Here is a 288,358-nt window from a genome sequence, read left to right on the forward strand (position 1 = left end):
ACTCAAAATAAATACAATATTCACCTTACTTAACTGTAGGAACAAATAAAGCTGTGAAAGTAGGACACCGAAGTAAGGTCAGAATCAAAAGATGTTGTTGTGGGATTGATTTTTTTTTTATGTTTATTTTTTTTCTTAGATATTTCTGTGGATTGATGTAAATTAAAAGTTCCATCATTCAATTTCATTTAAGATGCATCAAAGTGCTGCAATTCATATATGTCCTTTGAGAGCAGAATTTACTTTTTCTCCACATTTCTAGGATTTACTTCAGTGGAATGAGTTCTGATTTAAAAGGAAATCAGTATTGTATTCTCTTCTGAAAATTGTTTGGGTTTTTAATTATTTTGATTTTATTACCAGTGTCATAAGTGATGATATTGCTGTTTTGCTGTCTTTTAAAATTAGAATCAAGAAAATTATATAATTAGCCTAATTATTTTTTTTCAAATTTAAGATTATGTAAAAAGTTTTGAAAACATGTCTGATTACCAAATATTCCACATAAAAAAAAAAAAAAAGAAAAAAAAAAGAAAAAATGCATAGTTGTAAAATTTTTATTATCTTAATACTGAAATCTGAGATTTGATGTCTTGATTCATAGCTTTTTTAATTTATAAACTTGGTAATGTTTCACTAAATAAACCCATTTCATCCCAGATCAAGGTGCTCCAAGCCTCAGCAATTGCTGTGCTTCAACAATTATAAACTGCAACTTTGTCCCTAAGAAATTCTAAGAATTTAACATAGTTAATTGTCTGCATTTTTTAGAAGTGTTCTTATTAGTTTGAAGTTTAACTGAATTAGAAAACATAAAAGTAACCATATTCTGAAGTGCAGAAAATGGGCTTGCATTCAGTGCTTTATTACTCAATATAGTATAATAAACAGGCTTAGAGTAAAGCCTCAAATCAAATCTCTGTTGAGAGGCCCCTCAACATACAGGTTAATTAAAATCTGCATTTAAATCTTACCGTTTGGGACACATCTGTTTAGCTTAACATATGCCAAATTATAGGCTATAAAATTTCTTTGCAAAGACATCTTTTTAAATGCAAAGAAGTTTTCATAAATGCCGTCCATTTGATAATGTTTTAACAGAAAAACAGAGTGATGCACTGGGTGAATTACACCCTCTTATTCTCCTCTTATTCTTCTTATCCTTTCTGGTTTTTAAATTTTCAGACTCTGTCCCTAAATGAGGCTTATGCAATTACCCTGATTTTTTCTAATATGTGGCACTGCTGTAAACACAACTCTAGATGTAATTTGTTTGATTTTCTTGCTCTTTTATCATAGCAATACCCAGCTATTCCCTAATCAGTTGGTCTAGTGTAATTCCTTAGATGATTTTCTTGCAGCATTACTTAACCATTTTTGATTGCTTTATATAGAACACAAACATTTTTTGTGCTATCTGCCTGTCAAATTGCCAGTCACACCTCTTTTTATTTTTTCTTTTTTTCTTTTTCTTTTTTTTTTTTCATATTTTTCTTCTTTTTCTTTTTCTCTTTTTCTTCTTTCTCTTTCTCTTTCTCTTTCTCTTTCTCTTTCTCTTTCTCTTTCTCTTTCTCTTTCTCTTTCTCTCCTTCTTTCTCTTTTTTTTTCCTGGTTTTTGGTTGTTTTCAGGAAGTAATAAAATAAGAGGCATCACAAACAGTCAGATTGCTTTAAAGCATGTGAAAATTGATGGCAAGGTAGACTACAAAGACTCTGTGAATGTCCATTCTCAGGGAAAGGACTCAACCAGCTGGTCAGTCCATGGCCATGCACTGCTTATCACTAAGTCACTTCATCACTACTTTCTCTCAGTCACTGATGGCAGCTTTTGTCTATTAACCATCAAGACTCATGTTGAATGGTGGTAAATAACATAGAAAGAGTTAGAAGAGCTGATTAGGCACAACAGAGATATTACACTAGTGGTGGCACTGAAATAAGTGTAGGGACAAAGTGGAAGTGGACATGATAAAAGGGATAGAAGAGTGGAGAAGAAGATGGGACATAGTAACTAAATCCATAGCATGTTGGTTTCATCATTTGTTCATGCAAGGATTTTATTGTGGAGGGAGAACACCATCTGGGAACTTGTGCTTTTCAGCAAACTAAGATAAATTTTGGGAAATAATTCTGTGATATATTCACTTAAAGATTCTACAGAATTAGAATCAATTAAAAATAGTGACAAAACAAAGGGTAAAAGGAATAAACAGGAGTAAAAAGAGATATAGATAGAGACTTCGAATACTTCTTTGTACTTTGAATACTACGTCTTTTACCTATTAACACTGTAAACACTAAGCATAAAGGAAATTATGGAAGTATCAAGAGGAAAAGTTTGCTAATAAACAGACTTTTTCATTAGGAAAAGCAAAACAGCTAAAATAGCTAATATTTAGACTCAGAAAAATGGTTGAGGAATACTTAAGACTAAGCAAAGCTTTAGAAAATAGATCGTAAAAAATCTTTGCCAGGTAAATTGACAAAGTTATCTAATGCTGTTTACAGCCATATTTGGATGGATGAGGAAGGCACAGAAGTGTGACTGGAATACATTCTTCCACTAGCTAAAAACAGATTTGTGTCAGCTAGAATAAACTATTTTTGTATCATATCTGGGATGGAAAAAGAAGTGACATCCAAGAATAAAAGAGAAAAGACATACGTAGGACATCCAGCTGAGCAATGATCAGAGGCAAAGAAGCATATTTGGGAGTTTGTTTTTGCTATATTAAAAGCCTGTTTTGAAAACAACTTCAAATTATTTCATTTGATCATTTGAGGAATGTAAGCAACACCAGCAGGTTTTCCAATCAATTTATATTGGCTTTTTTTCTCTCTAGCATTTTTTTCAGAATTAAATATATGGATAATTACAGCTGAAGTACAGAAATGCCTTCAGTTATATTAGCTCTAACAAAACAGTTGTTATAGAGGTTTATTCATTTCAGCACTATCTATTCAGTGATGTTTTATTTAACAGCAGAAAGTCTGAGAATGCATAGCAATAATGAAATCATAATGTTTTCTTTTGAGACTGGGTTTTCCTCATTTAAGAGAGGACGATTTTATTTTTGAAAAGGCAAGTTGATTTAACCATCTGATAACCTTTAAATAAATTAAAACAAAGTCTATCATCCTATTACAAAATTACAAATGCATCAAGTAGACACATTATTCTGTAAGACAGACAAGATATAATTAGATGTTCACCAAACAAGAAAGAGGTAACAGAAAGACTGCCTTTCAAAAAACAAGAAAATAAGAAATCAGGATATTTTGGGAAGCCTACTAAGGATTCTATTTAAGTAATAAAAGTATGAAAGATGCCCTATTGAATAGACCAAAGCATCTCATTTGAATATGATATCCCTTTAATATCGATCTAATAATGCATTTAACTTTAAGCCAGATTTTTGATCCTATCTCTTTAGATGAACAAGCAATTACCATGTAACATATAACCACATAAATGTATGCTTCTTGGAGAGGTATTGAGCGATATAGAATAGATATCCACTTCAGATTAAGCAACAATTCCCTACATTTTTAACTTAGAGAGCAATATCTCAATATGAGAATTAATTAATCAATTACTTAAATGTTGGTAAGGTTAAAGATTCAGAATCTGCTCAGAAAATAAAAATAAGCCAGAGCATGAGAATAAGACTTTAGGAAAATCTTATAAGAAAAATAATCTCATCAGAGAAGCCAACCATCACACTGAGAAGGATAGTGTCTTCTATAAAGTGGAATTGACAGCTTGTAAAGACTTCTCAGAAACAAATTTTTGCTATCTAAGTTAAGGTTGCAGAATCACTGCAGAAACTATAACTTTGTCATAGATTTCCACAATACATTTTTTTTTCAGAAGGGTTTGTTTAGGCTAAACCATAAACCTTAAATAGTAGAGCAATAGTAATAGAAAACAAAAAGCAAGTCAAAATTTTTATCCACCCTTTTGTGTTTTTAAACTCTTAAAGCAAATGTATAGGTACTTCTACAGCCAGGATAATGCTTTCTAATATTTAGTAGATTTTCTTACAATCTTACAGGTACTAGTCTCTAAACTAGGGTGCAGAGGATGTACAGTGGCTTTATTACAGCATTTTTAACATGTGCACTATGTGTCCTAGCCTGTAGCTCATTATTACAGTATTTCTATTGCTAGAAATGGGCCACAGGATCTGTACTGAGTTTATGAGGCCTCAGCACTATGGCTTGTCAAGCTTACTTTGTATGACTTTTTCTTGGTCTGCCTGCAACTTTGCTTTGACCTAGTTTAACTGTAACAGTATTTTTCTCTCATAACTGGATAACCATGTTTAATTTGTTTTAATATGGCTTGTCTTCCTATGGTATAACCAGTTTCATTGTAAAAAGCAGTTCTCTATAAAATGAGATATTTGTGATCCTAATGCAATGAAGCAATGTAGAGAATTACAAGGCTGGTGTGTTGGTAGAATCCTTGAGAATAGGAAGCAAAGCAAGCAGTACAGAGGAATTGTGGTGTGGAATAAAAGCAGGGTAACAGCCTGGCACCAAGAGATCCCATGGCTATGAACAGCTCATCAACAATTGGTTAAAGAAATGTAGACCTGAACAAAATTGGGGTATGGGGGTATGACAAGTGCATCATATGTAGTAAATTTGAATGTACTGTGGACTTGCACAGCAATGAAGAGAAACAATGTGTGAAAAACCATTAAAAAAAGAAACAAATACCCCAGCAAATCCTAAAATGAAGAAGCCAACAACAATTTCATCATAGTATTCCCTGTAAAATAGTTTGGGTGCTGGTGATTTTTACAGGTGGAAGAATCCCAAAGGAGAGTGAAAGGTTCAACAAAACCATTAGCAGCTAGGAAATGTGTGACACACGTCTAACTGTACTGTTATTGAGGGTTGTTTTGCTTTTTTTAATTTGGTTTGGGGCTTTTTTTGAAATGGTGGTATCCTTTCTTTATACTCTTTATTTTCTTAATTTTCTGTTATAATTAGATGTTGGCTGGCTTTCTGATTAAACTTTTAAGTTATATTAATAATGAAGTCCTGGCTTTATGTACAATCATTGTTTACTTTTTTACCGATCATGTTTTTAAGCAGAACTATGGATACCTTGATGGTATAATTCCATTATATTTTGTATGCTGTTTTTTGAGTTCCTGTGGAGTCCATATATTAAGGAAAACTCTCAAAAGAGTAAAGCAGCTTCTTATGGTCTATTAACATGTCTCATGGTTTTCAGCAGCATATTGTGAAATAGAAAAATGCCTAGCTTTTACCCGGTGCTTATCTCCAGTTTAGTACAGGATGTATCATTTTTCCCATTATAAAGAAGAATCAACAAGTATGCAGGCTCAGGATCATTAGCATTTTAGTGTCAGAATTTGTCTTTCCAGTGTACTAGATTACACTGAAGATTAGAAATTTATCTGTGGATCTACAGAAGAAATCATAATTTACCTAGATGTCCTTCTACATCAGTTCTAATCTGACAGTGGTTTTTTATGTTTTTTGGCTAAAAAGATATACTTCAGGATTCATTTCAAAATGTGAAACTCAGAATAAGTCCCTTTGAAGAAGACTGTAACAGGATCCAGATTATTCATGTCCTTTTAAATTCACATGCAATTTACATTTTGTTAATCTTTTTTAAAAGAAACGTATCCAAGTACTCTTTAAGGATGTTGATACTCTATTAAAAATATTAATATAAATTCTTATATAATATGCAAAACTAGAGCCTTTAGCATAAGCATTGAATTTGCCATAAGTTACGTTTAATTTACGTTTCTATCAGTTGCCATCAGCGGAGTGAAAGGATCTGCCCTGATTTGTCTCTTCCTTCTTGTCCTGCTGCCCTGAGAAAAACCTACACACGGAAAAATGGCATATACTTCACATGATTGGCTCCAGTCAGGGTAGTCAAGCAGGAAAAACAAAAGGAAAAAACCTGCAAGCAAATCCAACAGAGTATTACCAAAGACCTCTCAGGGCTGGGAGCAGTTAAAACACCAGAGTATTTAGCATGGCTAAAAGATCTTTCTGCAGGATGGCTTCTGAAACACAATTTTTGAATAATTATGAGAAATATCCTAATCAAAAAGTTTTGAAGGTCACAGTGTTCATTAGAAAATACAGCTGCAGTTCACAGCAAGCAGTAAATTCTACCTTGAGGAAATTCATACTGTTTCAGTCATATCAAACTCTGCTCTAAACTAATGCTGTTAGTGTTTTAATAATAATTTTGTTATTTGCTATGGTTATTTCACATATCCTTTATCAGCGATCTAAATCTAAATTCAAATCAGTTCATGTCATTTTTTAGAATTAATGCAAAGAAAGGATTAATTGGACAGTGAATTTCTTTACTACTTCAAATTAACATCAGTCTTTCAAACATTGTTAAATTTCCCCCTGCCCCCACCTGATCCAACTGTTTGCTGGATTATTAAGGCTTGAAAAAACTTTAAACAATTTGTCTTCTATAGCAAGGTGGAGGAATGTCTGTGATATTTTGTTTTAATTGACAAGAATGCAGCTTTCCAAATTCACTGCCACATAGCAGACACTAGTTTCTTCAGGGAAGAAAACGGAAAAAGAAAATTCAGATTCTTAATGGAAAATATATGAAACAAAGAACTTTTCTCAACCCAGGCAAAGATTTTCTAATGGTGTACTAATTTAGTCACTTAAAATAAGCAGCAACCCTAATTGAATCCCACAAATAAAGAAAAAATAGAAGAAATTTTTGCGTCTTTATATTTGCCAGAATTGTTTGGTACCCTAGGTCTGAATAGAACTGGTATATTTTGGCTCATATTTATTTAAAAGTAATTTTTGTTTAGAGGATTTCTGTCTTTCAAATCTATCTCTGTCTCCACCCCTTCTCCAAATACTAAAAGAGCTTTGATGTTCAGAGTAGTCTGTCAGTGGAACTTCATAAACTAGAATAAACTTCTTTACTTATATCAGTTCATTTACTATTACTCCAAAGTAAAACACTAAAACTGCATGGCTCATCTCAGAAAGATCTTTTTCAAACAGTTAGATTAATGACTTGAGGAGGATGAGTGGCAATGAAAACTCCCTTTGGGCAGCTACACACAAATGCATTTGCTCATGTATAACAGAAGTGCTCATTTGGGGCATTCCACAAAAAAACATGTAAAAAATCAGGTTCTTCATGAAGCAGATAAAGAGTGAAATAAAAGACAACTCCTATGACAAGGAGAAACTGTCAAATACAGGGAAAGAAATAGAGACCACAGAGAAAAAAAGTTGATAGAAAGTCAACAGTACATGGTAATGATGTAGAAATATCTGAATTTTTTCCCTTCTTGTTCATACTGGGTTTCAGTTTCATACTGCACTTTACTTAGTGACCACACAGAACAGGCCTGCTGGAAACTGATTCCTCAGATGTGCTTTGTGCATTCCAAATAGTGCATTTGGAAAAGTGTATTTCAAAAGGTGCACACTATCTGTTTCCAGGAGCTGTGATAATCTTCTCTGTAATTTTCAAGTTTTTTGTGCATAGGCTGTCAAAGCACATAAATTGTTGAAAAACATGCTCTTACTAATACTGACATTACAGTTATTAAAAAAAAAATCATGCTACTCTACCTCTTTACTCTCTTGAACAAGCTAAGGTGAAACTGAATTGATGCAAAAATCCAGAGCAAAAATACAATAATGGACTCAGCATAGCTCAATCCATAACTGTACTACAGATATGCATTCCATATACCTATATATTTGTATATGTGAGTATTTGAATATACATAAACATCAAAATGTATAAATATAGTGTTTGTGCAGATGTTTATGTGTGTGTATGTTTTATGTATGTGTAAAATGGTGGAGTAAATGTATGTGTAAAATAGTGAGAAACCAATAGTGCAGGGGCAGCTACAAAGTAAATAATTATTAGAGCAGCTCAAAGATACAGACAATCAGAAAAGAGCTTAGTTTTTCTTGAATTGATCTTAAATGTAAACACCAATAAATCAGATAACCATATGAGGCATCAAGCAGCAATCTGTCCTCTAAACCAATCATGCTAGAGAGGTTAATGCAACATGAAGGAAATGAGGCAAAAGCAACAGAAATTGTGAGATAGGTGCCTCTGGATTTTTCATAGTCTGGATATAAACTGAATTGATATCACAGTAGATGTGACTTCATGACAAATTGTTTGCTGTATTGGCAGAATTTCTGTAGCTTAGCTTTGCTGGGTAATCATCACAGTTTGCAGGTATAATGGTTTTGCAGAAGCCTTTTCCTTGTGTTGTGACAAATAAGCAAGAGTACAAACTGCTTAGTTTCAGGTATTAAGAAAAGAATTAATGTGACAAGAAATAAGGGAGAAAATTATTAGACATCTGAACTGAAAGCAGTGCCTGATCTGATGGCTAACACAATGATCACATCTACTGTGGGTTGGAATCTTGCCTGCAATAACCTTACTAATATTTGCATTGATAAAAGGAGTCATCAAAAAAGTGACCTTTCAAACCTGCCTTGTTGCACAGTCCTTCTTGGACATTGTGGTGTAGCTGGCACTCCAGAACTTACAGGAAAGAGTAAATAAGGATGCACAAGACAAACTAAAACCCAGATCCTTCCTTAGTAGGGTTCTGGACAAACCAGATGTGCTATGAAATAATGCAGAACACCTGTAATTTGCTGCATCCCTCATAATATGATTCAGCTCTACTTCTGCCAGCTTCTGTAGTCATCAAAGAGAAATGCCATGACTGCATGTACTTTCCTTCTGTTCTGGCCACCTTGTTTCTTGAGGGAGATCTCTGTGAAGGAGCTGTATTTCCTCCTCAATCTCTACAGATAGGAAACTGATACTTTAAGGAAGAAGAAACCTTTGATCCCTTCTCTTTGTGCAGCTGCTACTAATAATCTGTAAAACTGAACCTATGAACCCAAAGTTCCTGTGACCACAAACCTGAGTTTACTCATTGTTACTCAGTGTTTCTAGCTTAAATTCTCAGCAGACTATTGTAACTAAATGTTGAAAAATTATTAATTCAACTGAAGGTTATAAAAATTATTTAATTTTTGTTAATTCAGTGTTCTTAAAATTTTGTCTTCTTTTAGAAAGAATACACAGTCCTACTGTTGTAATTACACCAGAAAATAGTTGAAATTTGTTCTTTAAATTTGCTTAATTTTTATAAAGTTAAATTACAAAAATTAAAGCCAAAACAAAATCAGAAAGCTCTAGACATATACTTGATACTTGCTTCTCATGAAAGTGAGAAGCATAATCTATCTTCACATAATCTATTCCTCAAACTCTTCATAGCTGATAAAATAAATTATTGCATGCAAAGACCTCAAATAAACATCGTGACCAATTAAAAAAAAAAAAAAACCATTGGCTTCAAAACTAACCTTCAACAAAGATGTAAGTAAAAAGCTGTCTAATCAAATTTCTTGTGAACTGGAAATGGAATGTATCCTCCAAGGGACAGGAGATATGAAAAGCTTCAATACTTTTATGAGCCCTTTATTTAATTGCCAAAAGTACTTAACTGTATACTATTAAAATAACTGCAATAATGTGGAATATTTCCCTTTACTCAGGTTTCTACTTCTTTATTTTTCTAAGTCATCTATTCTTGATAATCCATATGTGCTTTTTGTCAGATATACTGTTTCCTTTAAAATGAAATTATATGCATGCCTTGCTTCTGCAGTCCTCACTTACAAACCCATGCTAATGCCCTGCATTGTTCACACTGCATATACTGCAGAACTTGACTTCACATCAATTCTCAATTTTTCTTAATATGTTTCCTAAATCGGGAGAAGTTCCCAACATTTGCATTGTAAGTCAGATCAATGAATTATCTATTGGTTCCTGACCTGTGAATGCCCAAAGCAATTTGTGAAGATATATGAGGTCAGGATTATAAGACCGTCATTTAAATTGTTTGACTTCCTAGTTAAACCAAAATTCTCTCTTCCTTCCTTTCTTCTTTTCTCTTTCTCAGTATTCATACATGCATTTTTCAGTCACACTTTAGCCATAATATGAGGTTGTAATCAAAAAAAGTATGTTTATGTGAAAAAGGAATGCTTTTGCTATGCTCACCAACCCATTTGTGGCTTTAAATGTCCTTATCTTCCATGGCTTCATACTGGCCGGTGTTGCTCAGAACATACTTAGCTCCCCACTCATTTTCTGTGCAGTCTTTTTCCCAGCTTTTCATAAGAGAAACGTAGGCCTACTGCCTTATTCAGTTGATGTATTTCATTTGGGGATACATGGTGTGACATGAGATGTGCCATATTGTATGTTTTTAATAATCCTTCTGTTACATTATTATGATTTATAGCTGAAGGCAGTGGGGTCAGGATTTCACCATAAAAATGTGCTAATTTGTTTCAGGAATGGCAATTATTGGTAAAAATTCACCAAGTCTTTCTCTGTGTAATGGAAGTATTTTAGCAATTTTTAGTTTCAGCCTTTGTTGACAGTGGCATTTCAGGTAGTATTAAAATATTTGTTACCTACTTTAATGGTGGAATGCAGTTTCTCCATGTGGTACCATAACTCTTCTTCAATGGAAGAACTCTTTAAAGTGGAATATTAAAAATTTTGACTGAACAATAATGAAAAATACTCCTCCATGTGCTTTCTTTGAGAGATCTTTGTAGGTAAACCCTCTGTACACAAGAAATTTATACACAAATGCACATGTATGAAAAATTCCAGATAAATGAGCTTAGAAGTATTAAAAATAAAGTTCTATCTTTGCTACAATAAATAATTTTTGGTTATTAAAAATTACCTAATGAAGTCAGTGGCTGTAAACTTCTTTTGTTTGACAGAAAAGTATTATCAATTGAAAATGATGATTCCCTCATTATCAGAAATGCATAACTGATGGCAAGTGTTTATGATTCTCATTATCTCTATTTTTCATCCTCCTGTGGTAAGGCAAGTAGGTTTAGTTACCAGGGTGTAATGTTCTTCAGCAGAAACATCAAATGAGGGGAAAAGAGGCAGGGCTGGGTGTGGATATATTTATTGCACACCAGCCCTTGGTAGTTTTACATGATACTTGGGGTTAAGAAAGAAAGATAATTTGTTGAGGAACTGTGACAGCAATATTAAACTTCTAAGCTTTGACATAACAAAGCACTCAGCAACTCACTTTCTAGTAAAGCAAAAAATTAGTTCTCGTACATGGAAGTAGAAGAGGGGTAATTTCCATTTCTAAGTAGCTAAACCATCTCTTTATAGATAGTATATATTACTATATATGTTATGTAAAAGATTTGCTTTATACAAAAATTTATTAAGGTTTATGTATGAATGTTGTGCACTCTGAAAATTCAAGAACAATTTTGAAGGGAGAATTGGAAAATAAGTCATATTTCATGTCAAGGAAACAGATTAAATAGATAAAAATAGTTAAAAAACAGATTCATGATTGTCATGTCATAAATGTCAAAAGCATCAAATGGCTATTCATATAATGAGTCACAGCTTCCACATATATATATTTGTTATTGACATGTGTAGTTCCTTAAGTGTACCTATTAGTTGCAAACTCTGGAGTACAGTCTGTTCTCATTGTACATTGCTTTTCTATATGCATATTAGAAAGAGACAACTTTTTAAAGATAAGATTAAATCTGAGAAACTGAGGTAAAAAATATTTAACTCTTTGAGAGACAAATAATATTTGTATTTTAGAAACTGAAGAGAGGATTGAACAGAAGTTTCAGTAGAACATCTGAAAATATCTCCATGAATGAAACTAACAAAAGATGGATATTTTTTGTCCCTTTCAGATACCCATATCCTTATTTTAATTAACTTGCTAATATAAATACAGCAAAGTTGTTGTATTTTTTAAATAACTCTTTACTGAATATGTCAACAAGATAATATATAGTGTATAGTGAGGTTTTGAAGTTAACAATGCGTGCAACATGGCAGATTGCAGAAAACAGGTAACGCAGACTTCAAACCATCTATTTTTCCATGTTAAAGATAGAAAGTATACCAAACACAGAACAGAATCAAGTGTGCATATCTCAGTTTAAATCAATTTTATGAAAGATCATCTTCAGATATTTGGGATCAACTCGTGATAGCAATTTGTTTAGTAACTTATCTGTTTCTGAGAGGATCAGAATCAGCTCTCATGAGGCACATTTCCACAGAGCCCCAGTGTAATAAAAGGTTGCCAAATCTCTTCTGTGCTAGTTTTCCTTATGGACTACTAGCCAGCGTCCTTTTAAAGAGCAAAACATTCTCTGCTGTACAAAAGTTTAATGCCAAATGGTTCAATATCGCCTGTAGTATCATCTGGGATACAGAGTGCCCTGTTCAATAGAGTTCAGGGAAGGAGTGATCATCAGCTTCCTAGGATTATCTCTGTGTTTAGAAGAGAGCATCAGGCAGGATTTGATGAGGTTCAGAGCCAGTAACTTTTGGTTATGGCACTCACTTTTGTTTTGTTTTTCCACTGAGCTGTAAAGATAAGTCATGTGTAAAACCATTATTCTCATGTTCAAAAGAAAAAAAAAAAAAAAACTTTAATATCTCCATGTTAAATTTAAGGTGAAGAAATACTATAAATGTAGAATTCAATGGGAATTAACCACTTTACTGTCAAAAGCTGAGACTGAACTTTCACTTCAATGCCATTAATAAAGTGCCTTATGTAGATCCTTAAAACAATAATATCAATATGCATAAAGTTTTTCTGTTTGCAAATTTGAAATTAATATTTTTTTTCAGAGGGATAAACTTGTTCTCATGGAAAAAAGAAAATTATTCAATGAAAAATATATTTGAACAACTCTAGTAGCAAGTATCATATGCTACTTCATTTTTCATTTTTCAATTTTTTTCATTTTTACATGATATTCACTGTAGTCCTTTATTGGGTTACATGGAAAACTGCTAGTATCTTTTCAGTTCAAAGTAGCTTATTCCCTAAATATTCTTATAAAGAAATTCACTAATAATGTTCCAATAAGAACCTGTTAACACAAAGTACATGCATTAATCAGGTGTTTCTGCCAGCAAGCCACATGCAAGTAGCACTTATTATAGTGACAGAATCCATGAAAATAAGGACCTGTTTGTAAATATATGTCTTCAGAAAGAAGCCAAGTACTGGGAACAGCAGTGTCGTGATACTTCTTTAACACAATTTCACTTAAATGCTTATTTTATTCTACTCACCAATCTTTCTGCACATCTATGTCAGCTATTAGCAGTATACAATGGGAGATGGGTGATATTTTGTCTGAAAAAAAAATTGCCCCCAGATCTAATGAACTTGATCAAATCAGAACTTAAAAGTGAACATTTTGAGTGAGTTGTACATGTACAAATATGTACAAATACAAATATGTATTTGGCACTTCTGCTCTATAGCCTTTAGTTACTATATGTGGTCGGATATTTGTCCTAAGTGAAAATCACCCAAGTTTTACAAAGCCCCAGGAGAAAGCTACTAGTCTTAAACTTTATATTTCCAAAAGACTTTTTCTACATACTTTACCTAGTGAAATTTCCTTACTAACTGCTTATCCAAGTGGGAACCAAAATGAAATCTCAGACGTTTGTGTGGCTGACACTTTGAGATGCCCCAAATTCTGTTGTAGGTTAAAACACTTTTAACTCTTTAGGAACAATTAAATAGGGAGAAACATTCTTCATATTACAGACATGACTCCTCAGTTGACTACAACTCTGAATTTTTTAGATAATATTCCCAGCTCTATCCACAAATTTTGGTATAAAGCATTAGCTATGTTTTTTCAGAAGCGCCTCTGTAGTAAAGAAAATTTTACCAGTATCACATACAATTTGATATATTTTTTTTTCATAATGAAGAGAAGCATAAAATACGCTATCTTTAATATAATTATGATTTTTGATCTAGGTAAGTGAGTCATAGTCTACATATATATATACACATACATATATATGTTTCATCATTCAAGATCAAAATGAAGAGTTTGTAAATGCCTTCTGTTTTCACCCTATTCTATAAGTAACCAGATTTGTTGTCATCAGGTTGGGCTTGTGGATGATTCACCTGCAGTACAGGCCAAACTCCCTGAATAAGTCAATTGCTACAAATAAGGTGCCTATGGTATACAGAGGTCTGTAACAGATTTCTCCTGCATCAGTAAATATTAGTAAGCTTGTACTTTCAAAGGAGGCCTTTTGAAACCAAGTGTACAACCAGTTATTTCATTGAAATTAGATACTATGTCCACACCCAATGGGAATCACTGGCTCTGCTTAACTTCAAGCAAACTCCAGCATTCAACAGAAGTATACAGAAGCACAACTGTTTGCTGCTTGTCTTTTGAGCTGTGGCATCTAAAATTTGTTAAACAAAACAAACAAAAAACCCCAAAAAACCACTAAAACCAAAAACCAAAGCCCATAAGTTTAAACCTTATCATCAGTAAATAGATGACAGATAAAACCCATCCACTTTGCATAGACATTTCTACCTAGAATTATGCTATTTGAAATCATATGGTAAAATTTTAATCAGCAAAATTTTAGTGACTTAACTATTACAGTAGCCAGACAAGTTGCTTAGAATACCCATTACAGCTGGAGAAAATAGCTAATATATAGAATATAGACTGGAATTTTAAAGTGTGATTTTAAAAGGTGCTGGTGGGAGGAAGTGGTTCCTTACAAAATCATCATACTTTGCCATCAATCATAACTATGTTCATTTTGTCATTGCAGAAAATTAGTGTTATCATGTGATCTGAATTACAGAAAATACATGCTCATAGACTGCTGAGTTTCAAGAATGGGTTGAGTGAAATGAGCAAAGGATAGGACTAAAATCCTCTCTTCCAGCATAAGGAGCTCCATTAAGTGAAAAGTCTAAGCATTTCATTGTGAAAGTGCTTCAGCTTTTATTTCCAATCCATATGCAGCAACTTTTTGTCTATCCCTAGGTGATCACTGTAAAACTTTCTCTCTTTCCCTACTATCTCAGGGAAGCTTTCTCTCTATATTTTTTCTTTTCTCCTTTTTTTTTTTTTTTTTTTTTTTCCCAATGTGATGTATCTTTAGCTTGTCCCCAAACTCAGGAGAAAATTAGCTACATTAAAAAAGCAAACTGAAAAAAACCCCAAATAATTAGATTCCACCACAGTTCTTGGCAGTCACTGAATTAGCAGAGTGGCTGAAATATTACATAATTTTGACAGCTGCATTATGGTTTTAATACAACAATGATATTTTGTATAATGCATGTAAAGCTCAAGGACTGAGATAAATCTGAGGGTATAGAAAAGCAAATTCCAAACCCAGTTACTGCTTGTGAGGCAGAAATCATTATGGAAAACTCAAAAATGCTTAAGGTAAAAGAAGGTTAATTCAGAGGGACACCGTGTACCTGTGCTCTCAAAATTCCCCAGTCAATCAAATGCTTAGCTAAGGTCATTCTCTGTATACTTTAATTGGGAAGGAAAAAAAAAACAAACCAAAACAAACAAACAAAACCCACAAAGATTTGTACATGATTTTCCCCATTTCAGTTTATAATAGCCCTCAAGGTCTTCCCAGTGCTACGTAATTTTTTAGAATATATTTCTTGTTTGTTTTGTCTTTTTGTCATTTTTTCCCCTATTTCTCCATATTGAACATAATTCAGGCCCGTAAGTCAAACAAGGCTTGAACCATACAAATTATTAGCAAAACCTTTCCATTGCCATTATATTTTGCACCATGTTTTCAGCAATATGCACTTTTAGATTTCAAATTACATGAACACATACATGAATACTGCAGAGCTGGAGGCACTCAGAATTTCCCTCATTCTGGCTTTACCTGAACATGCTTTGTCAACAAATGTTGCTCTATTAACAGGTGCAACATAATGACAGCTCTGTGTTACATACTGGTACATAACCTTCACCACCCACTGAGAAGGGTCAGAGAATGCCTAAAGCTTCTTAATCCTGGTGAAAAGCACAAACAGTTTCTGAGATAAAGTATATAGTATTGGGGACATTTTTTGAGCAACTTTTGCAAATAGGAATCAAGGTCACTTTGAGTTTGACACTGAGTTCTTTCCACATTTCCTATTCCAAGCAGATTGAAAGAAAACTAATCAAACAAGAGACTAGCTTTTTTGGCAGCGCTCAGAACTCCAGCTTTCAGTTGGAGGTGAGAAGTGCAGACCTGACAAAGAGAAAGGTATGTATTTCAATTGTTTGAAGCTCAACAGCAATTGCTGGGTTCAAGTCAGAAGAGCTGTGCCCATTTTATCTGAATTGCTTTTGTCTGTTCCTAGTGACCCTGTTTTAATATGCACTTATTTTCCTGTATTCCAGGACACCTAGAAACTTATACCTCAGACTGCTTCGACAGCAAAGTGGTTAATGTTTGAAGAATGAGTCATTCTTTCCTTTGCCATGACATTGGGTTCTTATTGTACAACCCTGTACAGTACTCAGCAATATTTTTTAAAGATTTAAAAAGCAAAGAGTTACAAAACCATTTGCAATTAACTTGAAATAGAAAAGATAGCACTTTTTTTTTAAATCCCATTATATAGTACACCGTATAAATTACAGAGTATTCAAATGCATAAATGCATCTGTGTAACATTTATCAAATGTAATTTTTTTCATTATTGTTGGGGGGCTTATTTTTTTCTAGAGTTTTTTCTCCTTGTCCTAGAGACCCCCATGGTCCCTCACTATCACGTATGACAGTGCTCCAGGTCTGAGACGTTGCTGTTGCAGTATCGCATGTTGTTTGGGATGTGGCAGTCTGTGTAGTTAATGCCCCCATTTGGGGTATAAATGGGCTGCAGTCTGAAATCTCCTTTAAGGAGCTGATCATTATTTAAGGAGACAATCTGGAAGCTGGTTTCCGTCATCTCCAGGATGGAGTTGTCCTTCTTGGTCCCTGCCTCACAGTAGTCATCTTTCCGACGGCCCCGGTTATATTTCCACTTCTGGGAGGTGTAACGACCTTTTTTGTGCATGTGCCAGCAAAAAATGCTGAGCAAGACCACGAGGACAAATATCACTGCACCCCCAATCAACCCTGCCAACAGAAAAGGGGAGCCTAGGTTCTGAGAAGTCGTCTGCTCATGGCTGGAAGGGATGTTGCTGCCATTGAAAAACGAAGCCTTGGTTGTGGCTTCTGAACAGACAGTGTCTTCTCCAGTTCGGTAGTTGTTATAAGTATCCAATGGAACCAAACAAATCCTGTAAGTGGATTTGGGCTCCAGATTTACCAAGCTTGATTGCTGCTTCTCACCACTAATTATTCGTTCATGAACAATTCCTCCTACCAGACTATGGCCCATTTTAACCCATGTGAGTTTATATGCCATCACGGTAAAAAGTGACATCCAGTTGACTTGGATGCAAGTGTCATTCACAAAATGGATGGAGAGCTGAATCCATTCAGACAAAGGAGGTGTCACCCTTTCTCTGTCCTCCCTGTCAGGCACAGTGGGGAGTGTGGCTATGATGGGAGTGAGAGGATTATATTTACTACTTGAGGGAGGAAATGATGGGCTGGGAACTAATGTAGTCGGCATGGTTGTAGCTGGGACTGGGGTGACAATAAGTGGTAGACCAGGGGTGGTGGTGGGGCATGACAACATATTCATATTGAGCTCCCTGACTGCCATACCTCGGACCTGCTCTGGTCCCTGGCACATAAAACCACGTACATTGATGGAAGCAGGAATAAATTTGAGCCATTCAGTGACCCACTTAATGCTGCAGTCACATAACCAGGGATTATTCCTTACAGTGAGTTGTCTCAGGTTATGGAGATTATCAAATACTCCCTTTGCCAACATCCGAAGTTGATTGTTGGAGATATCAAGACGTTCCAGTTTGCGGAGGTTTGAAAAGGCTGTAAGTGGTATATGGGTTATCTGGTTGTCCTGCAAGTAAAGTCTTAGCAGATGTGTACCTGGAAGATCGGGAGGAGGGTAAGTCAGTGAATTCCGAACAATTGAGAATTCCTTGAGTTTGGAGAGGTGGCTAAAAGTGCCTTCAGCTATGCCTTTATTAGTGAGGAGATTGCCATCCACGATCAGACGCTCCAGACTTGTAAGGTTCTGGAAGGCCAGGTCTGAGATGACAGCAATTCGGTTTTCATCTACACGGAGTTCTTGTAAGTCCAGCGGAAGGCCTACTGGCACGCTGCTTAAGTGATTCTTGGACAAGAACAGAAGCTTGAGGCTGATGGCTTCCTGGAATGCCCCATCCTCAACGCCAACAGTGGAGATGGAGTTGTCATCCAGGTGCAGTTCTTCCAGCTTCAAAAGCTGAGCAAGAGCAGCACGTGAAATGGTCTGAATGTTGTTTTCCTGCAGGTGGAGAACCCTGACATTCTTGGGCAGGTTCATGGGGAATTCATCCAATTGATTGCCATACAGGTAGACTGTGTGCACAGACTGGACATTGTGCAACTCTGCAGGAAATCCAGCATTATTAATTTGGTTATTATGGAGGTAGAGGACGGTTACACCCTCCGGTATCCCAAGAGGCACTGAGGTCAAGCTTCGTTCATTACAGTAGACAAAGTTTCGGTCACAGCGACAAACTTTTGGGCAGGCCAAAGTTTTGGAGACCTGTATGTAGAGCCCCAGGGAAAAGATAATCCATGATTTCATGAGAAGAGCCCAATCTGTGGGCCACATTTTAGTCCACAAACCCATTTCTAATTTAAAGAAATAAAGTAGCAAATGTTTAAGAGCTGATAACAATAATAATGCACAGGTAACAAAATCTCAGGTCATTAAAATTGGCTTCTATTTATGTCCAGTGTTCAGGCAAGAGTTAAAGTCCTGGAGGCTAAGCAGAAAATAATCCTTTTATAATTGGCCTACCTCCTAGTTCTGATAAAGGAAAACACAGTCTTATTAGCCAGGGTTACAATGTTTGTTGCCTTCCTCCATGTGCGCTGAAAGAGCCAGTAGCCATGTCTTTGCGAATGAACAACAGGTTACTTTAAAACTACCAAAAGTCTCTGTGCTTGGAGGGGTATTTCACTGAAGTCTGTTGGCTTCTGTCAGCTTTCTGAAGTCAGCAAAGTCCTCATATTCACTATCTGCCAGATCTGGTCTGCCTGTAAAAGGAAAAAGAAAAGAAAAAGCTGAATAGCATGAAATGTTTAATAGGGAAGATCAAGCCCATTAGAAGACTATTCTAACTCAGAGCTCTTTATGGATTTCAGGGAAAAAAAAGGGGGAAAAGGCATTAATATTAAACATTAGCTTAATATTACTGCTAAATAGTCTTGAAATAGATTTGATGCAAAGTCATTGCAATGACTGAAGGATTTTCAGTGACTTCAGTGAAGGCTAGATCTATTACTTTCATTTGCATACTATACCTCCAGTCTTTGTCCTCTCACAGTCTGTTTAAAATTTTAGAACGAAAAACCCAAAAACCTAAACCATTTAACTGGAAATTTTTGCTCAGGTAATTATTTTTCTTTTGCAGAACCACTGACTTCAATGACCACTATTCACTGATGCCTGACAGAGTAGACTCTGGGCTGTATTCTTTAATCACACTCTATGTTTTCTTCATTTTTTACCAGACTCTGGAATATTCTCCTTCTATTTCTGTAATACCATTACATATATTGTCCAAATTAATGCACACTGCCAGATTATTTTGCCTCGCTCTAGTGAATTAGAGACTTATGAGGAGAGTCTTTTAAACAAGTATGGTAGTCCAAGAAAGTAAGATACTCTGCTGGAAGACATGTACTTGCTAAAACTATCATCTTGATATTGGTTCTGATGTGAACTGTGCTGTCAATAGATTCCATAACTTGCTTTCCACTAAATAAAACAAGCTCACATCTGCTAAGTTATTGTTTTAGGAGATCAGCTCAAACTATGGCAGTTCTGCAGAACACTTCCTTTGAAACCATAAAGGTTAGATATGGCTTTTAATTTCGCTACACAGTTATCTGTGAATGGCTACATAAACAAGTGTGTTAACTTTAGTATAGCTGAGTTCCTTAATGTGTATTTTCAACTTATAAGCATACTTTCTATTTTCCCAGCTACTATTTATTATTCAGATCTATAACCAAACATTCCCACTCTCTAAAGAATGCAATGAAAGGTTGTTTGATGTTGTCTTGTCATATGTTGTTTCCAATGATTGTCACTCCCCCACCCCATATGCACAGTTGGACCTAATATCAACCTCGGCAAGTACAAAGCATGTGCAGATCTCAGGGTCTTCAATTGCAGTGACATAAGCACAGTAATTTTCCAGATTTTGTTTATCCAGATCAAAGCTCAGGCTAGGATTTCAAGAAAATAGAATTTTAGCGAACAAAAATCCTGTTTCTTAATGGTGGTTGCTTTTTTTTATTAATATTTTTATCATGATATTCATATTTATTTAAACAAATTAAGAACATACAGGTAATTCAGAAAGAAAATTACTTTGTTGTACATAAAACCTTGTTCGTCTGATACAGCTGTGCAATTTACAAGAAGTCCCTACGTTTGAGGATCCTATGGACTAGTAGTGTAGAAAGCATCCTTAGGAGTCAAACTGATATAACGCTTCAACCTTGCACCTGCAGATTATTGTATTTATTTAGAGCATCACCAGGTATCAGCTTCAAGGTTCAAGCAGATGGAGATAAAAGGTGAGACCCTGAAAAATCCTGTTTATCAGCATGAATTCAAATTTTAAAGATATGTAAATATAATACTGTATTACAGCCTATAATGTATTGTCCTTTTTATGTAAAAAGTAAGATTAGGTACCCCACTACTCATGTTTTTCTATTTCACAGGCATATTTCAGTCAAGACTGGTTTCATTTCAATTATGTCAGATGACGTGATGCTGTAGAGAAACTCTTAACAGGATTACATTCTAACATGAGCCTGAGTGTGACAGTTTATCTGCCTTTAATATGGCCTGGCTCCCATCTAGATCATAGTGCTCTGATCTGTCATGACACTTTCTTTCAAAATGAGAATAGATATGTAGAGCATCCTCTGAGATGTTTGGGACCACAGAGAGTAATCATAGTTGTTCTATCACTTTCCTGTCATCATTGGAGAGAGACAGCCTGTACCTCCTAATAGATCCAATGCCCTGCAGTCACCCCACTTCTGATTCTAAGTCCAGTGACTGATTAAGCTTTATTTCACTCCCAGGTACAATAGAAAACCCAGCTGAGAACATGCAGCCACAGGCAGCTGCAGTTCCTGGTTTGTTGGGAATCTCCTAAGAAGGGACCGTCATATTAAAAATTTGGCTTAGTAGTTCCTGCAATCAATGGAAATATTTGTTTTCATAACTTAGAATGCATTTCTGATCAACATTTTTATCTCACTGTATTTTTTTCAAACCTACCTTGTCTAAATTCTCTTTTGGCATAACTGATGCTAGCTGGAAAAGAAAAATTCTGGCTTTATGTACTGGATAAGATATAAGGTGTTTTCTTTAAAGATATTTTAAAGGTTGAAACATCTGGCTACAAGTTGGAAAGGTGAAAGAATCTCCAAAACTGCCCTTACAATCATCTTTCCCATTTTTCATTTTGTAGTCTTCCAAACATGCAGTCAAGGTCCCTGTGGCTACCTGAGAATGTAATGATACTCAGGGAAGATAGCGGAGAATAAAAGGAGAAGATAACATATGGAACCAAGCTTGCATAGAACACTTGCAACCCTATGTTATAAGCAGTTTTGAAGTGTTCCTAGAGCCAGGTTGTCTGTCTTCATTCGCCTAGTCATGGTTTACATTGAGGCTATAAATTTTTCAGAGATAATAAAATTAAGAATACTTGGCTATTCTTTCCTTCAAGGAGTACTGAAAATAATAAAAAATAGGTCAAAGGAATCCAAGACATTTTTTTCTCTGATAGTCTAACCAGTTAGCATCACTTTTCCCAGCAGTTCATCTGTTTATATGGACCTGAGTGACATGCAACATAAATTGAAAGGCAAGCAAAACCAAAACCAAATGGTCATACTTACTCTTTTCACTATTACCAGTCAGTGACTCTTATTTAGTGCTAAACCATTTGGCATAAATTTTCTTGACTGTACTGCAGACCAGGGTTATAATCAAGTAATATAATCTTACTCTACATAATTATAATACACAGTAAGTACAAGGCTATTATGTCTGGAATTGAATGACAAACAGAAAACAAATCTAATTCCTTTCATATGAAATCTAGCACAGAGTTCCTTGTTCTTAAGAAAAATATCCCTGTATATCTATCAACTGGTAACAAGAAAAATTACAGAATAACACCTGACATATGCCTTTTTTCCATGCAAGTAAAGTTCATATCTGTGAGTGCACACATTAATGAGTATCCTGGTGGTTTGGTTTTTTGGGGTTTTTTTTGGTTTGTTTCTTTTTAAAAGTGATTAGGAGCCTTGCGTGATAGTTTGCTGTATATATTTCTCTATGAGTTACTTGGGTTTGAACTTTGTGCTCATATTTTAATAAGAGTCTATAATCTCTGCATCAAAGGCACGGGGAAAATGACCCAAAGGAATCAAAATGCTTTTATAGGAAGCCCTTTTGCATGCCTGCTGTTCTGGCTGCTTCACAGCTATGAGTGGGTATTATGTAAGAAGAAGAGGTAAGGAGGAAGAAAAAGAGCTGAAGAAAAAGAGAGAGGAAGAAAACATCCGTGGTGCCCTCTTCTAGAATGAGTATTGATGACAGGATAATGGCAAGTAGCTCTTATAGGAAGGAAACCTTAGTGTCTCTGTACATTGTTACAGACAAATTAAGTCTATATGAACCAATTTTGGCAGAGAAGGGCATTACTATCTTTGCAATATTGTTAGCAGAATGATTCAGCAAATGTACACATCTGAACTCTTGTGCTTTTTTCTACTCTGATCAAGATGTTTCTGGTTTTACTCCTAAATTTGCATTTATAATTATTCTCAAAACCTCAGATCAGGCAGCCTGAGGATGCGAGTAAAATTTATTTGGCTCTGACTTGGGGACATGAGAAAATGTAGAGAGTGGTACATCTTGCAACAATGGGTGTAAAGACATCATTTACCATCCTCCTTCTGGTCCTTCTGTAATCTTCAGGTCCTCCAAGACTTTTTTTTTCTTTCTAGCTACATTCCTGCAAATTATTATGTGGACACATTGCCCAGAAGGATGCAGACTTTAGGAAATCCTTTTTTAAAAGGCACGCTATTATAGAGAACAAGAGCTTTGTCTTTGGAAATTTGGGTAGTGTACAGAAAAAGGACTCTGTACAGTTAACAGGACTCTGATGCAGCCCAATTCCTGACTGCCAGGAGAGGGAGCTAAGCCAGCAGAAAACTTTCTCTCCCCTGAATAAACAAATAAATAAATAAATGTGGGAATTGTTTTCTTCCCACTTTGTCTGTCCTGACACACATGCACAGACTTCTTCCTCAAATTTGTCTGTGACTACTGACTTGTTTGATGGAATCTTTGTTACATACTTGACAAACTGAGTTGTACAGGACTTTGTTACTGGGAAAATTAATTTTCATGTGTTTTTATAAAAGCACTATTCCCAGCTTCAATGGTTCAAGACTTTTTACTTGTGAGTTACCACACAGTGAAATTAATTCATAGGCATGAAGAGGCATGTAAGAGGGAGGGAGAGAAATGAGAAGAAATAATGGAAAATAGATAGGTTTTGGGGAGAAAAAGCTCAGGTAGAACAGATTTTTTTTTCCTTGTAGTAACAGGAACCAGTAACAGGTCAAGAGAGAGAACCTACTACAAGACATAATCACTAGAGTGACTGCTGTACTCCAGGAAGCAGAGCTGAAATAGCTACAAGATCAATAACATTAATGCCTCAGGTGGGGCCATGAATTCAAGGCTGCCAGCCATCCTGCCAGGCACTGTGCTGCATGACACACCCTGCTCAGCTCCTCGTACTTCTCCATAAATGGGTGTTGAAGTGCCAAAGTTCAGGTGTGGAGACTGCCTAGACTAATGTTATCTTCTTTCCTGTGTTTAACAGTTACTGAATTGTAATAGAAGGAAGTTATTCTGAAAATTTGACATTGCACAACTTCATCAAGACTATCTCATCTGTGAAAACGAACAAACTTCTGGCCCAGAAACAACTGTGTTTGTAGGCTGTGGCAAAAAAAAAAAAAAAATACCCTTGCTTGCACATAGGTAAATACAAATTTAGTTATTAAATAGTTTTAAAAATAAGACTGTTTTTAGTAATAAAACCCATAAATGAAATATTGTAGAAGGTCTAGTGGAAAGCGTATCCATCCAAATTCATGTTTTGGTTTGTCATACCATCCAGTCTTATCTGAATATCTGCATGAATTAATCTTACATGGACCTATTTGTATTGATAATTTCATCTTAGGAGTGCTAGAAACGGAAAACTGCCAAGAATGTCCTGCCCGTGGACTCCTGAATTCTAATGTAGGAAACATACAAGCCTGGTATTACAACTAATTGTAGCTGTTAGAGTAAAAGTTAATAAGGACACACATGGCAAATTAAAAAGAAAAATCTTTAATTGCTTATACATGAGCAGACAGGACTCCCTCACAGTACACAAGGAAGAAGAAGAGGTGCAGAATTCCAGGTTTTTAACCAGTGCAAGCTTTTGAGTTGTGTAGGACTTCAAGGCAGCCAAAAGTAATTGACAGCCCAAGCATAATTTTATAGGGAAATATCCCTGCCTTCATTATAAAATTACTGATTGCTGAAAAACTACTCCAGATGGTGACCATCATGATATTTTCACTCCAGTGGGCAAAGAGGAACGGATGATCACCTTCAGGACTCATATTAAATGGAGTATTGCACCTAATAGCAAAAGGTTATTTGTATCTTTATTAACCTTGCCCCAAGGCCTACTTTAATATTTCATCAGTCTAATGCCGCAGTGTTCCCAAACTTAACAAATTTGTCAAACAGTGAGAGTGATCTGTTTAGCATGGCAGTAAATTAAAATCTTAGTCCTTCATCCCCAAAAGCTGTTCTCATATCTTAGATGAATTATTTTTGATAGATCTCATCTAGGACTCCAAAAACTCACCTATGTACCATGTAATGATGTGAAGCTGGTTTGAGAAAGTTGGAAATGGCAGATGAAAATAATCTCACATGAGGAGCTATCCTGAATGTTTCAACAAAATACACTTTCATTAAAATATATTATTTCACTGAAGCAAAAAACCTGCATGGAGATTTGCCAGGTTTGATAATGTTTTCAATAGAAAATGTGCCTGAGGTCCAACCAGAGACAGAGAGAGAAAAAACAATGGGGGAAAAATAAAAAAAATGGCTTTTTTAAAACATAAATTTGGACACAATTCTACTTCATAGAAGCATTTGTAAAATAGTGTTTACATTCCACAATTTAAACCTGTGAAAACTGTGGAATTATCTGCCTCTGGGCAGCTGCACTTAACACAGTGAAAGAAATAGAAAGATAATCTTACTTTACCTTCTTGACCATTTTTCAGAGGGCTTACAGCTTACTTTGATAAAACTGGACATGACTGTTTGAGAAAAACTATTAATACTAAACTAATTTCAAGTAATTCCCCTTTTGGAACACATACATTCTGTACTGTGGTTAGCATAATGCATTTTGTACTAAGAAAACCTGATGGCAACCTGCTCTTTCTTTGCAAACAAATTGGTCCCTACCTATAAATTATTCTACACAGTGAAGCAAACAGTTTGCTTTTATCTAGAGTTATGTGGGCAGCCTGGCAAAACATCTATGGAGAATTTGAAAAAGCTGCTTTTAGTGACCTAAGTGGCTAAGCATTGCTGCTTTGGAGACAACATTTTGACACATTTTAAATGTGTTACATGGTGCCACATCATTGATGAGATCCCGTACGGCGTCACTTCACCTTGTGGGGTATTGTTCGTTTAGGATCTCAGGCAAATGAGCGTGGGCTGTCATGTTCTTGTCTTCTGTATTTGTAGCATATGGCCTGGAAAGAAAATATGGAAGAAGCTGCCCCTCAACTTCTTAGGCACCTCAATATAAATAAAGTTGAAAGTGTCATCATATGTTCATGTTTCCAACAAAGGCAGATGGAGGTCTCTCCTTCCTATTTTAATATTACTTAGCATGCTGCTCCTTCACAGCTCTAAGAACTACTCCATAAACACTTCTTAGGAGCTATCAAGAAGGATTATTAAAGTTGTTTACACTCTTAACTTCTGCTTCAAAGAACCTGTCGTGTTTGGTATAGTCACTTATAGGGCCAGTGAACAAAAAATGCTCCCCGGACAGAGAAAAAAATCTTGCTTATATGACAGTCCCTGTAACAAGCAAATAGGTTATCAAACAAAATTCTTAAATCATGGCCATCAGATGGCCAGTTATCAGAAAAGGGGAAAAATATAAGGATGATAGATAAAGAATGTACAGCTAAGCCTCTGAAATCCCGTTCAGCTAAATAGCTGAATTATTTATCAACTGTACAATATCTCAGCATCAACAGTGCCTGACAAGAGCCTGGGGATCTGGATTTGTTATCTTTTCCCAGTGATACAATTACATTTTTCTGTATGCACAGGTGGAGAAAGTACAATAATCTCACTGCACCAGATAAGACACAGCAATTCATACAGGAAGCAACTTGTGCTCCTACATATCATCAGAAAAAAAAAAAATAAATCAGCAATATTAAACAATGAAAGTATAGCTGCAACTGTAACTGCCTTATAGCAAAACAAAAACATCCATATACTGGTTATCTGGAAACCAGCAAACCCACTGATTTTCTGAGTACAGAGAGGAAACACCAGAGGCAGTAGGAGAGTTTACCAAGGGTACAGACCATTAACAGATCTTTTTACCTCACTTACTTTTGTTTGGTTCTGCTATTTATTTTTTGCTAATTGTCGTTCAAGATTCCAGTATCGCTATGATAATAGCTATTTTCAATGAGAGAGTCCTGTTGTCTCTTTTTAGTGTTGCTGGTCAAGCATATATCCTAAGAATGTATACATCTGAGGATTAAAAGAATTGAAGAAAACATGATAGGATTAAAGAATTTCTTTGTAGCAATGGGGATGTGAGTCCTCTCCAGGTCTTGATTCTGACAGACAGCAAACTTTTTTGTCACTTTGCTCTGATTTGGTTCTCATTTAGTGAAAGGCTACATTACTCCTTTTCCCCAAGAGACATTCAGATCTCCCATTTAACCTTGAAAGTTCTTTGAGGAAAGAAGACTGCATGGGACAGAATTTAACATGGGGCAGCTTCAGTTTTAGGTACAAATAGAAATATGAGCAAGCTTGAAATAGTAAATAGACATTTCTAACCCAATGATTCTCAGCTGTGGAATTAAAACCACAAGAATCTCCTGAGAACTCTTAAGGGATCACAAAATAATACATAGAGGCAGTGTTAGCCAGCAAGAGCACTGTTCCTGCAGGATGAAGGAGTGTCGATTATACGTTTAAACACTGACTGCAACAGTTTACATCAACCAAGAAACTGCTATCTGCCTTTAATTTCTGGCAGCAGCTCAGTTCCCTGGGGAAGAGACAGAGCAGAAGAAGAAATGGTGTTTACATCTGCAGTTGTGATTTAAGTCACTTTTCAGTCTTCCTTCTGGTATACTATTTCCTTGAAGGAGCAGAGATGCTGCCAACACAGAAGTGCTCAAAGACAAAGCAGAGCCAAATGGACATAATTTCCAGAAGCTGGATGCATTGCTCCATCCAGCCAATTTTTCTTTTGCCCCATGCTGATGACTGTAGAACTGAATATTCTGTGTGAATAGTTTCACCTCATATACCGAATCACAAGTCTTCTGACCATGAACCAAGAAAGGAGGACACAGTAATGGCAATAGATCTAATTTTGTCCATAATGTACAGAGTACATTCACAGCAAAGAGTCTGCCATCTTTGTGCATTTATGAAGAAGCAGCTCAGAACAGAATAAAGCCCTGCTATTCTGTCCTGAAGCTTCTATCATTATATTTTCTCAATAACTTCTCTAAAACATTTTAAAAAGAGCTTGTCTAAGCTTATTTCAACTGTAAAGTTCAAAGACTCTATGTTGAACAAATCCTGACAAAGATGGAAAAGAACACAGAAAGCAATTCTGCTTTGTTTTTCCACTTCTCCCCTTTATCTTTGAGGTCTGTGTGTGGTTGCATCACTTGATCAAAATCGCCAGGAGGCTTAAAATGACATATACCAACAGTAAAGCAAAAACCATAGTCCTCTGCCATTACTGCTTCATGGTAGGTGATTTTTAGCCACGTGTAGACAGCCAACAAGAGATATGTAAACCACTTAAACTCTCAGTAGCTTTTAAGTGGGTCCTAAGAGGTGCAGAAGCCTGGAGTTGGCCTTCAGCTCAAATGCAAATTCCATCTGACATGTGCCAAATTATTCCAGGCAGCAAAGTCCTTATCAATATGTGTCCTTGTGCTACTTTTCTGCAGAGTTGTTATTGCCAGGAATCACAAAATATTATTAGCATTTCGTGCTTATACAAAACTGGACCTCTCAAATGAGTTCAGAAAGGCAGAGAAGCAGTGCACAATAAAACCTGAGAGAGAGCCAGAGGGAAAAATATATTAAGAAAAAGTGAGATAGAGTTTTAAGCGATTCTGCAGGAAGCAAAATATGCCTGCTCAAAAATGCAATTATTGTTTTCTTTTGTTTGCAAGCACTCTATTTTTTCAGGTCACTGCATGAATCAAATAAGAAGACACTCGTTTTCTATGCAGACTTCTGGGTACTTTAAATGAACTACATAAAAAGATCTGCTATGGGATTTGGGGATTTGCTGATGGGTTTTTCTTTATACTAAAAACTCAGGTAGGTCCCCAATACAAGTATCTTTGTAAGTATGGGAAATCTTGGATTTTGATTTATGTCTGCACCAAAATTTTACATACCAAATGCACAGGTTTTTTACTTACACTTCTGCTAATAAGGCACAGAGTTGGCATAACCCATTGATGTAGTGTACAAAGACAGTACATTAAATCCATGGTATTTTCAGCAATATTACTCTGCTCATCTGCTCTGACATCTACATGATCCTTTTTTATAAGGGGTTATTTATTAAGAGAATTTAAATGCAAATCAACTTTGATGGCCATGGAAATACTGCTGTTGCTATATGCAAAAGAGCAGGCATGGACTTGCACCTTCCTGTTTCACTGCATATACTGGATAAATACATGTGTACATGGAAGCAGAGCAGATGATGAGGAAAAATGTCAAAATCTTCTGCTTTATGAAGACAAGAATGGCAGAAGAGCCTATAAGCAGCCTGGAAAAAGGATTTTGAGAACTTGACTAACTGCAGATGTTACTCTGATTACTCAAAGGAAATTTTCTTTTAGTGCAAATCCCTTTTGATTTCACCTCTGTCTCTGGGCTACTGCATCTGTGTTGTGTTAGGTAGAATACACAGCTTAGACAACAAAGGGGCACTGGTGATTAGAATAAATATGAAGGGGGGAAGTCATCTGAGGCTTCACCCATCACCACCAGCACTCCCATATGCCTTCAGTATGGATTTGGCAAGAATTGTCAAACATTTCACTTCAAATCCAGACGTCTTTGACCCACCACAGCAAATAGCTGACCTTAACTCAAGAAGTAGTGTGAAGTAGTAAAGGACAAAAAATAAAACAGTTATTCCAATAGATAAGACTTACTGACTCATAAGAGTTCAGCCCACAACAGCCGAGTTTGTTTACTGTAAAGTATTATTTTAAAAATTCTTTCCTTCTTATTTGGATTAAAATAAACTGCATTTCCTAATACTACATATTGTGAGAGATGCTGCTACATGCTCCATCCAAACACATGCTCAAACAAACCCACCCTGGCAGCAACTACCTTCAAGACCTTTAAGTCTCTTGGGAGATATTACCCTCCTCTGCTCCAGTGAAACAGAAAACCATCCTGTATTCAAGGGGAAAAAAAAAAATCTGTTTCTATATTCACTGAAAATATTTAAAGCATTAACCCTCTTTAAAAAAAAAAATATTCAAATCTTCTGCTTAGGGCTTATATGAAGGAGGAAATCTTGTCAAAGCAATAGTGTTCATTATTATTATTAATAACAAAATACTTTAAAAGCACAGATAAGGACTGACTAAGCATATGTCAATGTTTAAACACATTCACTGCAGCTGTTCTGGTCACTTTCTGAGTTTACTTCCCACAAATCACTGAGCTACACTGGAACAAAAGAAAATAAGAGTTAATTTGATAGGTACCTGCACTAAATGAACTGCAAATACCAGTCTCCACCTGGGAAGCTTCTGACTCACACTGCTTCACAAGAAGCATGGAATTAGGAAAATTATTGCATAAGAATTATATTTTGAATACCAAGAGAAATTGTGATTCATTAAAATTAGTAAGTTCTCTGCAAAACAGGTAACAAAAAATATTCCTTTACCCAATAGATAGTGAAGTGAAAATGTCTGTGGAAATGGTTCCACAATTTATTGGTCTTTAAATAGGTTCCCTTAAAAAGAAGAGAAAGAGAAGCACCCTCAAATATGTCTAGTTCCACTATTTCAGGAACTTCTGGATGTGTACAGGGGGAAACTGGATGGCAAAAAGCAACTCCAATAATATCTTCTCTTAGTTGGAGACAAAACACTGAGATAGATGGACTGTTGGTCTGTCTCAGCTGAGAATTTCTTGTTTTGGTCAGTCATATCTTATGGTCTTAACTAGGGACTGAGCACAACAACAGAAATGCAACATGCATGGACCTGTCCATTACATTCCCAGAGTATTTGAGACAGAAACTAAATACGGTGCTATCCCATAATGTATCTGAAAGCTTAAAAGTCATTGAAACAGCTCAAATTATGCATTTTGAAATTCTGGATAGTTGCAAATGACCATAAATATAATGTTAAACCTAAACTGACCAAAAAATGTATTCTCAGGAATATTCCAAAAGCAACAAGGAAGGTGACTTTACTGGTCTATTTTGCTTTTAAGACCATGAGTTTTTAAGGCATGTAAGAAAATAGAATGGTAAAATGATGATGCAGAATTGTGCTTCCAGGGCTAAGTTCTGGTTCCCTAAATAGAATTGTTCTGCTTTAGCTTTAGAGGACTGGAAACTGTAAGGAGTGAAGTAGTGACCACAGAATGAACTGAAACGTAACATCATGTTTTATACAATTTTCTTCAATGACCTCTGCACCTTTCCTATATAGAAAAACCCAAGCCAAGCCAAAATATCTGTATATAGAATTGCATTGACTTGAAAAAGACTGTTTTGAATCCAGTGTTTCAGTTAGAACACATCTGTAATTTTTATTTAGCTAATTTTTGTATAAATGTCTTTTTTTTTTCCTATTCCATTTGTATTCTTTATATTATATAAATGGGATCTTTCTTCTCAGTGAAACTTTGGTGAAAAAGGTCATCCAATCAGCTGCTATATAAATTCTATATGAAGTCTGTGAACTTTCTAGGTTATGTAGTTTCCTTTTTGACTGCTGGGAAGGTTGTCAAAGACAATCCTTTGAAGGAAGACTTGCTCACCGTCTCACTTCACCTCCTTTGAGGTAGATATTTAGAAATATCCTCATCTTCCACTAACATATAGAATCAGTAACTTACTTGTGTTTCAGTGTAAGGACAGTTTACAAAAAATGTCTCCCTTTCTAAATGAGACACTTAGCCAAATAAAATTTCAGAATAAATATAGCGATGAAAAGAAATAAAAGTAGTGGATAACCACACCTTTTCTTCTGATACTGTGGTTGATTCCATTCTATCACCACCCATAACACATCAACATCCATCCAGATTAATGTCTTTACCCTTTTTGTGGATAAACACTTAAAAAACTTCCACTACTCTCTCCCATTGTTAACCTAAGCAATAACAATCATAACATTTAAAGTCTATTTTCTAAACAATCACTATTTTTCTCCTGTTTGAATGTCCTAATAATAAATAAATAAATAAAATTCAGACATGGTTTCTTGGCAGCTGTGGTACTAGCACTTAGTAAATGCTTGGTAACAGCCAACAAGGATTGTTTATTTTCTTCTCCAAAAAAATTAAGTCAAAAATTTGTAATCCCAGAAGATAATTTTCTTTCCATTGTATATTTGCAACCTCTCTCTCAGGGAGTCAGGTCAGCTGCATCAATTACTGCAGGACATAGTAAATATCATCCTAGAATGTTAACACAGCCCTGAGAGTTCAAACACTGCTTTATTCCTAAACCATAATTATACCCCGGGATCTGTTGGACACAGTCATACTTGTCATTGCAACACAACATTATTCACCTTTCTCATCATTCTTTCTAATCCAGACTAGGACAGTAGTGTCCAGCCACCAGTCACCATCAGGATGGTGAAAAGTGAGGTGGCAGCTTAAAGCTATCCCTCAGAAGTGGAGTCCAAAGTGGAGTGAAGAGGAGGCAATGCTTGTGTGATGGTTTCTTTTTCCTGATGACAAACCTTTGATTAAATGCTGAGCCAGAAGCAGACAGGCAGGTCTCTAAAAGGGGAGCTTGGAGAGACTATTGCCACTCCACTGTCAGAAAAAATCTCCAGTCTTCAGTTTCTCTTGTTGGTAGACACTTATTTTTTCTATGACAAGCTCTTTGAATGAAAACTACCTTACAGTTAGAAGCAGTAGATAAAGACAGGATGGAAAATGACACAATCCTTCTAATATTTGGCAAGTAGAATACCCCTGCACATCTAAATGGTTCCATTTAATCAATGAAGTAATTAATTTTTCTAAGAAATGCTATCGTGGCCTGGACATCCCTTAGCATTTACATTTGCAATCCTTATTCTCATACCTATAATCACAAAGTCTTGCATCTCAGGGAAGACAAGCTTAAGTACTTCTGGACCCACTGGTTCAAGAAGATGCCATAAAAGACATGACAAGCGTATTAAGATTCACAGTAAAATCAAGTTGCAAGTCAGAACCTATAATCAGACATAACACCAGTAAATGTGTTTCTTAAACTCAGTATGAGCATTAAGTAAAAAATGACTGATTAATTCAATTATCCTACATAGCTTCCCACTTAAATATTTATGACAACTCTATCTCTCCCGAGCATAATAAAAGGTAAATGAAGCTAAGCACCTGAAAGAAGCTCTCTGCCAAGTTGTGTGGGTAGAATGTCCCAGATACCTCACTAAAAAAATAACAAAAATTCACAAGATAAAGTGTTCTTAAAGTGTTCTCTGCTGCTTGTGTTCAACAGGCAAAGAAACAGAGTCTGGAGCAGTACCACAGACTTAATTTAGCTAGTGTCATGGTATAAACAGAGGATATTTTCCTCTCCTGTTACTTTTTTTGAAACTTTTAAGGTTTTGGATTTCCCTCCTCAAAATAAGGAATCAAAAGTTCTAGCCTCATATGTGCTGGCTTTGTGAAGTATTTTTATTGCTAATACCAGCTACAGTCAATTATATTCACCCTAGTACTCATTTATTCATGTGAGTTTGGGGTTTGCAAGCTCTGTGCTGGAGCAGCAGCACTGGCCATGCTTCTGACCAGATGGCTGCCAGCAGGAGTGGAGCTCATTCCTTGGTTCATCCACAGGCTATGGCAGCGTGGTCCTGGAGCTGACCTGCTGGCCAGAGCCCAGACTCCCTCTCTGGCAGGCAGCCCCGCCACTGAAAGGCAACCCCTCGGCCAGGAGCTCATGTTTGCTTTGCTCTTCTTCTGTGAATCCCTCCCTGTTTTCTCCAAGGAGGTAAGAGTAGGTCCTTCAGCTGCTTTTGTTCCCAGGGTTAGCTAAAGATCCCTCACAAAGTCACAGCATGATAGGCATCATTAGTCTCCTCCTGGAATCCAAAAAGCATTTTTGTTTTTTAGTTTAGATTGAGAAATTGAGACACAGGTGCGTTCTGGGCTCAGCTGAGTTCTGCATACAGAAATTGCTCAAGTGCACAGCTGGTATCAAAAGCAGCTCAGACTTTCCCAAGAAATATAGAATAAAACCCAGTATGTGGGATATAGGAGACTAAGGCCAAGGGCTTGAGGATAACACAAAAGGTTATGATTTGGTACACATAATTGTACTAGCTTGGGTGGTTATTCTGAACTACCTTTAGGATGGCTTCCTGTCCCCTTGGAGTAGACCAGAATGAATACAACTCAAAGTGTGGCCTAAATCTGCCTTGGCCTTTGGGACTGGTGTTGTGACTCCACAAAAGACAATGCTAGATCTTCTGCAGAGTTGAATAAACTTGCTTAAGGGTTGCAAAGTGAGACTGGAGCACAAGTAAAATTAAAAGTTACAAGTTCCTGTCTCTCAGTCTGCATTCAGTCAATGAAACCACACGTCCTCTCTGCTTAGACATATGGCTTTGAAGACGTGGCCCTTAATGGCCTGAGGTTTGACTGTTTCAGCTTTGTTACTTTGGTTTGTTTTTTTTCCTTTTAGCCTTTACAACCAACCTCAGACAGAGTCACTCAAAGCAAGTAGAGGGAAGAAGACTGGTGTCACAGTGGGGAACTCAATTTAATACAAGCACTTGGAGAAATTTTTTTGTTTCTTGAAAGCATGTAAATAGACAATATGATTTACAAGGATACAGGGAAACAAGCACACAACTTCCCATAATGTTGTGGTTAAGACAGCTTGGAAACTATAGTGCTGTGCAGAGAACAGCACAAACATACACTGCAGAAAGGCAAGGCAACTATTCAAATCCATCTTTGTTTTAAGCACCAACTATTAAAGTGACCATGCTGGTTTTACCTTGTTCTCTCTGACAGTAGGTGACAAAAGGCTTTTTAAATACTGAAAAGTCGCAAGTCTGCTTTTTCTGAATTGCAGAAAGAATTTGTCTTGGCTTTTGAATAACTATGCAGAGTGAAAGCCGGAAGGAATATTCACATGTATCAAATACGCACGGAATAAATAAAAATAAATATAAATCTGGCAAATTGAGACTCATATGGATTAAAGTGCCTAGATTATACAGCATGCAGTTTTTATGTGGCCTGAATAAGACATGGTAGAATTCATGGCAATTATTTTACTACATGAGCAAAAAAAATTAACCTCATGTTGCTAATGCTGCAGATTACCCCAAATCCTTGATTCAACTATACTATGTGGACAACTTTGTGACAAAGTTATATAATCTTTCTGTCTTTCACCACTTATTGCAGCTCTTTTTACTATTCATTGGATGAGCAATCTTAGACCTCAGACGGAGACAGAAAATTGCAATACCAAAAAAAAAAACACCTTTTATTCTGTTCCTGGAGTGCTCTTGATTCAAATATGATGATTTTCTAAAATATACCGATGATTTTCTAAAATTTAGCGATGATTTTGAATTGTACAATAAAGTCTTCTGCAAATTACAGCTATGAGATGACTTACTATTTAAAGTGTCATTAATTGCAGTTGGTCATATTAGTCACATGAAGAGTTTTTGGGTTCATGCTCAATGCTCAGAATTTCTAGGATTGATTTTTCTGGTGGAAATGCCCATAGAAAGCTGTGTAAGACAAACTCAACACAACACCTTACAATTCACTGCTAAGGTTCTTCTCAAGACTCATGTAAATGTGCCCAAAATGCAAGGGAAAAGGAATGTAAATATATCACTCCCATTTTCAGGAATTTCTGCTTCCAGGGACAAATTCGCCTGTGAAGAAAACAGCCATTTTATTGTGCTTGTCTGGCTGAGAACATACTGCATAATATTTTGACACTTGAAACTGAAGTCTGACTAAGGTATAGCACAAACATTTGAAGAAATCAGTAAGAAGATGTAAAAGGTTTTTGTGGGGTTTTTTGTTTGTTTTGTTTTCAGGTTTATTTTTAAAGTTATCTAAGATTTGTGGATAAATATTTATTTTTTTAAAACAGATGCCACCATGTGATAATGAAGTTTGAGAATGTGAATGCTCTTTCTCTCTTAAAAAAAAAAAAAAAAAACCTCAAACCAAGCCAAACAAAAAACAACCAAAAAAAGGAAACCCAAACCAAACCAAACCCTCTCCATTGTAACTTTCTTCCCAATGTCATGTGTTAATATGTCATCATAACATCTGTCATCTGCATGTTTTCTCAATAAAATTAATATTGATGGTTTTAGTAGAGTATTTAAAAGACTTTACTGTGAGTTATTTTATTGTTTAATTTTCAATATTCAGGTTCTATAATGCTCTATTTATCATATTTTCTATTTTTGAAGTAGGTTTATTTGCATAAGGTTGCAAGACTATGTTATTTAATTCAAGAGAAGCCAGAAATTATTAAAATTGGTAAAAGAAGGTGGTCCATAGGAAATTTATGATTTTGAGAAACTACTACAGAATCATAGTCATGGATTCCTTTCCCATGCATGAAGCTTCATGGCTCTGATTTTATTCTACTGCCTTTGAAGTCAAAGGAAAATTTCCCATTAGTTTCAGTAGGCCCTTTGTTTTATTTTCAGAAGTCTTTTTTAAAGTTTCCCATTTTGAAGTTCCCATGATTTAACCTTGGGTGTGACCTTGAGAGAATTTTTATGCCCATGAACAGAAATAATTACTGAAGTAAATGAGCCTGAAGGGCTGGTCCAAATATCATCACTTATAGTGCCATATTCTGTTAACTGCATGGAATGCCAATATCTTGACTTGACTTCTCCATCCCACTTTATAATTGGAGATATGAGCTGTGCAGCTTATGCAAAAGTTATACTGCTAACAATGGCAGCTCAGTAGAAAAACAGGACAAGGACATAAAACTGCTAGAGAGTAGTTTCAGTGTTTTAGGGAAAAAATAGCAAAAAGGCAATTTTCTCCAAGTTTCTTGGGACTGTTCTGAACAGCACTTAGTGTAATGGGCTTAAAAGAAATATTTTCAAGAAAGTAGTTGAAACTTTGTTTTACATAAATTCAGTTGATTCAGGAAAGCAATTATAGCTGCATCAAGGGATTTTTCAAAGACCTGAATAATAAACAAGATAATGGACTCTATCAGTTTCATGGGATATTTAAGGGTGTAATTCACTTTTCAAAAGGAAAATTTATCCTAAAATTTCATCTGGTGATGCAGTGCACCATCCTGCACCATGTAAAATCTCACTGCCATGGTTTGATTTAATTTGAAGCAGAGATAAAAACACCACCGTGTATTCACAGCAGTCTCACTAATTAATGTCAGCCAAAACTTTAACTCATTCAGACATTGTTGTATTTCACATCCTTCTAAAAAAAATCAATGCCCTCTCCACCTCTTCCACCCTGGAGCTCTCATTGGTACCAGCATGATGCCAAGGAAGGGCCCAACAGGAACCCTATACTGGATGTTCTTTCCCCTGCTGTGTAACAATGACCTAAGTTCACACACACACACTCCTTTTCATTCTCTTTTTTCCACCTTTTCATTCCCTTTTTCTCTGCTGCACATTTGTTCTACATTCTTCCTCCCTCATCTCGGCACTCCCCAATATGAAGCACAATCCACTCCAGGAGGTTTCTGTGGATTTCAGCAAGCGTGGATGGGCTTCTGACTGATATTCTCTCCCTCCCATGACTTACATAAACTAAATGGCATTTGGATTTCTGAAAGAACTGTATTTGGTTGGAAAGTGAATACTTCTTTTATTCTTAATTTTTCAAAACAGAATTTCTAAGGGGTTTCTTTATCCCTCTTAAATATCAAAGTAATTTTTTCTCAGCAGTTCCAAGCTCCCCTTAGATTTGTGAGCTGAACATTTTGTTTCCTTTAGTGTGCTAATATCTTTCCAAAACAACATCAATGAAAAAACATGAAAATAAATCCATCTTTCTTGAAAGAGGTCTCCGCTAAATAAATGGATTTAAGGATGTCCAGGCTCTACCCATAGGAGACAGCAAGAGCATTTAACACTTACAGTAAATGTACTTCTGTGCTAAATTACTTTTCACCTCTCAAATATAGTAGAAACATTAGGTAATGGTGCTCCATTCCAAATGAACACCAGCAAATGCATAATCAAGAAAAAATTAATATTAGAAAACCTAAAAAATCACTGACATGCAACTAGGACAGTTCATTACATTTGGTCTGACTCAATTTCATCTGTAAGTACAATAGTATGTAGCAGACACTTCCCTGCTGAAGGCCAAATGTGCAAAGGTTCTCTTGACCTACTGATTTTAATAAACCATGTGTTTCAATATTTCTTTAAAGTCAAAAGCCAAAGTTTGGGGAGGCTAGGTGTCAAAGGAGTACTGGATACCTGGAAGTAAGCACCACATAAATATATTTGCTTGCAATGACTTGAGCAAAAACATCACTAAATTTACAATTAAGCACTGTTAAGTGATAATTTACTGGAAAAGTATTGCAGATGATGAGTTCAGAAATCAGGAATTAGAAAGTAGTGAAGGACTCAAAAAGTATGGCAAGCACAGCATATCATGAGACATCTTTTATGGTTACAAGTGAAATATCTTCAGGTAGACTTCTCTTCTGTAATTAGGACCAATGCAAAAATGAATAAAATGGAGAAGATAAATTGTGTATCAGTAAGGTCTCAAAAAAGAATAGTCAAATTCTACAGAAAACTTGTGATAAGATAAACTTGTGATAAACTGATTATCTAGTATATTACTACTTACACAGGTTTGAAAATATTCAATTTCTTGATTGCATCACATTTGTTTCAAAGCCTTTGATGGTCTCCTACTGTATATATTTTCCCTTCTGTTGAGGTGAAAAATTCTGGGTTTGGCACATTTTCTATTATTAACTGTTGGAGAACAGTTGTGAAGGGGAGAAGGAATGGATGCATCTTTTCTTTTACTTGGCACTCTTCTGTGTTCCTCGGAGCAGCACAGTCTTTCAGTACATACTCAACAAGGATGAAAAAAATGCTTTCAGTTAAATCTATTGTCAGGTTTGGGTTTTACATTTAAAAGCATGTTGTAAACATGAACAATTCACCAAATATTTCTGTAGGCTAGATAAATACTATAGAACAACTAGCTGAAGCAGAAAAGTGAATAGCTGTATTTTTAAGAATTTAAGCAACCACAAGATTTCTAATAGGATTTTAGATGTTTAGCACTTGATTGGTATGTACTTTTCATCAGTGCATATTTTCTGGTGAAAAGTTCTGAATCAATGACATTAAAAAGCTTTGTACTGCATTGCTATAATTAAATTTTTAATTGCAATTTGGATTTGAGTACTATTTAGACACTGCTGATATTTTCAGTGCTCATGCAAACCAGTATCCTCCTACTACTGATCTGGGACCAGTAAACTCTGAGGGTTGGTTTCAATCAGTCTCACAATTTTTCACAGTGAGAACAGATAATCAACCACTGCACCTTTGCTTGGCTGAATTCCCACCAACCATCCACCAACCTTCCTTGGAGCCAGGAAGGTAGTAAAGGTGGATCCGGATTTACAGAGATGTGAATTAATATATATTCTGGGCATATATTCTGAAAAAAAAAATAAAAAAAAAAAAAAAACAAACAAAAAACAAACAGTTGCCATGGTCATATTCACATTACCACATTGTTCAGGTCTCACAGTTACTAATAGCTTTAAGTATCTGGTAAATCTGGAAAAAAATTATTAAAACTGAGGTAAGATGCTTTGGAAAACATCAAGAGTTCTATTTGTTATTACTATTAGAGAAAAAAAATATTTTAAAATTATAAAATTCAACATAGTTCTCATTTTCACATGGGTTTTTGAGGTACAAACAGAAAATAATCAGGATTTAGAGGATAGTTTAGATTCACCCCAAAGCAGTAAGGGTCAAATGCAATTAGCCCTAGCTTCCACATCAAAGTCAGACAGATCTCTAAGAGTTTCTGCATGATTTGTTCCTAGCTTCAGCCTATAAAAGTTTAGATTGGAAAGAATGTCTAGAAAATAGCACAGATTGTAGACATGGTATTAGATTAATATATGAGGAAATATTTGGTTGAAAAGATTGAAAATAAACTACAAAATCCCTGAAACTTTGGCATATTATTTCAAATTAACCTCAACTGGACCCGGCAACTGTCACCAGCTGATGGCAATTCTGAAATAAGGCAGTGTGAAATAAAGAATCAGATTCCAGTGCAGCAACTACTGGCTACAGCCAAAACCACAATTCCCATTTGCAGTAACTGTGCCCTTGTAATGCCAAAAATCCCCAAATAGTAATAGAGATGAAATGACCTGGTTATTCCCTAGAAGGTCCCTCTGAGATAAAGTGAGGGACAGAATCAGATTATGTGTATCTGTGAAAGGAGGATGAAAGCATGGCTCATATTTCCATAGCACCTCTGTTGTAATTCTTCTTTGAATAGACACATTAATTGTTTGAGACTTTCAATCTGATAAACCGGCACTACAACAATTAATAATTGAAAAAGTTGAAACTAAATCTTTTCTACTCACTGAAATGACAAGACAGGAAAATACAGTACAATATATAGGCATGTTAGTGTATTTTCTACTCTGTATCAAATGAGAAGTCATTTAAATGCCTTTAATCTCAACCTTCTTAATATAGTATTAAAGAAAAATTGATCACACTTGTATCACCCTTCAACAAAAAAATGAAGGGAAAAAATTTCTCTATGCTGAACATAGACTTATATATGACCTCCATTAACATTAATGAGAGCCTTTAGCTAAATCCCTAAGCCCTGCAGCAGACACCTACACTTAATAATTTAGTCAAGAACTAAAAAGATGGTGGAATAAGACATAAAGAAATAGCAAAAAAAAAAAAAAAAAAAAAAAAAAATCAGCAGAACTCAAACAGTAACAGGAATTGCAATGTGGACAGCAAAACCAGAAAATCAAAGTTTGCAGCGGAATGGGGTTGCTGGATTCAGGGCTCTGAAGAGGTAAAAATAGAGCTGGTGTGAAGAAGAGTGACAGAAGTCCAAGAAGCTTAGGAAGCTCACTAGACTATCATCACCTCCACAAATAGTGGCATATGCCTCTATGATGGTGCAGGTTGGCAGATAAGGGTTTATTTCTCAGGGATGAACCAAAGTGATACTTTGTGTTTGTGCATTGTTTTGTTAGTGGGTAATTAGCTTCAGGGGAAGAAAGCTTCAGCAAAGGCAACAATGAAGAAGATATATGAACAACTCATTGCTTTTCCAAGCAAAAAAACCTCAAAATAATACTTTAAACCAGATGAGCTCTTGTTATAGCTGGCTGTATATTAAACACAATTTTGCAGCATAAAAGCTCATTCTTTTAGTTTTCCTCTGTCCCCACACACTGTAAGGGCATTGAAAAAAAAAAAAAGAAAGACACACATTCAAGAATGAATATGTCAATTTTGGCAATCTAAGCTGTTGTACCTTTTATCAACTTCTGTTCTCTTATCCCACATCTTGTAAGTTAAATTCCACATCAAATCAGACCCTCTAAAAACTAGTAGAATTTGATGGAAACAGAAAACTAGATTTAAAGGAATTATACCAAGAATACTTTTGGGCCAAACTCTATATAACAAAATTTCTGCCAATGAAGGTCATCACAGGAGCAGAAAATCTAATAAACTTTTTCACTATGTTATCACCTTTTATTTAACTGCAGACAAACAAATGACAGAAGGTTTCATTTTCATGCCATGAGAGGCTGCAAAGATATATATATATTAAATTAAATAGCTATTTGAAAGGCAGAAAAGAAGTTGAATTTAAAGCAGTCCGACCCAGTGTAGCTAGTATGTGGTGTGAGAAAGTATTTCTTACACCTGGAAGAGTTTTGCTGCAGAACAGAGTCCTTATATGCAGGGTAGGCAAAATGAATAAAAATTTCATCTACCATGTGTCCTAGGAAAAGGCCAATTTCTTAAGGAGTTAATAGAAAGAATTAAATTCAGATATTAATTTAAAATATAATAAACTTCTCCAAATTGTAATTTGCACTGTGATTCTGTTAAGAAACTCAGATTTGGTTAGTATTTTGTGATTTGGTCAGCATTTGTGTGATGCCTGTTTCCAAAAATGTAAAAAATCCTTCTGCACTTATTCAAATCACTAATCACAGTTTATTTCTACTTCAGTTTCTCTGTAGTGAAGTTCAGAAATTTATCTACAACTTGTAAATTGACACTGCAAATGCTTTATCCCTCTTGCAGATCAAGAAACCTTGGTTAACTGGAGGTCCATTTTGCCTTCTTATTTTGCATTCAGCCATATCTATAGTTAGATTGTTTCTTTATGAATAAAGAATTATCAGAGCAAAATGTCTACAAAAAATCACAAAGACCATGTTTCACAGTAACAGATGTAATCTAAAAGTTGCATAGCATTAAAGGAGAAGAACTGTGATTTATAATTGATATATTGAAAGGAATTAAAGTCATCAAAACAAAACAAGAACACCATTGGAACAGCTCCGTGCTTCTCCCTCTCCCCCTCTTCCCTCTCTCTCACTTTTCTATTATTGAAATAGTACATTGATGCTGACAGAGTTTATCAGGACTTTCTGAAGGACAACATTTAAATATACAGAATCTCATTTTTCTTTTACTTATAAATTAAAGAGTCATCACCATTAATGCCATCAGTTTGAAAATGCAGTGAGAGTTCTATAAAAATCTGAAATCTGTTTTCTGAAATTTATCAACAGGAAATACCTGTATAGGTGTATGTGTACATTTTCTTACAAAAGTTTCTACTCTTCCTTCTAAACATGATATACACTTACCAGAGAAATGGTTTCAAAAGGGTTAAAGTTATAATATTAATGTTGTACTACACTGATGTCAGCAATTTACAGCGGGATGGTAGGTTCCAGTGCCAGAAGCCATGGCACAGGAGAGAATGTTATTTTAACAGCATGATTCTCTATGAAAGCCTGTCATCTTCTGTTCTTGAACTCCTGCTAATGTACTGAGGCGACATGCCCAGATAGAAAAGGAATGTTTTTCAGCTGTTATGTGATGGCTATTAATATAAATACTGCTATACAAAAAGTATGATGCCACTGCTTGCCTTCATTTTAAATTGACAAAGACATAGGAATCTCTTGGGACACAGTGTTTCTAAAGGGCCACAACCTTCATTCCTTATTCAGATGAAACTCTTAATAACCTAGCTCACGAGAAACTTTCCTTTTAAGAATTTTAAGCCCTTGAGACCATCTGGGCACAAATACCATGCTGTGTCAGGCCACATTCACTGTGACTGACAGGGCATAATGCAACACTAGTTTGAATTTTTCTGCATTGCTGCTCTCACACTCCTTAATATTTGCTTAGCATGCCTGACAATATCACAGTCAGATCCGGCACATGCTCAGTACCAGAAAACAAATTCTGAACATTATGACTGATGAACCATTTTGTCTGACTAACAGCTCTCACAACTCACAGTGGATGAATAAAAAATTTAGCATTTAAGTCATCCCAAAATTTTCTTTCTTTCTGTTACCACTTCCCCTAATTACTCAGCTGTACTACAATAATATATGTACTTATTTTTCAAAACAAAATAAAAGGCAAAGAGAAACTTTCTGCCTACTAAATATTTTTTTATATATACCACTTTACCAGTTACTTATCATTTTCTTTGGCTAACAATTTCTTGCAACATCATAGCCAATGACTAGAGAGGTAATTCTCCAAGACTTACATCCATGCCCTTCTAGGCAAATTATCAACAATGCATATTCTTAAAAAGATAATTCTGTATATCCAACTTATCAAGAAAGGAATGTGAGTAACCAAGGTGAGCAGATGCATCTCAGTCACCTGAGCCAATTAGGTCACCCTAAGCAAATGTGGTACTTCAAGGCATCAGGTCACTCACAAAATCAGCTTGATGATCTGAGAGAGCAAGAAATTTCTGTGGAGCTAGTGGAACTTACAAAAAAAAACCCCAAACAACAGAGAAATACATCTCTATATTTGAATTTCCTATATGTCTGTAAAAATAAAGCATTTCTTTAATGTGAAATAAAAGTAACTATTTATACTTTTTATATCAACATTAATATGTAACATGCATGTATGTATTTGAAATGCTTGTATTTGAAATACAGTGGCATAAAGCTGGTTGTTTCACCTGCTCAGAAAGTTTACCACCTACCTTTCATGTACTTTTTTTGCCTCCACTCACCCTGATCTGACTTTCTGCCAAAAAGTCTGGAAAATGCAGAAGCATAACATTATTTCTCTCATACATTAAAAAAAAAGAGAGGAAAAAAGTGGGGGGGGAGGAGGGGGGCAGGAGGCGGTGGATCTAAACCCCACTGCCTGATTGCATCACTGCTGGAAACAAAAATCAAAGTTTTACAATATCACAGCAAAGTAGCTAATCACAGAAATAGGTGATCTGCTAGTCAGAGAACAGAACTGGGATTTGTACAAGCGCATGCTGTAGAACTAGAGGAGGCATCCTGGGTCAATGAATCCAATTCCCTGCTATCATAAATAATCATGTCATATAATCCCATTCATCTCATTTGAGCTCCATCTTAAAACCCTTTTTATGAATTTGTGGAATAAACGCATTCATAGCTGGTTTATATTCATTTGTTCTTGTGTAACCTTGTCCTTTATCAAAAATAACTCATCTTCCTCCTGCCCCCATTTATTTATAGAAGGCAATCATACTTTTTCTCAGCTATTATTTTGCTAGGCTAAATCCAGCTCTTTCAGTCCCCTCATGTAAAACAGCTTCTTCATTCCTCTAGTTATCAAAGCAGCTATGTATCTACTCCAGTTCAAACATGGTGTTTTTTAATACTCTCTTCAATGCTCCAAATAGTTTTAACCCTTCCTATACTAGTGATAAAAATTTCATTACCTACTGGAGATACTTCACTTCAAGCATACTAATCTGTCCTTCCTTCCTTCCATCCCTCCCTCCCTCCTTGGCAAAGGCACTCAAGTGTTTTGTGATTGACTCATACATTCAAGTCTCCCTTCCCAGCTGTTGTTCTCCCAGCCTACAAGTTAAAACTTTTATTAAGTAACAATATAAATGCACCAATACTTAAGATGTTTCAATATGTTAATAATTTCAACATAATTCTGTCTTAGAACAGTAAAAGTTTTCAGATATTATGGTAGTACTTCCATGAGAGTTTATCTTATATATGTATCATTGGTTAATTTTATTCTAGTAAACTAAATTTCTAGATTAAAATGCTGATAATTTCCAGCACCAAAGATAAGGTTAGAGGAATTCTAATAATAATATCTATGGAGACAAGTTACTGAATTTTTTAATTATCTTCCTTTTAGTTCTTTTACACTTAAAAAATTGCTTCCAGTCTCTAACTTTCCTCCTCATGCTAAAGAATTTCACCAGATCAGATGTTCTTTTGAAGTCTAGATAGAAAAAGTACATTATCATTTTCTTCAATAAAACCAGTTATCTTGTTAAACATAGCTACCAGGCTAGCCTAGCATCACTCCTCCTATATCTCTGGCTGATGCAAATTGTATTCCATCCCGTTTTACACTGACATTTAAATTTTTAAACATTTGTCTTAAAATGTTTTTAAATCTTTGCTTATGAAAAGAGAAAAGAACCTCTAGCCACACTAACAAAGATGATGACTTCCTTCTTCTTCTTCCTTTTTATATCTCCTCCAATTAGTGAAGAATGCCACAGGACTTACTGTTTCAAATCTCCAAGGTGAAATTTATGCATCCTTAATACTTGCTGCATTCTCAGATGTAGAAATATTAGTTTTTAAATACATGCTTCTGATATTTTTTCTCTCTGCCTTCGCATTTTTCAGTGTCATCCCCACTGAAAATTCAGTGACAGAATTCTAACCCTAAGCCTAAGACTTAATTTAACTTATTTGGAATGAGTTATAAAAATTTATCTCATCTGTTTCCCTGCAATAGGGATAATGAAATATGTCACTGAGAGCACACTTGTTTTGCATGTATTTATATGTTGCTTTAGAAATAAACCCCAGCGTTTAAATCCACAATTGTATCACCAGTGAATGACAATCTCCTTTTCTAAGTGTCCTGATGTACCCTTTTTGCATCCTTGCAAGTTGTTCTAGATGAAAAACTTTCACATTAGGTATTTTCTAGGAGTCCATCTAGATTAAATCATTGCAGTCCATATGTTCGCTGTTGTGCTATGCTAATAAGTTATTATAATACTACTATTTTTACAGACTAATCTTACATTGTCAAAAATTGCTACTGTTTTGTTATAATAACTTCATAATTCATTAAAGCAAATAATAAGATGAAATTGCTACATAGGCTGAAAATTATAATCGGAAATACAAGCTGCATCAAAAGTATTATGTGTAAAACATCTTTATAAAACATAGCTTAGTAACACAGGCTGGCACCTTAGATATGTGCAGATTAATCAGAACTAACCTGGCAAATAAATGCTGGAAAGGCACACAGTAGTAGACAGAATGGAAGACAAGTGTTAAAAAATACATGAAAAAGAAGGTAGTATAACTTCTTTAACCATATGTTAAATGGCATGATTCTGAGTAGAGAAGTAATTATTTGATATGGAAAACATAAGCTATACATCATATAAGGGAGAAAAAGGTCAGGACAGACTAGTCAAAAGCAGTGGCCATCACCAAAGGCTTCAGAAGGTCCTAAAGACTGAAGTGCCACAGATGCTAAACTTTTAATTCTTCACATTTGTAAACAAGTTTCTGAGCTTCTGCTTAGTTCCTGAATGATTAACTGCTGCCTTATTCACTCCCATACAAGAATACATAGAATCACTTCTTTTTTTTCATAACTAAGAATGTCTTGTAATCCATACAAACAGCTTGTACTTATTCTGACCGTAAATTCTGCAGCACTTAGTTCAGCAGGATAGCTCCTACGGAGAGAGAATACAATCACTTTAAGAAGTAGTTAACTTCCAGACCCTTGATCTAAGGAAAAGAACACTTAAGAATAGTCTCCTTATTTACCTAGTAGCTTTTGTATTATAATATCATCTCCCTTCTGAGCTAGATACTTCTGTTTTGTGAATGTCTCCTTACATTTGCAACAGATTATATTGTGAAAAATGCATGAAAAACAAATAAAAGCAATAAAACTAGAAAAATATCTCTCTTACTGTTGACTTTAATTCTGAAGAATTTGAGATATTTTGATATGTATGGGACATTTCATACAAAGATGATCCTTCACTACATCATCTTTAAGTATTTGAGAGACAAAAGATGACACAGCTCTGAACAAAATTTCTGGGACTGGTCAGAATTTTTAACCAGCTAAGACCAAAGGTTAAATTACTTGACCAAGTAAGCTCAGTGAGTCAGCAGCAGAGTCAGAAGGAATAAGCCCCAAGAGAGAAATTTGATCTTTTTTGAGGCCAGCATAATTTTCCAAACATTTTCTGCTTAGCCAGGATTTCACATCAATTTCTATAATATGCTTCTGCCTCCTCTAATCACCAAAGCACAATGGCTCTAAGTGGCTCTTCAGTTACTAAACTTTTAAAGGCTGTTTTGATGGTGTTGCTGGTGATATTTTTTGCCCTCTCATGTACTTGATTTCACATGATTTTACTAAAGTGCTCATCAATCATTATTCCAGTAATATAAGCTTAGGGAAGTATCTTGATTTAAAATTTACTGACACTATAATCCCTTTAAATAGTTCCAGCATAGCATTAACTTATTATAGAGAATGACAGCATAATACAAAAATTGAATAAAATAAACTATAAATAAAATTTCTGAAGAAAGATAGTTCTCATGTCAGGCTATTTGCACCAAAGAACATGATGGCAATATACCATATTTGTGAACTTGATATAGAAACACTTTCATCACTTTTGTTTATATGTACAGGACTAACAATGGCAACATTTTCTGTCATAAATATATGGAAACTGAAAAAAATAAAATAAAATAAATGAATACTTTTGTATGTTTGAACAGTCTGAAGAACCTTGAATAGCCAATCTGAATAATTTTTTCTTCTTTCAACATCAAAATAGCAATTTAGATATTTCCTTAAAATAACTTATTTTTAGATCATTACTATACTTGACAAACTTATCACAAAAATTTATAAATGCCAAATTGATTTAGTCTTTTTGCAGCAACACTCAATAATTAGTGGAAGCTTAGCTTTGACACCTTCAGTACTTTCTTGAAAACCCTAGTTTGCTGATGCTAATGACTGTCCAGAATTTTGCTCAATATGCCTCAGAAATATTTGAAATCAAAGTAGTGATTCTTTGATATAGTACTTATATTTTTAACCAATTCAGATGGGAATATTTTCCGATGCAATTTTACCAATGACATTCAATCTGGACAGCTACAGTTCTCACATTGCTGAGATAATGTTATTGCTATTAATAATCTCAAAGAACCTCTGAGTTTGAAGGCATTGCATAGAGCCACAGATGGCTGCATAAAGGTCATTATTTTAATAGTTATAACATTAAAAATACTGGAAATTCCATACACTTGGCTTAATTGTCCTGTATGTTTACCTTCAACAAGCCAAAAATTATTGTGACAGGAAGAACCCTTGCAGGAAGCATAACTATATAAATGACACTCTACTGCAAGCTGACCTTATGGTAATAGAAATATTGATGCTATTAATGCCACCTAAAGTATCTACTGAAAGTATCCAAATAGAAATATACCTGCCTGTCTTGTGTGCACTGTAGCAGTTTATGTCAGCAAGACATTGCTCCTATTGCAATGGTTTATTTTGAACTGATATATTGAATTGATGTCCACCAGAAAGGGAAACGAGATTGAGGAGATGCACAAGGGGAGCAAGAGAGAATCAGGAAAAGAAAGACCCAAATGCACTCAGTGTTAATAATATAAGTTACAAACTATCTTTCTACAGATTCCCACAGAGTGTGATTTCAGCTACTGGCTGTACTGTAGGTCCTTCTCCTGCGTGAATGTGGTTTCCTGACGTGAATGGAAATCTACACAATTTTAGGGGTTTAGCAATTAAGGCCTAAGGATATAATATCTGGAAGATATACGTAACAGATTTTATGAATAGGTGCCTGGACAAAAACTCTTCCAGTGTTTAATTGATTTGTACTATTATTTCAGTCCCTCGAGTTCTTAATCACCCAAGGGTCCAACTGAAGATGATGTTGTAGTCAGTGCATTCTCTCTGTCAGAAGGGAAGATATGAATCCTATGGTATGGCTCAACTCTGATCAATCAATTTTGCTATTCCAAATGACCAAACATGGTTAATTAATTTATATTAAGTACTGAGGTTTCCTTATGCCAGCAGTACTTGCTCTGTCACTGCAGACATATTTTCAACACTAATACTTTGTCAAAGCTAATTCCATTTGTGCCTAGAAATGAGGCTTATATAATTTATTGGAGACTATGTACTAATTTTTGATTTTAGAAAAATATCCTCATGTTCTGTTTATTTGAGACAAAAAGCTAAAAGAGTAAAGATGTCATTCCAGCTAGTGGGACAAGTATAATGATTTTCAGTTTCTCAAAAACTGCTCAGCATGTCTCACACATTTTTTGGATGATATCTAGAAGCAAACACATTTCAGCAAGGCAGTTTATTAGGTCTGAGAAGAATTCAAGCCTGAATGTTGCAAGTATATACGGAAATTACAATTAGATGTATCGGATACTGGTTTTACAAAGTTTCTTTAGATCATTAGGTTCAATCTAATTTTATATGTTTTTGATGAAAAATCCCAAGATGCAATTCTGAGTTTGAATTATAATCAGAATTCCTGTGTATTAGCTTAGATTCTAGGTGCTCATATAATAAATTTTTGTCTCCCTTTGCGATGCATTCTTGTCTCAGTGCTCACGTTCCACTGAGACAAGAAGAAAAGGAATACATCTTTTTCCAGGTGGCTTGCAGGACTTTACAGTAGAGCTAAATCTAGTAATCAAATCACAAGTTAAGCTTTTACATGTGGCCATTTATTGAATGGATGCTCCTTTACATGACAGGGAAAGCGTAAAGACCTCTTAAACATGTCAAGAGTTTTAGCAACTACTCAGTGAAGTGCTTTAATGAAGTTCTAATTAACTATAAGGGACATGAAGAGGGTAGTCAGAAGTTACCCTTCTTCTTTTATGTCAGTGGAAGCAATTTCTGTTGATTTTGCTGAAGGACAAATCATCACCTAAGTCTTTGTCTCCAGGAACTTCCGTCACTTATATTAAAACAGAGATATAACTATAGCAATGCTATTATGACGCACAAATACCTAAAAATAGATTATATCCAAATTAATGATTACCTGTCACAATGGGCTAGTATTAAATTTCAGGAATTTATGCAGCTCAAATTTCTGTTTGGCACACTAAGTAACTAATTCTGCATCACTTTAGATACATTGCTCCATTGAATGTTTTATTTGAAATTTATTTAAGTATTTGTAAAATTTTCAGCCAGTTCTGGACATAATATGGGAAAGAAAACTTATGACTGTACTAAATTTAGGAGGAATGGATTCCTCATTAATATGTTAAATTCTCTTTAATTTTTTGTTATTCTGGAATAATATTCTGTTCTATTCTGGAAAGCTAATCAGATCAGATAATATAGTTGACAGTTCATTCTTCTGTTCAAATCCTGAACTAGCATAACTAATCTAAGAAAATTATGTCAGTACAGACCAACTGATGAGCAGAGCTGCATGCTCAGAAAACAGAGTATATATTCTAGCATCATCAGATACATTAAATATTGAATCAGTAACTGGATGTCACATTTCAGCCCACTGAAGCTCTCCCAGTATGATACTGCAGTATTTTCTCTTCAGGAAACAACTGGCCATGAAAATTTCACATAAATATGAGAAATTGCTAGGATATACTGCATATTGCAAAAAAATATTCCAACATTCTTTATTAGGGAAATTAGTTTGGGAAGTTTTAGCACAGAGACAAGTGGAAACCAAGGTTTTGGAGACATGCACAAAAGTTCTCCTTTGAAATAAATCTTAATTCCAACTATATCTCTAGAAGAAAACTGGTTTTGACAGACTGTATTTTGCCTCTGTTTCATTTAATTATTCACATCAACACTTACCAAGGGAGATTGGTCTTTGCTCAAATTCTCATTGCATGCCAGACAACCTGCTGCCTATTCTTATTACTTTTATTACTTATTGCTGTTGTTTTGTGGACCTTGCAGGCAAGAGTGTTATAATTTAAATTAAAAATAAAAGTCACTATGAGAAAACTTGATCTTCATAAAGAGCTTTCACTTCAAACTGTCTCAGATTTATATTTTAGGCCATACTACATTTTGAAATGAAATCTTTCTCACTCAAAACCATAAAAATAGAAAGGTGGTTCTTTTTGGTCCCTCCAATGGAGATAAGTTAAAAGAAATTTCCACTGAAAGAAATATGTTTAAGTATGTGTGGAGACCTTGCAAAATGGTTATCATGTTCATGTTCAAAACTTATTGACTTTTACTGGGATTGAATTATGCAGAATTCTGAAGGACTTCACCTCAGCTGTGAAAAGCTTCTCAAATTTATTTTTTATCTAACTGGAAACAGAAGGAGCCAGCATGAAACAGAGGCCTGCATTTCACAGGAATATCTTAGGCACTTTTAGGAGAGAGTGGGAACGTAGAGGACAAATCTAAAAATTTTCTATTGCTTTAGCATGAAATGACTGCACTATAGCTGCATGATTCTTAAGCAATGTGGGGGGGGGGGAACCAATCAAAGATACTGCTGAGTAAGTAATGTTTTTAAGTAAATAATTTTTAAACAAGTAATGTAGAATTAATTGTCCCAGGAGCAAGCCCCTAGAAGTCAGCCATTGCTGCCTGGAGATATCTGTAAAAAGTGATATATATGCATATATTTCAGTTATGGTCTCGTTGTTACAGTATTCTTCAGATTTTTGCTGTACTTTATGGAGAATTTTACAATCTCCTTCACCTATTTACTCCAAATTCACTTATTTATATAGAAAAATCAGACATTTTGAAGCTGCAGCTTCATTAGGAATCATCTGATTTTAGTGGTATTTTTAATGCTTGTACTTGGGCTGGAAGCAGACAATTGTTTTGCTGGGTTTGTTTTTATTATTCTCCCAGATCCTTCACATAACAAAATGGCAAAAGATACACTAAGCACATATATGAGTTTCTCTACTGGATGACATACTAATCATCAAAATAAATCAAGAAGCTCTGTTCAAACTGTGTGAAAATTTTGCTATTTGTGGAATGCCATTTTTTTTTAGTTTATATTAAAAACCAGAGGATTCTTTTACATTTCCCTATTACTTAGTGTTTTTAATGACAATCTAACACACTTTTACAAATTGATTTTTGGACATGCCCTTTTGGACTCAATATAGTGCTTTTGGTTCTGTTTTCTGTTTTCGAAAGTGTTGTGGATTTTTGCAATTGCTTTTTAAACTACTATGGATATAGGTAGCATGCACAATAGGCAGGTGACTGTAGTTGCCTATCTGATTTGTCTATGTACTGACATCTATACATTGATTCATAAACCACGAGCACTCTCCACTTTACTTCAGGCATTTCAGCCCTGCACATGCACTGTTTTTCTGATTATTTACAGTTCCAAATATGTTTTTTCGTGTCACTGTCTGATACAAGGATGTTCATCTTCTTCCTGCTTTATCCTATAGGTTAAGACCTGAAACAAGGAGTAAGTATCTTTATTTACATTTATGTAGATGTGAGGTAATTCCAGATTTTAGAAGAATGAACCTATATTTAATCTGGAGAAATATCTGTAGTGAAAGTGTGACAAGTTACACTTTAGTTTTTGCTATTTCAGGTTTTACAATTCCTTTTCCCTTATTGGCAATGATACATCATGAGAAGACTTACAGAGTGAAAAATAATCAGTAAGATCCCTCTCTATTTAAGAGCAGTAATATTAGATATGGTGTTATTTATTTCACATTTTTTAATTTCAGCATAGCAATGCATATAAGGGAAAACTTCTCCAAATGACTGCCAGCAATTATAGAATATGGGTACTTATTTATAACAAGGACAATCTTCCTCCTGGGAATTGCCTGAAAAGCAAGAAATACACTGGGATCATGAATTCAACCTGTGTAATTACCTGAGAGAAAGGAAGAGGAGATTTGTTTCTTGTCAGACCAGCTCTAATCTCATATTTCCACAGCCTGAAATGACAGCTTTGTACTGATATCTATTAGTGAACCTGTGGAATCCTTCCTCTCTGATAGGAGATGTTAAAATAGATGGAATCATAGTACCATGAAAACACAACCCTTTAATCTTGCTGGGCAGACCTAGGTTTCAGCATGTCTGGGGCTTTAAGCATTAGAGGTTACAATAGAAGGACAAAGTGATGGAGAGAGAGAGAGCAAGAGAGCAGGGATGAGGGAGAAATGCTGTATATAACATTTCTAGAAGAACAGTCCATTGGGAGTAATTTTTGCCACATTGTTATTTGCAGTTGGAATATGCAGCACAATTGACGTCATTTTGCGAATTACTTATCTAGATTGTGCATGTGTATCAAGTCAGTGATGTTATAAACATGATCAATGCACCCATAAATTATTGTCTGTACAAACCACTGCCCTGAATTTCATGATCAGAAGGGAATTTAAAGATTTTCAATTCTGACTGACCAGGTCTCATGTTGCGTATTTATAATTCTCTGCATTATATAAAGATATGTAATATTATTGAACATTGCAGAACACTTTTGTAATGGCAGATTTCATTGAAGTTTTACATATTGGCATTAGCTTAATACAATGAGCAGAATAAGATCACATAGAACAGAATGCAGCGAGGCTCGTTATTATTCACTTTGTTTTATATCTAGTTGCAAAACATTGTACTAGTTTCTATAAAGGAAACAATGACTAATGAAAGGACACATTTATTATTAGCCATTAACAGCCTCTGGGGTGCTACTGAAATTTGTACTGGAAAAGGGCCACTAAATCCTGAATGAAAAAACATCACTGGTTACCAGCTAGCAAAGTCTTACTGTAAAATCTGGAGATAAATATTCACTGCAACACAGCAATGCTGAATTTTCTCCAGTAACATTACAGCAGTTGTCTCATGCTGTTCTTATCTTTCTTAGACAACACCACCATCACAATATGCAGAATTATAAGCTTAACTGAAACTTAAAAATGGCAAATTGATAGAGGACCTCTGTCATTATTCTCCTTACTCCTGCAATAGAGCTCCTACAGCAGGATAAATTATTTAATTAATTAAAACTGATATGTTTGAAATTTACTGCAAGTGGCAAAAGTACACTGTTGAATTGATAAAGCCATTATGTCTGTAGTTCTCTAGCACAAGGAGATGACAGTTGGGTTGATAAATTTTTTAGAGCCATATTACATGACCAAAATGGTCACATACCTGTGAAAATCAAGCTACATTAGTTATAGCAATGGTGGAATGCATGAAAAATGTCATGGAAAACATGTCAGTCACAATGGGCAGAGCAATTGCTATGAGACAGATATAAGGATCATAACTGCAATATAAAATAGATGCCTCTATAAATTACTCCACAGATGATTCTGAAACTCCAAACTGTGTGGCAAATAACTAGAGCAGTGCTGTAAACCTGACCTTAGGCAATTGCATGCCCAAGCATTTCCAGTTAAATCAAGAAAAAAAATATTTACTTTGTGTGAGAGATTTGAAGAGCAGGGTCCTCTATCGATTCTGAGGAAGCCAGGGCACAAACAGCAGTGTCAGCTACCAGACTGCAATCCTTTCCCCTTATTATTTAAGAAGGAAGGCTGGCCTACAGTCATGGCTCTAACGAGGAGCTCAATAGGGAAGTTTTCGGTTTTATGCTGAGGAAAATTCAGCTGTAAACTGGTCGAGCCCTGATTTACACAAGTGCTACTGCACATCTAATATCAAGCCACTTTCTGAATCTGCTTGTGCATCAAAATTCATTGGTCAAATGCTGTTCTTTACTCTTCCTCCTATCTTATGTTTATATTTCCCCTTTTTATGTCAGGAGAAATAGTGTAGAGTTTGTTTCTGATAATGCTTTTTATGAGGACTTGTACAGTGTGACTGAGGCTCACGTCTGCTTTGTAAGAGAGGAAGAGCATGTGGAGGTCAAAGAATGGTTTTTCTTCTTTACCTAACAAATCTTCTCACTTCTGACAAGGAGTGGAAAACAAGGCTCTGTTAATAGCAGTGGGTTTACCTGAGTCCCCCTTTCATTTCATATAGATCACCAAAGACTATGCCTGGATTTCAAATAGCAATAAAAAGATTTTGTATTCAGCAAGAATAACCCTGTGTCATTTACTCCCCTCGTAAGCTTTTAACCTTTTTGTTATTTATTTTAGTCTGTCAGGAAAGATGAATCAGAAACCATAACACTGTTTCTGTTTTCAGGAATGACATGTTGACTAATTTCTCACCATAGTAAGGGTATTCTAATTTTTACTTCTACTTCATTTGTCTGCATTGTCCAATAAAATATTTGCTAATCTAACAAAATTTGAGTTTTCTCCAATTTCCTAAAATCAATTGCTTAAAAAACCATGTTTGGCTAAATTTTAGTGCCTGTGAAAAGGGAAGGCAGAAACCACTGAGCGAATCATCACACACAAGTTCCCTGGCACAGTTCTGCCAAAGCAGTTCAGTCCCACACCTGTCCTGGAACTATTCACAGAGCTAATCTATGCAGTAGTTATTCCCATGTGGGCAACTATCCATGAGAGGCTTGACTGAGACCAGCCAAATTCATCTGCCTTGTGTTTTATTACTCACAGGAAGCTTGATCTGAAAGAATGAAGGACTAACATGTTAACTCATACGGTGCCATTTTTCCACTGAGCTTTCTTTTTCTCTTTTACAGTTACAGTAACTGAATTCTAGTCAGATTCTTTACTGGAATTTTTCCAAGATAATAAACAAGCAAATAACTAGAATTACATGTTTTTCCAAATATTATTGCTACCACAACACTCATGGAGAAGGCTGACACATTAAAAAAAAAATTGCACACCCTCCCTAACAAAGCAAGGACATATATCTTTAGTATAGCCTTCACCATGAATTATCTCCTTCTTTCATAATAAGGGCTCATACTTGGTGCTGATGCTGATTGTGGGCATTTGTGGTGCCTGGGGGAAGAGAAATGCCAACCCTCCTATATGTACATGCACAGGGAGTTTCTGCAGCCATTGCTGGTTTAGTCCTCAGTCTGTACCACTCCTTGTCCCCTGGCTGCAGAATCCATGCTGAATTCTGCCCTGCGTTCAGCTGCAAGAGGCAAAAGCACACTGCAGACCACAGTATAGAGTTTGATCAATGTTTGACCTAGACAGTGATTTAATCAACAGGACAGCATGAATGCACTGATGATGCAGAGAAAACATCACAATTCTGAATGTTACAGTGCACAGTGAGCATTTTCTTCATCTGGTTTCTCATAAACAACAGTAAAAAAAGACCCACTTTGCTGTCATTTGCTCCCTTGGCACTGTCCCCATTGCTCCCCTAATTCAGTCTTTTTTTTGCCACATAAGGGATCACTAATCTCTTTCAGATGGGATGTCCAACAATAAAAGCTTCCAGGACTTATATTATATACTTTAAATGACATATAATATTAATTATTCATCTTTGATTTATCCATGTAAACACACTTTCTGTGACTAAACCCATTCCTGGCAGGAAAATTTAGGACTAGTTTCCCACTAATTTCTTTATCCATCCGATCTTTACCCTGTGCCTGTTTTTTCTTATGGTTAAAATGCATAGTTTCTAAAGACACAAAAATGACAAAATAGAATAATATTAATAGGGAATAGGTTAAATAACAACAGACTCACAAAACCAGCAAGGCTTCTTTTCTAGAGGTAACACACTCTGAGAGAACATTAACTGTGGGACAATTCAAATGTGCTATGCTCACTACAGAAACAATTAGGGGAATGCAACAGATTCTTTTGTCCCGTCTTAGCTTGTCCTAGAAGGTGCACTGTCCTACTTCTCCCTCTCATGGCACTCCTTTTCTTCACAGACAAATATTGGCTTAGGTTGTTAAAAGTGTGATAACTAGGCCATTCTGATTTTCTGTTGCACATAAACTTGTGTATCTCTGGACTTCCTTTGGTCTGGACAATATTGATTACTCACTTCCATCCTGCTTTTCAGTTATTTTCTAGTTACTTTCCCTTTCCAGCTTTTATCTTCCCTTGGCACAATGCTTCAAGACTTGCCTTTCAAAAATGATATGAGAATTATTTAAATGAAAATAAAAGCTTCCATGATCATTATTATTAGTTTTGATCGTATCTTTAGGATACTTGCCCTCAAAGCACCTGACATGACAGACATAAGAGGATGAACTCCAGCTTAAAACAAAGATCCTTCTTATCTGAAGAGCTAACTAAAAATTCTGATTCAGCCTATGCTGCTGCATGTATTTAAAAAAAAAAAAAAGACAGTGGAAGAGACAAATAGGAGAGTAGTATGCTGCTACCAGAATACAAACACACATCGATAAAAGTACCCCAAACCGTGGGAAGGAAAATATCATAGCAAGGCTCCAGGTCTTTTTTTATTTCCTATTGTATTAAACAGGAGATACCTTTTAGCATTGCAGTGAAAGAGTTAAAAAGAATGTCTTTCGACAAGCATTGGCTATCAATCAACACAAGACAATATACAGCACTATATTTAAACACCCCTTCCCAAGATTGCCAAGTATTTCTTCACAAGACTTAAACAGCCTGTGAACTGACACTGATGTTATCTGAAATTTAAAAGTGTTTATTCTCCTAGAGCTCAAAAAGGATCATCTTTCTGCAGCTGGTTGGCTATACTAGAGGATGTATTCTCTGGGTCAGCACATGCATAACCAGACAATCATTCAGCAGCTTGTAAAATATGATTGCACAGGAGATATTGATGGCCTAAGGGAAGTTCTGGATATCAGAGGTTCATAATTAGAATATCTATGCATTTGATTCAATAGAGTTTCCATCAATGTCACAGAGATGAGTGGTTATGAATTTCAGAGTCATCTCTGCTCGTGTGGACTGATTTATGTACTTTCAGTTTTGGACAAATGAAGGGTGAAGAGTTAAACTCTTCTACCTAGAGACCTCCTTATCCTTTAAAGGGCTCTAAAATTTATAATTGCCTCTCCTGGTGCTCAGGATCAACTCCACAGCTGGCAACTCATGACCTATTTATGATCATGCCATCCATCCACTTTCAGTCATTCTGTCCTCTTATCTGTAAATTCACAGTCACACCACGTAGGATGTGTGGATCTGCTGATAAGACATTTTGCAGCAAAGAGAATCTGGGTAGATCAACAGTTCTGTTGCCAGAGCTGCTGGCAGCAACTCTAACATCTCATTTATTCCAGATTTATAAAGATCCACTGTGCTGATGAGAGAATACAGCTGAGTGTTTGAATTCTGTGATAATAGACAACAAACCTGTATGTGGTACAAAATATAAAGAGATACCGATAAGATTATCCAGTCTGGAACAGAAAACACCCATCTTGTTAGTATTGAGATTTCCACAGCTCCTGAATTGTGGGCTTGGGTGTCCTTTGGTTTTGCTTTTGGATTTTTTTTAGTGGTTTGGTTGTTTATTAAGTCTTTATTTAGTTTTCAGTGACAGCATTTTATTGGAACTATACATAACTAAAAACTAAGGTTCTAGGTTATCACACAAGAAGGGATACAGAACCCCGTATCCAGAATTTAAATTAAGTTAAATCAAATTTCAACATTTTTCTTAAGACTGTATTGAATGGAAAACTGTATTTTGAAAACTGTTCAGTGTCAACCGTAGAGGGAAAGCTCTACAGCAGAAAACCAAACTAGAAAAACCCATGTAACAGTTCCCATTTCAAAGTTCTTCAGTATCACTGTTTTCCCCACCACCTAGTATAATAACAAAAAAGGAAGATGCTAACTAAGCTCCAGAAGGAAATAGATTTTGTTAAATGATCTTTTGCTACTCTAATTATCTTGAAAATATTTTTCGTTGGTTTTCTTTTCTATATTATGTGTGTGTGTCCCCACATGCGTGTATTTACATTTTTATAATTTTAAATACATACTACCACATGAATAAAAAAAAATGTAAAAGGAGATTTTTATGGGTCTCAACATGGATAAAGGAACAAGAGTAACGTTACTGTCAGATGCTTTGACACAGATGCTTAGGCATCTCTGGGCAATTATAAGGGACTTGTCTCTGTCTGTGGCATTCAAAGTACACATTCTTAAAAGAATGAGTGGTGTCCATTATGCTTCTTTCTTTCCTAAGTATTTTCAAAGCTATAGTGGTAAGCACTTCTCTCCGTGAGTAAAGATTGTAATTCTGCTGCACAACTGATAAATAATAAGGTTTTGAAATTAGTTTTGTTGAACAGTGAAAGTAATTTCTCAAATAAAGAAAAAAAGACTTCTGGCAAAATGCATTTTGCAATTTACTGTTGAACTGTTCAAGAAGCAGCTCTTCTCTGAGCAGCATGGCAGAGGGCCAGAATGAGCTATTTCAAAAATCACTGTTAGGCATATACCAATTTGATACACAGGATTCAGCAATACAGATGAGAATGACTGTCTGTATGTGATCATGTTCTGTTAAATTTTAGCAGTCCCTCATGAGGAAATTTGTTCTTACACAACCAGATCTGTTTTAAAGGAGGACAAATTTATCAGGCTGGATAACAGCCTATTTTATTTGCTTTGTTTACTTATTTTGATTTGGAAATAAACTTTCAATGGGCAGTTGAAAGCATAAAGTGAAGTACTGAAAAAGTTTAAATTAAGAAATAGAATATTATGAGCATACTAGAGAGAGAAGGCGTAAGCTGTTGGTTAGCCTTTCCTGTCTTTTCTGACTCCACTTTCTCTTCTCCAATTATTAATGTGAGGGTTTATAGCAATGGATCTGTAAAACATGATGCATTATGCAAATAGAACAGTAATATATTACAATCACCGGATCTAAGATAACACAAATTCAGGTATCAAAAATATTTGGATTTTGTATATTTTGTTTTGCTTGGTTTTTTTGTTTGTGTTTTTTTTTTCTTTTTACATAACAAATGATGAAACTGAAGAGCAAGTTATCAACCAATATGGCTCAAGAAATAATGTGTAGTCTTGGAACATTTGTGACTAACTCCAAAGCTAAGTGGTTAAAGATAAGAATAAGGTTAAATCTAGATGAGCTAATGAGATGGCCTGTGAAACCAGCCCAACAAGACTTAAATAGGGTACATTTAGTTGGATGCAAATCTCTCAGTGACACAAGAAGCATCACCTAGGAAAAACTTCCTAGATCACAAGTGAAATTATAAGGTTTGGCTAACACATACACCTTCATTTAGAGACACCTGACATGGTTTCAGTTAGCATTTAAGGCATGAAATAGGCTCACTAAAACTCCCTCACTTACCAAAACCATAATTCATTAAATAATATGCACACATGATGTCTCGTCTGCAGATAGTTTTTACAGAAGTATGCCTATATGTATTCTGTGCCTGTGACAAACACAAATACTGCTTCAATCCTAATAAAAACACAATTCTAGTAACTTAAATTACTTTTACCTACATAGCTTGTTTTCCTATACATATGTGAAGAAACTCCTACTGAAAGCATACATACATTAGTATAATCAGAGACATGCTGTTGGGGTTGTATCATCTTCAATTACAGCTAAATGACATCACTTTGGGGTATTTAAATCATTACTCACATGAGAATTACCTAATAATGAGAAGAGTGTCTGTGAAATTAACTTGCCAGTGAAAGAGAGAAGGATTGAGTCTGGAATCAAGTACAATAATTTAAAATTCAGTTCTTCAGCTGTAAAGTTGTATTTCATAAGCACAGGTAAGTTTGTGGCAGACTCTTTCTGTTGATGTCGGGAGCAGTATCTCTTGGGAGCACCTCAGCTTTTCTACCCAGTATAGGAATTTCCAACACACTGGAGGCAAAGCATACCTTTATTCTTATTGTTTAATTTGATTTGCAGTTCACCAACAAACTTAATTTTTAATTTATATTAATTATATATGCTTTGAAAGGTCTGAGGGAGACCTCTATGACTAGTCACAATCACCTATATATGTAACACATACAAAAACTATATATATGCATGTACATATATATATAACCTACATTTCTTTTTCAAAACTGCATATTAATTCCTTGTTCTGTCAGTATGATATTGATATAAAATATTTTTTGGCAGTAGTTTCCAATGACATTCCAAAGGTTGTCTTTTTCTTTGTAGGAAAAACATACCGGACATCTTAAGAGAAAGAAATATTTGCACTCTGAACATAGAGGTCTGCAGCTGATGATCCTATGACTCCAGTTTGGCCATGTTTTGATCCTCTGCATCCCGTGTGAAGATTGAAGGCTGTGCATGAGTATCACCAAAGGCCCCCAGCACTCCTAGGACATGCTGCTGGAGCACTTTCCCATGCAGACAACCCTTTTGAAGATGATGTCCCTTGGCTAGCTGTTATGGAACAGCTTGGCCAGGTTATGAGCTGCTAGTGCAGATATGTGGTACAGCACAGGAAGCACTGCCAGAAAAAGCTCTACTCTTTAGTTTAATTTGACCTGTTGGTTTTATGAAGGAATTACAAAAGCTGCCATTGAGAACTGAGAGTAACACTGCAGCACACTGACTTCTGTTTTTGGGAGGTGCTGATGAGGCTTTTCATTCAGAGCTCTCACCTCTCAGAGGTCATGTAGTACTTCCATATAGTTTACAGCATTTACTACAAGAGGTGTGTAGCTTCAGCCTGCTCTGAAGGTTTTCCTGAACCCAGATGTGCATGACAATGAATGTGTAATAAATCAGACATGTAATTTCAAAATCTTTTGTTTGTAATGCTCCCACAAGATCTCATTCATTAAAAATATCTTGAAAATTTTGTCTGAAGAGAATTTTTGGAATTGCTTTATATTAATTTAGTCATCAAGAAGGAATAGCTTGATATCTATATGATATTTTTAAGATAATTAGATTACCAATGACAACATGGACACAATAAAGAACTTTGGCCAAAGAGCAGAACTTGTGTCACTTCATTCAAACATTTTCACTGTGATATACTCAAAAATAAAAGATGATAAAAGAAAGTAAGTACTGAATTCTGTGGCTCAAAGTATGTCTCTGCCTGGGTCAGGATTTGCAAAAACACACTTCAGGCCATCACAGTAATCTACTGACCAGGGCCCATTGGAAGGAAGGGGCCAAAGCAAAGCCATCACTTTGCAGGACCAAATTTGGCAATGATCTGATCCTGCATATCAAAAGAGGGTTTTTTTCTGAAAGGACTTAAGCAGTTTCAAAGACAACACTTTTGAGTGATAAACAATTTTCTGTGTCATGTGCATTTTTAAATACATCCTTGCATTAAACTAGGCTAGAAAATGTTTATGAAAAAAACCCAAACCAAATAAAGCAGTCATAGCTTGAAGTAAAATATACAGAAGACTGTTTCTAGGTAGAGTTGAAACACAAGGCTTCTTTTAAAAAGGGAAACTTTACAGACCTTGTTCTGCATCATTAAGTTTTCAGGAATGCTGAATAGAGCATGATGGATTTAAGTTGCTGCTAGTATTTAATTTTGATACAGTTCAAGGGGCCACATCAGAAGAAGGAATCAAAGACAGAAAAAAACCAAACAACCAACCTGTTAACTGGTAAAACCATCAATTAAAAAAAAACCCCAAAAAAAAGTATAAGAAGGTCCCAACACCTTTCAGCAGTGGCTGAAAATATCAGATTAAATTCTAGTATTCCTGTGGCATATTATTTGATGTGATTAGAATATAATTTGTTAAATAGAGCAGAGCTTTAATTTCAAACACTTCTTTCCTGAGTATCATCGATGGATTAAGGTGTTGGTGTGATTAAAATAAATGAATTAAACATGCCATCATTTTAATGATGATTTTTTGTGGTTGTTTTTCTTTAAAATAAGCCAATTACTTGAAACGCGTGGGTTACACATAGCTGTAGGGAAACTGAGGCTCATATCTTCAGTGTATGTCAAATTAGTCTTCTTTTAAAAAAATAACTGCATATTATTCTTTTCTACTTTTTTTAATAAGAGAAAAAAAATTAAAATATTTGTTTAAAAAATAGAAAATAAAAAAAAAATAGAAAAGAACCAATTTTTATACCTTGGGGCAAGTTCCAACTATTTTGGCTTCTTGAGGAAACAAATAAAAAGCTTTGCAGAAAGACTCCTAAAAAAATTGCCCAAGGGGAGGGAAGGAAACACCTTAAAACATCACATTACTAAGCGCTGAGGTAATCAACTACAATCTGAGAAATGTCAAACAGTGGTATTCATCTACTCAAAGATTTTGCTGGTCAGGTTCTTAACTGCCATTTACAATCACTAACTAAAATATGGAATATAGTTGTGGATATAAACAAGAGACAAATTAGGATTGGGAAGATGGGTTTAATAATCCTCTAAAAGAGTCCATCTGTTTTATAAAGACCCCTTTTTCCTTGATCTCTGACATGTATTCCTAATATAGACAGCACTGCATTTTTTTTTTTCTTACATTTTTTAAACACCCTGCTACTATAAACTCTACTCATAGTATATATCATCTGAGTGTTTCTCTCAAGTTTCAATTATGTAAGCACTGAGGGACAATAAAATTTCACACAGGTTCAGCCTGCTTTAGAGTAAGTATTATAACATCAGACAAATATAGATGCAATTCTTTTAGCACTGAATGTTCAACAGCACTGGTTACTTCTTGTTTTTCTGATTTTTGCAAATCCTTATCATATTATCACTGGAATAGCTGAAACAGAATAAAAGCACTTTCATGCTTGGAACTGAGGTTTGGTTTTGTTTTCCTGCTTAAAACAATTGAAAATCACACTGTTTGCCATGAATATAAGATTGATAACCTAAAATAAACTAGGTGATTTGCATGTATAAAGGACTAAAACAATTTATAGCCTGTGCTTCCTATCCACTATGGAGAAAGGAAAAATACATCATTGACTACACCCTTCTCACAGATAGAGGTCACTAATGGACTGGATTTGAATCTGCCTAGTGAAAACCTGAAAGTTATATGAAAGTATCCTAGACAAAAATGAACTAATTTTGAGATTAAAGAGGTAACAGAAATTATTAAGAAATAAAGCTCTCACCTTCCTGGAAACATATTATCTTAAGTGTGCCTTCTAGAATAGAAAGTTAAGTACAGGAAAAGCCTGATTGTTATACCTGCTTTAACTGCTTTTTGTTTTCTTCACTTGGTAAAACTATGTCTCTCCTCCTTTGCTGTGGAAAGGGTAGGGAAGTCAGCCCTAATGACATCCCACGTTTTAGATACTGCTATTTTAAGCATTTGAATGCAAGCACATTCTTGATTCTTGAAGGAAAGCATAGCCTATGTAATGCAGATTCCAACTGGAAGGGTGTAGGGTTGCGCAAAGGAGATATGCCTATATCCTAAATCAAGCTATCCAGCAGGCCAGGAGGATATAAATGTAACTTGTAACAGTGGCTCAAATTAGATCCAGACTTCCCCAAGCCAAACACAGATAACATCACCTTATACAAAATATAGGGTGTACGTGTGTGTGAGGAGCAGCTCTTAAGTATGCTGGGTGCATTCCAGCTCCACTTCTTGCTAAAGCCTTGGACTTTGGAAAACACTGATGACTGTTCTAGTCACAGGTAGTTTAATAGACACTGTATTTGCACAGTGCTCTGACTTGTTTTACCTACAGTACTCCAGGCCTGAACTCCCTTAACTGCCTCACTACCACATCAGCACACAGAACAACCATTGAAATACTTCTTGAAATCTCTCCTCACATAATTTTCAGAAACAAGATCAACACTAACATTCTGACATCACTTTTGTCACATAGAAATAATGACTTTAAAATCACCTCTGTCTTTTTTATTATACAATGTTTAGATCTTTTCCATTTTGCAAAGTTTATGTCTCAGCGATAATATTGCATATATTGACTCTTTCAAAGAAGAAAGGAGAGAAAGGTGAATAGAGATAAAGGTTCAGTACCTTTTAAGAGTTTTGAAAAAAAAGGCCAGGATGAACTTTTCTCCTTCCAAAAATACATATATCAAAAATCAGTTCATTAGCTTTTTCTTAAACTACAAATATATAAAGTTCTTTCTTTGGAGAAAGACCATTTCTGTGAATGAAGCAAGGAATTTAGTCCATGGAAATTTTTGAGGGTTTTTGTATGGTTAGTTGGGTTTATTAAACCCAAGAATTGATCAATCCCAACCTCTAAACTGGCTTAATTTCCCTGCAAGCACTACAAAGTTAGTTACAGTAAATAAACCTCTCTCTAACATACGCCCTGACTTTCAGAGAGAGAGGTGGGGGGAGAGGGAGAGGGAAGGAATGAGAGAGGGAGAGGGAGGTAGAGAGGGAGAGGTCTAACTTGCTTTTAGTATCTTTTCCTGCTCCTCGTGTAAGGAACCTCTCCCTTTCTATTTGGCTGAACGCTGCATTACAAAAGGCAGTATCTGAAGAAATATAATCAGTACCTTCCACACACAGTGCAGGAATTTACACGGATTTGTGCCTTGGATTTATTAGCTTATTGTAAGCCTTAAAACAGATTTCCTCCATTAAAATTAATTAAAAGCTCCTGTTGACTGCTTCCCACTCCGAAAAGAAGGTGGATAATCTTGTTGTCTTAACTTTAATGATTGTTTATTTATCTTTTATGGGGCTTTCTATCATATTCAAGAGAGGTCTTTTCAGCTGCTTTACTTCCTTTTGCCATCTCCTATTTTTTGTGCACACACCATCCCCAGGCACACGGCCCCCTGCAGTATTTATTCTTATTTTGTCAGATCCCCGTCTAACTCGTCAGGTCTCCGAGCGGCTCCTTTGTATTCCCAAGTCTTGATCCGATTCCCTCAGCCTCTCCCCCACCCACTCACCGCCAGCCCCGCTCCGGAGGCTGCTGAGGGGGATCGGATGGATCCTCCTGCCGGGCGCAGCTCCCGATCTCCCCGTAGATTCCTCAGCACTCGGCAGCTCCGAGCTAAGCCGGCTACCCCTGCCAAGCAAGGCTCACCTCAAAGGTCCCGTTTCTCCGCGCCAGCTCCCAAACGGAGGCTGGCGGCGCTCACACGGCGCTCCGCCGGCGCCCCTGCCGCAGGGGTAGTCCTCGGCTCTCCCCTCCCCTCGGGGTGGGGGCCAGCTCGGCACCCTCCCTGCTCGGCGGCCAAACGCGACCGGGACCCGGGACCTCGCCGCGGCTGCCAGCGCCGAGTCCGCTGCTGAGCCTCAGCTGCCGCCACACAGCCCGGGGACCCAGCTAGCACTTGCCGCCGGCCATTCACAAATCCTGCCCGTGTGTGCCCGGCGCCGCGGACACGGGGCTCTAAGAGGCGACGGCGGTATTTGTGACACAGCCTGGTCGCGGCTCCTCAACTTTGCCATCTGGGAGCAGGCAAAGGGCACCGCGGCTTTAGATCGCCCGGGGCTAGAATTGCCAGAAAGGAAAAGAGTAAGAAATGAAATCCCAACTGTACCTGGCGGTGTCTGGGAATCCCTCGCCGGCACCGATCGTAATCCCCCTCCGCGCCTCTGGCCCCCCACACCAAAACTTTGCCGCCGCCGCTCCTCGGTGGTGGCCGCCGCCGCCCTCCGCCCGGCGCCGCTCCCGGCCGGCCCCGCGGGCCCGTTCCCCGCCGGCCGCCGCCGCTCCGAGCGACCCCCGCGCCTCCCGCGCCTTCCTCCGCCCTTACGAGGCGGCGGCATCGTCCTACCCCCTGCTCCGCCACCTCCTCCTCCGGCGCGCAGCCCACGGCTCTGGCATTCCCAACGCGCTTTCTCTCCTCGATTCGCTCTCTCTTTCCCCCGCCGTTCCTCCTCCTCCGGTAAAAAAATAAACGAGAGGAGACCGCGGCTACGTTTGGTCTTGGGGTTTCTTTCTTTCTGGTTTTTTTTTGGGTTTTTTTTTTTTTTTTTTTGTTTGCCTTTTTTTTTTTCCCTCTTTCTGTCCTCTGGAAATGATGAAAGGATCACATGAGGAGCAGGCACAGCGACCCAGGATCCCGGTAAGTCGGAGAAGGCATCGGACACATGTATGTGAGTATATGTGTGAGCGTGTGTCTGGCTCTCCCCAAGTCCTGCGCCTGCCTCCAGCCGGGATTGCAGGATGATCTGAGCAGTAGTGATGCCTCACATCTCACTATTCCCTGCTAATGTAAGTCGTGCCTTTTTTTCCTCCTTGCCTGACACCCCAGGGAGATGTTTACAGTAATGAATTCAGTTGATAGCCATCTCTCTCTCTCTCCTGGAGTCCCTCCCACATTTCTAGTTTAAAGAATGCTTGGAAGGCAGGGCTGCAACCTAAAGCTTTCCAAGAGGCAAAGTCAGGCTAGATTTTCTCTTTTTCTTCTTTCCTTATTTCCCTCCCCGTCCCCCTCGTCGTCCCCCCCCCCCCCCCCCCCCGGCTGCATTTAACCCCTGGGTTGCTGAGGACAACTTAGCGAGTTTCATCTGTTTGGACTCCCCCTCTCGCCGCTTTCAGCAGAGGGAACCAAGCGGGCGGCGCTGCCGGGGGATGTGCGGGCTGCAGAGACCCCGATCCCCGCCCTGGCTCAGGCCGAGCCCGCCGGGCCGGCGCTGCGGGGAGGAAGGTGCGCGTCTCGCCGTCCTTCGCGGCGGGACTGCCCGCGCCGCTGCTCCGGGCACTCTCGGAGTCTATCGGAGCGTGTCGGAAGGGAAGCCGGGAAGTGAGCTGAAAAACTCCCCGAGCGGCGCTTCTGGGAGATGCCCTCGCTAGCAATAATTACAGCCGTGCTCTCCACCAACATGGCGATATTTCATGTGCAGCCGCCGACAAGCCCGCCTCCCCCACCCCCTTCTTTTCCTCTCCTTTCTCCCTTGCGAACTTTTAGATACACAGCACCAGTATTCAACAAATATAACGCAGAATAAAAGAATATCCAGCCCTCGGGGAAGAGACGGACCTCCTCTAGTGTTCTGATTTTCATCATCAGTAATAAAGACTTAAAAACCTCTGGAGAAACCGCCTTTTGCCCTAAAGCGGTAACAACACCCACCCACCCCCCCCCCGCACCCCTCTATTTCTCCTGTACACATTCAGTGCGTGTATATATGAGTGTGTGTGTGTGTGTGTGTGTGTGTGTGTGTGTGTGTGTCTGTGCATGTGTGTGTGCATGTGTGTGTGCATGCCGGGCTGGCTGCGCTGGTTTCGGAGTAACCCTTCCCCCGCCGCCCAGCTCCCTAGTAGGCTACTGCCTTGTCCTGGAAAGTCCACTTAAAGACAAGACTATTTAATGCCGAGAAGCACGTGAGCGATAGGATACAGCTGTCAGGGTAGGATGTGGGGTGTGCGAAGTGAATTTGCCTTAAACTCCTACATTAGTAAAGAAAACGCACAGCACAGTTTTTGCTGTGAGTTGCTTTAAGAAACGGGCTGACGAGGGATGGAGAAGAGGGAGCTGATCAATGCCATGTGTCGAGGAAACAGAAAAGGGAACAGAAATGCCTCGGGGTTGGCTTCCCCCTCACCCCTGGCTGCTCAGTGGCTTCTATTTGCTCAGCCGTACCTCAAAAGCTGAATCACTCGCTATTAGCTCCGCGCCTCCTTCGCCCTTCGCTTGGGGGGGCTAAACCACTCACGACTTCAAAGGCTCAATAAAGCCATAGCGAGGAGCCCCGGCCAGGGCCAGCCCAGCCCCGTGTGCTCGGCGCAGCTCCTGCCCCCGCACTCGCCCTGCCCTCCACCTCCTGCCCTCCAAGGGGGCTTCGGAGAGTCCCCGCGTATGGACAGCGCCGAGCCGCGCCGAGCCGAGCCGCGCCGCCTGCTCGCTCGGAGAAGGGCTTGTGCCCTCACCCACGCGGAGTGATGGGGGTGGGGAGCGAGCACGGACGGGGGAGCGCAGGTAGCCAGTGTTTCTTAGGGGACTCAGCAAGAGGCAGGGAGTTCAGGACAAGAGCCCGCTTCTCTTCCTGCTTTACGCGCCAGGGTGGAGGGGAGGCAGCCCGGGACCCCCGCGGGTCCCAGCCGGCCGGGAAGAAGAGGGCGTGACACGGGTCAGTCCCGCGGTCAGAGCCTGCACCCCCTCCTCGGAGCAGGGGCTGCTCTGTAGTCGACTCTGCTCGCTGATGCCAGCTGGTCCCGTGGGGATGAAAGGATCAGGAGCCCTGTAGAGTACAAAGGCTAATGTTCTAGGTATTTTTTTTACTTTTTAAGATCTATCTTTCTTAGCCTCTACATACTTTTCATAGTTCTTATTTGAGCATGATTTATATCTCCTTCATGAAGCTGATAGACAGTCAGTGCATTTTCTGGCGAAAAACACCCCTCTCTCGTGTAATCCACCTGTCCCTCTGTTTTCCACGTCCCCGATATTAGCAACCTGTCGTCAGCACAGAAGGCAGAGCTGGCCATTGTCGATCACAGGTATTTCTGCCCTCTGTGCCCCTAATCAGGGAGGAAAGAGGGAATGTTAAAAACTTTTGCAAGGCTGCAGGCGGTTGCCTTGCTCCGCAGTCTCAGAGGGACTAGGCGGAATTATTCCTGTTCCTGTCCCTGGACCCTCAACCAGCCTATACTTCAAATCAGTGAATGATACTTAGGACGCGTTTTGGTCAATTGTATCAATCCAGAAAGTGACTTAATCAGGCATTACCTGTTCCTGCGGAAGTGGGTTCCTTCTCGGTAGGTCACCCAAAGCCCACCGGGTCCGGCAGGTTGAAAGGGGAGAAAGTGGCAGCACAGCTGGGCTCCAGCATGGTACTGTTTTAAGGATCACCACCGAGGTCTCTGTTTTCCATAGATGCCAATGGTCGCCAACACCCAAGGTTGCTCTCAAGGAAAGGAGGAAAGAAATTATCTTCTCAAACTGCTCTCCAGCCGGACATTTGACCCTGACACCCACCGATGACACTGAAGAACACCCCGTTGAAGCGGCTAAACGCCTCACAATTTCCTGTCTTCTCTTCCCCCAGGCGGCCCCGGCGCACCGCCGCCGAGCGATCTTATCGCCGTGCGATCATTATTCACCGGTGACAACCAGAGATGCAGCGCTCCTAAGTGAGTGTGACAGATTTCAAACGCGGGGCTGCAGCGTATCCAGCCTCAGACATATTCTTCCTCAAACTTTGCCTAGCAAGGAAGTCAGCGGCTTAACCCTTTGCAGCTCTTTTCACTCGCCCAGGGACCGGGACCTCAGCACCGGGGAATACTGGCTGGGGGGAATGCAGGACAACACGGTTACTTGCCTGGGAATTCTTTTTTGCCTGCCATTTTATATTCTTGGTTATTTTCACTTGAAACAGATGAGAACCGCCAACTTTGAGGAGCAGATGGAGGGCTTTTCTGTGATTAGGGGCTGGAAAAATCCTCTTGGCAAAGCAGATCGCTGGGGACTCACCTGTGGTCCCTCTCTGTCACCGTGTCTGCAAACTCATCTGCATGGCACAAATTCCTCTCATATGCACATATACAGAGCTTCGGCACTTTCCCCAGCGTGGTGTGGTTAAAAGTACAATTCCAAAAGTGCCATTTCACTCAGATCTCCAGAATCAGCTCTTTTACAGGTTATTAACTACAACAGAGAAAGGAGCAAGTGAAAGAAACATACTTTCAGGAAAGAAAGAAAGGAAAAAAAGCCTTTTTCACACATGCACTTTGAATTCAAAGGAAATATTTACCACCACCAAACTCCAGCATGTCAGAGCACGTTTCCTCCTAAGCATAAGAAACCTTAAAACGGAGAGAAAAGCATGTGCAATTCAAAGATGAAATGAAGTGCTTGAAAGCTTTCCAAAGTGTGTACCACCAGCCCAGAGCCCGATGTCAAGACAACATCAAGACAACAGGGGAACAAGATTAACAAACTCTACTGGTTGCCTAGTATTAATTTATCTATATTTTCAGTGCATTATGATATTTCTGTCACCCTTGTCTGCCCCCACCTCTCCCCCCCCCAAAAAAAAAAAAAAAAAAAAAAAAAGGAGGGGGAGACACACGACCTCTGCCTGCAGCTGGCATTCCGGGAGGTCCTTTTAGATCCCCTGTGGCCACGCTGTAGGAAAAATGGAGGGGCAGGTAGATGTATGAATGGTAATTTCAGTGCTTTCTTCATTAAATGTGTAAGATAAGGCTGGACAAGGGAGGAGATGAATCCTACAGTAAGCAAAAAGACAGGAAAAAAATATATTCTCCTCCCATCCACATTTCTAATTTCCGCTTTAAAGCACGGCGGGCAAATAAACCTCATTTGAAGAACAACCCCCAGCCACACTCAACCACCCCCCCGGCGCCCCAAAACTGACCCTTTAGCCATCACACATATGCTGACCGGTGTGTGAGCGCAGTTGCGGCGAGCGGGGCCGTGAGCGGCCCCGGCCGGGCGGTTCGGCGGGCGGGAGCGGCGGCGCTGCCGCAGGTGCGCGGCGGGGGCTCCGCGGGCGCGGAGCGCGGCGGGCTGCACGTCCCGCGGCGCGGCCAAGGGGGCAGCAGAGCACAGCGGTAGCGTGGACGCTTCCCCCTCGCTCCCGCGGCGCGCTCTGCTTAAACCGCTGCGCGCCCCGCTTCCCCCTCTCCGCCTAAGCTTGGTAATAGTCTGATCACTTGGACTTTAAACAATTTTTCCCCTCACCGTCACCAGATTATAAATGTGTCAAGGATGTATTTATTTATTTATTTGCTAGCAAACCGCTTTGCATGGTTGAAAAGCTGTAAACTAAAAGGAAAGGAAACTAATAAGAAATATATTCTCTTTAAATTATCTGTGATCATACAAGAGGGCTAGCCTGGAGTGATGGTCCGCTGATCCATAATACAACCTCACTTATTTTATAGAGAATGTAGGATGGGATAACATTAAGAAATGCTATAAAAATGAAAGTGTCTTTTTAAATACTTTTTTTCTTCCAGCTATATTGTTAGATTGATTTCTGCAGCTTGCAGGAAAGAGGGTAAAAGGAAATGGAAATAATTTTGTAACTGAGAGGTTGATCTAAATCATACTGAATAATCTCAATTTTGTCAGTAATTGTAAGATTTTACTTCAGGCCTTAAATCCATGCAGCTGACAGAAGGGGAAAAACCACTAAATAAATTCTTCATCAAATTTTGGAAAATCAGCTTATTAAAAAAGATTTTGAGGAAAGAAAGGGAAAGGAAAGGGGATGGGGAAGGAAAGAGAAAGGAAAGGGATGGAAAAAGAAGGAAAGGAGCAGAAAGGAAGGGGAAGGGGAAGGGAACCAGGTAGACATAGTTATAGAATATTGATGTTTTTTACCACAGTTTTCATGCTGATGGCAGTTGCACAAATGTAGATCAATCCAACCAACATTTAGTTGACTTTGATAAAATTAAGGTAATTAAGGTGGCTAAATCATGATATAAAAATTCAGCAGTCATTAAACATTGTTATGCATTGTTTCTTTGTGGTGTTATTGGGTTTTTTTTAATGTATAAGCAATGCAAGGGAAAATAGAATAATGAGAAAAACTGAAAACAACACCTATATGAAAAAAAATAATCAATTTATGATTGACCTACCTACCTACCATGGTGAGTGGAAGGCATAACGTAAGACCTTCTGAATAACATACAAATAGCCAACATAAGTTTTTTCTTTCACATTTTCTAAGCATGATCATTAATGTCCTTTTCATCGTCATACTCAGCTTTTAAATAAAGGAATATCTTCCATTTCTGGTTCTGTCATTGGACCTTTATATTTCTGGAAAAAATGATCCACACCCTGCTATCAGACAAACTCTTGCTTCACTATATAAAGCCAAAACTCCTCACTGAAAGTCACACAGCACTCATTAAGTTGCCCCTTCTGCATTCAGTGCTCTTCTTTTTGTTTCTAAGTGGAGAAGCCTAGAAGGCAGACTATCAATCTACTGTAGGGAAAACATCCTTTTCTGATCACAAAGCTATCCTCCCAGTCTCCTATGGGAGTTCAAGAGCTCACTCATTCTAATTTCCTACTGGTTAAAAATCAGATTTATTTGTACTTTCTTATCCACAGGTTTGTCAAGCTCAAATCATTTTTTCACTTTTATCTCTGTCAAGTCAATTTCTGTAAATTTTGTATTTTCAAGAGGATGTAGCAGAGACCTAGCAGAGTGCCCATGGATCAGGTAGAATAGCACATGGATCACCACAGCTATGTTATAAACTGAATAGCTATGGTTCAGTTTAAGCACTGCATTAACAATGTTTCTTACACAGAAGTAAGCTGTGACTACTGCCAAAATGCTAATAGCCTGAGATGTTCTTCTTGCATAGAATGAATACATGGCTTTATTTTTTGTGAAGTGCAGCATAACAGTTTCCATATACACGTAATTATAATTATGACAGAGTGCCTCTAAATGATCAAAGAGGAGTGTCCTAGGATGACTTCATGATACTGGTATCCCCATTTGTCTGTTCTGTTTATGATGGATATTAAGTTCTGCACCTTTAAGACTGGTTCCAAGAGTGATGGGGGGACAAGAAGAGTGGAGTTTGTTTTCAGAAAGTGAACTTCCAGAATACTTTACTTGTTAAATAAACTGGGTTTTTTGCCACTTTTCACCAAAGAAATCCTTTTCCGAACCAGTACGGGGAAGGGTCACTTGAATTTCCCTTCTAGAGGGACCTCTTTGGAAGTTTCCTTCCAGATTTGCTCTAAACCAGGACAAGGAGCCAGTTTTCTTTCAGTCCAATAAACATGGATGAACATCAGAATTATGAAAATATATACAAGTTGGACAGGAGAACATTATTTTAAAATATTAACCTGATCAAAATGTCTCAATATTATTTAAAGAGAGAACATAAAAAATACTACAGTTTATAATATAGACACCCAAGGCTCATGGCATAGCTTTAGCTTTATATTTGCTTGATTTCCATGCATCACTTTGCACAAGATTAGCAAACTTTAATCTACAGTATTTCAAAAGATTTCAAGCTCTATCTGACAAGTGTTAACTCTCTTTCAATTGCAGTGTCAGCTAATTATGTGTAATAGGATACAATGGAGAATGCAAATTTTCTATTGAAATGTATTGATTTTTGCCTTTTTTGGATTAGTCCTTAGATTCTAATAAACTGGTAGCATCATTTGGTAAAATCTTTTATGGTCTTTTCTGTTTATTTATTTTAGAAAATATTGTTTTAAAAAGGATGGGTGAAAAGGAAAATTGGTTTCAATTACCTAAAGGAAAAGCTATAAAAATGTTACCCTGACCATCAGGGTCAAGAAGCAGAGGCTACATTATTACACCCCCAACTCAGAAATAAATGAGCAATAATCTTGGCATGCTGGTGCACCAAGAGGTCCCCTTTCCATGGGACCTAGAGGGCAGAAAAATATGTCACCATGGTACAGACCAATTACCTGAAAGGGGAAAAAAAAAAAAAAAAAAAAGACTAGGCAGATGGTATCTGTTTTGAATCCTGATATATTGGCAGTAAGCTTTCAGGTCTTCAAGAGGATTTTGAGGCAGTGAAAATATCTTGTGAAACCATTTGTCTTGCTCTTTAGCAATGCAAAGCACCCACATCCCAGATTTATGGACTGAGGGGGATAGGAAGATTGTCACAGCAGTCATCAACTTCAGCTCTTTTAAAACATAGGGCACCAGATTAATTTTGTTCAGACCAAAAATTTTTCTTAGGATTTAGTAAAAGAGATTCCGTGTCACTTCAGTAATCTCTTTGCGAGCAGGAAGGCACTGCCTTTTAGACTTAAGTGAAATGTTGTTAGGAGGAACAGGGAATTCTGATGACATCTACTGAACTAGTGAAAGGTACCCATCCAGGTAACCGTGTCCTGCTGAGACAAAGAGAAGGGATGTGCACTTATGTGCAACACATATTATGCTGAAGTAGAAATGCAGTGTTAAAAGTTATGAGGCTGCTTACAAATGGCTGTTATGAAGAATATGGTGCCTAGTGCCAGTGGATTTTTAAGTTTCATTCCCATAGTATAGCAGAACTGGGAAAGTCTAAATTTGCTTCACTGATGGGATGCTGAAGGAGTCTTCTGGTGAGAAAACCCATCTGCAGAATTCCACCAGGACTGCAAATTTATGGTGAACTTAATTCAGCTAGGAGTCATTGTTAGTCAATTCCATTCTTCTTGTGGAATTGTGTTTTCCATTCAGCAGTCTTTGTAATTCTCAAGACCTTGAACAATCCCTGAGGAAAGACCAATTTTGCCTTTTATATATACTACATATACTATATACATTCAACCTCTGAGAGAGTACTAACCATTTGATATAAAATCTGAGCTATATGCAAAGATAACAGCACATGGAAAATTCTTTTTCTGGATCATGTGTATACATATATATTGAATTGTCTTGCAGAATTTATAACTAAGTAATTGAGGTCTTCTTCTTCTTTGCTTTTAACTCAAACAAACCCTTCCTCAGTCCATGATGACTTTTCTATTCAGTTGATTCTGCTTACTTGGTGGTGGCAAAATGTACTTGAAATCTACCATGAGATTATTTAGTTAAATATACCACAATTAACGTGTCCTAGGTGGAGTAGTTATGAAGAAAAGCCAAGAATATACCCCCAGGATAAACTGAACTTTTTACTTGCATCTTAAAATGATCCTCCTTTTTGTGCCTCAGGCAAAAAGAATGCTAAGAAGTTAAAATATTCTTTTTGGTAGGGTTAGAGAAGACAGTGAAATCCTCCCTGGAGAAAATGAAGCAGCTTGAGTGTATAATCATTTATTGGTGAACTTTAGCTAGTCCAAACAATGAGTTAGGGAGAGAAGAGTTTTCAGGTTTTGGTTCTTTCTTTTTTATTTTTGAAGCATATGCATATTCACCAACATTTGTTCATCAGAAAGACAAATTTTTGCGAACTCAGAGAAGCTTGCAGATGTAGGAACATCTTTGGTGTTCATTTCTTGCATTTGTCAAACACAAATAGTCTTAACAACTATTGAACAAAATAGGCTAACTATATACTTCTGTTGTCATTGTCCTTGGATTTCTCTGGTCTCAAAGGTTGATGGCTATTGAACGCTGTTATGGCCAGTCTTAAAATTCTCATATTTTTCAGCTTATTGCTGGATTTGGTGTAGGGAACAGCAAGAAAGGGAAAAAGGGAGGATGAGCTGGAAGTCAAGGGTGATCTGGGTGATCCCAGAAAAATGCAGTGCCCTCAGCCAGTCCTGCAGAAGGGAGATAGGGTGGGCAAATAAGGGGGCTTGATGCAGGGTTCATTAATATCCTCAAGTATGCCAGGATGGAGATTCAGGTTCAGTGTTCACTGAGAGCTGGAGACAAGACTAGAAAGAAGACTATCATGCCTGTCCAATGTCATCCAGAAGAGAGGACTGGAGACCTGCACACGTCCAGTAGTGACTGCATCTGGTCACACCCAAGGTGACACAAAACCCCTGCACCAGAGCAGAGTTGGAGAGAAGGAGTGAGGAGGGGGTACCCAGGGAAGGATGGATCTAGTCAGGGCCAAGGGTTCCCCCAGGACTCTGGATTTATGACACTAGCCACCAGTAACTGCACACTTGACTTACTGAAAACATGTAATACTTGATGATTACATAACATGAGTTCTCTGAAGGGCCATTTCATAAAGTCACAAACAAGATCTAGCTCTTTCCTCTGACAACAGTTAGTTTTACCAATCCATACTGAATAGTCTATTGTGCTACATATTTGGAAGGTAGAATATTTAATCTACATGTAAGAAAGTTACTTTTCAGTTACTATCAGTGCTTCTCTTTTCTTAGTCTTTTCATTTTAGTGCATGATATTGGACAGTCAGAGAGGAGATACACCATTTCCATTTTGAACAGTTGTCTTATAATTTTTTCTTATAATTGATGATAATGTGATGGAGATCAGTTCCAATAATACCCCAATAATAGGGTAAGGCTATTGCTTGAGACACGCAGACTTTTACAGTCACCTGATCTGAGGAGATTTAAGCAATTATTGATCAAAACTTTCTGCTGTGCTCCTGCAAGTACATTTCTTGCAGCAGTTATTACTGAGATGTATTCTTGAACCTCTGCAGATGACGGGAAGATATGTACTAGCACTGACCAGGGTCAATTTCCAGCTTCCTTTTTTTTTTGCTAGGCTGTAAACCGATAACTATCAAGGGATGCTGCCAGTCTAAAAAAGCTCTTCCTGTTGAGGGAAAATGAGGAAAGGGATGGGTGGACAGCTGGGGGAGGTAATAACTTTAACCAGTGTTGATCCCGCACTGCAAATGAGTCAATAGTCACAGCTCTAATTTAAAGATTTTTTAAAAACCCTCTATCTTTCAAGAATGCAAATCCTGAAACTAGAAAAAAGTAAAAAAAAAAAAAAAAATAAAAAACGAAAAAAAAACAATTAATGAACCAAGACAAAGTATGTGAATGAGATAATTATTGGAAGAAAGAAATTCCTAGTGAATATTTGGTTAGAATTCCACATCATGTCATAGATTGCTGGCATGATTTCCATTAAAAATGCAGGTTTTAAATATAATGATTTTCAATTTTGTGACTAAGAAAAGATTGGAGTTAATAGTTCTGGTTTTATTTCATTTTTTGTTACTGCTAAAGTTACATTAATTGGATTATTTATTTTGATTTCCACTCCCTTTTTATTCTATATTTTAAACTGCCCAGAAATGCTGAATAATGTGTGTGCCATGTGATACCTGAGCAAAGGAGCATGTTGCAGTCAGTTCCTGTGAACTCTTCATTGCCTGTAGCCTCAGGCTGTTGTCTACTGTCACCTACCTGATAGAATTATTCTACTCTGATAGAATTATTTGACTTAGCTAGGTTTATTTTAGGTTTTCAGGGGATGATATTAAATTTATCATTTCTAGGAAATCTGTTCTTGGAGACATGTGAGTAGATCCTTTGGGAACATGTCTTCTCTAGCTGTACTAAGAGACAGACCCTTAAATTTCTTTCTACCCATTTGGTTGCTATCACAAATCTGGAATTCTATACTTGGAGATAAATGGACAAAAAATGTCTCCTGCAAACTCTATTGAGTCGGCTGAGTCAGATCACACTGGTTGCCCAGCTTTTGATGCAATGAATCAGAGAATTGGTATAGCTGTGCCAACACCCTGCTACTTCTGGCCATGCCATTATTTGCCACTTCAGAGAAATGTGCAAAAAATTCATAAACCACCTGGCCAATTGTTCAAGTTATATATCTTGATTAAAAAAGTTATGGATGAAGAAGCAGAAGTCAGGGAAACTGATAATCTTTTTCTAGTCGAGTGCTTAGTTAGACACCTTGTATTTAACAGAACATAAAGAAGCTCCCTTTTGTTTCTCAGTTTTTTCTAAATGATCATATTTTATGAAGTATGCACGTACTAATCCAGAGACATAGACAATTGGACTATTAAGATTCATTAAATGCATTGATTTGACTTTTTCTTTCTGTTTTTTATCTCTTATTAATGATGCACAATGACTTGTCTCATTTTTTTCATCTGTTTTCATCTATATTCCTCATATTTTATCTCGAACAAAGAGTAGTCTTGTGTCACGAAGGCTCATCAAAGTCATAATTGCACTTCATTTATCTGCATTGAACTGTCTGTCATCTGTTAGCATGTGGAGCATTCTATATGTCTTTCTGCACTTGTCTGCATTCTTCCTCATTTACTTCTCCTGGACCATCCATTACTTCTTGCTAGCTGATCTCTGCATTTAATTGTTTTAATTACCAGGTGTTTTTTATAATCTTCTAGCAGTTTCAATCCAGAAATATTGGTAATGTTTTTTTTTTTCTGCATTTAGCAAGAGTTTATAGTCAACACTACTATTTATCTACAAGACTAACATGCCCCAGCAAGGCAGGATAAATCTCAGTATTGAGGATCTGTTATACACCGCAAAAACCTACACCTTTTCCTAATCTATCTTTTATGCTCTGGACATTATCCTTGACACAGCCTAAAACTCAAAAGCACTTATTGTAAGTAATTTCTGTAAAATTGTCAGCTGATAAATATTAGATTGGTGGCCAGAAGGGGATAAGGACTGATGATTTTAATTTCTTCTTGGTTCTATCATGCATCGTATTTTATTTTTAATTAATTAAAATATTCCCTTTTTTTTCCCCCTATCATACAACTGCTTATGCTTGTCCTTTTCCTTCTAGGTACCTGTCTCATCATTTTTACTATATCTTATTTTAAAAAATCTGGCAAAACTGGGTTACAGAAAATGTTTAAAAATCAGATAAAGAACTCAAATTTCAGAGGGATGTTTTGAAAGAAATAAATGTGGAAACATTAATTTTGAGCTGTACAGATACTGTGTTCCTTATCTATACAATGGAACAAGTGAGCATCCTTTCCTTCACAAGGAAATCCTTTTTATGAGTAGGTGAAGGTTATCAGACAGAAGGCTACTGTAGAAGGATAAAATGGTATATACTTTATATTTCAGATTCTTAACTGAGGCACATTGGTATAATGGAATCAATGAAACTATGGCTGTTTATATAAAATGAAAACAAATGTGGATGCGTTTGTTCATTTGTTTTTGCATTTTGCAGAGAGTCAGATAGATTAACAGTGATATCATCACCTCATGTAGTCAGGTTTCAGAGGCCTAGGAACTTTATTTACTTGAGCTCAGGTGAGCAAAACACTATTTCGTGTTTGGTAGTTCTTAAGACTGGAAATAATATCAGGTCACAAGAAATCTGCTGAAACTCAGTTTGCATTAATATCTCTCTTAATTAATTTTTCTGCTTTCACCAAAAGTAGAATTTCTGATAGTGTGTGCAAACTATTAAACATTTTTAATAAAAAAGCAGAAGCCAGGTCAAAAGGGACAAATACTTCATCAGCCTTCTTAACTATTCATATGTTGTTTTAATTTCAATTAATTTTATAAATACTAGAAATACTTTATCTGCACTGTACTATGAAATTGGGCTAATCTTTAACAGGTGTTATATTTTTAAATTAGCAATGGAATAATTTAAGGGGTCTATGAAGCATTCCTAGAGTATGCCTAATTTTATTTTTAAATGTTTTTATTAAGCTAGTAAATTTTAACTGAAGAAGAACACATAGCTTGGAAACATAATGAAATAATCATCATGATGATCAATTATCTTCAATGCCAATTATACATTTGAGTTTGTCTACCTTGAATTTTCAGCTATCGTACCTTACTACAGATTATGACATATGAACCTTCTCACCACAAACAAAATGAAATAATTGCCTTAACTTCCTTTGGTAACAAAATCTTTTTTCCTCTTCTCCACTGTTTTGTTGGTTACCGGTTCCTTGTCAACTACAGCATCACCCACCCACATATCCCAGCTGCTGCTCTCTCATTTTCCTTCCAAAACACCAGAATACATCACCTGTTATCAGTGCTGCCATTCATTCTCAAGAAACAATCAAGAAATAGGTACTTATCCACAGCTCCTGGCAGCCACCCGTGTTTGAAACATTGAGGAATTCTATTTCTAGTCTATTTAGTGCTCTTTATCAACATAGAGTATAACATGGCTCTGGAAAAACTTCTGAACTTCAACTAGAAATAGTTAGTAACACAATGTGAATAGAACAAGTTCATAGTTTTTTGCTGAGCAGCTGGTGAAAAACCAAATTCCATCTGCACCAGCTAGAAGGAACTCCATTTTTCTGTCCTTCAGGGCCACACACGAGGCTTTATATCTTAGACTTCCTATGTTCTCTGCTTCTCCGGTGTTCTGTGGAAAATTTTTTGGCTGTTTTGTTTATCTTGCTTTTTCCTGCTATATACTTTGTGTGGCTAAATGCTATAGCACAGTCAGTCCTACTGACTTCTTCTTCATTGCTATTTATTCCCTTTGCTACCTTACACCTCCTTTCTGCCAATAGATTGGCTTTGCCACTGTTGCCACTTGTGTCATTGAGGCTGTTGTTTTATTCATCTGTGCTGAAGTATGCTGTGGATTAACTATTTCTATTAATTCCTAACTTGGACTTATTTATTGCTTCAAGGGACATAACTCTTCTCCTGTTGCCTGATTTTCTCTTCTTGTACTCCTCTTCCCTCCTTCATTCCCCTACCCTTTCATTTCTTAACCTCCTTTTATCTTAGCACAGAATCTCAAGCCCTAAATCACAAAGTGCAATGTAATAAGCACAAGTGGCTGTGCTGTTATAACTTACAAAAGAAAATGAAAAAGGGTCAGGGAAAATGCCCCCATTAATCTCTGTTCTTGCATTTTATACAGCTCTTTCTGCCCCTGTAGGACAGATAGCAAAAGATGCCAACTTTCAACTCCATCCCAACCTGCTTATAGGCAGAAACAATATGAAGTGGAAGATGAAATTACCCTACCACATAGATATCTTCTAGAAATGACATATACATGTTTTTGGGTTTGTTTTTTTTTTTCTTTTTCCTCCCCACGAGCTATATATTTTAATTTTTTTTTGCTCATGTGTTACCACTAATGGTTTTTTTGTATCTAAACACAGCATATGATATACAAGGGAAAACTGCAGTCCTCCTTCTCAGGTCTGCTTAGTAATGGCAGGTGAAAGCAAAAACTCTCTTCTCTTGAATATCTGACAGCATAATTTAGAGCTACTGTCTGCTCAACTGATTATTGCTCAGCCTTTCCACCTAACCATAACTGCTCAACTTCAGTGGTTTCTGGCTTTCCCATTCCTGCCACATAACTGCCAGGGACATTAATGAGAACAGGCCTGAGAGAGCTGTAAGTTGAAGAGGTATGGAGCCAGAGGGTGACTGGCTATATCTGGGACCTTGTGGCACAATTCCTGATCAAGAAGAGTGTCTACTGCTCTTCAGTGTTGCCACTGAAAGTCTTCTTCATGAGACAAATTGAGGTGAAAGAATTTTTGACTGGTTCCAGCAGTGTTTTAGGCCACATATCCCAAGTCCTTCCCTATCTTTTGGTAAACAATAGGTATCTGCTGTCTCTGAAACTCAGTAGATATCTTCTGGTCATCTGCCAGAGCACAAAAGCATTTTGGAAAAAAATGAAGTGTGTGACTTGTTTTATATTTTGAGAATGCAGTGGAAGTATTTTTTGAGGAAGGTATGCTTAGAGGAAGGATTATGATGACTCTCTAAAGTTAATCACCTCCCACTTCCTTAATACAAATAATATATCTGCCTTATGTTGTATTTTCTATATGTCTGTGACCTCTCACTTCTCATTAGCTCCTCTCTCCAGAGTGAAAGAGTGACAAGATGGCTCATATCATCATACGTGATTGGAAAGATAATTGCAAAAAGAGGTCCCTAAAGAAAAAGATGCAGGAAACTCTATAATTTACACTATTTGTACACTTCAGTGGAAGTGAGAAGAAGGCTGAAAAGAAAATAAAAGTTATGAAAACCGAATATGTCTGGTAAGGATGGAGGCAAGTTTGGGAGCAGAGGGTATCTGAATGCTGTTTCCTATAATTTAGATTCAATATGTTGTCAACATATTGAATGCAGCCTGACACTTTTTTTTATTTTATTTTCAGTTGGATGTATTTCTCAAACCATGAAAATCCATGGCAAACCAATCACTTTTCAGTGTTAAATGCAAATTAAGGTTTTTTTTTTTGCTTTATTACCTTTTCCAACACAGTATTTTGTGAAAATAATTTTTTCTTAGTTCTTTCTAACACAGGCAGAGATCATATATAAAGTTTACAGTGTACAAGTGCAATGTATACACAAATAAATATATTTACATAGCTAGGGATCTGTCTGTACTGATACAATCTTTAAGCCAAATTCAACATTTATGCAACTTGTCTCTCCATATAATTCTAGTGTGTTTGGATTAAACAAGTCTACAGTTTTCTAATTGTCATGGTTTAACCCTAGCTGCCAACTAAGTGAAACTGGCACACTAATAAAAGATCTGACTCTTCCTTCCAACCCTGCACAGACCGTACATCTGGGAGATGATTTTGGAAGAGTGAAGACAAAACATCACTTCCTGGCATGTGTTCTACTCCAGATGAACATGTCAGCACACTCTTTTTGATTGCTTACCTGGTGTTAGTGCTCCGTGAAGGAATCCCATCATCACAGGACTGTTTCCCACTCAGATTAGGGGAAATTGTGAGATTGTGTGTCAGTCTTTTACAAACCCACAAATCCCAAATCTAGTGGAGCAGTAATGAAGGGGCTTTGCTTTTTTTTTTTTTTTTTTTTTTAAGCCAGTGTCAATCACAGAGCATCTACTCTGGATATCTTGTTTGGTACCTAATCATGGAGTGCTAGGTGTGGAAAGAGTCTTTTGGTATTATCAGGACAGTAATTCTTCTTCTCTCTTCTCAGAAGAATATAATTAGCTAAAGGTAAATCCTCATGGACTCCAGTTTTTCAAAGTATCCATACAATCACAAGTCATTATGGCTGGCAGTAGGTGTCTTGATGTATTATAACCTCAAAAAATTTGTTTTCTTGCAAGGTCTGAACTCTTTAGTCATAGAAGTAATATCAGTCTGACTGTCTGCTTACTTTTGCCATGTTTTGCTTCTAATTTAAGAGCATTAGTTATTTTCAGAGCAGTTGATGATAACATCTTTTAAAAGTTGAAAAAGCCTTACAAATAGTATTGCAAAAGATTTGATGTTTTCTCAGGAATGGTCCTTCACCCTTCCATTCTGGATTTCTGTTAAGGAAGCAGTTGTTTTCACTGATGTATTCTTGGTTTCGGATATACCTGTTGCAAAGTAGTGGCAGATTTTCTGCATCCACCATATCTCAGTAAGGGGTTTACATTGATAGCAACTGTATTAGTTTTAAAAACTTGCATAAAAGCATGCAGATAAGTTTTGGAACTGGTAAGAGAAAAGTTGAATTATGAGCAAGTTGCTGCAGTGATCTCTGCAGATCCAGTGGTTGTGTGCTTACTGGACATTTGTGCATATATCCAGGTTTTTTACCTTTGATTTTCATAGGTATGCTGGACTTGTAGCTGAAAAGTAAACAGAACTCAAAAACCTGTTAAATATATAATGATAGAAGAATATAATTACGTAACTGGAAATCTATTTACACAATGTAGAATAATGGTTCCAGAGCCTACTGGGTGAATAAAATGTATTTCTTAAAGCATTCCAAATATAGTTTCATAGTATTAAGGGGTAAATGGGATAATTACAATTAAGGACATTTAAATGAATCTCTTGTGTATATTTATGCATGAGACTCATGCTGCTAGATAGGAATTTTCAGCAATTACTAGCTAACCTCTTTAATAGTGTCCCCTTTAATTCTAATGGAAACAGGCTGAAGAGTCATAAGTAATGCTTTAATTTAATTTGCTTACTTATCTAAAGATAAATAAAATTTTAAGATAACTCTCACTTAAAATGCAACAAAACCGGAGAGAAAGAGATATATTTAATGTGAATTAACTGAACCATATCTCTTGAGATCAGAGATCACAAGTATTTGTGAAATATGATTCTGAAGAAGATTTTACTCAGAATGATGTGTATCAATTCTAGTAGTATCTTGTACAGGTGCTAGGTCATTCAGGCCAAAGTCCTCAACAAGACAACGTGATATGAAGAATATCTTTGCTTTTCCAGGGGTTTTCTTCTCACTGTTACTACAGTACTGTTTAACTCTGATTCAATACATTGCTGAAATTAGGTTCAGCTCATTTGCAGATGAACCTTATCCTCTCAGAACGTTAAAACTTCCAAGGATGCAGACTGTACTCTTGGCAATCTAGTTTGTCTTGACTTCTTTCACTGGGAAGATGTTTTTCCCTATATTATGAGAAGCAAGGTGTTCAGATAAAGCCTATGGTGACTGGAAAAAAGAGAACCACCACAATAATTTTTTTAAAAATGTAAAAAGGAAGACTCTGGAAACTACAAAATAGTGAGCCTCACCTCTATGCCTGGGAGGCTGGTAATGAGTTGTGTCCTTGACGGCTCATCCTGGGACCAGTACTCTGTAATATCTTTGTGAATGACACAGACAGTGAAATTGAGAGCATCCTCAGCAAATTTACAGATGACAAGAGGCTGACTGGTGGGGGTGAGAGAACACAAAGATGGAAAGTCATCCACAGGGACCTGGAAAATCTTGAGAAGTGGGCCCATAAAAATGTATTGATGTTCACCAAGTTCATGTGCAGAGTGCTGCACCTAGGTTGGGGCAATCCCAGACATGAGCACAGACTGGGAAACAAAGTTCTGGAGAACAGCCTGAGGAGAAAAACTTAGAATTTCTGGTAGACATGAGCCTGCAGTGTGTGCTTACAGCCCCAAAAGGCAAACATATCCTGGGCTACATCAAAAGAGGAGTGGCTAGCAGATTGAAGGATGTGATTCTTCTCCTCTATTCTGCTCTCATGAGACCCCACCTGCAGTGCTGCATCTATCTTTGGGGTCCTCAGCACAGAAAAGACATGGAGCTGTTGTAGCAGGTCCAGAGGAATGCCACTAAGATGGTCAGAGGAGCTGAGCATCCCTCATATGTAGACTGGATGAGACAGATGGAGTAGATTTCCCTGGAGAAAAGAACATGATGCGGCCTTTAGGTACTTAAAGGGTGCTTATAAAATAGAGGGGATAGGGATAGAACAAGGGGAAATGGTTTTAAACAGAAAGAGGAGAGATCTTAGATAGATGTTTAGAAGAAATGCTTTACTGTGAGGGTGGTGAGGTACAGGAGAAGGTTGTGTTGAGAAGCTGTAGATGCCCCATACCTGGCAGTGTTCAAGGCCAGATTGGATGGGGCCCTGTACAACCTGATCTAGTGGGTGATACCCCTGCTCACGGCAGGGTATATTATAGGCATTGGAACTAGATGATATTCAGGGTCTCTTGCAAACCAAGGCATTCTATGATTTGGTTATTCTATGATGCTCTTTCTCAATGTCTTTACAGGATGCAGTTGGCTAAAACTGGACAAAATTGCTTTAGAGCATTCTAAAGAGTGGCATGTAAATGGATATTAAAAATTGTCTTGGTTTCTCGAATGTGCTCTCCTCTTGTTCCTACAGCTCAGAATGCAGTTAGCCATTTCTGTTGTAGGTACACACTGATTGCTCATGCTCAGTTTGCTAACCACTGCAAACTTCAGGAATCTTCCAGCAGAACTGACTGGAACCAACCCATCCCAGCCTGTAACATTGCCAAAGGCTCTGCTTCCCATGCATAGGAATTTACATTTCTCTTTACTGAATTTGATAAGGCTCCTGTTCACCAGATTCCTTCAGTAAGTCTGGATCCCTCCACCCTCAATTGTATTGACTATTCCTCCCCTCCTGGTTGTCACCTGCAAACTTGAGAAAAGGTACTTCATCACCTCCTTCAGTTTATTGTTAGAGACACTAAACAACACAGATATGTAATGCAACATTAGTGTTTCAAGAATTCAAGTAGTTCATTCTTAGTCTCTTTCTGGTTCTGACACTCACAAGTCTCCCTCCTAACTGTTCTTAACTCTGACCAGCTGAAAAAAGGGTAAATTGATGGGGTCTACACCAGAAAATGTCTTTTATTTCAATGAAAATGTTGTCTGAATGAGGACCAAAAGATCATGTCATTCATCATACTGGGCATTCTTTCAACAAAGGGATTTCAAGAAAATCTCTGGCTCAGCAAATGCATAAAAGACAGTCTTTTGATTTCCATAGCTGTACAGTGCAGTACTTTGAGGGTAAGCTTGGTCTATAATTATAATTTCTAAGAACAAATTGAAATAAAAGATCTTTGTGATGAAATATGTACTCTAAAATGTGAGCGCTATATTCTATGGATTGTCATTATTTTGAAGACTTAAAATAAATAAATGTTTCCAGAAACGAGCACAGGCTATTTAGATGCCAAATTCTTTTGTTTTCCTAAGTCTCCCTTTGAATGCATAGAATCCAGCATTTAGCACTTGGTGTCTAATTAACTTTTATCAGTGAGGAAGTCACAGAGCAATGCCATTCCCATTTCTCATAAGTGCCAGAATCTGTTTTAAAACTGTGGAGGCAGAGCACTAATAATAAATGCTTTCCTAGCTTTACTCTTTCCATTCCAGCTCTACACTGTAACTTAAAGAAATCCTCCCCCTACCACAGGAGGAAAAAAAGGCAACAAAAAACAAATCCTAAAAAACCTTTCCATAGCAAGATATAACCCTCAGGATTTTTCCTATTATCAACATACATTGTTCTTTTATTCTGCTTTGAGAAACCTCGTTCTTAGTACATTTTTAAGTTAATGGAGATGAGATTCTGGGGAAGATGAACTAGAGAGTTTGCATATTTTCCATAACTAGACTTCCAGGAGACCAATTAATTTTAACTGGAATGATGGAAGGAAATGCAGAACAGTCTTTGCTTGTATTGAGTAGGCTCATCAAATTTACATCACCGTTTAATTAAATGTTTGTAGCAATAATTGACCTCAGGAGTAAGTAATTTGGTAATAAATAGATTCCACTGTTTCTAAATACTATTTTACTGACTCTGAGATGCTATTCATAGCCTCACAGCCTCACAGCTTTGCCACAAATCTCATTAGCAATTTACTTAAATGCATATTCCATTCTGTTCTACAGAACATTGCAGAACAAAGTTTAACAATGGAGATTTCAGAGCATGGTCCAAAACAGAAAATAACATGCATTTTCTCTGAGAGTTTATCTGAGACTGCTCAAAAGTGAGATATGAAAAGAAAAACAAACCAAAAAAATAAACCATCAACAAAAAACCAAGCTAAATCCTGATTTATTTAATGTCTTCATGTTTTTCTATTTTATTTTTACCCGCTTAAATAATTGCTTAAAGAATCTGGTGCATATCTAAATTTGAATTCTATAGTGTTTCAAGTAAAAAGGCAGGACCTTTTTATTAGTTTTGATGAAATACAGTGATAACCTCAAGAAGCCAAAATGGACACACATTTCATGTCCTCCCTCCTCCAAACTATCGATTTATTACTCTGTTTTGTTTAAAACCTATGAGCTAAGTTCAGAGGTGATGCATAAAATGTGTAATTTAGAGTCCTTTATGCTCAGTTAGACACCTTAAGACCTACTTACACTCACTTACTAGAGTATAAGTCAGGGAAATGGAGTGTAAATTGATGTAATTTACATGTGGAGGAGCTGGCAGAGTGAGAAGGTATTACCTGTAGGAAGGAATAGACTTTGTATGAGCACTTTCTAGTGCTCAGCTCGTTTCCTTGCTACTCTGTACCCCTGAGTAAATATGTCTGCATTTGACTGCTTAATCCTGCACATTCCTGGAGACTTGCTGGGCCAAAGGCACCGATGAAATGGAAGAAGCATGATAAAAGCTGTGTGCTGCGGAGTGAGTGTGGGGTTTATAAATAAGTAACTAAAGGCTACACTTCCCATCCCTCTTTGTAGTAAGCTGTAAACCCAGCAGTTCTGTAGTTACTTGTAAGGATTGCTCTCATCTATGGCTCTTGCTCTGCTTTCTATTGAAAAGATTTTTACATCCAGTGCACGCTGCATGTTTTGCCCTGATGCCTTGCTTGACAAGCTGGCAGGTAAGAGGAAAGCTCCACCATATTTTCTGTGGGATAAGAACATGCACCTGGCAGTTACCACGTTGCTGTAATTTCACACTCATACCCTGCGGTAAGCTGCTCTTTTGCCAAGTGAGCTATGTAAAACCTTGTCAGCTCCCAGAATGTACCACTTGAAACATGTCTGTTGAAACACTACCAGTACAGAGGCAATTCCTGCAGGATAAAGAGCCATAAGCCAATTAATCTCAGTTTCTACTGCCCTAAAACCTCTTCTGATAGTACACCAATTTAATAATTAAAAAAAAACCCAAAACCTGACCAAAATATTTAGCCTTAGATCATGGTAATAACATAAGTGAGACTCAAGTTTCAAGTTAATCCAAAGAACAAAGAAAACACTGGGATGAAGCATAAAGAACAAAGTAAAAGTAATGGAGATATAAGCTATCTTAGTAAAGACTTTGGGAAGACTTTAGCCTGGGCTACTCTGGAAAGCTTTGGAGCATATATAGATAAAATGTGAAAAAAAACCAACCAACCAAAACAAATCAAAGAAATATATCCAGCTTTTGCTTTGCTGGCAAAACCAAATGCAATTGTTCTGGCCAAAAAATATTACAGCAAGTGTTGCTAATTTTTCTCAAAAATCTAACACTAGCTTTTCTTTTTCTTTTTTTCATTTATTTTGTTTTGTTTTGTATTTTTCCTTTAATTCCACATTTTGATAGAAAGCATTCATCGACTCATTATGGTAGTTATATATTTAATGACACAAGAGGATAAAGGTATTCATATGGATATGATCTATATGTAAGCTTTTTGCAGAGTATATTAGTATTTGATATTGGCAAAGTTAAATTTTATAGACAGAAAGAATTTATCCATTATATGAGCAATAATTTTTATGTATGGTATGTTTTTTTAATTCAATTTTGTTTTTCTTACAGCTCAACTGTAAATAGGTAGCTAACCACAATAAGTAAACCTACTTTAGGATTAAATTGCTATTTCAGTTTGCATTCAAATCTTGATTTATACTAAGAAGATTTTGCAGTACAGCCAAGAGCTTTTTTGGTGCAGGACTGAATCCAGCTAATGCTTTCCGAAACTGAAGTCAAGACAAAGAAAGTAATTTTTTGTTACATAGTATAATGATCATGTGTTCTAATATAAATTCAACTCACTTTCTATACAACTAGCTTCCTCTTGACTGGAATTATAATTTTCATCCTTTTTTTCACTTGTTTCTAAATTGAGTCTTGCAACCAACCTTGAATTAACACATGAACATCTCCCAGACAATAATATTAATTCTAAAATGATGACCATTAATGTCACCTAACTCATCTGTTAAGTCCTTCTTTCAATAATAAAGTCATGAAGTCATAAAAAATTTTGCCTAATTGGTGACTACAGTTATGGTCCATTTTCAGCTCATTGGTAAACTGTACCCCAAAAAAACCCCCAAGTATTTACCTAATTAATAATTATGGGAATATACTACCTATTTCTGTTTCAAAATAGTTAACATTATATCTTAAAACAACTGTTTTAAAAGAAAAAAATATAATTGAGGCTAAATACGGCACTGAGTTTAAAAATAAAGAGTTTGGGAGTTCCTGTAACTAAAGAGGAAGTAAGGGTTTATCACACTGCTCTTTGTTAAAAAAAGAAATATGAAGTACAAGGAATAAATTTAGAAGAAAGAGAAAATATGCAAGCTCACTAACATACTATATCCCCAAGGAGGATAATGAATATGAGGCCACTTGGACTTACTGCTGATGTTCATGTGAACAAATCTTTATTATAAGGGAAACTGACTCAGCAAAGCAGATAGCTACAGCAAACGTCAGTGAGACGATTTTCTACGAACCAGCAAGGCATCAGAAAGAGTTTGTGCGTGTAGATGCAGTTCAAGAAGCCAGCAGTCTGCCCCCACAGGGGCTCTTTCCGTGGCTGTGATCAGCAGCATCACTTGGGGCAGGGTGAGGCTGGGGCCAGGCGCAGGGTAGCTCTGGCTGACCTGAGAACTCGTCATAGCACAGTCAAACGCGTGGAAGTGTTGATTTGCCAGCACCACTGTGACATTTGAAAAGTTTGGCTCTGGTTTTGGAATTAACTTAAAGGAATATAATTATCTGTGATATTTATGTGCCCCCAGTTACTGTGCTATTTTGGTGCCAGCTGTAGAGCTGGGATAATGGCAGTGGCCCAAGGAGATACTTCTCTTGCCATGGGTCTTCTGAGTACAGGAGACATTTTACATTTATTTGTCTTCCTGAATTTTTGCTATTTACAGGATACCTGGGGATACCACACTGTGTCCCTAAGATTCACAATTAACATGAAAAAAGACAGAAAATAAATAAGAATGATGGAATTTATTTCATACATCCATTGGAGATATAGATATAGACCCTGGTATATATTAACATAGGAGCTCAGGAAGTAGATTCAGGCTATGAACTTTTGTAAGATGAAACCCTAAGAATATTTTGTAAAGAATTCATTACCTAGTTTTAGTAATTTTTATTTTTCTTTCTTCTGCTCCATTTAATCAATTTTCTAGGGAAGTTTTGACTAAAATTCTATCTGAATTGTAGGGTGAGGTTTTCATTCATTCCATTTGACAGACTTTGACTAGTTAAATAGAAGAATTCACCAAACAAAATTAAAAGCTATTTGAACACCTTCATCTCCCCACAGTTTTAGCAATCATCTTCAACAGTTTTTCACTAAATTCATGTGCACTGGTATCAGGCATGGGAAGAATTGTAAACCTGAATAACTGCCTTTAAGCTGTTAGCAATGCTATGTTATTTAAGAATAACAAGGTTTTGAGTGCATTAACTAATTTTCTGCATTGTAGAAGCCTTAATAGCTCTTGTATGGGTAAATTAGGCATTTTCTTCAAACACTACCTTTATAATTAAGAAGTTCCTAGATATGCAAAAACATGCAACATTAGCCAAATGCATCTACTTGTTTCAGCTAAGATTCTTTTTTATAAAGAGAGTACATAGCTATTTGTAGATGGTTAGCACATAGTTGCTTATTGACTGTGATTCTGAATTACTTGAGAACTGTTTTTAAAGAGCAGATTAATTGCTACAGTATTTCCAAAGGTATCTCATCTTTCTAAGGTAGTTCTTCACTTTTAGGATTTGAATTATTTTATTAAGTCTGATGCCTGAGGTTTATACATTGACATAATCTCAACCTTTTGTTCTTGTTCTTGGGTTTTAAAAGGCATACTGGTGTATAAAGTTTTTGTTCAGGGGATGCATATTTTTAGGGTGAAGAAAAGTACACCTTCAAAGGTACAAAGCTATACTGAAATCTAGGACCCACATTCTCTTATGACTAAACTACTGTATCTTCACTGAAGTAAAAAGGGGTGCTCCAGATTGTCATAAGTGTGAAATGAGAACAGGATCCTTCCCTAACATGCATCACTGTGAATTTTAGCACCACACATATGTCTAAAATCCATAGAAATTCGTATCTTTATTTGGCTTTGGAAGCACATGAAATTTGAGTGAGCAGTTTTCTCAACCAAGAATTAAAAATAGCAGATAGCAGTAGCTATCTAAAGCAGAGCAAAATCAAAAAAGGCATATGAATCAGTGAACAATTCACACTACAACCTTGTTGATTGGTTCATGAATAGTTTATGTTCTCTCAATCTTTATATTAAGCAGAGTTATTCCTAATTTTATGGCGTTACCTGTATTGAAAACATCATATTCCCTGATCATTGACAAGTCTCCTTTGAGTCAAGTTTTTGCTATTTTGTTCATCAAATAAATTCATATTTGATACTATAGAATGAGATAGGGTAATCCACTATAGCAGTATTAATGTTATACCTCACCACCTGTTTTTGGCTTCATCTCTAAAGGTCATTATTGGTGCTATTAGAATAGAAGTGTATTTAAACGTATTTACTTAGGAAATGCCTAGACCATAGACACAGCAAGCCAGGAAGAGAGGAGTTTTTCTAAGGTCTAGTCTAATAGATTGAAAGTTATCAATTGTCCCACGCAAAGGGAGGGTTCATGGACATTGCTCACTCATTGAGATCTTTAATGAAAAACAGAAAAAGTCTGTGTTTCAAAGGAAATTAAATAGTCCATTTGTCGGTCATATTCTGAGTTTCTTACTCCATCTTTTTCTGTGCCTAAGACAGTGATGGCTGTGTTTTGGGTTTGGGCCCATTCCACTTATGATCTTGCTGAACTTTTCTTCTTTTATCTGATATCTCAAGCAACAAAGGAAATCATACACTACTAAGAAGAACATTATTTTCTCCAGCTCCCTTTTCCTTGTGCCTGTAATATGTGCTTAAAAGATATTATATGGTTCTCAGGAAAGATCGATTTGCTACATGCATTAGCTAATCCCATTAAAAACTCCATGGAGTATTTTTCACTTAGGCACAGAGAAGAACAATTTTTCATTGTAGAGCTCCATCTCTTTTGTTTTACTAAACAAAATGAAGAGGAACAATCAAGTTCGATCAAAGCACTTTCAACAAAAGATCTCACATGTATAGAACTACAGAGAAATCCCCCCTTATGTCAGTAACTGACTTCCTACAGGAACACTGATTTCACAGCAAGACTAGACTGGTGGACTCTGGATGTTCTTTCTATCTCAAATTGTGGCATGATTCTAATACCATACGTTGGTTTTATTTGATCCAGGTTATGGTGCTTAAGACTGAAGTTTAGACCTCTCTGTTACCACAGGAAAAAAAATATAGCCTTAAGAATAATTTCCTCAAATGAATCCAGTAACTTGCATGCTTAAGAACCAGTGCATTAGTAAATGAAAAGAGTATGTGACACCAAAACATAAAATAAAATGCATTATATTTCACCATTAAAACTCACATTCTAATTCTCAGAATTCCACGTAAAGACAGTTGGTGGGCTAGTCAGGTAAATCAGATCTCCAGCTGTGGTTGAGAACCTCGGAAACCACAGAGTACAGCCTGGCTGTTGTGTAGCCTGGTATCCCACCCTGACAGCACTCGTGGAAGCCATGCACTCGGTATTCTGTCACTGTGTTCAGGGTGTGCTCTGGTCAGCCAGATTAAGGAGAGGAAAGAATAGAATATAAGGAGGTCCTTATCCATTTTGGATAATCATTAGTTCAGAATTTGGCTTGACTTGGATTTGAACTCTGATTTTTGCCTCTTGGTATGTTTTCAGCTGCCACAGAAAGATGACAGGATAAGTGTAAAATTCTCTTACCAAGGACACAAGCAGACTACAGCTAGCACAAGGCATATACTGTGACAGGAACAGCCACAGCAGTTTCAGGAGCACTGAAACTCTCTCTCTTTGGGGTGAAGTTAATGAGAATTAACTTGGAGAAGGAGGAAAGAAAGATTAAGGAGTTGCAGCAATGATTTTTCCAGTTGTGTTTTATAGACCAAGCTACATTAGCCGTTTCACCAGTGTTTGCATCTGTGAAAAATGGAGAAATAATTCATGAGTTCCAGGAAGAAATTAGAAATACATTTATAAATTTGTTCATTAGAATTTTTCCAGAGAGAACTTGTAACTCCATTTTGAAGACCTGACACATTTATAAAACTCCTGAAAGGTCCACAATCACTGTGCCCAGTGTATTTCTCATATTTTTATTTATGTCTTCTTAGTATCTTTGTATTCTTCCTAAACAAACTGTGCATATGAATGTTTTATTTTGCTGTTGTGTCTTTGAGCAATGCTTAGCATTTCTACACATGTTAATATGGGCACAGCAGCATCAGTTTCTGGGTCTAGGGATAATTTAAAAGGGTGTCAGTTGTAAGGGACACCATAGATAGATGGAAATAGGGATTCTAGTCACTATTCCGTACAATGGCTTTGCTCTCATGTCACGTTCTTGTGACAGTGAGTAAGTACTGAAAGAATGAAATAAGCTCCAAATTTTTGTCCAGCAAAAACTATCTCTTGAACTTTGCTCTGAACTTCTGATCCCATAGAGATAATGTTCTTCCTAGCACTGCTGAACTCCTAAGCTATAAGTAATATCCAAAGAACCATTTTTGCACTATCTTTTCTCAAGAGAAAATTTTCTATTTTGTGCCCATGAGTAAAAAATTAGGATCTGAATACTACTTTTAAACAAAGCTTAGGAATCAGCCACTCTGCCTCTCTACATATCTCTGACTATATTCTGAAGTACAAAAGAGAAGAAAATTGCCTTAGTACCTTTGAGGATATAACTATTAGACACTAATGTTGCTGCTTTTGGCACAGTGGCATAGATAAAGAGAGACAGGCAGAAAATATCAACTTATCAAGCACCTCAGCAGACTGAGACAATTATATAAAACATATTTATATAAATGATTTCACCTGCTTGATTCATTTACCTATTAAATAGCTCTGGTTACTCTTATCTCCCAGAGAGGGTCTTCTAGGAATCACCCTCATAAACTGTGATAGCATGCATTCAACATTAACTCAACATTTAGTAACTAATAACACTATAATTTTGTAACTGGGATTGAAAAAAAGTGGTGAGTTATGGCTCACAAAAAGTACAGTAAAGATTTTATAGTTATTAAAAGATATGTTTTCTGAAAGTTACCTGCTTTTTCTCTGCTGTTCTATCTTTGCATAGTCAGATTTCCTAGGAAGATACCTGTTGTTCAGAGAGAGGGTTGTGTGATCTCATACTGCAAATTCCTTACTCCTCTAAGCCAAGAAGTTTTAACCAATTTATACCTCAGGGCTTTTGCTTCACTGGACAGCTGGTTGTATGTAGTTATCTCAAATCCGTGTTCTCTTTAATTTCCCTTCAATTTCTCTCCCTTGGAATATCTCATTAGTGAAATTCTGGACAAAAGCTGTTAGGTTTTACCACCTCAATATGGTCAGAAACAAGGACTGACTTGCCTGAAATCAACTGCAGCACAAAACCAGGTGTACAGAACGATAAGGTTACAGGCACTTTATGATATATTTTTAGTCCAGTGGACCATGGACTTTAACAGCAGCAAGGTCAAGATCATGCTTTCGTATCTTCTGAAGGAAAATTATCTTACTGTAAATAATCTTTAAATAATTTTAGAAAATCTAGGTTTGCATATCTAATTTATTTTTAATTTGCTATTTTTTCCTTGATTTCTCTTGCAAGGCTTGAGTAAAATATGCATCAGGATCTTTTAAATGAAGACTAGGGGAGCAGAATTCCTGCAGAGTGTTAAATAGGTGTGCCACTGGTAGGGAACACTCAATGCTTTGGTACTTTGGGCCCATGAAACAACAAGAAGTTCCAGTGGTAATGACTGAGAATTCATGACTGATTTTTAGCTTGAATATTGTGGCTGTAAGTAGAGTCTTAGTACCTTAGTGACTTGGTAAATTAAGAGACTTCAGCTTCCTCTTTATAGGTTTCTTGTGTAGCCTTTCTAACAATTTGTGGACATATAATCTTCTGGATGCTACATATCCTTGTTTAAGAAACTTAAAATAGGTTTGGTTAAACATGAAGTGTGAACCACCGTACTGTGGTGTTTCAGCCACCCTTGCTTCCTATTTCCAACATCTAGATCTACAGCCCTCCTTGACAGAGTTATCAAGGTTCTTTTCTCTTAAGAAAGTTAATTTATACATATCAGATTTCCTCTAAGGGTGAAGCATCTAAATAGCACCCTGCTTTTTACATAACTAGGACTCTGGGAGTGGCTTTCTTCTGTACTCTTTGATACTGCTGTACTGGCTTCCCTGAGCTGCCCTCTAATTTGTAGTGATTCTGGTGAGAAGAGATTAAGGTCTGTCATGCCAGAGATTTGCATGAGCACTTCTTCATTCCATATGCAGCACTTCGGTTTAACTTTTGATGGGAAAGTAGAGCTCAGAGTGTCTGACCTATTTATCCCTTTTCTGTTCCTTTTTTTGAGATAAAATTGTCATATAGATGAATTGCACACAACAGAGCATGTGTGTTTGGTTTCTGTGTCACTTTAAGTAAATCAAAGAGAAAAATCTTTTGTAATCAGCTAGCCTTTAATTTAATAACACTTTTGATAAATTGCTGGTATACAATAGGTTATCAAACCCAAACATTAAAGATTTCAGTTTGACATGGCTGGAATGAATCATACAGACACAAAAGGCCAAATTTACAATTCTTTATCTGGAGTAAAGAAAAAAAAATCATTTCAGTTTCAAGACCTGCACTAATGACTGAATAAAGAATTTAAAATCTGGCCTAAGGAAGTTAAAGATATGCTTGAAGCATAAGTGTTCATTACAGCAGCATTTGCAATTCCTTTACCAGAGAGTTTTAGCACACTGTGGATCATTATTTATAGTTTACTGTATACTACCATTAAGAAATACCTCCTTATATTCTTTTTTCCTCTTTCTTTTCCTAATTTATGCCCTTTTCTTGTAACTTTTCAGCTTCCCACATACACAACCCCCATGCTGGATCTGCTACACTCCAAAACATGTGAGTGACAACAGGCTTGACAGCCCTTGGGGTGGTGAAAGATCTGGCGAGAGCAAGCCTCCCCAGCATGCTCATCAGGTTAGTAAGGATACTGTCATGGATGGCAGTGCCATATATTCTTGTCAGCCATAAGTGTAAAGTGATTGCAGCCAAACCTTTCCTCACAACAAAAGGAGAAAAGGCTGAAATAAACCTTCTTGAGACAGTGAGTTGAAAGATTATGATGCTTTCCAGTTTATAAAAGAAGGCTCCCTTCAAAGTACTTTGCAGGCATACCTGCTTCTTGTTTCTATCACTTGCACACTGTAAAGAGGCCTTACAGTGGCTGTAAATATAACCTATTTGAATTTCATAGTCTTTTATGCTGCTGCAACAGCATGCTAGGGCTTTAGGATAAACACAAACTAGAGCCAGCTCGTTCCATTAAGACCTTGATTCACTGATTTTAGAGATTTCCCTCTCAGAAAGATCATGGAGGTAAAACATTTTTTACCTTTACTGGGTAACCCTGACAGCACAAGGGAAATATCTATTTCAGTCTCCCCAGAAATCTAACACACCCTGTCTTCAGCAGCTCTGTGTGTGTGTGTGTGTGTGTGTGGACAGCTCTGTCCTTCCCTTAGGTGGCCAGCAGGAGCAGAGACCCTCTCCAAGGGGATGAGAGCAAAGCAGCTGTATCTGGCCCGTTCCCTGGAAAAGGGTCTGTGCATGCTGGCTGTGATACAGTGGAAGGAGCAGGGAAACAGCTGTCAAGCCCAAAGTCAGCACCTCTACCACCAGCAATCTCAGTTTGTGCTACTGGGTTAAAACAAAAATGCAGCCAGTCCCATTTCAGTTTGCATTAAAATGTGCTCTTTACTTGCTGCAGAGATAATAATCATAATAACTATTGCAGATGCACATTTACCATATGTGTTCTCCCTGTCATATCACCATACATGAGTAAACATCCTGAGGCTGGGGAAAAACAATAGTACAAATCCATGTCCTTTGCACACCCTCATATAAGCCAGGTAAAACATGATTTCCACAAGCTCCTTTTGATAGAGGCAACAGTAATTGCTGTCTATTTAAATCTGGTAGGTGAAGGACTTAAAGTGACATTTTCTAGGCCAGAAAGAGATTCAGCACCTGTATTTTTCAATGGCATGCCAGAGCCCTGACTTCTGCCTTGTGCTCCCACAGCTAAATTTTATCTCATAGAGCTGAACACTGATGATGAATGTGCTGTGGAATTTACCTTGGAATATAAATATTTAACTTTCTACAGATCACTGAAGACTCGATAAAACTCTTGAGCGTCACCTAACTAATTTGTCTCTATTTTTAATTGAAAAATCTTATTATTTTCATCCAAATATGTGGTCCAAATAAGAATGGAAAGGCAATTTGCAGTTCTTTTTAAATATCACTCATGCAAATAGGATTCACAAAGTCAGAGTGTTCAGAGTAAGACTTTGAAGGGAAAAAAGTCCTTTTAAAACCATAAGTTATTTCAAAAAGAGGAGTCACATCAAGAGGGCCAATGCTTTCTTCTTGCTTTTGGGTGTGGAGAGGCAAATGGCCAGGAAGGCAGGGTTGGGCTGTGTGTGGGGGTGATGTGAGCACCTTTGATATCCGAGGTGATGCTCCCCTGTGCTCGGCTGGTGGTGCAAATTCCATGGTGGGGAAAGGCAGAACAGAAGCCAGGCAGGCACTCCAGAGAGCCAGGCAGTGATAGTTTGTTCCCAGCAAAGACAGGGGAATGCTGGCACGAGCTAATTCAGCTAGCTCCAGTCTCCAAAATGTTTTTCTTGTTTAATGTTTACAGTAACTTCCCATGAGAACTGAAAAAATATATCCAAATACAATATTGATAGGAAAAGTCAGCCTGAAAATGCCAGTGTGAGGAAGGGATTCTACACACGGCATTTTAGACAGCATTTTCCAACTCTTTTCTATAAATTAACTAAATATAGTACTTCTTTATTGTTTGCATTTATTTAGATTACTCAGTTTATTGCAAGATTCTAATTTGACAAAATTGGTTTTTTTTTTACTTTGAGAACTTGTAGATTTAAATATTTTAAAATATTTTATTTTAGACTTTTTTCCCTCATCTCCTATAGAAACCAAAGGAGATCGTTTATGTCTTGACATATTTAATCTTGTTAAGTTCTGATATTAAAAAAAAAAAAAAACAAATAAAACCCCCAAAAATGTAAATCATTTGAGTGCTAGGAAGTACTAGGAAAGGGACTGAACATGAAAAGGAAAATATAATTATATTACCATATTAGCATGTTGTTTTAAGAGCCCATAGATTCAACATTTAATTAATTTCTGATCATTTTAACCTAAAATGGGATACAGTAAAAAAGGCAAAGTGAATTGAAGGCTGATTAAGGAAACAAATTGTTTTTATATTAAGTACATACAAATATATGAAGATTATACAAGACAGAAAACACAAACAAGAGGGGAATTACAAAGATCTGAAGCAGCATTATTTGCCTGGGGAAGACATGTTTATATGCAATGACTATTCACTGCTTCTCTAAATACTGGAAACAATGGAAATCAAATGATGTTTTCATATAGTAGGCTTAAACCAAAAATATGCAATGTTTTTTTCCTACATAAAAAAGGTATTAATCTGTGTAACTTGTTGCTAAAGTATTCGCCAATGCCAAAAATTTAAATAAATTTAAAAACTCATTTAGCAGACTCAAAGAAGAATAATCTTTGAAAGGCTAATAGATATAAGTTAAAACCTGCTATTCAGGAAAAAACATGAATTTCAGATCAGAAAAGCTGTTAGATTTTACTAGGAAAGTAGATTTTTTAATAAATGTTGCTGTGTTTTAATACTGTTCAGTAGAGGAACTACTCTTCTTGCATTTCCCTTGATCAATCCTGAAAGCAAAAAACTACATGTAAGTTTTGTTCTACCCCAAAACATTACCTTTCTTCTGGAGTTCAAAAAACCTGAACAAACACCCAAAATTTAGCAAAAGTAAATATTTTGATTGTCAGAAAAATGTTTGGCAGGTTTCAGTGAAATAAGGTTAAAAAGAAACAGTTAAAAAGCAGACTACCTATTTACAAAACAGAAAATCTCATTTTCCTCCCACATATATTCATATCTATTTGCAGTCATTACAGGTAAGAGCATACTGCTGTTGAGGATACTTACGCATACAATTACACAAAAAATATAGCAGCTAAAGTAGTAAAACAGGCAGAATAAGATAATACAAAAGTTAGGCTTGTTTTATACTGGACTGTGTTTAAAATTTTATTATGAGATTTGGACCAACTCCATTGAAAAAAATTAGAGAATCCCTTCCTATTGTTTTTGTGACATTTTATTTTGGGATTATTTTGTTATTCTCCTTATTATCTCATCTGCTCACTCTTTGCAGTTAGTTATCTAATCTCCTTCAAAGTCTTAGTAAGCATAGGCCTGTCTTTTCTGGTGATTGATACAGAACTACCCTGATCGATTAAACAGGGGCACATCTAATCCTATCACACCAAAAGGAAATAAATAAGAAAAAACATTAAAGCACAAATCTTCAGAATGTGAGATATAAAATTGATTTTATTGCCTCTAGAGATAGTGCTTTAATTCTGCAAATTTGATTTCACATTATATCTAGAAAGTCCTAGCTACAATAGTTCATATTTATGCTAATATTGCCACTTTTGTTCTGAAAAATCTGGATGTTACATAGGTGTGACCATCCACCCCTAAGGAGAAGCAATTTTGTTAAACTACCTGAAGCTAAACCAACTGCAGTTGTAAAAAGCAGACAAATGTTACACAGAAACTGGGGCTTTTTTTTTTTTCTTTAAAAAGAAACCTTTTCCTTTCTGTCTCAGAAACCTGGAATATTATTGATTTCAATGATAAATATTTTCTCTTCCTACAAAATCTTGATTTTTCCTAGCCTTAAACGATCATGTCTGTGATCATGCTACTGAAATAAGGAGGTCCTGGAAGACCAGCAAACTGAGAGAGGACGGAGAAGTCGGAGCCATGGCTATGTGTCTAGGTAAGCTATCCTTCTGTTAATACTATGGAGAAGCTGTGATTATCTAGTACAGCTGGAACTGGATCTGCTTGCTCTGAACAGCTGGGAGAGCAAAGGTGAAGCGTCAGCTATTTAGTGTAATTCCGTGTGCTCTAAAATTCAAAATGTCATGGGAGTGATGCATCGCATTGGCTTGTCAGACTGGTCCTTCCGTGGTACAGATTATGTCTGAGTCTGTCTGAGATTGCTCAGTGTTTGAGATAAGGAAAGACTTTGAATCTTGCTAAAATCCCTTAAGAAACCAGACACCTGAACTGCAAACAGATGACATAAGCAGCAGCAGTCAATAATTTGGAAGTTTATCTCTCACTTGTACAATTCAGTGGGTGTTTAAACATTGATTTCCTTGAAATTAGAATCAGGCTCCCAGGTTCTAAATTAATTTTTAACTAATGTACAGAAGGAAATGCTCCATTAAATTGCTGCTACTGTATTACTTGTCACAACACCAACACCACCTTTTGCTGTTGCAGAGGCCTCAGTTCAGCAGCCTCTCATCCTCCAAACTGCTTGAAATAAATAGCACTCTATTCAGTCTCCCAGCACATGGAAGTCCATTAGGCTAAACTTCATATAGAGAAAAAAAGAGATGGAATTTTATGTGATTGTTATTTACATTTAATAGTAAAATAAGTGTTGAAAAATAGTCTTTTAAGGCTGAAATGTTAAAGTTTTGTTTACCTAGGACTTTGTGTCAGAAGTTTCCTTTGTTTCGTGGACTCTCTAAAGGTGGATAAAAATTTCTGACCTGCAGTCTGAGGTCAAAGTATGATCCTCTCCCTCCTGAAGTTTTCAACTTTGCATAGAGCTGCTGGACTAGAATATATTCATATGATGTTCAGTTGCCCTCATCTCCCTTTCATTAAGGGCAACGTGGACATTCAGTAAAGTTGCCAATCAGCTGTGCTTGACATTACTGGACTAGGTCAGGAAGTCGAAAGTTTTGTTAAGTGCCTTCAGTGCAGGAGCAATTAGAACCTGATAGCCTTTTATTTTTCTTGTCACATGGTGGCTTTTTAAAATATAATGTGACAGAAACCAATGCAGTGGAGTGATTTTTATTATAACTACCTCATCTAGCATTGCTGTCAAGTTAAGTTACTGTTTTAAGAGAAAATCACCAAATATCATATTTATGGTTTTGCTATCATAAATCACATCATCATAATTGAGATAGAAAATCTACAATAATTATACTATCCTCTCTATTTTTTCTATTAATTCTGCTATATATCAATGGGCAGGGAAATAACAGCTGATATATATGCAGTACATACAGTTACATACATGTAGCTGCTACTTCATTTATAAAAGGAAAGCAGCTTCTCCACAATCTGTGGCATGTTCCCATAGCTGTAAATGGGCATGTGAAAGCAAACATAGTTGCATATCAACAGGTTATGCTATCAGACTGCTTGACCCTTTGAGGTCAATGAAAAGAATGGTAACAAATTCAGTGGGCTTTTCAGTTAGATTCTGGGTATTATGTACCTATTCACCACAGATGTGTATTTCAACTGCAGAAATACACAAAAGTATTCACAGGTAAAGGTATCATCCTTAAGGCGGGACTGCATTGCTTTCACTTACTAACCAAAACTTGCTTGGTTTGGTTCAGGAGGTTTTTAAACAGCTTCACTCTCGTTGCAGTAAAATAGAAACAAAAATTTACTTAAAACATTTTCCTCTCCTCCCTGCATAATTTCAAAAAGCAGTTTGGTGGCTCATGAATGGCTTCAATTAAGGAAAAATATGTTTAATTTGTTTAAGACAATAATTTGAAAAAATCACGCTTAGAAATTTAAATTAACATAATGAACAGAAAAAAAAGCCTCTTCTAATCTTGATATTGTTTTAGGTTGAATACATTTCATTGTTGACATTTGAATTTGTTACTGGTTGAAGTTTAAATTACAACAATGAAGGCATATTTGCTTCAGGTTTAAATTTCTCTTTGTTTAATACAGCTGTCAAGTAATGAGAAAAAGTCGGATCATAAAAGTAATGTTTTTAAAGAGAAAAATATTTTATAAGATGGTCAAATTTCATTTGTCATAGCTTCAAAAAAGGAATGGCTTAGTTCAAATTTGCAAATCCGTGAGCAAAAAATTGTGTATCTGATTTGCTTCATTCGTAAAGGCAAGCTGAAACAAATTATTCCTTGCTGAAGCTCACAGTAAGAATATCTCCTGGTTTCCCAAACTATTGCAGAGCATAGGTTTTAAAAGCTATCTTGAAGTCCATGATGAAGAAAGAACTTACTTCTACTTCTCTGTTTCACCTGATAACCTTTATAAATGCTCTGAAAAAATTCAGGCTTAAATGTAAATTTTGTGTCTATTCAGAATTATTCTCTTGAAAGAGCTAAGAAATAGTCCAGGTCAAAGAAACCTTGAGGGGATCATATTTGGGTGAAATTAATGATTCTTCCAAAACTGCATTTTTTATATATGGGATGTAATTTGCAAAATTTCATTTTGAGGGGGAAAAATATTACCACAATGTTAAGCAATCTTATTTTACCATTTTCATAACAATTAAGTTTTGCTGTTGATTTTACTGCCTGCATTTTCGATTTCTATTTTGGGTTATTTTCCACACTCTGTAAATTACAACACTTTAAAAGTTTAACCAACCACAGGAATTTTCCTTCCCTGATGTCAGCCCTATTAAAACTTACCTTCCTGGAGGATTTGGAATCTGGAAGATTTGTTATACATTGATTTTTTTTTTCCCAAAATGGAACTTCCAGCCCCTCCACAGCTCTAAGGGTTGATTTGATAAGAGGTCTTTATTGGGTGATTCAGATTTCATGTAAAAGAGTGACAATTCTGCAAAAGGCTCTCTCAAAGTGCCCAATGCTTGGTGCACCTGCAGTAGAGGTGATCAGACCAGCTGAGGAAGTTGTATGCTTACACCTGGGGCAATTCAGGACAGAACTGGCTGTCCAGTCTGAAAAGCTTACACTTCCATAGTGGTGACCTGGTTCTCTGAGTTATTTTTAAAGTAAAACCTGAAATCTGCCCAGCTCGGTGTAAAGAAAGTGTGGCTGGACCAGATGATCCCACCATGGTCCCTCCCAACCTTATCCTTTCTGTGATTCAGAGAAAGCAGCAAACTGCTTTTCCCTCCAGGAGGATGCTCAGGGCTGGAGGTGAGATATGGCAGGTACATGCCACTGGGACATAGGTGAGAGAGACATTTCTGGCGTGCTCCTGACCACAGAGTCTCCCTCTTGGCTAATTATTTTCCAGTGATTGCTGCGCTGGGGAACACTGAGTGGCTCCAGCCCCATGATTGCCTTTTAGTGTGCTGCTGTGGGGGCTGGGGCTGTCTGAATGCTCCCTGCAAAGGAACCTGTGCACCCATTGTTTACTCACCTAAATCCTTTGCAGACACAGGCCCGCGGTAAAAACAAAACTCCAACTGAGGCAGAGGACATTTAGGGCAGGACTATCCAAAATGAAGTTGTTTAACAAAGATAATCTCCTGTTCAGATATCACAGTGCACTATTTTGTAGTGAAATGGTTGCATTTTAATTACTTATCTTAATTACAAATTAATTACTTTAATTACTTATTTACAAATCTGAAAAAAAATACTGGTTTGTTTTTCAAAGCTTTCTGTATTTATCATTTCAATTGACTTCACTGCTTATATACTATTGTTTATGCTAATTATACATCATAGCTATTAAATTTATATTTTTCATGCAGTCTCTTGGGTATTTTCTTTCTTTGATGTTCCACAGGGATATATGGTTCTGTTAAGAAAAGAGTAAATTTTACATTACTTCATATGGCTCGTTGTTCTGACTGTTGCTGTGTATTTCCAGCAACATATTCAGGCTTTTTTGAAAGTTTTGTTGTAACAGACTGCCAGAGTCTGAAAGAGCATTTCAGGACTAGTGCTTGAAATGCATATACTTTTTCCAGGCCAATTGAGTAATGAAAACATATTTAATTATTTCCAGGCTCTTGAATGGTGTACAGTGTAATTAACTATGATGCGGATTTCCAGGCTAATTAAAGCAAAGTGTGGTACCAAATTAATTGGACACAAAAGTACTTCTGAAGAGCAATAAAACAAGTTTATCTCTTGTGTTTCATAAAAGTAACATGAAAGTGGTATGAATGCAGTATATTAAAAAAATCTAGGAATATTGTTAAGATAATCTTCAAGGCAAGACAAATTTTTGTCAGTTCATTTAAGAATCAAGTGGGTCTTTGCCTTATTTGATTCAAGCCTTGTTCCTTTGAAGTGGAACTGCCAACCAACATGCTGGACATCATGTCACACAATCCCTATACCATTTTCTCCTTAGGCAGGAAAATCTTTCCCTATCAGCTACTTGAATTGTCATGAATCCAGTGCCTCCCAAGATTTTTGACATCTGCTAGTTGTCCTAACAATTTCTGGAGTCATACTAAATTTTATGAATTGCAGCTTTCTTAGAAGGGCAAAAGTATGTACAGGAGAAGTCTGAGAATTCTGTCATGTCCTAAAAAGTGAGGGAAGGCAAAGGAAGGGAAGGGAAGGGAAGGGAAGGGAAGGGAAGGGAAGGGAAGGGAAGGGAAGGGAAGGGAAGGGAAGGGAAGGGAAGGGAAGGGAAGGGAAGGGAAGGGAAGGGAAGGGAAGGGAAGGGAAGGGAAGGGAAGGGAAGGGAAGGGAAGGGAAGGGAAGTCCCTTAGAAACTGAAAAGATATTCCTATCTTGTTACTTTTTTTTCATTGCTCTGTCCTTATTTTTGTTATCTCATTATAAACAGAAAATTCTGTGTGAATAAAGATAATGAATAATTATATTTACATTTCCTTCAAATTGCAGCCTATATGTTTCTCTCTGATACTGCAAAATATTTTGAGGTGTCTATGTCTTCTGATTCATAATGCACAGCAGAGGAAAAACTCAGATGGGTTTAAATTTTACAGGCCTGTTAGTCTCACCTCAGTGCCTGGTAAAGTTATGAATATTATTCTGGGGAGTATTGAAAAATGTCTGAAGGACAATACTATCATCAGTCAGGGTGGCATCATGAGGGGAAAGCCCTGCTTATAAAACGTGATTTCCTTTTATGACAAAGTAAGCCACCTAGCTGATTGAGGGAAGCCAGTTGATGCACTTTTGAATTTCAGCGAAGTTTTGATATTGTTTCTCATTATATCCTCCTGGACAAAATGTCCAGCCTTCAGCTGCACAAAAACATCATGTGATGGGAGAGCAAGTGGCTCATGGGTCGAGTGCAGGGGGTTACACTGAATGGTGCTGCTGCCATCCTGGCACTAGTGGGGTTCTGCAGGCCTCCCTCTTACGCCCAGCTCTCTTCAATATCTTCATTAACAAATTGAATGTAGGACCCAAAGGGGTAGTAAGCAACTTTGTAGATAATATAAAATTAGGAGGAGCTGATGACTTTCTTAAAGAGAGGCCCTGCAAAGAGATTTCAATAAATCAGTTGCCAAATGTATGAAGCTTAACAAAGACAAGTGGCAGATTCTGCACCTGCAGTGGGGCACCCTGGATGCATGACAGGCTGGGGAGGGAGAGGCTGGAGAGCAGCACTGCAGAAAGGGACCTGGAGGATCTGGTCAGTGGGAAGTTGAACATGAGTTTGCAGTGTCCTGGCAGCCAGGAGGGCCAAGCGTGTCCTAGGGGACACCAGACACAGCACTGCCAGCCAGGCAAGGGAGGGGATTGTTCCCCTCTGCTCTGCACTGGGGCAGCCTCACCCTGAACACTGTGTGCAGTTTTTGGCACCTCAATATAAGAGAGACATTGAACTATTAGAGAGCATTTAGAGGAGAACGATGAGGAAGGATTTGGAGGGGAAGCCTCGTGAGGAGCAGCTGAGGTCACTTGGTCTGTTCAGCCTGAAGGAGAGAAAACCTCACTGCAGTTGCAACTTCCTGGAGAGGGGAAGAGGAGAGGCAGACACTGATCTCCTCTCTTCAGTGACCAGTGACAGGATGTGGGGGAATGGGCTTAACTTGTGTTGGGTGAGGTTTAGTTTGGATATCAGAAAAAGATATCTTCACCCAGAAGATACCTAAAATATATCTTCACACAGATGGTGGCTGGCACTGGAATGAGTTCCCCAGGGAAGTGGTGTCACAGCACCAAGAGTGACAAATCTTAAAAAACATTAGGTCATTGTTCTCAATCACATAGTGTGATTCTTTGGACTGTCCCATGCAGGAGTTGGACTTCACTGAACCTTGTGAGTCCCTTCTTAGCTCAGAATACTGATTCTGTGATACTTTAATGCCAGAGTGTAACTGGTGTGAACCAAGGAAGTGAGAAAGTGGCAGAAGTTTTCTTGTTATTCAAAGAATAGCTACAACAGAAACGAGTTCTTTCTTTGGGTATGTAAAATCCTCAAAGTAAAGATGGCAAATATAATTTTGCTTTTTTCTGCTTCAGTGTGATCCAAGAAACTAGTTATGAAGAGGTGGCAGAGGTTCCTGCCACCTCATGGAAGGTGGCAGGCACCTTTACCATCTCTCCTTGGCAATCAATCTCTCTTATAGATCCATTTCTGGAGATCTGGCATCATTTGGCTATTTTTCATGAAGAGGAGAAGGCAATACTATGCCAAGATCCCTCCTTTAAAAGGCATAATCATTGTATTTGTTTCTTTGATTTCAAACATGGGTTGTAGCCAGTAGTTCTAATTTGATCTGGACTATAAATGGAGTATTAGAAGAGGAAAACACATCAAAACCAAAACACACCTGAAACGCCTTTTAACTCTTAGCACCTACGATAATGTTTGTCATCTTTACAGTGCCTGGAACTGCCTCATGTTCTACATGTTCTTCCAAGAATCCCTTGTAACACTGATAGTGCTGGAAAAATTAGTGATGGCCTGAACTTATGCTTAAAAAACTGAAGCTGTACAGTCCATAATTACAGTTAAACTGTAACCTGAGACTGCTCATACTCAGCCAGACATAAAATGAGACTGTAAGCTCCTGAACCCTTGACAACAATGTCATTCCCATTGATGTTATCGCCAGTTAAACTATTCCCACTGGGAATTAACTGTAAAAAAAATCCAAGTAGAGGAAAAGTTGCTGTTCATACAGTTGTTATAGAGAGAAATTAAGAAATATTTTCCCCATTCATGCCATTGTATCTACACTTGTATAGACGAAATATAAAATGTTTTGACATTTTCAGACTTCTACCTAAAACAGTTCACAGCTAACTAAAGGAGACAATTCTGTTGGCTTTGATATATAGCTCTACAAATAATTTAGGCATTAGGGAGATGACCTGCAGGACTATTTTCATTTGAGTTTTTCTTTTTTAAAGGGCTAAGTCTGTGTTTTTCTTTTAATTTTTTTAAGAGCTGTAGACCTTGTGTCCTCAGCAGAGACAAGATGAACAATACAAAGCTTTAAGTTTAAGAGGAAACAGACACAGAAATGAGTTTTTTCTAATTTATTTGTTGTTGAGTTTTTTTCCAAAATCCTTTCGTCTCACTGCAGCAAAAGGCAGCAACAATATCTTAGAGTGGAAGAGCCCAGAAGATGGTAATAGGCTTTACTGGCCCTGACCTGTCTCCTCTGAGGCATTCACCCCTGAAATGATCTCATTTAAGCTCAGGTTTGTGAATTTAGTCTTTTTCTGATGTGAACGTGTCAGTCCTGTTCGACTCCTTGTTTAGATGTGTTGTGTTGTGTCTAGCCCTCTCTCTGTCCCAAGTGTTTTTTGTCACTGACTGGGCTTTCTCCTTGTCACACTGGTGGTTCCTGTTGCCAGTGCTTGTTCTGTCTGTTCTGTGAGGCTCCTGCTCCCCTTTGCGCTCAGCTGCTAAGAGGACAGTGGTTCCCTGAGGTGCAGTGCATTATGTCATTTGATCCCCATGCAGTGCTCTGGAACACAGGGATATGTTCTGGGAAATGTTTTACTTCAGACCACTGTTTAGTGCATCACTTTAGTCTTGAGTAGGAAAGGAAGAATTACGTTTCTTAAATAACCAAGGATTACATGATAATTTACAATGCAGTGACCTAATTCTCAAGACACTCAGCAAAAGCTGTTTCTATTAGTTTCAGGGGCAGATGGGGTTCAGCTCTTCTGCAACTCAACCCCATATATGTTAAGGCCCTGGCCTACCACATAGAAGAGTTTCAATAATTCCAGTTTTTCTGTTGGTCTCTAAAATGGTTTGTACATTTAGGAGGTAATTAAAGCTTTGGGCTGTGCTCTTAACCAGTTCCTATAACAGAGACAAGAAACAGATGATTAAGAGTTATGTTCCATTTATGCCAGCCAGGGGACAAATATTCTTGCTCGAGGTTCAGGATGGATTGACTTTAATCCAATTTCTGCCTTCACAGCAGTGAAAAGGGGGTGGAGTGAATATGTATGCCTCAAAACAGACTAACCTTGTTTTTGTCAGTCCTGCTGTGTCTAAATCTCTACTAATACTGAATGAGCATTTGAGTCAATAACCAGAATACATTGCACCCTAGTGCAGATAAAGCTAGGGATGGATTAAGTCCTTTGCATTTTATTGTGGTAGCTTGAAAAAGAGATTAATTTGTCCACTTGATACACTTGGTTAAAGTGAAATATGCTACACTAGTCCAACAGAGATGAGGAAAATATTTGAGGTTTACTTATTAGTGCAGGTTTAAAACCACTAACAGATGCTAGTTTTCATTTTGCAAAAGCTATTCTGCATGTGAAAGAAGGAATATATCAGGTTTTCACAGTTCACAGTGAACCAGTGAACCACTTGTTCAGACTGGAATTAGACTGAAGGAAATGGTCGTTTTCTCTGGATTATCAGCTGTTCAAACTCTGCTGGCAATGTTTACAAGAAAAGATTTTTTTTTGGTACAAGGAAAGATTTTTATGTACGTTGTCCTCATCTGCCATCTGGGTTTTGACTAAGTCTGTGAAACAAATAAAATTACCAGGGGAAGACAGCTCAAAACAGAATTCCTCTCTGTAAAATGGCTCAATTCCATTTCCCTTCTTAGGTAAAGTAAGAGATTTATGTTTGAAGGAGCCTTAACATGAATACATACATGTGACATATATGCAATGCAGTTCACGCGTTTTTCACCGCTCCTTGATTTTTAGAGTGAACATATGGCTGAATACAGGATTAGTTAATATCAACTTTGATTCTCATTCATCCCTCCCCTCCCCATGTATATTGTGCATCACCCTCTCCTTCATTCATAGATTTTTTTCTCCCCTCTTTTAAAAATGTTCTTTTGTTTCCAAAACAAGATTAAATAAACTGATACTACCACTTATTTTGAACAATGACACTGCACAGTATGAGAAATATCAGATTAAAAGCTATTCAATAAGCACATAACATTTTCTAATGCTCTGTGAAATGTAATGTAAAGAGAACATGTATGTGTTGACCAGTTTCCAGAAAATTTACACTTCTGGTGTGTTCTTTTCTAAGATTCAAGAAGTATATAGAAAAACATATACTTGATTTGATAAACTAAAAATGTGCATATAATGAAATTATCTGCAAATATCTGTCATGGACTGTTAACAAGGTCACAGTGACTAACAGGGGCTTATCAGGTGTTACTAATGTATTTATAAATGGCAAAATTAAAAAGGGACACCAGGCAGTATGGCAGACAGTTTTCTGTACTCTGCAAAGGCAAAAATTGAACTAAAATGCTGAAAGTGAAAACTCTAAGAGTGTAAAAGTCAATATTGCTGTGCCTCTTCTTCGTATGGCCAATATATTGAGTTTTGAAACATTAAACTAATTTCTTGTGCAGTGTCTTGGAGAGATAGACAGCAGGACTAGGCTTCTCAACAGTCAAGACTCTAATTTGGGTAGGCACAGGGTATAAAAAATAGATTAGGTACCTTATCTAGCCAATAAGAAAAACAGAGAGAAGGCTTTTGTTTGATTCTGCCCCTCCGCCTTTTTCTTTTCACTTCTAGGCTGAAGTCTTGAGACTTTTCCATGTTTTATTCAATCTTTTTCTTTGAAATCATGTTTTGGGTGTGGGACAGAGAAGAACTTCTTTATATTTATTGATCATTATGGAGAGATAGTCTGACTGACACTCTGAAACGGTAGACTGAAATCCAAGTTCTTGTCAGTTTGTGGATATCCCAATCAGCACTTTCTAATATACTATGAGAACAAATTGTTTAGAAAAGTATTGTATCTTGCTGCTTTCAAATCAAGTGCATGTCTTACTGAAATTATATAATTGACATAGGCTATTTGTCAATGATAAGTAATTAAAATCCTTAGATTATAGCATGGAGACAATATAATACTCACCTCTGGCCTTAAAATCTGTTGTCAAGAGTCTTTGACTTGTAGGTCAGACACTAATCTTTATTCATTTCATTTCACTTTCATTGTTTTTTTTTTCCTCTTTGTGCACATTAAATTGATACATGCTTTAAATTATTTTCCTGATTGTGAAATTTATAATTTCAAAGAATGGATAGAACTGTTCTTGAGACTTACCATTTCACTTGGAATCCTTTTTATATGTTGATGATTTGTCTGGCATAATTGTGATTGAAGGAGATTTTTTTCTGACCTTTTCTTTCTTTTCAGTCCTGTTCATGGATGATTTTTTTCCCCTGCATCACAGTAATATCTGCAAGCTAGTAAATACCCTTGAGCTTAATGGTTATTAATTAATGCCTTACCAGACAGCTTATTGGTTTTGTATTTATACAGTATTAGTATGTTTCTTCCCTTCCACTTCATTACAGATCATATTTATACAAATGCTGGCTGGCTGCCTAGTCTTACTTTTCTGTACGTGTGGAAATAACAGAAAGATCTGCGTAGGTCTTTACAGATGGGAATGGTCAGATCATATGAAATCAATTGTGAAGACCATATTGGAAATCTAAGTCAGATGATTCTTCTAGCAATGGCAATATTTTGTTTAATAGAAATGAGCTTCAATTTCACCCTTAGTGAAGTGTATTTGACTGTTTGGAAGGACTGCAAGGACTGTAAAGGCATTCATAACTATCAGCTGAACTTCAGGTACAGGCTTGAGGTCTGGTGATAGGCAAGAGAAAAGGCTGCAGCAGGCACTGCATTGCTGATTATGGGAATATTATGTACTACAGTACACCTCACATATTGTTTGTTTATACCTACTTTTACTACTAAGTGCAGTTAGGAAGACCACAGACAAAAAAGCAGGCCAGAAGAAAATGGCACTTAAGGTCTCTGTATGTTCTTTCTTTTCTCCCACCCATTATACCCTACAATCAGAATGTAGTAAGGCACTTCTCTAGCAAAATAGGATGTTTTAAAAAAACCCCAAACACCCAACCAACCCTGTGCAAAATTTCTGTGATACTTTATATGTATTTATATCTCAAAGATTTCACTTTCCTATAAAATCTCAAGTTAGCTGTCCTCCCACTCTGCTGGGGAGTGAAGCACGTCAAGTGAAGCATCTCTAAGCCCCAGAAGAAAATGCTATCTTTGTAAGCTTCTCTGCAAGACATCCTCCTGATAGGATAGCTCCCTTTCATCCTCTCACTTAGTCTGCAGCAGTTTTCCCACCCAGTCTGCCCCTTTTCATGTTTTATTTTCTCAAGACTTTCCCATTTTCATCCTTAACCTATGAGCACTTTTTCCAGATGTGTGGCAAACGCTGCCTTTTCAGAACACAGTTTTGAAAACAAAAACATTCCAGGGGCTAATTTCTCTCAGAACATTGATGTCTTTGTGTGAGTAGATACCAGATGAGTTCAGAAGCTTGGGGGAGGCCTCTCCTTTCAGCCTTCCTGGTAATATGAGTCAAAACTCTATATACTCAGCATGAAAAGGAAACCTGCTTCCTCTAGCACCGGATGGGGCAGAAAAATATCTGCAGCTGAGCTGATATTATTCCTTATGGTGGTTTAGTTGTTTATTTTGAGATTTTGCTATTTCATGATTTGGTAGAATCATTCTGTAATTATTACAAGGTGTCCAATGCTTTGAATTCCTCTTAGCAAAATGCTTGAAGCTGATTTCAGGGACAGATTACAAATTTGAAGACAGAACTGGGTCCTTTGATTTGACCTGTCTTCTCTGATGGGGAGTCATGACCCCTATAAATAAAGTAGTACCTATTGAGGCTGATGGAGATCATGGCCCATGTTTATGGATGTACAATGCTTTTTAATAAGCTACTTTTTATCTATAGTGGAAGAGTTTGGAAAGATTAAGGCACTAAGAGGAACAGATGAACAGTGAGACCACAAGTTCAGAAATGTCTTGGGACAAAAGCTACTAACGAAAACACTTGTCTGTTAGTAATTTCTCCTGAAACTCTGAACATGCTGGAGAAAATGTAGTCTCAAATTAAATTAAAGAATCCTAAATTATTGATAGTTTTGCTATACGTGGACCTGCTTTTTAAGGTATTTTAGTTAACTTTTGCTTTTGGCTGAAAGCTAATCTAAGCCCCTCTGTTATTCAAACAGCTCAAATATTTTCAGTTTACTTCCTAGAACTTTTTGGAGAGAGCCTGAAATGGCTTTTGGCTGTGTTAACACATCCTGGAAATATCTAATGGCTCAAACCAAGCCCAGTGCAGCTGCTGTAGAGAAGATGTTCATAATCTTAAACATCTTGGAAAGATGTTGTAGTAATGGATCATGACAGCTAAAAACAAGGTCCTTTCCGGTCTCTGTCATTACTCAGACTTAACACTACTTGAATAATGTCAAGAATTATTTTGAGTAATTGACTCAAATACTTACTGAATACACTCTTTCTAGTTGTGATCCATCCTAGCAAAGACATAGAGAAAATATAGAGAACATTTCCTTTCAAATTTTCTAAATGTATATGAAGTGTCAATTTCTAAGAAATGTTTTAAAAATAACAGGACAAACATATTAAATAGCACATATATCTTCACAGTTTTTTTTATCCCAAACTTAATATTTTGACAAAATGGAATTGACTTTCCCTGCCCATTCATTCCTTGATCACAAGTCTGACACTGGCAGTAAATTGCAGCCTATTGTAGGTATATGAATAGGATGTAATCCAATAAAAATACAGTGTATTCCTGCAAGTTTTCAACTATTCATGAGAGAATAATTATCTTTAGTCTTAATCAGCTTGGACCAGGAAAGAAGCACTAATTGTATTAATCCCATAGCTCTGTTATGCACAAACTCATGTAGTACTTGTTCATTTTAATTTAATTTGTATTATCTGAAAGGTTTTTCCTCACAGGTGCATAAGAAACAGAGTGATAATTTTTCTTTGATTCTACACTTACTTTTATGTTGTTGTAATCTGAGGCCTACATTTTATCCTCAGAGATTTTGGGGTGACTGTTAATATTGCTTATTAATTAAATGCAGGAGATACTTCACAGTGACAGTAAGTGTGAGTGACATTTGATTAGATAGATTGATTAGGTTAAACTACTCAAGTTTGTCTTGTCAATTGTAAACTTTGTTTCATTCTCTCTCCACATTCTCTCTAAAGAGAGACAGATTTATAGACTGTATACCATCAGATCAATATGCATTAAAGACTGTCAGTTTAAAAAAAAAAGTAAGAAAGAATTTGTGTAATTGGCTCACTAAGGACTACAAATGAAATTATGGCACATTGATGTTTCATTGGCGCAAATTATCCACTGTCTTACACGTTATTAAGCATAAATAGAAGGATAATCTAATGTCATTACAGGATCACTTGCAGAATTTAAAATTCTTTCCCAGAATGATTTTCCTGACATCTATTTAAGAGATGTTCAAGTAGTGCTTGTTCTTTAAAAAAAATCCATGACTGGAGTTACTTTGGAAAAAGGTTTCAATTAAGGATTGTTTTCATTTCCAGTCATGTTTGTCATGTCTTGTCTGACTAATTAAAACTGTTTTTTTTCCCCTTTTACTCTAGTTGGGCTATTTATTGTCTTTTCAAGGATCAAAGTGTGGCTTGCTGGTTTAATATTCTTTAAGAAATGTTTATTGCAAAAAGTAAGTATTTTATCAGTGTTTTCACATCCTAAAAGAAATCTATTCTGACTTCCTGGGATTCCCTCAAAGTCAACAGAAAGGCAAGGTTTCACCCTTATTTTATCTCTGTTTATGAGAAATGTGATTAATCAGGGATAAGAAGGATCAGTTTTTGGAAGAATTATTAGGAATGTGCTACAAGGTCACAGAGATTAATCTATTGGTTGATAGATTTCTCCTGGATTTCCTCTTCACATGAGTTGTTACCTGTGAAGTAGATAGGATGTTGCTTTGCCAAAAGGGCTTGTTAGAGTCTTATATTTTATAAATTGTTATGGTTTAATAGTTTGTAACTAGTAACAAAGCCTCCTTTCTTCTTGTATTTCACCGGACAACAATTCCTTCTTCTTGAGAAATGAGAGTGATGTGATTGTGAATCAAAGTGACCTGGCAGGGCCATGTGAGCATTCTTTCTAACAGGTTTTGCTGAACAGTTCCTTTCCTTACACCATCTTTCCATAAGAAAGAGCTGCAAAGCTGATTATGACCTTTCTGCACTAAAAACATAAACCCAGCTAATGTGGTTGTGGGTTCTTTGGGATCCTGGAGTACCTGCCTGTTTCTCAGTACTTTCTGTGCCTTTTCTTACTCTAATTTCATTCATTGCAAGCAAGGTTGAACTTGTTTGCTAATAGAATAGGGTGTCCCTGGAGCTTTCAGCAGTTAGTCTGTTTCCTGAGAAAAAAGTGAACAGAATTGCCTTCTCCAGTTTCCAGGGTGGCTGATATTGGGTCAACCCAAAGATCAGGTTTAGTAAAGTGGAGTTTGAGCAAGTGTAGCAAGCACCCTGTCAAAACTGAATTGATAATTTTTACTTTTTCCATGCTGCAAACTCAGAAACTATAGAGAATATTCCATTGCTGTAAAAATTCCTTCTTTACTACCCCTACCATTAAGAAGTATCCTCTAAGGCCTAAAATATTTTATCTAGCTATTATGCCAATTTAATCTTAAATTAACTTCTGAATTAAAGATGATATGCTTTCTTTAGCTGTACTAATGAATATATTTTCACAGTAAGGTTGATTGATTTAAAACATTGTCTGCTCCATTAACATGTGGCAACATATAACATTAAAACCAAAAGTCTTCAATACTTGACTTTATAATTGAAAAATAAAAATGTTTGTCTTACAGGAGAATATTTTTGGTCAGTTAACAAATATTTCAGATGTTGAGCCAAAACTCCATCTGGAAATATCTCAGAATTAATGTCTGTGATTTTTTTTTAAAGATTTTTTGGCATTTTTTTGGCAAGAACAGAAGTGATAATAGAATTGAGAGTGCCACAGCCAGATTGCACCTGGGGGAGGGGAGGAGTGATTTGGTTTCTATGTTGCTGCTGCTGTGAATGCTGACATCCCTGAAATCTCATGAGGTTGTTTTGAGTTTGAGGTGCAATTAAGATTAAAATCTATTTCATCAACACAATTTAGTCCTAAAGGTAGTCTCTAAGCCAGAACAGACACAAGGGATGTTTCATCCGAGTTGTGCTTTTATGACAGGGGAGGCAGAGAATAACTGTCTGAGCAATAAAAAAATTCTGTAACAACTGGCGCTGTTTATTACTGCTGAAAGTGGCTTCATGTAAAGGCAAGGTGGATGTCACAGTCACATGGATCTTGCTCTGACCAAGGAGGGAACACTTTGGGTGTCTGATATGATATCTGTAGTGACCAAGACTGAGTCCCTATTAAGAAACTGGGACTCAGATTAGCATTTTGTCTGTTCAATCTAGTTGGATGAACCATATATATAATGGATTCCTTAATACTTTTGTAGTATTTTTTTTCAATAAATCAAGTAATTTATGCTTATTTATAAGTGATGGATTTCATTTTAGGAATTGTAAGAAAAACAGCAATTTCGAGTCTTCTTCTGGAAAATATTTGGGTTTAGAGAGTAGGCTTTCTCTGACAATGTCTGAAACTTTTTTTGCTTTTAACTGTTTTACATGGAAAAATCTAGGTGAAAACAATCAGCTGCTAAATATAAGACTGAAAACCTTTGGGCATGTGCAAGGTAAGCAGAAAAGTAAATAACAGAGATCACAAACTGAGTAAAAAACACACATGCTGTTACTAAAATGCAAGCATCCAATCCAACATATGAACAAAGCTGCAGTTTGGAAGCTGCAAGGGTAAACTGCAAGGATTAGGCTTTCAGCCATTAGTGCCTATGAGCTCATTGCTTGAGTGATTGCTAGCCCAGCTGAAGAGAGACAAGGAAACAGTTCAGGACATAACCTACAAAACTGGAGTAAGAAGGAGGGTGTAATCTGTTATTTGTTTACATGGTGGGTGAATCAAGAAGTAATGCATTTGAACTGCACAAAGAAATTCCTCCTCAGGTCTCTCTTAGCCCCTTTTGTCCATGATGATATAGTACTAAAAATACTCTAAGCTATAACAAAAGCAAATGCAAATGAAATCTTCTTTTAAATAAATTTGAGAAAACAAGGGAGCTTATTAACAACAAACAAACAAACAACACAAAACTCAAAACAATAATAAAGTACCTCAAAACCCCAATAACAAACAATCCATCCAAACATAGCAAAGGACCACTAAAACAGCAACAAAAAAACCTCCTGAGGTATTGAAACTATGTGATCTGGGAGCTTTGAAAGACAATATTTTGAGAAGAGAAATTAATGTAAGAGAGGTTAATAATCAGAGGACTCAAAGAGATTCAGAGAAGCAGAAATTCAGGACTGTTCAGTGATGACTTCACAGGAAGAGGATGAAGGCTTCTAAGTCGGGATCCAGCTCAGAGACTTTGAGAAGTGATGAAGCTATTGTTGGTTTTCTATGTTATGTTGGCAGGAAAAATTCTCTCCTTCATTTAAGATGAGAAGTCTACAATATTTTGGACCTTGGTACTTTGATACAATCGTTCTTAATCTATAAAATAAATAATTAAATGTACAATATATTTTTATTTATAATTACTCTGCTCAATAAGGAGTATATCTTGATAATTAAAACATCCTGTAATTATTTTAGTGCTGAATTAGAACTGGAAGAAATATCCCAAAGCAAAACATTTCTGGGCCTGTGTTTCATTTGTGGTTTCTACTGACATATCATTATTAAATAGGTATAACACAGAACTACTGAGTGTACTCAGTATTTTGTTATCAAGGGAAGGTTTGGAAATGGTATCTGGAGACCCTTGCTACACATAAATATTATGGGCTTGAGCCCCTTGATATGACTTTTTGGTCACTAAGATACTTGGAGAAAAAAAATGCTTCTTTTAAATGAGGAAAATAACATAAATTTCATATAATAAATAAATAGAGGAAAAACATACTTGACTTCTGTTCAAAGAAAGGCCTGATTCACAATGCAATTAATGTTCCAAATGTCCCCAAGGTCAAGTTCTGAATCTTTATTTTTGCAATGTGCCAGTGATCAGACTGATCCTAAATTAATTTTTTTGCTCCTTTGTCCTCTTTCTGCATCAGGGTTATATATAAATCAAAGCACAGATAATGTAGTGTGCTGCATAAATTTTATTAGATGTGTTATATTGGTTTACTTCTGAGTTTGAGAATAATCAAATCCCATGTTTCAAGATATTGCTTGATCACTTTTTATCACAAAACAGTCATTGTGGTCTAGCTTCCTGCAAAGCATTTTACAAGTGTCTTTCAATTTCATCTATCTGGTAAACTTCATTCAGTAGAATAATGGATTAGAGAGCCTGTGTTTGTAAATTTTATTCAATATAAAAGACTACAACCCTCAGCAGATGAATGACTCCTCAGTGGCAGTCTTAGACATAGGCAGACAGGGCTATCATTGTTATTTGGGAGGGTCTTAAAGGGATAAGGAAATCTATGTAATTCAAGTAGGAAGTCTAACAGTGTTATTTGCAGTTGAAATACATTCAGGTAATTTCACAAGGCGAATAAATACACTAAAAATGTATTGTTTTTGATAAAAGAAGCCCTACTTGAGATCATTAAGAAATATACAATTAATATTGAGAGAGAGATGCTTCCTATTTGGAATTCCTAAGTAAGAGCAGCAGGATGACATCCAGGCTATAGACTGAGGAGCTGTATGTGAGAAAATCACAAATGGTGAAGCTGTCAGTCTAGTAAGAGTATGTCTTAGATTTATATCATTCTTTTTATGATGACTATAATTTTGATTATGAAACTTACTTACCTTTTTATGTAGTGTTTAATTTCTTTTTGTATAAAATTATCAATAAATTGGCAAGTCTATGAAAGATCCTGTAATACTGAATTATTTACTGACAAGCCCTGTAGTTTTTTCCTGTAAATATCTGTAAGAGTTGATTTTTATATTAACAAATACATAATCAATTTCAAGAATGCACCCTAGTAAAGTTTTGGGACTGTGAATTCAACAGTTTAATTATATATTGTACTCATGCTGACATCTATTGTAGAGGTTTTTGCTGCTTTAAATTTTCTCAGGAATGACTTTGTGAAACAAATACTTTTTGTGATACAGGAGAAAAAAAAATAAAGTGGGAGAGACCAGAAGCAATTACAAAAAGTTGCAGCACCAGCATCAGCACCAACTCTTGTCTCAGTTCAATTTCAATATATTCTGCTTCTTGAAGTTGAAACTAAGAAGAGGTTTCTCTTAAGGCTTGTACCATTCCTGAAAGATCCTCTAATAAGACTGAGTACTGAAGAGAAATTTTGAAGCTTAGAGGAAGACAGATCTATCTTCATAATATTGCAGAAATGGCTATCTCCTAATCAGGTAAGAAATCCTATTTAGGTTATTTTCTCTAGCTGTTGTTAGCTCTATCTTATTTAAAAATAGTCTTGCACAGATGCTTATCCAGAGCAGCTCTGATGGCCTCATATGACTCTGATGCTGCAGCTGAGCTTGTTTGGCAAGGGAATTGTTGCAGCTGGTTAATTCCTACCAATTGGTAGGTTTTTGTCATCGGATGACACTCCTGATGTCCATTGACAAATTTTACTGTAGAGTAATCCTATTCCTTACAGGAGAGCAAGTGAGCTGGGACTTCTTCCTCAAATATGTGGTTGTATTTAGTTTTACAAATTTGGACTTCACATTTCAGAGCCTCCTGGAGGAGTAGTTTGACTAGACCTCTGTTTCATTGCTCAGGAAATTCCCCCCAAACTTTATAGACTTGCCAAATAAGCCATTCTCAGCTGGTACACATAAATGGGGTCTCCCCACCTCCTCTTTCAGTGAGCACCGTGTTTTTGCCCAGACACATGTACATGGGAAACAATTGCTTGCTACTGTTGATGCAACAAAGGTGCAAATCATACAACCGATGTTTGTTTTGTGTATGCCCTGTGTGCATAGTAGGAGGAATTGGGAGTGCCTGACTCAAGTTTTGCCAGCAATCAGAAAATCTCCCCTATATCAGAAACACGACAATTTCAGTGTGTCAATGTTTGATCATGTCTTCCCCAATGATTGCAAAAACAGATTTTCACTGGCTCTATTTTTCATGGCCTATTATATGGCTCTGAACCAAGTACTAGCAAAGGGCTATACTATTCTCCAACCATGTAAGATAAAAATAGATAATTTAGGTCCTGAATTGTAAAGTTGTTGTTATCTCAATAACTCCCTTCAGTGGAGACTACATTCATTACACCATAACACTGTCATCCTTTTCAGATCATCCTTCCCAAAAATCTTCTAAATACAACAGAATCTTTTCTTTCAGTCCCTTTGAAGGACTAATTTTTTATCTGCTGCTCTTGTTGATTTTTTTTTTCAATTGTTATAAGAATCTCAGTCCTGCGGTGAAGTAGTATAATAAATTAATAGATACTTAAAGTTAATAGCTGCCTTTTAGTCATGAAACTATAATCAACAGTGATCATACTAACATGTATTTAATTAACACATATTTACAAAAAAATAAAGGTAGCTCACTGCAGTGCCCTCTCCAAAAAAAAAACAAACAAAAAAAACCCCAAAGAAAACCCTATACCTTATTACTACTTACAATGTGTATCTTCAGGTTTCAGTTGGTAATTTTCTTTTGCTAGTCAGTGATTAGTAATTTAGTATTTTTATCTCAAAGTCCTTAAACACATATAATAAGATGCATTCTTTTTCATAAGAGATGAACCTCTCCATGCATACTCTCATTGCATTTTTTTAGCCTCTTCTCTTGTTTCTCAAAGTCTTGTATAAATAGTAGATATTACTGTAGTTTAAAATAAGTCTTACTAATTCCATTATTGGGGAAAAATGTTCAGTCTAAGTTCCCTTGACTGTTCTACTTACATTGTCCAGGATTTCTTTACATATTTTAGTAGCAGTATGATGATTTCAGACATGTATCTACAGCATTTACTTGTCTAGACAGCTGTGTGGAAAGCAGAAGAATCATACCATAAGAAATTGAGTCATGTACAGAGCTGGAAAAGATTAGGACTGTGCTTATGAATGTTGCTGAAATAAAAATGATGCTTAGTAAGTCTTCCAAAATCTGCAACCTTGCAAAAAAAGTAGCAAAATTTTGTTTGGTAATTTTCCACTTAATGAGCCCTTTTTGTGTCTCTTAGAGGTCTTTTTAATAAATTTTAAAAAACCATCAAGCTTTATTTCTTTAAATATTCTGCCGTTGCTTCCAATCCTAACCAGGTACCATGTACTGGTTACGATCCGCTTTTTTGTTCACTGGACTTTTGACATGAGAAGGAAGTTAGAAAAACCCTTTTCATTACTATTAAGTAGTTGAAAAGCACAAATTATATTACAGAAATTTTCTGGCGCTAAAAGTATTTGGGCGACATGTAAAAAGGTTTGTGATTCAGGTAGCTGTCTGTGTCCTTCAAAGACATTAAAAACCCAGACTGACTAGCTAGTAGGTGTTGCTTAGTCACAAAATCCTACATGTAGTAATCACAGCTCTAGACTATTATTACATTTACATTTTCATTAGTGTTATAAACTCCCCTGCGCAGTAGGATTTAGAGGCAAAATACATCTTGAAGAGAAATTTTTTAAAAAGTGTTCTTTTCACTGATATGTCAAAGTTGAAAAGTTTACACCATCATGATCCTTAAAAATATAGACTGAAATAGTCTAAAAAGAGGGTGGAATTTTTTTTTTGTATCTGGAGCTCCTATCTTAGTTAAAATTTGGCATCATATTTGACTTTTGTCCTTTGTCTCAACAAATTCTGTGAGATTTGACACCAATGTAGTCTAGGTGAAAATTATATTTCCTGATGAAATTAGCATGAACATTTTTATTCCAGCTTTCTATAAGACTAATGATTCAAAAAGTATTATTCTCTACTAAAATATTTGAATTTTGGTTTTATACAATTGATAACCCTTTTCTGTGATCATGTGTGTCATATACAGAGATACTCAGGCCCAGAAAAGATTTTTGTGTCCTAAAATATATCTGAAGGATGTCACAGAAAGATTATGGGTTTTATGGATTCCCAAGCCTGAATAGTTCCATAGATGTATATGGCCTAATGTATTTCTGACAAGCATTATAGAAATTTACATATATTTCTAAGTGATCTTATTTTAAGTCAATATTTAAGCTTTAGTTATGAAATTCAAAATGTATGAAACGTTGGTATTATCCTACAAGTCTGAGTCATTGGATTAAAATTCATTTAACAGATTGAGTAAGGAGCACAAAAGTATCAGAGATGAGGTTCCATAAAAGGCTGAGTCTCCTGAACCCTCTTTAAAACAGGTTTGATTTTCACCTTGTCATGATCTTGGTGAGCATGCTCAATATTGTTCAAAGTTGTTCAGACTTATGGAAAAAAGGTCTATCACCCAGGCAATGGTAGACTTTTTCTTGAGGAGGAAATAAAACTAACATTTTCTTTTTAGCTGGGCTTTCCTGGACTTCATTTTATTTTGTATTCTGTATGAGCAATCAAAAAAACCAAACAGGTCTTGGCTCTCAAAAAGTGAGATAGAATCAAAAACAGAATAAAATATTTTTGCCTGTTATTCACAGTCCTAAGCTTTAGTTAGCATATGCTTGATTGAATTAAAGAACTTAAAGTGGTGGGAAGCACAAGTAAATCCCTGTAGCTCTGGAATTCTGAAACAGTTCTAGTTTAACTAATATTAGAAAACTGTAACTGCAATGGACATAGCAAATGTTAAGCCACAATTATTTTAAAGATACCTAAAGATCTGAGGTTAAAAAGAATTCAAACATAAATTAACAAGGAAAACACAACAGTGAGTTGATGATTGCTCCACTAACATGGCAATTTGCAGCTCTTGGTAAGTTTTAGGACTGTAACTAGAATGGGAACAAAAGCTGACACTGGGCCACAAAAAAGCCCATGGGGTTCTTAACAGGATATGGGATGTTTTGCTTGAAAATTGCTGGATGAAATTCAGTCTATGTCCTTTGAAACTGGCTGTCATATCATGCAGTGGTAGTTATGTAACTACTGTGCAGGATATTAATTGCTGCCTTTCAATTAAATACATTCCCAGTGAGTGGACAAGGCCAACAACTGGTGAGGTTTTTAGACCCTGCATCTTAGAAACTCCTGGCTCATTAAACCCAATCTCATATCTCTGTAGATAATTTGTGTTTTAATATTTATTTTTTAAACAATTGAAATTCCAAATTAAATCCTCTTTTTTTTTTTTTTTTTTTTTTTTTTGTAGTCAACTAAAGAGGCATTATTATTGAAGACTACTTGGACAGGGAGATCATGATGCAGGGCTTTTTGTCCCTGAGATCAGCTCAGGTGGTTACAGTATGGTGTTAATAATATCCAGGTCCTGGGTTTTATCCCTGTACGGGGCATTCACTTAAGAGTTGAACTCAAAGGTCCTTGTGGGTCTCTTTCAACTCTGAATATTCTGTGATCTTTTAGTCACATAAAAAATTAGTTCTGTTCATAAATCACTGTTTTCTATACCAGCTAAAATTTTTATTTTAATAACTCTTAAACCTGCATAACATTTAACTTGTTTCCTCTACTTGTATATATATAAAATAGTTTCCTGAAAATTCTTTTATTTTTGTATTTATCAAATTCTTTTGTTTTTCTGTATTTTTTCATTCTTTCAATCATCTTGGACATTTAGTTAGTCTTTCTGAAAATTGGTGATTGCAATCTTGTGTTTCAGATGAGATCTTAGTGTTTTATATTTCCTTATTGAAAGTATTATTTGATGTGGAATTTTTTTTTTTTTTGAGCCAGACTTGGAAATGGTTTGCAGTCAGTCTCTATTTCACTGTTTTCACTATTTTTCCTAAGTTTCTTATCTGTTGTGATTTCAATTCTAACTTTCAGTTTTATTATAGACAGTCTTGAGAAAGCCTAGTAGTGACTATTGGAAATATATGCCTAAGTGACAGTTTTTTTGACAGAGAATGTTTTATTACCCTAGGCTGGTGATTGGTGATCCTTCTTTCATTCATTCATATAATCCTGTGACTGACTTCATTATAAACTCATCCAGAAAGCTATTTCAGTATCATAACCAATGTATTTATCTAAGATGAATTTAGACATCATTATATATAGTGAAGTATGTATATAACCATGTAAGTGAGTTTATATGAATATAAATTGTATATATAGTTGTCTTTCATCTATATTCTCAACTGTAAGCTCCCTCTTGTCATTTTATGGCTTTAGATTATATCTTGAGTAATACACTCTGCATGTAACTGTGGCTTTAAGTCTACTGCACATTTTTAAAAGTAGTGTTGTAAGTTACTTAACTATTTTCATGGTACATTTTGACTGATGAACTGGAAGAGCACAATGCCAGCTTTGTCACATGATAAAATAGCTAATAATATATTTTGTATGTAAATATACATAGGGATAATAAAGCTATGTTAATTGATGTGATGGTACATCTTTCTGGGATTGAGAGTATGTTAACCTATTAAATGCTTTTCTCACTGAATTAGAAAATAAAATGTAATCCTATTTGGTGAAGAGAATGCCAAAACATATGTAGTGATAAATAATGTAAGGGTTATAATAAAAGCATAGGTCTGTGACACAATCTTGATCTGATGACTTATATACTGAAAAGCATTATAGAGTTGCAGGATGTAGGATCCTTCTTACAGGAACAAAAGAATCAGATTATGTTTTCAGAATTCATAATCTTTTATGGAAGAAATTGCTCAAGTCTATGCAGAATGGAAAATACTTGTACTGCAGTAAAACTTTCTATAGCTTACAAGGTATGTGTGTAATAGCTTCCTTGAATACCTAGAGATAAATCAAAAGTATTTGTTAGAAAAAAACAGACAAGTATGGCAAAACAGTGACTTTGAAACTTAATCTCCTCCTGGATAATTAATATAGGAATTGTATTATTATTAGTGTAATAAGAATATATTAATAATAATAATTTCTTATTGCCCACCTTCTGTATGGAAAGCTTTTTGCCAAAGCTAATGGAATAGATCAGAAATCATTCATTTGCTAATTTACAACAGGAAGACTGAAAATGAAAATTCCAGACTCTTGCATACTGGCATGGACTGAGACAGGATCTACATTCAGCTTGCTGTCATTTTGTCATTAAGAATGCAGAACATAAACTCAGTCAAACCTATTTTGTCTTGAACTAATGCTAATATATGAAGAAAAAAATTATTACAGGACATATACACATACACATACATATAAGGAGTATTGCTTAGTGTAGCAGAAACAAAAGAAACTGCAATTCCATTAATAGTATTGCTTTTTAGTTAGCGAAAAAATAACAGAGTATATTTAAGTAAGGTATTAGTCATGTGTATGTGCAACATTAGGCAGGTAAAAGGAAACTCTCTGCTCCTGGAAACTCAGTTAAAAGGTGATTGAACCACGAGGTCTCATCCCTCCCAGAACAGGGGGAACAGACTGATCATTTCAAGAATGTGGAAAAGCAAGCTGGAAGGTGGCAGCTAGCCAGAGGCTGTAAAAGAATTTCTTGTAACCAATCAGCTGAACATGTGCTTAAGGCCAGAAAGGCAAAGAAAATCTGATGCTCAAAGTCTCATAGAGAAGAAAAAATTGATATATTTTTGATAGGAAAGACAACTGTAGTAAACAGGGAGTTGAGACTCAGATTTTTTAGATCTCTAGGGCTACTCTATTCAAAACAAAAGCTTCAATTTAATTTCATAAATAACCTCTCACTGACTAGTCAAATGTTCAATATATCTGAAAATAATTCACTTATCTGAAGCAAAATATGAACTTTGTACCTCAATATCAGATTGCTCTTTGTAGCTAGTGGGGCCCCTTTCAGTACTCACATTATGTAGTCATTTACACTGTGAGAAGCAGCACACTAAAACGATGGTTCGCTTTACATCTATATCACAATCAACATTTGTATGGATGACTGCTTAGAATTCAAGGGAAGTAAGAACTGGGGCACGAACCAGCCTTTTTGTTCTTCTCATCTGAATAAGTTTATTCCCTCAAGGCTACAGAAATGTTGAAGACGTTAAGTGTTCACTCAGAACAGAAGTTCTGTAGGCTGCATGGGGGCAGAAACTACCAAGGAATGTTTCATATCAAATTTACACCCAACAGAGTGAGGATGAGTAATTGTTAGGTGAGAAGTTGCTATAGCTTTGTGTTAGCAGTTCTGAGTTCAGCTACAAGATATTATCTAAGACCCAATGGAGATCTGGCTAGGTGACTCAGAAAATTAGTAATGGCTTATACAATCATTTCTAGGTCAACAGTTTGTATATACTGATCTTTATTCTGGTAAATCATCACTAGCTCATGACTCTTCTGTGGTCTCTGAATTGTTATTCTATATTTGTTTTAGTGAATGGACTACTTAAAATAAGTGCCATGGCAGGCTGCCTTTGGCATATCTGCTCATTGCTGCAGTAGAAACAGAGACCTGACTGGAATGGAGGATAGAGCTGCTCTATCAGCCCTAGAAGCAGCTCTTTCAAAGCAGAAATGAAATGGTACAGTGTAATATGGAAAAGGTAGAACAGAAAAATTTAAGACCATCTGAGACAACTGAACTGTCTGTTCTGATATTCCATATGAAAACTTAAATTCACCAAGTTTCCCCTGAACTGAACTTGGTATCTTGTGTAAGTGACATCCCTAAAGACACCGAGATCCAGAATCACCCTTGCAAGTTGCCTTCTCCTCTCACTTGGCTACTGGAAGAATGAAGGCTTTTTATGGTGATTCCATTATTAAAAGTCTTGAACCAGGATGGAAAAAATTTGGGCCTGAAACTGAAAAATCACATAGCTTCCTTTAGTTGCTTACCTCCAAATTTCTTCCAGTGCTTTTTCACTTTCTCTCCAAGAAGTGTGTACTTCATTTCTAACCAGAATTCTCTTGTCTTCAGCTTGCAATCCTTAGCTAAGATAGTGATTTCCTAAGAGTTTATATAAGCCTTTATTTTCAAGTATAGCCTGTGAAGGTTACTATATATCATAGGTCCACTATGAGAGCCACTCTCTTCTACTTGCACATTATATATGGACTAGACATTTTAGAAAATGTATTTCTGCTTCTTTATTTACACTTAGAATTTCCATGCAAAGGCTTGAATTAAAATAATTAGATAAGTAATTTCTCTCATTTGGATTACCTCTAGATGCATCTTCTGCCCACAAAACTGGCTCAGTCCAATGTTTTCTGAAGACAGGGTTTTTTTCATACCATATTAATTATACATATGTTAAATCAGATTTTGACATGACTGCAGGAAATCATGCTTTCTACTCTCTTTACAGAAGTTTCCATGTATTTTTCATTCCAGTGTGTTCTTTTTCATTTTAGTGAAGCTCAGGGAGTACCTTTGCAATCTCATGAATGCACTGTTTATTAAATCATTAATCCAAAACATGTTTCAAAAACACAATAAGTTCCAAAACACATTTTCAGAGGGGATAAGGAGAAAACATTTTCTTCAAAACTTGTTAGTAAGAAATTCAGAAAATGGTTTTGAATGGGAACAGAACACAGGACAAACAGGCATCAAAATCAAGACTTTTGTATGTAACTTCAAAATAAATAAGGGAGAATAATTTCATCCCCCATTTTCTTCCTCTTCATCCTCTTTTTTTTTTTTTTAATATAAGAATTCCTGCTGTTTCTTCCTTGTGAAGGTTAGTGTTGAGCCCACCCTTACCCCCACTCTCTTTGAAGATGAAGGAACTTTTGATTCTCAATAAGAGTTTTTTGCAAAGCATCAATGTGACTGATTAATTTATCCAGATACATGTGGAAAATGGCAAAAAACAAATTTGGGAAAATATGAAAACTCAAGAAACAAGTTGACAGTTCTGTTTGTAATAGGATAAATTAAAAGAGTAAGGAAAGTAAAGACAATATAAACCTGTTTCCCATATCTTACACTTGTGGAAGAGCTGTATTTATTTCCCTGATTTCACCTTAAGCTATAAAGTAGATTGGGGATAATTTTAAATAATGCTTTTCAGGTGTTAGGTACCTTCAGTTATATTAAATCACGTAGAAAGATGTAAAGACATTATTGAAGGAGACCTTTTCTACTATTAGTGTTGAATAAATTATGTTTTTGAAGTTTTTGAGGCACTTTATTGTATTTCTGTGATAACAGATATTTGGATCATCTTTGTACACATTATAGGACACGTGTGTTCTAAATAGGTGTCTGTGTGTTTTAATACTGATTGAAAACTTCAGTGTTTATTGAAGTCTTTGAAATATTTTTTTTAAGGAACAGATAACATATAGGTAATACTATTTAACTGAATCAATGGAGTATGAAGTAATGGGAAAGTCTGATTTTCACTCCTCGTATTATTTCTGGTATTGACTTTTCTCATACAGATAGCCTAGGGAAAATGTCCAAAGATCACCACTTAACTTAGCAAAAACCCTCCACTAAACTAAAGTGTTCTAGATGTAAATTCTGATGGCACTAGAAAGGGCCAGCTCAAAACCAGTTTATCACCTGACTCTCATTCCATACTTTACCATGATTTAGGTAATGGGTTCATGAGCATCTGCTATAGGAATGAATTTGATTGATCACTCCATCAACATTGATGATTCAATTACTTTTCAGTGCTACTTACAGGAATTGTAAGACAGAATTTTGCCTGCTTTTGAAATGTAATTCACAGTGGCCTTTGGGTAGTACTATGTTAGAATTACATCTAAATGCAGGAAGCTAAGCAAAACCACAGAGTTTGTAATTCCTCTGTCTCAGCAAAAGTATACATTTAAATACAAATGTAAATGCATTCCTAAATAATGATGCCTTTGTTAATTTGAGCTGCAATGAAGATGACAAATTTTAATGAATTACATGATTTTCATCTCTCCAAAAGTATTATTCAAACCACTTTATTTTTCATTGTTCACTAAGCAGTACTGGAATTAAAGAAACTATATACATCTTCCAGCTTGGACAAGATTTTTTACGAGCAGAATATTTGAAGTTTGTTTGCTTTTTTTGTAGTCTGCTTCTAAGAGTCTTAGTGGAGGGAGATTAGGCAACTTTTCTCCAAAAACTATTCTATATTCTAGTTGAAGCAATTAGGACATGCTTCTTTTGCTTTCTTCTCAATTTCATCCTACTAATACTAGTTTTCCAGAAATCAAAGTGGTAAGTAGGGTAGACTGTAAATCCTTTGACATAGGCTAACAGTTGAAAGAGTTATTTCAATATCTAGACCTTTAGCCTAATAGCCTACAGAGGTATGGAAGTTGTGTAAGATGTCATATTTCAGTTTTTTTATGTCATCCCTTTGCCAACCTGTATAGTGGGAGTTCCCTGTGAAAGAGCCTTGTTAGTACAATACTTAAGAGATCACACTTTAAGAAGTGTTTGCTGCTACTTTTGTCATGTATTTTATTTTGTTGATTATGTTAAGTAAACACAGTTTTTTGCTTGCAACTCTGCTTCATCAGTTGTCTTTTGTTAGACCAGTTACTAGAATTGGAAGCATCTGAAAACTTTGGGTTTGTATGAACCTATTTGACTACAGTGTTAGACCATTAACTCAACAACAGTTTCCCTCCTAAAACTCATGGGCCACACTATACATAAGACATCCCTGTGTCACTCTGTGTGGCTGCTGTAAATCCCTCCTACCTGGAAATTTATCTATTATCTGTGTCACAAAATATAGCATATGGAATACAATAGAAACATATCTCCAGAAACAAAATGAAATGGAACAAAACAACAAAACCCCTCCAAATCCCAACAAAAACAGGGGAATATTTGAAATATATGCAAAATATACTATTTTCCCGTAGTATTTTGCACATGTATGCTAAAGTGTGCTTACAGCAGTCAAATTCCTCAGGACTAATTTAAACATCTAAGAAATTATCAGACAGGAAGCTCTACACTGCTGTTACAAGAATATTGTTCACATGTTTTTGTTTAGAGAGCACTTTTTTGTCCAGAGGTGCCAAAGTCATTGTCAAAATAGTCCATTCCACCCTTTTTAACCTATCATCTACCATTTGTGAGCAATGCTGAGATCTTTCATAAAATAATGAGATCTTTAATTTCGCTACACATCTGAAATGCAGGTCTGGCTGAAATGTGTACACAAGGTATGAATTATGTTATCTTTTGCACTTTTGTGAAGACAGCGAAACAATTTCAACCTGAAAAAAACCCCAGAACCTAAACCAAACCCCACCCACACCTCTTTGACTTTTAAACCAAAATTGCACTTGCCATTTTGACTTCCTTATGAAGCACTTAGTGGTTTTGAGGCTTTATGTGCTTCTGTTCATAGCACAGGCAAACTTTTCATGAAGTTGCCCATTTCATACTAGCACTGCACTTATGGCCTCTTTCTGTTCCAGAGGAAAGAAAGATTATTGTTTCCCCATCTTTTAGTCCTCAAGAGTCCAAATTTTATGTACTTTGACTGAAATATTTCTATTTAGTGGAGTATTACATTTTTTATTTTATTTGAGAGCCTTATAGAAAGTAATTTTGAGTTAAGGAGAAGGGGAGGAGCATCCTGTCCTTCAGAAAAGACAGGCTCTTCATATGAGAGGCAGCTCTTACAAAGGGCATGTTCCATTTGGCTTGTTTCCTAGGTAAGAGATGAAACAAGCCATGTTGCTTCAGGCAGATGAAAGCTGGGAAGGAGATGGGGGTTGGTTCTGACCCCAGTTCCTACTTGTCAAAAATGTGTGATTTTTTTTCTCTATTTAAATATATTATAAAGAGCAGAGGGGGGCGGGTGAAAAATGGAGGAAGAAAGCCAAAAAAAGTCAGCTATTTTCTGGCAGGTTAGCCATCAAGTCTCATCATGAGAATGACTATTATGGTATACCAACCCTGCAATGTGGAATGCAAAAATGCCTTTTACTGAGACTGTCCATTTGTTTTGAAGGGCCTGTGTACCAAGAGGCTCTCCAGAAAACTGTTTAATACTGTAATCTTAAGGCAAAATATATTATTTTAACTGGAACTTTGTTCTTTAACAACACCTTAAGGGTCAGATTATTAAGAAGTAAAATGTGATACATACATATATATATATGCAATTTGAGCTTCATTTCTAATTTATTATTAAGAAGTGCTCAGACCTACCACAGGATGAACAGCACTTCTTTCTGAGAGAGATCTGATTAAAAAATGCAGGGTCAGACCCCAAGCCTATCAGATTGCCATTGTTCTCTAGTCATATTCCATAGTCCCTATTAAATGAGACGCAGCAATCTTAGCTGGTATCTGAACTACAAATCTAACAAGTAACTGGGGAAGAATGTTATTTGCTCTGAGTATATTTCCCTCCTGGGAGAGATCCAGATTAATGCTTGATAATCCTTTTGTATCTAAGGTTCAAGCTGTCTTTGCTTGATGAAAACTTCCACAGAAGTCACTAGCATTAAACTTGTAATGTAAGAATTAACATAGTTATATTAACATTTATATCTTGAAAGCCTGTGCAAATTGTCAAGCTAACAAGATGAACAAAACCTTTATTCTGAGAGAGACTGTCTTCTTAAAAAAAAAAATCAGTGTTGCATGTCATCTTTGTCTCTTGTCAATTTTTGTTCCATAGATTATTCTTTGTATAAAAGAAGCAATCCCAGGGAAATCATTAGGAAGTAAGAATATTATAAATATTTGTCTAGAGCCAGAGTTTGCAATTTTATTGCTGCCTGTTAGAGTGTGAGAAATAGTAACTTTGACGAACTCAAGCACTGTTAGAAAATGTTGATAGCTGAGCATGTCTATTTTTAATTCCAGCATTTTCTGCTGTGCAATTTATTACAAATTCTTCATGTATGTGCTCTGTTCTTTATCTACCTGCAAGATGAAGAGAAAATGCAGGAATTTTGTGGAAAGTTATAGTAAATAGTTAAATACTGACAGTCAGAAAAGGAACTATCAATATGGCTAGAGTAGAATATCTACATATATATCACCAATAAAGACATATTTACTTTGTGACTCACTTAAATTGTGTAATATGTCTCACAGAACTCAATATCATCAATATTATGAAATTAAATCTTCATCAGGAGGATTATAACATCTTAGAGGTATCAATTACCTTTGAGAATTTAAGAAGCTTGTTCTATGCAAAGCCTCTCTAGCTATGCTAAGTCTTGGAAAAGTTGCAGTCATTTGCATTTGTTATGACTACTTCTTTAATCAAAACTTATGAATAATAATCAGTTCACAAAGTCGATGCTTTTAGCAACACATCTATTTGCCTTCTGAAACTCACATCAGAAAAACAGGTGCCTAATTATCATAGAAAAGTAGTTCTACTGGACATTTCCAAATTCTGCAAGTGATACCTACTGCATTCATTTAATTTCTTGATATTGAAAATCTGTCTAAACTTCTGAAGCTCAGACTGAATCTGAACTTCCAGACACTTGGGTAAGTAACAAACTAGATATGCTCATGTATTAGTCAAAGTCCTGTTTAATAAAAAGACAAACAAAATACAATAACATGAATAAATAATATTTATCCAAATAAATGTGTGGATTTGAACATTACTTTGATAAGATGATAGGGAATTGACTGAAGAGGAAAAAAACCCACCAAAATGCCTGTGAAGAAAAAATACCCTTGTCGGAAATGTTTTCTTTTCCCAAATTTTAAAAAATCTCATTTTTTAATCCAAATATAGTTTTAATAATCTCTAGGAATACTTTTATATATGGATTTCAGTTCAGAATTTTTAGCATTAATACTAATTAAATCATGCATGTTTTTTGAATCCATGTTCTCTGGAAAACTAGAAAATGCTCAAGTAAAATTAATCTTTCACAAAATTAAATATTTTTTTTTCCCCAGATCCATACAAACACTACAAGTGAGTTTTTTTTCCCACTTTTAAGTCTATTTCATATATGTTATATGTACTGGTTAATAAAAACATGTCTCTGTCACATATCTAGGGGACATCAGACACCACAGCTTGTGTACTAGAGCCATAAGGAGATATCAGATAGATGGAGAAATTTCAGGTTACATGGTAAAAGCATGCAATAATTGGTCTGAAATAATGCTACCTACTTTTTAATTATGGCTCCTCCACCTACCAGCTGCATATCATGGAATGACTTGACTCCAGACTTTAAAGGCCCTCCTAAAGCTCTGATACACAAGGCTGGGTGAATGTAAATACCAGAAGCTGTTCCAGCCTGTGTGTGATTGACACTCCGCTGCTGCAAACCAGCACAGAACAGCAAAAGTTCTCCAGGGATCATGCCCTGGCAAGGCACTGATCATCACTGGAGTGCCTGAGCAAGGACCAGAGGAGAGACCAGAGAGGTCAGGTCCAGTCTAGAACAGGGTCAGACAGCAGCAGGATCTCTTGGACACCATAGAAATGGTCAGGGTAGGAGCAAGGGAAAATCAGATGGCAGTGTTCACTCTGGAGAATGCAGATGGGCAGGGGGAACTGGATGCGTGCTTTGCATGTTTGTCTCCTCCACAAAAGAAAGACTTCAAATAGTTTAGGGATGGCTGTGTTATGCTTCTTCCTTGAAAGGAATACAGGGAAGTAGATTTGTTTTCTCATATAGTATGGAAGTGATCCTCTGTATCCTTTACCTCAGCATGAGAACAGAATGCTGGTGCTTAAACTTTTTTGTCTATTTGAAGAGAAGGGCTTCTACTCCCCCATGGAAAATATGGAAGATGCTGTCAAGAATATGATCAAGGACTTTTTCCCCCTTAAAAAGAAGAAAGCAATACCTGTGATGGCTTTATTTTCACATGAAGATCAATCATAATGACTGAGAAAAAACATGATATCTAGAATTAGTTTTTGCTAAACTGCTAGAAACTTGACTTAGAATATTGATTTATATAGTTGCAGGGATATCCGTTTTTCACTATTCAGTAAATATATTGCAATATTGTTGAATCTCTGGACATATAAAGCAGTCTTAGTTAATTAATGAAGAAGAGAATACACACACTCTTTTCTTTTTATGTGACATTTATCATAAAACAAGATTAAGTAGTTGAAGTTGTCTAGCTCCTTTACAGTTGAAAGAAAAATGTAATTCTTTAGTAGAATTACATGTACAGGATATATGTGCAACTCTATGTGTGCAAGTCCGTATCATGCAGAATTTCAAACCAATAAAGTCTTGGGGTAGCACAATAAGCTTAAAAATATATTTCGTCTCAATATAATATTTCCTTAGTTAAGAATGTATTTCTTTAATTTACTTTCCTTGCATACATCTATCTCCATGGATGTACAAGGCTGTCAGCATATTTGACTTCTCTCTTCTAAGGGAACACAGTGATTCCTTTCTCATCTACTGAAAGCTATACACAGAGATAGAGATTCAGCTACAACAATCCACAAGCTAAGCACAATACACCAGGCTTTCAATATTAATGTAGACAGCAAAGCAACATCCAAGGATCAAGTGTTCTCATTGCATGTTTCAGATGAAAGACTTGGAATATCTTATATATCAGAGGCTGGGACAGAGCCCTTTGTAGATACCTGATACTTTGCCCACAGGGGTAATAACTGAGCCACCTGCATCTTCTGTGTTTCAAACCTTTGTTGGTCACAGGACAGCAAAGGAGTAAGAGCAACTAGACTTGAAAGGAGAAGAGGGAGTCAGCTGCAAATGACAACATTATAAGGAACTGTCTTAGCTATAATAATTTACCAGAAGAATGAAGAAGTTTCAACATCCTCCTCTCAATACCACCAGCTGTGTCTGAGCTGACATTCTTTGCCATCAAGATCTTTGCAAAACTGAGCTTACAGTGAAAGTGTGTGGGAGTGGGGAAACTGAGGAAATGAAAAAGAGCCTATTGCATTGATACAGTCACCACAACTAATTCTGCTCCTAGGTTATACTTTCCCATCATGTACCTCAATCACAAGCTGAGCCAGGCAAAGGAAAAATGGATAATAAATTCTAAAGAGAAGATGTCTTCTAGTGACTAAATATTTTTCTCTTAGTTTTCCAAAAACTAGATTTCACAAAAGTTATAACCCCTGGCTGGAAACTACTGTCATTTTAGATCTAGAAGAAAACTAATGGTTATGCAGAAGGAATTAAAACTAAATTTTAGAGAATCATAAAGAATACACTTGCAGTTTTTTGTATTTAATATTTGCAAATAGAATTGAACATATCAACTACACTGTTGAGAAGAGATAGAAGGACATTATTTTTTGCTATAAATTTTTTAGGTAGAATGGTGTGCTTTTGACAGGTTGGAAAATACCAGAGGCATTTCATAGTACTTTTAAATGGGTATTTCAGTGTTACTTTGCTTCTCTTGCTTTTCCTTGGATTTCTTAGTTTGAACCCCTACTAGGCTAGCCACAGTAAACATTTCTCAAAGGTATTAAGTGAGCCTGGTGTCACTGCTACTCTCCAGCTTCTCAGATGTACTTCCAGCTGATCATCATGATAACCATGCCTATATAGTACAGGGGCTTTTGCAGCAGAACAAAACTGCATTTTTAACAGTGCTGCTGCTAGCCAGGCACTAGTCCCCAAAAATACACCTGGGGACCCTGTGTGTCCTGTGTGACCCAGTGCTAGCAAAAGCTGTCACTTTGCATGGCTAACTGTAGGGCAGACACCTACACTATGGTTCATCTGCTCCTTCAATCCACATTGGAGATGTCTGTTCTAACTCTACAGAGTAAAAATAGTTCTCTGTCCCAAAGTACCCAAAACACACACTGGGGAAAAAGAGCAAAAATATGACATAAGTACAGTATGCAAATAAAAAAAATGGTTAGCAATACCTAAAACAATGGCAAAATTTCTGGTAACCAAAATCAGAACCTGAAGATTGCTTTCCATGTTGCCATTGGAGATCAATTAGAGTAGCATGTGTACATTCTGTGTATACTGCTGAATGCTGTCCACTGCAGCTGCTTGAGTGTGATATTATAGTGTAGACACCACCATCTTATAAAATGTTTAATGATGGATGGAGATGATGTGCTTGTGAATTTTGTTAGAGTTAAAAGATCAATAAATATTAAGAGCACTGTAATTATTAACAAGATTTTTTTTTTGCTTTCTTTTATATAAACACATCTAGTCATTCAATAATTTCAGATATCTAGTGGCTTGTTAGTGCTACAGTGGTGCAATTAAATTTCTTGGCTGAAAGGAAAAAAATCTCCAGAAATCTAAAAGCAATGGAAACTGAAACAATGAATGAGAATACTAAGTGTAAAGTAATAAAAAGAAAAAGTAGCCTCCTGTTTTTCAGTTTAGAAACAGTTGATTTAATAAATAATTTTTTTATGTTCTGTTCTTTTTCCTGCATTTTGGAATATTAGTTCTATTAGTATCCTACTGAGTTAAAGTAATCATGCACACAAGACAACTATGGGTCTGTCCATGTGAAGACATTCAAAATATTTTACAATGTGAGTGATTCTGTATTCATCTTATACCTGCATACACCTTATACTGCATTCAGAAATGAAAAAATCTCTGTGGGACTAGCTAGCACTTTGATTCTGATTCTCAACAAATGCAAGGACTATTACACATTTTAACTTATGTACATGCCTTGATTTAGGATTTAATGGGCTTGCATTAATGTTCCTAACAATTCTAATGCCAACAACCATAAAACTGTTAGAAACCTCACTTTTGGGGTGTAAAATATGGCATAAACAGATCCTGCAAAATTAGAAAATAATTTGAAATGCTATAGAGCAGATTGAAGTCTCCTGTGGCAATAAAAGTCATTAAACTGACTTCACATACTCATGTCATTTTTCCTCACTGGGCCTAATCACACTATTTCTATAGGAGGAAAACCCATCACCATCCCACTATGTTCTTGAGCTTGAGCTAGGGTTTGGATTGGGGCAATAGGATGAAGACTTAGGCAATTGAGATTTACAGATGTTATAGATTTTATAAGCTGTTTTCCTCTCTTTTGGACAACCTATGCAAGAGAATCAAATAGAACAAACACCATAGAATCCACTGGATTTGAGAAGGAGTGTGTTAAGTGTCAATAAGGCCAAAGTTGTCTAAGAAATCAACATAATCTCTTTCCTCCCTTCCAAGATGTTCACTTTGAATAGTTTGTTCATTCTTTAGAGATCACTTACTAATCCCTTCTGAAATTCTTTGTTATTTGTTGCTCAAAATGGTGTTATTGGGGAAAAAAACAAATAAAAAAACCCCACTTAATGCTATTGTTTATTGTATTCCAAATTCCAACATAGGAAAATGCACAAAAGAACATAGACAATAGGTCATACAAGGCTTTTCTAAACCACAACTATGGAACGGATTTCATGCTTTTTGAACAATTATATGCTAATTCTAATTCTAATCCTATAAAGTTTCCATAATCCGATAACCTACTTCAGGCATGGTTAATCAAGCAAGATGTTTTTTTTATCTCAGGAAGTGATTTATAGAATAAAGAAATTAAAAATTTCATATAACCAAAATTATTTTTTCTTTTTATGTCTGCTTATTTATTTTTCTGCCAGTTTTCCAATACTTTTGGAGCATCACTAAAATAATAATAGTCAAAAGTTATTTGTAGTGATGTTTTAGGGTCTAAAAAACTGTCTACAGAGATAAGGAGGTATAGGTAATATCTCTTAATGGACAATAGGATTCTTTCTTCCCTTCAAACTTCTAATGCATCTGAACAATTTTAGTGTCAGAACACTAGATAACAGCAAAAAGATGTGTACTCCTGTGTTTCTTCTTAATGTGCTTCTCCTTGTTTCTTTTTGTAGTGACAAAATTCTTTTACTCAATCTTCTTAAAGGAAAAGCTCAGCTGTGCTTGAGTTAAGAACTTCAGTGTTTTAGTCTATGTTCTAGAATTGTAAACCCTGGCATTGAACTGTTGGTGAGAGAGCTAAAGAAGTGCTTTATGCTATTCCTAAACAATATTTTAACAAATATCTGAGTGTAAGATCCACTGTTCTGAAAATTCTATGAAATGGGTTCAGGCCAACGTAATGAGCATGCCAAGGGAAAACACACGTGGTTTGTTTTTTCCTTGTGATATGAAGGTGTCTTTTGAACTTTCTTGAACTGGAAACGTAGGAGTTTTGCATATAGGACAGTGTCAGAACAATGAGACTATCTCAATTGTTCTGAGGAAGGCTTTGGAGGCAGCCACAAACGTGGCACCAGTGGGTGTCTGTGGCTGTTACCAGTTAATGTGGGCAAGTGGAGCTGGGCTTTGTGGACACATACAGCTACAAGTTACTTTCAGTCACCTCAGAGCTAATGTCAATGAAGAATTACATGCCTGAAGAGGACAATTCCTAATCTAGGTACTCTGTTCAGAGCTCTGATCTAGAAGCACTCAATCCTGATAACTGCAAATAGTCTACGTATTAAAATTTAATTTTGAACAAAGCTTTTTAATACCCCTAGTGCCAAAGTGTCTGCCTCAGCTCTACTGACATCAAGAGGCTAATATACCTCATAAATTCTCTGTGGTGTCAGTGAGACTAAACCTTATAAACATGTATTTTAAACTATATCTTGCATTCACATGACAGCCAGGGTCATTCAAATGAAAATAAAATTTAGAAAACCTCAATATTATTGTGTTTCTTTTATATTTTTTTTTTCTGCAACTTGGTATTTATTGCCAAGGAGTGGCAAAAATTAAATAATTAAGTTTTGGTTTTACTTACTTGTTGGGATTTATATTAGAATCAAAAAAGTCTTCAAGCAGTGGCCTATGCTGACTAAAAGAAGGTTGTACTCTTCTTTTGTCTTGGTGAATTTGGACCATGTAGGAAGGAATTCCAAAGTTCCAATAGATAAGAAAGGCAGAGAGTGAGTGTGCTGGATTGACCTTCTCTGGTTGTCAGGTGCCTACCAAACCACTCTATTACTCCCTTCTCCATCAGAAACACAGGGGAAGAAAAATACAATGAAAAACTCATAGATCAAGTTAAGAGCAAGGAGAGATGGTTCACTAATTACCTTTGTGGGCCAAAAAAACTCTGTTTGAAGAAATTAATTTAATTTATTTCAAATCATATTCAGAGTAGGATAATGAGAAATAACAAGTCTAAAACCAGCTCCTTTCTTCTTGGGCTCAGCTTCACTCGTGACTTCTATTCCGGGTCCTGACACAGGATCTCCTGCAGGTCACAGCTTCCTTCTGTGCACAGTCACATTCTCCAGCGTGGGGTCTTCCATGGGCTGCTGAGGAACATCTGCTCTGGCACCTGGAGCATCCTCTCCCCATTCTTTTGCACTGATCTTGGTGCCTGCAGAGTGGTTTCTTTCTCATATTCACTCCTTTCCCTATGCTGCTTTGCACTGTGTATTTCTACCCCTTCATAAACCCATTCTCACAACTCTGTGTCTGTCTGATGGTCCCTTTGGAGGCTGACTGGACTGGTTCTGTCAGACATGGGAAAAGCTGGGATTTTCTCATAGAAGCCACCCTTGCAGTCTCAGTGCTATTAAAACCTTGCCAAATAAAACAAGACAATGAACCAGAATAAAAATATGTTTGAAAGAAAGGACCTTAATGTCAGCTCAATAAGGAGTTAAGAAAGTGTCAGTTGAATTACTTCATGTCTTAAAGTACAAATGTTCAAAATTTGGGTTATTTTCCTTGTTATTTAAATGATGCATAATGGTTCTATAAGTGAAATATGGGGGTTTAGGCTAAAATATCTTTTTCTCAGGTAATAATTATAGTAAATATACTTGAAAAAAATCTTAATATTAGATTTTAGTTTTACTCTTAAAAAAAAAAAAGTCATATTATTGCTATAATAAGTCCTAAATTTACTGTCTGGATAAAAAATACATCTTAGCAAGATTGAAAAGGATGTTAGAAACTATCCAGGAAAAGGGAATAATACTAGAATAAATTTTAGCTGGAATACTCTGTACTTTTGTAAATAACATGAAGTCCTAATTGAGTGGTTTCGGTAGAAAGTCACAGAAGTTCTCAAACATTAAAGATATCATCTATAAGATTCCCAAATAAAATCAGTGAACCTATGTAGGAGGCTTACACATGGAAAAGATGTTTTCCACACATATATCATGTGATAGAATAATTTATCAGAGTTAAAGAAGACTGTAAATAAACTGAAGTAGAATATTTTGACCAAAGCATTGACTATGTCTTTTTTTTTATTATTTAGAGGGGAGGGTGAAGAGGCAGGGGGTAATTTAGGTGGGGTTTTATTGTTTTCTTATTTGGGTTTTTTGTTTCCTTTGTGGGAAAGAAAATGCAATCAGTGACTGAAACATATTTTGAATTTAACTTGGCTTCATCACATTATGTATTCAGGGAAATTGGAAAATTTAGAATATTTATTTTTAACACTTTTTATTGAAACATTTTGCCTTCTAGTATTTAAGAAAAACAAATTTAAAAAAAACCTTCTAGTTCTATCTTGTAAATGCCTATCAGTTATTTGGACTTTTAAAAAACTGTCCAAGCTTAAGTAATGTTTTGGTTTCACTGCTGAACAAAGCCTTCCTTTCCACTGTTCTAGAACTGCCCCAGAGCAACAGCAGTTGTTACAACTACTCCAGCTGTGCTTGTAGTAGTTGAAAAATGGTTCTGTGCATTTTGGTTTAGATCAAAGCACATCAAATCAGGTATTGTGAGAGGGGCTGAGAATCAATTGCTTGCCACTTGAATATGGACAGCTGTTATTTCAGGTTTTTTTATGAGGCAGTCCTTTATTATATAATGCTTTGTCTGCACTTGCATATTTTATGGACTTACAGGAGTCAAGACAGGAGAGAAGTAGACTTTAAGTCTCAAGGCTATTGAGGCTGCAAAATTCAGACTAGCTATTAGCTCTGAGCTGGAGCTGTGCCTTTGCTAACAGAAAAGCAGCAACATAAGTCACTGAGGTGAAGGTTTATTAATTCTTCCCTGCCTTCACTGGGTTTACATGGTAAAGATAAGGTCTCTACATTTAGAGCTTTGTAAGATAAGAGTAAGTGATACCTTATAGGCTGATAGGTGTATGACTTTTGGTATGTGCTACAAATTACTGCTTGAGCTAAGGAGCAGTCACCTATTAACCTGCTGCTGGCTACACAGGCTCCAGATTGATTGCTGACAAGATTTTGCTGTTTGAAGGGACAAAAAAGAAAGTGGGAGACTACCCTTCTTTTCTAGTTCTGAAGAACCACAAGCACACAAAACAAATCCTACAGCTATGCTAAAAAAAGCTGAAACTTGCCTGTAATACAGACTTCAAGTGTATTTTGCTGGGGGTTATGAACATTTGTAATCACTAATTAACTTAGCTATGAAGATAAAAACTGTTTTGTCAACACTCAGAGTTTCACTGAGGAGTGTGGAAAACTTAGGGTGGGTCATAACATGCAGCTCAAAAAAGTTTTTGGTTGTGTGGGATGAAGTTCTACTTGTCTATGCTGGCAAAATTCTTGTATTATAGACATCTGATAAATCATGCATGAAAGAAAATGATAAGGGGAATGTTTGTGTGCACACACTACAGAGCTGTGCATGTTGCAGTGCAGAGCTGTGAATGCTGCATTTCAAGTCAGTGTTTATATTTTTTGGATGAGTAACAAAGTGAAAGGGTTCATGGGGAATGGAAAAAAAATTATTGACTTAGCTTTTACTTAGAGGTAATTAATGGTGTTACAAAATTATATTCTTTTGAAACATTTATGATATTTCACATGGACAGTGAAATATCTTTCTGACTTTGAAAATAGTAGGTACCCTCTCTTTACACACTGACCGGGAAGTGTGGGAATTATGTTAAGCTTTGGAGTTGTTAACACTCAAGTTTTACACTCTGCAATAGTTTCAAAGAAACAAATAATTAAACTGAATTTCTAGAGAGAGGGTAGGGTTATATTAGAATTATGCATACTTTTTCATCCACGTAGATTTTTCTCACTCTATTTACACAGTTTCAAAATGGATGTGACAGGCAACAAACCAAAAGGGACAATGCAGTTAATATTTCTATACTGGTTAGGTTGTGAGAGGGTAGGCTGGAATAATTTATGGGCTGAGAGAGTGACAGAAGATGTAACTTGTATCACTTTATTCTCCTTTAAACTTATTTATGCATTAGATCTCAGCCTTGGAACAAAGACTAATTTGTTAGGTAAAATCTGTTCTGCAGACCTCTAGCTCAACACTACCATCAATAATTTTGTTTTTGTTGTTTGTTTTCTGATTTGAGCCTTTTTAGGCTGCTAACTCACTTGCCTCCTATGTTATTCATGCTCTTAATATGGCCTAGATATATAGAAGAAATGTGAGAACATAATGTTACTTACTGGAAAGAGCACTGATGTTCTTATTTATATCACTGCATGGGAAGAAAAACTTCAGTCAAAGTAATAAATACTTTACAGTATAACATCTCAGTGACCCCAAATTATGCACAACAATGTTTATGGGTGAACCTGTAAAGAAATTGTGGGGAGAAGGGGAAGATAGGTAGATGTAAATTTATAGTCTGCCAAAAAAAAATTACAGTATATAGAAATAATATACTGTGATATTTTATGGCAGATTATAAATTATAATAAATATTTTATGGCAGATTATAAATAATATTGAAATATGTGAATATTTAACTCTTCTTTTGTAACTACTCTGATTATAAAGACTATATAGTTGCACATTCTATGTCTGGGAATAGGTCAGTGATGAGTGATCTTAGAAAAAGATTAAATGTTTTTCTAAGTATTTTATCTGAAACAGCTGATCAGAAATGCTTTTGGATTTGGGTTCATTTGAGATGTGCTGATCTCATTGGCTTATAGGAAATATTTACTAAAGGAATCAGTTTCCTCTCTGTGGTGTGTGTTTCAAGCTTTATGAATTGAGTTGTTAAGGAACAGCAAATTGACTAGGGGGGAATGGGAAAAGCAGTTATAGGATTGATGTGCTGCAAATAATTGCACTTTGCTTGTTGCCTATTATGATACATAATTACATACATGAAAGAATGACAGCGTTTTATTTCCCATCCAATTTTTTAGCTTCTGCTAGGACATGAAATTCAATTGGTACTTTTTATGAGGCAATGGACAGGTTCTCTAAAGTGAACACTTAAGAATAGTTGTAGCCTGAACTCTGATCCAAGGCCTTGTAAAATAAATTTCAGTTTCTACATTAAGTGGATCTTGGATTAGGTTTAAAGGTACTGTAGGTTTGAAAAATGTCATACAAACTGTTTTTAAAAAGTCTTCATGAAGCTATAATTCATTTTCTTGGCTTCCAAGTTCTATTTCTGTCATGGAATTGTGTGCTGCTATATCCTGTGACTGCACAGCTTCTTGTCACAATCTCAGGGCCGTAAACAAGAGAACACAAGGGCTTGCCCTACACTGTCATCACAGTGCTTTGGGATAGTGACAGCTTAAATTTCATTATTATGGGATTCCTGGCATTTATTAGTGTAGCTTGTCTATACCACAGTATTATGGACTGCATCGAGCTTCAAATGAAGCAAGGAAGTTATTTTATCTGTCAAATTATTAACTTTATTTTAAAGATAATACATATCTTTTCAATTTGTTTATAGGATTTAATTCACTTTATAAAGGGAAGATATTAATCGAATGTTGTTAAAATCAAAATAGAAATTATTAATGTTTCATCTCTAATCAGATTCAGACTTTGATTCATATATTTAAACTTATTTCTATGTCATACCAATTATATGGATTTGAAATAGCACACCTATTATTTATTTTTCTTCATTTATGGTAATTTCTGAAAAAATAGTACTATATGTATTCCTTCCTCTGAATTTGTGTAAAAAATTACATTAAAAAAAAAGAGCAGATGGATTTTTTAGAATAGTGGTGATGAATATTATTGGCCTGCCTTCTCTCTTTTCCATGTATACTACTTCAGCAGAGTCCAGAGGAAGAACCTGGGGGAAACTCCAGTCTCATCCATGTTTGGTCCTGCTGCAGGGTCCACATCAGCCACTGTCCTATGGAAGGTCTCACACCTTCCCAGGGCCCCTTCCCTTCTCTGGATCCCAGGCAGGAGGCTGCCCTGGGAGGCCTCCAACTCCCCATCACCAGCTCTGTTCCTACTCCATCTCCATCTCTGGAATGAGGTGATACTCTTCTGGCTACTCTTTAATAGCTTTACCAGAAGTGAAACAGAATGGAAAGTACCTGAGATTTCTGAGCAAAGAGTGCTACTTAATTTAACAGAGTTCTATAAATATTTTATTAAATCTGGATTCTCTATTATGTTGGGAATCCTGGGAAGAAAGTTCCTACAGAAGTGAGGTTATTAGAAGCAAGAGCTACACCTGTCTAAACTGAAGACATACAAAGCATAAGATTTTTTTCTGCTGCTCTTATTTCTGACTAATAAAGAAATATGGACAGGTTTTAATTTCATTTTTATATGGCTGTATTTGGAGTGGGTTTGATTTCCATTGATCAGTTTTGAGACTGACTTATTATCCATAATTTTTCTATTTCACTTAGCTCTTCCAGGTCCTAGCAAATTAGGCAACAGAAATTTTAGTGCCAGGGGCTGCTTAGCAGAAGAAGAAGAGTTCTTGAATATTGAAACTCTGAATAAGTATGAGGAAGTAACTCACGACATCTGCACAAAAGCATTTGTTAGGAAAGTCTTTAGACAGCTAGAGGACCTATCTTACCTAACCGTAGGCATCAAAGAAAAAATGTGGATTTTGGATTCCTAACATCACATTAAAGTGGAGATGAGCTCTCACAGTCTGTCATCTTGCTGAGGGTCTGAATTGCCTTTTCGCAGTTACTGAAATCTCACAGAGGGAGCAAAAGGTGAATAGGCTTCTGACTAGACTCCTAAGATTTATAGGGATGAATTTTCATTTATATATGCTGCAAATTTGTGAATTAAGAATGCAGTCATCCTGGCAGAGGTGGATGTCGCTGAGCTGAAGCTGTCTCAGAGCAGGTCTGGCTTACTTGGGCATATTCTGACAGGTTTGGCTGTTTTTGACACATGTATATCACACATAGATCCAGGTTGTGAATCCAGAGGTATTTAATGCTGCCTATCATTAGAAAGCCAAAGCAAGGGAAAAGTCCAGGTTTGAAATAGTCTCCTTTTGTTAACATTACTCACTGCTTCCTACCCTGCTCAACAAGGAGGTTATTTTTTATTTCACTTTAATGATCCAAAATTTGAAAGCTTACAGGAGGTGGAGGCAAGGACAGGTAGCACAACAGGAATACAGGGAGATTATCTAAATAGCCAGGGATCAGGTTAGGAAAGCTAAAGCTCTGATAGAATTAAATCTGGTCTGGAACATCAAGGGCAATAAGAAAAGGTTTTATAGGTATGCTGGGGATAAAAGGAAGACTAGGGAGAATATAGGCCTTCTCAAAAGAAAATGGGAGAGTGGTTACCCAGAAGAGGGAGAAGGCTGAAGTGCTCAACAACTTTTTTTTCCCTCAGCCTTCACCAGCAAGTATTCCTGCCACACCCCCCCAATTTGCAGAAGGCAAAACCAAGGACTGGATCAATGAAGGACCATCTGTTGTAGGACAGGATCAGTTCTGAGACCATCCAAGGAACCTGGAGATGTAAAAGCCCTTGTGACTTGATAAGATGCATCTGAGGGTTCTAAGAGAACTGGCAGAGGAAGTGGCAAAGCCAGTATCTGCATAATTGAGAAGTCCTTGCAGTCTGGTGAAGTCTCCATTGACTAGAAAAGGGGAAGAATAACTCATACTTTTGAAAAAGAAAATAAGGAAGGCCTAAGAAATTACAGGCCAGTCAGTCTCACCTCAGTGCTTGACAAGACCATGGAGCAGATGCTACTTCAATCTATGTGTGTAGAAAATGAGGTGAATAGTGACAGCCAATATGGCTTCACCAGGGACCTTATCAGGCTTGACAGGTGGGCCTGTGAGAACCTCATAAAGTTCAACAAGGCCAAGTGGAAGATGCTGCAGCTTGGGTCAGGGCAATCCCAGGCACAAATACAGGCTAGTCAGAGAAAGATTGAGAACATCCCGAGGAGGGTTTGAGCGTGCTGGTGAATGACAACCTCACCTTGACCAGCAATGTGTGCTCACAGCTCGGAAAGCCAATTGTGTCCCTGGCTGCATCCAAAGCAGCATGTCCAGCACGGCAAGAGAGGGGATTCTGTGCCTCTGCTCTGCTCTGGTGAGACCCCACCTGCAGTGCTGCATCCAGCTCTGGTGCCTCATATGTGAGAAAGTCATGGATATGTTAAAGCAAATCCACAAGAGGGCTACGAAGGTGATCAGAGAGTTGGAGCACCTCTTATGAAGACAGGCTGAGAGAGCTGGGATTGTTCAGCCTGAAGAAAAGTCTCCAGGGAGACCTTACAGCAGCTTTTGAATTAAGGGGGTTGACAGGATAGCTGGAGAGGGACATCATATAGTGATTCGACAAGGGGGTACAGCTTCAAACTGAAAGGTTTAGATTAGATATTAGGAAGAAATTCTTAATTCTGAGGGTGGTGAGGCACAGGAATAGGTTTCTCAGAGAAGCTGTGGATGCCCCATCCTGGAAGCATTCAAGGCCAAGTTGGATAGGGCTCTGAGCAATCTGGTCTGGTGGAAATTGTGCTTGTTCATGGGAGAGGAGGTGGAACTAGATGATTTTTAAGGTTCCTTCCAACCCAAACCATATTATGATTCTCTGAAAAATGCATAAACATCTGATCTACTGTTTGCAGATACATAATTAATCTTTGTAAATTCAAACAAGTCTGGAAGTTGAAAGTTTGGAAAATCCACATTAAGCTCTTCCTCAGTCTGAGCAAAAGTCACCTTGCAACACCCGGGAAAAGTTATAAAAGGGCATGGCTCTAAATTGGCCATGTCTTTTATATATCCATTGGATCATATTTTATCTCTTTTTACATAGTAAATGTTTAGCAAAGGACCTGTGCATCAGGGACATCTGGACTGCATTTTTGTTTAGACAGTGGAAATATGAAAAAGCTGGTATAATTATCTACAGTTTATTTCTGGTGATACCTTGAAGAACTAAAAGGTTTACTTGCAGATCTGCATGAATGTTTACAATAAAAGCTCTCCCCCAAACACCAATCAACTAACCAACCAATCAAATTTTAAAAAATTGGCTCCATATATTGTCCTTGATTTAGAGCAGGTAGCAACTCCTTTTCTGAACACAAAGTCTAATATTTTTTGTTATACTTGTACACAGTTTGTTCAGTTTATTTAACTAAGAAGAAATTATTAGAAGGCAAACAGAGAATTCATTCAATTCAGAAGGCTTATACACGTATTACTGAACTACAGACTTACTGAAACATAAGTGCTATGAAGGCCCGTATTGTAAGCTGGAAGTAAATATTGCCAATAAACACTGGCTCCTGAATAATATACTTTCTTAAAGAAGTTCAAAGACATACTGTATTATAAACTGCAGTAATACCAATGTCACTTCAGTTATAAACATCTGTTCAGAACATTTCTTTAGTCAGCACAGCTTGTTTTAAAAGCAGAAATTGGAAGAAAACATCAAACTATAGCTGTTACATAAGTTGAAGGCTTTTCACACCTCTGTGAGGTACAAGTTTATGCAAGCTTTCACAAATAAATAAACTTTAAATGAAAGCCTGACACCGTTTTGTGTGCAGAAGCATTTCCAAAATTTACTCAGTGACAGGTATAAAGAAAATAATGTCCTTGGCTAAGAATTTGTCATTTAATTGTGTATATAAATAAAGTATTTCTTCAATCACTTCATGACTAAGATGTGATCTCTATTCAAAAATATTATCATGGGCAATATTTTCAGAAAGCTGTTGGTCAAAGTAATAAAATTTTTCAAAACATCCCTGGCAAAAAATCTTATGAATCCTATGGAATTTAAAGCTTTAGAGGAAACATGTAAGATTAATCACTATCTTACTTCAATTTCTCTGGCAGAACTACAGAATAATTTTCGAAGATCTTGCAAAAGAACTTCTGCAAGGACAAAGATGCATATAAGTCATAGCCTGAGCTTATTTGCAATAGGAATTAAAGGAATAATAGGTTTTTTATCTCTGTTAAATGACATTCACATTCCTGGTATAATTTTATGCCTTTTAGAGCAATGACAGACAGATTCAGAGGGTTGAGGAGCAGCATTAAGCAAAATTAAAATGTACATGTGTATGTCTATTATATTTACATTGATAATTCATTTTTTGTGTCATTCTGAAATATTGCCACCATAATACAGAAACATGTATTATGGATTCTTTTGGCTTCTTCATATGACTTCATATGACTTTCCTATGTTTTCCTTTATTTGGGTGATTGAATTCAGTAAGGTTTTCACATTTTATCTTTAAGTAATTTCAGACAAAAATTCTCAGCAGAGGTGTTTTCCCCTTCCCAGTGTGTTCATAAGCTTTGACTTGATCAACTAAAATTTAACTGAGAAGCTAAACTCCTTCCACTTAAATCTCTGAGCCATTTCCAAATAATTACCCACAACTTTTTATCCCGGTGTGATGCTTCTATGTGATGCTTCTACATGATTTTTAAATTCCTATTGCCAGACCTATGTCTCTCATGCAGATTTCTATCACCCATTTTCAACAAATCTTCTAGGAGCAGAAATGAAAGTTTCTACAGAGGCAAAAAGGATAATCCTCTAATATATTCTCTGAAAAACACACACTCAGAAAATCTCTCTCCAACTTGCAAAAAAAAAAAAAAGCATTAACTTTCATACAGGTTATTAAACACAGGTTATTAAGCAAAAACATGCATTATTTTCATGTTGATGGTTGTTCATAATGGAAATTAATTTTAACCAGGGCAGCCAATAAGTTAACTGCACAAGCAGAATTTATTTTGTTGTTCTAAAAATTCAAAACTATTTGTTTAAAGACTAGTTTAATCTTATACTTACCAATTATCAGCTTAGTTTTCAAATGTCATTTTTAATCAGAGCTAGACATTCCAATATTACTATCATAACTGATTATTTCATACATTGACTCAGAACATGAAGGGATTGTTTGATTGAAGACATGAACTAGAAGAAGTCACTGCTCATAACATTTTTCAGGGAGATGAAAAAAAAGAAAGAAAAAACCCAACCCAGCTCTTTATCTTATTGTATTCAATTAATAGTATTTTCTTCAAAACTTATATTTGTAGATTTTGGATTAAAAAATTAACATTGTTATTAATTTTTTTTTTTTTAAGCTCTGTAGTCCTATTCAGAATACTTGCTGAATCAAGATTACATCAACTTTCAGATACTTTTTCACTTGCGAATGATTTATTTTATGCAAACAAATGCTTGCATTTTCAATCATTACTTAATTGAACCATTTCACAGGTGTTATTAATCTCCTAACAAAAAAGAGATCTCATCAGTTGAAAAATTGTTATTCAGTACAATAAAAGTTATTTTTATAACACTGAAATTATTTGTTTACTGTATTTGTGCCTATCAAACAATTTACTTTTCTTCCCAGCAAATCTTACTTTCCTAGCAGGGCAAATTTCCCATCGTAAGTACTGACAGTGAAATATTTTTCCCAGAATTGGAATGATTACTGCTTTGGTACTAGAAGAACTTTACATAAAAGAGCAACACTGAGATACAACAAGTCACTTATAAAGTTTCTAAAATATTTTTCCTCTCATTTTTTCTGTCTTTTTTTATATCTCATATCAAAAATATATTCATGAGATATTAGTGGTATATCTTATTAGGTGAAGAAAAACAAAAAAGGGAAAACCATTTTCAAAACACTCTAAATATTTTAATAGATTTTTATAAAATAGGTACAGAATACCTGATGTTTTATTATTTCTTTGAGGAAAGTATTACCATAATTCATTTGTAGTAAGGAATTAATGTATCCCAAATATCCGTGGGTATATTGCTTATTCAATACTATAACATCACTGCAGTAGTGTGCACTAATATATAGTCCCTTGCTGTAAATATATATAAGTATATAAATATATATTTGCTTAGTTAAAAATAAATAAAAAAGCCAATGGTGTGTTCATTATGACCTTGCTGTTACTCACCATTCATCACATAGAGACAGAATGAAAAAAACAAATTCAGAAAATTTGTAGATTTCTAATTCTATCAAAGAAAGTATTTCCTGAGTTTTTCCTCCTCACTGAAGCTCAAGTTTACAAGCTGGACATTAGTTCTTTGTGTGTGAGATCTCCCTAAAAAGAAGAACTACAACTGGCTGCAGATCCAAAGTACCAAGCTTGGGTTTTTATAGTCCTTGAAATAATGAAAGCAAGTGAAGCTTTTACTATTGAAATGGTGCTGTAGCTATTTCTTTGTTAGCAACTGGTGCATATAAGATAGTAATTAAAGAAAAATTTTCATTTTTTAGGTACTCACCCTTGATTACTGCCGATTGAATTCTTGTGTAGACATATAATCAATCACTGGTGGGACTTTACTCTTCATGATATGCAAAAGAACATGGTTGATATTTCAGGATGATTACCAACTCCCAGAATTCTATTTTGGTATTCTATACAATAATTAATGAGAGCTACATGTGCAGACTTACTTATTTTATTGAAATTCAAATGACTGTGCAGTAAAATTTCTGAAATATATGGCATAAATTGTGGAGACCAACATGATTATAAATAAAATTATTCATATCTATGCAGTATTTATTTTACTTCCACATTTAGAAGTCTCCTGTCATGTTTTCTTTTTGAACTGATACCCTAAGGAGATATTCCTAGGGGAAAAATATAAAAAACATTATGAAAGCCAGTTCCCTTAATTATAGGCAAATCTTACTATAATGAAGATTTCTCTAACAAAATCATTGCTTTTAAACAAGATTCTCTCAGGCTTGAATATGATTCTGTGTGTCCCAGAAAGAATATATCTTTAAATTTGCTTTATTTCAGACTGGCCTTTTCTAAGGGCACTCTGAGGTCAGCTCAGGTCTCAACCCATTCATTGGAAAGACACTGGATTTTTCAAAAATCAGAGGTGAAGCACGGCTGTCTGAAGCATAGGTGCTCTGTGATAAACATCTCAACAACTTCCTTTGAGGCTTACCAGCACTGGAAAGAGTTCAAAATCAGATTTAAACACAAAAGTGATGCTTCAATTCAAGCAAGCATTTTGTAGTAACTGTTTTTTGAAATAAGGTGCAAGTATCCTAATTTGATTTGATTTTCTTCATTTTTGAAGCCTTTGATAAAGTATCAAACAGGGAGTTTAAGCCAGAACTCATAAATACTGACTGGCGCTCAAAGAAATCAAGGCAAGTAGTCACTTGCATTCTCTTGAAACTTCCAGGTTTTATGTGTATATGCTTTATTCATATCTATATCTGAATATTTTTTAACAACACCAAGTTCTATGAGCCTAAAAATAGCAAAATTCTCTTCATGCAGGTAGTTTGTGTTAGAGGTCTAATAAATAAAAGCCGAACAATGAATCAAAAACTGGTGGTCCAGAAAAGGAATAGTATCTGAGTTTGTGATTTTATGAAATAGTACTAACCAATCTTTACAAAAACTGGGGTACAGGAGGAGGTTGATTGATCACTCAAAAACATATGTTTTCCTGTGGAAAAACTAGCCTCTGTTCCTCTTTCTGCTCTTTGGTCCTTTTTCTGAATAAGAGGCGTGCTGGTTTATATTTATTCTATACTGATGAGAGCGAGTCTTTGCAATTCAAAGAATAGAGAAATGAGTCATTTATTCACTTATTTAAGTGAAGCATTTTGAATTTGAAATTAGTATGCTTTTAAAGTATATAAATAAAGAGTAGAGGGGGTGAATTCAAGAGGACTGATTCAAATAAAGTATAAATATAAGGTTCTAATTTGATGGCTTGAATGAATACTTTCTTGGCTAAGAGCCATTTGGAAAAAAAAAAAAAAATCAAAATTAAGCAGGGTAGACAGCATTTCAATTTCCACTCCAACATAGGAGTATTTTTGAAATAAATATATCTACCTGATTTTCTGGTGACTATTAATGACTCAAGTAGAAGATAAATCCAATGGCCTGTTGTCAAGAGGGCCACATGATTTGTTTTGAACAGGAAAGGAAGTCCACACTCTCTTTCAAATCCTAGAATATTTAGAGAAATTGGTAAGAGATTTGTGTATTTATCACACACAAACATACATGTATGCATACATTTATACATGTAAACACAGTACCTTTTTTCTTCCAGTGAGTGGATCTAATATTTAGGTGTGATAAATACACACAGAAAAAGTTCTATCATTGACATTTACTGCAGAGTCAAATATTCAGAGCATGACACTTGCCCTTATATTATGATGATGTATTAATATAACATGCCCCATGACTTACTGGTGGTTTCCTGCTAGTGATAATGTTTTTACAAAGGGATTTACTATAGATGCCAAATAGCATACCTAAAAAAAATATTTGGTACAATTTTGAATAATTTTTCAGTATGGAAACGCTATTATGGGAAATTTCTCTTGGGACTGGAAACTTTAGGACAAGTCATGCATAAATTTAAGCAGCTTATGGGTACCATAAGGAATTTCTGGGTCTCAGAATAAGGAATTTCTAGGTTTTAGGACACAGTGCAATAGTAATGGCAAATTACAACATTTCCTGACCCGAGTCAATTGCACCATGTAATGAATGAGAGAGAAGCACTGCCTATTTCTTCCTCACATAAATCTTATCTTTTTTATTAGGGAGAGAAATACACAGTGACAAGGAGGGGAGTAATTGCATCTATCAGGGGTCTGGAATGTAATTTAGAATTAAGAAATATTTGTTGATAGATAGAAGTAGTGACTATTTCATATAAGCTATTTTGCCAAACACTTTTCTTCCCATAGTTTATTGTACCTGATGCATCACTGTATTTATTTAACCAGTGAGTAAATCTTCACATCTGATTTTAAACTGGTGAGTGAGTTGCTGGTTAAATCAGTACTTATCTGGGTAGAGAATTTAGGCCTTCTAATTAGTCACCTTGGTTGAAATGTCTGTGGATTAGGAAGGGCACAAGGAGTAGTTATGGCTATGTAAACATCTGTGAAAATATTGCAAGAATATTCTGGTGTCACGATTTATTGATTTTTTTAAAGTGCGTTATATTACAAACCGTATAAAAATCTTTATATAACATCCAATAATGCAGCTTCAATGCTTCCCCTCTGAGTTTTCTCTCATTCTAACCATCACTATCTGTAGACCAGGAGATGTGAGAAAGCCGTACTTTGACATTATATCTTTATCCACAAGGGTAAAAATCTTGTAGGGATTGCTGTGTGAGGAGGACACTCCACTTCGGAGCTACAACAGGGTTCATCTCAGTACAGCTGAGCAGTACATGGGTACAGCTCTGGCTTGTGGCCATTCTCTGAGGTCAAATGGCAAACAGTGAGAAAAAAGACCAGAAAAAATATGCTGAGGTCACATGAGCCAGTTTGCCCAGTGACAGTCTAGCCTCTTTCAGATCAAATTTTATTCCTCTTTCAATTAAAAAAACCCTTTTTATTTGGTAAGAAAAGGAGGAAGGAACAGTTACATCCTAGTTTAGGTCTTGTAACTATTTCTGGGAATTTTGATGCATTTTTCAAGACTATACTGCATTCATTACAGTGAAGTAAGCAACACTTAAAAGTATAAAAATAAAGATGTTAGGTATTTAAGCATATAAATATACGGTGAAGTACTTTTTAACTTTGATTATTGTGGTAGTCTGTTATGTTACAGTTTGTCCTTCTGTAGCATGTTTTAATATTCCTTGTTATAAGTTTGTAGTGGTGCAGTCTCTGTACCCCATTTGGCTTCCCTAATGGTTCCGTCCTGAGTTGCTTCCCACAGTTTTCCCCACCAAAATGTGTGTCAATGCACGTGTCAGTGTACCTGTACGCCTCCCTTGTTCCCTTGTCTCGCCCCTGTCTGTCACAGATCGCAGACTCCTTTGGTTCTGGAGTGTTCCCTGTCCCTCATCCCTTCCTCGAAGCAGAATTGGGCTGTGGGGTTTGCTCCCTGCCCGTGTTGGCTTCTCTCGGGGAGCCCTTGCCCTGCACCTCCCCTAATGCCTCCTATCGCCCAAAGGCTGTGTCCTCCCCGTGTTCCCCCACCCTTAGAAGTAGCCCCTCCAGGTTCAGCTGTGTCACCTGCTCCGCCCCCTTTGGGATTCAATCTTTGGAGACTCAGCCAGGTGTCCTTCCGTCACTGCTGTGCCTCAGTTTCCCCGTGCTCTGCCCGCTGCGCTCCCCACCCGCAGCGCTCCCCGCCCCGCCCCGGGCCCGGCTCAGCCTCGGGGCGGCCGCTCGGGGCGGCCCCGGGCCGAGCGGGACAGCCAGGGAGCCTCCGGGCCCTGCTGCTCACAGCCAGGCACAGAATATTTCATGAAAATTTTAGAGATGATGTCACCGTTGTCAGGAAAAGCAAAATTCAGACAAGTCATGAATGGGGCTTTCGTGGATTAGTGTTGTTACTGTCAGGAAACAAAGACACTAAAATAGTTTTAAGCCACTAGTTCAACAGTCTATATTTTATTGTATGTTAAAATTGGTGTGGGAACATTGGAACTAGGTTGTTCTTTAAGCCTTGTCCCAGGTGAGAGGGTAACACCTCAGGTTAGAGATAGGCAGGAGCCAAAATGAAGGCAGAAATTGCAGAAAAGTCAGGAGTTGGCTTTATGCATTACCCATGGGGAACAGATGATACAGTCATTGCTAATCCATGAAGATATTTTTGCCAGTTACCTAAAATATTAATCTCTCCTGAGTAAGATGGTTCCTGTGTGATATGAATCTCTAGCTACCCTTCACAGAGTGTCAGTGTCTGAAGAGGTGCCAGGTTAATGAAGAATGCCAAATGTCATCTCTCAGAGAAAATTTAGATGTAGGATTCCTTTGTACATAAGGCTAGAAAAGCAGTCTCTGATGACTATATCTAGAATTAGGGACTTTTATAATATTTTTTTATTAAGAAATCTGATGGGAGCTCTTTATTTGCTTCCCCTCCGAGCCACCCAGCTGTTCCTTCTATTTGTGGTCTTAGAGCTAATTACATAATGTCCCTAATTTATACTCACTGGTAAATCAGATCAGAGCATTACCTGGAGGGCAAGCTCTAATTAGAGGAATTTCAGAACAAATTGTCTAAAGAGCTTGTTTAGTGTGATTAAATGCAAGTGATGGGACTGTCTCTCCCTCTCACCACTTCTTTTTTAAAAACATGAATATTTACTTTGCCCGAAACCTTGCAGATTAAAAAAGGAATCCCAGCAATGACAGTTTTAATTAAAGGTGTATAAAAAAAAATGGCAGTGCTACCCAAGAGAGCAAACTGAATATATTCAGATAAATGCTGGGTTCTCTTACAACAGTTTTACTATCTTAGAAATAACAGAGTGGACAGTAACTGCCCTATGTCATGGATGAATGGAAGAAAGATAAATGTGAATCCCCAGATTATATTGTGTCCGCAACATGTTGCCTAGGAACACAGGAAAAAAAAAAGAAATGTATGCAGTCATTTGTCCTATATAGCCTTGGAAAAGATATGGTTTCATCTTTAAAATGACACATATTGGTCAAGATGTGTTATCAAAGGCTTTGCTGAGCAGTGGAAAGGACTAGGTAGAAATGATCCTCTGTACTTTGCCTGGAGAAGAATTAAAGCTCAGCAGTTTATATCACCAGTAGTTAAATATCCTGAAAGTAGAAGGATCCTTATCTTTTGCAAACTGTCTCAAGCAGCTGTCTGGAGTTTATTAGTAGAGCAGTGGGCAGCAAAGAAAACTGTGTAGTCAAACTAAAGAAGAGATGTGACTTTTATGTTTTGCAGGTGATGCAAATTCTGGTGGGAACACTGGAATCACATTAATTCATTAAGATCCACCAATAGAGGAAAGAGAAGTGAATGGATTTAGGAAATTAACACTGACATTTTTATACTTTATCTTGTATTGTGCTTATGGGAGTGTAAATTATCTGTTTCACAAGAGGATGAAAAGGCTAATATATCACCATGCTCTGGCGTATTCCTGATACCTTTGAATTCCTACTGTACTGTGCAGTTGGCTGGAATTCTGTAATTAAATTTCTTGTCCTGGGTAGACCTTGAATAGCTTGACTCCATTATTCCACAGTAACTAAGGTAATGTCAGCCCCTTCTTCCTGAAATGACATCCCTCTTATGTGCAAGGACATCAGGTAAACTTTTTCCTGAAGAAGATACCATGAACTCATTTTTCAGCAACCTTCTTGTATAAAAATAGCAAGAACTTGGAATAAGTGATACAAAGGTTGTTTTAATATGTACCCACTTCTTGGGCACATTAGGATAATGTAGCAATTATCAGCTGAAATAATAGCTTCTCTTCCCTGCCTGTTGATTAGAAACCAAAAAAAATAAGCAGCATATGAAGCCTGCCAAATGAGTCTTGAAACACTTTGATTTGCTCTCCAACTGATCTTTACAGCATATTTAGGAACAAGTACTTTTCTTGTCTCACTAGATAAACAACTCCTGAGAAAATATTAACCAGCTGAAAGTGGTATCCCTTAGGGAAAATCCCTTATTACAGAGCAGCAAAAGCTGCTAGAAGTAGGTGACTGCCAAGACTCTGTAATAAAAGCAGTAGTTTATAACACAGGCAAAGTGAAATGAAGGAAAACAAAATCCTCATGGGCTACAAGTTAGTATGTGGTGCCAATCTCCCAGAAGGCTTAAAAAAATTATCAGAACGACAAAAATACTTAAAACTTTTTTTTCATAAGAAAAACACTATGGTTTTCCTTTTATAAGATAGGCTAAGTCTCCAGATCTAAACATTGCTATTCATATCCTGATATTATTTTGACAAGTGAAGTTTACAATCAAGAACTCCTATGAATGCACATAAGAACTAATTTCCTCAAAAATTATCTTTAACTTTGAAAGAGATAAAATATTATAATGCACAATCTGCAATTATCTTGAATAATAAGTATGCTTGAAACCCTGTATCCAGCTCTGTTTAGTGGGTTAGAATAGAAATGCATCATTTATATCAGTTTTAGGATGCACAGATCCATCTCCTGCAGGGATGAATATATAGAAACTATCTTATATGTGTATTGTACTACAAGAAATATTTGCCTCTTATATATTTTCTTTTCTTATTTTCCTTCATATTGTGCTCCCTTTATGACTGGCCAGCTCTACAGTTTCTAAAAATGGTTTGTACGAGTGTCTGAGAAGTTTTGACCTACTTTGACACAGAGAATTATGATTATACCATGGGAGAGCTTGGAGAGAGTGAATGATAAGAAGAAGAAATCTCTCCTCAAATTTTATGTTTTTTTTTTTTGTTTGTTTGTTTTTAAATTGTTTTTAGAGTTTAATACAGGAGTGTCCAGCATATGATGAATATATCCTGCTATCAGAGCACCATGTTCTAACTACTGAGTGTTTGTCCACCCTTTCTGAAATACCTGATCAGAAAGAACGATTTAAAATTTGGAGTGCTATGAAAATAAAAATAATTTTTATTGTTGGATAACCCATTAAACTTTCTTCAATTATTTGGCTATTGGAAGCAATGTGAAGAAAGGTGGTACTACAATGTCACATTGTAGGATACTGGTGTGGTGGGGGACAAGTTGACAGCTGTCTGTGGGAAAAGTTTCATCTCTTAGTTATGTCTTTCAGAAGCAGTGGTGGTGCTTCCAGCAACGCTGTGCTAGAGAAAGGCAGGACCATGATGGAGTTTGTCCCCAGAGGCAATGTGACTTGAAGGCACCACCTGAGCCTTGCAGCATAACCCATGGCTGAAGGGTGAGGGAAACTCAGCCATTTCCTGCTTAGCAGAGATGGATCTACTTTTGTACATGCCAGGTAAAAACTGCTATTGTCTGTACACCACTGCTTGTATCTGCTGCCAGTGTTTTGGTAGCTGCCTTTAGGACTACACTTGTGAGGCTCAGTCAGAGAGACAGGTCCTGTGTGTTTTGATTTAGATAAATGCATTCTACACATGTGTTTGATGTTCAAGGCCAGAAGAAGGGAGGGTTGAGGCTCACTCAGGTTCAAAAATCACACAGGCAATTAACACAGAGGTAAGCAGTTTGAGGAAGAGTGGCTGCTGCTATTTTAAAGTGAACGTGAAAAGCTGCCAAGAATATCTAGTATGAATGCTCTATCCTTACTTTCTCTGAGTAATCACATAGTTATCTGTATGAACACACAAGTGTGTTCCCCTTGGCTTGAGTGTAACAAGGACTAAAGATCCTACCATATGGTTATCTTTAAATTTAGAGGTAATAAAATAGATTGGGAGAGCTTGGATGATTTCCAAAGTCTGCCGAGGTTTGCATTTCATTCTTCTGGTGTGATCTGCAATAAATCCTTTTTTTCTTCCCCCAGATATGATAATATTACCTTTCTCTTCAACATTTATTTCTCTAATCTGTGTAAATTTCTAGTAAGGGAATTCTTGTTTATTGGTGCTCATGGAGAATTTGGGCTGTGAGGCCCAAATCTTGGTTCATGCTCCAGGCAGTACTTTCATATAGGTAATAATAATATTGATATACTTTTGATAAGTGCAAATAAAGAAACTCCTTGGAGAGAAATAGAGGATAGAATTATAATGAATGAAGATTTAAGACTGACATCATACAGGAAGGTTTTACAGGAATTTTAAAGTGATATTTTAAAGTAGTGATTTCAAAGATATAAATAGCAGTTATGCTGCAGATGTCATTTCCTTTATGTGGTAATCAGCTATTATTAGATATTTTTGCCTTTGAAAGGTGCCTAACTAAAACAAATATATAAGGAACATTGCTATTCAATGGAATGCAACACAAAAAAAAATTCTAAAATTACTTAAGATTCCTAATTCATAATCATTGACAGTAATTATTTGTGATGTTGATAGTCGGTCTAAATGCCAACAATTGCCAAACAAATGACAGTTTGAAAGCAGAGATCTCACACACTAGTCAAAATCAGGTCAAACCTATTTTTTTGGAATGCTTTATCCATTAGCCAATTCAGTACACACAGTCAACAGCTAAAGTTTGGCTTCATACACCAGAGATTCTGAGCGAGGGAGAGTGGCAGGAAGAAATTTTTAAGAGGTTCACATTCTTTCTGCCAACTACTCTATTAGGATGAGTGAAGTTTAAATTGCTTGATTGAAAACTTATTTTATTTGCTCAGCCTCGAAGTTAAAGCTGTCCTCTCCCTTGACTTCTGTGCTCATGAAATGGACAGAGTTGATAGCCCATAAAATAGACTAACTTTTCACTAGCATGCTATTAATATTTTGTCATCTGAAAAGATCAAGAAAACTAGAACTATATCAGTTTATTTCTCCTTGGAAAAACGTGTTAAAAAAACTTTAAGTCTGAAAGGAAGTGGTAACATTTGTTTGGTTTATGAATTGCTTTATTTTTTAATTCAAAATGAAAAAAATGCTGTCTTTTCAAAGGGGAAATACTACCAATTTGGTAAATCTTTTTGATTTACCAAACTTTTCAAAACCAGCTGAGAAGTTTGCCTGCAGGACCTGTAAATTTTCAGAGATACCCCAATATTTAAAGGCTCTCTAATCATCAAGTTTATTGTAAATATTTCTTACTAAATTATGTATTGTATTGAATAGAAATTTAATATTCTATCACCTTATAGTATACATAATATACAATTTAATCCATATTTTCACTCTACCTTAAACTTTTGTTGAGTATTCTAATAAATGATTGTATCTGAATGAGTTGGATCTTTATTGTGGATGGTGGTTCAGAGCTTTAAATCTGTTGTTGCAAACAATTTATTGTTCTTTTTCTTTTTTGTTTCTCTATCATGTCCCAAAGATTTTTAGTGGCTATTGGAAAGAATATGTATTTTAGAGTGTCAAATCTGGCAAACTAGGAGCCGGATACCAACAATTCCTAAGTTAAATCCCTGGCAGTACTCTGGAAAAAAGTTTTGAGGGAGTATCAGTTTTCCAAATAGCAATTTCAGAATATCTTTAATATGCCTGTTGGAAAAATTAAATCTGATTTTCTTAAAAGTAGCAGTCTGTCAAGCACTAAACACAGCTAATGATCTTACTGTTTTAGAAGGTAGAACTAGCATTATTGTGCAGACTCAGCTTTTGTCTTTTGCATATAATAACAAAGAATCTTTACATGTTGCTTGGTTTGAAGAAAGTTATTTGGTGATATTCCCATCTGCTTTCAGAGAGGTGGCATAATGGAGCTCCTGGCCCAATGACTACCACAGGGTGCTGAACCACAGAATGATTTGGGCTGGTAGGGCCCTCCAGAGATCTCTCTAGTCCATATGCTATTGAGGGGAGTAAGACTAACTTAGAAGTTAGACCTGAATCTTCTGGGTCTTACCGAGTTTTGAATATATTCAGGGTTGAAGAGACTACAGCATTCTGGACATGCTTATTGTGATTTTTTTTTTTTTCCTCACTTGTACCTTTTCAGAATTTCCTTTGTTTCAATACACAGCTTGCAGAAAGAAATGCCTGTCAGCCTCTCCTACGATCCCCCTCTATGTAGTTGAATATTCCAATGACATCCCCCTTAATGAAGCAAGCTTCACTCATTCACACTCTCCTTATGGATCATAGAGCCACATCCCTGCTGGGCTGGAGCCACTGGGTCAATATGTATTACATATTGGGGAACCCAAACCCGTGGCTTTATGCAGGACACTGCTGAGGGTTCTTATTTGTCCTTTTCTCTGTGTGGCACTGCATCTACCCCTGCTCAGACATGACCATGACTTAACCAGAAGCCTCTGAGCAAAATCTACCCTGCTTCACATTTTGCCTGCTGCCTCTGCAGGTTCTTCAAGTGGTCCTTTATAAATAAAAGTTATTTATTCTCCTTCAGCTTCTACCATGTCTGAGACCTCAAAATCTTTCTCAGAGCCCACATTGCTGCAGCACAAGGGGTGATCACTGCAGGCTGTTCCCAGGATTGTGCTCCTTAGCACATCTTCATCTGTTTCCTTGGGCAGGCACCCTGCATCCTGCACCACTGGACTCAGTGGACAACCTCACCTTATCATCTGTATTGTTCCCCATGAGGTTGTGAGATAAAGTCAAATAAAATCTATTCTTTACTTTTAGATTCTCCTGCACCCAGGAAAAAATAATGAAATTGGTAATTATCTAGTTGAATTTTTTATATGTCTGACTGAATTGTGTCTCACATTGAAGGAATAACAAATGTTCCCAATGAATTCAGTCGAGTGGGACTTATCCCTGTTATTTATGAAGACTCCCTTTGCTGGTGAGTATCTGGGACCTGAAATACTTGGTAGCTTCTGACAGACAAAGCAGAAGTTCATCCTTATTCAAATTTTTATGAAATAAATATAACAAAACCAGATCAAACATCAAACTCCCTCCCACCCCCACCCCAAGGAAATGCACTTTTAGCAACTGAATAACAATCAGAATACATATAAGACTTATTCTGCTAAATATAAATGGTAAATTTATTAGATTGACTATTGAACATAACTTTAATAAAATTGATTACTAAAGAAATTTCCATTTCACTATCATTTAATATTCATAGCTCTTACATACTTCTTTTAATTGTTCTGGAATATAATGAACCAAGTTAAATTAAGTTGTTCTGTAATCAATAATATGTTACTCTGCCACACGAAGGTCAAGAACTGTTCATGAAATAGGGAGCACAAAATGATTGTAAATACATTTGGAAGAGACAAGACAAAAGATACTTCGCAAAACACAGGAAAGACTACTTGAAGTCTTTTCTTAATACCTTTCTTTTATAGAACATAAAGGATTTTGGTAATACATTCATTTGAAAATAAAAGACAAAATAGCATAAATCACACTATAGCTGTTCACTTATGTTCATGGGAAAATTTGTACAAATGTGCCTTAGTATGATTCAAATAAAGATTAGATTCACATTAGTAAGAATGTAAAAGAAGGTAGATATCTGAAGTTTTTCTAGCTCAGAAGGTGTCTACAAAGGCTATTTATTAATTGATTTGGTAATTAACCAAGCTTACCGAAGATCAGAAATCACAGCTTTGTGATGAATTTCCTAAACTATTCGTCCTTGTCTACTGTATCCTTCTTTAAATATCACCCCTGCTTGAACAAATGGTGCTGCACTGATCTTTTCAAATGACAAATGACGTTTAATGACAAAACTTTGTGAGACATTTTTGTCACTGACCTAAATAAACATAGACTATGATGTCTGTGGATGCTCCCCTTTTAGAAAACAAAGTTAAGAGATGAGGTTGTGGGTTTATCTAGTGGTATACATATATCAGCTATTTCTTCCTTCAGTCATAGCAGTCATCTGTGGTAGCTTCAGTCAGTTTAAAAGCCAAAATTTCCTTTCTATGGAAAACATGCAGGAACAGAAGTGATTTCAGAGCTGATCTCATCCCAGGATCAGGCTGGGACATGATTAGGGAATGATTTAGGACTCAAACCCTGCAGGTGAGGTACACTCCTGGGTCCTGTAGATAAACACTGTTTTGCCTAAAGCTGTATAAGGCAAATGTTTGTCTGAGATTAAAATAATAGACCTGCAGTTTTAATGTTTTCAGCTGAGTCTATTAAAATTGCAAAAGTACCTTGTTCCCTTTTATACATATTTTTTTATCATCAGTATAATCTGGCTTGCTAGAACCTGGCCTTGCAGACCACTATGTTCATGCATGACCAGGTTACAGCTAATCTTTAAAGAATTTAACAGTCATATTTTCTATGCCAGTGTCTGCACCAAATTGAAATATATTAATAATTTACAATTACAGTTCAGACTGTTGTTGTAAAACCCTCAGAAAACAACCAGAAAAACAAGCATAACAAAACCCCTACAGATTATAATATCAGGAAAGTATTTTATGTCTTGTATAAATACAGTGTAACTCAAAGAGCAAAAAAAATACATTTTTTTAAAATAAATGGTAGCTGATAAAGCAATGTACCTACCAAGTCACTGAGTATCCATCCAATTTCCACGTTTCCTCCTGATGTCTTGCAGCCTGTGGGACAAGAGGTGTTTGAATGACAAATGCTTCATAACTGGATGCTATTTTCTGGGAGACCTTGGTAAACTGAATCCTGTTTCAAAAAGCAAAATTCCAGTTAACCTGTATCTTGAACATTCTAGTTTTGGCAAGTGTGTATGTGTTTCTGTTTTCAGCAATACTGTGACATATTTAGAATGTTTTAATGTGTGATTTTGATACAGTCAGTTTCTTAAAAATCTGTTTGAAACCAGTGAACCTTTGAGGGATGTTAATTAATAGAAATTAATACATTGATAAGGAAAAAGGATTTAATTCTACCAGGATTTAATTCTACCAAATACTTGATCAGATTAGTCAATGCAAGGAATCTGGATCTGACCAAAGAATTTTCATTTTTATTTATGGTTGTGTTTTTTTTAAGCTTTCTATTCTGTTCTATTTCTATTTCTATTTCACTGTCTAAATCAGCTTTTGCCAGCTATTTTCCATGATAGCTTAAGTGCCAACAATGGAACAAAGAAAACAGTCCAAGATGATATGAATTTCTTAAGATAAATGGTTTGCTTAAGAGTAATATTAATTAGGTGCATCTCTACAGAAGATATTGATTTTATTAAAAATAAACATTATTGGAACAGTTTTAACTTTTATTGTCATCATAAAAAAAGTTCTCTCATGAAAACTGTTTGGAACTTCAAGCTTGACTGAACTTGAAAAATGAAGAGCAAATTTTTGCCAGATTTCATCTGAATCCTTCTCTGGCATATAAAACTTGGATGAGGTTTTGATACTTCTGGAGCAGATTGAGAAAATAGGTCCAAGCTTCAGATGTGTGAGAAAACCCTCTTGTGTTCTTTTTCAAGGATGTTCTTTCCTAATCTTTCACTGACTTTATATGACCTTCAACAACACAAATCACTTCAAAATCTTGTATCCTGAATTTTTCCTAAATATAGGAATTATGTACTACATTAGCAGGGATGTTATGGCTTTAATTTATTTATTTTATTTTTGGAAGCTTATTTTTAAAACAAAGTAGTAAATGACCGTTAGAACTTTACAACTGTGACAATTTCACCATGAGAAATTGAGGTAGAACTGTATCTCTTCAGATATTCTTTCCCATTTTAAAGTCAGTTTACATGAACCAAGCTTATGCCCCCTTAATATTCTTCATATAAACCCACCACAATTCTCTAAGTGCTCATTTTGCTCACAAACCTATTCAGTTTGTGTGAATAGGTTTAGCTGGCTGGACTGTTTGTGGAAACTGCATTTAACATTCATGCAAGATGAGCACTCACTTCTGGCACTGTTATCACAGACAGCCAATCAGAGATTGGTAGCAATTTTGTGCAAATTAATTGACCAGTCACATCTAACAGTTTAAATAGCAAATACAACATGGGACAGATTTTGACATGTTTGAATAGTTCTTTTGTTCATTACACTTAGGCTCCCACAGAAAGCCAGTACTCAGGGTGAGCAAGACTACTGACTGATGGCTAATCTGCATTTGTTATAAAACGAGAATTTCATCACCAAGGTGTAAAAATTAAGGAATAATAATTAATTGGATAATTTAAAGTAGATATCTAATAAAAACATTAGTAATGGTAAGAAGTCTCTCATGAGCAGGAAAAATTAGATCATTGCAGAATGATTCACTGTGGATCATTCACACAGCTGTAGAAATTATTCAGACTGACAGATTGATGTGTAGAACATGCCCATAAAGACAGGATATTTCCCACTCTTTGTTATCATTTCTTTGCTACACATTCTGCAGCTTTGACTGTGATTCTACAAGTTCATGCAAAGCAAGGAAAGCTACCAAACAGGATGGTCTCTGATTTTACTACCAGCACAAAATTAAAGGATAGAACCCAACAGGAGCAATTGGATGAAGAAAGAAATGGAAATTACATTCTTAATTAACAATGGAGTTATCAACTAAAATGCATATTATGCCGCTTTGGGCTTAAATTTATAAGAGAGGTGCAGAAAAAGGTTGGAGTTAGCTGACTGATTTTGAATTTAGTCAAGTAGAATTCTTTTTAGTAATAAACAAACTAGCAGTCATAGGAAAAGAGTAACTTTTTTTTTTTCTTTGCAATCCAAAGCAAACTTCCAGTTGTTAAATTATTGTGATGAAATACATTGTGAAACTTCACTGACAAGGGCATAATTTTCTGAAATAATATGTTTTTAAACTGATATCTTCCTGTTTCTTCAAGTAACAATAATATTTATGTAGTTTTGAATAGATTTTTCCTGTTGAAGTTACAATAATATTGAACTTGATCAAGTTTAACCTGATGAATTTATGAATTCATGCTTTTAATTTCTATCATGAAGAACTTTAGCTAAAGGTAGCTTATATATTGGCAATTTAACAGCTTAGTAACTGTAAAAAATTTACAATAAATGGAACTTAGTCTTCGAAAAGATAGAAAATAAGTCTGTCATCTTATTTGAATATGGAGCTGCTATTTTAAATACCACAGCTGGTACACTTTGATTAAACAATGCCTATTAAATGGATTACTTTAAATGGAAATTTTGTAGTGCTTGAATTTGGATAGGAGAAACTAAATTTGTAGACACATCTGCACTATTTCAGCTGCACAGTGCAATGAAGTTTTCATCAAAGAAATGTCATAAAATGTTTGACCCTTTGGATTTTATTTGTACTAGTCTGAAGCCATCCCAGAAAGATTATCTATTAAACATTAAATAAGAAAATATTTTGCCTTTATTTTTTATTTGCTATTGGTGTTCTATTTACCTTTTACTGAAATATTAAAAAAAAAAAAAAGAAAAATGTCTAGTCTCATTCATCAAAAATCTCTTATGGTATGTTCTGAACCCTGCTCTAGCCTTTGGGATTGATTATTGACTAGGATGATTCTGCTTATATAGACCTCCTAAAAAGTGTTCTTTTACAGTTAAAAATGCAAGAATGAACCCTACATAAAGTATCTTGTTGTTTCTTACCACCAATCTAAGAATCTTTGGGCCTTGAAGTATAGTTTGTTTAGCAGATAATCAAAAGCATAAATGTCAGATGATACTTTTCTCTGAGAAATATAGGAGGCCAGCAACACTTCATATACAATTTAAGTGCTCAGCTCTAACAGTTATTTACAAATCTTGTTTAATTGTTCAGGAGTCTTGAGATGCATAGATATTTTGTTCATAAAGTTGCCATCCCTGCACAGTCAAATCCAGCAAGCATTTACACATATGGTAAGTTCATTCAAAAATTGCTGTCTATAAGCAGGCCAAGATCTCTTTGATAATGCAATTGCAACAGCAGAGGTTATATGGGAAGTACAAAACTTGGGTTGCCTTCTCACAATTAAAAAGCTGAACATGTTTTCCACTTCAGTCACTGCATTTTCTTCCAGAGCAGTTTTCAAAAGTGTTTTCTGAACACGCTTCCCAATTCCCTTGTCAAGCTAGCTCATTTCATGGCAAGGAATACAGCATGCACAGGGCCAGAAGAAAAAAAAAGAAAAGAAGGGAAAAAATTACCTTGACTTTATATTAGAATGAAAAGGGACTGCTTCTTGATTTTTCAGTACAATGATATCCATAAACATGACTTTGCATCAGAATGAGAATCCAGAGTAATTTTCTCTATGGATTCTTTCAAGAATATAATTTGAATTCCCTGGAAAATTCAGTGGTAAATGAGGTTAAAACTTTGAAGTCTTTTGGAAAATGAATACTTAGTCCTGAGAAAAAGAGGAATTCACTTCCCTTGCAGTGCTTAGGAAAGCAGCACACACACTGAATAATGTAACAGGCGGAGTGGGTGGGTGTGCATGTGCAGGCAGAACATCTCACTGCCACTGTTGCTTCACAATGAAAATTCATTCCCAGACATGTCTTTTCCACACAATCATTTTAACACATTCTTCCTAACCTGAACATGTTGGGCACAAAGGAGCTTCATGCATCATGCTGTTTATCCTTGACCTTTCCTGTTGAGTTCAGGGAGGTACACATCTTCTATTTTATCTTGGAAAATTCTAATTAAAAGAGAAGGGAGAGATTTAAACGTGTGAAATTTTAATAGACTTCCCCAGTGTAGCAATTGTACATTATGTCATCTTGGATAAATTTTGACTGAATTAGCTTTTGCAGAATGCCCACCAGACCTGCTTTCACAGGCTGTTTTGCCATCTGCACTATTAAAACATCCCCATTAGCTATGCCTAGGGTTTAATCTTTTGCAACTGATTACAAATTGTCCATAATTCACAGCCCAAAATAGAATCACAGGAATTAATTTTTAAACGTTAGACTTGCAAATTCATTATACCAGAAACAAAAGGATATATCTAGTTATATTATTTTTAACCTGGAAAGGATGAAGATTATGTTTGTCACAGATGTTGATAATAAAGATCAGATACTAATAAAGTATTAGTCAAAGTCCAATTATCAGACCTATGGATGTTAGGGAAGTTTTAGTATGTTAATATTGCAAGTCTGACAGAAGTTCTAGTATTTCTCTTGAAGTCTGGTTGGAAGAATCCCACTGTATGTGAGTCACTGCCCTCTCACTGTGGTAAAGCGATAACATACTCAAAAAGTAAACAAGGATTGACAGAAATTATGCTCTGTAAACCAAATATCTGTTCTTTTAGACATCTTGAAGGGAGAAGGGTTTTTTCTTTTCCTGTGACTCCCTTAACGATGGTCATCCTCATTTTTGTCTTTTAGGAAGGAAAAAAAAGGTAAGGGAGAGTATAGAAGGTACTGCCTGAAAGCTGGAGCTTTAAATCTTGCTCTATGAATGTCATCTCCCTGTTCAGACAAGATGTGCATGCAGCCCTGCACTCTAGTTCCTCCTCAGTAGTCATTGCCTAGTTTATCTATGGTTCCTGTATCAAAGAAGATAGAGGGTGATAAATGGTCATCTAGAGCTGACTCATGGTCAGCTTTGAAGCAGTTAGATGTAAGTAAAGTCAACAGGTTTCTAGAATGCATGTTTGCTTTTCTACCACTAATGATGTACTTCTGGTTTGGAAGCCTCTTTTACAATGACCAAAAATAAGGTGGGGATTCTGCTTAGAATCTGTGTTCCTAAAACCAGAATTTTGAGTCTTCTTGAATACCTATTTAGAAGTAAGTAATATGGATGGGGAAGGCAAAAAAGTAAAAGTAAGGAGTAATTAAGGCATTTTTAAATATCAGAGCTGTGTAAAACCACAAAGGGTATTGTTAAGTCCTGGTTGAATTTGTATTCCCATGATTTCCAGACTTTGTGACAAAATGGAGACTGAAACCTTATGAACATCCTCTCCTTTGACCTCCTAGTCCTATCAAACTTGAGGTTTTCTCTGCACAGTAATTTACATCATGAGAGTGCACTAAGCCACAGCTGCTGGGAGCCCTAACCACTCTGAAAGGAAATGGTCATTTTTTGTCATGGTTTGACAACAGGCTTTCAGAACTATAATGCTTCACTGTAATTCAAACATTCAATATAATGCCTACAAATTATGATTTTTGGATGCAGAATATATTTTGAAAATTACTGATTCCATTTCCAGCATGCTGAAGAAAATGGAGGAAATGGCATTTTCTGATGACAGCTCTAGTACCTACCCTGTGGAGCTGTATGAGGTAAGCAGCTCATATGTTTTCTGCCTTTTAATCCCCTCTGTGTCCATCCTCATACCTGAAAATATATCAAAAGCTGAATATTTGAACATTTATTTTCTTAGGAAAAAAATACAGGGAAAACACTGGGGTTTTTTTGTTTTGTTTTGTTTTGGTTTTTTTTTTAAGGTGAAAAATCTGATACTTAAGCTATTCTTGAAAGAGCAAAGAGAAAACAGATCCCTCTCAACACTGAAACAGCACCATTGCAGTCATCTGAAGAAGCCATCCACATTTCTTGGTGTGTCACTATTCCCTGGGAAATTTGACTGCCACAGTGAGCAGGGCTTAGAGTCTTGTGGTTCAGAAATCCAGACTACATTTCCTTTCATGACTGCTGGCCTAGGAGCAGCCATGAGGAATGATTTGGAGATAGGTCAGTATGCCCTCATCCAACCCTCTGATGCTGTCACCAGTCTCTAGCAGATGAGTGATGCATCGATCAGCGCGTGCCTTCTTACCTTGTGCATGCAAAGACATTGGGGTGGCACACTTCCTTTTTCTCTTGCACTTTGCACACCACATCTATCAAGAAAAAATGTAGATTAGGCAGCTCAAAGGTAAGAGAAGCTGTCTCAGCAACAGGGGAATGACTCACCAAGGAAATGACACAGGGAGAATTAAAAGTTTATCTCTTCAGAAGGATACAAGACATGTAACCATTCAGAAGCACTAGGTGTGGCAGCTTCTCTCTCTCTCTCTCTCTCTCTCTCTCTCTCATCCTGTATCCAGTCAAAACAGCAGCTCATGGCAAAAGTCCCAAATAATGTAATGCATTTAAAAAGTCCAAATGAGCATCTGTATCATGTGACTGCCTATCCTTCAACATAGGATGAATACCAAGTCTCAATATCAGGCAGGGATTTTGCTCAATATTAAACTTGAAATAACTGTACTGTAGGACTTGCAATTACTTGAATGGGTAGAGAAAGGATCCAGCTCAGGCTAGTGCAAGGCGGAGTATTTTTTTTCAGAAATGCCTATTAGGTCTGATTTATTCACATTACATTTTTGTCCACAAGGTGGAAAGATCATATGTATTCCAAGACACATCAGCAGCTAGAGCACAGGGGAAAGTGGATTCTGGAGTTTAGGGTAAGGCCAGTCTGCGTGCAATGCTTGGGATAACTGCTGATCTCTTTAGACTCTCTTATATCAGTTCTTTCTGAGTCTCTCAGGAGATGTTGCTTGTACTAGAACTAATATTTCAAGCATCAAGAGAGAAAAGCTGAAAAGAAGCAGAGGAAACCAGACAAGTGCATGCCACAACATGCTGAGTCACAGTTTAAAAATTCCATGATGGCCCTAGTAAATTCAGAACCACCAGCAGCAGGGGTTTTCCATGGATTCTCTGAAGAGAAGGGAAATAGAATCTTCTTTTGCGGCTATTGCCTGGGCATGCCTCAGAGCTGGGCCTTTCACAGGGTTGCTGAAAGTCATTTAATCCTTGTTTCCACCTGCTCCAGCACATCACATTTTGCAGCTCAGCGAGGCTCTATCTTTAGCCTCTCAGCAGTGGGACACTTTAGGCAGAAGAGGATTAAGCAGGCACACACAGATTTAAGTGCAGCCTGCAACTAGTCACAAATGTATTATCTACATAAACTGTCATTACTGGCACGAATATAAAACATAATTGTTGCATTGCACTATTTCTGATTAATTGATTTAAAGCATGAAGGAAGAGTGTGTCTACCTAAATAATAGTCATATTCATTGCAATAAAACTTCATTACACCATGTCTGTATAATTTAGCATTTTCTTAACCAAGGGGAACTGATCTTTATAAAGAAACCTGAGGGAAAACATGGCTGAAGAAAATGTGTCACACCAAACATTATTATTACCAAACAATGTCAAAGGGACATAAGCCTGACAAATCTAGTTGGCTAAATCAAAGTGTGGGCATTTAGTACTGATGTGGGTGTTGCTTATACAGATTTTACAGTATTAAATAATTTATCCCTAAAATCATAGTGTTTTATTTCATCAAATATTGTTGAACAATTTCTTTAACTTAGAAACAAGAATGACAGCAGGAACATAATTTACTCCCTTTTTTTTAGCTTAAAAACCTGAAGTGGTGTAAGGATTTAGAAATTATTTGCATGGATCCTCAAAAGCAGGTGGTTGTAATTTGAAAGACTTATTACTGTAACTAATCATATGCAAGCATCTTTGTTTTTGTAAAGATGAAGTTTCTCATATGTAATAGTCTCCTCCTTGGAAATGTTCTTCTTCTTTGGAAACTGAGCTATGTCCTCGCTCTGAACTTGGGTTTGGCAGAGTATTTCCCTGTACCTGGGATCTCTGCCAGAAAAATGTGAAGACATGGGGTGGGACAAGGGAAAGAATGGGCTAGCTTGAGGGAGAGGTTAGCAGCCTGTGGTCAAGGGTTACAGAAACTCAAAATATGAAATCTTCACTGAACCTGAGTTGAGAAAAATGAAGAATATTTGCAGGACAATTCTTCCAATCCATGAGTGTTCAGATGGAGATGAACTGAGCTGGACTCCTAATTTCTGCACAAAGGAGGACTCCACTGACTGTAGAGTCTTACATGTTTACAATGGTAGAAATTAAATTTTAATTTGGACTTATTGTTTCTTCTTTTTTTCTTCACACTTTCAGGGTGAAAATTAATTATTGTTTGGGTTGGCAGTTTTGAGATTAGATATTTTAGATAAGTTCAAGATTAATTTTTTTCTTTGTAAAGTTAAAATAAAATCCATGCAAACCAGACTGATTTTAAACAAGTGCTCTGTAAGAAGGAGGCAGCTTTTCCACATCTGAAGACAGATAAATTTAAAACAATATATGCACATCTATTTAAAAATTATAATTTATTAATATGAAGAGTGATAACTGGTTTTTAGGCAGTTATGACAAAAGGCAATTATATTTAACAATCAGAAAAGAGACAGAAATGAGGAAAACTACACAAAATTATTGTATAATTTTTTGTCCCTTCAAATAACTAACCCTTTGAGCAATAGGACTTCAACTTTTCTAACTTGCATTTGGTCCTCTTATGTTGGTAAATAACAAAACCTTTCATCCTCTGCTTATATTCATAATATATTAAAAAATATTATTGTAGCAGAGGCAAATTGTTAAATTGTGAACTGTAAGTTGTCCAAGAGAAACCACTTGGTTGGCTAAAATGCCTTTCTGCTTGTAAATCTAAAAAATTTTAAGGTAGCTGATTTGCTGTCCCAAATAAGTGCTCAGATCTGCACTCACTTGGAATTTGATTGTGCAGCTATCACTGTGGTGGATGGACTTAAGCTATGTAATTATATATTCACTTGTCCCCTGGCTACACATAAATGATCATGACACTTAGGAGAAGGATTTTAACTGAAATAAATCTTGCCTGTGGAGCAAGCAAGAATTGTATGCAGACATCACATTACCACATCATCTTTGCCTAGAGGAGTGGTGAGTGCAGGAAAACAGGGTGTGACTCCAACTGTTTGGCTTCTACATTCAAATGATGTTGCCCAGCCCTCATGATTCACTATGTGCGTGGTTCAGGCTTAATGTAACTTGAATTGTTGCTTGAAGCAGTGTGTTTTGTGTAGTAAGAGCTTCAGGGCAAGTACTGCAGAGTAAACTCTATCTAGAGCTGTCCTATCCCCTTGCACTGTTCAACTCTATCCACACCCTCTGCTGGAAGACTTGTCAGAATTGATTTATTAGTTGCTGCAATTGCTGGTGTGACAAAACAGCTCCTTCTACTCTACAGTGCAAATTTTGTTCCTCTGTAACAGGCAGTCACTATTTAGGGAAGTTCAGGGGGCTCTGGAGGTCTGGAAATGTGCTTAACAAGACATGGTTTTATCAGTCTGCATAAAGTTTCCTCATGTCACGTGTACTGCCAGTATAGATTCAGTCTCTTGAAAACTATATATCTGTGTTGTTGGCATAGTGATAATTTTCTTAATATATGATGACCTTGGTTAAGTCACAGATGTAGTGGATGACTCACAGAGTACTAACATTCTTCACATCCCTATAAAGACTTATTTTTCTAATGCTAAGACTTCCACCTAGTTCCTCATCAGTGTCTTTGTATGAGTTTCACAACTGAGCTAAAGCAGGAAACCTGTGTTGATGGGTATGAATTTCATAATTTCCCTGACATACCTCTGAGTATGAAGAGAGTGTGAGAGAGTCAATCTTTATTAATGGAAATGAGGACTCTTCTTTCTAGCTGTTTATGCTTCTTCCTTCTTCCTCTGATATATGTTGTTATTGATTTGAAAAGCAAAACCCAAATTCTCCTTTCAGATCCATCCATCAATCCTGCCCTCAAAAATGATTTTACTACATCAATTATCAAACAATAAAATGTACATCCTATACATTGATCATATTTATGAAATCTTCATAGGGAAGATATTGATGCTTTATACAGCAGAGAAAATGAACTTGGCTACCCATTAAAATCTTTCTCAAATTAAAACTTCTAAAATTGTGTGGAAAAATTAATTATGAAAATAGCAGCTATTGCCTACAATTAGACTGTAGAATAGTCTTCCAAACTGAATGTCCCCCACTAAATAAAAATAAAGAGCTATGGGCAGACAGCTTTGGATTAATTATTTGGTCATAATTCTTGAAACCTCAGAAGAAAGCAGAATAATTTATACATCAACCTCTATCCTGCTGGGAGCAAATGTTAAAGAGCTAGATTAGGACTTTGAAGCATGTTCTTGGGTATGTGCTTTTGAAAATTTTTTCTACTCAAGGAAGAACATCTAAAAAACTGATGAAATATAAATAATTTTTTTATTTGTTTGTTTATTTGAATATAGGATCTTTTCATACATTTGCTGTCTTGAAACTGCTCATAAAAATAATAAGGTCACTGAGAGAAGACTATAAGCAAGGAAATATTATCAAAATGTTATCATTTGACAGGTCAAAGCAAGCAGGTGAAGACCTCTGGGTTTGTGGCTCATAAAATTACATCATACTCTGAGATTAAATGAAAGAGAAATATATCTAAAATTATGTGCTACTTTTCAAGTTTTCAGTGAAATTACTGTATCTTATATTTACATTCATATAAATATGAATATATATATGCAGATGCATAAAAATATATGTGTATTATATATACATACATATATATATATACATACATACATATATATATATATATATATATATATATGGTGCATCTTTGTGCATACACATACCTGAAATAAGAATATAGAATTTAAAAACAAATCTATGAGGAAAATTCTGTCTGAAAATTTTATTTGAGGTTAATGGACTACTATTTTGATGTAACAGTGAAGAATATAGTATGTATAAATTATTAAGGCAAACTTTCTTATTGCTGCATTCAAGAAGACAGTTAATTACATATTCAGTTTATATCAAGGTTAATATAAGAAAACTACTGAACTGGAACCCATCAGAACATACACTCAGTGTTCCAAATTTACATCTACAAAACAATATATAACAAGATAACAAATTCTAATCCTTATTGTTTTCTTAAATTGCTGAACTTGGAATTCAAACCCTTTGTCAGCCAAAGCTGAATTTCAGAGAAGAACAGCAAGAATTACAGGATGTGTCATAGGATGATGTTTTTAATGAGTAATGGAGCATAGAGCACAAATCCCTCAGGTTTGCATTCACATCCTGTAAATGACATCAGAAGATTAGTAAGATATCAAATGTGTGGTATTTTCCAGCTGAACTTCCAACAGGTTCAGAACTTTTCCTGAAAACATAAAAAACACCGCCTCTTAGGATTAATTGTAGTTTGCCTTAAAATACAAATATGTGATGGAAAAATATCTTTGCTTTAAGTGTGAACTATATTATATCTGGAATTGTATTGAAAAGAACAAATGCACCACAGGTAATATTTTATTCAAAGCTCACACAGAATGCAATGGAAACTCAAATAATTATATTACAATTCTCAATATGCCCTGGGAGAGCATATTTATAAATATTTCTACTTTAACTGAAATATTCCAGTGTTGCAACATTCAAAGAACAAGCACAAAAATTAATTACGGCTTTAATCCATAGAATAGAACAAATCCATAAGTCTCATATATTTGAAACATTTTCAGTTCGTCATCAGCATTCCCCTTATGAAATTTTTTTTTTTTTTTTTTTTTTTTTTTTTTTGGATGCTGTCTCAATTTTTGATTTCTGGTTCTTCAACTGACAAAGTCAACAGCAAAAGCCATGTAGCTCAGAAAGGGATCCATGCATAATTTCAGTCACTTTAACTGAGTGCATATGTCATAAGCCTACAGTTATTTTAGAGAAATGGACAGTCTTAAATCTGTAATTCAAGTCTGGGGTGAACTGTCTATCATATTAGACTGACTGCAAAAAAAATTTAAGTTCTTAATTTAAATATTCCCTTTAGATACTCAAATCAAGGTTTTATAAATCTCAACACAACAATATAATTTACAGGAATGAAGGGACAAACTTTGTCTTGTACTTAATATTTCAGTGGTATAGCAGAAGTGCAAATGAACTCTCAATTCTGGTCCTTTCCAGCTTGCAATGAAAGGTCTTGTGGTACTGAAATACCTCACTTTTAGCTGAAGTTATTTGTCATTCACATCTTCACTTGCCCTGTCTAATGATCTTAGGGAGTTTATTTTTTTATTAGCAAAACCTTTGCCACTCTCCTTCAAATCTTCAATCAAGTACCAATAGCTTACATACACCAAAAACATGTACAGTTATCCACCAAAGAAGACAAATGATCATTTTAACATATTAAAGCAAACAAATAAGTACTTGTTTGACAAAACCACCCCAAAACCTTGCTGGAAACTAACACGTGATATGACAAGAGGTTTATTTTTCAAACCAGTCTCTTTTTTTTATTGCATATTCAAGTTATGGCACTTGATATCAAATTGCACACGCTGTCTAAAACACATAGTTCTGTGGGCTATAATGATCTGTCCCTGCTTTGGCCAGACTGAAGTAAACATCATACATGTGGTACTCATTTCACATAAATTTCAGTTTTTGATCGGTGGTTACTGTCACTCGTTCAAGATAACAAACAGAAAATTATGGGAGAGCAATGTGGTGCAAAGTAGCCTGGAAGTTATCCACAGAGCACGTCTTTTATATCTCAAGTTGTAATCCAGCTCACAAGAATGCCTTTCATGTATGAAGAAAGAGGTTATTATCCTATCAGTATACAATCTGTTAATAACAAACATCAGGGGAGAGCGATTCATTTGCCCTGACAGCTTTGTGAACAGGCTTAGAAACTGTTCTGAATAGTGAAATACATTAAGAAAAAGATGTTATTTATGGCAGAAGACAGGAAAGGGAGCTTTCCTTCTGGAATTTAGGAAAGTTCAGCCAGCCAAAACATAGAAAAAGATCCAAAATATATTTGCAAAATTAATGAAAGGCAGGCCTCCTTATTTTCACCTCAGATTTAAAGGTGAAAAGCCATGTCACTCAGTGACACATTTTTCAGGATACAATATTGAAAAGCTATAAATTTCATTCATAGAAAAAAAATGGGTAGATCTGACTTCTTATGAAAGCTGGTCCTTTTATTGGTCTGACCTCTGATTTAATTTTATTTCTACATTGTTAACCTGAATAAATAATTTCATTCAGCCTGCAATTGTGCACGTTTTGTTCTGTCTGCCCTTTCTTGAGAAACATTATGGAATAGAAGATGGAAGCAACTTGCTCATGTCTACATGGATGTGGAAGCACAGTCTGCTGATGTAATGAACCTTCAGACTTACTGTATTTGATTGCTGTGTTTGATACTAATTTGCATTTCTATTAAATTTATTTTCATATAAATTATATATATATATAGGCACACACTACTAATCTAAAATATATTTTTCTTACTGGCTCTCCTTCTCTCTGAATTTAACACGACATTGCCAAAAAAGTTAGTTACAGCTGATAAAAAAAGAAGTAAAAATGGAAAAAAAAGAAGGTTAAAAACATTTATGATCATCATTATTTTGTGGTAGCTTAAGATACAGTTGCACAAACATGGAGACATAAATAGACAATTCGGGAAATCAGATTTTCTAATTGGGTGTATTTCATAAATGGTAGAAGTGTAGACCAAGCTAAAGAATTCCTTCCTTTCTCTGCCTCCTCATGAGTACAAAATTTGAGAATAAAACCCAGGTTTTCTGTCACTCCAGTGCCTTCATTCCTTTTGTCTACAGTGAGCTGTCACCACGTGCAGGGGTGATGTGGTTCCAGCAGGACCTGGGCCAGCCACACGAGGCCTCTGAGCAAAAAAAATATTTTTTTGCTATGATGTAGTAAAACACATTTATAGTTCCTGCCCCCATTATTTGTATTTTAAACTCATATGCTATATTTCAAAGAAATAAAGTGAGAGATTTGAAGAAAAAACTTCATATGTAACAGTTTACTTTTCCATTTATTTAGGAAAGGTTAGTGTCTTTAGTATAAAAGATAATTCAGCAATCCAATTAAAGTATTATTGACTTGTTATGCCATTACACAGTGGAAAGATTGACTATGGGCTATTTTAATTAAAATTATTTATTCATGTCATGTTGTTGTTTGGGTGTTTTTTAAAATTAACTTGTCAGATGATGAAAAGGTGCTGAACTTGCAGGCAGAAGACAGTGTAAAAAAAACAGGCAAAAGAAGAAATCAGTATTCTGATTTGTTAAGAAGAAACATTTTCTGTAGGGATCCAACACTTCCTCTTTGTATACCTAACAGGGGCAATCCATGTAAGGTAACTCACTGAAAAAAAATCCAGCAAATTATATTGTAGGTTTTTTTGTGAAGAGCACAGACACCTGAAATTATAATAAAGTTAATTATTACTGGGTCTGGAATTCTAACTCATCTGTCAAATGATGAGCTTCTCCACTTTGTATTGCATGTCTTAACCTAGGTGAAAATCCCAGGTAAAGAATGTGTTATCTGTGAAGTTGTGGCCAAGCAGATATACACTAAATTACAGAGCCTGAACAAGCTGGGAAAAATCCATTTTGTATCTGTTGCCATCTGATAGATGGAGAGGGAGTAGATGAAATATTTAAAAATATTTTTTTCCCAATGGTATTTTTTATTATCAGTCTTGTATCTTCAGGATTAACAGTTCATTAATCATGGACACAAGGATACATTATGGTCCAAATTTATATCAGATCTCCCACACCACATGAAGTGAAATTCACATGTGCATTCAAAAATTCACATTTTCATTACCAACTGTTGTCTAAAAAACATTGTTATCCAAATCGCATTTGCAGTAAAGATTAAAGTTGCAAAGGTCTAAGGACCAAAAGGCCTTTGTCCACAGAGGTATTTTTAAGCTCAAGTGATTTATGATAATAGCAGTGCTTATTCTAGTGAGATTAAGAAAAACATTTATAGCAAAATAGCTGTAACAGATATTGTGATTCTGATGAGTAATAGATAAAAAATTTCTAGCATGGACTGAAATATTATCCACCAAATACTTTTGAAAATAGTAGAAATAAAAACTTTTCCTTTGCATGTTGGAATTGTTTCTCAAGAAATAAAGTTAGACTACAATTATTTTAATCAGAAATATTTTTTTGTCAATATCATCTACTAAATTAGTTATTTATACAGTATCAGCAGTACACAAAATGTTTGAGTTCTTCACCTTGTGGAATGAGTATGTAGTAAAGAATAACTTTTTAAGACAAGATAAAATATGTTGCCTAAATTAGCTTTCTATCTATCAAGAACTCTAGAGCTTATGTTGAGACAGTCCTTAAACAACAAACTGTCTTTAAAAGCTCTTAATATTTGCTGCTTTGCTTTTATTTCACAGCTTCAATATAACAAGCAATACTTCTGTGTTTCTGTCCATTGCAGCTGTTGTCTGTAGATGATCAGTAGACAGGCTTGACACTTGTACTAGAAACAAGTGACCAAATCAAGGCAATATAATGAAGCCGGATCACTAAACCTTTCCAAGAAGTCAAATCAGTTTTCTATTTTGAAGTGAAAAAGACATATGTTTTTAACTAGTATTGTAAGCATTAGAAAATATTGTGAATAGAATTTTCACAAGACCCTGGCACCAGTCAAGTCAACGAGGAAAAATCCACCAACTAAATTAAACATTTCTGGACTCTAATGCAACTTTCTTGAGATTCATATAACTATGAAACTGTCAATGAGGTGGCAGGTCTACATTTTCCTTTCTATGTACACATATTTATTTTACTGGCTCTAGGGGATTTGTGAGCCAGACTTCATTCAGCATGTTCCAAAGAGCTATGCACTGGCTTCCCTAATAGAGATATTATCATTGTTCCTATTTCCATTTGTATTTTTCCCTTATAATAAATTAATTCTTTAAACTGAAATATATCTCTGGGTTTTAGAGGTTTTTAGTTGGCTGGTTGTCACTGGTTTTGGTTTCAGTGTGTTTACAGGTATTATATTTTATAAGAACATATAGATGCAAGATCTCTCACAAGAGAGTTTATATCACATTATGTTTCCAGTTCAGTTCCCAATACAGAGAGCTGAGTCATGAATACATATCCAACAAAAACATAAACTTCCAAATATGTCAGAGATCAGCAGAAAGTACCAGGGTATTTCATACACACTGTCTTGATATCTTTAAGATGGTATTATGTTAAATCCCCTCAAAGGTGTCTTAAATTAGGGTTTTCCAAACAGCCTCAGGGTACAGGGAACTGTTGCCTGATATTTTAGTTTCTCCTACATATATTTGGCTTAACTTCAGAAGACCTTATTTTTCCCTTTAGAAGTCCCATGACCATAAATGTTAAAGGGTATTCTTTTGGTTTTTTAGTCTTACAATTACTAGCTAAAAATTCAAAACATCTTAAAATGAAATCACTTTTGGATTCCTGATTTGTGAGAAATGTCTGAAGTATTTGTAAGATAAGTGCACACTAAAACATATCACTTGTCAATGTAAAATTAAATAAATATTTTATATATTTTTATTTCTGATAATTTTGCCTAATGTCAGCTGTTGTTATTACTATTAATTACTATTACTATTACTATTACTATTACTATTATTATTATCATCATCATCATCATCACTATGATTATTTTACAATAGGAACTTCAGTATATCTTGAAAAAGTCTAGGCTGATCCTATAACAGATTATAAAGATGTGAAAGTTTAAAGCCTTTGTATATTTTAGAAATTATATACTAATACAAGTTGGTGAATTAAAAGTGTAGAGGAAGACAGGCATAGGGTAGTCCTCAGCCTCCCACACATTGCTTTGTCAGTGTGATCCATCAGGACCAATTCTGTGGCTCTTTCTTTGATTCTAAAATCATACCACTAATGCATCAGTTAAATTTTATCAAAGCATTTAAACCTTTCATATATTTTTATCATTGCATTGCAACATTTTCCTTCAGGCACTATACAATAACGTGCATGCAATACCTACCCTGAGGAAACTGCTATACATAATAGCAATTTTGTCTAATGTAGTTGTTTTTTCTTTTTTTTCTTTGTTTTGCTTTTAGTTTTTTTTTTTTGTTTGTTTGCTTTGTTTTTGTTTTTGTTTTTGTTTTTGATTTAAGCAACTTCTTTTGCCTCCACATTTAATAGAACTCCTAAGGATAGAAAAAAGTGACATTTAATTTTCTTGGCTTTGGCTACCACATTGTTGTGTCTACATAGGCATGCACTCATCTAGAGCTGCTCACACCCACACTTCCACCCACCCACAAAGCTAATCACAGTGTTTTAAAATAAAATAATTTCTTACTGCCTAACCACAGAGGCAATACTTCCAGCTTATTTGGTTCACCATGAATAAAATACATGGAATACTCCAGTAGGGAATTTTTTTGTTAAAGTTGACATTATTTAAAACCACAGTATTTAAGCTTCTGGTAATAGAGTTTTGTTGCCTTCATTGTGATTCTGTGGCAGTGTTAGCAGAATTTGAGTTCATTGAGTTCATAAGTCAAGATCATGAAGCACTGCAGACCAAATGTGCTAATCTGCTCTGGAATGTTGCCTCATCCCATCTGAAAAATCTGTATTTGTGTTGAAGACATAACAAACAGATTTTCTACTTTCAGACTCAAAGTATTTTAAATACTCAGCATGCTAGGGATCTCATTTATCATCTATACATTTAGATACTAAGTTTATGTATGTACAATTTTATATAGCATTTAGACACTTGAGATTTTCATCTTTTCCCTCTCCACTCAAGAATTCACAGAAATCAATCAGGTTTTTTTTTTATTATTATTTATTTTATTTTTATTTTATTTCCTTCCTGCAGGGCTACTGCTTTTGCTTTAAAACTGAGAATCAGAGTATATGAGCTAAAGCCAAACCCCACAGTTGGAGTGCTTTTAAGACCTGGAACAAGTTAAGATGTATGTTTTATAATTTATGAAAGAGGCAAAGAATGACAGACAAAGAAAGGCCAGGATAAAGAGAGGATAAAGAGAAACTGCCTTTATGTAATTATGATGTAAGTATGTAGTTACAAACTGAGAGGTCTTTGCAGAGATTGTGTGATATTTGCCATTCCCACAAAAGAGGAAAAGATAGCATTTTAACAATGTTTAGAGAAGCTGAGATATTTTTCATTAAATAAAAATTCTTGCTGTTCACCCCTTTCATTAATACCTCTAATAAACCATTTTCAACAATGATATTTGTCTATAATCTTTAGCAGCTTTCATTAGTAATATTGCTGGGTTATATATATTAATATAGGAGCATATACAAACATATTTCTGTTTAGATTCTGTTGAAAGCTGATTGTAAAACCTTTTGCAGCTTTTGAGTTCAAGGAATCTAAAATAAGAAAAATGCAATTTTAATTCCACCTGCTTAGGCATATACATCCTGACCAGTTTTGGATTTCATGCCTGTCACTGCCAAGGATTAATAGTGAGCAATTTTTTTCTTTATATTTAATTCATATCAATATAACTGAATTACTGCAGCTCCTCCTTTGGGGTCACACCAGGGAAGAGCTGAGGGGGACAGTCCCTACCTTCTACCTGCAGGACAGGCTTCTTTTGATGCAGCCCAGGATACAGTTAGCTTTCTATGCTGTAAATGCACTTTGCTGCATCATGTGCAGCTTTTTATCCCCCAACACCCCCAAGGCCTTCTTCTCAGGGCTGTTCATCATTCCTCTCATCACCCAGTCTGTGTCCATGTTTGGGATTGCTCTGACCCAGGTGCAGAACCTTGCACTTGGCTGTATTGAACTTCATGAGGTTCCCACAGGTCACTGTCTCAAGTCTCTGGATGCCATCCCTTCACTCCAGCAAGTCAACTGCACCACACAGCTGTGTCATCAGTGCTGAGGATGCACATGATACCACTGTCCATGCCACTGACAAAAGGTGTTGAAATGTGCCAGTGCCGATAGCAACCCCTGAGGAATGGTCCTTGTCACTGTGTTCCACCTGGACATCAAATTATTGATCACAACTCTGGCTACAACCACACAGCCAATTTCTTATCCACTGTGCAGTCTACCTGTCAAATCCATTCCAAAATCCATTTTGGAGAGAAGAATGTTGTGCAGTAAATTGTCAAATGTTTTACACAAGTTCAGGTAGATGATACCATTCCTTTACCCACCAACTTTATACCTGTTTTAGAAGACCACCAAATTGTCAGGTATGATGTGCCCTTAGTGAAGCCATACTTGGTGTCACAAATTGCCTCCTTATTTTCCATGTGCATTTGCATAGTTCCCAGGAGGATCTGATTTGTGATCTTGTTGAGCATCAAGGTGAGACTGATCAGCCTGTAGTTTGCTGGATCTTCCTTTTTCTACCTTTTTAAAAATGGGGTTTATGTTTTCTGTTTTCCAGTCAGTGGGAACTTCACCAGTCTGCAATTACTTTTTTAACATGATATACAGTGGATTAGCAACTTAAGGTAATGGTTCCCTCAGGATCTTCAATTGTGTTTCATCAGATCCCAGGGACTTGTGCACATTCAGGTTCTTTAGATAATCTTGAACAGTATTTTCTTCTATGCTGTGCAAACATTTATTTTCATAGTCCCCGTCATTGAATTATATATTCTTTTTTCTTTATGTTTTTCAGTCCTATGGGAAAGGAACTATTAATATCAAAAAGTGGGGTTAGATTTTTAGGTATAAGAATGGAAATAAAAATCTTAGATAGTTCCTTTTTGATTCTTAGAAGAGTTTTTATTCTGTTTTTTACTTTTCCCTCCCTAATTTGTAATTAATTATTTCACTTTGGGTCTTGGGCAAAATTTTTAGTTGCTCTTGGGAAACTGAAAATTTGTTGGTGCTGTTAAATGCTCTTTTTGGAGAAGAAAAAGCATTTTTCTAGTGCTTCACCAGCCTTTGCATCCTTTCAGTTCCTGATGTTTGCCTATGGCTTTGTTGGCCCTACCTTGGGCTTCCCCCTGGGGGCTCCCCTGACAGGGGAAACCCTCCTGGAGCAGTTCTGTGTCAGGGAACGGAGATGCACAGGGCTTTTTTGGTCTTCAGTTTCTTGTTTTATTGTTATCTTATCAAAACTTCAGCACGCTGCCTGCTCCAGAACTTGCATGCAGGAAGACAGCACAAAAATGTCTAACAAGGCCTTTTAAGCCTAATCAAAAACTATGTTGCCCAATTTAGAAGTGATACCTAGATGATTTTCCCTTCTAACCCAATAACTGACCCCTAAAGACCCACAATGAGGATGAGGATTTTTCTACCTAATTACAAGATATTACCTAAACCCATGAAGAAGAAGGAAGAGGAAGGAAGAGGAAGGAACATGAGACAACACCCTATACCCTCCATCTTGTTCCCATCTACAACACACTAAAAATCTCAAAACCTAAATTTCTTACCCAACTGACATACTATACTACTCTCTATAATCTATTTCACACTTTTGTGGTCTCTAGTTGATTTTGAGGCTTAGGAGGCCTTCTCCATGAATGAGGGTCAAAGTCAGTGCTTCCCTGGGAGTCAGAATCCCTCAGGGCAGACAGAGAAATATTCCCCTTGCCCTGGGTTTCCACAGTGGCCATGATATTTTCAGTATTCTGGAGCTTAAAATTTACTCTTAACTCACATGGACAGTTTATCTTTTTGAAATGAAATAAAACCCTCAGGTAGTATTCATTATTTTTTTGGAGATTAGTACCAGAAATCCTCCCCATAAAACAATTATGATTAGGATGAAGACTTTGAAAGTTATGATAATATTGCATCTGATGTGGAAGTAGTAATATTGTAATACCCTTTCTTCACTGAGTTTTTAAGTTTATGTGAACTACTTCTTTAACAGGCCTGATTAGCTCAGAGGAAGACATGAAAAGGGATATAAAAGATGGAGACAGAGGGAATCCACGCCAGCACTGCTGGGGAGAGAGGACACAGTGTCTATCAAAAAATGCTCCCTTGCTGTTTGGGAAGCATATGAGTAAACAGAACAGCAGTCATAAAACTCATGGGAAAGAAAATAAAATGTTTGAAACTCCAGCACTTGTCAGTGTGAGATCCATTGATTCCAGCAGAGGTGTGGGATACAGTGGTTAGGAAGTGAGAAGCACGGAGCCATACACTGTGCTAGGAAAAATCATAACTACGGAAGAACCACAAATTCAATGCCATTATTGTGGTTCTTCATTACTTAAGGACTCATCCTACTTCCAATCAAAAAAAAAAAAAAATGCAAGAAATAAAACAAGAAAAGCTGTAGAAAATATTTTGCATCCATTGTGCAATTGTATTGTAGTGCTAGATTTTAAAACTTACCATGCAATTATTTTTCTAAGGTGTTTTTATTTTGATGTTATAGTCTTTATTCACTATGAAGCCACGAAATTGCCACTCTTTAATAATCTGATTTCAGTACAGGCATTAATTTGAAATTTTCTGTAAAATTTTAGTAAGGAATCCAATCTTTTCTGGACTAAGACTAAGAAAAATGCCATATCTAATAAAAGGAAAAGCAGATGAGGATTTATGGCATAGAATACTTACTATTCTTTTCAGTCTTTTTTGAGTAGACTATTTAGACAGAATCAAAATGCATTTTCTTTACAAAAGAGTTTTTTGATGTCCTTAAAAAAATCTTTCTAACTAATCTTTCTAATCTTGACTTTCTAACAAGATTTTAAGATGAGATTTCACAAATTTTCTGGTGATGGTACACCTTATGCTGAAAAGATAAAATCTCTGACAGCAATAATCCTTAGTGTCTAAAATCTAATGTAGAAACTCTGAAGTGATAATTTTAGCATAATTTAGATCTCAAACAAAATGTCTTAAAACTGGAATTTCCTAGCTTTACCTAATGAAAGTTTTTGGTTTTGACAAGGGAATTGTGTTCAGTTGTGAATCTGGCCCCAAGCAGAGAAAGAAGTTTTATTGTATTCATTGTCTCTGTATCGTACTGATGCATTAATATCAATATAACTGTCTAACTTGCCATTTTATTTGGTTCCATAGCAAATGACAAGTAGTTTTCAGCATTTGAATGAGGTTTTCAACACCAGACATTTTGTCTGAAGATATGTTAGAAATTATCATACAGGTGTAAAACAGTAAGGCGCCTTCTGGCATTCACTGTTAAATGTACAGTTATATAATTTACCTTTAAGAATTTATTTTTTAAATTATGTTATGGCATAGCAATAAAATAAGATGCTGAAATTCAGTTGTATGTGCATTGAGAACAACTTTACAAAGAGAGTTTCTGAATTTCCATGCTTCACATTTCAGATACATTTTTATCTCTTGTCGGATGTTAAATATCAAAAGAGAAAGGAATGGGTGGTTTTTTTAGATTTTTTTTTTTGCTATAGTGAATAACTTGGGACATTTCTCTGCAAAGTTTAAGGAAAAGACTGATATCAGCAAGATTCTCATCTTAAAATGGTGAAGAAAAATTTAAAATGAAGTGCTAATCCAATAGAGGACTTTTTCCAATACATCATCAAATATATTTTCTGAGATTATGAACATTTTGCATATAAATTCACAAAGACATGTGAACATCAGTGTATGTCCACACATGTCCACATGTGAAAAACCCAAAAAGACCCCTAATAAATCCTTTTGTACGTTGTTAAATTGGCAAGTGTCCTGATTATGCTATGGATATTCTAATAATGTTGTCTTTGGTTTGATATCTCCTACTCTGCAAGAGAGCTCAACTCCGATGAACATGTCAATCTCTGTAGTGAATGGCTAGACAAACCTAGACAAAAGGTTTCTAGAATATGCAAAACTATAATAAATATATTTACAGAACAGTGGTTCCATCACTATATGAATTAAAATATTTTTGCCTTCCAGTTTACCAATCCAGCATCTTTGTACCACTTCTGCTTAAAGTGTAGTGCCTCTAAGGATGAAAGACTTAGGTGTTGACCACATTTAAGTGCTTTGTAAATATCTGACTTTACCCTTCAAACACCTTCACAATACTGCCTATGCTAGGACACACATGTTTACACCTGTATTATCACCTTGCAAAAGAATGTAACAGGTTATTTTTTGTTTTTAATATTTCTGCATCTACATTTACAAAATAGAATTCCAGAGTTTATACAAATGTCTTCAACCCACCCATATAAAAATTTGAATTAAAGTGGGTAGAGATCCAGTCAGGTTATTTACAAAATATTGAGCTCGTGAGATGTGCACAGATCAAACACTTTTCTTATCTTACACAATCAACAGAGACAACAAGAAATGAAAAAAAATTAAAATTCTAATATGCTTCCAAATCATAGTCCTCCAGTTATCAAATGTGACATTACCTGTACAGTAATTAACATTCTTAATTTATTCACAACTGTTCAAGATTTGCAAATAGGACTAATGTCTGACTAAAAGTGGAACCCCAGAGGCAAAATGAAATAATGAGAGAGTAAGAAAAAAATAATAGGTGTACATAAAAATGCTCAAAACCTTCTAGATAATATGCATGACATGTTCTAGTAGGAGATTAGAGTTCAGTGTTCTCACTGTTTTCTCCAGACAGTGCTAATTTGTTTCCAATTAGTAGAAAATGTTCTGCAACTGTCTTACTGGACTAAAGTGGTCACAGGGATATTGTCTCTGCTTGTAATTTTGCCACAGAAATATGTTGTCTTTTTTGCTACCTAGTTCTGAAAAGTGATGCCTGTTCACTTTTCTGCTTGCTATGTATTCAGCTTTTTTTTTTTTTTTTAATAGGATATAATTTGTGAGAACACACATTAATTTAGACATCCTCTCAACCAGATTAGATGTCACTAGAGAAGAGAGGATTTGTAGTTGCTCTGGTAGAAATAATGGAGTAATTTAAACTGATTATAATACTTAATCCACTTGCAACAGTCTGCAAGTATCATGCATAGGATACTGAGAAAAGATTAATGGATTAATAAACTGTTCTTGTGGTTGTTGTTTTTGTTTTATTGTAGTTTTTTTTCCCAAGCTGTTGCTAATGTCCTAATATTTACCAGGAAAATGGTTCTGCACTGTTTTAGCAGGTAATTGTTCCCTTATGGATCTAATCTTTGTGATGCCTTTGCAGTGACGTGTGAGTCACCCTCAGTACTGTTTCAAAAATAATGGACTTCTACTTTGAGATTAAACCATTGCTTGACTTTCCAAATAAAAGTTGATATGATAATTTTTTCTCTTTCCCTTTTGCTAAATACAGTTAAAGGATCAGGAAGTTGAAGAAATGGTAACATCTCAAAGAGAAGTCAGTTCAAGAAAAATAGCAAAGAGAAGATCCCTCTCTGCATGCAACTCCCGAGCCCTCCTGCACAAAAAAAAAAATCTCTTCAGTAAGGCAAAAGGCCCCTAACTAGAGAGGTGCATGGAGAAACTCCTAAATCAAGAACCTGGTTCAACTGGGCAGGAAATTCATTACCAACAAACTGTGAAATCAAGTAGGTAACATAAGGGCCAAATGTCAGAGACTAGAAAATGTAGGACCACACAAAGAATAATTATAAAGTTGAGAGCTGTGAATGTATAAGGAAAGAGGCAAAGACTAAATGTCTCGCCACTTCATGCAAAATGACAAGTGATGGTATTTTTCATTATGTGGCAAAATGGTAAAGTCATGATAATTATCTTCATAATCAAAGCTCCGTATTATTACCTTTTGATTTTAAAAAGTACTAGTTTCCCTACTTTATTCTTTTCACTGGGAGATGGCATTAGATTTTACTTTTTCATAGTTACAGAGCTTATTACTTCTTCCATAATTGTTAGTCCAATGTTGCCCTGCGTTGTCAAAAATGCTTCAGCCAAATGAAATAGAAACTTCTAGCCTCTATTAAGGCTTGGCTTGAGTTGTTTGATGAAGTTATTTGAAATTCTTCTGTCTTTCTCAAATCTTCTGTTTTTCTCAAATTTAAAACAGTTTATTTAAGGGTAAAACCTATATTAATACCTCAGATCATTGCAAGCAGATTCCTCCAAAGTTTTGCTGTGTATAATCATTACAATTAATTGAAAATAAGTTTATTCACAAACTCCCTGATCATTTCTAGTTAGCATATTACCCTCAGAGATATAATATACTGTTCCTGCAGACACATAAATAATATATAAATTATTTTTCAACTTGGTGTGCTTACAGCTATAGGCCAAATAAAGAAAAGTAATTTATGTTAGCCGCCAGCATCAGTTTACATTTTTACAGTTGTTTAGAGAACTGACAAAAATATCATATCTGAAAATCAGTCTTTTTATCAGATTCTGTGCTCATTGGTTTTGTTTCTGTGTCTTCATTTTCCAACTCTTGCTACCACCAGGCACAGCAGGAAATTCAGCTGAAGTCAAAAGACTAAGCAAATAAACAAAGCAGCTGCTTTAGAATGCTTCAAACAGGGCCAAGTTCTGAGTTACAGGGCTAGCTAAAATAAGGAAAGAAAAAACAAACCAGGAAAAAAATGCTTTATATCTTTCCTATCATAAAGGACATTTCATTCAGGTTTTAATAATTCCATTCTTTTGTGAAATGAAGGAAGTGTGAAGGCAGATTGCACATGGAAGACCAAGGGTTTACCTGCATCTGGATTTGGGTGCACACGTGTGGTTCCTATTTGGCTCAGAAGAGGCCTGAGGCCACAGTTTTGCCCTGAGTGATTTGTGACAGATGGTGAATAACAAATAAACTTGCTAAGCAGAGATCAAGGGCTTTGGGTAAGCATCTCAGATTCTTGCCTGGGAATAGGCAAGAGCTTTGCCACAACTTGTATTTCAGCAACATTTACCTGTCAGTAAACCTTACACAAACACAGAAAGCACCAGGATGAGAGAAATACATTAAATAAATGTGGCCACAGATGCTCAACGTTTGTTGCTTCTGACTGCTGATCATTGTCACCTTCTTTAACAAGACATGTAGCCTCATCTGACACATGGGCAGGGTAGAAAAGAGAGACAGCTGACAGTTCATGCATTTTACCAGTTGACTAACCCAATGAACAAAGGAAAGGCTATGCTGAGAAAGCCCTTCATCATGCCATCACCCAAGGATGACATTATCAATCTATTGTACTGTGCCAAGATGCTTCATGAAAGGAGTTTACAATAAAACAAATGTGGTTTGGAAATGAGAACCTATTAAAAGTAGTAAGTGCATTATCTGTTTTTGAGCCTGGTTTTAGGCAGAGGCTGCTAAACCAGAGGGATTGTTTTAGAGAGAAATGTTTTTTATAAACATTGACTACAAACAGTTACACAGATTTGTGAGAAAATGCTTTTTAGTGCAAGTTTGATGCAAACACATGAATCAACATCCTAGTTAATGTTCCACTGGACTTTATTTGACTAAAATATCACTAATTCAGTAAAAGAGCAGTTTGGTAGTTTGAAATTTAATGTTCTCATGTTAGCTCCAAGAAAGGTAGTGCTGAATTGATGTTACCAATTTTGTACTGTAGCTACAGTATTAGTTTTGACACTGTCTGCATGCAGGTGGTTTATAATGCAAAATATTGATCTGGAGGATTCTTTCTCCCCCCCTGCCTTCAGCTGTATATTAACTTCTAGCCTTGATCTTAAACGTTAAGATGGATGTTCAGTATTATTACCCAGCAGAAAAGGTAGAAAATCAATTTTGTCTCCTCGTGCTTTATTCCCTCATCTTCCAGTGCTTGAGCAGTGGGGTTGTAACAAATGTCGGCATAAAATAATTTATTAGCTGATGTTGTGACAACTTCTGTCAGATGAATATATTACTATAGGTACATTGATGCTCCTAAAATCAGCTTTCTGGTTAATACAAGAAAAGAGTATAGCAAGCAATCAACTATTTTTAATGGAGCAATACCTTCATAAAGCACTGCATTGCAGAAGGAGAGTAGTAAGATCTAGCTAAGAAAAACCTAAGTGTAAATAATGTAATTTTCAAGACTGCTGCTTATAGATAATAGTTGCTCATTATAGTTTAGGGGTTTCAAAGTTGACCTGTACACATAAAAGAGAAAACTTTCAAAAATTAGGACTCTGTTTTCAAAAATTAAATCAAACAGAGGAATGATTGCCATATTTACTAGCCTTGTACTAAGTAACCAGAAAAAGCTTTCATTAATCTTTGTTTTGAATTCTGGGTATAGGTAATTTTCTATTAAAATGTATTGATGAGTCCTCTAAATTTCATTTTGTGACATCTTTGTCTTACTTGTTTTGCTTTGAGACTGGGAAATAAAAACCTGCCTTCCCCACCCTGCTTTTAGGGCAGTACTCAGCCATAGACAAGGATTTGTGCCACTACAGCCTAGTCTTTCCTAACCTTTTAAATCACATTAATCCTCTGCTACCCTGTCATCATAACTCAGTTTGTTAAAGGCAGGCCTCACTCAGCCCTTTATTAGCCCAGTACATCTTTTCTATGTTTCAGTATTTTCCACAGATGTAATGTAGATTAGAATCTGAGTGAAATCTTCACCACTGAAAAGAACATTGAACTCCCAGACTTTCCTCATGTTGATGGACTCTGCTCAGGCACAAGAATTCCTTGTACAATACTGTCTACATGATAGAGATAAAATTGTAACAGAACAAGTTATCAAGCTGCACTAGGAAAAATTATGCAATTAACTTGTTCTTTTAAGATGCTACTATGCGGACTGCTGACATACCAAAACATCTGAGATTGGGTCGTTATGTTCTTCTGATCTGCCTTAAAATGATACGTTAAGGAGTACTTCTGTTGAAAAGTACAGAATCTTATACCTATTTAAAATTACTGAATGTCTCTGTAAATGACTTCATAGAATTAAATCCTCATTGGATTAGTCTTTAGATATTTTATGAGATGATTTTAAAATGATTTTAAGACGCCTCCTATCTTTCTTAACCTTCAAATAGAACCCAAACTACTTCTGACAGATACAATATTTCTATTTAAAACTCAAGCCAAAAATCGTCTGAAAAGATTAAACACTCGAGAATGTAAAATAAATGCTATACATTTATTTTTATGCTTCTTTACTTTTTTTTAGCATTTGAGGTTAGTAAATTGAGAATTGAAAGAGATTTTTGTTTTTCAGGGAGTTGAGATATTAGAGGCAAATGATAGCAAAATCAATGTTAACATACAATGATCTGAAATAATGATATGAAAATTATGATCTTAAATTTCTTGACACATTGCTATGGATTTGTTTTCATTTGGGTTTTTTTTCTTTTTTTTTATGATTCATCTTGTATTTAAAGAGGTCAGACTCTCATTTCCTGCTTATAGTCAACATATATTTATGTTTTTCAAAAACACAGACATATCAACATGCAATGTTAAATATAACTTTCAAAAGCAATACCTTAGATGATTATAGGTCTGTATAAAATGTAGGCCTATTTTTTTATCTTCTAAGGACTTTAATAAATCATAAAATTTGAAAGCCTGTATGATTTTATTTAACAAGAAATTACATTACTTCAGTGTTTGATAAGTCAAGATAAACTTAATAGACAATTTTACAGAAATAAAAAAATTAATTATGATTTTTAGTATATTTCACATCAATTAATAGAAACCAAGGTCAAAAATATAAATTTATGAGAAGTTGCTTTTTTTCCCTACTATGAGAATAAGACATTTTTCTTATTTTATTTATTTTTAATTTTAAAGCAATTAATTTTTGATTCTATCAAGCTATTCTGAATAACATACACTTTAACAGTAATTCTGTTAGCAGTTGTTAAACTGTGGGGAGATGAACCCTTTATTGAATTGTCTGCATATTGTAAGCCAGCTAAGCATTCATTTCTGTACCCCAAGATACAAAATGTGTGCCCTTTTCTTTAAGAAATAAACCCCAGAAGATTTAAGAGCATAGAGTAGATTACTTCAGTGCATGGAAATAAATACAACATAATAAACCCACTCATTTTAATGATGTTTACATATGCAACAGCATATCTATGAAAATTATTAAGATGCAAGCTGTAAATATAGAGACAGGCACAGAAGTCAATTGAAATCTTCATTGAAGGTAATTTTGTACCTGGGAAAATAGTAATTTTGCTGTGCAGCAAATTCTGTGTTTTTGGTGAATTGTGCTGATGATCTGGTGAGGCTGACACCTTGCTCTTCTCATGTGTCTGGTGTGTTCCATTAGTTACCTATGCACAATGAATAGTGAATTTAGTGGCTTTCTATTCCTGCATCTTTTTTAAGGAATGAACTGAAAACTTTGACTGTAACAGAACATATTGCTGTTTTGTCCCTGTGCAAACGACTCAGTGTTTCACCTATATGAATAAATAAATCCAGGTATTTAGCAGAGGAGTATCATCCTGAAAAGTAACTTGCTTATATCTACAGCTTTAGATAGATATCACTCCCAAAGCAGCAGACAGCACAGTAGAAATAATTCTGCTGCAAAAAGCATTCAATTAAGAAATTAACTTGGTCTCCAGCCAAATAAATATGGTATTTATACAATCCAAGAAAAGAGAATAAATAACTGTAATAATAGGTTTCCATACATTCCCTACAAATCCAAATGTTAACATGGATTAATTATCAAAAGAAAAGTGGCTGATCTATACTAGCAATACCTTTTCCAGATTCAGGTCTGTGAAGTTGCTTGTCTTTGGTCAAACTGCAAATTTTGTTTCTAATAATTGCCCATGAGATAAAAAAAAAACAACTTCTAGATGACCAAATAGAAATTCAGTATTATATTAATTGTATAATATTCACAATTGTTTGTGTTTTAATGGGTGGTTGTCTGAAAAGCATAGTTTAGGGTGGAACTTAGAAGCAGCACTGAACTGCTGTCATGAAGCTGAAAGAAATTATTGTCAATAGAAAAATTGAGGAAGACACAGAAATTACAGAAAATCAGAAGTTCAGAAGGAAGAAGATGATATTTTTATGTGCTCCTGTGTGGCCTCTGTGTGACAAATAGTTCTGGAATGGCATGATTTTTGATCAGAAAGCATACTTTTTCCACTTAGGAAAGCAATTCTTGTCTTAAAAAAAAATTGCTTTGTCTGAACTGTTTTAGTTAGAGGTTATTTTTAGTCATATTTTATGAAATTGAAATTAAATATATGGATATATTAAGAACTGAAAATTTAATTTTTTTATTTCAAATTGAAGGCTTGGACTGACCTGCACTTTAGCAAAATTACCCCTTAATCTACATTTCTACTAACTCAAGAGAGAAACATTTTTTTTAAGGATTTTGTAATTCATATATTAATTAATTTTAAATCATGTTAAACACAACCAAAAATATATTAACTAAAAAACCATAATGAAAAGAAATTTTACAATATTATGAAGTTTTAACAACTATTGTGATCAGAATTGTCAGTGAATATTACCTTATTTCACCCACCAAGGGCTTAAGCTCTGCTTTCAAACAATACATAGATATTTAAATGGAAAGTCTATTGCAAAGGGACAAAATGTTTGAAGGTGCACATTTCCCAGGTCTCCTCTCCTTCTGTGGAATTGCACCCCAGGTCCTAAAGCAATTCTGAAGTCCTGAAAACACCTGGTTGTACATTATATTTTCAGTTCATGTCTGAGTGGTTTAATTTCTATGATAGCCTCATGAGGATGGAAGAAAATTAAACCAAGACACCATAGATAAAACATGTAAGTTATGTAAATGTCACATGTAGGGAAAAATGTTGTTTCTGAGTAGAGGAATGTTGTTGTCAAGAATACCACTGGGAATTTCTACATGTGCTCAGAACACCATGGCTCTTTTCACCGTTGTTTGGAGTGAACAGAATTGACACTTTAGATCCTCCTCCTGGGATAGATGCTGGCATTAATGTCCAGAAGCACAAAGTTTCACTTTTAAAAACAAGAAAAAGACTACACATAATCATAAGAATTACTCTCCACATCTATTACACCTTTGGCGAGGCATCGAAATGGAAAATAAACCAAAACAGAGAAAAGCAATTAGAGAACCAATTTCATGTCAGTTTCCCCACAGAGCTTTCAGTATCTCCCCAAATAAATTGTGTCGAGTACTTGCATGTATAAAATAATATAAATGGAGACATAATTTACAATAAAACAATGGTTTAAAATACAACTTTAAATATCCCCAAACAATCTATACATCCTAACTGGGAATTTTACCTCAACAATCCTATTTAGAGTTACAGGGACAGTTCCTAAACATACTGAAGATGTGTGTGTGTGGATACATATGCACACACAAATACACTGCCCACTTACTCATTAGTAGTTCCATGTATTCAAGGGGGAAGCCTAGGTGAAGTATGGGGCTTATTAATGTCATTGTTATTAAGTGACAGAAAATTTTAACAGCAAAAAACGTCTTAAATTCTTGGCTATCTTTTAGCTTAGCTTAAAAGTTTCAGGATAATATTTTAAAAAAACACCTACTTCTGGTTTTCCTGTCAAGGATTTTGACAAATCCTTTCTCTCTATGTAGTTATTATATGTTTTTGCTGAGGTGTGATAATAGAATTTGTGTTTAAGCACTGAGGATACCTAAACTAGTTGTTTTTACACCACAGGGATCAACTCCTCAAAATGACACATACTTCTTTTCCTCTCTTAAGGAAAATGACAAAGTATTAGGCCATCTGAAGGAATGACAAATAGCTCCGCTGCAGATATAGGGAACTAAAAACCAGGAATATGTACTTTTGAGGTTTGTTTTTGGAGTGTGAACTGATTAAAAATATGATACAGCACAGTGGAAATTGAAAAAGAAATAAAATTCCTGGTTTTCATTCCCATTATTTCTTATTTGTTCTCCATTCATTTTGACACACCTTATGGAAGAAAGATTCCAATATTTTCAGCTGAAAATGTTGTTGGAACTTTATCCACAAAAATTATAAGTCCTGTAATGGCACATAGAATTGGTGACTACATGAATAAGTTAATAAAAGTAATTCAAAATCAAACTACAACACTCATTTTCTGCCATGTTTAAATCTGGAGTATAACATTTCATGTCTTCCCTCAGGGTACTGACACTTCTCAGAACTCTAGGGTATTCATAGAAACTCCTTTTCTCTTTCATTTTATGATTTCTATTTTTTTCCCTCTTAGCGTCTTTTTCAGATTTTTGTAGAGAAAAGACACGCATATCTGAAATTTGGCCTCTGAGAACTATTAATGAGGGATATAAAAATCAGCACAGGTGGGCTCCCAGACATATTAAACCACAAAAATGGCTCTCTGAAGTTCTTTGTATGTGTTACAGGTCACTTGGAGGGAAATATCCTTTAACTGAGTTGTAAATTTCAATTAGCAGATATCTTTTCACAATTAATATTTTTTGAACTGTGCTTAATTTGCTTTATATATATAGTCTGTCAATTTCAAATAGCTTCTCATCATACAGTGATGTAGAACACACATAATAAAATGTTTCAAAATTCTATGTTAACACACATTATTTTTAATTCAACTAATTTAAAATGCGAAAGAAATGTCTATTAATGTAAAAAAAGTTCAAGAATACTTTTATAAGAATTACAGTTTGAATCCATTTGAATCCCTGATTTTGCTGGTTACTTTTCCTTGAGAAAAAATATTGAGTTTTTAGCAAAAATAAAATAATCCCGCACAGTGAGGTTTGTTATGAGGACCAGAATCCATACGTATCTAGGAAGTTAGGGTCCTAAATATTTTCCGTGTCTGTGTACCCATGTAAATAAGGAAATAAGAAAAAATATTTCTTTTTGTTATTGTTCGTTTACTTTAGCTTTTCTTCTGATTTTTTTTTTTTTTTTCAGAATCCAAACTTACAGAGTATGTATATTAGAAAAAAAAGTGACTCTGATTATCTAATGGACTATAGAAATTTCAGCTATACAAAAACCTCAACATTTAAAAATAGCTAGCAGAGAGTTTATCAAACCATTATGATTCACTATGCAGTCAGGTGGACGAAAACTTTATTATTGCCTTTTGTGTATCTAGGATTTTGTTCTCAAACACATAATCATATCATATGGCATATTGAACAACATAGTCTCCCATAGCTAAATAATATCCTGGACATCTGCAGCAGAGCACCAGGCATATGTAGGAACTCTTTTACCAAAATATCATTATCTTCAAACATGTATTCTGTCACTCATGCCATCCCCATTTATTTTTTCAGTATTTGATGCATTGCTAATGTATAATGCCATCCTAAACCCTTTTTTTAAACTACTTATTAAATATCTATATTCCAGTTGCTATAATCATTGCCATATTCAATACTGCATTTTTACTTTCAAGGGGTACTAATACCAGAGACACCAATCACGAGTGTCAGTAGGTACATCCTTATACTATTGCAGGATCAAGAGGTCTTCTGTTGCTAAAGCAAATTACTGATAACAAGAAATGGAATTTTTTAGAAAGAGCAAAATAAGCAACAAGCAGTACACTGATCTGTGTCTGGTTTTCATTCCTCCTTCTGATGGGCAGAGCAAGTTTAGGTTACAATCCATAACAATGCACCGTTTCCTATTCAAGGTGACTGCAAATTCAATTCTTCCTGGCAGCACAAATTATTCACCTCTCAAGTCATCCTTCTGACACCAAATTCGGTTGCACAAGAAAATATGTCTGGCAGCCTTGAAATGGAAACAGACAAATTGTGAGGAAGGGTAGCAAGGCATCTGAGCACTTCTGCCGCATCTTGCTGACAGATGGGAGATGGAGCACGAGTCACCAGTGCTTGCATCTCCAGTGCAGTTAAAGAAAAGGAAGCATTCATCAGGACCTTCATTTCTCATTCCTCAAACGGAAGGCTGTTTACATCATGTCAGCAAATGATTACCCTCTGCTGCTGTTGTTGTGCTACCTATTGGAAAAGGTGAAGAGGTTATGTTTTGAAATTCCATGGAGATGTTGATTAAGGAAACAAAGGAAGCTGGTTCTTAACACCCAACGCCCCCCTCCCTTCTCCCCCACTCTCCCATCTCCCCCCTGCCAAAAAAAAAATAGGAAGTAAGCATCATCACACTCACATTTTTGACATGAGAAATGAGCGGTTTTTTTGAGAGGACGATGAATTCAAAGCTTAAATTGCTTACATATATCAAGGGAGAACCACAGAATCTAAGGTCTTTCCCTTCCGACTGACTCATATCTTTTGGTTGTTTCTGTGGTTTTTAGTTTTTATCTAGTTCTTATCTGACAGCTGACCTGGGGTAGCATGGATCTTAGATTTCCTTGGCTTCTTTTTAGGTCTTCATTAACTATGCCTGAAAAACCAAAGTTATTCCATCTGTGTGGAAGTCTGCAAAATTAAACTTTGTGAATAACTACATATTGGACCATCATTGGAAAAAAATGATATATAAACTAAAAACAATGGGGACCTACTGTTTTAGCCATTGAATGTGCTCAGAACCACGAGGTATCATACAATCTTGTCAGGGTCTTTGTTGAAAACATGACTCAGTTTAACAGCTCATGAATTTTTGAAACTTAGAGGCAAAGTCTTTGACTCTCAAGACAAATGAAAGATAGAATTTGGCTTATATGAAAATAACTGAGTATGAAATTATTCTGGTGATATCCATGCTTTATTTCAGACCAGGCTGTCATCAGACCTTTTTATTTCTTTTTCCTTGAATATGTACATTTTACAGCTTCTGAAGAATAGATTTTTCATCCTCAGTGGTTTAGTCTGGTATCTGGACCTAGATAATTGTTTAAGAACTGTTTCATGTTTACTTAACATAGGAAACTACATTCAGTTTAGGCAGGATCAACAGGTCTTTCCTTCCTGTTCAAAACTACTGTGTAAACAACTCAAACCTTCCATCTGTGTGATAGCTTTATTTCTCTTTCCTCAAGCTCTTTAAGTCTGGTAGACCTTTAGTGACTTTTCTGTCTTGGAAGATAATTTCTTGATTTAATTTTATTCATAACTATCTCTAGTACACCACAGATATCATTCTTTCTTAGAGTGATAAACCTCCACCAAGTATATTACATTGGATTGCTTTTATTTCTGCCATGCACATTTTAATTAATGCTGCTTTTTTTTTTCCATGCAGACATGAAGTGTGGCTGCCTTTCCTTCTTATCCTGTGCAAGTTTTACACAAGTACCTGACATATGCTGAGTTCCGTCCCAATATCTATTTCCTCCCTGTGCCACTTGCATTGCTTCTACAAAGGTAGATACCAGCACAGAAAATCCCTCAGCCTTTGTTGTGTCCTACAGGAGAAGATCTGGTTCTGTACTGTTTCTGTTTCCATACAGCCTGTCTGAAGAAGCTAATTTTAATATGAAAGGTCCAATGTAATAAGTAAATAAAAATTTATCTTTGTGACTATTTGAAGAAGAATACAGCTGAATGGTTGTATTTATAAAACTGCCCAGTTCTTTATGCAGAGAAAAGGAACAGTCACATCTATGTAGTCAATTTATATTTTCATTTCAAAAAAGATAAAACTTCATCTAATATAGTTTTCTCTTTATTTTGACAAATGTTTGTTTTACTTAAAAGCACAGTCTACATTTTCAAGCTTTGTAGACTATCAGTGTCTCTAATTACTCTGTCTGTATCTGACATGAGTCCTCTATATTTTTCTAAAATATTTTCATTCAGAGATTGCAACTATAAAATACTATGTATATATGAGGAAGTTTTTATCTTGATAAAAGAGAGCCAGGTCTTGAAAATATTAAGTATTTAAGACTGTAAAGAAATATGGAGAGTAAGACTTCCATATTTATGCCCAAGGCAAAAAATAGAAAAAGGAGAGATGAAATTACTCTCTTGGTCCTCTTGCTCTTACTATAGCAGAGTTCTGTTTTGCCTTTTTGGCAGAGCAATTTTCCCAGACCAGCACTAGTCACCCCTAGTAATTCTGGAGGTAATAAAAATGGACAGGTTCCTTATCTAGTAATTATACTGTGAAAGATTTAGACAATTCTACTGAAAAACCCAAGGAGCTTGAATGGAATACCTAATTTCAAAGGCATACCCTTAAAGTGATAAGAATCAAGAATATGAACCAAAAAAAAAATCTATGGATATTTGTGGATGAATTAGTTGACTGTTATACAAATATTTCATCTTTGAATTTGTTATATAATGTATATATTTTATTCAGGATAACACAGTAACCCAAACAGTGTGTAAAACATCCTAGGCCCATAACAGCCTATCTGAAATACCTGTAAGTACTTTGAACACAATCTGGCACACAGAGCAGAGCAGGCATGTTAAACATGAAACTGCTTTTACAGCAATACTCCTATTAGCCTTAAGGATTTTGAACAACGGGGAATTTTGTACAGACATTCAGTTTGTCATTACAACAGTACTTTTCTTATTTCTAACCCGTGTTCATGTGCTATTCATTTTGCAGTTTGGCTACACTTTGCTCTGTTTCTGATTCTAGACTTCAGGTGCATGGTAACTTATGGCTAAGACTCTAACTTCTGCATTGGATTCTGCTAGGTTTTATGATCCCACATTAGGTAATTCACACCACTGCTGCTGATGTTATGAATAGCCAGCATTAAAAGAACACATGATTAAGTCACAGACATTGACAATAAAAAGAAAATCGTAATTTGCTCTAGACATGTCTAGATAGTTACAGCAGACCTATTGAAAACAGGACTGTTTGGAGAGTATTTTAAATCTTAAAATTCTGACAGGTAAGTATTTAAAGCCAAAGAACTTTGCATGTATATATAAATCAGCAAGTGCAAATGCATGATTTCTATAAATGTGAGTATATAGGTGGTGGGACTGTTTAACAGCCAGACCTTCAGAAATATCAGTGGGGAAACAACCATATGCCAATACCATACGTTTAATGTCTTAACAAGCATATAGTATATTTCTACATCTGGAACTAGTATACAACCTGAATTAAGGCTGGGTTAGGTAGTTTAGGATTTCTGATTACATTTTTCCTTCATGTTTAAGCTGGATTTTCAAACTCCTCAAAGAAGCATGATCAGACTCTGAAATAGTGTGGAGCTCTCAAATCCCTTTCAGTACCCATTTTAGAAGTCATTCTTACTACCTAGAAAATCACAAAGAAGTGCAGTTTATTCCATACCAACATGTGGAGACTCTTCCTTACATTTGAGAAGTTCAGAGATGGAATTGGTTTGTGCACTACTTCAGCACTTAGAGAAACAGATTTAGATTCAGAGACAGGTAGAGTATTGATGCAACTTATTTGGAGACTGTTGTCATTCTCTAAGTCAGAATGACAATCCCCTTTAAATATTTGCAAATAAAATAAAGTTAAAATAAAAATGACTGTGTTAAAAAACGTAAGCAAAGGATTTCAATATGCCTTACCAATATAAGTAGGTAACAATGTCAGTGTATCCCCAGAAGAAAAGGAAAAGCAACATTTTAGTAATGAGGTAGCCTACAAGACCATTATTACTGAAAGTTTGTTAATACATAAAGAATATTCCTGTATCCTGTGTTAAGACTTAAATCAGTTAGCATAATGGTAAGAGAGGCATGAGAATAAGATAAAGAATGGAGATGAAGGGCTTTGAGGAGGTGATCTAGATAATTCATTCTTCCAGGCTGTAAATACTACATTTTTGCCTTTCTGAACCCAAAAATTGTATAAAACTGCTAGGAACACTGCAAATCAAAACAAAGATGTATCAGCATGTTTCTGGCAAGGAGTAAGGCAAAGATAAAAGTGGAAACATGTGGTGTACAGCTTTGGGGGCTGGTTCTGGCCTCTTGCCTGAACAGGGCCAAAACAGACAGCATGTTACAGTGTTCACTTTGTCTTAATTAATTAATAATGGATGATAAGAGTATGATCTTCTTTCTCTCTATCACCCTGATCACACATTCACACATATCTCCATTTTCTCTCCAGATGATGCTGCTACATTTAGGGCAAAATTTTCATATTCTACTGCTTCTCTCTCTTTTAGAATAGCATTCCTGAATTTCTTTGCCTCATTAAGTAATAATGTCACCTGAAAATCTATTTTTTCAGGCCAGTTAGTTTGAGCTTTTCTCTCTATTGACCTACTAACACCTTATTTCCCTGTCTGTGAGTGCTTATATCAAGACGTGGTCTCACCACCACATTTTAACAGGCTTAGTGCCTCTAAACCTAAAATAGTGGTCTTTTGAAGAACAGTGAAAAAGAGTGTATAAAAAGTGTAGTGAATGCACCTTTACAGCTATCAGCCCATAAAATTATTTCCATTTCTTTATCATGTAGAGAAGCACTCTATCATATAAATTAGTAACCTGAGATTTGAAAGATGGTGCATAAATGAAGCTGGATTTTATGATCAGAATCATCGACTATTTGAGAATATCTTCAGTATATGATTCTAAACGGACTAATTATCAGAATTTATAGCTTGATTTTCAAAGTGGTGCAGTCCCATAAAATAGCAGATATCTCAGTTATCTGTGCACTTATCTGTTCAGATAGATAAATAACTTTCTAGGTCATTTACATGCAGATTATTTTGCATAAACACTTCCATGCATTTATATTTGGGTTGTCAAATTCTCTTTGGTATCGATGAACATGAATCATGTGATCATTTGAGTTAGAAAGAGGCATAAAGATCGTCTGGTTCCAACACCTCTGTCACTGGCAGGGACAGCTTCCACTAGAGCAGGTTGCTCAGAGACCCGTCCAACCTGGCCTTGAACATCTGCAGGGATGAGGCATCCACAACTTCTCTGAGCAACCTGTTTCAGTACCCTCACCATCCTCACAATAAAGAATTTCTTTCAAATATCTAATCTAAACATACCCTCTTTCAGCTTAAATCAATTTTCTTTTGTCCTATTATTACACCCCTTTGTCAAAAGTCCCTCTCCAGCCTTCTTATAGATCCCCCTTAGGTACTGGCAGGCTACAATAACTCCCTGGATCCTTCTCTTCTCTAGGCTGAACAATCTCAACCTTCTCAGCCTGTCTTCACACAGGAGAGGTGCTCCAGCCTTCTGGTCATCTTCATGGCTCTTCTCTGGACTTGCTCCATCAGGTCAGCATCCCTCCTATGTTTGATGTCTCAGAGCTGAATGCAGCACTCCAGGTGGGATCTCACAGTAAGATAGTAGAGGGGGACAATCACTGCCCTTGACCTGCTGGCCATGCTTCTTTTGGAGTGGCCCAGGATACAGCTGGATTTCTGAGATGCACAGATTTAAAGGCCACATAAAGCTTCTTGTCAATATATAAGGTTTTCAGTTAATTAGGAAAATCTATTTGCCTATCTTTCTCTAAATTTCTTCTTGCAGGGAAACTTAAATTTATTTTTGTGGCTTGGGCACTCGACTGTAGACTTTCTGATTATGGTACTAATCTTCGTTCATTTTCTTTTTCATTTTTTTTTTAATGTAAGGAAAGGAATACAACATTCTTACAATCTTCCCTCATAACAGCTCCCTGGTTTGGAGTTAATGGGTCACTGGTGTTGTTTAGAGTATTGAACAGTTCACTGATGTGAAGAAATACATTTTTTTTCTTTCAGACACGGCAAAAGTAGCTGAATAGAAAAGCTCTTGTTCACTGACACTTAACCACATTGTCTTCTACCAGTTGTGCAATAAATACATTTAATATTTTCTTCAAAAGGAATCAACAGATAAATACTACTAGACAAATCAACATTTAATGCTGGTTTCCCTTCCATTCCTGGATCTTTCAGTGAGTTACTGCTTATCCCTGTAGATGTAGTTCATTTAGCCAATGTACGCTGAGATTTATTGAGGCATTTAAAGTTTTGATAACACAATTTGCTTAAATGTTTATGCAACATGTTGTGCTTTGATGTTATAAACTATATAAGAACATATTGTACTTAATGGTAGGGCAGGCAGCAGAATGTTAAGAAAGCTGTTTTGAATAATATTTTGCCAAATGTTAAAACATTCATTTTCACCTCTTTTTGTTCTCTTTTTTTTTCTTTGTAATTTGTGATGAAACATATCTATTAAAATCTGGCATAGCCAAATTATATATTTATATCTGTGAGAGACATGTATCAGTGAAACACTTTAGTGGTGTGCTATGCCTTAGTCTAGGAGAACATATTAACTCCAATGAAAAAGATATATCAGAGAAGTAAAATCACTGAACATTCTTACATCCTTGCATAATGCCACAATCCTGACAATTTCCAGTTTGTGATTTTGTTGATGTCTGATGGATTGAATACAAATTGCTCAAATATGTAAAATTTTTCAGAGGCTTATTTTGTTCAGCAGCAGAATCTCAATCCTTAAACACTGCAGATCCAAAAGGCTTGTTTGATGTTCTCTCTTTTGTAGGAAGTCTATCTATTTAGTTTAAGGAATGATAACTGAAAATCATTTCTGAAGCTGACTTTTAAAAGTGGTCAATAATAAGCAATCTGTTATGGTAGTCATATTTTAAAATTATATAATTATTGCAATATTGCTTTAAAAGAATGAAAACCCACAAGTTAATGCTGGGGTGGTGCTACCTGCTCCCCCTTTCCAGGCTGCACTGAGGCCTGAGAAATTCTCATTAGGCCTTGCCTTTGAAAATTAGAGCCTGTACTTAGCTCTTCCCGAGCTTATCAGAAACACTGTCTGCTTCTAGGTACTGCTAGAAAGCTCCTGTTTTCCTTTTTAACAGCCTTGGAAAATATTGTTCTTGCCTGAATGGAATAACATTGTTCTCACACTTTCACACAACATGCCGATCCAAACTGTGCTCAGATGTAACCTTGTTATGACTAAAGCCCACTCTCTCTTGACCCTATAAACAGTGGTCCAAAGTGAGACCCTCTGAGCTCTCCTGGGCTGCATCCAGCAGCCTCCTCCTGAGGGGGCCCCTCTCAGAGCCAGCAAACCCTCAGGTGTGCTGTACCTGCAGGCATGACCTGGGCTGGTACCCTGACTCCTTGGGGGTGGCCCTTCACCCATCCGGAGATGCAGAAGCATCCAAAGTGAATATTCCACTGACATCTGAGGGGAACTTCTCCCAGGTACTTTGCTTGCACTGACTCTTTCTGTCTGGGTGCATAAACATGTGCATATGCTGTAGCAAATCTGGGAGAAATGCTGCTTTCTTAATCATTTAAGTATCTTGAAGTAAGTTGGACCTGTAAGTAAGCTTGTGACTTATGATCTAAATGCTGATAAGTGTTGTTCTTTTGCTAAGAGATTAAGTTCAATCGAAGTTATAAACTAAGTGTTGCTAAGTGCTGTTTTTTTGCTAAATTGCTAAGTATTACTTTGAGGTTATGTTAGGTTAAATGCTGTTAAGTATTACTCCTCTGTTAAATAGTTTAACTTAAGTTATAAATTAAGTTTAAGGAATATATTAAGTTAGATATAAATTAAGTGTTTTCATTTGTTAAATTGTTAGGTTTAAGGTACAAGTTAAGTTGAAATACTGTTGAGTGCTTCTAAACTTTTAGACCTTATTCCTTTTTATCCTTGTTCTCACTGTCCTTTGTCACGGGAACCTAAACACACACCCACACCCCTAGATAGTTCTTGGTTAATTTATGTTTTGATTGTTTAGATTTTGTTTGGTTTAGCTGTTGCTTGTTTTTCCTTGGTGTGCCCTAACTGTCCTGTAAGTAGCAGAGTGAATCTTACCAATGAACATTGTTGTGCAGTTGCTGAATATTAAATCTGGCTTTTGCTGATACCCTTGCTGATGATTTTTTAAGCAACATCAAACACTCATTTGTAACAAATGTTGACTTGCATTTGATCCAATATGAGCATCAAGGTACTATGTAAATGAGAAAAAGGAAGCAGACACTGGTTTTCCCAAGGAAAAGAGCACGTTTGGTTTACTTTTGTAACCCAACTGAAACAACAGTAAGAAAATACTTCAGGACAGAATTTTTTATTTTCTCTTCAAGATAATGAGGTAAGGAAACACAATAAAGCAGTCAAAGAAAGCTGAAAGTGAATTTACAAAAGAAATATGTGTCTATGTCTTAGTTTTGGTAATGTTCAGGCTGGATCCCACTGTTTTGATCAGGATTTATTTCCAATCACCTCTGTCATTTGGTTCACAATGTATACACTAACTAGATGAGGTTATAGGGTAATTTCTAAATTATAAAATATATTTATACTATTTTCTTGTTGAACATACAAAGATCTAATTGCAAGAAAGGCCATACTAATCTATTTGTTTTAGGGATAACCAAATTTCTGAACACTGAAAATATTTGAACACAAGCAAGGAAAAGAAAGCAGTTTAGACAAAATTTTAAAGTTCAAAATTTATAATTATCAGAAAAGCAATTACATTTAACAATTGTTTTTTAAATTGTTTTTTAGTAATATTAAATTTCCCAAATATAAATTTTTTGCTAAGATGAAAGTAGTTTACACATTGCTCTTCTTATAAGTAAATTTGTGTCAATTAATTTTTTATAAGACAGTTGACAAATCAGCCATCAGTTTCATTTTAAGATTAGACTACAGCTCTCCAATTCCTAGTATTTATGTTCAACCATCTTGAACTTCATTATTTAAGAATTCTCCCTTGCATGCAGGATAAATTGGAAGTGACTGCTTTAGAATATTTATGCAGCAGGTGTTTCTATTTAATATCAGTACTCATGTAGTCTTTTGAATAGTCAGGAACTTTAATGGCCTTCTGCAACATCTGCAAAAGAATATTTAACGTAATATATTGTTGCATTGTTTAGAAGTTAATAATCCTATAATATTAGTGATCATATGGAATAACATCTGTTAACATCAATCACTATAATTTTAAGCACTTGAAAAGCTCATGAAAAAATGGAAACCCTTCAAAACAAAGTGGTTCTTGATAATTTTTCTAATCAACATTTCTAATCGACATTCTAATCAAAATTTCTTAAAAACACAACAAGTAGCCCAGGTAGCATTGTTTATTTTTTATCTAATTAATATTTATGTCTGAAATATATATATGAAGGTCATACAGAGAGGAGTAAAGTTTAACTGATGTGGAATACTTTAGATGCCAATAGAGAATCTTATTATTCAAAAGGCACAAGAAGTATTTTGATCCTTGGGTGCCTCTTAAGCCATATGTCTCAGGGTGATCACAAAAGTGCCTGGTCATCTGCCACGGAGATACTCTTGGCTACAGGTTTTGCATCAGTGAATAATGCTAGGCTGTAGTGGATCCTACTTGTTGTGCACATATGAGCATTTTATAGGTTGCTCTTACTCACATGTCATATCAATATGAGCAGATTTTGTATAACAAGCAATAAAATCTGCATGAGAAAGTGTAAGAGTCCTTCACATGTGTAAGAGAAAATATTCCAATTAATGTTTTTGGCCAATGGCCTCTGAGTAAAAAAGCTTAATATAGATCCAGGAACCCTTCTGCCTGCAAGGTAAGATAATCTCCACAAACAGACCAAAGTATCTAGGCTATCTTGTTAAGAAACATTTGCAACACATGCATGCCTACCTTGACCACTGGCAGTGGTCTTGGCAGAGTGGTTTAAATCTCTGCATATATAAACCAAATATTTATGTGGCATCACAAGGTGCTTTCCAAAGTAAACAGAGAGCAAAATCATAAAATCTACCACAAACACTCTGTTCTGCTGTTGCCTTCAGCTCTCAATAGTGTCCAAATGCATAGGGCAAAAAGTGCACAGCCAACCAGAGCGAGTTGGAAGAAATATCAGATCAAGAGATTTCAGCTATATGTGCAGTTTAATTTGGCCAGAATACTGTAATGACCCCAACTGACTCCTCTGAAAAATGTTATGCAATCTTGAAAAACTGTAAGCTGTTGGGTTTTGTTTCATATCTCATCCAAAAAAAGTGTGCTCCTAACACCACAAAGCTTTCTGAAACCATTAGGGAAAATATATAGACAATTATCTTAGAAGCTAGCACAGGTACCTAGCTGCAACATGACTTAAATGAGTACCCCTAATCTATGCATATATGAGGGGCAAAAATTAGGTCTTGGGTTTCCTTGCTTTCCTCCTTGTGAGGGGCAATAACATCATTAATTCCTAGCTCATTTGTTAGGTATTTCCAAGGCAAAGTAAAAGTTGTATCAAATGTTGCAATTCGCATGTGGTCTGAACTCAGAGACCTTAAGATTATTCCATTTACAAGGATATCAAGTTTAATGTAACTTGAATCATGATCCCACAGGGGCAGACCTGATTTTCTATTCCCTATATTCTGAACTTTGCTGATACTGACTTAAGTACTTACAGGATTTTTTTTTTAATTGAGGTTGTTTTGGTTATGCTATTTTTAATGAAAATGAAAGTCAAATGTATAGAAAAAAAAATCTGTTTACTCTGCACTTGGCCAGTAAGACACAGATCTCTTTTTTTTGTTCTCCACTAGCTATAAGAAATAAGATTACAATAATTTAAATAAGACCATAATAGTTCTGTTCATTTATTCCTAGCTCTTCAGTAGTTAGGTATTTTTATCTGAAAATCATAATAATTATATATATTTCATAGAGATTTTAGGAGCTGAAAATGTATTTCATTTGAATGAGAACATGATCTTAGGTGTTGGAATGACACAGTTTCAGGAAAGCAGATCTTTGCATGAGTGAATTTGATTTACTCATTTCTGTGTGTCCTACATATGAGTATAAAGAAGTGAATGTGACAAAATGACAAAACCATGAGAATTCTCAGGGACTGTTAAAAGAGTCTTCTTCAGCTTTGTCTCAGAATTCTCATTTTGAGCAGCAATGTTTCAGATACTTCATTTGTGGTACCAAACAATTTTGTAAAGGTTTCTCATGTCTATTCTGTTACGCAATACTTCTAGCTCAGAGGAGGGTGGACTAACAAATGCACCTCAATAGCAATTAGAGTTTCATTATTCCTCTTCTTATTTAAGCTTATTTGAATGCATTGCCAAAATTTGAATATGGTGTTGAAATTTATATTCCCATTCTATTAGGTCTAGATAGTTTTACCTTGTCTTCTTTTAAAAGTTTCTGTTCAAAAAAAGTGAAACTCAGTGTCCACACTTCAGCTATTAGACATTCAGCTAGGGAGGGAGGAGTGAAAAACTAATTAGAAAATCTTATTTGTTAGATTCCTTTGTAAGTACAAATTAAAACACAGTTTTGGTTTTGTTCATTTTCTACATAGCTGTTTGAAATTGTGCAATATTATATTAATTAGAACACAATTTGCCCAAACCTGCTGTTATTGCAACAATTCATTAAAATGTCCAGGTGTAAAATACGAGGGATTTGATTGCTCAAGGGACTGGTAAGGGCATATGGAGTTTTTCTGCACTAAGTTGTTGGTGTGAATCCAATGTAGGCCAACAGTTAGAAACTTTTGAGTTACTCTCTAATGACTCTTCTGTAGCTCTGGAGATATGCTTAGGTACTTGCACTCTTATTCCCAAGTTTATAGCTCACAACATTTCTGAACATTATCCTGGTATTTACAGATAATGGGACGAGCAGTAAAAACAGAAATAAAGCCTGATTTCTTTTCAGTGATCCATTTTTAAGATATATTGGGAAGCATGCAGAGATGATGCTCTAAACTTATTCTTTCAGTAGCAGAATGTGAAAGGGATTATTTTCTAATGCTTTTATTCTCCCATCTTCAACACTGCTTTCAGTACTAAACTGTATTACATATCACCATTATTCTTGCTGTCACTCTGCTTTAAGACAGTAAAAAATATTTCAAGGCACAAAACCTTACATCAAGAAAGACCCAGTTCCTGCTTGTCATCAAGACTTTTATATTTTCTTTTTCCTGCGTAAGGAATTTTTTTTAATTGAAGGAGAAGGGTAAATCATGGTAGCGAACTACGTAATTTTCCAATGGCCTGAGAAAATCTGGTCTTTAGTTCATATAAGTGGAGTTTGATGAAGCCATGATATGTAAGTAAAAGAAAATTGGGGCCAATATACACATAAACAAATGATGAACAGCAGGCAAGACCATTTACAAACTCATTTTGTTTCATGAAAAATATTTACACCTCTCTGGAGAATCCCTGAAAGGGTTTTTCACATCTAGTCTGCAGGTCTCTTTTTAAATTTTTCTAACTTACCAAACAAATGCTGTGGTTAGAAGTTCTGTTACCATCTGATTGGGACTGGGCCATCCTTGCTGCTTTGATGTAACATGAGTTTCTGTGTAGCAGGTGGTCTTTCCTGCTGTTTATAGTGCAGCCTAGGGAGGTCTGTCAGATGTAACAGCTCTTCTTTATCTGCATGGAATTCGGGTAAATCACAGTGGAACAGATGGAAAAATGCTCACATACCGCCACAGTCCCACCTCTCAGTAGCAGCCTGTAAAATTCCACAAACCCTCCTGACTCCCCAAAAGAGAGAAAAAAGCCTGATGGGTGTGTTTTTGAACTGCTGGAGAATATTCACATTGTTTATACACAAACATAAACCTGGGCACTAAGAAAAACAAACAAACTGAATTACCACATCTGTTCTGTAGATATATTTTACAGTTACATTCTGGATTTCTGCTGAAAAATATTAGGAAATTTTAAAAAAATCTCTAATATCTGGTGTAATTAATTATTTTCTTCTTCCTTCTTTTCTTCCTCTTCTTTTTCCTTTCTTTCATTAGTTTTCCTTTTTATTCTTTTATCCCCTTTTTTTAAAATTTTATACACTTCTCTAATTAATTTTATAAGAAAATGTTAGTAAACCCAAATATTGTTAGGATTGCTGCCTAAAAGTTTTTTTATTCAATGAGCAGGATGATAAACATTTGCAAAAAATCTTCCTTTTACAAGGTTTCAAATATCTCCTTTGTATTTTAAAAGATGACAAATATTACAAATGTATAATAAATACTTAAATATTACTCACTAAATATATGAAGAGAAATTCATTTAAGGAAAAAAGTTCTAATGAAGTGAGCTACTTTAGAACAAATATTCTTGATGCTGATGGTTCAGATTTTCAAAGAAAATATTTTCTTTTCCCATACCAAAACAGAGGATTATTTAAACTAGTAACATTCCTAGTACACTACGTACCAAATTTCCTCTAAATACCTGCCTGTTCTGTGGGTGATAAACAGGGAAGTGACTTATTTCTTAAATATGGCATAGACACTGTTTTGGACTGACCCTGACTGAATGCCAGGTGCCCACCAAAGCTGCTCTGTCTCTCTTCTCCTCAGCTGCACAGGGGAGAGAAAATATAAGAAAGGCTCATGGGTAGAGATAAGAGTGGAGAAAAATCATTCACCAATTACCATCACAGGCAAAACATTTGATGTAGGGAAATTAGTTTAATGTAGTAAAAATCAAATCTGGGTGTGGTAATGAGAATTAAAAACTAAATCTTAAAACACCTTCCTTCCACACCTCCCTTTTTCTTGTGCTCAACTTCACTCCTGATTTCTTCTATTTCCTTTCCTGCCAGCATCAGAGATGGATGTGGAATAGGTTTGTGGCTAGCTTATCAAAAATTATTTCTTCCACTCCTTTCACCCTTCCTCCTGCTCCAGTGGGGGTCACTTTCAGGGTGTGCAGTCCTTCAGAAACAGGCTGTCCAGCATGGGTCCCCCATGGGATTATAGGTCCTGCCAGAAAATCTGTTCCAGTGCAGATATCACACAGGGTGACCAGGGACAGTTTCCTCACCGTGATTTTCACCCTGGGCTACAGGAGAATCTCTGCTCTGGCACTTGGAGCTCCTTCTCCCTTTCTGCCTTCACTGGTTTTGATGTCAGCAAAGTTGTTTCTCTCATATTCTCACTCCTTTTTCCCACTGCAATTGCTGCTGTGTATTTTTTTCTCCCTGCTCTGATCTAAACACGTCACCCCAGAGGTGCTACCACTGCTGCTGATGGGCTCAGCCCTGACCCAGGGGTGGATCTGTCTTGCAGCCAGCTGGCATCGGTGGTTCTTCTGACAGCTTCTCACAGAAGCCACCCTTATAGACCTCTGGCTACCAAAACCTTGCCACACAAAGCCATACAGACACCTATATACATTTAACAATAAATGTTTCCTCCAAATTGATTTCTTTACATTATTCCCAGGTTCTTTTTGACTCCCATTTGCTTATAAAATAACAATGAAAGGTCTCAGAAAACTAATTTCTCAGATAAATGTCAATTTATCAGTAGTATAATATATATAACAGTAGTATATTAATCAGATAAAAATGAGGAGAATACATCCATTAAATGTATGATAACTGTAGGTGGGAAAGATGATCAGTCCTACAGGAATTCAGCTCAGCTAGCCATTGCCCAGATTCTGTTGATTTTAATTTCACTTTTGAAAGGGATAAATGAAAATTCATTGTATCAAAGCAGATACACAGTTTGCAGTATGAAGTCCTCAGATGCTTTGATATTGAGTCGCATGTAAAGGTATTAATGTTTGACAGAGAGTTTCATTAACCTCTAAGTTTATACATCTATGAAGTAAATCTGCCCATCTGCTTCACTCAACAAAATCACGTTTTGCAAGCTGGTCAGACTACTTGTAAAAACACAGGTCAGAATTAAATCATAAGGCAGATTTATTTATCTACAGTAATACATAAACCAATTATGCATGATGGGTTTTGTTATAAGGGATGGATATCATATGGTGTATCCTTAAGCTCCATAACATAGAGATGATTTCTGCTATTGTTAACTGATACTTCTATCCACTTCTTTCCAACAATTCTTTTAAAAAGGGAAGGTTTTATTTATTTTATTTAATCAATTGACAGGACACTAGGTTTTATTACAGGAATATATAGAGTTAGTACAATGAAATCCTGATACATCATTTAAGTCCCATCATAGCAGGAATAATAACATTATGGAGAGAGAAATTTAGCTTCTACACAAAGCTAGTGCAGCAACTAATTCTGTTTATCGTATGTGCAGAAAACTTTTCAGTAGATATATGCATTCTAGAACTGAAGTTTTTAATCTTCTGGTACAACTGGAAAATAAAATCCTTTGTCAGCTACTTGCAATACGAAGTCCTTTTTAGAAAGTAAACCCTTCCCTGAAGGCATTTTCTCCCTCTGAAATGTTTGCCATTAATTAAAGGTAGCACAGAAAAAGCTCTGTGTTGTCTAATGATAAAAAAAAAAAAAAAACAAAAAGAGTGAGTGTGAAAGAAATAGAAAAATGGAAGTGTGTTAGCAATTTCCTCTTAGTCTTTAGAAAGTTACTTTTGTCTCCTTATACTGCTTGCTTCTGCCAAGAAGAAAGGAAATGAGGAAAGGGATGCCCCATCAAGAACCCTGTGTGTGAGAATATACTGTAAATTTCAGAGTTAATGCCAGTGAAATCACACACCTCAAAGAAAAGCAGAATTAATCAGCACTTTTGTACTAACAGTTATGATTATTCATTTCCAACCAAAAAACCACAACTGTTAAGTGCTGATGCAGGTTTATATTTGAAGTGATTTCCAATGTAATGCTTTCTGACATGTTTAAGATTAATACTAACTTAGGCAGGTAAATAATAGCTTTCAAAGGCAGTTAATATTTTATTTTAAGATCACCAGTGTGTGCTTTCTTGCATTGCAACAATTGTGTTTCTTCCCCTGCAGGCCCCATGTATGCAAGTATGCCCAGTGTATGCCTGAGATATTATCAGATTTTTGTTACAATTTAAGCAAAAGTCTGTTAGTAGAGTGTATGGGTCACTGTGAAAATCTGGTGGTACTACTTAATTGATTTGGCCCTGAGTCAGGAAAATTTTAAGTATGTTTTTAGTTTTTAACTGTGCTTAACCACTGCTGATATCTGGTAGTTACATATTCATGCTTAGATTGTTCTCATGAATGAGGGTACTCCCAGATAGCAAATCACGCTGTTAGAGTGTTTCCATCTTTATTGTGATTATGATTATTTTGTCAAAACATTCTGAGATATAATTCCTGTTTCTAAAGTGGTTTGAAATCTTGGTGAAAAATTTTAAATACAATTTTAATATAGAATTAAAAAGAGAAATTATAATTTTAACGAGAAAATGGCCTTTTTGTTCAGGTAGTAAAAGTGAATTTTCTGGTTTGCACTAGCATTTGCATTGCACTGAGAAAGAACACATTGTTATAAATTCTCAAAATCAACCACCATGTGCTGGAACATGATCTGTTCTACTACACTGAAAACTATACTTCATGTTAAGTGATTAGTTTAACATAATCTACCTCTGTGCACCAAAAATCAGTATTTTTTACCTTGTGATATTTTTTAGATATCTTGCAGAGCTAAATTGAGAGCTGAAAGACATTCTGAGCAGGATAGGTAGAAAGAGTTTTAAAAGAAGAAAAGATATATCTTATGCATCCTATTCTGTTGAATATAACTTAAACATATTCCACCTCTGAACCTTCTTTTGAAAGTCTGTCTTTGAAAAAAATAAAAAAGTCAATTAGAATAGCAGCTACAGCTGAAGTAAACAGTCATCAGGGATGTAATGCCACTCTCTGTTCATCCAGCTTGAAAATGCTGTTGTGTCTGCACTTCAGCATTTCAGTCTGATGTCTAATGACTTTTGTTCCCAGTTTCAGGGCTTCTAAAATATTGCTGAAAGCTGAAATCTTTCCTTTGTTTGAACTGCTAATTAGTTTTGTGTATATGGGATTTATGAAGTACCGGGTGTTTAAATCATATCTCGGATTAAATCTGCCTGGAAATGTTCTGCATTACAAAATAGATAAATAAAAGCAGCATCCTAACAAACTTGAAGTTTGCGAATTACATGCATGCACATCCTACAGATGAAATGAATCTGCAAATCTTTTAGCAAACAATTGCTGATTACCCCAGTCTGCTTGTTTTAATTGCATTTTCCTCGATTAAACCCTTTATCCAACCATGAATGGAGTCACAGTTCTCACCAAGAAATAATGAAAACAACACGCAATGCCAGGGTTCCCCATTTCTCTGCCTGTTTTCCTGACAGAGAAAGGTTTGTACAAATTTCACAGAGCTTCTGTCACCTGATATCTGAGTTCGTTGTCTAAACAAGGGAGAAAAATTATCTATTTAACGATAAAGCTTATATTTTCATTTTCCTTAGATTTTGTAGACATTGTCTTATTAGGAATCCAGTCTGTCAGGAAAAGCAAAGTCTATGCAAAGAAAACTTTATTGGTTCTGTGTTATGTTACAGTACTTTTATTAGACGGTGACATTCCTAAGACAGCACCTGCTGCGTGGATTTGGGCTGTTAGCCAGAAAAGAAATAAAAAAAAAATGTGTGGTTTAAATCCAAGTGGCAATGGGCTTGCACTACTGTAACAAATACCCACATGCCTGAACAGTTGGAAAGTTAGAGTGAATCACAGTTGTAAGCATTGGGGATAAATATATGTATAAGTGGCACTGTTATCACCATAACTTTCAGAGCAACAAAGATATAAAATTTCTCTTCTACATCTGTTCTCCTTTCTCCTGTGAATATAACTATTGAATGATATTTTCTACCCAATATGCATGGAAAGAGTGAACTTTTCCTTTCCTTTGTCTGTGGATTTTTTAGTACTCTCTGGCCCATTCTCCTGCCAAAGCAACAGAATCTACAATGAGAAAAAAAATAAAATTCAATTTTTTCCCTGTAAATCTGGAACAGGTCTAGATTTAATATGAATGTGTCTGGAGGCAGAATTATGTCTAGAAATATTTGTGGGCTTCCAGGGCTGCTAAAATTCTTCCCCATGTATAAAAATTCACTTCCCAAAGCCAAAGGAGATCACAAACCCAAAGCAAATGTAGTCCTCAGACATGATACAAAAGATCATTTCTCATTTTTGAGTTCTGCATTTGATATTCTGGAAGTTAGAGCTGGATATATGATCAAATCTAAAAAGTTAGTAATAAAAAAAAAGCTGAAGAAAACAATAGACAGTAAACTAGAGGATGGAAAGCTCTTTTTTTTTTTTCCCCACATAATTTCTGGATGTAGAATTTTCTTTCTGAATTTATACTGTGTGTTGTTGATCCACCCCCAGTCCCCTGCAATACAGGGCAGATGTCGTAGAATTCCTTTTCATTGATCACAAGCAGGTTATTTCAAAAGGAGCATTAGACTGATGTGGTCCCTCATGCAGAGAGAACTTCTGCTTTATAAACTAAGGTCTAGCAGCAAGACTGTCATTGAAAAAGTCAGTAAGAAATGTTCTGTCATTTTCTGGCATTTATCACTTTCTCAAAAGAGCAATATTTTGGCCTTTCAGACATCTGTCTGTTTAAGTTTATGGGTGTTGATTTTATGGGATTAGTCCAGACAAGCATAACTTGTTCTGAAGCAAATACAAGTAATTCCTCAGACTTTTAATGGGAAATGGGTAAGACACAGATCACATATTCTGTGTGTTATAGTCATACTCCTGTGGCAGATAGAAGACAAAAGCAAACATTTCATGGTTTGAGTAATAGTACTTATTGGAAGCCTATTATTATTGATAGAACTAGTTTACTAGCTGTCTCAGGGGTTTGGTCCTGTGCCTGGGAATTGATCAAAAATTAACCCTGGGAAGAAAGACATGGGAGTATTTGTGGATGAAAAACTCAAAAAAACTCAGCAATGTGGATTTGCAGCTCAGAAAGCCAGCCACATCCTGGGCTGTATCCTAAGCAACATGGCCAACAGGTTGAGAGATTAATTCTGCCCTTCTGCTCTGCTCTGGGGAGACCCTGCCTGAAGTGCTGCAAGCAGTTCTGAGGACTCCAAGAGAGGAGGAGAGACTGAGACCTGTTGGAGTGAGTGCAGAGGAGAGACACTGACTTGATCACTCCTTCTATTAACACAGGATGAAATAATTGGAGTTGTTGGGGCTTTTTTTCCTTATTTTTCCACAGAGATTCCGGACTTCCTATTCCCAAAGGTGTTCAAGGTAAAGTTGGATGGGGCTCTGAGAAACTTGGTCTAGTGACAGGTCTCGTGGCAGGGAGGCTAGAAACAGATGATATTTAAGGTCCCTTCCCTAAGCTTTTTATGATTTTATGTTTCTATAACTTCCAAATATTTAAGAAAATTCCTACACTGAGAGAACTCCAAAGAAATTGGAACTCAGTGAGAGTTCCTTGGCTATGTTCAGAAGGAATGGTTAAACCTTCCTTCATAAGAAGTGGTGTGAGGCTGGAGGTAGAGTGAAGCTATAAGTTTTTATAATGCTGATTAGAAAAATATAATTTGATGTAATTAAATTTCAGACAAATATGTTACCAGTGGAAAGATCCGTTTGCCTGGAACTCTGTTGCAAACTGTGGCTCATGTGGTAATTAACACACAGGAAATGCTAACGGATGGTTTTCTGATATTTTCCCTTTTGTGTCCTGCTGGTGGGAAGGCATAATAATGTTAGATCAAAAGAGGGCTTTCAGTAACTTACACCTGGACTTGATCTTTTCTGATGGTACCCATTCTTCATAGACAACTCTGCATGTCTCTCACTTCATAAAAGTTTTCGTGCACTGATTTGCTTCCATTGTTCCACCTTCTTGTCTTGCATTTTGAAAATAGGTGGCAACACCATATATTTGTCCCTATATTTGACATATTATTTAAACTGTTTGGCATTAGTCCAAAATGTTTTCTTCTTAAACTGAATCAAATGTGTGGGGATCTTAAGTTCCAAAATTCTTCCTAAAAAGGAATGACTCGATGTCCTCAATTCAGTGTTGATTCAGCCAGTGAAGAGAATCAACTATGTCATTTATGCTCATGAGGTCCTTGTCTGCATAATAGAGTGATATTAATATTGCTTCATTATTAGGTAAATAGAACATTTTTCTATTTATAAATATCAATAACACACAAAGTACATTCTCTGGGTAACCTCTCTTTCAAACTATTTATGTTTATGGATGTTTGTCAGTCACAGATTCCCTTTAAGACAGTCATTCTTGAAATATTTCAAACTCTTGGGGAGGAGATGGATGTCTTCTTTTTCTTTCACTGAAATGCTTTGTGTTTTGGAGAAGACTGTCTCTTTGCTTGGTGGATGATTTGTACAGCCCAACAGAGAAAAGACTTTTCTTCAGGATGGGACCTTTTAGATTTTCTTACCTAATATTATTAATTGAGTAATTATGGCCTTCCTGATTGATATCTGAGTACTTTATTCCACTACAGTGTTTTCACACAAGGTACCCATGCAAAGAACTTCTGATGAGCATTTTGGAGAATGTAGATGGACATGTTATCAACACTGACTAGCAAACTTAAAAAAATTCAGAAGCTGCTGTATTTCCCTGAACCTTGAACTTTAATTTGTGACTAGGCACAACACACATAAATCTCTTCTCTGTGTGTAGGAGGATAGATTTTGCAAGCATCAAGATTAAAGAAAAGGACTCACCCAAGTTTTCCAGCTGGGCTCTGATAAAGGCTTCACCATTAGACTCTCTTGGAAGATTTCAGGTCACTTTCAGGAAACAATTCTTGTGAATGGTGCTGTGTGTCAGTACCTGACATGGCTTGAGCTCACCTGAGTTTTCTGAATCTCAGTCCATCCCACCGGAGAGAGGGTTATTGTTTAGTGATGTCCTATTTAGCATAGGAATATCCAGTTTCTTCTGGTTTTATCTATCTCTGTGGGCACAGAAGAATTAGAAACTTCATAAAATATTAAGTGTCATGCTTGTTTTTTATACGGTCCTTGAATATTGTCATTTCATGTTGGGATGACCCTGTTGTAGACAGTGAGCTCAATGGTTCTTCACCATCAATGCAGGTGGAGACCACTTTAAGAACATGGGAGAGAAGATAAATACTCAGAAGGATAAGAGAGCTATGGCAAGAATAACAGTTCTTATGTATTTTTAGCAAATTACATTCAGCCTCTTATTCCTTCTAGGTAAACCCTTAAAGTTTTGAGCTGGTTTTTTTGGGGGTTGTTTTTTTTTGTTGTTGTTTTTTTGTTGATTGATTGTTGTGAGGTTTTTTTTCCTGTCTAGATGAAGTGTTATGATTATTATTTGTATATTACTGTATAATATTTTCAAATATTACTATTTGATACACTGGTAGTTTTTAATACATTTGTGAAATAATACTGAAAAAGTGTTGCATTCCTAATTAAAATACTTAAAATGCTGAAAGAAAATTGTGCTGAACCATCACTGATATGGCCTTTATTTTTGAAGTAGCCCTGGTTGGATCAATTCTTTTGTTAAGAGCAACACTTTGCTCTCGTCACTCAGTGCTGCTTGATGTATTTTCCCTGTCAGCTGTAGGGGGTTTGGATCTAACTAGATGATCTTTAAAGATCTTTTCCAACCCAAAAAAGCCTGCACCAAAGTGCAATAATTCACACAGCTTTCTTTTTGCCTCCATTTTCTTCCTAGGCTGAGATTTTCTTTTTGACCACTTTACAGACAGGTATTTGCATTTTTACAAGTCTCATCACCTGAAGATCTTACCTTCAGTCACCCTTTTTACCCCAATTTTAAGTGAGAAACAATATGTTCACTGCTTTGGCAAAAGAGACTGCCACAGCATGTGTTCACAAGCATGTGCTTCTTTTAAAGGAAATACATTCACTGTAAACACATATTTTTCCTCTTTGACGCATTCCCAGTCTTTATGCTGTTTAGTGCTGTATATTGTTAACCTCAAAAACAATGCATATTTATATGCAGATTGGAAGAAAATGAATACTTAGAAATGTTGCATTCATCAACTCTCTTTGCATTTTGGGGCTTGTCTTTTGTTCTTGTCTTTACAACAAATTCTGCATGCACTGTTAAGGCACAGATCTCAGGGTAGAGCTCTGGAGGGTTATTGTCATGAAAAGGTTGAGAGGTGGTACAGGAGGTCCTAGAGGCAAGAGCTGCTGTGACCCCTGGGGAGAATATGCTCTCAGGACAGAGCATGAACTGCTGCTATAAGTGTAAGCTCACAGCTGCTCTCAAACATCTCTAGAGAAATCATAAAAGCATGATATTTAGACAACACGCAGTGTTGGTAAAGGTTAATTTCTTAGAAGAGATCTGGGTCAAAAAACCTGAATCCCAGGAGAAGCACAAGGAAACTATTTCAGTATAACAATAGGGAGAATCCATCAATATATAAGCTCTTAGGAATTAATTCTTCTGCAGTGATGCTCAAAGTTAACTAAATCTCATGCCAGACCTTGACCATGCTCTGAAATGTTGAGATTTTGAAGCATTTTTGAAGGCAAGATTCTAATCTTTCTTCAAGGAATGTAACTTTTAAATAAAAATTACATAGATGCGTGGCTTTAGGTGTGGGCAGGGAATGGAGAGCTGATTTTCTGCTGTGAAGTGTATAGGAATTCTATTGTCTTCATAAAGCACAACTGTCACGCAGCATTTTAGAAATTAAAAAACTGTGAACAAGTATAATGCATAAATTCTTGTTCTGTTTCTTATCTCTTGTCCCCATACAGTAGCTTTTTTTTTCTTTTATGAATATTTAAAGATGAAAGATTTAAAAGAGAGGATTTCTTTTCTTAAATATTGTTTTTCTTAAAGAAATAGTTCTCTTTCTCATTTTAAAAACTACTTAGGATAAAATGTTGGGTGTTCATCCTAAATTTGTTTTTTTTTCTGCTGCAGATCAGGAGTAATTGAACTAATATTAATGAAAATGTCACACTAGGAATAGAAAAATGCAGTCTATGAAAGAAGCTTCTTATGTCACTCTCTTTCTCTGACTTCTCCCACAGTCCTGTTCTGCAAAGAGGAGCAGGAGGGAGCTGTGGAGAACATCTTCCAACAGCCATTATCCTTCCCTGCTCATCTCCAGTGATCTGTCACATCCCACATTTTCCATCCTTAAAGGCATATGGTGGGTATTAGAGATGATTGCTGCAGCATGCTTATCCTGGCCCTACATATCCTTGTTTGACACACTAGATTGCTGAATGACATTTACTTTGACAAAAAGAGTTGCATGTGCCTTTCATTTTCTGCATTTTTTTTAACACATAAACCACTTTCCTAAATACAATAGAGAAACAGAATTTCTCTTTGGTTTGTAACAGATTTTTCCACTATTCTAGAAGGAAATTAGTATTGTCTGTAAGATAATTAGAAAAAGTTGGGCAGGTGTCATCAAAACAACTGAATGAATTGCTTTTCCATAAAGAGAATATGATTTAATCTGACCTCTGGAATATTTAATAAATCAGTAATTGCTATTCAAATACATCCCCTGTGATGTTGAATAAGATTTTGGGCACACTGACTTTTATTTCAGTGAAATATTTCTATGCAGAAGATAAGCACAGAGTAGGACAAAAATTAGGATAATCTGTACCACATGAATTGGGCAGAGAGGAATGGAATATGTGCATATGTGAGAATTTAGTGTTTCAAATCAATAGCTGCTTTACTTTGGATTCAGTCAGTGATCTGTTACTGGCTTGACACACACTCTAGGTTGGAAAAGGGGGTAAGAGCAGACATATGATATAACAATTATTTATTTAAGATTCTGACACTGATTTCTGCTTGGTTTTATTTGCTATTTATTCAATCTATCTGTTAATAAAGAGGAAAATATCTGATAAATTTCTGTAATTGAAAAAAACACACAAGATAATTTGGGTTGAAAAGCTGTAGTACCTTGATATCTCTCTCTCTCTATAGAGATATATAGATGTGTATGTGTATATATATATATATATATATATATATATATATATATATATATATATATATATATATACATATATATATGTGTGTGTGTGTGTGTGTGTGTGTGTATTCATGTATATTCACCCTAGAATGGCTCTTATTCAATAACAAGGGCTAATGGCAATCAGAATTAGAAAATTTATCTTGGGTTATAAAGCAAAGGTGTGTCTCTAATGAATTTGTATAAAATCTTTTTCCTCAATGTAGTCAGTCATGGTTTTATCAGTCCAGTTCTAAATTGCATAACCTATGGAGTTTTGATCCTTTTTCTGGGGGTCATTAGGAAACCTTTTGCACTGTTTTATCACTGGAAAACATTTATATTCTTTACTTCAGTTTATTTCTCTCTGCTACTGTTTTTTTCCATGTTACACAAATTTGTACAGAACTTTAGAACAGACTATAGCTCTCAGATTTCTTGGGGTCCTTATAGTGCTAACCTTCACACTGCTGTTTCATTCTTTTCTTAAAGACTCAAAAATTCCATTTATTATATTTTTCTTTAGAAGTTGCAAAGGAGCATGGAAAAATGAATGTTAGTTTCCATTAAAAGTATTCATTACTTACAGTTCAGATTTCCTCAACTCAGTATTGAATATTTGTCAAAGGAGAGAAGGGGGGAAAAAACCTGCTAGACTGGGTTTCTACACTTGCTTATTCAAATACCTTTTTCTCACACAATACTTAAATTTATTTCAGTCATTTTGGTTGCATATTATAGGTCAGGTACAGTTTTTGATTTGTGTGCTTTATTTGAATGGTACTTATAGATATCACCAAAAATATACTTCAGAATGTAGTGTACATGTGGACAAACTTCAGTTTCACATAGAGTACAATGTGCCCCATCTTGCCTCCCTCAGTGCTTGTGAGATTTTGATCTGGCAGGTACATTCAGCTGACAGAACACCAGTGCCTGTGGATGTCAGTCATCTGTCTGGAGTTCCTCCTACTCAGTAGAGTTCAAATGAAGCCTACAACCAAGACAGCGAGTTTTGCAAGATTAATATTCCCATATGCTGACAAGGTATCTGAATTTGCACAAAACACTGTTGGCCACTTTTAAAAATAATAGCAGACATTTCTGATTTTATTAAAATACTTCCTCACTCTGACAGTTGTATAAGAACAATCTTGTCCATATTAGAACTTCATAGACATTTTTCTTTTTTTTTTTCCACTAGAAGGGCATTTACCTCCTCCCTCTTCCTGCCACATAACAAAGGCATCTTTGTTAGTGAATTTTTAAGTTTTAGACAACATGTATTCCCAGGATGCAATTCTGTTGTGATAACTGCCTTGATACCTAATGACTTAATTAGATAATCACATAATTGCAATAAGTAAAAAAACCTGTGCAAAATTGAATAACTAATTGAAATTAATTCTTCCTGGAGAGGATGGAGTAAATTTTGAATTTCATAGTCTTAGCTGAGCAGTGACACTAACTGCATTTTAGTAATCTTCCATTAAAAAGCTGCTGAAGTATCAATCAGATGTATTTTTTACTCTGTGAGCCTTTGTGTGATGAACAGAAAAATAATAATTAAGAGGTGTGCATAGATTTTTATTTTCAGGCCTAATTTTCATATCACAGGGGCTGACTCCTAAAACCTTTGCAGAGCCTTCATTATTCGACTGTTCCATTTCAAATAGTCAGTTTTGATGGCAAAAGAGTTTTATATTTGGCCCATGTCAGACACATTCCAAATAGTTGCTTTGCCCCAAATTTTTATTAGCTATGATGGAACCAAGGGCGTTATCTGGTAATTGGTAAAATAATTTATTATTTAGGATTACTCAATAGGTTTATTGTTATCACTGCATTAAGCACGAGTCATGGTTGTTCAGAAGGATTTTTAATCTAATAATCCGATATATGTTTTTATAAATGTTTACTATATCATTGAAATGATCAGAAGGAAAAAAGTATATGGGGCTTAAAGGAATTTTGACTACCTGAGGAATCATTTGTTTAGTCAGCATTGATTCCAGAAAGTGACTTTCTGTAGTTCATTGTGTGCCCTAAATATATGATCACACCTTTGAATCATCTCATTGTTATAAATATCAGAGATGAAATTATGAATTACATAAATTTCTGAAGCTCTTCTCTGCCTTTTGTATTTATTTTATCTTTCTGTATGGCCAACAGTGTTAGGTGTGCCTGCCTGCACTGGACTCCAAATAATGTTCGAATTTCATAGATTCTGACAAAATTCAATCCAATGAAAAACTCTGTAACCTCAAAGGGAAAAGCTGGTTCTCTATTGTGAAAATAGAAACCATCTTTCCCCAAGGCACCAGCACTACTTCAGATGCTGTGAACTAGCAGGCTGGATAGTAGCTGTGGCAGCACTGAGCAGAGTCAGGCTGTGAAATCTGTCTGGAAAATGAATAAATATTAAGATGCTTAGTCAATGCTGATATCTGTGCTGCTGAGGTTATATTGATATCTACAGTGACTGCCATGCCGTATGTCACACAATCTGGACTTAATTTTTTGCTTGCTTTCTTCTGAGGGTTACATCCATGTTCCTTTTGGTCTCACCCAAGAGCAGCAATATGTTAATAAATAGACTTATCTTGAAGACATTATTAAAAAGGAATATAATTTACAATATATGTTATAAATTTAAACAGAAACTTACATTTGCTGGATTCGCCAGCTCTGCAGAAAGAAGCTGTTTTTTGAGGGCTTGTAGTGAATATTTATTTTCATTCTTACCTTTCCAACATCTGAGAGCAGCTTTTTGAAAGGCTTAATTACACAAAAAAAGGAAACTTTAATAAAATCTCTCCTTAGTTATAATAAGCTCTAACTGGTCTTGAAGGCAGTTAGTACCTCTACACCCTTTTAAGAGATATATAGTCCTACTAGTCCTAGCAAAGCAAGACTATAGTTATGTATTTAATTTTTTTTTTTTTTTACTTTATCCCGGCTGATTCAGAAACACTGACACTAAAAAAAATGAAAATCTAATATCAAATTAAATAGTAATTCACATTATTTTAAATGCATGTATTTAAACCCAGGCTTTACAGGTTCACTCAAGATCCACGTGATTCAAAGATTCCAGCCTCTACTGTTTTGCTGAAGTATAGCAGTGGGTAATGGAAGACAGAGGAAGATGTTTCATCATTTGCCAAGCAAGTCCACAGACCAACAAAACTGTTGTCAATAAATCTTCTGTATCTCACAGGACTATAGTAAATGTAATAATACATTAATTTCTGCATGAGTATCCTGGTTTGAGGATTGATACTTCCCCAGAGGTGGAATGTTCTCATATTTATCAGATACTTACAGATCACTCTTAACATGAAGCAGAAATGAAGAATTGAAGACTAGCTACTAGCCTATAATTAGAGTTAAAAATATACAAATTAGGTAAAATAATACTAAAAAATTATTTTACCCTTAAATTTTAGTCTAAAAGATCTCATCTGCAGTTTATTGAAAATAAGAAACTGTGCTTAAACATGCAAAATACACACAGAAATTACCACAGCAACAGTCAGAAGTGTTTTATAATGCTGATTGCTGTAAAAATCAAAATCTGGTACTATGGGTTATGTTCTGTTTTAAATAAAATATAGCATAAATTAGTTTGACAGGTAGATGGATCTACAGTCTTTAAAATCAAATACATAATTTTGAAATAACTTTCTCTTTTTGGTTTTGTGCTTTAAGATTTAAAATTCTTCAGAAATGAGCCACTACTATTTTCAAATAATGAAAATAAAAAAACCTTTCTGAGTCTACTTTCTATTAATTGCATAGTAAACAATGATTTTTGTTATGAAATTTTGAATCTTTCTATATCATTAAAATGATAGCAAAACCATGTATTTGGCATGCATATATGTTTGTGGGCAGCTTTAATAATTAGCTACTTCTGTCTGAATCATCCAGCCTAGTGTCTTGCATTGTTTTGTGAGACTCTTAAAATTTTTGCTAAAAATGTTTTCATAATTAGATTCTATCACATGAGATAAAGTCCATAAATTATTCTGGATTAAATTAATTTACTTAATAATAAGCATTTGATTTTTTCTCTTTGCAGCAAATCAAATGACTGATTTTGAACAAAAAGCATTCCAAAGAAATCAAGATAACTATTCATGTAGTTCAGACCCTAATTCTTATTTTGGTCATACTCATTTTAGAAAGTAATAGACCAATCCAGCTTTCTATTCATGTTAATTGGCAGCAAGTGTTGACAAAAAAATGCATGTAAATAATTGCTCTGGACATCAATATTTTTAGATTACAGTATAGTTATTTACACATTTTTCTTGTTTTTCTATATTGTAAAATACTTGCAAGGATATATTGGTGACTTTTAATTGGGAAAAGAAAAAAAATATGGTAACCATGGAAAGGTTTTTCTATTTGTGTGTATTCAAAATTATTCAGAAAACTTTTACCCTTCTAAGTCCTCCTTGCAGATATAGTCTGACAGATAGGTAGACAGATGGACAAATAGAATTGGCAGATAGGGATCACAGTTTATTTTCCTAGTGAATAAGTTGATTACTTTGGGAAAGCTGACTATACAAACACGGGGAATGGAAGAAAACAGATGGTATGTGTTCCAATGCCTGGTGGCTGTTTGAGCATTAAACATTTGTCTGAACCAACTCCTTATAAGTAAAGAATCTGTATTTTTTAATATCTTCCCTTAAATAAGGACCCAGCAAGTGAGGAAATAATGAAAGGAGAACAAGCTTGTAATGTCATTTCAAAGGTTTAAGCTTTCTTTATGCTTTAAACCCAGTAAAATATTATGGAAAATATTTATTTTAAAAGATTACTTTTTAAATAATAATATTCCTTTAATAATAATATATTTATTGATAATATTATAATATTTATATTAATAAATATTCATTTTCTACCTAAAAGTAGAAATAGGAAAAGGTAAAACTCTTAGGTAATTATTGAAAACCTCTTCCAAAACAGTTTATTCTTTCATGAAGATATTTTACACCAGACATTTTTGAGAAGATCTTCCATTCCTGGTGACTCAATAGAAACATTAGCTTGCAAGACTGCTTGCAGATGAATGGTGGAGTGCAAGCTCCTAAGTTTTATATAACTGCTATCCTAATAGCAGAATCAATGACATTACACAAACCTGGCTCACACCCATCACCTGAAATTACAATGAGTTGCTGTTCATTGCATATGTGGTTGTTGTTTTTAAGTCACTGAGGATTAAGAAAGAGAGAAAAATGTACTACAGTCCAAAGTCATGAAGGGGAAAGTGTGTTAGAGCCACATACACTGTATATTTATTTACTTATGATGAGCCCCAGCCACGAGTCATCAGCTTACAGTTTCTCCTACAATCACCCTCATTGGCTATTCATGAACAGGTCATGAATAGCAGGATTATATCACTTTGTTTTTCCTTCCTTAATAGGAGCTATTAAAGAGTCACTTTTCAGATTGGTATTATTAACTGTTTGTTAGGCTATATTTTATGAATAGTGCTTTCCTTATTCAGAAGAGGAGAACAGCATAGAGAACTGGAAATGGTTTGAGAAGTAATATGAACATCAAATTATTTGTAAGACAGGAAATAATTGGTATATATTGGCAAATGTAGTTTGAATAAAAGAGCTGAATACTGGCCTATTGCAGGAAATAGTTCAGACTTATTCTGAAGAGATCTGCACCACTACTCCCCAAATTGCTTGTATTGCTTTCCAGATCAGTATATTTTAAGACCCAAAAAGGGCATTTACATCTTAACCTAATGACTAACAGACTACAGGACAATCAATTTCACTAAGTGATCCAGAGTGACAACCACAACTTTGTAACATATAAAGAGGCAACCAAACATACCCAAACTTCATTTTAAGTGTTGAAACCACCTCATTCCATGGTCTAAAGGATTTACTGCAGCTCTGTGTAAGATGTCCCAAAGTTTTAATATATTAATTAAACATGTGTAGCATGATCTCTGTCTGAATTTGTGTAGGTCTGTGTCATCACTTTTTTGGGAGCATTTTAGTTAACTAAGGACTGCAAACAAGTAGAAAACCTTAAATAACATAGGGCAAAAATTCTTTTACTATGGTAAAGATAATGCCTTGGCAATAAACAAGAGTAAAATATGTATGCAAAATATCTATGTAAAATCTATATAAAATACAAGAGTTATAAATGCCAATTCAAAAAGGGAAATTTTAATATTGCTTTTTTCTTCACAGTGCAATTTTATTGGAGTTTATTAATTATTTCTATCTTCCTTCTCTTCTGCTTCAGAACACTAAATGCAATATTAAAATGTCAGCATTTCTTTTTAAAAAGGCGTTAGCCATACTATATTCATGTAGTACTCTTGAAATATAAAATTTATCACTACTGGGCGAAAAAAGAAATAAGAGCTACACAAGTGAAGAGTTTAGCAGAAAACTATGGACTTCAGCAGCCACTGAATAAAACACTTAATACTTATTTTAATACTTAATTTTAATTAAATATGAAAACAACATTCAAATTAAAATAAATATTCCATCAATCAACCATTCTCTAGACTATATCCAAGAAATAAAAATAGCATGGCTGTACATCTGGCACAAAAAGCTAAAAGGCAAAAGGAAGCACGTTAGGATTTCATTTCAGATGTATTTATTTTCATGGTAGTTAATACTAATTTTAACAAGAAACCTCAGCTATTCAATTGCTCAGTTTTTTGAGGTTTACATATTATCATGTTGTTCAAGCTTTGAAAATAAGAGATGTTTACCTAAAATTAAGAGTTCAAAACTCTTTTGTCTTCTTTATTAATGTATGCTTGAAATATCAACGTCTAAGTCACATTCAGTAGTGCTCACAAGATTCTGTGATGATACGTGCTGGGAGGGAGCTCAGCTGATCCCTAGGCCAAGCCCCTGCTCAAAGCAGTGGATATGAAATTAGCACTTGCATCTAGTTTGATCTTAAGGGCTTCCAAGCATAAACACTGCTTAACTTTAATGAATGGCAACTACTTCCAACACTTGTTTGTCCACATAAAGAAAAAAAATATTCTTAGAGATAGTTTTAACCATTCTTGTTTCAATTTAGGCCTATCTTTCATCTTGCTATCACATACCCTGATGAAGAGTCTGGTTCCATCTTCTCCATGTCCCTCAAGTATTACGTTCCCTCAAAGCTGCCTCTTCTAAAGACTTAATATGCCCTAGACACTGGGCCTCTCTTCACATGATAAGTGCTCCTAATAAACTCTTTCAGTCATCTTGAGAGGATTTGCTGATCTTCTGTTTATTGACATCTTTCTCATAATGAGGGACTTCAGACTGGATACAATATTTCTGGCGTTGCTCTTATCCTAGGAACTGGCAGGTAGAGGTGACCAGAAGGACAGATTATAAAAAATGTGTGACAATGTGGTTTTGCCTTTTGGAGGGGGAAGAGTGTCTGTATCTACAGGCATTAAACATTTGTTAGCAAATATCTCTGTGATATTATGGAGCAGCCACAATGTGTTTGAGAGTGTTATATGTATGTGTAATCAAATGGACTCTTAGGACTCTCCATGAGAGGGAATGACACAAAGCTTCAAGAATATGGATAGATATTCTTTTTCCATAAGATGCCATTACAGAAAAAGCTTCAATAAGGATGATGCTTCTCCAATCCAGACAGTAATCTAAGCAAGATTGCCAGAAGGATGATTTGCACAGAATGATCAAGAGGAAACTGATATATATCAAAAAGTTCAAAATATGCTGGTTTCTCTTTAAAACCATTGTTTAAAAAGTACAGGGTTCTTTTTAAAACTTTTTTCTTTTTTGTTATATTTTTGATTCCCTGAAGGCAGCAGAGTGGTTGTGTATATATTTCACCATCTTACAGAGGCAGGTACACATATGCACATATAAATCATATACCATGTCGTGTTTATATTTGCAATACTATGGGTATGGTGACGAGTCATGTCATGTTTCTATGAAAAGAATTATGACAAGGAAGAAACAACACCCAAAATAGAGTAACACTCTAGTGCAAAGAGATTTTTGTATTCTTCCATGAAAATTTGCTTTCAAATGTGCACATATTTAAAAAAAATGTAGAATCTTAACACTGGATTCAACACCTTTAACTTGTTGAAGCATTTAAGACAATGTGTTTTTCCCTTGTCACTTTAATTCAGACACACGTACAGATTTACATTGCCCACAGAAGTAGTTGCAAGGGCAGAGTAGCACAGTGACTATTTCAAGAGAATGGAAATTTTGCCAGGGGCTGTTCGTTCCAGGATTTGCTTGTGCACTTTGCCATTAGCATCTGCAGTTTTGATTTGTGAAATTGCTTCAATTATATGATATTTCTATCAGAAAACTGGTTACTAATTTCTCCACAATCTTCCATCAGAAGCACAATAGAAATACTATCTATGAGAAGCTAAAAAGGTCTTGTCCAACCAGATGGAATCACCAACTCAGAAATGTACTTGCACAGCTACAAGTTCAGAGATAAACATATATTACAGGAAAGAGGATTTTTTTCTTTTTGTATTTTTTTTTGTTTCATTTTAGCTCTTTTAGTAAAGAATCTGACCTGTTTTACTAAAGAATCTTGTTCCTCTATCTATGAAATATATTCTTTTGAGATTTTGTTTTGATTGGATTTTTTAAAAAATTTTATTATTTTAGAATAATCTTCTGCAATAGGGAAAAAATTGCCCTACTCACACAAGCATGAAACTAGTATCTTCCCAAGTGTAAATCGAAATAGACTTGTCACTGCTTATAAAGAAACGACACAAGAATTTTTTGTTACAGATTTCATTCGAAGCATCAAAGCTGGGTTTTTTTAATGATACTTAAGTTTCCTTGTTCTTATTAATTATACTTGTAATGGATGTCAGTCACTGTCAAATTTTCTTTGAGAAGGTCTTCCAGCCCTGTGGTGTGCGTAAAAATGTGCCTGTCTTTTCAACCAGTCTCTACGTACCTTGTAAATTGATATCTGTTTTAATAGCCTTGGTGCAACAGTCTTTTGTGGTGAAGTTATGCCTCGCCTCCTAATTCTAATGAATAGACTCATTGTTGAAAATGTGGTGGTTAAACATTTACTGATCTTGACTGTCTGCAGAGATGCAGAAACATGTTGGCTAGTCAGACGGGTGGCTCCTTTTCATGTGGCATTACAATACAGATAATTTTTATGAGCTTCTGTTTGAGTGCCAGACTCAGCACACACCCATCCCAGTCTTTTCCCCATGTCTTAGGGCTCTATGTGTGCATGCCTGGGATGCTGATTGCTGAGCAAGTTTAACATGATCTCAAGGGAAGAAAAAGGTGAATTTATTTAAAATAACTAGTGTGTAAGCATAGCAGAGTGGTTTTCTGCTGATGAAAAGGGCTAATTGTCAACTACAAAAATGTCCCTAATGAATAAGTAAGGTCACCTGAACCAATAAGATCCAATATTTGTATTTGGAGGGGATAGAAAAAAAGTTGTGAAGCAAGTGAACTTTTTATTAAACCTGAGAATTGGGGGAAAAAACCCCAAATCAGCAAAATCAAATCACCATAACTTGTATTTTTAGTGTGATTATTTTGTTTCAGTTTTACAAAATCTTTTCCTTTTGTCTCTTTTCCCTAACTGTTCTCATCCTTAAAATAAATCTACTACTTTGATATTGGTTCATGTTATGTGTGGGATGGTAGAATCCTTAAATACATTCTTTTATCCATGCCTGCATGGAACCTGACAACTTTTTTGCAGGACCCAGCACCTGGTCACAGTAACCAATGGCAAGAAATGCTGAATCAAGATGTGCATTCCCGGGATGGCTCTGAAAGTATTCACTTAACATGTGGGATGCATTCAATGTTCTTCTAGTTTAACAAATTTTCTCTGTGAAAAACTATGTAAAATGTGTCTTTCTCCAGTGCTATTGTGTAACCGTTTTCTTCCACACCTCTTCTACCTCCTCAGAAATGTATTATGCTTTTGGTTAATTTTAAGCTACTTACAATAGGGAAGACTATCCTTTTTTTTTCAACTATTTGGTGGGAATAAACAGGGCATTTCAGAAAAGCAGATTTCTAAGGGGATATCAGCTTTCTCTCAAGTGAACATTACAGTTTTTGAAACTCTCTGACCACCACCCACTTTCATTGATGTTAATTTGTTTTGTAATACTTAATAGCTATTGATCTGACATTTCATTCTGAGCTTGCTTGCATTGCAATAAGTGGGGATAAGCTGTAGAAAAGTCAGTCTCCAGACTGTGTGAATGATAGCCCTACTCTCAAATTTGTTTTTTATATCTCTGCTTAGCTAAGATATAGTGATAGTCCATCCTGAAATACAAACCAAACCCAGATGGAAAAGCAGAAGACCAGAGAAATAAGGGCTTAAAATTATTTCTCAGTCTGTCCTACCTGAATGCAACCAGGTCAGTCTAAATTTATCATTCTCCGTTTCCCTCTGCAGCTTGAGATGCATTCTGACCCTCCTGCTCTTACTGGGTTTGGGAACTGCTGGCACAAATGGTTTGTGGGTAGGTAGTAAAGAGGAAAACATCAATGATATGTCTATAGAGTGGAGGCTAAATGTGTTACACAGCTGTTGTTTTCTCTGTAAGGTATAAGTAATCCTTAGAGGGTGAGACCTATGAAATACAACAGCCATGGTCTGAATGGCCTGGTGCCACCAGAGCAATTTCCTTCAAATGATTCTATTCAGTGTTAACCAATAGCACATGAATCATCAGGCCAAATTCATTTCAGATGTACAACTCTCTTCATTCTATACATTTGATCACTGGCTAGGATTAGGTGAAACATGTAGAGTAGCACTGTACACTTCCCATAAAAAACTGCATATGGGCATTCACTGGAGAGAATGATTGTAAATATTCAAGAGCAAAGAGAAGCGATGGAAATTTTGTGGCTGTGACTTTGAGTTGAAACTACAAAAAAAAATTTCATCATAAAGTGGAACAGTTCAGATATTAACTAGCAGTTCTCTGACAAAATGACATACAGCCCCTATTAAGAACAGTCACATGAAAAGAAAATAAATACTATTTTAATTGTGGTTCTTTCTGCACATGTTTTCTAAGAGATTGTTCCGAAATGGCACTTCTTTATGTAACAATCATGTCTGAAGTTTTCCTCTTTTTATCTTGTAGAAGTGAAATTGAGTGATTACTTTTCAATCCTTTTGCCAGTTTTTTACAAGGTCTTAATCTCATTGAAGAGGTAATAGACTAAGGAATATATTGAATACACTGGGTAATTAACTGAAATTTAAGTCATTAAACAGCTAGAATAAGTGGCAGTTACTACAGGCAAAATTTGAAAAAATAATAGTAGCATGAATGATTATAAAGAACTGTTTCAGAAGCATGAACAGGAGACACAGAAGATTAAGGATGTGCTGTGGCTTTTTCTAAACTCTAAAGAACATCTTTCCTGTGTGCATGTTCCATGTCTGCATGTAAACATTTTTGCTAGCATAAGGAAAACTCGATCAACTTTGTGTGTAGGTAAATTCTACTCACACATATCTATCTGTTAAAATGAAATTTTGTTTATATTGCCTCCACTGTAAGTGGTTAAGTTTCTAAGTATGTCAAAATGCTTTTAAAATTATTTTGATCTTGAGGTTAGGAGACTGAATTTTATATTTGGATGCTGAGCGCTATACACTAGTCATCTCAAAGAGCAAGAAAGCCAAAAACTATCCTGTTCGACTTGTTTGAATGGAAAAGGACTTCTCTGGTTGTGTTTCTGTTGCAGTCAGACACACTTGCTGTTGAAAATATCATGGTTTTGAACATGGTATCAACAAACAAGGAAGGGATGTATGAGACCCTCTAATTTGAGGATTTTGTCTATACAAACCTGTAAATATATAACAGGAATTGGAAATCATAGAATAGTTTGGGTAGGAAGGGACATTAAAGCTCATTTCATTCCAATCCCCTTGCCATGGCCAGGGGCACTTCCTTTAACTTCTCTGGACAACCTCTTCCAGTGCCTTACCACCTTGACAAGAAATAATTTCATGCTAATGTCTAAAGTAACCCTGCCCTCCTCCAGTTTGAAGCCATTACCCATGTCCTGTCAGTACATACCCTCATAAAAAGTCCCCCTCTATCTTTCTTGTATGCCCCTTAAGGTACTGGAAGACCACTACAAGGTCCCCCTGGGACCTTATCTTCTGAACAACCAGGCCCAGCTCTCTCAGCCTGCCTTATAATTTATGTGCTCCAGCTACTTGATTGTTGCCTCCTTTGGACTTATTTCAACAGTTCTTATTTTGGTGGCCCCAGAGTTGGATACAATATGGGTTCTCATGAGAGCAGTGTAGGCTGTCAGAGTATCAAGATACATAAAATAAGTGCAAAAACCTTATTCCTCTTGGCAGAAGAAGTATTAGTATGGCAAATCATTTGCTGTTCTCAGTCAGGTCAGGTGGGGGCAAACAATAGGATCACATAGCCAGATCCCTGTGGAATAGCACTCCTGAGATTCTCAAAATCCATTTCAAAACTACACAAGGACTGCAAAAGGACTTTTCCAGTTGTGTTTCTGTTATAGTCAGATGCACTTGCTGTTGAAGACCTCATGGTTTCCATACTTGGGACCTTCAAGAGCACCCCACAGCTCCGTGTGTTTACTACCTGAGGTCACTGCTCTTTCTGAAAGGGCAGATGAAAGTGAATTTAAACGTGTCTAAATTTCTACCCACACCATATGAATTTGCGTTGCTGGTGTGTCACAGAACTCTTCTCTCCTGCAGAATAAGCACAGTCTACACTATCTCTTAGTCTAGATCTAACCAAATAGACTGCTATCAGCCTTTCTGGTGGCTTGTCTGAGGTTAGACATTCAGAGGGTAAATCAGGAGAGAAAAGATGAAGATGTAGGAATTTATAAGACTGTAACTGTAAACAGAATCTTCTTTTAGTACCCTACATCACCAATTCACTGGAGCAAGCACTATGACCATGCATCACTATAAAGCTGAAATTTAATTCTTTCTCTGCCTGAGACTGGAGTTTGTATATATCTAAAGTGATCAAGCTGATTGCAAGTTGCACGTGTTTCAGATTTTAAGTAACGATGGTTATCACAAGACTAGAGTTGGATTTAAAAAAAAGGTCCTGCTTCCTATAAAACCCAGACTTTATAAACAATTACAGCAATATATAATTATATAGAGTAATTAAAATGGTGATTTCAATCTCTTATTTCCTCCCTACATTTTTCTTCTGTAATTTTTCTTTTTTTTAAACAACCCTTTTGACAATGAGGAATCCTTTGAGAAAGATTTCTGGAGGATATGAATGGCAGTAATTCTATTTGCTAAGGTTGACTAATATAATAGACAGTATTTTAAAATTAACTTTGATGAGTACTTCTGTCTACAGCTGTTAATTCCTTTTTAAGAGATTAATCCACCTCTCATGGAAAATCTCTAGGCAGGGATAGATTTGATTCCTAAATAAATTAAAGCTAAATCTAAATAGAATTAGCACATGATTTGAATATGAACATATGGTAAATTGCTCATACCACACCAGCAAGGTATTTTGTGTCTTGATATGGCTTAGAGAATAAAGTACTTTTTGTGTTGCTGCCTGATTCTTCTTTTACATTGTTTGCTGGTGTGAACTTCTAGTAAAAATAAAAATAGCAGCAAATATTCTTAAAAAGGAGGGGTGAGGATATGAGGACGGATTTATAAAGGTATTTGGGTTACAATATATGCAGATGTATTGTTAGCAGAATTTTAAAATGAAGTAAATAACAACTTTTAAAAAGTTACTGCTGTTCAGGGTCCAGCATAAAAGCTTCATTTTCAAATACGTGAAATTGTGATTTGAAGCTTAATATGTTCAAATCCTTTTATGAAGCTTAATGAGTCTTTGTAGACTTATAGCCAAGTGAAGAATAGAGCACTTTTTAAATCACTTGTCAATTTTTGAAGTATTACTAGAAAATATGACACAGATACATATATAAGTTTTTAAGATGGGCCTGATTTTTATTTTCTTTTGCAAATAGAGGAGTGGTGTCATTTATGGATGAAAGCACTATGTGAGATTCAAGTTAAACACATTTTAGGGTATTACCTGATCTTTATGAAGTAAACCTCCTTTGTAAGTGCAGTAGAGCAGAACTGATTGGATCCATTACAGTAATTTGTTACCTTCTCTAGAAGATAATAAACTTCATGAACTTTTCATAGATTACAGTAAGGAAAAATTCTCTCTGGATGTAAAATGCACACTTGGCAGCTGAGATAGGTTGAACATGGCTCCTGCCGGCTCAGTCAAAACAATATCTCTCTGGATATCCCTCTGGTAGAATTTTAAGTATTCCACATGAACTGTGTTCAAAGTTTAATTCTTACTGAAGTTGAGGGAATTGACCTCTTTTGTCCTATTAATTCAACTATAAGACAGCTTTGCTATTTCAAAACCATGGGTGTGCATTACTATTTTTGCAGAACAAATATGAATGTAATAAGAACTCTTATAACTTTGAATACAAAGATTGTTTTTCCTCAAGATCTTTTACTGAAAAAAATTGAGATAAAATCTATAACTGCTGACATTGGAAAATTATTTTCCCCTCCCTCCATCCCTTCCTGATATTGGTTTAGGAACTTATTATTTTCTTCTTACTTGTGCATTTGCTCTAACTTTTCAGAAGACACTCTGAAAAAAAATGAAAAATAATGAAAGTCAAAGTGTGAAAAAGAAAAATCCAATGCATATGATACAAATTTACATTAGCTCCTTTAATAAAAAGACATATGTTCCTATTTTCAAAGCCTGTAAAAGTAGGTATAAAATTCTTTATTTTTTTTCTGTAGAATTGAACTTTCAGAATTCATATATTTCAGATTTTTTATTTTGTTAGATTTTTAAAAATAAACCATAACTGAAATCTTATAAAACCAACTATAAAAGTATACTCTATATTGTGTCTATTGAATTTGTTATTTTTGTTTGCTTTTTAAAATTTACTCAATTTTTTTTTCTGTAAGACTTTCTTCCACCTTCAAAATAGAATTATAATTATCCCATAGCAGTTGTCCTCTACTCCCTGCCAATAGGCAGTGCTCTGTTCATGCATTGTTCATGAAAGTCTTTACTGTCATCTATATTTCTTGTTTAAAGACAAGAAAAAATTAACACTAATTCAAAAAATAGAGGCAAATGTGAAATGCTCTGGAATTTATTTGACATAGCTTCCTATTTAATTAGATCTAGGTTTTTAGTGCATGATAATTTGTTTTAATTTTATCCATCAGACAGTAGCTAAAACTAGACTCTCCTTAACAGTAATATTTTGCCCACTTTGCATTCTGGGCTCTGCAGATGACTTGTACTTTGACTAAAGCTTTATTTTTATTACTGATCTATCTGGCCTTAGTGTGAGACACTATGGTGTGAGTGGTGGTGGCTTAGGTTGGATTGACTGACTATTAAATTTTCTTTGAAATTACTTAGTTTATAGTTGTTTAGAAATATGTCTGATCATATTATTTGTACTTTTCTGGCCTAGTTTTAGCATGCAGTAAAAATGCTCTGAGAAATTAAGTGTGGCCAATAGTTATTTTATACTCTGCTAGTTATAATGAATTTTATTTTTAAAAAAGAGAGGATTAGGAGACAGAAATTAGTAGAAATATTATCCTAAACTATTATCATACTTTAAATAACGTCAAGATGAGATGCATATCCTGTTAGTTCTAGCTATGTATACTTACAGAGAATTTCACAGCACTATATGCTTCTTTGAATCTGTGCTAGTTTTGACTGGGGTAGAGTTAATGTTCTTCACCGTGGCTGCTATGGGGCTGTGTTTAGGATTTGTGCTGAACACAAATTAGGATTGATAATAGAGAAATGTTTTTGTTATTGCTGAGCAGGGTTTACAGCCAAGGCCTTTGCTCCTTTCTACGCTGCCACGCTGGTGAGGGAGCTGGGGGTGCACGGGAGGCTGGGAGGAGACACAGCCGGGACAGGTGACCCTGACCAAGGGGATGCTCCAGACCCTGTGGCATCATGCTCAGCATCCAGAGTGGAGGGAAGTAGGAGGAAACAGGGATGCATTTGGAGGGATAGGGTTTGCCTTCCCAAGTCACCACGGCATGTGACAGGGCCCTGCTCTCCTGGAGATGGCTGAACAATGGGAAGCAATGAATTAATTCCTTGTTTTGCTTTGCTTGTTAGCATGCCTTTTTCTTTCCCTATTAAATTGTTTTTATCTTAACCCTTGAATTTTCTAGTTTTTACCCTTATTCTGTCTGTCATCCTGCTGGTAGGGAGTGAGTGCGTGGCTGTGTGGGGCTTGACTGGGGTTAAACCATGACATAGTCCAATATATTTTTGGTCAGAAAAATCTGTTGTTCAGTGGGGGAACATAGCAGGAGGATTTTATTTTTCATCCAAGAATTGTATTTCTACTTTCAACCTACTCCTCTTCATCCTTAAAAAAAAAAAAAAAAAAAGTTCTACTGCTCAGAATTCAGAAGGCATAATACTAATCTCTGTGAAAAAAATCTCATCTGAAGATCTTCTAAGAAGGTTTGACTTTAACTCCAGCATCTGACGAGCATATAATGAATGGCTGGTGACCTATTTTTTGCTCTTTAAAGCTTTATGAATTGTGCCCTAAATCTCAGAGTCATCTACCATATGCTTTCTAAGAGAATTTAAAAATACAGAATTGGAATGGGGGCAAGACTGTAGTGTCACCTAATTCAAACAGAAAATATTGTATTTTACAAATTTCTGGGATAATAACAATATCTTTTCTTGGCTTTGAAATAAAGGATCCAGTGAAGATTTAATGTTCAAATGTCAAATGAAGAGTTTCTGAAATCCCATAAATTTCATCTCCATATTTTTATTTCATAGGCTGATGAAAAGTCATATGAAAACAGAAAAGGTTTTACAGATGATACAGAGTATTTTAACTCCAGACATAGCCACAGGCTATGAAGAGTAATGCAGTGTCCCTGGTGTGTCATGCACAGGGAAAGACACCAGAATATATAGAAAGTCTGAGTCTGTTTTATTAATTTCCTGATGGAATTTCAACAAACCTATATGATTAACAGATTGAGATAGGCTTTCCCAGTTCTTATCATCAGTTTTAGCAGTATATCAGTTAGCTAACTCAACTGTGGCAAACAATCAAGTGAAGTTGTATTTTAGTAAAGTAAGAAAATGAAAGATTGTCTTTCTTCACAACTCTTTTCAGCTGTCCAACTCTATCATTCAGAGCTTTTAAACCCACCCTGTCCTTCAAAACACAAATGTAATAGGACTTAAACAACTATTTGCAAGTGAGGACTTAGTTTTTCAGCATATAGACACACTTAAAATGCTTTGCTGAAAGAGAACTTGTTATGTAGCCATGTCACATCAGCCAGAGAGCTATTGTAGAGCATTAAGGATATAAGAAAAATTACAGCTAAATTAGATTTTTTTTTAAAAAGTGATGAAATAAATTATAAAACAACCGTAGGGTCCTTTTTTATCTATTTTAAGGAAATTGGTTAATTTAGGACTTGAATGTAAATATGCCTTCTCCATATGCCAAGAAATGTCAAATGAGTGTGGTATAATTACTCTAACACTATCCAAGTATTATTCTGTGCAATCTAAACACATCTTGTGTTTTCACAAGATAGTGGTAGACAGATTTAAAAAAAATCTTCCTAGACTGAAATAGCCAATGTTGATAGGTATTGAATTATTTTAATAAGTTGTCTTATGTGTAATTAAAATAAAAGAAAAAAAACAACATTAGTAAAGAATGTAAGACTGACAGTTCAAAATGATAAATTGTCTTCTGGATCAGGTAGAAATTGAGGTATAAGAATAATGACATTATTTAGTGCATTTTATCCTCCTCTGTATCATTCCTCAGTTGTCTCAACATTAAAGATCTACTTCAACTTTGAGACTACTGTAAAGGAGAAAAAGCATGAAAAGAAATAAATTTTCCAAAAGTTGTTGCAGCCTTGATATTGAGGATATTAAAAGTGTAGAAAGTAAGTATGGTAGTGATGAAGTCTGAAATGCAGGTAACTCACACCTTCATCAACACATTATATATCAAGTAAACAGGACCAAATAGTTTACAGAGTCTCCGGATTCTCTTACAAATAACTTTTCCAAATATAATTGGTGTGAGAGGGGTTACTAGCTACATCCTTATATTAGTTATGCATTCCTCCCTAAAAATATGACTGAGCACTTTGGAAAGGCATATTTGTATCCCATGATAGTGAGTCAGCATCAAAAGTAAAAGATATGGGCTTTTCATATTAGTTTTCTTTATCTGAATGCTATCAGGATAGTTTACCATTAGGACACCCCTTAATATTTCTTCCTATCTTGTGTCTACATTTAGAAAAAAAATAAATAAAAGGGTCTTAGGTTGTTCTACCAAAGGTAGTCTGAAAACTGAGTATACAAGTGCACACAAATCGAGTTGTGAGATGGTGTGGACTGGAAGGGATCTTAAAGATGCTTTGTTCCAATTATCCTGCCATGAGCAGGGACACCTTTCACTAGATCATGTTTCTTAAAGCCTCATCCAACCTAGCCTTGAAACTTCCAGGGATCTTCCACAACTTCTTTAGGCAACCTCTTGCTTATATGTCTGCCATCAAATGTACGCCATGACTAAGATATAAGACTAAGGTATAAGATAAAGGGACGAGATAGATATAAAACATGGTGGTGATGACAACATCTTTGTTAATTTCAAAACAGTGATGGACACGTTGCTCATGCATTAAGATTTCTTATTTGATGGATGTGCCATTCTGCAAGTTGGTGGCTCAACATTAACTTTTAATGGAAAGAGACAACATACTGCTGTGCCTCACTTTTAAAAGAATTACCATTGCTGCCTATACTCGGCACTTAAATTGGACTGAAGGAAGTGCCATATCCATCCATCATTGCCAAATGATAGATTTTCATCAGTTATTAACAAAATTGAATTGCTTGGACAGTCTGCTGAGATAAATTTAATGCTTTTTGGAAAAAAGAATATTCTTGGCCTGGGCACCTGAATATCAAGAACTCAAGACGTGTTCATGGAACAGTAGTGCACTGCATAAGGAAAATCTTATACCAAGTGACATTGTTCTATCCCTACAGGTTTTTAGTTGCTTATCATGTATCTCTTATATTAGCTAGGAATATATTATTTTCTCATGGGTTTAAATTTTTTTTGATTGGTTTTGTAAAATCAATGTTAAGGGAAACTGGGAACAGGAAATTTTATTCTAGTTATCTTCTTAATGAATAGGTGTTAATTCCAGAATCTGAAGTTAATATGGAAAGAATAGCAAATAATAAATATAAATTTATGATCTTAGAACTGAGCAGAGCAAACAGGAAAGTGAACAATATTATGTTTCTTTGCCATGAATTTAATATATTTAAATAAAAACCCACCTATACACATAAAACCATGCTTGAATCAATTCCAAGACCTGAAATTAATCACTGAATCCTCATATAACTGTTGCAATAGACTTTAAATATAGAAACATAGAATGGTTTGGGATGGAAGGGACCTTAACGATCATCTTGTTCCAACTCCCCTGCCATCAGCAGGAAAACCTTTTACTAGATCACATTGCTCAGAGACCCATCCATCCTGGCCTTGAACAGGATGGGCTACCCACAACTTCTCTGGGCAGCCTGTTCCAGTGTCTGACACCCTCATAATAAAGAATTTCTTCCTAACATCCAATACTTTTGTTAACTTAAAGTCGTTTCCCCATGTCCTTATGAAAAGTCCCTCTTCAGCTCTTTAGTAGGTCCCTTCAGGTATTGGAAAGTCTCCCCGAAACCTTTTCTTCTCCAGGATGATCAACCCCAACTCTGTCTGTCTTAACAGGAGAGGTGCCCCAGCTCTTTAACCATCTTAGTGGCTCCTCCTCATTTCAACAGTTCTATGTCTTTCTAGTGTGCTGTATTTGAAATAATGTCTGGAAATAATTATTGGAATGCAATATTCCACTCATGTTTAAAGATGTTGTCCCAAAGTACCACCAATCCTAACAAGAAAAAGAACTAATGATGTGTGGCATACCTGTCAAGGTAGATGGTCTTTCTTTGGAACACCCTGAATTTTATCATACTGTCCTGCTTTATTATTTCACATATGTTTTCTGATAACTCAAACTCATATTCAGAACCCATTCTTCATTGAGATATCTGTCTTTTTCTAAAAGCTTTTGTCAAGAAAATCTTACAAGCATGTTTCTTTCTTGGTAAGTTTGCTAGTCTAAATTTCTACATTAAAGGCAGTTATGTTCCTGATGAAACTTGTCTGAATCATGACTTCTTTCCAGTAAATATTGTGTATAACTTATTGAACATAAGTGGAAAAATAATGCTTCTACTAAAGTACCAAAATATAACAGATGAAGTATATAAAGTATAAGGTGTACTCAGGTCATCCATAAAAAGTTCTGCCCTCATTAATTCCACACAACTTAAAGAAATTATTTTATTGCTAAATATAATCATATAGCATGCGAATTTCATATAGTTTAACCAATTAGTAAAATAATTTTTCCATTCCTGAACATTAATTCCCTTGCCTACCATTATTTAACCTAAATAAAAAGTATTATTAGTACCAACAGTTGAATAAAGAAGCTTGTACCAAGTCTGTAGTCTACCTGATTCATATAATATAGAATATTCATAGTCAAATCCACCATTTTTTGAAACACATCTTCAATGCTACCAGGCATTACTAATGTTTCACTGAATGTTGGCAAATATTACTGTAAGAGTTAAAACATAAGGTGAACAAATTTAAGCAATAATGTGCAGTCAGATTTATACCAGGCTTTTCCTGAAGTAAGAAATGCCTGCGAAAGCATGGACAATTGATAGGGATTTTATTTATAATTTCAAAAGATTTGATGTAGAAATGCAAAATTAAATGTACTGAGGTACATGATAGTAGTGACATTAGAAATGTGACAAAGTTTGTCAATTGACATCTGTACCAAAATGGTTTCAATTTTACATCTGACTGTGGAGGAATTGGATAAGAACAACTAATTATTATAAATGTACACATTTTAGTAAATATATCAGAGTTTTTGTTTCTCAGTGTTCTCAAGCAAAAATCGATTTACATCTTCACATTATATCTATAAACTGTAATATATAGATTCCAATACTTCTTTTTGAATCAAGCATCTGCAAAGAGTCAGCAGTTTACTCTTTGTTTATGGTTATGGAAACTTTCATAATCCACTAATTATGGCATACATCAACCAAGGAGCAAACTGAACTAAGAAGCACATTTTTAAGTATCCCCAAAAGCAAGGCACTATGCCTATAAATTGTAAGTCATGTGTGATGAGGGACTCTGCAGCACCACACTGCTGTAAACAGCTGACTGTTTACGAACACAGGGGCACAGCAAGCAGTTTATATATAGACTATTTTACAGTAGCCATGAGCATCTTTCAGAATAGAAGCTCAATATGCAGAGTTGAAAAGTTCATGAGTGACCTATAACAACAATTACACAGAAGGCCCTCAAAAATTCTCTGTGTAAGATAAAGAAATATTAGGAAGAATTTCAGCATAAAATTTAACAGAGTTATGAAAAATCTGATATTTTTTCTGTCCCAGAAAGTTTTTTTTTAATATTTTCATTCAAAATTATGATGAAAATATTTCTATTTTAACATTTTTTTCCGTGGGTCTGTGTAATACTATACTGTGAAAATATTGACAAAAAATCTTTATGAAACACCTAAACATCATATATTTTATTTTAAATGTTACCTATTTCTTGTGAATTTTGTAAAATCATCCCTGTTCACTGCTTTTTATAATCCAGAGTTTTCCTTTGGATGCACTGATATGATATGTCCTGAGAAAGACAAGATGTTGTGCTAAATTTTTTTTTTCTTAAAAATATACCTGAAATTAAAATTTACATATATTTTTGCACAAGTTTGCAACTTTCTGGTTTTTGTTGTAAAAATACAAAATATCTGTGTACTTACCTTACTGTTATATCTATTATTAAAACAGGTGAGAACAACCATTAATTTGATATTTGCTGCAATAAGTAGAATTTGAGGTCATTACAGGACAGCTTAACTGGTATTTTGAAAAATAATACACATTGTTTGGGAATAGAGATGAAGCTTCAAAGAGAGTCTGATAGAAAATGACCAGTTTCTGTTGCAGGCTAGAAATGTTTCAATTCACTTTACAGGTAGTTTTGTTCTTGCTGAAGTAATTCTGGCTTTTGAGTTATTTGGCATAATGTAAGACTATCCTTTTAATACCTTCCAGGACATTTTACATTGGTTATGTAGACAGCGACATAAGAACTAGTAATCCAAGAAAACACCAGATACAGCTGTAGGAGCAGAGTATAATTAAGAAAAAAGCAACATTTTTATTTAAACAAATAATCTATTCTTCATTTAAAGGGGAAAATATAAAATTCCACCCTTTATTTTTACTAAATAAACAAAGAACCTTTTGTCTTGCAAAAAAGATCAAATTAAATGATGTAATTTCATATAGATAAAGATTGTAAGAGAAAACACACATACAAATGTTACACACCTCTAGTACACCTGATGTACTTTAAATCTCAATAATAAAAAGGGAGCATTAGTTGCTAAGAAATAGAGATATAAAAGAGTGAAATAGGCTATCATTATTTACAGTAGGCATAATAACAGATGGTTTGCTGCTTCTTTTCTTTTGCCCTGCTGCTTCAAGCACACTAAACTCAGTGTAAAAACCAATGTACATCCAAAATAGAAATGCAAAAAGAATGCTACATATTTGCAGATATATATATAACACTCTTTAACTTGTTTGTTGACTTTAGAGGCAGCACTTTTAATTAAAAAAATAGAAATACAATGACAGAACATCTATCTGTGACATCAGATCATTCAATATTTGATTATGTTAACATTGCATTTTTCCATTAATTCCACTGGGTATTATATCACAAACTTAAAAATGGTATGTTTCTTTAATACTAATTGCATGAATTTCTTTCTGTGATTTTTTTTCTGTACCTTTAATGATTTGATATCTTAAATGTCTTCAATATCTGACAAAGTGATAGAATTTAGAAAAGGCATGAATATAGCAGTGGATTTTGAAAATAAATGAGAACATCTACCTTGTTTTCAGATGACATTTTTGCATTAAAAACAACTTAGCTCATCTTATGTGTGAATCGGTGTGTGTCAAGCAGTGAGAATAGCAGTGAGTGGCAGAATTGCTTTAAATAAATGCATAACCTCTGAAGCTAACTCTGCTCCAGCATGTCTTTACAGTGTGAAGTCAACTAAGTGTATACACCTATGTGCTTTTACAATCCAAACAAAATAAGTATGAATGCTTGTAAATAATTTACACAACATTTTTATTGAGAGAACAATTTCATGCAGAGTTTCAACTGAAATTCATTAGCAGAGCTGTACTGATATTTAAGTGTCTTATCTCAACTGCACAGAGAAAACTACAATTATGCCAGAAAATAGAGAAACACCACGAAGTTAACAGTGGAATGCATAAATACAAATTGATGGTCATCTGCTCTAGACAGTCCATACATGCTGGGCATCATATCTTCATTTTTATAAATTTATATATATATGAAGGTAGGCAGTGTTTTACATAATCACATTTTCCAGGTAAGAATTAAGACTGTATAACCGGTACCAGATTAAAAATTTATGTGGGGAATATTCATCAGTTTCAGCAGGGATGAAAATATGTTTAAATTATATGTACAGGGACATACATATGACTCTTTTCCCTTATTTTCCCCTGTTCTCCTCTTTTTAATATTTGAATTTTAACCATGGGCCTATTTAGGCATTTTGCTTACACAGTACAAATAAAATAATACTTAAAATTCCTCCCCCATGCCATATGCATATACTTATATTTGCTTTGAGACTGACAGCCTTGGTAGAATTTGCACATATCTTCTACATTCTGAAACATAAACCTTTCTTGGAAGAGAAATTATAAAAGTTTATGACATGGTTTAACTTTTCTGTGCATTCACTTCTCAAAGCAGTTTGCAGGAGCAACTGAAGCAGCCTGAAATCAGGCCACCCAGAAACTGCAGCCCATTGCCTCTATGGGGAACCCCACCTTTTCCACAGCACTTCAGTTTCTGCTTTTCAGCATTAAAGCTATTCAAGAAATCAATTATGCAACAGGTGAGCTGAACAAACTCTCCTAATAAATCGATGCAGGATTTAATTTCATTTCAGCTCTAATCAACAACTCTCAACAAGATCTTTCAATGTGAGTTAGTATTTAGAGCAAACCAGTGAAATTCTCAAAACTCAGCTTTATATAATATCTATGAATTGCTTTGGATCTTTTTTAAATAAGGATAGAACAAACACAGGATGATCACATTCATAACATCAAACTAAAACATTTCCAAAATGAAGAGGGGAAAGCAAAGAATCTGAAATATGTATGAAATATGAGTGTACCATGACTGAAAAGAGAAAGGCAATTTAAGGGGACATCAACATCCTGCAGTGCCACATATTCTGAAAAATACCAGAAGTATCCAAAGGTTATACTGTGAAAAACATGGTAATTACAAGTCTCTGTCATTCAACCTTGTCAAAATTTTATTTCCAAATCCAAATCAGCTCCTATTGGAAACAAATCTGAGACACGATTGGTGCTTTATCATGTTATAAGATGTTCATAAGACTGACTCAAATAATGACTCTTTCAACAAAGAGAGGAATCTAATGATTTTCCATATATCTTATGTGATTGGAGGACAAATTTTAGAAAGCATTTATGTGTTAAAGGGCTCAGAAAAATAGGCATTTCAAGAACAGCTAAGCAGGCAATATTCCATTTAGATTTCTATATCTAAATATCTTTCATTTTCTATTTGCATACTCTTCAGAATTGCCCAGAATTTAGGAAAAACAACACTAGTAATTTAATGTAAATACGTCTCTTTCTGATTTTGGCTCTGCCTAAAATATTTCCAGGAGCATGAGTGAAAGAGCAGGTCACAGTGTAAGGAGCATTGCCCTTGGCTTTAACACTGCAATGAGTTCATTGTGTTCCGATTAGTTGTGGATGGTTCCTGCTGAAACCTCTGGGAAGTTACATTGTTCTTTTCTTCTGGATGGTTTTAGGTTACAGATTAGTTGGTGCAAGTCAGGATGAGATGGTGGGTGGGCTTGTTTATGTCGTGGGTAGTGGAACCCTCCAGTGCCTAGTGAACCACAGCAGGCTGTTACATGCCTTTTTGTCTTGTTTTTTCTCAGACAAATGTGTTCAAGAGAAGGCTAGTCACAAGAAGATTGGACAAAAATCCATCATGGCCAGTTTATCTCAGGGCAAGAAGTGTTCCTGTTCTTCTTTAATTGACTAACATAGGCATAGCCTGTTAGTTTTGTCTTCCCCTGCCATTCCTACCCCCTTAAATTGGAAACATAGATGGAAAAGCAGTGAATGTATAAAATAATTTGCATCTCATTTGCCTATTATTAAATGATTAAGCAAATTGGCATGTAGAAATTTCTTTAGGAGAAGAAAAAAAGAGCCTGAAATGGAAGAGTGGAGCCACTGAACCACATATTGTTGGACTGGAAATTTCTTTATGATCCCTAAGAAATATCACATTTATGAAATTATATCAGTACTTGACCTTTTAGTCCTTATGAGCAGAAGGGAGAGGGAAGATGAGAAAAGACAGAAACAGTAACTGCTCTGAGCCTGTCAGTATTTTTGTGGATCTTCCATTTACAAAGACTCTATGACAGGACTTAAGAATGCAAACATCTCTCAGTGGTGTATGTGCTGGGAAGGTGTAAGAGAAAAGTGAGGCTGAAGAACAAATTCAGAACGTTATAGGGAACACAGAGCAAATGAAATACAATTATAACAATTCCTCCAGGTGCCTCTAATACAATTAAAATTCAAATAAGGACTGAAAATTCACTATTTATTTGGAACCTGGTGCAATTTCCTGTGTCCTCTGTCCGATGATGTCTCTTGCTTTTTGACACAAAACTGTTAGAGATTTGCAAGCTGTGGGTAAGTTCATGAAGGTCTTTGTCAAAACTGGATAACTGTACATCAGCTGAGATGATAAGAGCATTGCAGACGAGAAAGGCTGGGAATCAAATCTCTTTATATTTTGAAAAAAAAAATTATACATCAAATTTATATTATATGAATATACAGAATATTGTATTTGAGCTATTAATCTCCAAATTATTTAACTGAAATAGGGGTATTTCTACTCAAGACAGTATTTGTAACAAGTAGGAAAAAAATAAAAGACAATCTCAGGCCATGTGTTATGCAAGAGGACAGACTAAACACTGGCCTTAACTGCTGCTGCCTTCTGCTTTCAAATCTGTGAATCATCAATCTGAAATTCTTTTTAATTGACTCAGCTCATTGCAAGGGAGGATGTGGGGGTTTAGTCTGTAGTATTTGAATACTGACACAGTGCAGAAGCTATCAATAATGTTCATAGTTTACACACTTCACTATTGTGTTTCCTAGCCTTAATTTAATAAACTCTGAGTTGCCATGGATTCAGAAGATAAACATACAGCTTTTTCAAAATAAAGTGGAACTCTGACATTCATATGTCAGTGCTTGTAATACACAGAATGAAAATTTATGGTCTTTCAGCTAGACAAGAATTATCAGTTAGATGATGCCAGAAATCTAAGGTGTGGGCAGGTGGAAGAGGAATCAAGAGGAGAGTTTCTGTGGTTCACCTATCTTCACTCAGTAAAAATTTATTTTTATAATTAAAATTCCATATAGATTATATGAATGGGTGGAATGTCAAACTTTAAATCACTTTCTAAAGCAGCTAAAGAATTCAGTACTTAGACTATAATTTGTGAAATGGTTGTTCAATGTCATTCGAGCAGAAATTAAGGGAGGGTGTGTTTAGACTGATGTGTATCATTTTTCTTATCCACATATGGATAAGACTACTAAGCATTTTATTTTACATTGAAATATCTCATTGAAAGGATAATCACTATAATTTTTCAGGCAAGTCCAGTACACTGGGAAATGTCTTATTTAGCAAAGAGAGGGGTCAGCATAGAGACTTTAATTTTTTTTAGTAGCTTATAGTGGGTGTATTTCATTGCTTTTCAGAGAACATTTCTTGAAATACCAAGGCAGGTGCCATAAAATGCCTCATATTTTGTGGAAAACCCCTCACCCATAAAAACCCTGCTATGCATGTTAAATCTTAATCGCTGGAATATATGATATTAACACACCACAAGCTACATTGCAGCAACATTATGAAACTGAAACTTATACCTAGAAAAAGTCAGGAGATTCAGTGTAAGTGATTTAATTTGAGCTTTGCATCTTTTCGCACTGTCTGAGTGACATGACAGTGTGAAATCGATTTGTAATGTTGAATATTTGAAGGCTGAGACCACAGTGTAAGTGAAAGCAAGCAAAGAAAGCATAGGCATCACCAACTGATTGCTAACTAGAAGGAATGCAGGGGAATTAAAAGCATATCCTTTTCTCAAAACTACCTTTATTGATTAATATAAGCCAAATTAATTAAAGGGTTAAGATTGCCAGGAACAGGGAACACTAAGCATAATTTTCCTGTTCTACGTATACTGTTGATAGTTTCCAGTGATCCTGAAAGTACAGTTGCCTAGAGAAGGAGTTTACTTATTTTCTTGGCATTAATTTTATTCAAAGCTTTTGTACTCTAGACAAAACCAGTAAAAGGAATAAAACCCCTAATTGTTGGGACCATGTGCGCTTGCAGATGATGAGGTAGGAGTTATCATTTACTATAAAGTACAGTTATAAGAACAATTTAAACAAATGAAACTACAGCACTTTAATTCACTAAAGTTAATTAGCAATACATTTCTACCTCATCCCTTCTTTGTCACAGCTATCTGTGATGAAGCAAATTCCATGTAATTCTATACACTGCTGAGATACAATCCATCTCTGGGTTATTCAACAGAGGCACATACTTCCAAGATGTGCATGTATTAAGTAGGTCTATAACCTACTTAAAGTGGACAGTAAGATGTGGGAATGGTGTGTTTTGATGTGGTCAGTGTTAAAGGAAAACACAAACAAGAACAGTTCAATACATAATAGACATACAAATAAATTGTAGTCTCAGTGTTAGGCACCATTTCATAAGGTTGAAGTTTAAGGATCTTTAAGTAGTGTCCCTAGAATAGCAGTAGCAATTTCATCTGTTCAGCAATACTCAAAAATATTCATCAAATCTTTAAAGAATGATTAATTGAGGAGCTTTCAGTGATATAGGAAAAGTCTTTGGTTCTCCTATGATTTTTAGTCTGATTAGTGAATGTTTTTTTGAGACTATTTATTTACACTATTAGCTAAAATCTCAGTCTTGATGATTTAAATAATAAAGGTACAAGGCACATGAAGCTGTCAAGACATTTATATTTCTTGCTAACAGTACCTTTGCCCAGCTACTTTGTCTTTTGAATAATCAGTTGAGATATATCCACTTGCAATATCTCAACAATATTTTCATGGCCCTTTCAAATCTATTTTTACATTGTACATTTCTTTTAATAATCCACCATTTTTTCTCATTTTCAGTCACTTTCAGTCATCAGACTTTAAGACCTCGATGAGAGGTCTTCTACAAATGCAAATACATAGATTCTTTCCCAATCTCCACCGATTTCAGTATCCCAACTTCCTTTCTACAAGGAGTCTAGGATCAAATTTGAAGTCGAGGGAAAGAAAAGGACATTGCAAATACCTGGAAGAGACTAGGTGTGTGACCTTCATAGATGAAGACAACACACTGTGCTTTGGACTAGCCCTTTTTCTTGCTTTCTCCATCCAAACTGTTTGCCCAATCATTCTTTAAAGTGAGTTCAGTTAAACTAGTTAGCTGAATCAGTATCTACTTCTAGTAGTGATTTATGTTTCAGCACCATGTGGGTTTTATGACTGAGTTATTGCCCCTGATGGGAATAGTGCAAGTTTTTACAATGGAAACAGTGACAGGCAGACCCTTAGCCATTGTAATGTTAGTAGTGAGATTGTGCAAATACAAAGGAGCTCTTGAGGGAGTTGCAATTACATGATATATATATATTTTTTTTTTTTTTTCTTGATTAAAACCTGCCATCCATGTTTTAATGAGGAAGCCTGGGAGCATATAAATCCTTTTGCCAACAGGTTTATAAATAGTCTGGATTATTGAGACCTATTTTGACATTAATGGCTGAAGATGCCTCAAGTATTAATATAAACTGGGTCTTTGGAGTACCAAATTACTGACTTAAAAAAGGGTAAATGGCTGAAGTCAGGACCAAAAGTAAAAATCAATTAAAGTTTAAAGAAAGAATGACCAAAATCACATCAAGTTTCAACGTCATCAAAAATGAGGCCTCTATCTCAAGACAAAGCTTGTTCATGTTAGAAAAAATACCAACTTCAGAATTAGGAAACTCAGATTAATATAGATCTAATTAATTATATAATTAATCTAATTAATATATATAATTATTGATGATTTAAAATTAGAAAGCACAATTACCTTGACTTCTAAAAACTTCACAAGTTGTCTGAATTCAGGTGACTAGATGCATTTTTGTAGGAGGAACCTAAAGAATAACAAATATTTCTGGTTCAGAGTATAAGCTACAGAATTTTTGAAAATATTATATGAACTTTAAAGAGATAATAAAATTGAAACCATTAAATTATAATAAAATGGAAATCATTATATTATAATGAAAAGCTGCAATAATGTTCATTGAGACATAAGAATATTGAGGAACATATTATTTCTTGTACATATCAGAGGAAGCCTTTATGATTTCTATAATTATATAGAAATCCTTAGTTACCTATTCACTATCTTATAGATAGACCTAATATGTGTTAGAACTTCCCAACAAATGCACTTTTTCCTTCCAGCTGGGCAGTGAGAACAGTGGAGATGGAAAAAGTTACCTGTGCTCTGATTCAGCCGGGTCCTTGCACAGGACTTCCATCTGGTGCAGGCACTTCTGTACTTTTCAGCCAATACTTCTGTACAAGCACAGAATACAAATGCCTTCTTTCAAGTCACATATAGAAATTTTATTCTCAGTTTTCAAGGGCCTTAGGACTCCCATAGAACCTGCCTGCCCCACAGGATCCTTACCCAGGCACTTCTACCCTGGATCTGGATCTCCATGTCAGCTCAGGCCTGAATATCCAGGATAGCCTGGGCAGTGTCATAGGTCAGCCTGAGTCTAGTCCTACTTCTGCTGCTGTAGCTTACTGACAGGTTTTCCTGTCAGCTAATACTAGCTTTGTTGTCTGTAATTTCACCTATCCTGCGGTGATCCTTGGGTCCTTTTCTTGTCTTGACTTGTGGAATAGCCTCCTTCTTACTCCTCTGCAACAGCAGCTTTCATTTTCTTTCCTCTTCCCCTCTTATTTTGCTTCATATTTATATCATGGCTGATCCAGCTTGGAGCTGAGCACTTATTTTTCACTTAACAATGTGAAGTCTTCAGTCTACAGTTTAATGGGAGGCCAAAGGGCTGCTAATAGTACTTGAAGTCAGTAGTTCAGAAGTCAAGTGTTTTTAGACTGCCATCTGGGTTTCAGGGAGTAAGAAAATTCAAGAAATTCTACCTACTTTCTCCCTTCACCTTTACAGGTCAGACTGCAATGTTATAATAATAGTACTACTTGCTTTTAACCTAAGCTCCTTCAACTGAGGCATACAACTTAGTCCATTTCTCTAGAGAGGCTTACATTTGAAGGTGATTTGCTTAAAGTCATAGATCAACAGAACTGAAAAGGAAGTTGTTATGCTCAGTACAGCCCACATTATGTAACCCTTGGTTTGTGCTCAAACTTCCAACTATTCTCCAGTGTTCAGTCAGAACATCAGACTGGAAATCTTTTGTCTTTCCTGCTCAGCCTTCATCTATACTTGTGGGAAAGAAGAAAATTGTTTCAAAGGACAGATCTGGAGGCTCAGGTTTCTTACTTTTGACGAAATATGAAGCATTTTCTCTGATCTCAGAAACATTAAAGCTGTAAATTCTAGAATGCTCCCCTGTAATCAAGAGTACGAGACCTACACAGTCTACTTTGTCACATAGCACAGGAAGTGGCTTTAGAAGTACTCATAAAAAGAGGAGTGCACAGCAGTTAGGGGACAACTTTGAGACCTGCTCATGAATATTTGTGTTATCCTTTGAGAAAAGGCTGCAAAGGCAGAGATGCTACTACTCTGACTATCTGTAATTGACAAAGGTTCACCTGGAGGAAAATAGCAAAATGCAACAAAGAGGCAAACTAAAATAGGTCTTTCCACTTTTTCATCTTTCTGCTCTGAGGTCTCAATAGGAAGATGAACAGAATTAATTGAATTAGTTTATGTAATTTTTGAGATTATTTATTTTTAATCTCAAAAGAGTTATTAATTTCAGTTACTTTATTTGCAAAGGAAATATGCACTGAAATTAAACATGGAGACTAACATTTATGCCCAGCATGGAAAAAGAGGAATTGGTTTATTGATTGAGTGGAAGATTCTTCTATTTATTGATTGTCTCTTGTCTTGCCCTGAAGTCTTGAATCATAATCATAGAATTGGTTAGATCAGAAATTACCTTTAAATTCATCAAGTGCAACCATTAACCCAACACTGCCAAATCCACCACTAAACCATGTCCCCATGTGTTACATCTGCATGTCTTTTATGGAAAGCATCACCTTCAGGGATGGTGGCCCCATCACTTTCCAGGGAAGCCCTTTCCAATGCTTGAGAATGCTTAAAGTGAAGAAATTTTTCCCAATATAAAATCTAAATGTCCTGAACTGCAAATTTGATATCTTTTCCCCTCAACTTATTACTTGTTTCCTAGGAAAAGAAACTGACCCCCATATCATTAAAATCTCCTTTCAGTTAGTTGTAGAGAACTGTAAGGTCTCCCCTAAGACTTCCAGCTAAACTACAGCTTCTTCAAATGTTAATTACAATACTTGTTCTTTAGATTCTTCATTAGCTTCATTGCCCTTCCTGGGCACACTCCAGTACCTCAATGTCTTTCTTGTAAGAAGAGCCCCCAAAATGAGCATATTATTCAAGGTGTGACCTCACCAATGCCAAGTTCAGGGGGTCAATCACTCTTCCTTGCCACATAATTTCTGATACAAGTAGAAGTCCATTGTCCTTCTTGGCCACCTGGACACACTTCCAGCTTGGAGTCAGGTGATTAGTTGTTGAAAGGAATCATACCATTTGTTGTTGCTACCATACCTTTTTCTGCTAAAACTGTAAATTCAGGGGAAATACTAAAATAAGCCCTAAGTCTATTGAAGAAAATTGATTTCCAAATTTTGAATGTCAAATTTGAAAAGAGGGAAGGAGAAAACTAGAGAAGGGTGGCAGTAGGGTTCTTTCCATTCTTTTTATATTCAAAAGGTAATAGGCTTAAAATCTTCCTTTGCAGATATGAGACCTGCTTGACATGCTGCTATTATAAAAAAATCATAGCTGAAGAGACTGTTACCTAGGGAAATTTACATATGTAAATTAGCATAACTTGAACATGTTGTTGCTGGAGCTTTCTGCTTTCCTTGGTAGTTATCCAGTGTAACAGTTATCTGTGTACCAATTTACACAATTTTCTCTGAGGTTCTCATTTTATGATGGTTTATTAATTTACTAACTAGTCACTCTGAGTCCCAGGATACTTTGGCTGTATGGCATTGGCTGGATCCCATAAACTATTATGCCTATAATATTAGTTTTAAGTAGAGCTCTTATTTTAAATACCTGAGGACTAAATTAAAAGTCAGGTTTATATTTTCTGTTTGGGTAAGATTACATAGCTGTGACATACAAAGCATTAAAAAAAATTATTATAAAATGAAATTAAATGAAATTAATTTAAATTAATTAAATAAATTAGTTTCATAATGGTACTATGCAGGCATGTGTTGTTTTAGTGATCCCATATATTTTTATACAGGTTAGTTTGGGTTCTTTTTTAATTCTTGGGGGATTTGGTTTGGTTTGGTTTACTTTGGTTTGGTTTTCTTTTTCTTTGTTTGTTTTGGGGGGTTGTTTGCTTGGGTTTTTGTTGTTGTAGATGTTTTTGTTTGGGGCTTTTTGTTTTGTTTTTTGTTTTATTATCTAATAACTAATATAGAATGGCAATTCCTCTAGATTTTTATCACAGTTTAAATCAAAGACAGTATAGATAAGGTAAAGCAAAAACCAGTCTTCGTTTAAGATGGGAATTATCTTTCTTACAGATATAAATAAGTAATTTCTTGCTGTGTGTGTTTGTCCATTCTTTCAGAGATTGAAGCATTCTCAGTCAGGGATTTTCTGATCCCACTAAAACCACCTCAGGACATGTGAAAGACTGCATCAATAAACATCTTATGGAGTCAGACTATGAACCATAGTGTTGGTAACCGTGGTAGGAATTTTAGAGTCTGACTTGAACAAATGACAAGAGAACTTGTTCATTGGGCCAAATGATCTTTTAGTGAAAAGGAAAGGAATCACTGAAGTGAAATTCAGAGCAGGCAAGCTTTAATAGCTGTTTCAGGAGCTAATCACAATTTGAACAACTCATTCTATTGAATTTATCTCCCTGATCATAAAAATGTGCTCATAAGCAAAATCATTATTTTGCTGCATGAACTTTACTGTGGGGAAGAATAAGGAGCTGTCCCACATGATATAAAGCAATGTGTGTATGTGTGTATACTGAAGCAATAGGGACATTCTCAACAGATTTACAGCATTGGTCTATGCCACATGCAATTCCCTCTAAAATGAACCTTTTTAAGGTGTATTTCCTTCTGACAACAATGAATTCAGTGTGCATGGAAGGTGGATTCAAATCATCACCCAGTGAATTGTTTGAAATTTTCAGCTGAATATATTGCAGTTGTTTCCACATGTGAATATATATTGCTAAATTTTTACATGGTCAAAGCCCTTCAGTTTCACTATGTTTTTGTATGAGAATATTACAATAATGATACAAAAAGTGTGATAAAATTGAGTTAGCTCCTGCCCTCCCATTGAAAGGAAAAGCAAAGTTTTGAAAATGAATAAACTGGTCTTAAACAGCTAGGGAAGAGGATTGCCTAGAAGAAGATGACTTCCTTCCGCATCCCATGGCGCCAAAAGGCTACATTAGTTTCACATTGAAGCCATTTGAGTCAATTGCATTTCCAGACTTTAACATCCCATGGAATTGCCTTGTCATTGTGACAACCAAGAGAAAATAGGATAGGAAAAGGGAGGAAATTGCAAAGCTGAGAGGAAATTAGATCAACTTTGCTTGTCAGAACTATAACTCGTTGCACCCTGGATCAATTACCAGCATTAACTGGCGTTGTTTCTCAACAGATTAAGCCAGATTCTTTGGAGGTGAAGCAGGAGTTGGAAACCGGGGCTACACCAACTTATCCAGCTCCCAAACTATCAAGTCTTTCTTTCTGTGTTTCTGTTATTCAGTGAATACTTTACAGAATAATAATAATAAAAAAAATCTTCTTGAAGGGAAGTAAAGAGAATTATGAATCAGGACAGATAATAATCAGGAGATTGTACACAGCTCTGAGAGATGAGAGATATATTCAATAGAAAATGCCATTTGTGAATATCATTTTTATATCTTGTTCAATGTTCTATATGCTTGACTATGGGCTACAAAAAATTTCTTTCTTCTTGGGGTTTTTGAGTGAATCAGAGAAAACCTGTCATGTATGTCTTCAAAGTTAAGCTTCCTGGAAGTACCCAGTAAACCTAAATATATCTTCATTGAAATAGTCTTTTCCAAAATACCTGATAAGTCTGGTGCTAAATTGCTTAGGCTTATCAAGACTTAGGTAATTTAAATATAGCAGTGATTAGCAATGTAAACTCCTAGGAAGAAACCTTATGAAGTTATTTGGTAATTAAGTGGGGGATTTCATGTATTTCTTCAATCTAAATATGAACTTATTTGCTTAAGAGGTGGTTAGGACCTCTTTGTCCATCTAATCTTTTCTCACTGCTACACTGACGTCAATAAGACACATTCACAACAGTTACTCAATATAACTATCATTAATTACAGTAGATGTGTAGTGAAGGAATTAAGTATTTTCCATTAGAGGAATATTCTCAAGCATTATTGTGACATTTTCAAATGTACTATGTACTTAAAAATATTCCGAAAGCAACTGAATATGGGTGGTTTTAGATTTTGGATTGATTTATATTCTTTTGATGTTATTTTACACTAATTTCTCCTTCAAGCAATTAATATTTTGTGGTTTTCTCTAATTTCAATTATTTCTAATTTCATTTATCTTATTTTAGTGATACTTTAAGTCTTTGCTCTATACTTGTTCTAATAAACACATTAGAAGACTGAAATTTTCCAAAATATTTGTTGTCTATTATTCAAAATAGAATTTACCACTGTTATGCTTTCTATTTCCATTTAATTTATACACTTTCTTGAGAACAAGTTGTAGCTATTTAATTATGAAGAAATTAGTTTCTAGTATTTCTTGTATGAATATTGATGAAAATAACTTGTAATTAAAATATACAAATGGTCCCTTTAGAAGAGTATACACCATCATTTAATCATACCTACAAAAAACTCCCCAAAAAACCATGTGAATTATACATCCCATGAAGATTAGTTAGCAAAGATTGAATGTCACATATTTTCGATCATTAAGCAAAACAGAAAAGAGCTCAAAGTAGCTCAGTAATGACAACTGTAAAAATGTCAATAAAATTTCTGGTTTTTCATTTTTTAATGATAAAAAATGCAAATGTCCTTAGATTACTGGTATTTTGCATATTATTTTTTGCTATTATATGATGTATTTTTGTCTGGCAACCGACAAGATGATGTCAAGCAAGATTATGCTTATTTGGTGTTAAAAAAACAAGTGAAATCACCTTTAATTTTTGCCTAACATGTCATTGGCTACAATATAATTTTTAGTAAAAGCTTGTGTTGTTTTTCCTTATAGTTCTGTTTCTATTGTGTGCTTTCCAAAACTCCAGCAATGGGCTTACTCTGTTTCCTGTAGAACTATGTCACCCCAGATTAAGAACACAAGAAAGATTAGATTTAGATATTTCCTTCTCAGTTGCTATCCTGTTGTTCTCCAGTGGACTGATTCTACAAAAATGATGGGAAAGTTCAAGCATATTGTCAGAAAGCACTTAGGGCAGCCTACTCTATTGACAGATTTTCACTGGATATCATATAAATAGTCTCCTGCAATCAGAACTATACTTGGCTGTTAGTTCTACTGCAGCAAAAAAAAAAGCAACTAATGTCATAAAGTGTCAAAGAAAGTAAATGACAAATCACAGCTGAAAATATTTTAATCTGATAAAATAACTGCCCAAATGAATGGGAGGAAGTATAGATGTACTGTTTTAAACAGTATTCATTTTAAAACAGAAAATAAAGTTCTAGTGACACCAGTTATATGTTAACTTGACATCTTACAACAGTGGATATTTGCTTAAGTAGATTTTATTAGTTACAACTAATGATTTCAGATTTTTTATTTAAGTGTGGTCTGGATAACACAGAGTACAGAAGGGGAAAAAACAATTTAAAACTTGGGACTATGAGCCAGTGTCAGCTTTCATTTTCTTCATCTGTTTTTTGTTGGTTTTCTCCTTCATCTTATTTTCTTTCCAAGATTGCAAATTGCTTATATTGAAGAATAAGTCATGGCTTGCATGATATCCTTCAGTATCTCTCCAGATGCTCACAAAATAATTGAACAGATCAGCACTCATTATTTCTTGTTGCTCTAATAGTAATAGTAATAATAATTATAATAATAACATTAAGCCATAGAGTGAGTCACATGATGTTAGTTTTTTGATGTATGCTATCCTCCATATGATCATCCAGAGATCTTACTGACTTATTTTAATTAACAAGTCAAGCATAAATTTGAAGTATTGCCAAGGCAGAGACAAGGAAAATGCAAAATCAAAGTTTTCTTTCTTAGGTGGGATTAGATTGAGACGATAATGAAGCTGCCAAAGTAATCTGAGTGCTGCAGTCAGAAGAGGTGATGCCCTTCCTGGCTGACTGATTTTCTATTGGTAGCCTGTCATAATTTATAAAACATAATCCATACAGCTATGAGAACAAAAGAAAGTCTGGAGGGGCCAAAATAGATAAGAGAACACAGGAAGACCTCTGTTAAGTATGAATACTGTTGTGGGGTCGTTCAACACCACTGAGTTTTGGATGTCTCAAATTCTTTCATAATTTAAGCAAGTCTGATTTATTTAAGGAAGAAGCAGGGGACTAATGAGGTTGTACTAACAACAATGGTTAAGTACTGTTAGTTATATCTAGAAATGCCACATCCTCTGCAAAACCATAGAACAACTGTAATTTTTTATTTTTCTGATAAAATAGCAAAGTACACAAGAGCATTTCAGATTTTTGTCTGGTTTTTATCGTGGTTTTCCCATACTCATTAGCACTATTCTGTTCTGGGTATTTAAGGTGAAGTAAATAGAGTGAGATGCTCTCACCTTTTCTTTCTAAGTATACATGTGATAGTACGTAAAACCTTCCTTTTAGAAACTTTTGGGCATGTTAATTATTAGTCTGTGTTTTACATGGGTAGTAAAAAATATTGTAGGGAAAAAATAAAAATACAAATAGGTTTTTGCTTAGATCCACTGTAAATTTTCTCTAATGCTAGAGAAATTTTTTGTGATGTCAGCTGAAATCAGTGAAGCTGAAAGCACAATTTCCCTTGCACTCAGCTACACTGCCACTAACCTGGCAAGCCTGAATTGCACATCTTGTCCTCATGTGACTCATATTTTCTGTTGTTTTTTATGGTTTTTATCTGGTTGGCAGAGAAATGTGTTGCTTAATAGATAACAAATAATCAATAATATGACTTGTGCATTTCTTTGAGGGAGAAATCAGTTTTTAGGAGAGGAGGGGAGAATTTTGTTATAATTTTTTGTCTCTATTAATTTTTATATATTCTAGACATTTTGCTCTGCAAAGGGAAAATAACACACCAACAAGCCTGTAAAACTTGTGTTCCTGGAGCTTTTTCCTATGGTCTTAAATTTATGTCTGATGTGCTTTATATTTATGGCAAAATTAATACTATTTAAAGCAGTAAAATGTTGAAAAATGAGATAATGTACAATGGGTCTTTGGGTTAGAACTATATTAAAACCAAAACTTACTGTTACTAGCAAGACACTCTCCAGGAAAAATTCTTGCCATAAGTAATATGGATTTTTACTTCAGAGAATCTAATGTTTTGGTTTTTATTTAAATTAATATCTCTTATCACCTTAAAAATAAGCTTTAAGTAATTCTCAATCCAGACATTCAACTGCTAGTAAAAAATGTGTGCATATTACACACCTGTCAGATAAGCTGTCATCTAGAACCTGCTAAATTTATAATAAAATACTGGTGTTCTATAATTTAGTCTGATATTAATAGACTGTGGAATCTTGGACAAACCCCTTTGCTACTTGTGCTTTGTTTTCACAGCCAACTTTTGCCTTTGGTCTCTAATTAGAGAGAATTTCTGATGTGGGAACGGCAAATTATTTCCTTTCCATAGAACCTAGCAAACCCAAAGATATGCAAAAGAATTAACTGAGACTGGATATAATTTTAGAAAGCATCTCAGTTCTAAGCAGATATAAGTTTGGGCCATATTTAGTCATAGGTATATGACTAAATATATACATATTTATATATATAATAAATATATATATGTACATTAGGTATATGTTTTGTTTTGATTGTTCTCAAAAGTTTACAAGACAGTTATTACTGCTTTTTCAGTTTTATTCTGCCCCATGATTTACAGAGAAATAAATAGCCAATGTTTTAGACCTTTTTCAATGCTTCTAGACAGTGAGAAGATATGTGTCTACTGAATATCTCATTAACTGATTGCTTCTTAAATGTTTTATCTGGGTATTGACATGTGGACCCTGAAAGAGTCATCTTAGAAATAGGAACAATATAAAAAGGCACATTGTTTAGAAGGATATAGGAATAAAAAATTGGTATATGCCTATTTATATAGTCCTCCAACCATCAACTTTTAACTGGACATCCTCAGCATACTGAAGGAATTCCAGGATGTCTACATAAACATGTGGAACTTGCTAAAAGGGGTCTTTCAGTTGTGGAAAACCTATCAAATATCCACTAAAATCAGCTTGAATCTACTGTACCAAATAAAACAAATGCTAAACTTTCTCTTTTTATTCCGCAGCTTTTTTTGAAATTCAAGTTCACAGAGACATATCAAGAGCCAACATTGAAAACAGCAATAATAAAATAAACCCAAGTAGTTTACAGAAGGTTTACATCTTAAATACACATTTGGAAGGCAGAAAAAATTAGGCCAAGGATTTGCTTCCATCAGGAAGAGTTCAAAGGAAGCCATTGATCAGTGACTGTCATAAAAGAAGAATGTAGATGTGCACAGAATTTTTTCAAAAATGGCATACTAAGTTGAATTATATTTTTCAATGACTTTTTTCTTCAAAGAAAGTGATAAATTGGATGTTGTGGTTCTTTCTATAGGATTTTAGAAATCTTTGCACAAGAGGAGCTGTGGACTCACGATTCCAAGTCACATTTGAGTCTTCTTTGTATACAAATACACAAGAGAGAAACTGACACCCATTTTCTTTTCTGGTTTTTCTATTCAGTTCAATCATAATGAGAAACAAAGGCTTCATAATGCTCTGTCATAAGGAAATGCTGAACTTGGAACTATCTTTTGGCTTTACCACAACTTCATATAAGGATGAGTACAAAGAATGGCTGGTGACACCAGAACACCATCTAATTCAGTGATAATGTTCTCTTTTCACATTGTTTTCTTTCCCATGTTGTCAAGGTAAGACTTTTCCAGGAGATTTTTTTACTCAGTCATTTATCTTTTCTATGCAGCAAGACAGTTGAGTGACAGCATTATTTAGACGTGTGACAAGATGGCATGTGGTATTACCAGTGTCTTGCTAACACAGAAGTAGTCCATAATGTCTTGCAATTTCTTCCACAAGGCTGTGCAGTGTACTGAGTAAGAGAATAGGAAGTAAAAGGAAAACAGGAAGCTTAATTTGGCTCCAGAAAGGCAAATTTTTAAGCAAAGAAGTTCCTTAAATTCTCAGAAAAAAAATTAGAAGAGCACTCACTCTCAGGAAGACTGCAGTCAAAGTTGTATTTGAGATAGTAGATTGAACTTCATACATATTTTGTTTTAGGATGAACTAAATTTAATTAACACAGTTACCTATATAGTATGCACATATGCATGTGTGGCCATGCATTTACACTTATTGGCTCTTTATTTCTTCCTTCCTATTAAAGTAGACTGTCACTGCAGGAATTTGCTCAATGAAATGTTAAAAATAGTAGATATAAGCACTGCAAGATGTTTCCTGGCTCTTCTCAATATTTAAAAAATGTAATATCTTCTTAATACTCAGCTTTCAGGTTTCACCTCATTATTTATTAAAGGTGCTTGTTTCAGCACAAATTTCAGTTTTTGGAGAAATCTCAGCAGAAAATTTTTCTTTACACATTTTACATTTTTCAGTGACTATTTCATAAAATCTTTAATTCTTTTTTAAAATGGGTATGCCATTTGCAGTGTTTCTATCTGCAAAAAAACAAAGTCCAAATTATAAGATATTTTCCCTCAGTAAGATTTGATTGGCAGACCTGGTAGGTTCCCTCTGTTTATCCTAAGAGCTCAAACAGGAACATGTGCTTCTCATTTGCAGTAACATAGAGTAGTAAGAGTGCTCATTTCTACAATGAAAAGGCAAAAATAAAAAGTATTTAAAAGTGGGACACTGAAAATTCAAATAATTGTAGGAGGTTTGCTGAATCACAGAAGGGAAAAGAGGTAACAGAGGATTTAAAATTGGATCAATTGATTAAATGTATGGCAAACAAGATTCTACTGTAAAAAAATGTTGACTTGTTAATCTCTCTTGCTATCAGAATACCGAGGAGGCTGAAGAAAGGCCAGGTGTGCTTTAATTCCCAGCCTCCTCAGGGAAATGCTCTCAATGTATTTATTAAGCCGTGTGGGTAACAGCATTTAATAAACTGTTTTTAAACCTTAAAGCTGTTTGCTTATCTGTGACTGAAAGGGGGAGAGATAAGTAGTCTTTCCTCTCGTTTTAATGGCTTTATGGGAGGAAATTCCTTGTCACAGGTTGGAACAGGGACACTGCTGAAATGTGTCACTGTTCATCAAACCTGGGTTAGAGCGTATGGGCTGAGGTTACCACACTCTCACAGTCCTGGAATATTGTTGCAACAATTAAGAAAAAAATTCATTTCACAGGAAGCACAGAACAGGGTAAGCTGTCTATATCTTATTATTTCCACTGTTCCCCCTTCACTTGCAGCCTTTGGTCTCTGTGCCAGGACTTCCAGTGAGGTGCTACTAATGCTTTCTGGTTTTCTAGTGTGCTGCTTGTGTGATGTGAGCACTGGCTTGCTAGTAGTTGGGGTCAGAAGCTGTAGCATTCATTTATTTCCTGCAAACTAACAAATAGTTAATAACTGCTAGCTGATGCCATCTGGACTAACTTTAGATCAGTGTCATAAAGAAGGTTACCTATTCTACAGTGACATTTCCAAATGATTCAGGATAAGGCAGAAGTTAGGACAGAAAGTTAAAAATTATCAGATGTTGTGCAATAAGTAAGTAGTAACACAACACCACTCACTTGTGATGATGACATTAATATAGGGATTCAGTATTTGAGCTGAGTTTTAGTCTTATGTGAAAACTAATTTGGCCACTGAGATAAGTTGTCACAGCTGCACTGAGATCACTGGAAGTTTGGAAGCCAGCAGCAAAAATGAGTCCACTTCTTTTTTTTGGTGACTTTGGTCTTAGGTCATAACACATGCTTTCTAAAACTAATAACATCTGGCAGACTAAGCAAGATAATGGCCACAGTTTTGGTGGAGTTCTTGTGCATACAATTAGCTAAATAGTGCTCAGTTGAATATAGACATGGGAACACCACAGGAGCACCAGGATCAACTAAGCTTTGCAGATTTGCATGCCCAAGTATTTGCATTATAGTTCTCCTAATGTCCATCTACCCAAATCCCTCAGGAGAGCCAGTAAAAGAAGGAAGCCTATTTGCACAGCTGAAGGTATTTGCTTGGGGAAACAACTCTGGTTTGTCCCTTCACTGCTAAAGGAAAGTCTTCTCTGCAGTTTAAAATAATTTCAAGAGAAGCAGATTTTTTAAATTACTCCTTCTTTTCAGTGTATCAGGCTATCTGACTTAAACTAGATTCAATCCTACATCATTCACAATTTATTTATTTATGCTTTGTAAGTGTCATCTCAAAGGGATTCTGGACAGCTAGCATTTGACATGAATATGATTTGATGGGTTGATATAAATACTGAAAGGCTTGTAAGCTCAAACGGGCCATATGTTTCACATATTGGACCAAATACCCAGCCCTCATACGTGAGTGTGCCATGGGCAAGTATTAATTCTGTCCCTTCTCTGGTGAGAACAGCTCCAGGTAAATGTATAAAGTTCTTGTCTGTATTTTTCTGAAATGTTAAAATATCTTGTTCATAAATTCGAAAAAAGGACATGACAGTTGTAGAAGGAATAATAATAATTTACTAATGCTCCTATAGTCACTTCATTATGATACAAAAGCATGCCATCATATTTCATTAATACATGGATAGGAATTACATATTCTTTCTGTGCTTGCAGTAAATGCAAACTTGAGTAGATTTCTTTCACAGTTTAATTTTTAGTTGGACACTGTAAGGAAGGCAATCGCAAAAATCTGTTAAAGCCTCAGGCTACACTCCATGTTTGATCCTACTGGATACTTCTAAACTGAAGATTATTCCCTTTTGACAAGAGAAATACAGACATTGTCAAAAAACATTGTTTCCTGCTGTCCTTAAAATATTTTTACTGTGTGTCTTCTTGACGTCTGAGTATTTATGAAGAAATTTATGGTAATCTGTCATGTATTATTTTTAATATTGACACGTGATTTTCTCATATGAAGTATATCTATGTTATCTTCCATCAAATATTCAGAAGTGAAGTGCTTAATCTGAACTAATAGAATATAATCTGCATCCTCAGGTGTTGATTCATTCTAGTTAATATAGACAACAGTTGAAGTGGACAGAATATGTTTTAGTTTATGCATTGTTCAATTTTCTCTAGTTCTGTGTTAATAATTTTAAATCCATTTGAACTAGTAGAAAGGGATTCCTCACAGGTCTTGTGAGTCAACCCTGGTAGGCAGCTAAACCCAGGATAGCATCTTGTTCGATCCCCCTAGTTGGATGGAAAACAGTATCAGAAGGGTAAAAGTGAAAAATGCAACAGGCTGAGATAAGGGCAGTTTTATAGCTAACTGAAAGCTGCACACATAATCAAAGAAAAATAAAGAATTTTTTAACTTCTTCCCATTGGCAGGCAGGTGTTCAGACATCTCCAGGAAAGTAGGGTTCCATCAGGCATAACAATTATTTGGAAGAGAAATATTGTAACTCCAAATGTGTATGTGTCTCCTTTCCTCCTTCCCTGTAACTTCCATAGCAGAACATGATATCATATGTAATGGAATATCCCTTTGGTCAGTTGGGATGATCTGTCCTGTCTATATCTTCTCCCAAATTCTTGTGCACCTCAAACCTACTTGTTGATGGGGTGGTGTGAGGAGTAGAAAAGACCTTGACTTTGTTTAAGCACTGCTCATTGATGACTTGTACATTACATCTCTTTGCTACCAACACGGCTTCTGGCATAAATCCAAAACCCCTACAGTCAGCAGTGTCACTGAAGTCCTCCTGTGTCACCTATCCAATGTATATATGCTTTCTTTTTCCACTTTAGCTCCAGAAGATACCTGCTCATCTGCTCAGCAATCCATCTGTCTGCTTTCCTTTGATGTTGACACTTTGGAGTTTCCTGCTCCTGCTCTCTCAGAAGACACATCTTAAAAAGTGACTGGCATTCATGGACCCAATACCTTCAAAGCAGGCGACCTCACTAATTAACTCCTTCAGCAGACTGAATTCTGCCCTGCCCATATCCAGAGTTGAAGTTCTGCTGTCTGTTGTTCTTCTATTGACAATGATTTGAAATTTAGCTAATTTGTGGTCACTGTGACTAAGGTAGCCATGGACTACGAGGTCACCCACAAGTCCCTCTCTGTTTTAAAAAAACAAATCCAAAAGGGTACTTTTCTTAGTCAGCTCCCTTAGTATCTGCACCAATAACTTATCTTCAACCTGCTTCACATATTTCCTGGACCTGTTTGTGTCTGCTGTATGATATTCTGAGCTAATATCTTGAAGTCAAATTACCCATAAGGAAAAAGACTGATAATCAAGAGAGATCTCTTAGTGCCTTGTAGAATAATACAGCCTACTTTAAGGAATTCTAGATGGTTAATTTTTCTGAAACTCAGACTTTTGCTTGTCTAAATGGTTTAATAACTAGCAAGAGAAACTATACTATTCAATCAAGGAGTATTAAGAAATATAATTTTGAAACTGCCAAGTGGAAAGCTTCAAATTTTGAGAAAAAAAATATTTTTTTATTCTAGATACTTTAGTCAAAACCAAAACTTTGCATAAGATTCAGATACTTGTGGCAAAAAAAGCAAAAAAAAAAAAAAAAATTGGTTGAAAAGAATCTATTTTCTTAAAAACAATTTCTTGTTGTACTTTATTTAACCTTGGGTTAATTAATCTGTAGACAATACACTCTATAGATATATTTGTGACATTACAATGCAAATGTGGATCCTCCAGTTTTTAACACATAATTGCATTTTATTTAGATACAGCTAGATTTTGTGGTTCAGGCACTTTGTAATGTCCCTTGGTGCCGAGATCCATGAATAATTCAAATTATTCAGGCTGTATGTGCAGTCATAATGTGCTTCAGCTAGGCAAACCAGGTGATGGAGACCATGACAGGCTGTAATATGGGCAAAAATCCACAGATCCTGCATGAGCTGAGAAGTTCCCATGCTGCCTTATTTTTTTCCCATTTTACCTTATTTTTCTCTCTCTTCTAAGAGAAACCAATATGGATGGAGGAAGGAAACAATACTTCCTTGTGCTTTAGATTGTACATTCTCCCTTATTAATAGTAAAACTGAAGGGACTCTCTGTTGGACAGTAATGGTTTATCCATGCTTTTGCAGGAATCATGTAAGCACAAAATTGGCTGGTATTTTTAACATTACTTATTTTAATATTTCCCAAAATTTGCTTTGCATGGATGTGGAACTTTGTGTGGCAGCATAGCTTGCACATAAAGTAGAAGACTTGGAATAACTGGTTGAAAGCATTAATACTTATTTTATTTTATTTTATTTTATTTTATTTTATTTTATTTTATTTTATTTTATTTTATTTTATTTTATTTTATTTATTTTTTATTATTTTATTTTATTTTATTATTTTATTTTTTTTAACTTCATGTTTATATAATGGTAAAATATACTTATTAGTCTTTGTTCTACTTTTATTTTCCTATAAAAAACACTGAAACATTTTTCTTTGGGAGGTTAACAAGGTACCAAAGAAAACAAAAGTAAATACTATACAGAAGTGAATAGAGAAAGAAAAGACTGAAAATGTCTCACGGAAGCTGCATCTATAACTTCTTAGGAAACTGTTTTTTTTATAGCATGTCCTACAGAAAGAAAGCTACCCCCCAGAAAAAAGAGCTTGCCGAAGCAACTATTCTTTTTAAACAGTCTTCATACTGTTTTATAGGTCTTCTCTTCTCTTCTCTTCTCTTCTCTTCTCTTCTCTTCTCTTCTCTTCTCTTCTCTTCTCTTCTTCTCTTTCTTTTTCCTTTTTATTTCCTTCTTTTGAAGAAATGAATGTAGAATTTCACTGATGGAACTGTTTTATAATATGAGTGGCTAGTCTATCTGATTCCTATAATATATACTAAAGGGAATTAATATATTTTTCTTAGAATTACATAGTTCAAATGACAAAAAATCCCATGGTTGATCTTCTATTAGCAAGGCTGTTAGCCATGTTCTGTAGCAATATCATTAGTGTCAGGAGTGAAGGAGTATTCAGATTCCTCAGAAGGCTTTTTCCACCTGGAGGAAGAATGTTCTCTTGTAACAAGATAAAAGCCTTCAGCCTTGAATTTCCTTGGGAATTGCAGGTATTCTTTCTGACATATTCTGATAGTTACAGGAATATGATATATCCTGTTTTGCCATCACATCAATATCTTTATAGTTTGTGCAATAGTAATTTGTAATATGAATTTACTTCCTCATATATATATATATATATATATATTATCTAATACTGTTAAGGGTAAATACTGTTGTCATAGAAAAAGTTATTTTTTTGAGTATTGGATATGTGATTTTTTGTCTTTTAGACTCCTTCTCCCTTTTCCTCTGTCCACTTGACATTTCAATGGTGATTGTGCTGGTTTTGGCTGTCATAAAGTTAATTTTTTTCATAGTAACTAGTCCGGGCTGTGGTTTGGATTTGTGTTTAAAACAGCATTGACAACACAGGGGTATTTTAGTCACTTCCGAGCAGCACTTACACAGCATCAAGGCTTTTTGTGCTTCTCACAACATCTCACCAGTGAGGGTGAGGTAGGGGGAAGGGGGACGTGTTCAGGGTGATGGTGTTTGTCTTCCGAAATCACCAGTACACGTGATGAAGTTCTGCTTTGCTAAGGATAGCTGAACACCTGAAAAGGGGGAGAGGTGAAGGAATTCCTTGTTTTGCTTTGTTGACTTTGTTGTTACTTTGTTCATGTGGTTTTTACTTTATTTATTAAACTGTCTTTACCTCAACCCACGAGTTTTCTAATTTTTACTTTTCTGATTCTCTTTTCTATCCCATCTGGACAGAAAGTGAGCCAGCAGCTCTGGTGCTTAGTTGCCAGCTGGGGTTAAACCATGATATTTATCTCGTGTTACATTTCTTTTGTACCACTGTCCTGTAGCCTTTATGGTCACTGTTCTAAATTTCTACTGTGGTTTCTTTTGTGCATTATACTACATTAAACCTCATTCCCCAGCTATGAAGAATTCATATTTTTTCTATAATCTCAAAAATTAGCTATGATTTTCTCACCAAGCCTGTTTCCATTCAGATTTTATTCTCTTCCTCCAAGTGTTTTTCCCCAATATTAGAATTTTTTTTCCATGGGATTTTTTAATATTCATAGGTATATTCAAATTATGTCTAATGAAACATCCTTCCCAATTAAAATGTCAAAAGAACACCTGAAGAACTCGCTTAGCTCTCCATTATGCAAACAGTTGTAATTAAGCTTTCTCTTCTCTACATTCTGTTACTCTTTTAAACATTCCATCATTTTAGAGGAGAATTTTTAGTACTTATGGAGATGTGAAAAACTAAACACAAACCAAAAAACTCTTGATCAGTTAGAAAAAACAAATTATCAAATTTCCAGCTTGTGTTTCAACCAGCTTTTCTTACCAATGTTTGCAAATTGATAATTTTCTGTTCCAGAGATATTTGAGCCCTGTACTTCAGAAATTGTTCTGTATTTTGCAGATTTTTTAAATTTTTAATTGATGCTTCCTTGTATGCATGAGACAAAGCAACTCATTCTGGATATGTGGACACCTATCTGGTTTCAAAGACACTGATAATCTTTTATTCATAAACACTTAAAAAGTGTTGGACTACTTAGAATTCATAACTTTTTAGACTGCAAATCATTATTACACCATTCCCATACAATTTTGTATCTGCTTCTAAGAGGATATAGCCACCTGTTATGAAATTTCCAAGGGTGAAAGTTCTTATAATGAGTGAAAAAAATCATATTTCCTTACTGCACAGCTGTTAAAATCCCTAAAATATTACTTTACCCCAGTCTATCTTAATCCAGTTTTATCTGAATTTTCCAATCCCAAGAAATCAAGACCAGGTGGCAGATACATGACCAAAGATACTTTGAGTTTTGTCATGTAATTAGAGAGGTTTTAATACACATTTTAAAAGATTATTTACAACAGCATAAAACACAGTTTAGCAGTGTTTGTTATTTACAACTTCAGAAGTTAAAAGAAACATCTGATTCTTCCACGTGAGAGCCATGTCAAAATATCTTTTTTTTCAAAGAACTGCTATTCTTTTGAAGTGCAAACCTCTGAAATTTATTTTGTTTCGGTGGGGTTTTTTTTGTTTTTGTTTGGTTGTTCGTTTGTGTGTTTTTTTTTTTCCTGGGATATCCATGAAATCTATGAGTTGATTTGGAAAGCTTTTTAAATCTTATGCTCTGTTTTGGAAGGTCGAGTTTTGAGAAGCAAGTTATGGCAGTTCTTTGCAGAGTGAGTCTGCTCGATGGAGCAGTGCTCGTGTTGTGACTAGCACAGGTGGCAGGGGTTGGGGTTCAAGTGTCCTGTTGAACTTGACAGCTTTGCAGAATTCATTAAGCTCTTGGGATTCAGTGCATAGACTTTGGAATAAGAAGATAATTATGTTAGCAAGAGCATAAGGAACTTGAAAATCTGAATCTGTAAAATATAAAAATAACAAAAAATTAATATCAATTAATTGTATGTATTAATGCTAAAAATAGAAACTTGATGATCTGTTAGTGAACTACCTAAGTAAACTCATCTATACTAGAATATTCAAAGCCAAAGAGGTTAGAGGACAAAGAGGTTTTTATGTCCTACTAGTCATAAAAAGCCAGAAAAAAAGCATGGTTATTTCCCACTTGGCTAAATAAAGAAAGCGTAGAGACATTAAGGCTGGTTATGTTCATAATATTTTCATTAGCAGTGGGGAACTTATTTCATTTGATTTCTCAAAAAATGCAATTTAAGACTATTTCTTTCATGCATATGTCACATGCTGACTTCAAAGGGAAAGGAACAAAGATATCCAGACATGTACTCTTCTTTAAATTTTGTTCATTTTACTTCTTCTTCTTCTCTGGCCACAGATATTTTTATACATAGTTATTTTCATTCCTATATTTTTGTTATCTGATAGTTCATTATTTATTTCTTTAATATCACTTTGTGGGGTCAGTATCAATCGTATAATTTACAATGTACAGGTATTAGAGGCTGGAAACAGTTTTAAACATCCTATAAGGCATATGGTTGCATGTTATGAGTTTTTTCAGGCCTCTGGGCTATTTTGAAAGGATGTTAAAGCCATACAATAGCTGTTTCCTGTGAGTTTTCTCAGAGAATGAGTTCCTGAGCCAAGCAAATGTCCAGAGTTCAAGAGATTAATTAGCACTGATGACTTAGAGGTGGATCAGACAGTAAGTACTATACAGGAGTTAATTATGTACAGCCTGGCTTAGGTGAGCTCATCAACTTGAAGGAGATGGAAGGTCCCCTTGAAAGCCACTGAATTGTACTGAACATAAGCTAATACAGCTATTTCAGGGGAGTTCAACTCCTCAATCTAGTTATGCCCAGGCCTCCCAAAGCTGACTCCCTAAGAACTAAAATGAGCAAAGGTCTGCTGAGTAGGAGCCGATATGAGTGATGAGGAAGAAAACAACATGAAAAAGAATGGTTGCTTTGTTTCCTGTTGCCTGTTTACAGATTAAAGAGTTTCAGAATGGGATGGTGGCCAGAAAACACAGTGGTTTGAGTTGTTTTGGTTGAACTGGAAAACAAGTAAATAGTTCCCAAAATGCTGAACCTGAAGAGGAATTTAAGGTTTCTTCTGTATTTACATCTAGATGCATGTTTAGTCTAGTTTCTAAAAGGGCAATATAAAAAACCTAAATTGGGCATAATAATATATTTAGGATTGTAAAATTAAAAAAATATTTGGATCAATGAATGCAAAAAAACTTGTATAAAATACCCAAGCAAAACCAAAGAAAATGTAGTAAATGAGACTACAAGAAAGTGTATATTGGAAATATTATAATGCCTCTCATGCAGAGAAGATGGATATTTAGTAGTTTAAAAGGAAAAATATTCCCATGTCAAGAAAATTTTGAAGGTGCATTTAATTATTAAGTAAATGTCTACAAGAGACTTAAGGGATTTCAGTTTTATCAAATAGTATTTTTAAAAGCATGATCCTATTTTCAAACCAGGACAATTTCTCATATTTTCCCCCTTTCTGTGCTTCCAACAGGTATGTGTGTAAGTTGTTTATTATCATTGTTGTTGTTATAATTATTATTATTATCACTATCATCTTCATTATTATTATTGAAATGTTGCTTTATAGACAGTGGCTCTGCCTGCATCTGTTTTTTTCTTAATGGTAGTACACTATTTTCAGTCACAGTTTTTGGAAGAGTTAATTCTCTTATTACATACACACACTAAGAACTTCACATCCCAAAGAAAGAAAGACTTTTCAGAACTCAGTAAGTACTTACTCCGTTTACACATCTGCCTTTCAAGGAGTGTTTAGACAATTACTTAATTCCCCTAGAAGTACTGAATTGGAATAAGATTTTTTCATTTAAGAAGTTTCATCAATATTAAGGATGAGCAACATTGTTACATCATCAGTTTCAAGGGTGATTTTTAGCATAATGTATATTTCTGAGACTATTTATAAGTAGATATAGATAAATCAGAGTATATATAGCTACACAGAGCTTCAGGGGAATCAGATAGCAGTTTGAATTGTTGTATAAGATGAAAAGAAGTAATAAGAAAGGTAGGCTTTTTTGTGTTGGTTTTATGATATTTTGGGGTGTGTGGGTTTTTTGTATCAGCTCACCAGCCTGGTAATCTGAGCTCTTGTGGCTGTTGGAGTATTCAACTTATCAGTGAATGACAGACAGGGTGTTAGAGAATAATTTCAAAACAGAAAAAGTTTGATTTAAAGGCCTTAGTGAAGGTATACTTTAATGTTGACATACTAATAAAGACATTTTAAAAACTGAGATGACAGTCAATATCCAGGAACAAACTATTTTCTCTTTCAGAAGTATATGATTTCTTGATCAAAGTAAGATGTACTTGACTGATATCCATTGATTATGTTGTAGTTGAAATCTCCAGATTGTGGGTTAGCTTCCAGAGCTACAGGCTCAGCAAGGAAAAGGAGCTGTCATGACTGAAACACTTTTACTCTTTCCAGAAAGTGGAATAAAAAAGGCCAATAATTGCTAGTTTGTCTTGATATATTTTAGGCAGTAACACATGAACTGAATTTTCATTCAAAATAACAATATTTGCTAATTTTAGAGGTCTATAGTTTTAAAAGATGATCAATTAATATGGGGAAAGATATCAGGTCCTGAAATAGAAATGCTTTATGCATTGCCAGCTCTTTCTTGATTTTTTGCTCCCAGTTAATTCAGTGACATTAAGTCACATCTATCTGGCTCCCTTCCTTTATTCCTTTTTGTTTCATCTTCCTCCAAACTTAGCAATTAAGTGAAAACAACCATGAGCACTTTGCTTACAGAGCTGGATTTACCAGAGAGGCTCCTGAGGGTTTTCCATCATCTTGCCCTCTAGATCCCATTAAAGAGGAGCTGCACAGCATATGTCCCTCAAACCTTCTCAAAATGGGTTGTATCCTTTGATTTCAAGGCTGTTGTGAATTTTATCATAAGAAATCAGATAAAGAGCTTGAGATTCTTGTCTTTTGGCAAAGGTTTTAGATCTCTGTGTGCCCTATATTTAGGGTGGGGGTGAAAAAAAAGGAAAGGAAAGCCAGAGCATGAGGAGTCTAACCAGCTGTTCCAGGGGGTGGAGGTGGGGACGGCTGGGTTTGTGTGAGGTGCTGAATCCTTTGCTGACCCCACGGGCAATTAGCTTACGATAGTTAGTCAGGCACTTTTTTAGTTTCTCTCTGGTAGACAATGTTGCAGCCTTCTCAACAAGCCCACACACCATGTGTTCTAATTAGCTAATTACTACTATATTTCTATCTTGTCCTATTCCACAAATGATATTAGAAAGTAGATAATGACATAAATCTTAAAGCCAACTTTCACAATCAGATGTTCTGTTCAAATACTCTTTTTTTCTTTATACAAGTACAAAGGCTTGTATGTGTTTATTTACTTTGTATTTATTTCTATATTTTTTCTGACAAGTACCTCATTATGCAGAGACAATTCAGTTAGTAATTTTGACACAGGTGATCAAAAGACTTCTTAGAAACTGAAATTGAAATTCTTAAATCTCCAGGGCAATGTGGATCAGAGGAAGAGGGCTCAGCCACTATTTTCTCCCTATTTCATTCCTCAGGGTGCAGTTTAGACAGTTCTCAGGAATCTGTTTCGGATGTTGCTATGCAAAAATTTGTGAATTTTGATTTGTGTTTATTTTGATTTATTGTAATCCCAGTTTTTATACTGTGGTCTGGCTTATTGTTTAGTTTCAGCTACATAATGCTTAAGGTTTTGGTGTGTTTCTTCTAATGGGATATTTTGACACAGTACAACCAATGTAAAATTCTGTATTTCAGATAACTTATTTATAATCAAGCAGTATAGAAAATGCAACATATTTTGTCATTCAGGAATTTCTACCCACATTTATTTTGCTTCCATACCTATCTTTTAATGTTTAAACAATTCTTCCTCCCTGATTTCAGTGAAATATATATTGACATATTACTCCTTTTTGCACTTCAGGAACTACTCCGATTAAGATCAGTTCATGCTAGAGAAGGATAAATCTCAAAAGATTAAAATCAGATCAATCATGAATTTTTGAATGCTTACACAAATATTAGCTATTCAAAATTAAAACCTGACTGGCAGTTTCAGAAGTAAAAAGTTTTCTCATGAGAACCTTTGGTATTTCTAACTCTATTCACAGCCAAAAGTGCTGTAAATTCTCACTTTTAGTTTACTTTTACTTGCAATCCCTGGTATGTTACACCCTGGCATTTCAGAAATTCTAAAAGGAAGTTGACAAAAAAATTGCTTACATATGTGAAAGCTCTCTTCAAAATCGAAGTAGATGTTCTAAGTTTTGTGGGGTTTTTTTGGTCGTTGCTGTTTTTTCCCCTATGGTAAATTTTTTCCAGGAACAATTTTACTTCCAGTTCTACCTTAATGGTTTTCTATCCTGTTGTCTTTACAATCAGCTTGGTCTACTGAACACACCCTGACAGAGATTTCTGGTCTATAGTAGAATTAATTTTTACTTTTTTTTTTAAGAAATATGCAGCTATTGTTAGTGATTAAAAACATTGGAATTACATTAGTTCAGAACATAATTTTTAAAATTTTGGATTTGATTTTTCTTCATTCAAACATAATACAAATCAAGGATATAACTACAGCAAACCAAAATATTTAGACTGTCTACATATGAATCAAAAAGGCAGCCTTATTTGATCGTGTACAGCATGTTTTCTCTGAATGTATTTGTTCTGAAAAACTCAGAGATCCTATTCTCTAGACACATAAAGAGGTTTCATCTTTGATCAGAATGTGATTAAAAGACTTGCATAGCCTGTTTAATTAACTTCTTTCACCATTGGCCATGACTTCAATCATTTACAGCAGCTTAAATTTCACAGGTGTGCTTGTGTGTTTGTTTGTTTGTTTTTCACCCAATATAAAACAGCAACGCACACTCTTCCTGGATAATTAGCATTCTGCCATCTCATCAGATTATCGTCCTTGTGGGGAGGAAGGGCTGAAGGGCTGTTGGAAGCCCAGGGCAGGGAGCAGGAACACTGCCACCTGCTGAGGTACCTCTCACCTCAAACTCCCAACTCAGAGTTACAAGCCCCCAAAACTCTTCTCAGAGTTACAGCCTGAAGCTGCTCACGCCGAGAGCCACATCGCCCTTGCCCCAGCAGTGCAATCACACCTAGGATTGTCAAAGGTCCCCAAGTTATTCCTGTTTACATTATGAAAAATTCATGAACATCAGCAAACTCCTTGCTTTCCCTTTTGTTGGGCTTTTGTTGCTGGTTGGGTGGTTCGCCTAAATACGTGTGGCAAAGCTGAAAGGAAAAGGCATATGTAGTGATACCTTCTCACCGCTACTTCCTTTGGAAGATATGGCATGCAAGTGTGAGAAATTTTCTTGGCACTTACACCCAAAGACATGTGTCTGACCAATATGTTAGCAGGCATCAGGCCATTTGGCAGATCAACATGAGCATACTTAGCCAAAAAAATATGTTCATCTACTATATTTTGAAGGCATAATATTCACCTGGGGAATTAAAAATGGAGCTCAGGCAATGAGAGTTTCCACACCCAGGATAAAGATAGATAAATAACTCAAAGACCAGTGATTTAAAAGACACAGTTTCAAATACATTTTAAGCCAAAAGTATATTTTTGCTGCCTGATTTGACTTGGACTCTTGAAAGTGGGTCTTTGAGGAATATATTATCTCTTCTAATTCTGAGATTTTCTTACGCTTTCTAATAAAAAAATCACAAGCAGCATCATTCTGTATGTAGCCTGGTTGCAAATAATATTTGCAGTTAGTTTAGATAAATATTCAACAATATGAAAAAAAAATCAGATTGGCATACTCAAAAAAATTGACCAAAGTGCCTCTTCTGTAGAGCATGTGACAATGCCTTTCATTTTTTGTTTGGTAAGACCAGGTCTTCAAAGTAAATGGTACAATGTTCACTGACTTTAAAAAGTTGTAGTGGAAGCACAGGGTAAAATTATGCCACCTAGATTTTGTTTTCTATAATAATTTAAACATTCTCTCACATTTCCATATGCATCATTGAATATTGTTTTGACTAAAGACTTGCATTGTTTTGTTTGACATTACACCGTATTCCCTCTGGGAAAGCTCTGCATCATCCTTACTTACTTAGTATTGTCTCTTTATAGCAAATTAACTCTTGTCACTCATGATGCTGTGGTGTATCTAACTATCTAATTTCATTACCCTTATTTATTTTTTGCAGTGTTGCTTTCTTTATGGAAACTCTTTGTATAACTTCCATGTTTATATTTACATTTTTTAACATATAATACATTGTCTGAGCCCAGTAATAACTTCACAGAATTTAAAGTTTGTTTGCTATGATTGACATGGCTATGACTGCTGCTTAGAATCACTTTTTGTCTAGGGAATTGATGTATTTCTATATATATTTGCTTTTGGAATGATTGTGTTATTTGAATGAATATGATAAATTCAATAACTGACCAGATGTATTGAGAGTTTAGCAGACATACATACATTTTCATAGATGAGGTAAACCATATCCATTTCATTACTGGAATATTGTCCAGAAAAGAAAAAAAAACAAAATAGAGAAAAGAATAGAAAGAGAACACAAAGTCCCCTGTTAGACAACTTTTATTGTACTTTGCTTTGAGGAGCTGCAATTAATTACTGAAAAAATTTATTTAATTCTGACAGGGCATGGTTTTGTGTATTACTGTTAATGGGTGAATTTGACTAAATCATTCTTAATCATATAATAAAATTGAGAGAGATCATGATTTAATTTTAAAGTCTGAACATGCTAAGGTTTCATTTCCTATCTTCAAGAGAAGCAACAATCATTGTTATATATGTAAATGGCATTCACTTTGTTTTCTGAGAGCAGCACTCATAGCAGTCATCTCAGTCATTCCTGAAATAAAATGGCAAGAAGAGTAGATCACAGCAGTGTTCATTTTGAAAGTATTAGATCTTGGAAAACTAGAAATATGTACTGTAAAAATCAGGGACTTTAGCTTTTCCATGGGATGCATGAGTCACAAACCGCAGCAGAGCGAGTGAGGCTCTGCAGAAGGCAGCTGGTGTGGCAAGGCAATGCTGTCTTCTTCTCTGCCTGTCTCAGGACATGCTGTTCTGGGTTCTGCCAGGGACCACTGAATGAGCTCTGAGGAAGCTGGGCTTTTCTCACACAGTCAAGTGATGCCCCACTGAAAGATAATCATTTGGATCAGGGAAGCAGTACAAACATGCCAGTTAATTAGCTCTGCTCTCAGTTTACACAGCTGCACTGCTCCAGGTTGAGTATGATGGTGTACTGTGTGGTGTAGGTGTGCTCATGGGGCCCTCCTCAGAAGGTACCTGACCCGGATTTCCTCTTTCAAGAGAATTGCCTAAGCAATTCTTCAAAAACTTTACAGTTATCAGTCCTTTCAAAAAGCAAATGGAGCAGTTGTTGCAGGTTGAAAACCCTCACTGCCATGCACAGATCAGTAGTTACCATCATTTTAAAAAGAAAACTGGGAGAATGTAATGTAATACCCAGCTCATATTAAAACATATTAAAGGGAGAAATTTCAACAATAGGAACTAACTATAACTTCAGACTAGATGCGTACAGTGCTTACTTGCTTCCCATCATTGAATTTTTTTTCAAGTTTTATGAAAAAGTAAATTTGCATCAGTACAGGTCTCCCAAGCCTTCTTCCAGGTGAATACCATTGCCATTCAGGCAGAAGGTAAAATTAGAGACAAGAATGGGAGACACCCCAGCCATTTTTTTTTTTCAGGACGTTCAACCAAATAAATCCTTATCAAATTGTGGTTTTATGAACAGTAAACTTTATCGCAATGGATACAGTGGTATTCACACAAATTAGTCTTTGAAAATCCCATGTAAGTTTTTTGTTACTCACATGAGACCCATGAGGCAGTTCCAGGTCCTGCTATCGTCAAATCTATGTTAAACACTTAAACCTAGTCATCAGAACAAAAAAGTTATATGCTGTTTAAATGCCTGACATTTGCATTGAAGCTCTGCGACATTTTTATGCAAAATATAAAAAATTGGAGGGGTTCTCAGTTTTCATTCTGCTTATCTATGGAACTGTGTTCCTGCTTTTTAATGTTCTCCCCAGTGTGATTGCTTAAAAGTTCCTAGAGGCACACAGCTTTGCAATTACTTCCTACAGCAATTTCATGATATTAGGTGCTTAGAGCAGGAAAGTGTTCTCAGTGTGACATCTGCATTGGTGCCATCAAACTTTCTTGTGAAACACAAACTAGGCTTTTATAGGAAGAGAAAGAGGGAGAGGAAGAAGGCTGGGGATAGATAAAACATAAATTGTTCATGTAAATAATCTAGATTTTGGAAAAAAATGGGGGCTGGAGAAGGGACAAAGCCTACATGACATGTCAAGGTTTTTGCTGCCTATTCCTCTGCAATGCTCTTATAAAACTAATTCATTTTCATGGAGAGTATGTGCATGAGGAGTGTGAGGACTTAAGGTTCTCCATAGATTCCAGCTGCAGAAGAAGAGCCCATGTGCTTGCTCTTGGCTTGGTTTGTATTCTCTCTTGCTTGCTTATATTTCCAGGGCCCTTCCTAGTAGGAATGTCTGGGTCTCCTTGCCAACCCTTCACTCCCATCCCTTCCACTTCCCTCTATGGCAGGTGAAAGGAAATATTTTATGCTTCTTTGTCATAACTCTAGAGCACAGTTTATTGTTCACACTGATTTCATTAAAAGTCTAACTTATTGACTTATCAGCTCAGACATCTTCTTTCAAAAAATAGATAATTCTCCAAGCTATAAGTTTATTATCTGAAAAGACTGTATTTATTTACAGTAGAAGAAATATGATTCTAGAATAATATTTTTGAATTTGGTAAAAATAAAAAGTATTCTTTTTAACTATAAAATACCTGCCAGTTACTTGGGACAGAAATCTTAAATTTTCATTCATGTTTCAGGACAAATTTATCATGATATGTGATGGAATGCTGTTTTCCAACAAAATAGCTACTTGTTCACCTGGAAGAGGTGTGTTTCTTGATTCTATATGAAATTGTCATATGGTTTGTCCAAGAATAACATACAATACCAGAATTCTTGTAGTGGGAAAGCTGTTAACAGTATTCAAATAATTTAGCTTTGCAAACCCAAGAGGATCACTCCTCAACATCAAGGAGCCCAGTATAAGCTATGTTGTATAGAGCAGTAATTAGACAAGAGCGTAGAATTCCCTGATGTAAAACATATTGGAATCTTAGCCTCTAAATATAGCAACACTTTCCAAATGTTTGGCTAAGGACTAATGTTAACAGTGTGGCTTTCTCCCCCCTGCTCCTTTTCTTTGCCAAGTAAACATTCTTATCTATGGCAACATTCAGAATTTAACCATACTTGCTTATTTCGTACTACAATTATTTTCATTTATAGTAATAGAAGAGAAGGTACCAGTACTGGAGCTAGTATAAATCAGCACAGCTCTTTTCCTTCAGTGGTTTTGGTGGAACTTGTGGTGGATTTAACGTGGTTGGCTGCCAGACTCTCACTCAGCCACTCTATCACACCCACTCCTCAAGAGGACAGTGGGAGAAAAACAAGATGGACAAGTTTGTGGTTGAGATAAAGGCAGGGATATCACTTAGAAGTTACTAGCATGGGCAGAACAGACTCAACTTGGGAAATAATAATTTATTGTCATTTAAATGGTGTAGGATGGTGAGAAAGAAAACCAAAAACACCTCCTCCTCCATCTCCTTTTCTTCCAAGGCTCTACTTCAGTCTTTCATTCCTGACTCTTGCATTCTTTCCTCAAAAAGTGCTATAGAAGGATGGGAATGGTTGCTTGTAGTCAATTCATATCACAGTCTAGTCTCTGATTCTCCTTTGCCCTCACACATTTTTCCTACTCCAACGTGTGTTCATTCCATGAGGAACATGGAGTCATTAAGAACAGACTTCTTCTGCATGGATTCCTCTCCCTGGGCTACAGCTCCAGCCAGAAAACCTTCTCGTGTGGACTCTCCACAGGCTACAAGGAAACAACCTGCATCACTGTAATCTAGAGACTGCAGGGGAATTTCTGCTCATGCACCTGTATCTTCCTTGTTCTCTGATCTGAGTGTCTGCAGGCTTGTTTCTCTCACATTTTCACGGCTTCTGTCTCTCACAATGGCTCGCAGTGTTTTCTACACTTTTTAACCACTTTTTCACAGAAGCACCACCAGATCATCTGACAGGCTCAGCTGTCCCCTGCAGCAGGTCCATTGGAGCCAGCTGGGCCAGGCTGTGTCTGGCAAAAAGCAGAACCTGGCCCTTCTCACTATGGCCACCCCTGCAGAATCCTGCAGGGGGTTTTGGTACATCAAACAAATACAGAAGCATCCTTGAGAACATCAGCTAAGAGTTTTGAATAAAATGTATTTTATCAAAGAAGATGTTCTTCACATCCCATTAAGTGTTATAATTCCATTTATTCAGGTAGATGAGGTTCAATTTTTACTGTCACTAATGTGAAATTTAGAGTTCAGCTCCAAATTGCCACTTCCTTAATTCCCCTTCTTTTCTTTTCTGTTACTTTTTAATTGTAACTTAGTGTTTTTTCCTCATCTTGTACAGGGGAAACCTATCAAGGCCTGGACAGTAGAAAAAGAAAATGCCACAAATATATGATTCATTAGCTATAAAAATAAGAAGCATGGCATGTAGACAAAAGCTCTTTGGAGCTTCGGATAGCCACCCTAGCACTGCTTTCAAGTTGCAAACACAGGACAGTTCACATAATGGGGTGAGTCATCCACTTCAGTGGCACTTCCAGAACTCACAGGAATTTATTCAAGAGGAAAGTACCAAAATCAATAAACTTCTTTTTCAGTAAACTTCTAAAATAAAGCACACTTTTCTGATTTCAGCTTTGTCATCATTGCCTCATCACTGCTGCTGAGACAGATGTTAACACTTCTAAAAAAAGGTTTGAATTTTAAACATTTTCTAATGTCTGTCCCCAAACAGAAGAGCCTATCAAAAAGTGTGTACTTTGTATTTATTTCAGGTAATGGGTCTAGACTTAAGCACATACATTAATATTGGATTGATACAAGTGATCATAGCTGGGATTTTTCTTTTTCTTTCAGTTACAGATAAATAGCAACTTCAGTGGAAAACCTCTTCTCACTTACTTTGATGGTCTTTGCACTTAACTTCCTATGACTTCCCTTTGTTACTCCAGATTTATCTCAATGTATCTAAAAGCAGCATTTGATTCTTAGAAATTAACACAGAAATAAAAGCAAATAAAATTTAGTTGCCAGTCCAAAAAGCCCTTGTCAAATATTTATTGAAATATTTTAATAATTTTTCTAATCTTACTTTATATATTTTCTAGAAAAGGGAATAGGTAGTAATGGGAAATATGGCAATGCTGTTCATGAAGACAAACATTTTGACAATATGGGGATAAACTTTAATTTTCCTTGCAGAAACAGATCCACTTATAGATCCTTGGAGCTCTGTGGATATATTTAGGTAGTATAAAAATTAAAGAAATATAAATGAAACTACCATTTCAGTGAGAAGGTATTGAGGATTTGTCAGAATTTATAAAAATATGTTTGAAATTTTCCATTTTTCTACAACTTTACAGGTAAATAACCACTTAATGGGAGACAGGATTATGATAAATGTTGGTAACTAAAACCAAATCAGCAATATCAATACATTTACTTGGTGAAAAAGCAGAAAGAAATTGTTGTGTTTTTTTTTTTTTTTCTATTTTCAGATTTCATTGATCTTATATTTGTTTTAGTTTATTGTTTCTTTTGGGTTTGGTTATATGTGTGTGTGGGTGTATGTATGTGTATGTGGTTTTTGATGTTTGTAAAGATAATTGCCTTTCTCCATACTGTCCAGTTTTAATGAGCCCCTCAAGATAAAACAGATACTGCAGAATCCCAAAGGTAATTGCTCTCATCTGCTTATAAAGGAATACTGAACAGAAAAAACAAACAGGACACTGGTTAATGTGAGGCTTAAATGAAGCTTGATAAATGATTTGAAACACTCCTTAATATCACAAATCCAGAGTGCAGACTTGGGTGTCACAAAAATTATCCAAAATAGCATCTTGACAGCAGCTACATTTTCTAAACACTTCTAGTTCCACCCCTGTTGGAATTTGAAAGCCAATAGTGCATACTGAGAGCCTCCATACCTGAGAAGCCACCCAAACAACCTTGGAGTCAGGCTGTACATCTCTATTATAATACAAATTCAAGTCCTACAAAAAAGGACCAGCTGCACCATATGGTGAGCTGTTGCTACAGTTGTATTACTGCTTCTGTAAGAAGCTATTTGTACTTCTTTGAGGGTTCTCAGAGTATAACCATAGGGTATAAAGCAGCCCAGAAAGGAAGGTGCAGGAGCACTGAGGTGGCAGTATAGAGGTCAGAGACAAGGAAATTGTAGGAAAGCCCTTGAGATTGTCAGCACAATGCTGTTAAACTAAGCAGAAGCTGGAATTGCCTCCACACACTCAATCACTGTGTATTAGCACTGTGTATGAGAGCCTGTTTTGCATATAACACTCCCAAACAATGTCCAGTTACAAATCAAAATTTACTTCAAGGGAGTGAGCAGTGCCAGTACGTAAAATACATTCAGACAAAATATATTGATGACAAGGAAAATTTGATAGCACAGATGTGGAACATTGCTCCTGGTTGGTCTCAAGGGAAAAGAATAGTGCACTAAATCTACTAGTACAACCATAGATCACTTTAAAACAATTAAGTAATTACATAATAAATTCCATATAGAAGAGGAATTTATGCAATTTCTTACATTTTCTTTAAAGTTACTGGATCAATGGAAGCTAGATTTGCAGGTTTGTTGCTAATTTCAGCTCTCTGTACCTTGTCATTCACCACTACTTTTACTGTATGATTAACATCATACTTCCCAGAGATATAGGTTAAGTATTTTAAATGTTATGTCTTTATAGCAAGATTTAAATAAATTGTATATCTTCATTAATATATATATAGGGAGGTATAATTCTGTATATATTCATATAACTCAAATATAAAATAGTATTTATAAATACATAAACACATAATTGCATAGTTATGTGAAATTAGTGTAAAGAAGTTGACCTTTAGTTCTTGGATCTTCTCTCAGATCCAGTCTACAACCGTTGTATTATGGAGGTTATAGAGGAAATATTTTGTTCTATTAACTCTTGAAAGCAGTAGCTACAACATGCTGATAGCCTCTGTACTCTTCAAAGAAGGGTCTGTAATTGCTCTTTACTAAGGACCCGACATTCACATCTCTGAGGTGCTGCCTTCAGTGCTGCTTTCTATGATACAGCACAGGAAGGTAGAGAGCTCTCATCATGACTGTGTACTGCTGGGAAGGGAAAGGATCTGTTCCCAGATCTGAACATTGAATAATCACTCTTCATGCTCAAGAATCATAAAAGCCTGTTTGCTTTGTACCCATCCTACTGTTGTCTCGTACTTCTACTTTATAATTCAGCATGTCTTCCTGTGAGTTACTTTTCCCTATGGAGTGAGAGTTCAATGAGAGCTAATTCTGCAAAGCTGTTTTAGAATGTGTGTGCTGGGCTGTCAGGAATCCCCAGAGTGCACAGTGTACCTGGTTAGTACCTTTCCATCTCCCTGCCTTGGCACATTGTCTTGAAATCACAGTGCAGCAGCTGCAGGTTCCTGCAGAGAGCTTTGTTAAGATGTTGAGTGCGGCTCTGCGCCGCTGCCTCTGACAGCTCTGCCTCGCAGGGCCAGATCTCCCATTGCTTCCCTTGCCTTTGTGCTGCACAGTGAAGAGGGCGTGCAGGTTTCTAAATGTGCATACATTATGCAGACCTTTTTGTTTAGCTCAGGATATTAAGAGGAAACTCATTAATTCTTATGGGGAAAACGTGACTCTGATGTCAGAGTTCATTCTTGGATAGTGCTCATTTCTGACTTGAAAGCCTCTCTTACCAGTGCTGTCCACAGAGTTATGACATTTCCTTTGTTTTCTGTGTAGTGTGTTTGAAAATTGCTATGGATGCTAGCTGTCAATAAACATTCTCCTCTCAGAACTGCAGCAAAGGATATAATAACAGGATAAGATATTTCCTCACACCAGAACAATTAATTCATGAACCTATGACATGCTATTTTACATCCTTTTCTCATTCTTTAACAATATTTCAAACTTAGTCCAGTGTTTATTTTCATTGTTTTGGCGTGAGGCTTCTGTGGAATCAGAGTACAGAGACTAATAAAAGATTGGAGTTTGCTATATGGGAGCAGTGGCTCTGTAGCAAGAGCCTAAACACCTTTTGCAGGACCCTTTTACATTGTCTATACTGGTGCACTATCTCTAAACAGCAAATCAGAGACACAGTTCTTTATGATAGGCTTCATTTCTGTTCCTTCTTTACCTGCACTTACTTGGAAGATAAAACATTCATAAAGTTCATGTTGATGACAATAGAATTCTAAAGCATGAAAAATATGAAAAAGAAAGTAAAGAGACAGAAAAATGTGAACCAAAAAAACATAAAATAATATGAAACATAGAACAAAAAGATTTAATTTCTCCGTCAGGTAAACAACAGAAAGACTTAATTACTGCTTCAAGAGGATCTGATTTCATGCTCCTAATTAATTTTGTCCTGTCAGTATTTATTTCAAAGCTATTCTAAACCTACACAGACACATATGGCATGATCTGGACCTCATGTCTGATCTCCTGTACTGTTCAGCATCATGATTAAAAAGAGGAAAAAACTACCACTGACAACTTGTCTGTAATTTCACAGTAGAAAATTATAGTAGAATATCTGTGTTTTAATTGACTGGTTTAACCTCCATCCAAGGAAGATCCAGCTACTGTGAAAACAAATATTCAGACTTTTTTTTTCTGAAATCTTACAATAGAAGTAGAAATGTTTTGACAAGGAGTATTCTGGAATAAAGGTATTAATTAAGTCCAGTGATAAACTTTTTAGAGATATTAATCAGGAAAAGGTTCAATCAATTTAATTAAATTCCATACTTTTCTGCAGGACAGTCAGTATAGTGGGAAAAGCTCAGTTGAGCATCAAATAAACAGAAAAGCCCCCACACATGACCATGTTGATCTAAAAATGCCTGAACTATACTGAAATTCTGTTTATAATGAAATTTTCAAAATTTGGATCAAAACAGATATATTTCCTGTAGTTACTAATGCTGGCAATAACGTCTTCTTGCTTATGAATGCATCTTGCACCATTTGCAATTACTGTTCAAACCATAAAATTATCAGGGGAGTTTCTATTATGTGTGGAAAGCTCAGCAAGCTAGTTTTGTAAAACAGTAGCTGATTGAGCTTTTATGTGCTCCACTTCTGTAAAATTATATCTAAATCACATTTTATTTTGCTACCTATTTCAGTACCTTTTTAAATTCCATTTCCATTTGTATAAGTGACCAGAATATATTATTCTGAAGCAGAAACTAAGGCTAGTATTTCAGAAGGGATGAGAATAGGGATATTAATCAGAGCTCTTCATTAGTATTTCCCATTTCATCACAGACTCAGGTATTGATCCAAACACATGTAGCAAGTTCAGAGCTTCCTTGGAATTTAGGGGAAAGTTTGCTTACCTTTATATTTTATTATTATGGTTATTTTCACTCCATTCTCTTCTATAATGTAAAGTAACAGAGTAATATACTATTTCACAATTTTTATCTCCTCATTTTCCACCAGTGCATCTCATTTCATTTATATGACATCTAGATATGCTAGATATATCTACAGTTCTTACAGGATACAGGATACCCCTTTTCCATCTATTCTCTGACTGCATACATTTAGGCTTACTGCTTAAATGCACCTGTTTAGCAATCAGATATATCAAAAATAGTGAACCCTTTCTTCTTAATTTTCAGTAAGTCTTCATTTTCTAAACTTTCATGATGGATAAAAGTGATAGAGTCAATTTTGCTATTAAATAACGTATCTTAAAATGTGTCTTAAAGAGAATAAACAAAGGTTTTTCTTCCTCTAGTACAGGAAAATTCCAGACCCAAAGAGAGAACACTGGAAATTTCTTATGCCCATTTTTTAAATCCTTTTCCCCTATACTTCTTGTCTACCGCTCTTTCTGCTAGTGCTGCTAAACACTAGTTTCCAATAAGAAAATGGAGACAGTTGTAGATTTGATGGTTCATTGACATCTTTGAAGGCTTTTGTTTTATGGACATCTCTAATCAGTTTCTATTTAGATCTTGTCTGCCTGGCACCAACGTTGTTCCCAATATTGTATTATCCTCATCTTTTATTCAGGTGTCTTTTAAATAAAGGTACCCTCTGTTTTCTTTTGTGATCTGTTGCTGATTTCCACATCTCTGTGCACCTACAAACAATTTGGAACTGATTACATGCAAAATATAATTGAGCTGTAAGTAATTTCAGTTGAGACTGATTATGTTTATACAAGAGAAGAAAAAAATATTTCAATAACAGTCACATATTTCACCAGAAGAAAAGCTGCCTTTTATGTTTGACAGACTCACATCTTGACATTTTTACACTCTTCTATGTTCTAAATAGGCTATTGGATATAAATCACTTTTATTATAACATGCATTCTTTTTTTATAATAAACTTTTAAACACTTTATTGTGTTGCCTAAAGAAACCTGTATATTTTGGATAACAGCAATAGTTTCTCTTATGAAAATTAATGATTTTAATAAAAGACAATGAATACTCCAAGAAAGCCTTATAGTACCCATTGATTGATGTTATTCCTACTCAGAGGAGTTTTTTACACACCACTGCCTGATTCTGTCCTTTCTCTGAAGATGTCCTATTGTTTCCTCTCAGCAGTCCAAAGTAATTTCTGTTGTATGAAGAGCAAATAACTACACAAGCAATCAGACACACTTAGAACAAAAGAAGGCAGCTGATTCTCACAAAATCAAACACCAAAGTAACTTTTCCATGACTAAGAGACTCTATGGAGACCATTTAATCTCTCTGTCTGTTAGACTTTGGAGGCCCCATATGACAAATCTTGCCACCAACACTTCACAACAGGATTGATAATTCTAATAGTGCTTCAGTGATATGAAAGATAACAGAACTCTCTTAAACCATCTACCATGGGATTGTGGGATAAGCATTCAAACAAAGAGATCTGCTGGGAGCAGAGGGATTTGTTGTTTCTATACAGTTACGTTTCTAAGAGTTCTTCTCAAACTGCAAATGTAAAATACAAATTCCAACAGACTTCATGCCTCTCCCTCTTGGAGACTTCAGGATACAGCTTCCCTTTTTTGGAATAGCTTTTAACAGGTAGCAGTGTTCTTTTTACTCTACTATTTGTAGAATGGATTAGAAAATGCTGATGCCATTTATTGTCTTTAAGAGTTTATACAAATAAGCTCTAGGAAAAACAAAAATCTACGTATTGCTTTTTCATCATAATATCTGTCCTGCTGCTTTACTGATGCATTAGGAGAGTAAGTGGTGTCATCAATGACAAGTGGCACTTAAAATTTCTTCTGAATCTTGTTTTGAGTTGAGAGTGAGATCCTTTGATGGATAGTATAAAGGAAGGGCATTGATTATACTCTGATCATTATAAACAACCCAAAAGTTACAGACTTTGATTTTTAAGAGTTTTCAGGTCAAGACCCTTTATGACATTCACATTCAATATTCTCAAAAAAATCATAAACATGCATACAAATACATATAGGCAGTCATCCTCAGTGCCTCAGAGAACCTATTTTTCTTAACACACAGATAAAAATATCCTTAATTGAACTCCTAGAAATTCTTCAACTCCTTTCAGATATTAACTTCTTACCAGCAACTCTCTTAATTTTGAGTAACCAAGTTAACATTTCTTCCATTATTCAGGACTATTTCTGTGTTTCCTGCCATCTCACATAACCTAGTTATATATCCTATTAACTTGGTACTTGTAGGTAGGTGAACAACTTCTGCAGAGGTATCTGTTTATCTTGAGAAGCAATCCCATTTTATTCATATACCGTCACTCTATCAAATACTTATGAAACACGTGTTAGAATTAATTTAAACTCCATAAAACTCTTAAGGCAAAAGTCACTATGGATCTCTAATTTGACCTGCTACATTACTTTGGCCAAACATTTTCACTGTGACTGCAGGAAAATGACAATTTTTAGTTCAAAATATGATTTTAAGTATGACTTAAATGTTTATTGTGACATTTTATTGATAAAAACCACAAAGCCAGCTTC

At 35.7% G+C, this 288,358-nt stretch overlaps 1 protein-coding gene and 2 long non-coding RNA genes across 15 annotated transcripts; 2 read left to right on the plus strand and 1 right to left on the minus strand.

The window, feature by feature from the left end:
* Positions 1-2,708: 2,708 nt before the first annotated feature.
* On the minus strand, positions 2,709-163,496 carry FLRT2 (fibronectin leucine rich transmembrane protein 2). Of its 10 annotated transcripts, none has more exons than XM_077784006.1 (3): positions 163,475-163,496; positions 69,663-70,580; positions 2,709-19,135 (listed from the first exon to the last, which is right to left on the minus strand). In XM_077784006.1, exon 3 carries the CDS (start codon positions 18,723-18,725, stop codon positions 16,740-16,742), a length of 1,986 nt encoding a protein of 661 aa, XP_077640132.1. In that variant the 5' UTR covers positions 18,726-19,135; positions 69,663-70,580; positions 163,475-163,496; the 3' UTR covers positions 2,709-16,739. The 10 variants fall into 10 exon arrangements, with proteins under 10 accessions (XP_077640132.1, XP_077640130.1, XP_077640128.1 ...); XM_077784004.1 differs by lacking the exon at positions 163,475-163,496 and adding an exon at positions 71,337-71,435; XM_077784002.1 differs by lacking the exon at positions 163,475-163,496 and adding an exon at positions 71,311-71,429.
* On the plus strand, positions 96,901-119,827 carry LOC110477270 (uncharacterized). Of its 3 annotated transcripts, XR_013340148.1 has the most exons (6): positions 96,901-97,057; positions 100,912-101,016; positions 108,547-108,664; positions 114,951-115,030; positions 117,038-117,091; positions 119,560-119,827. It is a non-coding gene; the product is annotated as an uncharacterized LOC110477270 (long non-coding RNA). The 3 variants fall into 3 exon arrangements; XR_002466562.3 differs by lacking the exons at positions 114,951-115,030; positions 117,038-117,091; XR_002466561.3 differs by lacking the exons at positions 108,547-108,664; positions 114,951-115,030; positions 117,038-117,091.
* On the plus strand, positions 158,269-220,321 carry LOC110477271 (uncharacterized). 2 transcript variants are annotated; one of them, XR_013340149.1, is made up of 4 exons: positions 158,269-158,352; positions 169,083-169,155; positions 202,570-202,667; positions 220,276-220,321. It is a non-coding gene; the product is annotated as an uncharacterized LOC110477271 (long non-coding RNA). The 2 variants fall into 2 exon arrangements; XR_002466564.2 differs by lacking the exons at positions 202,570-202,667; positions 220,276-220,321 and adding an exon at positions 198,707-199,723.
* Positions 220,322-288,358: the final 68,037 nt, after the last annotated feature.

The sequence above is a fragment of the Lonchura striata genome, chromosome 6, assembly GCF_046129695.1.
Source record: "Lonchura striata isolate bLonStr1 chromosome 6, bLonStr1.mat, whole genome shotgun sequence".
Lineage (NCBI taxonomy): Eukaryota > Metazoa > Chordata > Aves > Passeriformes > Estrildidae > Lonchura > Lonchura striata.

Bases quoted from the DNA above. Each gene is read 5' to 3' on its own strand.
- FLRT2 (XM_077784006.1), bottom strand. From the start codon at position 18,725: ATGGGTTTGTGGACTAAAATGTGGCCCACAGATTGGGCTCTTCTCATG.